Raw genomic sequence first — 286410 nt, 5'->3', positions numbered from 1 at the left:
GGTTGGCAAAGACTGGCTGCATCCCAACTCAACTCCTGAAGGCACAGAGTCTCTTCTCTCAGCAAGATCCTGACACTTCTTTCTGAGCTCCAGTAATGAAAAATATCTTCTACCCTTCTTCCTTCTGAGATCTTTTTTTTTGGCCACTGAGTTTGTTCTTTGATCAAATGTCTTCCTTCGGGAGAGCTGTTTCCATTGCCAATTTCTCTTGCAGAGTCTTTTCTGCTTTATCTGATGAAAGTTCATTCTTTTTCAAGAGCTGAAATGAGTACCTTGCCAAGCCTCTCCGTTTTTCATAGACGGCAGTCCATTTCTCTGGACTGTCACCTATATGAAACACACTGTATTTCTGAGAAGGTTTCTGTGACAACGAATTCATGTTAAAGACTTAACAATGGTCTTCTTTTCTTTCTTCTTCTTAATGCTAAACACAGGGATAGCCTTCAGTAAAACCCTTGCTCTTAGAGGTGTATGATTCGGCTGTATTTCTGAAGATGTTCCCATCATGAATTACAGTACAAAAACTCACACCAGAAAGTGAATTAAAAGCTAACATTCAAACACCACAATGTGAAAAATAGCAACAGGTCAAAATAACGTAAGCCCAAAGCAATTGATGAAAGCAAAACAGTTCTGATTAAAGATTCCTTTCAAACAGCAGGAGAGAAATGATGCCAAACTGGATGACAAGGATTGTGTCCCTGGGCAAAATACGCCACAAGGAGACGACCACCGTGATGACACTTTATGGACACATAGCACCAAATATTCTTTCACATAATTTGGTCTTTAGGTATAAAGGCTTTCAAATCATCGCGATAGCTTGAAAAAAACCTGAAAGCATACAACAATTACTTTCTTCTCCAAATGTCATCATAATCCTGATGCCAATTAATAGTCCCATAGCTGGATTTTTACTCATTACAGCCTGTCATGAAATATACTAGATTACAGGAGCATAGTTGCCTAGGGAATTCTGAGGGTTGAAGTCCACATACCTTCAAGTAGCCAAGACTGATAAACACTGGATTACAGTATTCTACTCTGGAAGTTTCCGGGGCATGGAACACTCCATATGGTTTCACCCGTGATAACTGGGGACTTCCAAGGACAAACATGGAACAATTATCAATATTATGCTGCCAGCTTAATTCTACATCTATATCTACATCTATACACAAGTAATAATGTGTTCAACTAAAGCAGGGTGAAAACTAGACCAAGATCATTAAACCATAACACCTCAAATTGAGTAGATAAAACATTCACCAACAGATGAGCCAATAATGTGCTGCAACAGCCAAAAAAGCTAATACAATCCTGGGTTGTATAAATAGAGGCATAGAATCAAGATCACGTGTTCACCGCTTTATAAAACCCTAGTAAGACCACACCTGGAATACTGCAACCAATTTTGGTCACTGAACTACTTAAAAAGGTGTCGAGGCTTTGGAAAAAGTTCAGAGAAGAGCAACAAAGATGATCAAGGGCCTGGAGACTAAACCATATGAAGAACGGCTACAGGTTTTGGATTTGCCTAGTTTAAGGAAAAGAAGAGTTGGGGCGACATGATAACAGTACAGTCTTCCAGTACTTGAGGGGCTGCCCCAAAGAAGAGGGGGTCAAATTATTCTCCAAAGCACCAGAGGGCAGGACAAGAAACAGTGGATGGAAACTGATCAAGGAGAGAAGCAACCCGCAATTAAGGAGAAACTCCCTAACAGGGAGGACAATTAACCAGTGGAACAGCTGGACACCAGAAATCGCGGGTTCTCCATCACTGGAAGTTTTTAAGAAGAGACAAGACAGTCACTTATCTGAGATGGTGTAGTTTTTCCTGCTTGAGCAGGGGGCTGGACTAGAAGACCTCCAAGGTCCCTTCCAGCTCTATTCTATAAGATCTCCCCATGTCTAGAGGGACCTTCAATACCCTAGACCATTTTCATCATCAGATCAACTGAATTGGATGGAGAGAAGAGTTTGAGGGTCAGTGGAGAATGATCCCTCGCATCAATCCGCTGAATGGTTTCGGCCAGTGATTTCACGCAGATATTCAAAGCATACGAGGGGTACGGGAGAGAAAAACCTTGCATGACCCCAAAAGGCAAAACTGGCCATCTTAAGTATTGGCCAAGGTTTCTGTACACAAATGAAAGCTGTTAATTCAACTGTATATCGAGTGATCTGTTACTGTGACCTGTGCCAAGAATGAAAAGCCAAATTATAAATGATCTAAAATAAAACTGACTAAAATAGAGATATTTTTTTTTCCAACATGAAGCCTGCCACGAGACCAAGACAAAACACTCTTCTTTCTTCAAGGACTTTTTTTCTACCATCATGCATATAAAGACCAATAATTGATATGTTCCAAGGCGACAAAGTTCCAGTAGGCAAACAGGGCCACTTAATCTTTACACTTGCAATTACCATAGTAACAGGTGATATCTGGAGCAAAGCAGCTAGAATCTCACAAAGGAGGGAAACCCAGCTCAGCTCTCCAGGGGGAATCAAGCTTCTTCCTTTTATTCACAGTCTAAATCTGCAACATCTCCATTTCTGATCTCCTTCAGCACGGCCGAATCACAAGCTGCCAACAATATGGATGGTGAATCTTTAAAAAGGGCATTTTTGGCTGAGTACAGGTAGTCCTGGGCTTACAACAGTTCATTTAGTGACAATTCAAAGTTACAACAGACCGTTTTCACTCTTACAACCATTGTAGCTTCCGCGTGCTCACATGATCAAAATTCAGATTAGATTAGATTAGGTTAACAGAGTCAGAAGGGACTTTGTAGGTCATCTAGTAGTCCAACCCTCTGCCCAAGCAGGAGACCCTACACCATTTCTGACAGAAGGTATTCCAGTCTCTTCTTGAAAGCTTCCAATGATGAAGCTCCCACAACTTCTAAAGGCAACTTCTGTTCCATGGGTTCATGGTTCTCACTGTCAGACAACGTCTCCTTATTTCCAGGTTGAATCTCTGATTGATTGATAACTGGTTCATATATATGACCGTTGCCAGTTCCTGGGTTCATTGACAAGCAAAGTCAATGGGGAATCCAGATTCACTTAATTACCGGGTTACTAATTTAATAACTGCAATGATTCACTTAAGTATAGTAAGAAAAGTGACAAAACAGGGAAAAAACCAACTTAACAAATGTTTCACTTAGCAACATAAATTTTGGGCTCAGTTGTGGTCATACCTCGAGGGCTACCTATAATTCCTCCCCGGAAAGCCAGGGCTAGATTTTAGAATAGAATCACAGAGTTGGAAGCAGGGGTGGGTTTCTACCGGTTCTGTCCACCTCTATAGAACCGGTAGCTCTGAAGAGCAGCAGACATAGAACTGGTTCTATGTCTGCTGATGTTTTTGCCCACCCACCCACCTGGGCTCTTACCTGATCTTTATTTCCTGATTTTTCAATTTCAGCTGCCAAACGAGGCACAGCTGCAGTTAAAAAAGCAGGAAAAGTGGGCTGTTTCAAAGGCTGCGTCTCTGCACACAGCATGCTGATGACGATTTACAGGCGTGCGGCTCACGGCATGCAGGGAAGCTCATAAATCCCATGGTAGTTAACCCTGTCGTATCCCACCCCTGGTTGGAAGGGACCTTGTAGGTCTTCTAGTCCAACCCGCTGTTTAGGCAGGAAACCCTGTACCATTTCAGACAAATGGTTATCCCATCTCTTCTTAAAAATTCCAGTGTTGGAGCATTTACAACTTCTGGAGGCAAGTTATTCCATTGATTAATGGTTCTGACTGTCAGAAAATTTCTCTTTAGTTCTAAGTTGCTTCTCTCCTTGATAAGTTTTCACCCATTGACTATTCTATATTGGACTCCTCCAATATAAATATATTTCTCCCTCTCTTTTAATACAGTTTCATTTCTGCAGCCCCCTAATTTAGCTATGGTGCTGATTTTACAACAGCACACTTGTGTTTATTATTTTACGATGGGAAGCTTAGCTATGGTCTGCTTATTATATACTGCCCCAGATGCTGGCTAGGCAAATGAAGGTGTTTATAAATGCATAAAGCAGTGGGATATTTTATGCTGATGTATCATCCTGTACAACAAAGCAAAATTAAAATAAGACAACTGGTTTATGAGAGGGTGTTATTCTTCGCGGGGTTTTGCCCTTCAGGAAAGAAGCGTGGCTGCAGTCCAAGAAATCTCTAATCAGAAGGAAGCACCTCTGCTGCAGCTTTTGCAAATTCTTGTTCATTCCAAATAAAGTGGGAAAACGCAAGCTCGTTCAGCTAGCACAGCTACTGCTGTTCTGTATGCTCATCGGCACATCCAAGTTTTAAAACGAACAATAATTGAATAAATGGACCCAGTTTAACTGCTCTGAGATTAAGAAACCTCGTTCATAATCAAAATATATCTCTACCTGTATATTCAGCAAACTGTGATAGTCGAGAAATAACCAAAAGCAGTCAGAAAGTGTTGGTTGAATTCATAAAACAAGATTAATCAGGTTAGTTACACATCTCTTGACCATGTTTGCACAACACTGGGTGAAGGCAGGCTATCTTGTTAATTACAGTCCGTATGATCTGGAATAGTTGAGCAGAATAGAATAGAATAGAATAGAATAGAATAGAATAGAATAGAATAGAATAGAATAGAATAGAATAGAATAGAATGCAATACAATACAATGCAATACAATGCAATACAATAGAAAACAACAGAATAAGGAATAGGAAGGGAATAAGGAATAAGGAATAGAGTAGAGTAGAGTAGAGTAGAGTAGGATACGATAGGATAGGATAGAATAGAATAGAATAGAATCTGAAAGGGGCCTTGGAGGTCTTCTAGTCCAGCCTGCTACTCAAGCAGGGTCCTGGGATCACGTGACCACCTTTTGCAACCGTCTGACAAGAAAAGTCAATGGGGAAGCCATATTCACTTAACAACCATGTTACTAAATGGAGATTCTCAGTCATCCAGGTCATGGTTGTCCCAAGGTTGCTTTTTTTCCTCAAAAGGCAACTGGACTTTTTGAAAAAAAAATTCTTTTTCAAAGAAAACCCAGAAAGTCCCGTTGCCTCTTGAGGGGGGGGAAAAAAGAGCAACCTTGGGACAGCCGTATCACTAACTTAATCATTGCCACGATCCGCTTAACGAAAAAGGTTGTAAAATGAAGCAAAACTCACTTGAGAAACATTTCACTTAGCTCAGAAACATTGGGCTCCATTGTGGCTGTAAGTCGAGGATGACCTGCATAATAGCCAGAATGTATTAAAGGGATAGACTTGAACACGACAGGTGTGAATGTGCTTGTACCTGGCATCAGCCGGAGGCTTCCTTCCCTTCTACCTTCTTCCTCGGCAGCCAGGTAGGAGGCCCCCCTCGACAGGGTCTCTCCTCTTCCCCCCACCAATTCCCAGGCAAACCAAGGCCTTGGTGCTCTTTCCCCAACTCACATCACCGATGGTTTCCATGGGGATGATGGCAAAGGCAGAACATTCCCCTCACGACCGCCAGTTCCATCATTTAGCTATTATAATCACAGGCTTTTCACTGTCATCTGCAAAGAGAACAAAGTCTTCTCTTTCTCCTCGCTCCCCCCGCCCAATTCTTGAACAAGTTGAAAGAAAACAAGCCAGGTTGGGAAAGGAAAATGTTAAATTCTGAGGCGGCTTCATCAAGCCATCAAGGGGCCAGACAGATGCACAATGTCAGCCTTGGAAGCCATTTTGTACCTGGGAGTGGGGGATTTCATAGAGAGCTGGAAGATTAGACTCAACAACACTCTTTCTCAGAGAGTCAAGGACATGTTGACCTGCACCTGGAGAGGAGTGTCTGGAGGAAGGTCTCCAGTTTGATTGGGCCTCGTGATAGACTAGTGGCTAACTTTTTGGGGCTCCTGTGCCAAAAATTGTGCGCGCTCTTGCACTCTCGTGTGCCAGCACACAGAAGGCAATGCGCCCCCCCACATCCCCTCACTTTTGGTGGGTTTGAGGCCTTTTTCGGCCTCTCAGGCTTGAGGAAAGTTTCTGCAGGCTTTTAGGCCAAAAACTAGCCCCGTTTCATCACTTCTGAAATTTTTGGAAAAACAGGAAGTGATGAAATGGGGCTAGATTTTGGCCTAAAAGCCTGCAGAAGCCTGCAGAAGCCTTCCTACATACAGACACACACTTAAGTTGGTTTCTGGCTGGTTCTACCAGCCACCTGTGCACCCAGGTAGGTAGGAGGGCAAGGCTTCCAGGAACTGCAACTTATGAGCAGAATAGAATAACAGAGTTGGAAGGGACCTTGGAGGTCTTCTAGTCCAACCCCCTGCCGAGGCAGGAAACCCTACACCACTTCAGACAAATGGTTATCCAATCTCTTCTTTAAAATCTCCAGCGTTGGAGAATTCACAGCTTCTGGAGGCAGGTTGTTCCACTGGTTAATTGTTCTAACTGTCAGGAAATTTCTCCTTAGTTATAGGTTGCTTCTCTCCTTGATTAGTTCCCACTAATCCACATTCCACATGTTTGAAGTGGCCTGGACCCTTTAGGGCAGTGGTCTCCAAACTTGGCAACTTTCAGGCTTGTGGACTTCCACACCCAGAATTCCCCAGCCAGCTGGGAGTAGAAGTCCACAAGCCTTAAAGTTGCCAAGTTTGGAGAGCTTTAGGGGATCTTCCTGCAGCTGAGCCGATCCAAGCGAATGCCCCCTCATGCAGGGGAATTTCAATTCTTGCAGAACCGTTTTCTAAAAGAAAGGATTTGGGGGTAAAACATCCTAGTTTTTCTGGTTTTATTCTCCTCGTTACGTTCAAGAAGGTGGAAAGTAGGCAGAAGTTTAGCAACTGTCCCCCTTAGAAGCAAAAGCCCCAGCTCCATTCTTCATTTTTAAAAGAATGCCTCCCCCATAGCACCATTATTAGAATTTCAAATGAAGGTGAGTTTAACCCTCAAGACTTTAACAAACTTATTCACAGAGGGGTTTTTGTACTTCTTTCTTTTTGCCGCATTTGACATTCTGACAGAAAGCGAGTCACCTTAAACTGCAAATAAGGAAAAGAAAAAAAAAATCTGAATTTCTCCCGAAGAGAGAAAAGATGGATAGAAAATTTAAATTTGTCCCATTTCCATCAAGATGGAGCCTGGGCTGCCTGCCAGAGGTTTAGCACTTGGATTGATGGGCTGGGATATTAAAAAGGACCTTGTGAAATAAAGTATGCCCAGGTCTCTACGGAAGACCAGATTTCATTTTTCTGAGAACCTATTCCATTCTTGTTTTAAAACGAAGAGATAAATAGCAAGATTCTAGTCCTTCTGCTCTGAAAGGCTTGCTTAAAAATACCTAGAAAAGAGTAGCTGAAATTTCAGAGAAGGTGCAAAGTGAATGTTTCAAATTCCACAGAATAGCAATAGCACTTAGACTTATATACCGCTTCACAGGGCTTTACAGCCCTCTCTAAGCGGTTTACAGAGTCAGCCTCTTGCCCCCAATAATCTGAGTCCTCATTTTACCCACCTCGGAAGGATGGAAGGCTGAGTCAACCTTGAGCCTGGTGGGATTTGAACTGCTGACTGTGGGCAGAGTTAGCCTGCAATACTGCAGGGGAGGGAGGGAGGGAGGGAGGGAGGAAGGGAGGGAGGGAGGGAGGAGGAAGGGAGGGAGGGAGGGAGGAAGGAAGGAAGGAAAATAGCAATAGCACTTAGATTTATATACCGCTTCACAGAGCTTTCCAGCCCTAAGCAGTTTACAGAGTCAGCCTCTTGCCCCAATAATCTGGGTCCTCATTTTACCCACCTCGGAAGGATGGAAGGCAGAGCCTGGTGAGAATCAAACTTCCAAATTGCAGTCAGCAGAAGTAGCTTGCAGTACTGCACCCTGACCACTGCGCCACCGTGGCTCTTATAAATGCAGGATCTTGTCTGCAGTCAGGGGCTGGCCGGGACCCCTGTAGTGTCTGGAAGAAAGGGAGGGCTCTTCTTGAGAAGCTTCAGGGAAAGGAACCTTCGGGCCAACTCAGAGGAAGGGAAGTCATCAGCTTATTGCTGATGACTTCCCTTCCTCTGAGTTGGCCCGAAGGTGAGAAGGTTAAAGAGTGCTAATTAGTGTAGCAAGCTACAAATTAGATCTTTGTTATTCTTTGGCAAGGACATCCCTCTCCCACAGGGTGAAGTTTGTTTTTCTAAGTCAGAATTTTCCCTTATCGGGATAGGAAAAAAAACATTTCCACCAGGAGACATACCAATGAAAAGAGCCAACATGAACCCGGGGAGGATTCACCTGACTGGAGACACCAAATTCTCCCTCTTTTGGGAGAAGAAAATGGTGAGGAAGGAGTCGGCTGTGCTTAAAGGTGCCCATACTCCTAAAATGCCTGCTGAGAAGGCTTCCGCTATGCCCCTCTGCTGAGGACAGATCTGGGCCCAAAAGCAAAGAGCGGTTTCTCCACCTTGGCCCCTTGAAGATGGGACTTCAAAGCCAGCTGGGGAATCCTGGGAGTTGAAGTCCACACACCTTCAAGTGGCCAAGATTGAGGAAGACTGGCATGACCTGAGCAGAATGATCCTGTTTCCAGAAGATGCTTCCCTGATGTTTCTCTGCATCAGAATGAATGGGAGAGAGCAGGTCACTCTGACTCTCCAACTCACTGGCAAGAACAAGGTTCCTCAGGAGATCTGGAGAAAGTTAGATCGGCAACAGGTTGTATGTGTGTGTGTGTGTGTGTGTGTGTGTGTGTGTGTGAGAGAGAGAGAGAGAGAGAGAGAGAGAGAGAGAGAGAGATGTGGGAGCGGGATGATTGGCCAAAGCAGTGTAAAGTTCATCCTCAAGGACCAAGAAGAGAAAATAGAATTTGGTCAGGGTTCCAGGCAGTGGTGATATTCAGCCGGTTCGCACCGGTTCAAGAGAACCGGTAGCCAGGGTTTGGCGTCGGTCGCCAAACCGGTAGTAAGTTCTGGCTGGCCACGCCCCTGCCCTGGTCACCCAGTTGCTGCTGGCTCACTTGCCCTGCCCACCTGATGCTCACCCCTTAAGGTATTTCTTTTTTTTCCCTCCCGACGATCAGCTGTTCATACAATCAGCTGTGCCGGGATTTCCCTTCCTGAGCCCCAGGGGAGCCTTCTGGAAGCAAAAATGCCCTCCCAGGAGGCCCCCAAAAAGGGTGGGGGGTGGCTGCAAAAAAGCAAAAAAAAGCCACACCCACCCAGTCACATGGCCATGCCCACCTGGCCACGCCCACCAAGCCACGCCCACAGAACTAGTAGTAAAAAAAATTGAATTCCACCACTGGTTTCAGGAGTGTCTATCAAAGGCAGAACTAATCTCCCTACGACGCCTGACTTTTAAAACACATTTCTTTGAAAATAATTATAAAGCTGGTTTAACGCAAGATAAAATACCACCTTTCACACCAGATATATTTGCACAAATGATTTCAGGCCTTCCTGGGGTTTATCCGAGATAGCAATAGCACTTATATCTATATTCCACCCCATAATGCTTTCCAGCCCTCTCTAAGCAGTTCACAGTCAGCCTCTTTCCCCCAACAATTTGGGTCCTCATTTTACTCCTCTCACACAGACAGAAGGATGAGTCAGCCTTGGGCCGGTCAGGATCGAACTCCTGGCAATGAGCAGAGTTAGCCTGCAATGATGCATTCTAACAACTGTGCCACCACAGCTCCTAGGAGATGGCAAAGAGCCTACGTGAAGTTGATTAGCCCTAGTCCACCATGGCAGCCATTTTGTGAGTGTGTCCAGTGCAGTACACCACCTTGGAATGACTCTAGATGCCTTTCAAGAGACAGCTTAGCAATCTCAGGTGCCAAAGGGCTTTGCCAACAGACACCAGGCCCTTGCCAGGAATGTCCACATCCAATGCTTCTTTGCAATTGGCCTTTTTTTATCTCCCCAGCATCCATCAACCAAAGATGGCATTGGAGGTTGCAACAAACACACATTCATGCTTAAGGAAGAGTTCAACCAATTTAAATCCAAGAAAAAGAATCCAGCCTGCAGAATTGTGGGAAATGCAATTGATTAGACAACACGGTGCCAGCACAAAAGTCCAGCCTGAAGGTCAAGATAAGATAGGTGAGATAATTTAGAAAAGGCAAGAGAGGGAACTAGATGATGCTTAGAATTTGGGGAGGAAATTGTGCACACAAATACATGTATCCTAATACTGTAGTATGAGGCTCCCGTGAACTTACATCTTAAGAATGCAAACTAGAAAACTTGCATATCAAACTTGGTTGGCAAATAATAGGCAAAGAAGAGGAGATGAAGAGGAACGCCTTGAGAAAAACTTGAGATTCGATCCATGAAATTACAGTATATTTTATAATTTATAAGATTTATGCCTTATATTGCTTAATCAATACTGTGCAAATGAGTTCCTTGTCTTCAAAACTTCCCTTTTTTGAATATTTGAGAGTAAAATCAATTCCAATTCAAGTTAAGTTATTTTCTTGAACCTTGCTGCAAAATTTCAGATTCCCCGGATTACAGAACGCATCTCTTTCCTCTATTCAAGCGAAGAACAAATGCAGGGGAGCCAATGTAAGAGCTTTGTGTCTCTTCATCCATTCTAGTCTTCATCCATTCAACCTTGTGCCCCCTCAGGATTGAACTCCAGGCTGTGGGCAAAGTTTTTAGCTGCAACACTACATTTTATCCACTGCTCCACCAGTGGTTTGTATTTTACTTTTTAGATTTGTATCCCGTCTTTCCTCCCGGAGATCGAGGCAACATACCGGACACTCTCTCCTCCCATTTTCCTCACAACAACATCCCTGTGAGGTGGCCTCAGGTGTGAGGGAGCAACTGCCCCAAAATTATTCAGTTAGGTTCAGTGGCTGAAAGTGGACTTGAACCTGGTTCTCCCAAATTAATTTAACACCCTAAGTCTTATTAGGATTCTTCATAATCTTTGTATTCATGTTTTTGGTCATAAATGACAATTATTATCTTGTGATCTCTCCAATGCACACATGCGCGCGCGCGCACACACACACACACACACACACACACACGAGAGCCAGAGCTACTGCTCTTCTGGGTATTCAATATTAAATGTGAAGAAGATTGACAAGTTCAGATACTGGCAACCGCGGGGAGCCATCCTCTTTGAGCTCTGCCAGAGCGAGATTTCCTCTGCTCCACTGTCGGAAGTTAAACCCACCCTTCTCCTAGGAATAAAATAGAATTCTTTATTGGCCAAGTGTGATTGGACATAGAAGGAATTTGTCTTTGGTGCAAATGCCCTCAGTGTACATAAAAGAAAAGATACATTCGTCAAGAGTCAAGAATCATAAGGTACAACACTTAATAATAATCAAAGGGTACAATAAGCAATCAAATCATACTAGGAAACAGTCAATATAAATCATAAGGATACAAGCGACAAAGTTACAGTCCTCCAGTCACAATTGGGAGGGGATGGGTGATAAGGAGTGATGAGAAGATTAATAAGTAATAGTACTGCAGACTTTGTAAATAGTTGGACAGTGTTGAGGGGATTTTTTGGTTAGCAGAGTGATGGCTTTCGGGGAAAAACTGCCCTTGTGTCTAATTGTACTGGTGTGCAGGGCTCTATAGCAAGTTGTTTTGAGGGAAGGAGTTGAAACAATTTATGTCTGGGAAGTGACGGGTCTGTAAATATTTTCACAGCCCTATATGAAATATGAAATATTTTAGGATATACTAAAAAGGCAAAAGATTTCCCCTAAAAAGAGAAGTAGGAACTCAGAGAGGCAGAAACTCGGCCCCATACCTTTGCTAATGGGCCATTAAGGCCTGGGCCAGTCTATTCTACACAACAAAGATCTACCTCCTTCAGGCAGACCCATAACAGGAATTGCCCAAAGTCCTTTCATTACATCATCACCCAGCACGGCTCAACCAAGCCTGGGGCTCAGGACAGCCTACAGAGTTGCCTCTGTATGGCCCCATGGGAGTCTGACAACCAATCAGAATACAAGCTCAAATTCAAATCCCAACCAAGGGACTCTCAGCATCTCTTCCCTTTTCACCCAGGATCTCCAAGCCATGTGGTCCTGTCCACCATTAAACCATCTTTCCAAACAGCCTCCGTGTTTCCAGTATCTTTCCCCCCCGCTTGGAACTGAACCCAGAAGGATGACACCACCATACCACACATCTTGCAAAGGTTGAGTTGCACACAGAAACATCTGCAGAAGGTTCCGTATCTCCAAGATGGTCATTACAACACTACAGTCAAAGCCCACTGTGCTTTTGCTGTTCAGAAAGGCCAGGGCTTCGGCCAACAAAGCCCGCCATCACTGACACAACCTAGAACTAAGGAGAAATTTCTTGACAGTGAGAACAATTAACTGGTGGAATGGCTTTCTTCCAGAAACTGTGGGTGCTCCGTCCCTGGAGGTGTTTTAGAAGAGATTGGACAACCCCTTGACCGGCATGGTATAGGGTCTCCTGCTTCAGCAAGGGTTGGACTAGAAGACCTCTAAGGTCCCTTCCAACTCTATTATTCTGCATACAGGTTTCTCCACCATCCCAACTCTGTCTCCAGCTCTGCAAATTTATTATTCCAAGGTGCACTTGGTGTTTTCTCATCTATCCCACTCAATCAAGAAGAACGTTGGATACTTTTCCTTTACTCTCTGCCCTGAATAATTCAAGTTCCTATGGAGAAATTAGAGGAGGCAATCTGCTGAAAATTTGCTAATTGGTCCCTTCTGATATCCACTTTCCTTGCTGTAGCTGAGCTGTTTTGTTCTAATCAGAAAATGGGTTTATTTTTTCTCAGAGACTGGCTTAAAAACACAATCTAGGCACAATCAGACAAGAGTTGATCCAGCAACCGAGGAGAAAGTTGTAGGCACTGCTTGGATGGGAGGCCGTCTGGAGATCTTATCTGGGTCACACGGAATATCACAAAAGTGGAACGGAGAAGAAATAATTGGCTAAACCCAAAAGGCTTTCAGGTTGAGATATGCAATGGGATCATTGCCATTTCTATTTCTGAATCAAACAGCAGAAAGAAATACATATTTCTAAAAATAGGGTGCTTAGGATCCAATGGCTAGACCTTTCTGACAACTTGTGTGCAGTGTCCACATTAAAAGTGAACAACCGCAACATTAAGTTGACCTATAGGCAGGAGCCCTAGGCCAATCTTGACTTGGATTTTTTGCCTTCTTGTGAGGCAAGAAACACGCTAAAACAGACTCATACGTTTGTTTTAATGAAGCTTAGTAGAGTTTTGAGAAGCAAAGTAAAGACAAAAAAAACCACAAACAAATGTGCCCCAAAACATAGAATAACAGAGTTGGGGGGGACCTCTTCTAGCCTCTGCTCAAGCACAAGATTTTATGTCACTTCAGGCTGTTGAGTCTCTTCTTTAAAAACCTCCAGTGTTGGAGCATCCACAACTTCTGGTGGCAAACAGTTTCACTGGTTAATTGTCCTCACTGTTAGGAAGTTTCCCCTGAATTCCAGGTTGCTTCTCTCTTTGATTAGTTTCCATCCATTGTTTCTTGCCTTGCCTTTGAGGTGCTTTGGAGAATAGTTTGCCCCCCCTCTTCTTTGGGGCAGCCCCTCAAATACTGGAAAATACCCAGAATCTCAACCTCACCCATCTGTGACACCTCCCCCACCAATACCTTCTTGCAAAAATAAAGGTAGAAAGGTGTGAATCTTCTGTAGAAGACCTCGTATTTCAAAGAGGAAAAGGTTAAGTACAGTGAATACTGTTATAACCAAGCATAGACTTGGCTGGTTTCCATGCTTTCTACCTTTGATCAGAAGGGGTTTGTTCATTAAGACTTCATTAGGATCCTCTGACTTGAAAAGTTAGGATGATGGCTTTCCACCAGCACAGCCTGAATTACAGTAGATCTGGTCACTCCAGGCACTAACCACCTAAACCAGGAGGAATGGCCATAGGAGGAGAAAATCGCCGCCAGAAGAAGTATCAATGGTGCTTTGTTCTTCTAAAGGCAACCAGGCTGTTCTTTGGAGGAGGAGGAGGAGGAGGAGGAGGAGGAGGAGGAGGAGGAGGAGGAGGAGGAGGAGGAGGAGGAGGAGGAAAGGAAGGAAGGAAGGAAGGAAGGAAGGAAGGAAGGAAGGAAGGAAGAAGGAAGGAGGAAAAAGGAGAAGGAGAAGGAGGAGGAAGGAGGAGGAGGAGGAAGAAGAAGAAGGAGAAGGAGAAGGAGAAGAAGAAGAAGAAGAAGAAGAAGAAGAAGAAGAAGAAGAAGAAGAAGAAGAAGAAGAAGAAGAAGAAGAAGAAGAAGAAGAAGACATTTTGCTTCTTATCCAAGAAGTTTCATCAGTTCTGATGGCCGTAGGATGGAAGGATAGGTACTGACATTGAAGATTCGATAATAGGGAGGGATCCTCCCACCCACAGAACTGATGAAGCTTCTTGGATGACAAATGGAATGTTTTCTGCTTCTTCAAAGAACAAAAACCAGTCTATTTGCCTTTTTGAAGAAAAAAGAAAAAAAGCACCTTTATGACAACTGTGACCTGGATGACTAAGAATCTCCTCAGATATTTGTTGGAAGAAATTAGACTTCTTTCCCTGTAAGGATAAAACAGGTGGGAACATCTGGACTTCTTCAAGATGGTCAATGGGTCAAACGGCCTTAGGAGCCACCATGCCAGTGGCCAAGTGGCTCTTCTTGGAATTCTGGCTTCATGCAAGGACCCCAAGAACACTTGGAGTTACTTTCCAAGTACACCCTTGGCTTTCTCTCTGTTATGGAAATATTGTTGCTGTTTATGAGTCTCCAGTGGAACCGAAACACACTGAGCTGAATTATTCTTTAAAGCAGCAGTTCTCAATCTTGACAACTTTGAAGATGTATGGAATTCAACTCCCAGAAATCATGCCGGCTGGGGAATTGTGGGAATTGAAGTCAACGCCTCTTGACGTTGTTAAGGTTGAGAAATATAGCTTAAAAGGTTCAAAAACTGATCCTGCAATGTTAAGCCCCTTCTACCAATCAGATCTTCCTTTCTAAGCATGGCAGACAGGATGGTGTATGGTCCCCTGCTTAGGCAGGGGGTTGGACTAGATGACCTGCAAGGTCCCTTCCAACTCTGATTCTCTGTAAATGGTGAGACCTCAAACCACCCAAAAGCTATTTCATACCACAACACCAGAATTTAAGTTTGGCCCCACTCTTCATTTAACATCCTTGGATACATTTAAAACAGAAGAATATCACAGGTAGAAGGTTTTTTTTTTCCTAATTTCCCTCGTAAAGAGCAGGACATTGAGCCATGAGTATGCAGTGATTTTGCAGAAGGTTTTGGCAGAATGACCTTGGCAGGATTGGAAGATGCTCTTTTAAGCTGAAAAAACAATGCCAGTACACGTCTTTAAATGCCCCAAGAAACAGGAACACCTAATGAGATAAAAGGCCCCTGCTCTGCTTGGTAAGGCCTCTTCCAGGATGCTCTGACTATTGTAATAAATTTATTAAACTTGGAATATTTTTACAAGTTATCAGGTTTGTGCCTCTTGCCTGCCATGATTCCAGGAAGCTGTGTATCTACTAACTTCAATCAGAATTGCGCTGGAAGGGACCTCGGAGGTCTTCTAGTCCAGCCCCCTGGTCACGCAGGAGAACCTATACCATTTCAGACAAGTGATTGTCCAGTCTATTCTTAAAAGCCTCCAGTGATAGAGCACCCACGACTTCTAACAGCAACTCCTGATCCACTGGTTTCACTGTTCCACTAAGCAGGACTCTCCCACACAAAGAGAAGAGAAGAGAAGAGAAGAGAAGAGAAGAGAAGAGAAGAGAAGAGAAGAGAAGAGAAGAGGTTGAGTTGGAAGGGAGCTTGAAGGTCTTCTAGTCCAACCCCCTGCCTAGGCAGGAAATCCTATACCACTTCAGACAAACTGTTATCTAATCTTTTCTTAAAATCTTCCGGTGTTGGAATCGCCCACAACTTCTGGAGGCAAACAGTTCCACTGGTTATTTGTTCTCACTGTCAGGAAGTTTCTGCTTCCTTCTAAGTTGCTTCTCTCCTTGATTAGTTTCCACCCGTTGCTTCTTGTCCTGCCCTCGGGGTGCTTAATATTTCAAGGATGGAACCTTGGCATTCTGCACTTTAAACAAGTCCTCAGTTATTTACCTGGTACTGAAAGTAGATTCATAAGCTAAACCTCACTTGACATTATACTTTAAGCCAAGCCCAACATACATAATTTAAATTCACCCTTTAAATGAATCGATAAATTTATGCCTGGAAACCTTATTGAAAACCCAGACCTAAATCTGCCAGCATATAAATCTCCAGGCAACCTTTAATCACTTTTGCAGAGCTTTCTCCATCCCCCAAATTCTAGGAACTTGTCACAATCACAGAAACCCATGAAAAGCCATCCGTGTGGGGAGGTTGCTCCCCTATTGGACAATGGGGAAGATAAGCCCACCTCCAACTCTCATTTCTGACCTAAGGCAGCCAGAACCCAAATGAAAACTGCCCACAGCACAGATTACCTAAACCCCTCTAGGACTGGGTTCAAGCCCAGTTCTGGGCAAAAGCCATGCTGGTATTTCGACTGAAAACCTTCATTGAATGGGGGAACTGCACCCTCCCCATCTTTAAACCTCCCAGTCAGTGGTGGGATTCAAAAAAAATTACTACTGGTTCTGTAGGTGTGGCTTGGTGGGCGTGGCAGGGGAAGGATACTATAAAATTCCCATTCCCTCCCCACCAGAGGTGGTATTCAGCAGGTTCTGACTGGTTCTGGAGAACAGGTAGTGGACATTTTGAGTAGTTCAGAGAACCTGCCAATCCCGCCTCTGACTGGCCTTGCCAACCCCATCTCTTCTCTGCCTCCCAAGTCCCAGCTGATCGGCTGGGTCTTCTTTGGTTGCCCTGCACAGAAGAACGGAGCTGGAAAGCAGGTTAGTGGGATGGGGAGAGAATGGGGATTTTGCAGTATCCTTCCCCTGCCACGCCCACCAAACCACACCACGCCCAGCAAGTACATCCACAGAACCGGTAGTAAAAATATTTGCATCCCACCCAGGCCTGCCCCCATCAAGGCTCTGCCTCCCACTGAGTCCCAGACAATCAGCTGGGTTTCCTTTGGTTGCCCTACCCAGAAGAAGGGAGCTGGAAAGCAGGTTAGTGTGGTGGGGAGGGAATGTGGATTTTGCAGTATCTTTCCCCTGCCCCGCCCACCAAGCCACGCCCACAGAACTGGTAGTAAAAAAATGAAACCCACCGTTGCTCCCCACTCTTGGGGAAGGATATACTGCAAAATCTCCCTTCCCTCCCCACCCCACTAACCTGCTTTCCAGCTCCATTCTCCTGTGCAGGGCAACCAAAGGAGACCCAGCCGATCAGCTGGGACTCAATGGGAGGCGGAGAAGAGATGGGGTTGGCGGGGCCAGTCAGAGGCGGGATTGGCCAGTTCTCTGAACTACTCGACATTTCTGCTACTGGTTCTCCAGAACTGGTCAGAACCTGCTGAATTCCACCTTTGTTCCCAGTGGCCTTTGATAGCCCTGGTCATTCTGTCTTTCTGGATGACCTGCGACGGATGGGGCACTGCACTGCAATGGGTCTACTCCTTTCTCAGCAGGAGAAGGAAAGAGACGAGAGAGCAGCAGCTGAAGACGGATGAGATCCCAGATCGTCCTTCTTTCTCTCCTGCTACGTGAAGTGTTGGGAAAGGTGGACCATCAGAATGGCAAAGATCCTCGGGTGCAGCTCTCTACTCCGGAATGTTCCAGAGACGCGGTGGAAGGGTGTGAAGATGATGAGGGAGTGGATCGTGAGAAACGGGCTAAAGATGAAGCTCTGCTAAAATGCCCAGTTTGTCCAGAAATTGCCTGGTTCTCCATCAGCTTCAACTATAACGCCAGATGGGTTGGCATTCCCTGAAGGAGCAGCTCCGTGACTTTGGGGTTCTTCTCAAATTCCTAGGCAGACTTCTAGGTAGGAAGGTGGAGGCTGGGACTTTGCACCTAATGAGGCACTTCTGGAACCTGAAAACAGTAACAAGAGAAGCTCACCCTCCCCTCCTCCAGGACTCGCCAATTTCTCATGCCCGGCTTAGGACAGTCTTTGAAGGCTTCCCAGGAACAGCAGTCGGTGCAAAGACAGTGACACTTGGGGACTGTTGTGGTTCGCCGGCAGCAGGTGTGGACAGCTGAGGAATGCGAGGACTCAGTTGAGGGGCCAGGACCATTAGGGAGTGGATTGTTGCCTTCCGAGATTGTGGGGGCTGGCAGCAGCGATGAGGAGGTTCCCGAGGAGCCTATGCCAAGTGCACGTGCATGCAGGATTGCTCGGAGGAAAGAGCAGCTGCAGCAGCACAGGCGACTCGGGAGTAAGGCTGCAAGGTAATGGCCCCTCCTTCAAGAAGATAAAAGGCAACTGTGAAGCGAAAGTTCTTTGCAGGAAGCAAAGACATTTTGAAACTTGAGGCTCGTGGATATTGCAGTATCTTAGTTGATATTTGAAGACTCTTGTGTTGTAAAATATTTCTAGGTAACCTTATCTGCTATTCTTGGCAGCCTCGCATAGTTTGGCAAGGCTTGTGCTTATCAAAGTTAATTAGTTTGCAGCAGCCTTTTAACCAGGGATTCATAAGAATCATTAAAAGATTTCTGTTCCCCTTTGGTTCATGTTTGTTTTATTGGACAAAGGTTTGGGTCAGAACAGTGACAGGGAAAAGCAGTGACAGCCAGACAACACCCGTTTCGGGGGACCAGTTGTGAGAAGCGCTTCTCAGACAGTCACAAGCAAACAGCCTGGCATTAGACTAGTCTGTTACCAAAACAACCACAAGAAGAAACAGATGGAAACTGCCTCTCCCACTCAAAAGAGGATGGCCTTTAGCCCTTGGCATCGCTTGGGTGAGAAAAGAAGTGCAAAAATTTGAACATGGATTTCGCTATAATTGGAGCTTCCGTGCGATGCAGGTGGTCACTGGAATTCTTCTGCACTGTTTATTTAGCTTTTCTATAATAAGCCAACTTATCTGGTGTCCTTGGAAATCCATTCTTGTAAATTTATTCCCTAGCCAGGCAAGAGAAGTCTTTAGAGCTGCATCGGCTTCCAATTCAAATCCTTAAAACACTCCACAGTGCAATGCCCGGAAACATCCCACAACCGTTTTCTTCGTGTAGAACCAACTTGTCCTGGGCAGGGTCATCTCCCCCCATAAGCGAGGCTTGGAGCTTTGGTGGTGCAGTGGTTAGAGTGCAGTACTGCAGGCTCCTTCTGCTGACTACCGGCTGCCTGCAATTTGGCAGATCGAATCCCACCAGGCTCAAGGTTGACTCAGCCTTCCATCCTTCCGAGGTGGGTTAAACAAGGACCCAGATTGTTGGGGGCCAGAGGCTGAGTCTGTAAACTGCTTAGAGAGGGCTGTAAAAACACTGGGAAGTGGTATAGAAGTCTAAGTGCTATTGCCCTTCCTTCCTTCCTTCCTCCCTCCCTCCCTCCCTTCCTTCCTTCCTTCCTCTTAGAATGCAGCATTGCAGGCTGACTCTGCCGACTGCTAACAGTTCAATCCTGACCAGGCTCCAGGTTGACTCAGCCTTCCATCCCTCTGAGATGGGTTAAACAAGGACCCAGATTGTTGGGGGCAAGAGGCTGACTCTGTAAACTGCTTAGAGAGGGCTGCAAAAGCACTGTAAAGCGGTATATAAGTGCTATTGCTATTGCTACTGGAGGGAGGCTGGTTTTGCAGCCAAATTTCAGCACGGAGTTTTGGGTCACTCCATTAAGACCACGTCGTCCAAGGATAAATGGCCCTTATGCTTTAGTCATTAAGTTCCCATAAAGTTGATCATTAAAAAGTAACATAATGAGAGGAGCTTTGTTCGCTGATGTATCTTCTGTGCCTGTTGCTTTTTCTCGCCTGAAGCAGCAAAATACTCACAAGAGGACAGATCCCATTAAAGCAAGACTTTCGGGGCACCTTTCATTCTGAAACAGCTCTTGAAGCATAGAATTCAGATGCCAAGGATGGAAACAGAGACTGTGCGTTCTCCACATTTGCAAAGCCCTCCTGGGGAAATGCAACACCGAGGAAAAGGCATAACAGCTACCCTGGAAGCAAAGGAGGAAGTGGGGCTTGTCCATCTTCTCTGCCTTCAACGTTGGCACGTCAAACTAATCTCTGGAAAGTCCAGTGTCATGTGCCCACCTGAGCCTGAATCTGCAGAGGAGGACAAGCTGGAGCTGATGAAGTTCACGGGGGCAGTTTCAGTGGCTTCGGAGGAATGTGTGGAGAAGCAGCATGAGGCAGCCCAGGACCCCTCGGGGTTGGGATGGCTTGTAGGCAGGGAGGAACGGGGGCAGGATGACCAAGGGAGGGCAAGCAGTGGAGATGAGGAGCGATGGAGCTCAGGCGATGAGCAAGGACCACCCCCTCCTGATCCCTGAGCACGGAGAGTGGAGAGAAGACGGGAACGGCATGGGCCAACCCAACAACTTGGGAGGACAGCGCCCCGCCCCTCTTCACAAGGCACACTGGGGACTGAGACTTAAGGAGATGCTGTGAGGAGGGGCATTTGGGAACTAACACTGAATTTGTAGAGTTTGTGTGCTGTTGAAGACCAAATGTTCAGGACTGCTTGCTTCTTCCTTGCTTCGTGGACTCAGAGCTTTGTTCCTTATTTCGTGGACTCATTTCCCTGTTCCTTTGCTTTGCTGGACTGCATGCAGCCAGAGGCTGCCACACGTGTGTGTGTGTGTGTGTGCATGCACTTTGCTCTGGGATTTGCCAAGAACGTGGGAGCATTTGGGGAAATTTGAAGCATTAAAAGGAAGTTTGAACGCTCAGCTGACTGTGTGGCCTTCGTGCCTTGTCCCGGGTCATCACACCAGATCAGCCAAAAAGCACAAATCCGGCTCTACAAAAACAAATCGAGACACACTAGTTGGTCTTCCCATAATAAATATGCTTGTGAATACTCTTAGTGAGAGTCAGTTTGGTGCAGTGGTTATCAGGCGCTGGGCTAGAAACCAAGAGACTCTGAGCCCTTGAGCCAGCCCCTTTCTTTCAGTCCTAGGAAGAAGGAAATGGCAAACCACTTCTGAAAAATTGTCTCCAGGTGTTCTTCAAGAATCGGACACAACTGAACGTGAGGAAAAGAAGTTCTCCTCAAAGAGGAGTGGCAAAAGCAGTGGGTCTAGCGGCTGTTTGATTTCCGCAGGGTGCTCTGGTTTTGTGGGCAACCGCCCAGAAGATGCCTGTGGGGTTTCTTGGGAACAGAAAGGGAGCTCTTCTGCGGGCTTCCTGGCCACCTGCTGGTCTTGTGAAACAGCTTTAGATTTCTTTGGGCGCTCTTTGGAAGAGCCCCTCTTGATGACTGGGGCAACAGATCCTCACCGGGGGTGGGGAAGCGAGTTTCTACGAACTACCAATTGCCCCGCTGCTGACCTGGGCTTCTTTTTATGGTTTTATTTTGGGCAGGTGGGGCTGCATCCTTTTGTCACTCCCTTGGTTGTTTGCTGATTAGACTTTTCATCTCACATTTTGGGAGAAATACTAGGTGGCAACCACATAAATGTTTGGGGCATCAATGAAAATCACACCCTTTGGTGATTCTGATGCAAGAGAAGGGCCAGGTTTCTGTCTTCTCAGCTTTTGTAGACCAGGTTGGCAGGTTGATAAGGTTTCATGCCTTGGGGAGGGGATTGGACTAGAAGTCCTCCAAGGTCCCTTTCCAGCCGGACGATTCTGTAAGATGTAACAAGTGCATGGATGACCTTGAGTAAAGGGGAGCAAAAATGCTGCTTAGGAACAAGGAGAGAAGAGGAGCAGGAGCCCCGGATGGTCAAAGAAAGAAACTAAGAAAAAAAGGTCCATCCAAACGGAGCAAACGGTTAAAAGTGGAAGAAGGGAAGTTTGTAGTTTTGAAACTGGCAAGATTGACAGGTAAACCAGACAGGATGCATGAGCAGATGAGCTAAATAACATCATTGTAAGATTGGACGACCCAAAAATCCCCACTAATTTATTGCAGGTATAGGACTTAGGGTTGCGAAGTCCAGGCTGGGTTGGATTTTCTGCCTGGAACCTCGTCACAAGGCGATCGGCCTGGATATTCCTCCTCTTTGCCCAGGACGCCTCTGGTAATGGGCAGCCCTCTCACTTGATTAAATATTGGAGTTGTCTTCTGGGCCACCTCAAATCAAGGATTTGCTGCACCTCATAATGGGTTTGGCCTCCTGTGATCACGGGATCTGGGGGCTCAAGAGGCTGATCCGACCATGGGTTTTAAGAGGCTATTAGGGAATACCGGGTGCATTTTCGCTAACAGTCGGGGCAACTTCAGTTGGACCATGACTGGGTTGATGACCTTGACTATGGGGAATGGGTCCTATGAACTTTGCCCCCAATTTCTTGCTAAGGGAGTCTTGACCTCACGGATTTAGTGGAGAGCCGGAATCCTGACAAAGATGACATTAGCAGAATCTTGCAAGTCTGAAAGTACAAAACTCCTCACTTCCACTTTTAACTGCTCATTCCATTAGGGTGAATCCTTCCTTAGTTTCTTTCTCCAACTGTTAAGCAACTGAGGACTCCCACCCCTCTTCTCTGAGAGTTCCTTGGGCAGCAACTCTTGTCCCCTTTCCTCAAGATCATCCTGTTATACCAGGGTCTCCAAACTTGGACAACTTTAAGACTTGTGGACTTCAACTTCCATAATTCTCCAGCCAGAGCTGGCTGGAGAATTATGGAAGTTGAAGTCCACAAGTCTTAAAGTTGTCCAAGTTTGGAGACCTCTGTGTTATACCAATGCCACAACACTCAGAAGAGCCACAGGGGGCTGCTTTGCCCCACTCAGCCAATGTCCACGAAAACAAAAGGAGGACAATTGAAAAAAACCTGTAAGGACAAATCCTGTCCTATTCCTGAACCAGAATAGAGGCTGGAGGTTAGGACAGGACAAATTGTGTCATCACACCTCTTTGCTGCTTCAAGGACTTCAAGGAAGAAAATGTGTTAAAATGTGTTAATTGATCACAGGATGAGCAATTAAAAAAATATCCTCCTTTATATCAACCATTTGCAAAATGTTTTCCCCGTTTCTTTATCTGAAAGTAAGTCTTGCTCATGATAAGAAAAATCACTCTTCAGTATTCTGTCTGGAGGCATCAGGTGACATTACACACACACACACACACAGAGCTCAGTTTTCCATTCAGGAAGGAAAAATGTAAAAGTATTTCACTTTTTTTTATTATGCAGTGAATCAGATGCTGTTTAAATCTTGTCACCCTTCTGATGGTTTAATTAAGGCCTCCACTGAGCAAAAATGGAACTAAATTTTCTCTGACAGAGAAGCCCAAAGTCTCAAACACGTTGACAGGGTATTTTATGGGAGGGAAGCAAATTAACTGCTAATAACCACCACCCCCTCCCCAAGAGCCACCAGAACAAAGGCCTCTGGTCCATTTGCAGGGAGAGAGAAAAGAGACATCTGCTCCACAACTCAAAACAAGCCATTTACACCAGTTCTCTCAAACATCAAACCTCAGGCCCTTTTCATAATTCAGGAGAGAATCTTCTCACTGCCTGCTGGTGCAAGGGATGCTGAGGCACCCAGAGCAGGTGACAAAACTCGTTGTGGGGGAGGCGGCTGTGGCATGTGCAAAATGCAGCTCGCTACACTGGCTGCCCCACTTCAGGAGGAAACGGTGGTGAAAACACATCCAATTCACAAGGAACTGCGAACGCCCATCAGCTCCCGCAGCCTGCTCCTCACCAGTGCAGCTTCAGGTGTAACTAAATTGCACACAGGTTGCCATAAAGAAGGGTGGGGGGGTGTCAAGCTATTCTCCAAAGCAGGGGTCCCCAACCACCGGTCCCCGGACCAGTCCCGGTCCGTGGAACAATTTCTACCGGGCCGCCGGTTTGCTGGGCGCCGCCATCTTGTTTTGACGAAAAAGTGCTTCCGGTGAGCTTTTCCGGGTAGAAAGCGGCGTTTGGGTGCTGAAAGAATCCTCGCGTCTTAGTTTCATCAAGGGGGGGGGGGGTAGCTTCAAACAAAACTAAGGCGCGAGGATTCTTTCAGCACGCATGGCAAGGCGAGCCGAGCGACCGTCCCGAAGCCCATCGACACAGGTACAAAGGAGGAGTTGAAGGTGGCGGGGAGAAGCAGGGGACGGCTGGCTGGCCGGTCGCTCAGCTCGCCTTGCCCTGCGTGCTGATGCCGGTACCGGGCCGCGGAGGATTTTGTGATGCCGGTACCGGGCCGCGGCACAAAAAAGGTTGGGGGCCAGTGCTCCAAAGCACCAGAAAGCAGGACAAGAAGCAATAGATTGAAGATCATTAAAGAGAGATCTGACCTTGAACTAAGGAGAGATTTCCTGACAAAAAAATTAATCAGTGGAACGATGTGCCTCCAGAAGTTGTGGACCCTCCAACACTGGAGATTTTTAAAGAAAAGATTGGAGAACCATTTTATTTATTTATTTTATTCGGTTTGTCAGTTGCTTACAAGATAATAGGTATAAGTAAAAACATAGTTATGAATACATGGATACACATAAGAAAAATAAAAGAAACAGGGCAGGGACGGTAGGCACGTTGGTGCGCTTATGCACGCCCCCTACAGACCTCTTAGGAAAGCGGTGAGGTCAATAGTAGACAGTCTAAGGTTAAAGTTTTGGGGGTTTGGGGAAGAAACCACAGAGTCAAGTAGAGTATTCCAGACATTGACCACTCTGTTGCTGAAGTCGTATTTCCTGCAATCAAGTTTGGTGCGATTAACCTTGAGTTTGTATCTATCTTGTGTTGTTATGGTTGAAGCTGAAGTATTCATTGACAGGTAGGACACTGCAATGTATGATTTTATATACTATACTTAGATCAGACCGAAGGCAGCGTAATTCAAGGTTTTCTAGGTCTAGAATTTCGAGTCTGGTGGCATAAGGTATTCTGCAATGAGTAGAGGAGTGAAGAACTCTTCTTATGAAATATTTCCGGACTAATATTTCTCTTTTGTCTGAAATGGTCAAGGGTTTCCTGCTGGAGCAAGGGGTTGGACTAGATAAGACAACCGATGCCCCTTGGGTCATCCTTTCAGAGATATACCTTACCAAAACAGAAAGAGAATGAGCACGGATGAGCAAAAAAGCAGTGGGAGTGACTTCTAACTTCCTGTTGACAAAGTTTTCCTGTAGGAAGCTGGCAGGTAGTGTCAGAATCACGACCACATGATTGTGGTCAACTGTGGCAACATAGCAGCAGCCACAATTTTGTAAACACAACTGACATTAAGATCCTTGGGATTTCAATTCCATAGAAGAAATGGGGCCCCCGATTTGGTATGGATTCTTTAAGCCAGTGGATTTGAGGTACGTAGCTTGATCCCAAAACATTTGCAGAATAGAATTTTGAAAGCTTGTCAGTGTTTTCTCTTCCTCCCAGCTTTCTCACATTTTCCTGTCTCCTGGACGAAGTCCCTGTTTTGCTAAAGGTAAGGCCCACCCCTCTACTAAGAGAAGGCCTACCTTCTCTATGACCAGGGGTGGGATTCTACAGGTTCGCACCTATTCGCCAGAACCAGTTAACATTCTAAGCAGTTCGGAAAACCGGTTGTTAGAAGAAATTACTGGGCTAATCCTGTAAGGAAGGCAGGAAGGAAACATTCTTGGGTTGCTTACAGAAACTGCCTTTCCGTTATCCCTTATTACAGTCTTGGCAGGACTAGACTTCCTGTCTCTGGAACTTCTCTGGAGTTTTTTTTCCTTCCTTTGCTGGTACTTTGCTTCTGTGAAGTGACCATTCAAAGTTAAAATGGCACTGAAAAAAGTGACTTATGACCGTTTTTCACACTTACGACTGTTGCAGCATCCCCACAGTCATAAGAGTCCAGGCGAGGAGATACGTGCCTCGATGTGAGTGATGTTGAGTTGGCCACACCCAGCCAGTCACATGACCACCAAGCCATGCCCACCAACTAAGCCACGCCCACAGAACCAGTCGTTAAAAATTTGAATCCCACCCCTGTCTATGACTGTCTCTGCTCTTCTACGCTTGCCCTCTGACATTAGCTTTGAGTAGTAGTAGAAACTCAAAGTGTGGACAGAGAAGCCAGGATAGATTCTCCTCCTGGCACTGTTTCTAGATCTGACAATTTCAGCCCAAATTCTTTCTTCACACCCCAATTTTTAAATATTGCAAGGAGCAAAGCTTCCCTCCTGGCATCCGCCTGCTACCACCCAACAACAGGCAGCCTTCAAGCAACATTGAAATGTGGGGAAATGAACAAACCGTTGTTTGATTGCCTAAAGCTGCAAGAAGCAGGGAATCCAATGTATTCCAATCAATAATTTAGATGATTTTAAGACAGATTAAGGCTTGGGACCAGTTTAGTGCAAGCGAAACAAAGTCTGTTAAATAGAATTATTTATTGCACAGCATCTACAACCTCCTTTTAGAAAACAGGTCCCTGGGTGAAAGGCCCTTAAAGGGAAATTCCTCTTACAGAAAAACAAGAACCAACCTCAGAAAGTGTGTGTGTGTGTGTTGCGTGTGGGTACACCCATGTGCAGTAGCTCTGTGAAACTGAAGGAATGGTCTGTCCATGCCCTGCAATCCTCATGCCAACCCTGGAATTTGAACCCAGGTCTCCTACTGTTAGTGCTGTACTTACTGCACACATTTCCCTGAAGAAGAAGTTCAGATTAGGAAAAAAAAAACAGTCCAGTTGCCTTTTGAAAAAGCACCTCTGAGACAATGTGGTTTGATCATCTCTCTATATATAAAAGCAAAATACCATTCACACATCATCACAAAATCTCCAAAACTGTAAAGCCTATAAACTTGAAATTGGGCCCATATGTTCTTCTTGGCTTCTAGGTGCTGACTAAGAAAGGATTTTTCCAAATGACCATCAGAGCATTTAGAGTATTTCCTATATTATTATTATTAACACGCTCTGATGCTAAGGAGTTCTACTCCCCCTCCCCATCTGAAAAGAAACCTGTTCCAAATGCAAAACACAAGCAGAGGAGTTTCAGTTTCAGTGTCACAGCACCAAGCAGCTTTAGTACAGAATAGTTGAGCTAAGCCGTGCCCAGGCTCCTTGCTGTCTCCTCCTTGGTCACACCAAATACTGTTTCAGTTTCCAAACAGCCCTCAATTCTCTCACACACTGACAGGACACTAGCCAGATGAATACCAATGGAAGCTGGTAGGCAGAGGCACAATTTTTATTCCCCTTATTTTCCTCCCAAAATACTAAGCCCGATCACATAGTTTCGTAGCGAAGCACGTATAGAGCTACTATATAATATGCAAAGTAATTCAGTTATGAATGAAAGGGCTAAATATAGATCAAAAGTTATAATTATATCAAAGTGGGTTGCTATGGATTCCTCTTTTCATTCGCGCTCACAGGAGGGTGATCATTGCATGCTACACTATATATCATATACATTTACCTACATGTATAAGAATATATAGTTCTGTGTATATCTAGCTGTTTCACTGTTTTCTTTTTTTTTCTGTTTAATTGTATAAAGGCCAAAAAGAAAAAGTAACTGAGCAATTTGGAAGCCTAGGAAAGAATTACACTGGTCAGTAAAGTATATTTGTTTAGAAAAAGGGTCTGTTCTAAACACATGGTTCAAACATTTACAAAACTGTGAAAGAAATAAGAACGAAAGAACAATTGCATAACAAGAGTTGCAAAAAAACCCAACAACCCTGGAGATTATTTTAATCCTCTGTTCAATCTAAGACAAGAGAGAGCCTTTTATGAAAAAGTTCAAATGACTGATAAAAAGATTAATCTGTCACTGAATGACAGAATAATACCCAAGCAGAATGAAAGAAAAGTGGGGATAAAAGTAGGGATAAAAGAGGATGTAAAAAGCTTGGAACAGAGTAAAATAAAAATTACAAATTTTACCCACGCTGCAAACGTGGGTGAATTGAACTGTAGTAAGTCTTTGGCTTACTACAATTCGTCTAGTGATCAAAATTCAAAGGCTTGGCAAGTGGCTCATATTTACGATGGTTGCAGTGTCCTGAGGTTACGCGATTCCCCCTTTGCCGCTTTCTGAGAAGCAAAGTCGATGGGGAAGCCAGATTAATTTAACAACCCCGTTCCTAAACATGGTTCACTTAACTGTGACATGAAAGGTCGCAGAATACGGCAAAATTCACTTCATGGGTGTCTCGCTTAACAACATAAATTTTGGACTTGATTGTGGTCGTAAGTCGAGGACTACTTTCACTTTATAGGGCCAAGTCTGACACACGGAATTTGCCTCCGGTTGCAGAAGCTCCCAGAGCACATAGAAAGCAACAGAATAATGATAATCGTAATAATGGCAATAAGAGGCGGCACTAAAGAAGATAATAAGGATAAGTAATAATACTACAGCCACACTACGTGGGTTAATATGCATAGACGTTAGACAGAACGGCGAGAATTAGGTGGAACTATACAAAAGGCAATAGGGAAAAGGATGCTTGATAAAAATGTTGAAGCGAAAGAGGGCAAGGATGAGTTTTTAAGATCCATATAAATCAATGACTGCTATAAAAATCAGAGCTGTATAGTTATTGATTTAGAGAAAATGTTTGATAAAAGAAATTACTTGAAGGTTTTTCTCAGGCATAAGGGGTTGAAGACTGGGTCTTGAACATGACGAGAAAGTTATACAACGGAAGTAAAGCATGTTTCAACAAAAAATGGTTTAACTAAGTGAATGGTTTAACTATATACTCAGCTCAATTCAATTCACCCAGATTTGCAGCATGGCATTCTTATTAGCCTACCTGGCTGGGGAATTCTGGGAGTTTGAAGTTCGCATGTCTAGAAATAAGGAGAAATGACATTGAGAACAATCAATCCTTGGAACAGAAGTCGCCTTCAGAAGTTGTGGGAGCTTCATCCCTGGAAGCTTTCAAGAAGAGACTGGACTACCCTCTGTCAGAAATGGTGTAGGGTCTCCTGCTTGTGTGGAGGGGGTTGGACTAGATGACCTACAAGGTCCCTTCCAGCTCTGTCAATCTAATCTAACCTTAAAGTTGCAAAGATTGAGATACACTGAGGTAATATATAGATGTTACAGGATGATTTGCAGGGCTAGAAAGCTATGGAGAGTTTGTAAACTAGTTTTACTTTATGTTATTTTTCTTTAATTTTTACTCCTATAATTTCTTTAGTTTGCTATTTTTTACTCCTTTTCTGCACTCTGCATGACGCTGTGTATCCATGTATGACTTAAAATCAGTCAGACACTGTAGGAGGAGAGCTATGTCAATAGCAAAAAAATCGGGAGGAGTCTGGTAGCACCATGGCTACCAGATTCCTCCCGATTATTTTATTTTTTAAATCTACAAAAAAATGGTAATGGAAGAGGCAGAATTTCTGTTGACTGATCGCTCTTTGGGACTGTTTTATCTTACATTCAGAACTACCATTAGCTACTCAGACAAATACATCTGCCAGACTGTAAAACCATTTCTGATTTATTATCATATTTATAAAACCATGATCTAAAATGTTTGGTAATCATGTAATTGGGAAAGAGCCATTATAGATCCCGGGGAAATTGGAAAGCCATCTAGAATAAAACACACAGAGCTTTTCCTTTACAGAAAAGCTCTCCCCAGAAACCCAAAGAGTCTTTGCAAATCAGCAAAGATTGAGAAAGCACCTCAGGAAAATTGCAATCTGGTTAAAGGTAAAAAGCTGCATTTTTTTCTAAAAAAAAAAATCTCAAACAAAGCCAAGCTTGCTTTATAAAAGGGGAACGTTTTGTTCCATGGGGAAGTTTACCAATGTTCGTTGCAACGAACATGGTGGCATTTTTAGACGCAAGTATATTTCAGTAAGTGGAACAGGGCAGGACATTTTCCAAGCAAAGAGGCTTCCTCCAACCACCAGCAGTGGGAAAACAGCTCTGAGGTTTTAATCCCTCCACCCCCAGATTAGCTTTGTTCAGGTATTTTCCCACGTCATTATAGTTGTGCTTTTAAAGTTGTAGCAACGTTTCGGCAGAATCTCATCTGCCATCATCAGGCTTCTGTATTGTGTTTGTCAGAAGCCTGATGATGGCAAATGAGATTCTGCCGAAACGTTGCTACAACTTTAAAAGCACAACTATAATGACGTGGAAAAATACCCGAACAAAGCTGAATACCATACATGTAAGTACCCGCAAAAACTTAAGAAAACATATATATATGCAACCACCACCAAAATCAGAGTGGCAGAAGGAAACTGTGATGTTCTCTTGCTCAAGGATTCCAAGAACAATCTGTTCAGCTGATGAGAAAATGACGGGTCACGTTGCTTACTGTAACTAGGATTCTAGATGCTTTATTAGTAAAAAAAAATTCTCCTTCTGGGATTCCTAACCCTGCCAGAAGACCCTCGGTAATGACCGTAAAACTCTGTTTTTAAAAAGTTTCCTGTGATTTTAAAATGGGACCACCTCTCTTACCACTGATTTCCAGGATGTATTCAGGCCCCAAACGGGTTCCCAGATTGCTGCTTCTCTTGTGGGTAAATAATAGGGCTTCTGGTCACCCCAAAAATCAAGGACAAGCTAAGGGGTGAGAGCTCAGGAGCTCTTGGATCGGGTGGTAAAGGAAGCTTCCTAGCAAAGAGTTTTGGGGCTGGCCAGGGGTCCATTTGGGTGACCGTGTCATTTTATTTTTATTTATTTTATTTCGTCAAGCGATGATTAGATAACAGGTATAAGTATAAACATGGTTATGAATACATGAAATGGATATGAATAACAAAAAAAAAGGAACAATAGGACAGGGACAGTAGGCACATTGGTGCGCTTATGCACACCCCCTACACACCTCTTAGGAAAGGGGTGAGGTCAATAGTAGACAGTCTAAGGTTAAAGTTTTTGGAAAAGAAAAAAGAAAGAGGGAAGGATAGAGGGAGGAAGAATGAAAGAAAGGGAGAGAGAGAGAGAGAGAAAGAAAGAGGGAGGGAGGAAGAAATAAAGAAAAGAGAGAAAGAAAGAGAAGGGAGGGAGGGAGAAAGAGAAAGAAAGAAGAGAAAGAGAGAGAGAGAGAGAAAGAAAGAAAGAAAGAGGGAAGGATAGAGGGAGGGAGGAAGAATGAAAGAAAGGGAGAGAGAGAGAGAAAGAAAGAGGGAGAGACGGAGGAAGAAAAAAAAAAAAGAAAGAAAGAAAGAGAAGGGAGGGAGAAAGAGAAAGAAAGAAGAGAAAGAGGAAGGGAGGGAGGAAAAGAGAGAGAGAGAGAAAGAAAGAGGGAAGGATAGAGGGACAGAGGGAGGAAGAATGAAAGAAAGGGGGAGAGAGAGAGAGAGAGAGAAAGAGAGAGAAAGAAAGAAAGAAAGAAAGAAAGAAAGAAAGAAAGAAAGAAAGAAAGAAAGAAAGAGGGAGGGAGGGAGGGAGGACGAAAGAAAGAAAACAAATAAAGAGAAGGGAGGAAGGAAGGGAAAGAAAGAAAGATGCTTTCTACACTCTTCTCACAGCTTCCTCCTTTTTACATCCCACGCTTGGAACAATTTCTTCAGAACCATCAGCAGAACAAGGAGTCTGGAATGAGTGTGCTTGAGCAATCACTCCAGCGCAGCACCTCTGGTTGCTCCTTAAAGCAGACACGTCCGTTTTTCTTCCAGGAGTCCCTGCAGCCAAGAGATGCCACGCAGGGGCCGATTCTAAAGCTCCTCGTCTGAATCATTTCTGAAGGCTGCGCAGCTCTAAAGGCGCGTCTGCTTTGGAATCCCACTTCCTGCCTTTCGCAGCCCATTCCCTGCAGCCAAACCCAGCACTGCTCCAAAGCAAACGGTGTGATACCCTGGCTTACTCTTGAAATCCAGTTTATGGCAGATTTGACAATACCGGCAATCTCAATCCCCAGAAAGATCTTTGCTAGTGCAACAGACCAGAAGCATCGGTTCCCTTCAGGAAGAGCTTCCGATGGGTTGGACCCACCAGCCCTGTTCGTACCTGGCCCACAAAGAGAGAGACCAGGCTCAGAAAAAGCTACCCACAGCCAGCATCGTCCATATGGAATAGAATAGAATAGAATAGAATAGAATAGAATAGAATAGAATAGAATAGAATAGAATAGAATAGAATAGAATAGTTCAAGGCAAGGCGGCTTACTCAGCCAAAGGGCATTTTCTGGAATATTTTTTTTTTCTCGTTTAACATTTTTATTGGGCTATAGAATAAAATAAGATATAAAATATGAAAGTAAATAGGAAAATGGTGGAAAGGAAGAGGGGGAAGAGAAGTGAGGGAGGATAAGAGAAAAAGAAATAATAACTTCCAACTCTCTCTATTGCAGTAGAATAAGGCATTAACATCAAATCACAACTTTTTGTTTTTTTACTAATAATATCAACAGACCATTTCTATAAGGATCTATCAATCTAATCGGTAAAACCCAAAATCAAGGTTTCATTTTTTCTGCACAAAGTTCAGAAGCTTTTGTCTTCATGAAGAAACAAAAATAATATTCTTTTTTTTAATTAAAATAGTCAATTTTGCCATTTCAGCCAACTCCATTAACTTTGCAACCATTCTTCCATGGTAGATATAGAAGTGTCCTCCCATTTTTGCACATACCATAATCCTGCTGCTGTGAACATATAGAATAACAAAGTTCCACATTTTTTTCTCCAGGTTTTTTTTCCCATTAGACCCAAAAGGAAGATTTTATCCATGGAATATTTATGTTTTGATGATGTTAATGTTTCCATGGTATAAGCCGCCCAGAGTCACTTCAAAATGAGAACATAGGCAGCAAATATATTTAATAATAATAAATAAATTTCAATCAAATCAAATATCAATCAATAATACATTCCTTGCTCTCAAGACAGAGGTGATCCTTGGGGGCAGCCCACCCAGATCTTCTCCTGCTCCCACTTCTTCTGATGCAGCTGGCAGGAGCACTGGGGTCTCGGGGGCTTCAGCTTCTGCCCCAAACGAAGCCGTCTAGGGCCACTTACCCGGAAATCGATCCCCACGGTCGAGATGAAGCTCCCAGCCAAGAAAGCGCCGTCCTTGAAGCGCACCAGCAAGCAGGTCTTGCCAACTCCAGAGTCACCAACTAGCATCACCTGGAGGAAGAGGAGGAGAAGAGGTGAGAAGGGATGGCAGTGGCCTCTCTGGACTCCTTGGACAAGGGGAGAGGTGAGATGGGAAAGGATCCTGCTCTGCCTTCAAGGGAGACTCTCCTCAGCTGCCCAGCCAGTGGCCTCAGACACAGGGGTGGGCTTCAAAAAATTTTGCAAGATGTTCTCTGCCCGGTTTCTGGGTGGGCATGGCCCAGTCAGCCTCCTGCACCATGGTGGGGCATGCAGAGGCTTTCTGTTGTGGTTGGCCAGCAGGTGAGGACGGCTGAGGTCTCGGAGAACAAGGACTCAGGTGAGGGGCCTGCGTGTGATGCAGGGATGGGGCCAGGACCATCAGGGAGTGGAATGCTGCCTTCAGAGATGGTGGAGGCTGGCAGCAGTGAGGAAGAGGATCCCGAGGAGCCTGTGCCCAGTGCGCGTGCACGCAGGGCTGCGCAAAGGAAAGAGCAGCTGCAGCAGCACGGGCAGTAAGGCTTCAAGGTAATGGCCCCTCCCTGAGGAGATAAAAGCCAGCTGAGAAACCGGAGTTCTTTGCAGAAGCTGACTTAAAGCCACTCTGCTCCCTAGCAGCCAAGGTTCTTCTCTCAACCGATTTGACAGACCGGTTTATTCTGACAACTCTGGTGAGTTGGGATAATAAGCCCCACAAATTCTCCCTGGAAGCCCAAAGGTGATAATTGAAGCAGCTCCCAACCAGCTGCTACCCAAACTGGAGCCGTCTGCCTCAAGACCTGTAACGGGTTGAGCCTGAGACAAGCTGGGTTAAATCCATATTCACTGCAAAGGGGAGAGAGAAAAGAACAGCAGCTGCCCGAAGTCGTCTTCGTCCATTTTAAAAAGAGCTCTCTTTTCTCAGGTGACAAGTCAGGGGGGCACCGTAGTTTCTGGAGGACCAAAAGCCACACCATGCAGGCTCTGAAGGAAGTCTACGCTGTATCGTGGTTAGGTTTCAACCCCACCTTTTCACGGACCCCCCCCCCCCGGCTTTCTTCCCACAACAAGACTGCTGGCTGCGGGTACACTGGAGCCCCAAAGTCCCCACACTTCATGTACCTTTGCACCTCCAAAGCTGCAGAGAGAGAACCGTTCCCCAGGAACAAAGACAAAGCGTGACATGTTAGATCTTGGTAACTTCGGGGGGCGGGGGCTGGCAGGCCCATCTTATTTTGCTGCAGCAAAAGTGCCAAGCGCGTCATTGCACCGTTTACTCTCCCTCTCCATGAATACGGTTCACACCACAACTCCACGCATAGAATCCTTCCTGGTTTAGAGTTTAGGGCAGAGACAACTAACAACTGAAAATAAACAAAACAGACGTGGTGAGCTGTACTCCATTATTATTAGGAACACAGAGATAATCCAAACCATGGTTTCTTTGATTTGGCTTAGCCTGATGTCCATTCTTCAGGAAAGACTGGTTAAAACAAGCCAGGGCTTACTATGATGTATAAATCCAGTCAGTGTTGGGGTTTTCTCTGACTAAGGCCATCCCCAGGCTGGGGAGGATGGGCTTGTGGGGTTACTCATCTGCAGGTTGCGGGGAGCTTGGCTGGGAGGTTCACTCCCTCCCAATTGGCCTCCTTCAGGACTACCCAGCCTTGCCCTGATCCCCAACCATAATCTCCCCACAGCCCACAAAGGAAACAAACAGGAGGCTGGAACTTCCAGTAAGCCAGGATCCGAAGCTGCAGGATGTGGATCTAGGACAACTTGCCACGGTCAACTCAGCATGGGACAGTTCCATGCAGGATAATTTGACGTAATAAATGTTATCCACCTCTGTTTCTTTTTTTTTTCATTTTTGCCAATGGAAATAATGTCAAAGAAATAGTGGCAGATAATATTTACCACAATGAGTTATCCTGAGTGGAATTGTACCACCACGCGTTGTCTCATTCCAACAGGATGGCCTTCAAAGGTGATTGGAAAATGTGGTCCATTCCAGCAAAAGTAGGGATGGAGTGGAGTGGAGTGGAGTGGTGGGATGGGATGGGATGGGGTGGGGTGGGGTGGGGTGGAGTGGAGTGGAATGGACTGGAGTGGACTGGACTGGACTGGACTGGACTAGACTAGACTAGACTAGAATATTGGAATGGACTGGACTAGACTAGACTAGACTAGACTAGAATAGAATAGAATAGAATAGAACAGAATATTGGACTGGACTGGACTGGACTGGACTGGACTGGACTAGACTAGACTAGACTAGACTAGACTAGACTAGACTAGATTAGAATATTGGAATGGAATGGAATGGACTAGATTAGACTAGACTAGACTAGACTAGACTAGACTAGACTAGACTAGACTAGAATAGAATAGAATAGAATAGAATAGAATAGAATAGAATAGAATAGAATAGAATAGAAGAATGGCATGGCTCAGCACAGAACAGAATAGAATAGAATGAGTTGGAAGGGACCTTGGAGGTCTTCTAGTCCAACCTCCCACTTAAGCAGGAAACCCTACAACCATTAAAACCTTCCAATGTTGGAGCATGTGCAACTTCTGGAGGCCAGTTGTTTCCACGGGTTAATTGATCTCACTGTCAGGAAATCTCTCCTTAGTTCTAAGTTGGTTCCCTCCTTGATGAGTTCCCACCCACTGTTTCTTCTCCTGCCTCCTGGTGCTTTGGAGAAGAGCTTGGCTCCCTCTTCCTCATAGCAGCCCCTGAGATATTTCCAGCCTTTCTATTCCTCTCCACCTTTGGGGCGGGGAAGGCAGAACTTCCAGCTATGCAATTCGGGATGAACACTGTTCGAATGGGGTGGGCGTAGGAGTGGATTTCCAGAGGAAAAACTGCAGACCACAGGGACCATTTGCACCACTCAGGTGACCCTGAGGACACAGATAAACCTCCAAGTGGCCTCTAAAAGGATACAAATGACCAGCTATCTTCAAGGAATACACAGCCTTCCATTCCCCACCCTCCTGCCAGAGCTGAAGAAGCTTCTTGGATGAAAAGCAAAACGTCTTCAAAAGAAAAGAAAAAACAAGAAAGTTCAGTTGCCTCCTGAAAAAAGCCCCTTTGGGACAATCGAGGACCTGGAGGACGGAGAATCTCAGCAGCTGTCAACACCTGTCCTTCCTCCTCACCACCACCGCCCTCACAGGCGATGAAGCTTCTTGGATGAGAAGCAAAACATTTTCCTCTTCTTCTTCTTCTTCCTCAAGGAAAAAATGATCCAGTGGCCTTTTTTTGGAAAAAGCACCTGAGCGCTACAGGTGAACCCATATCAACGAAGTGAAACCTCTCACCCTCTTCTTCCATCTGTGCCTGGTTCTCAAAGACCCGGGCAAGACCCTGCAGGCAAGATTTCTGGCAAGGTTTTTCTGCAGCGGTTTGCCATTGCCTCCGTCCCGGGGCTGAGAGAAAGGGTCACCCACCTCGCTAAGGTGGGATTAGAATTCGGGAGCCTCCCAGTTCCTAGCCTGATGCCTTCACCGCTACACTCACAACAAGGAGAGCCATAGATGGCCAACCAGGCAGTTAGCCGAGTCAAACACCTTGTAGGTAATATGAGTTACCGGATCATAAAGCCCAGGCAAATTTTACCTTTCCTGCAGAATCTGATCAAGAAAACACGATTCACACACATTTTCTCGACAGAATGTAATGCTAAGAATCAGAATAGCAAATGTGGAAGACTGAGATAGGACCCTTCCAAGCCTCTTTTTCTAGAGAGTTCATTAAGTGAGCTTATGGGGGGTGTTTTGGGGGGGGTGTCTTTATTTATCAGAATGTTTGCAGACAAGTCTGTGTGTTAGATAAAGCTGGATCAAGGTCTCCTATCTGCTAATTGTTTGTGTTCCCCTTCCTTTCTCACCCTCAGCACCACCGCCCCTCTCTCTTGCACATGGATAGTGCAAAGCAGCCCATGTGACCCGTCTCTGGTTCTGTGTGCCGTGAGAACCAAGGCTGCACCGAGTAAATTCCCACAGGAGTCACCATGAAACCTGTTGTATAAATGCCATCAGTATTGGGTGCAGTAGGATTCAACCGGGGCTCCCTTCCCCGGAGCAAGGGGCAAACCCAGACTGTCCCACCGGCAGAGCCGAAGAAAACTTCCCTGGTTGGTCGGGTTGCTCTTTGACCCACAGACCGGCATCGGGAAAGGTGCCATGTTTTTCCCTCAAAGGATCCGGGGCTGGGCAAACCCAACCGGGTGGGAAAAGACCACCCGATCTAAGGATGTGCAAGGGGGGGCAAGTGCGCCGGAGGGCGGAACTGGCAGCGCCAGAGGTGGGGGTGGCTGGGAAAGGGAGCGCTGGAGAAGTAGCTCACACCGGGCGAAGAGCTTCCAGCTACAGGCGCCGTCTACCTCCAGCCGCAACTGTGCCCTAAACCCCTGCAAGCAGCCCCTGCTCGCGGCTGCTAGTTCGGTTCGCAGGCGGCGGCGGCGGCGGCGGGGAGGCGCAGCGCGGGATGCCCCGGAGCTCCGGCACTTTCGGAAGCGGCTCGGGACCTTCGCCGGGGAAGCCCGCGCGAGGCTCCGCCTGGCAAGCAAGCCCGGCGCCTGCTTCCGAGCGCCGCACCTTCGCTCCGCCAGCGGCAGACGCGCCTGTTGCGAGGCCGTCCAGCCCGGCCGGGGAAGGCGGGCGCCCTTCGCGCCGGCCAAGCCTCCCCCAGGTTCGGTCGCGCCAGCCGTCTGCCCGCCGGCCCGTCCGTCGAGCGGAGGGCGGGGCGGGCGCCGGAGGAGCCCCGCTGCCCCGGCCAAGTCGCGCCCGCCGCTCACCTTGAAGGCGACGTCGTGGAACTCGCCGCTGCTGCTGAGCGAGGGCCGGCTGGGCAGCGCCCCTCCGTTGGCCGCCCTCTCCTCGGCCGCGCCCGCGCCCCGGCCCGGCCCGGCCGACGAAGAGGCAGCGGCGGCGGCGGCGGCGGCGGCGGCGCGTTGCTGGGCGGCGGGCAGGGCGGAGGAGGGCGCGGCGCTGCCGCCCTTGCCCTTGGGGCTCTTCTTGCGGGACATGCTGGCGCTGCTTCAGGGCGTCCCGGCCGCCGGCTCCGCGCTCAGCCCGGCTCCCAGCGCCGCCGGCATCCCGTCCGGTGCCCGTCCTCGGCAGCGCGGTCCGTGCGCCCGCCCCGCCGCCGCCGCCGCTCCTCCCCGCCTCTCAGCCGCTGGGAGCGCCCGAGCCGCGGCCACGCTGCCGGAGAGGGCGGGGGAGAGGCGGCGGGCTCCCCGCCGGCCCGGCCCCCGCGTGAGCGCCCCGGCCGGACGCGACCGCTCTGGCCCCGCAACCCACGCCGGGAGGGAGGTCTCCGACCGCGGCGGGGCGAGCGGGGAGCCGCCGGGAGGCAGTGCAGCTCCCTCCCCTGCCGAGCGCAGACCGGGGCTGGAGCGTTTACGGGAAGCCGCTTCCCCCGAAAGTTTCCTCGGACGCGCGTCCCGGATAGTCGAGGCCGCGTTCGCACAACCGCTCTCCGGGTTCACTTCGGCTCCGGCCTGAACACCACATCGGCGCTGTGCGTGGAAAGCAGGTCTGCAAAATACACGCATTGCACAAAAGTACCATCGAGTGGCCCTCTCGGACGACTCGTATTTTTTTTTTATTTCTTTTTTAATCTTTATTGATCACACTTTCATAATGAAAACATATTTCCACTCACGGTGTTCACTTACACTGACATCTTCCTAAATATGTAAGTTATTGCTAAATATTGTTAATTATTTCTCCATTCAATTCAAGGCATATATTCATATATTTACATAATTATTTACATATGCACAGTATTATTTCATCTTACCATAACTCCTTCCTTTCCTCCATTTATCTACTTTGCAGCCTACCTTCTAACCAGTTATAGAATAGGTTCCAAGTCTCGTGGTACTCTGTTTCTTCTTTCTCTTTCATTTCCATCGTAACCGATTTCTTGATGACCCACAATTGTCTGGCCTCACCCAACAGGCTAAATTAAAGCCAGCCAGCATGATGACAGGGTTCACACAACCCAAGTGCCATGAGTGAATCCTGAGGGTTTCACCATTTCCCACCCCCTTAATGAACCACCCCATAGTTTACAATGATGTGTGAACCCAACCGATAGTTACTTTGACACACTGTCCCAAAGCATGGTCTGTTTAACCATGGTTTGTTGAGTAAGCTTGGTTTACTGGGTCCCCATATTGGCTTCATGTACAACAGGTGCTTCCTGACATATAAACTAACCCATTATTTGTTTGTGCGATCGAGCATTGCCAAGTAAACAATGGCATGGCCGGCAGCGAAGCCCAGCTGCGAGTCTATACCGCTAAACGTGCTGGTTTTTCCCTTGACTGCTCTTAGTAACCAAGCCACATGCAAGATCTAGCAGGATCCTGCCCAGATCTTAAGCAAGGCTCCCGTGCTCATCTGTGCCACAAAGTGCTCTTAAAAGCAATCCAAAGCAAAACATTGGCACTTTCGAAGAAGTGACACAAATGCAACAATCTGCAGCCTTTGGGGAGTCTCAGAAAAATCAAGATGGCTGAAGAAGCCCAAACATTTTGTATCCGTGGTGACAAGGTGGGGTTGCAGTCTCTGCTTTGACCTTTGACACCCTCTGTTTGCACCCCAAGGAGCATCCACGCCACTTCCCGGGTGTGCTTATCACACAGCCCTTGTGCCCTTCTCCCTCTCATCAAGAATGGGCAACGTATGCAAAACCTGCCTCTGGAGCAAGGAGGCACCACTGACAACACATTAACACGCTGCCTTATCCACACACTCTATTTGGGATGCAGCAGGCCTTCCTGCGGTGTTTGGGCGACGTCTGGACAAAGACTCAAAGGGGAAGACAGCTAAGCTGAAACATCACGACAGAGTAGGATTTCTATCTGCATAAATACACATGAAATGTTACTCCCATAAGCATGTGTTCGTTTTATGGGTGTGCAAATTATGTTATCTTAGGGTTGGGGTGTGCAAATAAATTAGGGGCATCCAAAGCTAAGCCACTATCATTGTTGAACTATTTTTTTTGTAGAATTTCAGTAGTGAGGAATACAGTATTTGTAGCTTATAAAGAGTTGGGATCTTAATGTTCCCTGCACTGGGTTGTTTTCTGGCAGAAGTTTTGTTACAGGGAAAGTATGCAAAGAAGAGCAGAGTTCCCAGGTAGTTTAGAGGGAGCCTCTTGTCCTCCCAATCTTGGTTGGGATACATTTTGAACACTTCTTGGTTCTTTGATTAGGGTGCCCTGGTGTTGCTTCCTGTCTCTCTGGGTGTTGGTTGCCAGGGGAACACAGCAGATACCCACGCAACTTCATAAAAGTACCTAGGTACACAACCTATCGCGACACAACCTGGGAGTTGGTTAACTATCCCATACATGAAAGATGCTTCTGAGACAATCTACAGATTATGATATCCTCTCAACATCACTCTAACACAGACCAGCAAAACCCCATCAAATGCTTTTAAAATTACCCAAAGAAATAACAATAGCACTTAGACTTCTATACCACTTCCCAGTGCGTTTACAGCCCTCTCTAAGTAGTTTACTTGCCCCCAACAATCTGGGTCCTCATTTTACCCACCTTGGAAGGATGGAAAGCTGAGTCAACCTTCAGCCAGTCAGGATCGACCTGCAGGCAGCTGGCAGTCAGCAGAAATAGCCTGCAGTACTGCATTCTAACCACTGTGCCACCACGTCTCACAGAAATAATAATCAGAGACATCAGCACATATAGGGCAAGGACTGTAAGAGCTCCTTCATCTTTTTGCAGGTAGATAAATTCAACAATTTCCACTGGGAAAGAGTTGGCATTTAGGGAGAAGCCAATTCCAAAAATATTAAGTAATTCCAACAAGCCTGGCATTCTAACAAATCCATCCATACACATAGAGATAAGTCCCACTGACAGTCCATTTAAAAGATACAATCAAAAGTCTAGGAAGGAAACAAACAGCCTAAATTAATAAAACACATCCTTCCCAGCAGCCACACCCAGAGAAGCAGGAAACGGCACAGATAAACAATCAGGAGGAAAAATGGCGTAAGGGCCATCAAGGAAGATAGCCCACCCCAACCAAGATTGGCAGGGCAAGCTACAAGCAGCAAACTCCATTCTCTCATGCACAGAGGATACTGTCTAGCATGGTAGCAACATTTCTGCTGGAAAATAACCCAGCTCGGAGAACATCAACAACATTTTAGAGCCTTTTACAATCCCAGCTAGTGCTGACTTAACAAATTATTGCTAAAAAGAATTGCTTAAATCTTAGAAGTTCTGCAAAAATTCAGGACACTCATTTCACATGCTTAAGAACATTCAGAAGCAGGTGAAGAAGGCTAAACAAGGAGCATCTGGCAGAGTGGCTAGAATTAAACATAAAAGGGATGTTGAAAGTAAATGGAGGAAATAGAGGAAGGATTGTCATGCCCGCGTCAGAGTCTGAATCTGAGGAGGAAGATGAACAGCCAACAGGGAGTAGGAGTGTGGCTCCGTTGGCTCTGGAAGAAACTGGGGAAGGGCAAAGTCCGGCTGGGCAGAGCAGGGGAGAGGGAGAACAAGGGAGAGGGGGTTCAGAGGAAGACCCAGGTCTACCCCCTCTTCATCCTTGGGCATGCAGGGAGGAACGGAGAAGGGAGCAACATTGGTTGTGTGGCTTACAGGGGAGGAAAGGGCCCTGATTCCCTTCATTAGCCACAGCTGGGAAGAGAGTTTAAAAGAGATGCGTGCTGATTGCGGCAGCTGCTGGGAACAAATGTGACTTTACCTTGTGTTGTCTCTGCTTATCTGTGTTCCTGGCGTCTTTCCAACCGGGTGAGTTTTGCCATCTGGAATTCTTGCTCCTGCTTAGCCGGAATAATTACCTCATCTTGCATTGATTGAAGTTATAGTTACAGTTTTTGTTGACCACGTTTTGGACTTGATTTCTGCAGCCAAAGGCTGTTCCTGGGAGAGCTTTTCTCCAGCCTGGAAGGTAACCAGGACATTGGAGGCAAAATTGGAGCTAATAAGGGACTCCTACTGATTACTTGACTGTGTTGCCTTTGTGCCCTGGGTCATCACAAGCAGTATTTTAGAGAGCTGTATGAGATTAATACAGGTAGTCCTCAACAGATGACCACAATTGAGCCCAAACTTTCTGTAGCTAAGTGAGAGATTTGTTAAGTGAATTTTGCACCATTTTGCGACCTTTCGTGCCACAGTTGCTAAGTGAATCACTGCAGTTGTCAAGTTAGTAACATGGTTGTTAAGTGAATCTGGATTCCTCATGGACTTTACTTGTGAGAAGGTCACAAAAGGGGATCCCTTGACCCCGGGATACACAGCGACTCTCACAAATGTGAATCAGTTGCCAAGCATCTGAATTTGACCATGGGGGAATGTGACCATGGGGGAATGCTGCAACGGTCATAAGTGTGAAAAATGGCCGTAATTTTTTTCAGTGCCGTTGTAACATTAAACGTAGCAAACCACATATGGCTTTGTATCAGGCAAGGGCTATGCAGACCATTGAGAATTATATGAATGTGAGAAAGTTTACAAATATTGCGGATTTCCAAAAGGATGATCAAGTGAAAAAAGCTTAGATTATGGAATTTGTGTGCAACTATGTATGTAGCAGGAGGCTAGTTGCTGAATGACATAGTTCCGCACCTCTGTGCTAGAAGGATCTGTAGTTGCCACGGATGGTTTGCAAGCTATGGGTGGTATGAAGACCTAGCCAATGGCGTAAACTAGTTTTCATACCTATTTCCTTTTCTTCTCTCCATCTCATCCCTGTAATGTCATTGGCTTAATATTTATTTATTTTATTTATGTATTTATTTGATTTGTCAATCACTTACAAGATAACAGGTATAAGTATAAACATAGTTATGAATACATGAAATGGATACGTATAAGAAAAATAAAAACAAAGAAACAATAGGACAGGGACGGTAGGCACGATTGGTGTGCTTACGCTACAGGCCTCTTAGGAAAGGGGTGAGGTCAATAGTAGACAGTCCAAGGTTAAAGTTTTTGGGGTTTGGGGAAGAAACCACAGAGTCAGGTACAGTGTTCCAGACATTGACCACTCCGTTGCTGAAGTTGTATTTCCTGCAACCAAGTTTGGTGCGATTAACCTTGAGTTTGTATCTATTGTGTGGTCTTGTATTGTTATGATTAAAGCTGAACTATTCATTTGCAGGTAGGACATTGCAAGGTATGATTTTATATACTATATTTAAATTGAACCGAAGGTGGCGTAATTCTAGGGTTTTCTCGGTCTAGAGTTTCAAGTCTAGTGGCATAAGGTATTCTGCAATGAGTAGAGGAGCGGTCACTATTGGTTACTGCTTTTCTGCACTCTGCATAATATTCCTTTTCCAAGCCAGATGTTGGGTCTCTGCAAGTATGGATTTAAAAAAAAGACCACAGGAAAAATTCTCTAGAAAGGAAGTTCTGCAAAGCTGGGCAGCCAAGGAAAAGAACTCAGGGCTGGTAGAGAAGTGGGGAACAGCTGCTCCAGGGCAGGGAGTATCCAGGCCACATCTGTAATTGAAGGTATTGTTTCCTTTGCAACACACACCTCACATTTAGGCTGGTTGAAACAACAGGCACAACTAGATCAGATTGATAGATAGATCCATCAGCAGCCTTTGCACAAACCCTGGTTTAGCTGCTTTGCAGCTTAGCGTATTATGTGAACCCAGATGGTTTGGTTCAACAATATGTTGAAAGTAGGTTAATGAAGGAAACAAGCTGAGCGTGTTTTGTGAATTCAGCCAAAGTCTCGTCACATAATGGTTAACCAGGTAGAGCTGATTAGCTGCGTTCTCAGTCATCTCTAAGGCCGTTTTCTTCTTCTCTACTCCATTTCTAATTTTAGAGTCTAGCCAGAGTGTGCTTGTGTTGTGACAATCAGTGAGACAGGCACAAACAGTCAGAAATAGGCAGTCCCACAAATATTGTGGCCCCGTGGCCTGTAGGGCTTTATAGGTGACAACCAGCATCTTGCATTGGACTCCAGAGCCTTTGGGGAGTAAACAGAGTTTGTGAAACAGTGATGTTGCATGGATATACTATGGAGAGGAGGGGTGACTGTTGTCACCTGGGCGTTTCAGAGGCTCTTCGGCCCTACAGATTACCAGATGTCAGGTGTTCTGGTTGAATTTGGGCTCTGGGGCTTATCTCCAGTTTTGTCACAGTATATTTATGAACTGGAATAGAGCTTAGTAAAACAAAAAAAGTCAGCCAATGAGTAAGCATGGCAACAGACCAGCCAATGGGAGCTGACAGTCTGGGTGTGGTTTGGCTCTGTGCCCTTTGCTGAGAAGTGAAACTGAAACTACAGTTCTGCTCTAAACTGGAGCTGTAACATGTCTGCTTCTGTTTGTGTCTTGCTTGCCTGCTGTACTAAACTGAAACTGAAACTGAGTTCTGGTCTGAGCTGCTGCTGCTGCTTGTGATTTTGCTTATGTTAGGTTGAAAGTATCTACTACTGGTATTGTAAACTTTACTTCATTTTATTATGTTTATAAAGAAGTTAAGGATCCTGCTGAATCAGCCACCTGTGTGTTTTCTGGACTTGAATTTCTGCTGCAAACTCTTAACAGGTTTCTACCCCAAACCAAATCTATTGTCTACAATCAGGCTGTGTGCTTGCAAAGGCATTTCTTCTGGTATACCTGACAGAGACGCTGAACTGATGGAATTAAACCTGATATTTGGGGAGATTGAACTACCTGCCTAATGAGATCACTAGGCAAATCAATAGGACAGATCAATTCTGAGGAAGAATGTCTTAAAAAACAGACCACACCACATAACAACAGAGCACTACTGATTTCCCCCTATGGCTCACAGCTGAAGCCACTCAAAACAGTATTAAGAATACACAACTACGACCCTGCATTTTTCTCAGGCCCTGTGCGGCAGGCCAGGATGTTCATTCAGACAGCCATCCAACCTGAGGTGGGTTCTCACAAGCCATTGGCATCATGGCCCAGCTGATGCCAATGGCTTATGAGAAGCCACTTCAAGTTGGGTGGCCTTGATGCCAACTTTGGAACTGGCTCCTGCAACTAACTCAGATGCCCATTTTGCCTCTGCACTAACAGCAGCATCGGAGGAGCCAACAGTTGCACCTGCAAGATTAGCACTGTTTTTCACATGTTTTTTTCTCTCCAGGTCATCCTGGCATGCAATATGCCTTTGGACTCTACATACAGGACAGAGGTTACCTAAGAGAATCGACACAATCAGTCAATTGACATCATGACATCATGAAAAAACAATGGCTACCAACCTGCCTAATTGAGGACTTGTATACTACACGAGTCAAAAAGAGGGCTGAGAAAATATTTACAGACCCCTCACATCCTGGACATAAACTTTCAATTCCTTCCATCAAAATGATGCTGTAGAGCCCTGCACACCAGAACAACTAGACACAAGGACAGGTTTTTCCCCGAACGCCATCACTCTGCTAAACAAATAATTCCCTCAACATTGTCCAACTATTTACAAAGTCTGCACTACTGTTACTATTAATCTTCTCATCATTACTTATCACCCATCCCCTCCCACTTGTGACTGTATAACTGTAACTGTGTCGCTTGTATCTTTACAATTTATATGGGCTGTTTCTTAGTATGATTTGATTGCTTATTGTACCCTATGACTATCATTAAGTGTTGCACCTGATGATTCTTGACTCTTGACGAACGTCTCTTTTCTTTTATGTACACTGAGAGCATTTGCACTAAGACAAATTCCTTGTGTGTCCAGTCACCCTTGGCCAATAAAGAATTCTATTCTATTCTATTCTATGACTCAAAAAAAGGACAAAACATCGTTAGAACATGTTAACCGCCCAACTTCTTTATAGCAGACGTCAAAGAGAGCACTTTGAGACAATGAGACTCAAAGCATTTTTGAAGGGCAGTTGTTTAATTTACACACAGGTTTAGAATAGAATGGATGAGCTTGGAGAGAGCTTGGAGGTCTTCTAGTCCAGCCCCCCTGCTCAGCAGGAGAACCTATACCATCTCAGACAACTGACTGTCCAGTCTTTTCTTAAAAACTTACAGTGATGGAGCACCCACAATTTCTGGAGTCAAGCTGTTCCACTGGTTAATTGTCCTCACTGGTATGAAGTTTCTCCTTAATTCCAGTTTGCTTCTCTTCTTGATCAGTTTCCATCCATTGCTTCTTGCCTTCTGGTGCTTTGGAGAAGAGATGGACCCCTCTTCTTGGTGGCAGCCCCTCAAATACTGAAATACTGCCATCATGTCACCCCTAATTCTTCTTTTCTTTAGACTAGCCAGATCCAAATCCTGTAGCCATTTTTCATATGTTTTTCAGGTAGTCCTTGATTTATGGCTGGTTGCTTAGCAGCCATTCAAAGTTAAAATGAAACCCCAAGTTAGTAAGTTAGTATGGACCTGCAAAGGGTACTTTGCAGTGGTGGGATTCAAATTTTTTTACTACCGGTTCTGTGGTTTGGTGGGCGTGGCAGGGGAAGGATATATATACTCCCTCCCATTTCCTCCCCACCCCACTAACCTGCTTTCCAGCTCTGGTCTCCTATGCAGGACAACCAAAGGAGACCCAGCCGATCAGCTGGGACTCAATGGGAGGCAGAGAAGAGATGGGGTTGGCGGGCCCAGTCAGAGGGGATATGTCAGCCTTCAAGATCTTCTTCCTTTGCTTTGCTTCTTTCTGGCTGTCATGAGTAACGGGGGGGCGGAAGGGGGAAAAGTATGGGAAGTGAGCTGGAGGTGTTACTAACTAATATTGTATAAACTGAGGAGGGTTTCTATTTCTTGCTTAGCTTTCTCTTCTCTGCGCAACTGCAACCTTTATCTGAGTAAGCCAAGGTCAACTAATCATCACCACCTGAAGATGCCCACATGATGAGGTTCACAACTTTTAATTAGAAGGACCCTTTGAACTATTGGGGGTGGGAACATTTCAATCCCTTGATATATGTGATGTACGTGCCTATTTCCTCAGATGCAGACTTCTCTTGTTGCTACCATTTGACTTCCAGTAAAAGATATCTTTTCTCTAATTAGAAGAGTCTTAAGTATTTCTTTCTTGGATTTTGAATGGAGCACCAGCTGACATTATTCTGAATCTCACCCTACCAGCCCACCCGGAGAGATAATACAATTTCTTCCGAGGGGGTCTGAACATCATGTCAACTCCAGCCAGCGACCAAGAGGACCTGGGTGCCATTGGAGGGCAAGACTCGCTGCTGCTAGAGGAAGCAAGGGATGCTGACTTGTTAACAGAGCTCAACCTTGGGGAAAAACCAGCCGTAAAACCCAAATGGTCATTGGGAGTAGGTTGGAAGGATCCTGAGGACCCCCCTCCCCCCAGGAGTCACCACTACCCGTCGGCGTGGAAGAGAGGAGCCATGGTTCTCCAAATTACTCAACATTTCCACTACCGGTTCTCCAGAACTAGTCAGAACCTGCTGAATACCACCTCCGGTACTTTGTGACCCAGCTCCAGTTCCATCAGCTGAGGGCCACCTCACAGTCACTTGATAGCATTTTGGGCTCTTGGCAGTCGGCCACATTTCTGGCTACCTGCACAGCCGCACTCCCATGACTACAGTTTATGATGTTTTTGCTGGAACCTGGCATTTACTTGCGGTTTCCAGCAATAACCGACCCATAACCACAATGGTTTCGCTAAACGACTGCTATATTCACTTAACAACCATTGCAAAAGATGGTAGTAAAATCGGGCCAGTCATGTGGTGACCTGCTTTATGACTGCCAAGATATCTGACTGTAATTGTCAGGCTGAATTATATTGGAACTGTTTTTAACACATTACGATTGTTAAGAGATATTTTAATTAAGTTAATTAATTACATATTTGAACGTTTAGTTGATACTGGCTTTCTATCCCACCTGCATCTCTATGATTAGTTTCACTTGCCTCCTTTCCTCCCGACCCCGATTTAAATCCCGAACCAGCCTAACCACTCTGTGCATTTGATGGGGTAAATTGTAGTAACATTTATTAGTCAGAAAAGGGCCTTCTGACTTTTTGCCACCATAGACTAGCACAGTTTTCCTCCTACAATCCCTCCGTCACATCATCTCTCATCTTTATTTGTTCCTTGGCTCATTTTCTAAAAGAAACTGAGCTAATTCGTTTATAAGCAGTGCATTAGGCCACACTGAGTCATGTCTTCTTAGTTTAGACTAGTTCATGTTCTTCCCTTTTTGCTCAGCCTCTCCATTAGAGGTGTGGAACCCTCACCCCAACCCTTTACACAGTGGTGGGATTCAAATTTTGGCAGGGGAAGGTCATTGCAAAATCCCCATTCCCTCCCCACCCCACTAACCTGCTTTCCAGCTCCATTCTCTTGTGCAGGACAACCAAAGAAGACCCAGCCAATCAGCTGGGACTCAATGGGAGGCAGAGAATAGATGGGGTTGGCGCAGCCAGACAGAGGTGGGATTTGCTGGTTCTCCGAACTACTCAAAATGTCTGCTACCGGTTCTCCAGAACCGGTCAGAACCAGCTGAATGCCACTTCTGCCTGAAACGACTAGCACGTATGTGCGAGGGGAACCTTTACCTTTTAGATGTCGGCACTCAGCAGAGGTAGCCTGCAGTACTGCATTCTAACCACTGAGCCACCATGGTACTTGGAATACTGAATCCATTCTTGGTCACCAAAATAGAAAAAAGATATTCATTCATTCATTCATGTTGAGATCTGGAAAGAGTAAAAAGAAAGCAAGGATTAGGGGATTGGAGGCTACAATATACGGAGAATGATTACAGGAATTGGGTATGGCTAGTCTAATGAAAAGAAGGAGTAGAGGAGATATGATAGCAGTCTTCCAATATTTGAGGAGCTGCCACAAAGACAAAGGGTCAAACTTTTCTCCAAAGTGCCAAAAGGCAAGGTGAGAAACAATGGATGGAAATTAATCAAGGAGAGAAGCAACCAAGAACTAAGGAGAAATTTCTTAATGCAATCAACCAGTGGAACAGCTTGCCGGCAGAAGTTGTGGATCTCCATCACTGGAGGCTTTCAAAAAGAGGCTGGACAACCATTTATCTGAAATGGTATAGAGTGTTAGGAATCTGTCCACCAATTAGTTGGGTTGGCAATATATAAACCAACAATGTATGTTTGTAGCTTTAAGACAAAGTTACTGTATTGATTTGTACTATGTTCCGATTGGTTGATTGTATTGTGAATTGCCACAAGAGGGAGCTATAGATCATGGCTTGCTCTCTCTGACATTCTGTCTTTCTGACATGCTCTTTCTCTGACATTCTGTTGTATTTATGCTGTGCTTATACTTTGATATCTTAGTTTACTGTAAATGACAAAGGCAACCAGTAAGAAGACTTTGTAATTGGATATTCTTTAGACTGTTCAACGTGTATATGACCTGGACTGTTTATTGGACTGTGCTATTTCTTAAAGGAAACTTTAACTCAATTTAGTGTATCTGTGTGTGGCTGACTAATTATTCATAACTACTCTCATAAACGTTTCCATGTGCATATCCTTGTTACTCAAGTGTTATTCTGTACATATCATAACATAAGAGTCTCCTGCTAGAGCAGGAGGTCAGATTAGAAGACCTCCAGGGTCCCTTCCATCTCTATTATTCTACGTTCTATCGGCAAATTCTCTGTGCGGGTCAGAGCATCAGTCATGTTAAGATCCAGGCCCTTTTGAACATGCCATTATCTGTAGGTATCCCTTTATGGGGAATGTGGTAGAAAGCCTTCCTTTGCAGTTTTCCAGGAAAGAGATAGTCGTGGTGTGTGTATTTGGGTTGCTGCAACCACACAATTAAAGCAACCTGCATAAAAAGGATCAAGGCTTCAATCACACAGTCACAGCTACCATATTATTTTTCTTTTTCTTTTTTCAAATGCACATACATGCCCCAAAAGTTCTGCTTTGCTTCTGTGCTCTCTGGATTTGAACACATTTATTTAGACAGGCCTTTGGGTGTATTAAAATTGATCGCGCCAATTGTTTTTATTGGATTTTAAGAGTTTTAATTTAATTTTTGACTCTTACTTCTACTGAGTACTGAGTGGATATGAATAATCAATAAAATGAAAATCATAAACACTTGGAAAATTATATACCCTTCAAAACAAATGGCTGTCCAGTCTCTTCTTTTGTTTTATTTTTCTTTTTTGCTTGTCAGTTTTTTATTTTATTTAAAATACATACATACAATGCATCTTTCATTTAAGAGTGTGTCATCTGGATATAAATATCTTGTGCAATAACAGTTAAATTTTTCAACCATATTCATTTTAATATTAATTCGCTATTATCTTAATGATATACATAATATTTTTATTACTATAACACTCCTTAACATGTTCAATTCTATTAACGTGTTTTCTATATTTCACTACCTTATTGATTATTTCTAGCTATCATATTTTTTCTCTAGCCATTGATAAAATAATTCCTATATCTGGTAATATTCAATGTGCTCCTTCTCTTTAATTGCAAGTGTTAATCTGTTCATTTCTGGACTTTCTAATATTTTCCTTATTGCATTCTCTTCTGTCGGAATCTTTTCATTTTTCCAATTTTGTGCAAATACAATTCTAGCTGCAGTTACTACATGGATAATTAAATATGTATTTTCTTTACTGTAATTTTCTGGTATAATCCCCAACAAAAATATTTCAGGTTTTAAATCTATGTGCCGCTGTATCATCTTTTCCAACCACGTATGTATTTTTGTCCAATATCTTTTTGCTTCTACGCATAGCAACCACATAGGATAATATGATCTTGGTGTCTGGTGGCATTTCCAGCATTTAGCTGATTTATCTTTAAACATCCTTGCCAGTCTTGCCAGCGCAAAATGCCATCTATAAAACATACAGATTTTCTTTATATGCAGTTGACATTGTTAATTTATAGTTTCTCTCCCACAGCTTTTGCCATTTATCTAACTCTATAGTATAAGCAAATTTTTTTGCCCATGCTATCATTGTCTGTTTCACTTGTTCTTCCATTTTAATACCCAGTAAGTAACTATAAATTTTTTTATCCATTTTTCTTCTGTTCCAGTTAATATTTTATCCAGTTCTGTCAATTCTTTATAGAAATCATCTTGTTCAGCAACTTTTTCATGTCTAGGCTATATTTGTACATACGAATACCAAACCATATCAATCCCTTGTTCATTTAATTCTTGTGTCAGGTTTCCAAGTAATGAAATCCATGTTAAAAGAAAAATAACAAAGTCCATCTTCAAAAAGATTTATTTTATTTAGGAAAGCATCAAATTGGCAAAGTCCATGGTAATTCCGGATCTGACCCAACCCACAATTACCCCACAATATTAGAAGTTTGAAACAACCCCCAAAAGTCACATTCTCCAATAGAAGTAATTCAACGTTGCTTGATGCCATAAATCTCCAGCCTGAACAGGTCCTTTCCCACGGGAAGGAAGATCACCTAGCCATAACACTCTCTCTATCTCCACTCCTCCCCCACTTAGGAATTTGTCAAGCCCACAACCCTTCCCCCCCATGAGTGCCACAGAGAAAGTAAGGAAAAGAATATGTACTAAGACAAACTAAAATGGCTGCACTTCTGACAATTTCGGGCTTGACATCTTGTTTAGTTTTTGAGTTCACCCTTTTCATTCAATATATCTTTATATCTAACAATATTTCCCATATTAATAACAACCAGACGAATAAGTGCTTCCATTGTCGAGAGCCAAACTGGTACCTTCAAATAGCACTGCTTTCTAATTTTTGCCTACGTTAATAATAAAGCACTTCTTATGTAAGTGTTTGCTTCATGCCCCTGTTGGAAGTTACGATTCCCCTCTCTCCTAGGAGAACATTAGAAGGGGAAGGAAAACTCCCCTAAAAGAAAGGAGAGGTGAAAACACAAGCAGGGACAGCTCCATTAGCCCCCAGCTTTGCACGGGACACACATCAGCTAGGATCCTTTCCCATAGAAATCAGATAGATAGCAAGCTACAAAAAAACTTGTGAAAAGCAAACAGCATAACAGGAAACTCAGGATATTGCAACCAGGTGCAAAATGATAGCTACAAAGGATCAGGGGAAAACAGATTGGGCTATAAAACAATTACTCCTACCAAGATCCCAGGAAGAGATCCCAATCTTACAGAGACAGGAATTCAACACACACAAATCAAAGACTTCACTTACAAATCAAAGAACCTGAAGTGTATAAGAGAGAGGTTTTTCTACTCACATATTAGATTAATCCTAGGAACGCTGTGAAATTTCTTCTTATCTGCCTTCCTATTAATAAACTGATTCAATGCAGCTGATTTCAATGCAGCTGGCCAAATCATTTTGCATTAAAACCTCCCAGCCGGGAAATTTGAATCCACAAAAGGAAAAAAAATGGCCTTTTTCCTTAAAGGGCAAGGCTTCTTTTTCCCTTTCCTTCCCGCCTTTGCACTCTGATCAGTCTCCAGGTTGATTTTCAAACGTGGACCTAGTGCTCCTTCAGATGAGCATTAAGCCTGAGTTAGGGATTGCCCGATTGCGAGGAAGCAAGCAAAGGCTGCCAATGAGCCTCTCCAATCCCCAGCCATACTTCCTCCCACAAACCCCCTCAATGCCCGTCACCTATAAGGTGGGCAACTTGCCAGGGGCTAAATCTGCCATTCTAAGCAGTCTTCAAGCTTGGGGTCTCCAACCTTGGCCACTTTAAGACGTGTGGAAGTTGAAGTCCACAAGTCTTAAAAGTGGCCAGGGTTGGAGACCCCTGTATAATTTAGTTTAACCTTGACTGGCTCCGCCTCGGGGAGATGGATTTGTGGTTGTTTTTCTGTCAGTGGGTGGGAGAGGAAAAAAAGACAGGGTTTTCCCATCAACCTTTTCTGTAATTTGGCCTGCGATAACTATAATTAAGGAAAGGCAGCATCCTTCAGCGGCTTCACAACTGCGGCAGAAGCCTACGAGGGGCAGAATGCTTTTATGCTGACATACTTTTCCTCTATTCAAGGGCTGCTGGACAGTAATTCAGCCGGCCCTATGGAAGAGGCCTCCCTGGGTAACCAGAGAAATAATTCAACATCTGCCAGATAAATGGAGACAGAAGACGGGCATCCCGGCCTGATCAGCTCTCTCCAGTATGGCTGCTTTAGCTGCTCTGTACCGAGGGACTCTTATTAGCAGAGGAAATTAAATTAAAGCTCTTGGCTAGCAAATTATCTCGGAGAAACATAACGTTAGCTGCCAGAATCTTGTTGTGTCAATTTTTCCATTAGTGCTGGAAACTCTGTTATCAACTTTATGCATCAGAAATACAATTTCTCTGCTGCTGGACCAAGATGACCTCTTAGGAATCAATAAATGAGAGTGGCAAGAAGCACCTTTTCTGGGCCATTTTTAAAATGAAAACTCCTCAAAGCTGCTTTACAGAATTAATCGGGAAGGAAAAGTTCCTGGAACGGGACCTCAGACGCACCTTCTCCCAGGCCCTTTGTTCCTGTTCGCTCCTGGTTTCCTGTCCCACCTTCTCTCACTTAGAAATAGAAAAAGAATCGTTTATTGGCCAAGTGTGGTTGGACACACAAGGAATTTGTCTTGGTGCAAATGCTCTCAGTGTACATAAAAGAAAAGATACATTCATCAAGAGTCAAGAATCATCAGGTACAACACTTAATGACAGTCATAGGGTACAATAAGCAATATAATAAGCTTAAGTCCTCTTGAGAAAAGCCCTGCGGGTAGAAGCTCTCAGCTAACCCAAGATCTCTCCCAAGGAGACGCCCACAGAAGAACCCCTCTCATTTTGGGGTACAGGACTGCAAATTCTCATTCTGTTCTGAACCTCATTGGCCTTGGAAGCAGCAGATGGAGGTCAAGTTATCTCCTTGAGTCGGCAGCTCAATTTCGTTCTGGCAAAGCAAAAAAGTTGTTTTGGAACTTTGCACATCAAAAATGACCCTAGGTTTGCTAACTATTCATCGTGTAATGTTCAGAGGTACAATAGGTGGACGCAGTTGGCTGCAGAAGCCCCGCTGTATCTCCATTGTCCTGCATCAAGGAAAACCAAAGGAAGCACGGTGCATTCCTGGGGTAAGCAAAGCAAAATTGGAGGAAACTAACAGAATAATAGAATAACAGAGTTGGAAGGGGTCTTGGAGGCCTTCTGTTCCAACCGCCATGCTCAGGCAGGAGACCCTAAACAATTTCAGATAAGTGGCTGTCCAGTCTCTTCTTAAAAGCCTCCAGTGTTGGAGCATCCACAAGATCTGGAGGCAAGTCGTTTCACTGGTTAATTGTTCCCACTGTTCGGAAGTTTCTCCTCAGTTCTAGGTTGGATCTCTCCTTGACGATCTTCCATCTGTTACTTCTTGTCCTGCCTTCAGGTGCTTTGGAGTGTTGGAAGAAACATCCTTCTGGGTTCAGTTCCAAATGGGGGAAAAAGACACTGGAAACACGGAGATTGTTTGGAAAGATGGTTTAGAGGTGGACAGGACCACGTGGCTCGGAGCTCCAAAGGGAAAAGGACGCTCACATGCTTCAAGATGTTGGGTGAAGGAAAAGAAGGGCCAAAATACTGAGAGACCCTTGGTTTGATGCCCTCTGTTGGGATTTGAATTTGAGCTTTGTGTTCTGATTGGTTGTCAGACTCCCATGGGGCCATGCAGGGGCAACTCTGTAGGCTGTCCTGAGTCCCAGGCTTGGTTGATCATTTCTGGGTGGTGATGTTATGAAAGCGCTTTGGGTAATTCCTTTTATAGCTTTACCTGGAGTAGATCTTTGTTATGTAAAATAGACTGGCCTAGGACAGAGTAATGGTCCATTAGCAAAGGTGGGGGGTGGGTGGGCTGAGTTTCTGCCTCTGAGTTTCTACTTCTCTTTTTAGGGGAAATATTCTGCCTTTTTAGTATATCCCAAAATATTTCATTTTCCTAGGAGAAGGGGTGGGTTTTAACTTCCAACAGGAGAATAGGTCGACCCTCTCCCTCTTTGTGGCAGCTCCTCAAATATTGGAAGACTGTTATCATGTCACCCCTATTCCTTCTTTTCATTAATAGCAATACCAGTGGTACTTAGACTTACAATATAGACCGCTTCACAGTGTTTTACAGACCTCTCTAAGCGGTACACAGAGTCAGCCTCTTGCCCCCAACAATCTGAGTCCTCATTTTACCCACCTCGGAAGGAGGGAAGGCTGAGTCAACCTTGAGCGTGGTGAGAATTGAACTGCCAAACTTCTGGGAGCCGGCAATCAGCAGAAGTAGCCTGCAGTACTGCATTCTAACCACTTAAACTAGTCATATGCAATTCCTGCGATCGTACTTCATATCTTTTAGGCTCCGGTCCCCTAATCATCTTGGTTGCTCTTCTCTGCACTCTTTCCAGAGTCTCCACATCTTTTTTTGTATTGTGGTGACCAAAACTGGATGCACTATTTCAGGTGTGGTGTTACTAAGGCTTCATAAAGGGATACTAATAGTTCTTGTGATCTTGTTTCTATCCCTCTGTTAAACCTAGGATTGCATTGGCTTTTTTGGCTGCTGCTTCACACTGTTGGCTCATATTTAAAATCGTTGTCCTCTAGGATTCCAAGATCCCTCTCACAGTTGCTACTGTTGAGCCAAGTGCCACCTGTTCTATTTATCACACCATATGAGTACCTGCTCAAGGGCCCCAAGAGTTTTCAGGAGAACCAACTCGCGTCTGGCAAGGGCACAGGGACTCCACGGTCCCACAGGATTTGCTGATAGGATCAAACACCCAGTGGTGTTAATTGCAGGACAATCTCTTGGTCCTCTCCAGATGTGTAGATTCAACACCCAGACACCACATTGTCTTTCTTGAGTGGGGAATCTGAGGAGAAATCCATACGTAAATGAAGATCAGAGACCAGGGAAGGTTACAGAAAGGATGGCCTCCCAAAAAGATGGAGCCCAGAAGTCCCCTTAGGGCTTTTCCGGTAACAGTTGGAAGAAGGGTGATGGGCTTGCATGCACCCAAGAAGGCTCTGATAAGGAAACAGCATCAGAGAGAGAGGCAGAGCTGGAGCCTTCCGTCCTCCCCCAGGTGGAGGGGCAGCAGCTATCTTCAGGAACTAAGCTGAGTGAGGGGGAGGAACAGATGGGCCCCGTCCCAGATGCACTTATGCGTAGAGAGGAGAGGAGAGCAAAAGAAAGCTATAAGTCGGCTCTCGGGGAGAGGCAGACACAAACGATAGCCAGTCCCTCCCTGGCTGGGAAATAAATAGGAGGGGTTTGGGAGTTGCCAGTTGTCGCAGACAACCGTTCATTTTCATACAGCAAGCAGTTCTGATTCCTTGGCCAGAACCAGGTTTGTTGGGACTAAATTACATTTGGTTTTTGTTTATCTACATGAATAAATAAAAGACTCTTACTGCCCTGTTTTGAAAAGGGGGTTGTTTTGACTTACGAGTAAGAGGCTTATCATTGCTTGCTAAGGCTGGATAAGAACAGGAAGGTAGCAGAGAGGAATATAGGAAAAGAAAACGGCCATCTGTCCGGCCAAAGGGACAAGGGGATCCTAGCTCTGATTGAAACCCCTTCCTGGGGTGGAATGTTTACCTATACTTGGCTAGATGTGGGGATCTCGGGAATAGAGGCACTTGCTGAATTTAGTTGGCGCTAATGGGTGTGAGAGGGAACCACCAGAAGGATCCAAAAATCAAGGTGGCAGTTGCACCCTGTGATCGAGGCCCCACAACGTTGAAGAATCTTGACTTTTTGGACCCTCCCTGTGGTTGCCTTTATTCTGTTATATATCTATATATATAAGTGAAATACCATCATCACAAAATCTCCAGACCGTAAAGCCTATAAACTTGACTTTTGGCACGTAGGTTCCTCTTGGCTTCTAGGTGCTCACTAAGAAAGGATTTTTTGAAATGACCATCAGAGCATTAGAATTTCCTATATTATTATTATTAACACGCTCTGATGCTAAGGAGTTCTATTCTCCCTCCCCACCTGAAAAGAAATATCTTCCAAATGCAAAACACAAGCAGAGGAGAGGAGTTTTGGTTTCAGTTTTATTTTCACAGCAGCAACCAATTTTAGTTCTGAACAGTTGAGCTAAGCTATGCCAAGGCTCCTTGCTGTCTCCTACTTGCTCACAGCAAATACTGTTTCAGTTTCCAAACAGCCCTCAACTCTCTTACACACTAACAGAATGCCTGATGATGCTGGTAGGAAGAGGCAGAATTTTCTCCCCTTATTTTCCTCCCCAAAGTATATATGTATGTATGTGTGTGTGTGTATGTGTGTGTGCATATATACATATACATATACACATACACATACACATACGTACATACATATATATGTACTGCCCACATTTGCTTGTTAACAGGACATAAAGAATAGGGTACAATATGTGTGGTACCTTGCTTAATAGTAGTAACTGTGAGAGGGATTTTGGAGTTGTAGTGGACAGTCATTTAAATATGAGTCAGCCGTGTGCAGCCGCCGCCAAAAAAGCCACCACAGTTCTAGGCTGCATTAACAGAGGGATAGAATAAAGATCACGTGAAGTGTTAATAACACTTTATAATGCCTTGGTAAGGCCACACTTGGAATACTGCATCCAGTTTTGGTCACCACGATGTAGAAAACATGTTGATACTCTAGAACAGGCATTCCGGCCCGTTTTCAAATTTTGAGCGGCCCACAGCCTCTTCTCCCTGCCAGCTCAGCCTGTCACTAATCCCCGCCGGCCAGCATTTTCCCCTTCACCGCACAGCAGTTCCCATGAATGGCAGGCTGAATGGTCGGCACCCGAACATTTTCACCTCACCAAATTTAGCCCTCCTTGCAAAAAGATTGGGCACCCCTGCTCTGGAAAGAGTGCAGAGAAGAGCAACGAAGATGATTAGGGGACTGGAGGCGAAAACATATAAAGAACGGTGGCTGGAACTGAGTTTGTCTAGTCTGAGGAAAAGAGGAACTAGGGGAGACATGATAGCAGTCTTCTAATATCTCAGGGGCTGCCCCAAAGAAGAGGGAGTCAAGCTATTCTCCAAAGCACCAGAGGGCAGGACAAGAAACAACGGGTGGAAACTAATCAAGGAGAACTAAGAATAAATTTCCTGACAGTTAGAACAATCAACCAATGGATCAGCTTGCCTCCAAAAGATGTGAATATTCCAACCCTGGAAATTTTAAAGAAGAGATTGTCTGAAATGGTATAGGGTTTCCTGCCTAAGCAGGGGGTTGGACTAGAAGATCTCCAAGGTCCCTTCCAACTCTCTTATTCTGTTCTAAGGATATTTTTTAAGCTGAAAACAGAACAGTTTTGTTCATTCCTCCCCATAGATTATAGTATGAATTTGCAGAGACTGAGAACAAAGATGTTTGCCTGTTTCCGGGGTCTGGAAAGTTGTTAGTTTGTGAAGAGATGCCGCATCGCCATATCTTACAGACTACAGGGTCGGGTTTGTGACTTTGTCCAGTGACATTCTTTTTTGCAGCGTGAGTGTGTACCTATGCCTGTCACGTACGGTCCCTGGGCAAGGTGGATCTTCAGATCCTGTTTGGGCCCTGGAAGTTGTTTCCAGAACTGAATCTAAATGAGTAAAAGCACCATTCATTTGTCAGCAATTTTTAACAGCACACTGGTGACAAGCTCGATACTTTTAACCTGATGCAGATTAGTTTAAAAAAACCGTTTTAAATTGCAGAGCGAGTCATTCTGCAGACAGCGAGAGAGCAAATATTAGGGCTTGGCAGCAAGGCAAACAGGAGAGGGCCAAGGGGCCAGCTCGCCCTTTATGTGCCCTCAGATGAAGTGTGTGGTCTTCTATTATGACTTTACTCCTGCAGATCTTAAAATACAATTCATCGGCCATTGGGGTCAGTCAGGGGTGGGATTAAAAAATCCCAGCAACCGGTTCGCTGCTCAGTTGCTGTATGGGCGTGGCCATGGTGGGCGTGGCCTACTGGTACTTCCGGGAGGGCTGATTTTCATCTTCCCAAGGGTCCGGTGTCAGGATTCCGGCAGTTACTCCAATCAAATCATGAGCCTCGAGACACACTGCCAAAACTAAAAAGGATTTATTAGAAGTTGACATTCCGGCATTAGTCTAGGCGTAGCCAACTCTGTGACACGTAATTCACTGTCACCCTTGATCCTGCTTCCCCCACCCCCCTCTGGGTGTATCATCCAAAGGGACACATCCATAGCAAAGAGGCATCAATCATGCTCTCCAATTAGACTTTTGCGTGGCAGAAGCTTCAGTCATCTAATCAGTCTCTGAAGAAACTATGAATGGAGTGTACTTTCAATTCCACACTGCTACCTGCTCTTTGGAACTCCCCCCCTTCTTTTTGTTGACAACTATAAAACGTGCATGCAAAAGGTTTTATGAGTTGACATCCGGAGGCTTCCCTTGGGCCTCTAGGAGGGCGAAAACAGACTCCCCTGGCCGCTGGAGGCCCACTGGAAGCCGGAAACAGGCCCATTTCTGGACTTCTGGAAGGCCCGTTTTTTCACGCTTTCAGAGCCTCTGTGCAGACCCTGCACTTACCTGCATCTAAAGTGGGCCATATGGAGACTCCAGGGAAGGGAGGGGTGGGGTAGGCAGGGCCAGCCGGTCCGTTGAAAATCCGGTTCGGCGAACCAGATGCAAATTTAACATCCAGTTCACCCGAACCGGTAGTCAGCTCCTGTACACAAATGAGGAAGCTGTGGGCTTATCTTTTCCTTAGCTCTAAATAGTGAAGAATTGCCGTCTGCTTATACTCCAGAAAAGCTGGTGACAGGGAGAACTGAAAGTCACTTTGAGGGATGCAGTAATTAATGATGGTTGTGCTAGAATATAATTGCCACCGTGTCTCCTGCTCTGCGTTGACTCTGCTTAAGACTCCTCTCACCCCACCGGAAGCGTTGACGTTTATGGGACTGGTGGGTGGTCTCACTTCGCCCCACACAGCTTCGATTCAGTCGGGGAACAGGGTCTCATCCTGAAGGGCTGCAGAATGTTTCCCAGGCTTTGTTCTAAGTGTTCCCAGGGGTGTTGATCTCAGAATAATGCGCTACTAATTGCTCTCAGCTCCCCCCACCCCCCACAGTAGGTGCTGGGCTGAAATTATCCGCTGAATCTGAACGTATTTAGAGATGCAGTTCACCTCAATCAACAACAAAGGTCCTGGAATGATTAATTTCCAGAGACATTACAAAAATAGATCTTTAAAAAGGGCTACCTCAGCTTTCTCTAATATAGCTGGATATTAGAGAGATTAGAGGTGGATCAGTCTGACTCCATTCGCCTTAACCGGCCTGGCCAAGGATGACGAGAGTTGCAGTCCAGTACATCTGGAGGGGCTGGATTGAGAGTCTGTCCTTTGTAAGATGCCCTGGAGACCGGTGGGCATTGCCTGCCTTCCTCAGTTGACCTTTCAGGTCTTCTGCCTGGACCTCCATCCTGCCGAGGTCCCCAGTCTGTTTGGTGTTGGGGCGAGAGGGGAGGCCTCCTGAGCTCTGACTTTTTTCTACAAAATCGTTTTTTTTCCTCCTTCTACCAGTGTTGGGATTCAATTTTTTTTTTTAACTACTGGTACTGTGGGCGTGGCTTGGTGGGCGTGGCCAGGGAGGGATACTGCAAAATCCCCGTTCCCTCCCCACCCCACTAACCTGTTCCTCTTGTTCTTCCCCTTTCGTTCCTCTCTTCCTTCTCCTTTCGTTGCTGTCTTCCTTCCAATGGTGGGATTCCAATTTCTTTACTACTGGTTCTGTGGGCGTGGCTCGGTGGGCGTGGTTCGGTGGGCGTGGCAGGGGAAGGATATACTGTAAATTCCCCCTTCCCTCCCCACCCCACCAACCTGCTTTCCAGCTCCGTTCTCCTCTGCAGGGCAACCAAAGGAGACCCAGCCGATCATCTGGGACTCAATGGGAGGCAGAGAAGAGATGGGGTTGGCGGGGCCAGTCAGAGGTGGGATTGGCCGGTTCTCCGAACTACTCAAAATTTTTGCTACCGGTTCTCCAGAACTGGCCAGAACTGGCTGAATTCCACCTCTGCCCTCCACCAAGCTTTGCCATCTTGCCCCCACCTCCTACCCCTCCTACCCCTGCCAATGGTGCACACTGGGCAACCTGAATCCTGCCACTCCTGACCGAACATCGGAGTGGAACAAATGAGGATAACCGGGTGACAACAGTGACAGTTTTATTTCAGTCCCTTGATCTAAGATCTCCTCTCTTGGTGAGATCACACTTCAGGCCTTTGGAAGCCTACACGAAGACACCCCCTCCTCCCCCCCTCCGCTCCTCGTTAGATTAAACGAACCTCATTTGCAACTTGTTCTTGTTTCTCTGTTTCTCTAGTTGATGCAATTTTTTTGGCGTGCTTCATAACTTCCTTGGGATTTTAGCTTCCTAGCCCATGTCACCTTCTGCGGCCTTGGCTACTGAGGGCCCCCCTTTTAACAGCAGTAGATCTGCTAGTACAGGGGTGTCCAACTGGATTTCATTAAGGGCTGCAACAGGGTTGTGTTCGACCTCTGAGGGCCAGGGGGTGGGCGTGGCCATGGTGGCCATGATACGGGATTTGTGTCAGGGGCACCTGTGGTGGCCAAGTGGTAAGGCAGGACTTCCCTGAGACCCTCCCTCCCTCTCATTATACTCTCCTCCCTTCCTTCCCTTTTTCCTTTCTTCTTCATTCTCCTTTCTTCTTCCTTCCCCTCTTCCCTTCTTTTTCCTTCCTTTTTCTCTTCTCATCTTCCCTTCTTTTTCTTTCTCTTCCCCTTTCTCCTTTCCTGTCCCTTCTTGCATGCTCCAATGCAGAAGGGGGAACATTTCTCCGTTTGTTTTGTCTTTCGCTCTGTTTTCACTGGCAGAGGCACTCCAGACTGGTCCTTAGCTGTTTCCAGGCCAGCCCTGAGGACCAGATCTAATCACCCCATGGACTGGATTCTTCCTCTGGGCCTTGAGTTTGACACCCCTGTGCTAATACAATCCTTACTATCCTTCCCCGAGTTGCAAAAACTGTTTACTCATAAACTTGATTTATGTTTTTGGTAATTAGTTATTAATTCATCTTGCAAATGATATTTACTCAACAAGCCTTATTGGAATCTGTTTTTAGCCAGGGAGGAAGCATCTATGCATGAAGATGTGCTTGTTTGCAGAACCGAGGCTGATTTATCCCGAACTGGGCTTGTCCTTCTCTGCCTAATTTGTCTGCATCGTCTTCTGTTACTTGCCCATTATTAATTTCCTCAAATCTGCTTTAAAGAAGTAGAGGCTGAACTGGCTGCTGTCAGAAACACCGTTAATTGCTTAAAAATAAGTTAGAACTTTTTAAAAGATGTCCACGATGATTGCCAACTGGTCCGAGAAGTGGCTTTCTTTTCCGATTGGCTTTATAATCTTATTATGGTTGCTTGTACAATCAGCCAGATGTTTAGATTGGGCTTGATATATTTATCCACCTATCAAGTTCTTTCTAAGCAGCTGGGATAGGCAAATGTGGTTAACACTTTGACGGTGTTAAAGGGATTGTTGCATGATGGAAGCTGTTCCAAGTAAGAGCTGCCTTTTGCAATTGACTGATGGTGAATTTGTCAATGCTGATAGTATTCAAGTGGTGCTCCAGTTATTCTGGGTTTGCACCCAAGGCACCTATTACAATTGGTACTATTACTACTACCCTTGCATATTTTTGCCACAGTCAGTCTAAGTCTTCATATTTCTTATCTTCTCCAGTTCTTACTTTTCTATTCTGCTCTCTCCAGGAACTGCCACGTCCACTATCTAGGTTTATTTTTTTTTTGTCTTTTTTACAGACAATTGTTAAGTCTGGGGTGTTGTATGGCAGGTATCTGTTTGAATTCTAAAGTCCCAGAGCAATTTAGCTTCTTCATTTTTATGACTTTGTCTATTTTATGATCCCACTAGTTCTTGCTTACAGGCAAAGGGTATTTCTTACAAATATTCCAATGCAACATTGCTGCTTATTAATATTATTATTATATACACAACAAGACAAAATCACAGGGGATGTTGGCCTTGATACGCATCAAGTTCTTCCCAATAATGTAGAATGTTATAGTGTATCAGCGTAATATATGTGTGGATTCAAGCAGTGTGGCCTTTTCTAATTGACAGATGGAAATTTCGTCAATGAGCAGATTTTCTAAGTATCAGGCAAGATTTTTTGGTATGGCACCTTGTTGATAACCACTGAGACAACCACAGATTTATCCTATAATCTTTCAACTTCAATTTTCCGATCTTGCTACTTTGTGGTTTTCTCCAATTCTGTTGGAGAAGAACTATCGCACTTGGCAGGAAGATTTAAGTGAGGGATTAGCTTGGACTTAATATGTAACCTCAAGAAGTCTGACACATACACACATGTGTGCGTGCGCGCGCGCACACACACACACACACACACCTTTGAGCCTGATCAGGTCTCTCCCTGGCAGAAGCTGGCAGACTGGGAAGATTCCTGTATTACAGGCATAGAACAATAAAGTAGCTATTTGAATTCTATATGTATCAATTTGGTTGTTTGGGCCTGATAAATTCTTTATCTTATCTTATTTTTTATTTATTTATTATTTTACTATATTTATTATATCTAAGCTGCCCATCTCACTCATCTGCTATAACCACATCAATTATCCACATTTTCTTATTTTCAGTCACAGTTAAATTTGGTATGTTATGTGCCACAACTTTATTGGTTAAAATTTGGAAATCCCACAATATCTTAACCTTTTTCGTTTTTGACTACTTTTTCAACTCTGTGTTTCCACTAATTATTCATTATTGGCACATGATAATTTTTACAGATGTTCCAATGAATCATTTTGGTCACTGTGTTTTGTTGTTGTTTATTGTCATTTTGTGTGATTTTTTTGCACAGACTGAGTGTATGAGTTGCTGTTTCTTCTACACAATCTGCACTTTGAATCATTTGATGATTTTTTTTTCATTTCTGGTCCTGCGAGTCGCCCAATCGGCTTTTGTGCCGAAGGTGGGACTAGAACTCACCATCTCCTGGTTTTTAACCTGGTGCCTTTACCACTAGAACCAAAGTGAGCAATATCTGTGGAGGGTTCCTCACTCGAGAACTGTGGACTTTAGGGAAACACGGGGATGTGAAGAGGTGAACTTTGTGGAAACGCATTTGGCACACATGTCGTTACAGAGGAAAGCAAAAAGGAGAGAACCAACACCCAAGTGTGACACCCTCTAACACAGAAGCGTGCGACTTCTCTGTTGGAAAATGTTTTGAGTTTTTTTTCAAAGATGAAATGATTTTAAAATATATTAAATAAAAACAATCAATAGTAAATATCAGGATGTCATGACATCCAGAAGTCTTGGGTGAGGCCAGCAAAAGGCTTCAAAACTTATTTATATTTCACAATTTTTAGTGCAACAAAAGGGGGACAGTGTTAAATGTGAGAGTAATGTTACTGGCATTTAATTTAAGTAAGTTGTACAGATAATTAAATCAATTTCCCCTTTGTCCTGATCCAGGCAAATATTCTTTCACACGATGGTCCCTGGGGGCATCGTTTGAACTACTTTTACCTGGGAAAAACTTGCACTCCTCCCACCCAGATATGAGACTTTCCCAGACAGAAGTCAAATCAAGCTCATTTCTTTTCTCATTTTCTGTTATTTACATGCCACCCATTCCTAATGTTTTTCTTCAAGGAAAGCAAAATGGATGCCGTTGCTCCATCTTGTTGAGTGACCAAGCTCCAAAAAACATCATGGGAGTGAAACCACCTGGGATGCTTCCTTTCCACCCAAGAAAAAGCTGCAGAGAACAGAACATTTAAGTTTTTTTCAGAATCTCCAAAGATTCTGGTGGCCTCTCTCATGAACCGCTGAACAAGCAGGGATGATTGCCTTCCTTTTCTTCCACATGATGGCAGAATACACAAGAAAACGGTTCCTACCACAGACTTTTGCAAGAATGTGTACATCAGGCTTTTTCCTGTAGGATTTGACCAAGATCTGTGTGCCCTCCGACCTTTTTAACTTTCCAGGCAGGGAGTGTGCCCATTTCTGCCCTGGTGCAAAGAATGCTCCCCCAGGAAGAAATAAAAAAGCAACAGCTCCCACCCCACTTATTCTAGTCTAGCAGGTCATTCCTGAAGCCTGGAAGAATTGCCATGGCAGGCAATGCTTGTATCTTAAACGGCTGAAAGGCAGCAATGACACAGAATCACAGAATTGGAAGGGACCTTGGACATCTTCTAGTCCAACCTGCTGCTCAAGCAGGAGGCCCTAGTTCCGTGATGGCACGCAGGTGGCACCACGCAGAGCCATTTGTGTTGGCATGCGAGCTGCAGGCAAACTTACCTCACTAGGCATGCCCATGCCTCACAGCTGATTTTCAGCCGGTTTGAGGCCTTTTTTGGCTTCCCAAAGGCTTGAGGAAGGCTTCTGCAGGCTTTGCAGGCCAAAAACTAGCCCTGTTTTGTCACTTCCTGTTTTTCCGAAAATACTGGAAGTGACAAAACGGGGCTAGTTTTTGGCCTACAAAGCTTGCAGAAGCCTGCAGAAGCTTTCCTCAAGCCTTTGGGAGGCTGAAAAAGGCCTCAAACCAGCCGAAAATCAGCTGTGAGGTGCAGTGCAGGTAAGGGGGTGGCGGGGGTGGGTATTACACGCACATGTGTAGGAGGCGTGGGGGGCGCGCATTGCCTTCTGGGTTCTGGCAAGCGAGTGCAAGCGTGTAAGCGCGCACACAATTTTTGGCACAGGAGCCAAAAAAGGTTAACCCCCAGTGCCCTAGTTGGTTGTTCTCACTGTCAGGAAGTTGTTCCTTAGTTCTGGGTTGCTTCTCTCCTTGATTAGTTTCCATCCATTATTTCTTGTCTGACCTTCAGGTGCTTTGGAAAATAGGGTGACCCCCTGCTCTCTGCGGCAGCCCCTCAAATATTGGAACACTGCTATTGTGCCATCCCTCCAAATTCCAGATCCACTCAGAAATCCAAAATGCATTGGCAGATTTCCCACCACCACCTCAGGGTTTCAGGAAAGCACATTAACATCACCATAAAGAGGAGTCTCTAGATTTAAATAATCAAATTAAAGAATTAATCCACTAATTAGGGCCACTTGACAAGGAGGAAAACTGCTTTAGACTTCCTAGTGAATGGTTAAAAGTGCAAGAAAGACTTGAATGCTTTCCTACATAAATTTCAGCAAAGTATCACACAAATGAAGAAGCATTCTGTCTCAGTGGAAGCAGCATGTTAATTAAATTAGTTTAATTTAATTTAAGTATAGTGGATATAAATACTCTTCACGGATTCCATCATTTTTTTACTTTCTGTTAATCAGTAGCATTTACCTGCATTTTTGAGGAGGGAAACTCAGCTCTGGAGAATCAGGAAATTCATGTCCAGAAATTCACCTATTATTCAATAAACGTTCCCAAGTTTGATGTGTTTATAGGTCTTGCAATGGATTGTCTCATGGTGGCTTATTCAGTTTTTAGTTTTATTCCTGAATGATGCATCACAACCAAATTGTGAGAAATCTTCATATAGACACAATGCATTTCATACAACATGTTTTTAAAGTATTTCCTATTTTCGGGGTGGAGGGGCGGAAGAGGGAATATAATTGCTACAGAAGTGACCTACATATATTTAATAAGAAAGCTGTCAAAGCAGAATGTTCTGGATATTTAGATAAGAGAAGGGTGATCAATTCATGATGAATGTGCCTAAAGAGAAACATGATCCATGGTTTCATGCCACTGGGGCAATATTGTGCTTCAAAGGGAATAATCTATTTTCCTTCCAAAGCAACTAGAATTAAAGCTTTCTTGAATTACAGACCAAAATTATGTATAAATATGTAGCTATCTGGGAACCTAACTTTTATTATTAATAAATAAATCCTGTGAAATAGCAGTAGACTCTCTTTGACCTGAAGTTAATTTAGCTTGTTAGTATCATCAGAAAAATCATAACTCATTCTGTTTTGGATTGCTTTTTCCTAGGAAGATTTGAAATTAGTTTCTGTATAAAGTGGGCCAGCCTTAGCTATTAACCTCACTACAGTACAGAATTATAGCATACAGAGATACTCCTTGATTTATAACCAAAGTTGGAATCAGAATTTCCATTTCCAAGCAAGGTGATTGTTAAGTGACTCATATCTGATTTTATGACCATTTTATAGCTATGGCTGCTAGATGAATCACTACAATTGTTAAGTGAATCATGCAATCACTAAGTGAACCTGGCTTCCCTCATTTGGCTTTGTCAGAACCTGGCTGGGAACATCATGCATGGTGATCACATGACCCCAGGATGCTGCAATTGTCATAAATACAGCCAAGTGCCCACATGGGGGAGGGGGCGGGGAAGTACGGTAATGGGCATAAGTGTAAGGACTAATCATAAGCCACTTTTGTCAGTGTTGCAATTTCAAATGATTGCTAAAAATGATTGATTGTAGTATTCCTTTTAATTTTGTTTAACCTTCTTTAAATTAAATTTTGTTTTTATTTTTTACAAAATTTGCACATCTCTTATTTGCATTGTTAACAGTATTGTGTCATCAATGATACATATCTTTACATTTATTCTTATTTCTGTGTTCTACCCATTTATACCATCTATCCCAAACCGCATAATATTCTGATTTGTCCTTGCCTTTTAATTACGCTGTAAATTTATCCATCTCAGCACAGTATTGTTTGTATCAACTTCTCTTTGGATGGTATCTTGTGCAAAAACTATCCTCACTGCTGTTATTATGTGTAATATGATGTATTAGATTTGTTTGCTAAATTTCTTTTTAATTATTCCCAATAAGAATATTTCAAGTTTAAATTCTATTTGGTGTTTTGTAATCGGACTGTACGTCAAAGACTACCGGTATTCCTTTTAATTTTGTTTAATCTTCTTTAAATTAGTTATTAACTGTCCATTGGCATCCTTTAGCATATCAAGTTGAGATGGAAACGTCCTTCCATGTTTCCTTTTAAGATCTAATGGAAGACTTGTCTTTCAACATCTGCTTTCATCTTTGATGTCTTTATGGAATTCGTGTACCTGTTTCTTAAATTCCTCGTAATCCCTGAAATTATTTCTTTGGTTCCTTCTTGAGATCCTTGTCATCCTTGTTTGCAGTTTCTCTTCTTGACAAATTTCCCTCCTGTGTTTTGACATCTGGTTTGCTTTCTTCTGTTTTTTTGGTCTTTGTCAGTCCCTTTTTGCGTTCAACTTTCACTTCTTTGATGCATTACATAATTCCTATGGCTTCCCATCTATGAAATTCAGAGTTTTAAAGTAATTCCTGATGTTCTCCTTGGAAACGTTGGGTCCATGCTCAAGATGATATTGTGAAGCTGGTTGGCTTTTTCTGCTTTAGTTTGACATGAGTAGCACGTGATCTGTTCTGCAATCAACCCCTAGCCATCTGTTTGGTGTTATAATTGTTCCATCTCCTTCTACCAATAATATATTCAGTTTATTTTCTGGGTATTCCAGCTAATGATGTCCACACATGTAGGTGTCATTTTGATTGTTGGAAGATTTTGTTAGCAATCCAAGAAATCATTGGATTGGCAGAAACTCATAAATTTTTCTCCTGCTTCATTTTTGTTTCCATAATTGATCTGATTATGTTTTTGTCCTTAATGTTTCCAATTTGGCACCCCAGTCTCAAACTACAATCTTACTTACACGTTCTTTCAATTTCAGACTAAACACGAACATAAAATTCCTCCTCTTCTGCATCAGCTGTTGGAGCATAAACATAAATCATACAAAAGGAACACACATCCAGGGGAGGATGGTGGATTGAAATCTGCGCTGCATGAAGCAAAGCTATGTTTATGGTTATAAGGACAGGGAGTCAATGAGCAGAACGGCTACTCCAACCCTCTCTGGATAAAGAGTAGATGCGAGATTGCCCAACCTGTGCTCCGTATGATTGCTTCTCACAAAAGGCCTGCAAGGCAGCAGCCTCAAAGAGGATGGGAGAATCAGGAGGATTCTGGGGGAATTCACCATACTTGTTCCAGAGTCTTTCCAAGAAGACAAAAGTTTGCACTTCTTTTGCTAACCACTTTTGGAAAGTGCAGATAAACTGCTTTAAAGAAGTTAGACACTTACAAATGAGGTGGAACAGTGAGTGAGTGCCTTCAATCCTTAACACAGGGAGTCCTCGACTATCACAATTGAGCCCAAAATTTCTGTTGCTAAGCAAGATATTCATTAAGTGAGTTTTGCCTCATTTTATGACCTTTTGTTAAGTGAATCATCGCAGTTGTTAAGTTGGTCACATTGTTTAACTGAATCTGGTCTACCCAGAAAACTTGGCTTGTCAGAAAATCACAAAAGGTGATCACATGACCCCAGGACACTGCAATCGCCATAAATGTGAATCAGTTGCCAACTGTCTAAATTTTGATCATGTGATCATGGGGATGCTACGACGGTCGTAAGTGTGAAAAATGGTCATAATCTCACTTTTTTCAGTGAAGTTGTAACTTTGAGCAGCCATTAAATGGGTCAAGGACTACCTGTATAAAAATGAAATGTATCTTTAGAACTTTTAAGAATTTAAAATAAACATAGAAAAAAAAGCAAGTCAAAATTTTGGCTTTAGAAAGTTTTAGATGAGTTAAAGACTCAGAAAACACTGGAACACTGGACTTCGAACATGATAATTTTGAAATTAATTGTAAAGAATAAATAATTTTTTGTAGGAAATAAAAGCTATTTTTAATATTGGAGACATAACAAAATAAGCAAATTATAATGGCATTCAGAAACATTTCTGAGGGGCTGCATTGGGACTCTGAATCAATAATGTTGTGTCTTCTTGGGAACAGTCTGTTCCTAGATGTTACAGGAAAAAATATGCAATAAAGGATATCCAAAAACAACATGATTTTGCCATTAGATATAAAGAAAAACTGGATGTGGTCTTTTTCAGAATTTTTTTTAAAAATAAATAAAAATAAAAATTACACTCTCAGATACCATTTGGAATATTTTCCTTTTGCTGGACTTAGAAAAAAGGTTGTTTAAAGTTTTGAAGAAATTTGAAACAAGGACCAACAATCATCGAATGGAGGAGAGATAGCAAGATAGTTTTGTGTGAAAGGAAGGAACACAAAGTCAGTTTGTTTGACCAGGATTAGAAAGGAACTTGTTGCTATTTTGGAGAGCTCTGTTTTGTGTAGCTCTTTTTAGATTTGCTGACTGCAAAAATATTATGTATTGGATTTTCTTACAGTTAACACAGTGTTTAGACTTCCCCGCTTATATAGTTACTTTATGTATCGTAATCTGACAGCATGTAAATTAACTTTGTAGCTAACTGTATTTTTACTTACAATAATTTATTTATTTAATTTAAAATATTTATATAGCCATGCATATTCAGCAACTCTGGGCTGCTCACAACCATAAAACAATCATAAAACATTAAAAATAGTAAAACAATTAAAAGAAAACCTTCTTGGGATGCCCATAGGAGGTTCAGCTACCCTTCTTCCATACCGTCTATCTGTACAAACCCAGTATCTCAGTAAAAACCCCATCTGGATGACCTTCTGAAAGGGGGGAGGGCTGTCAAATCACAGGTGGGAGGGTGTTCCACAAATAGGAGCAGCCACGGAAAAACACAAATCTGAGATCTCACTAGCTGACAAGGTTTTAGGGAAGGGGCCTGGGGTGTGCCCACTGTGTCTGTGACATGTTAAGGTAGAGGCAAACCTGCAAATAACCGTACAGATTAACAGAGTTGGAAGGGACCTTGTAGGTCATCTAGTCAAACCCACCACCCAAGCAGGAGAACCTACACCGTTTCTGACAGGTGGCAGCCCAGTCTCTTCTTGAAAGCTTCCAGGGATGACGCTACCACAACTTCCGAGGGCAACTTCTGTTCCATGGGTTGATTGTTCTCACTAGCAGAAAATTTCTCCGTATTTCCAGGTTGAATCTCTCCTTCATCAGTTTCCATCCATTATTCCTTGTTTGGCCTTCGGGGGCTTTGGAAAATAGCTTGACCCCCTTCCTCCTCTCTGTGGCAGCCCTTCCAGCCCTTGGAAGACTGCTATCCTGTCTCCCCTGGTCCTTTTCTTCTCATGCCCAGTTCCTGCAACTGTTCGTTGTATGTTTTAGCCTCCAGTGCCCTCATCATCCTGGTTGCTCTTCTCTGCATTCTTTCTAGAGTTTTAACGTCTTTTTTATAGTGTGGTAACCAAAACTGGATGCAGTACTCTAGGTGTGGGGTAGGGCTTTAAAGGTGATAACCTTCACCTTGAATTTCCCCCAGAAGAAACTGGGAGTGGTACACATGCAACATGGGTGAACCTGTGGGCATTGAACACCATGTGCTCCTTGTAACTTCTGAGCAGTCTTCAAGGGTATCCCCATGCAATCCCCGTGCATTGCAATGGGCTCCCTCTTTCGCCGCTTATGTGCCATTAAACTGTAGGCTATAGAGAAAGATTCCTCTGGTGAATTCTCTTCTCTTCTCTTCTCTCCTTTCCCCCCCCACCGCTCAAAATGCTATCTTTGTATTTCTGTAGGTACCTGCATCTATATATGAGTTGGCTTTGCTGTTCCTGTGAAATCTGTGTGTCTCAGGAATAAAGTTATTTGCTTCCCACCTTGGAAAGATCAGTTGTGTGGGACAATCGACAAGACCAAAAGATCTAGAATCAGTCAGGGAGTATCAGTGCCTCCTAATCTTTCTTATTGTCCTCCACTGACAATCTTTCCCAAACCATTCTTGACATGCAATACATATATACATTAAAAAATAAAGAACATATGATGAGCGGTTGCAGGGACTGGGAATCTGCTCTAATGAAGAGAAGGCCTAGAGGGGATGTGACAGCAGTCATCCAGCACTTGAGGGGCTGTCGCAGAGAAGAAGGGTCAACCTACTCTCCAAGGCGCTTGAGAGCAAGAAAGAAAGAATGCATGGAAACTTATCAACTTATCCAACCTAGGAATAAGGAGACATTTCCTGATGGGGAGAACAATTAACCAGTGGAATGAATGGCTGGTCTTCGGAAGTCACTGGAGGCTTTCAAGAAGAGACTGGACGGCCATTTGTCTGAAATAGTATAAGGTCTCCTGACAGGGTGGCTCAGTGGCTCAGACCCTGAGCTTATCGGTCAGAAAGGTCGGCAGTTCGAATCCTTAGCGCCTCATAACAGAGTGAGCTCCCGTTCCTTGTCCCGGCAGCTTCTGCCAACCTAGCAGTTCGAAAGCATGTAAAAAAATGCAAGTAGAAAAAAAGGGGCCCCTTTGGTGGGATGGTAACAGCGTTCCGTGCGCCTTCAGAGTTTAGTCCTGCCGACCACCTGAGCACAGAGACGTCTTCGGTAGCGCTGGCTCTTCTTCGGCGTTGAAACAAGATGAGCGCCGGTCCCCAGAGCCGGAAATGACTGGCATGGATGTGCGAGGGGAACCTCCTGCTTGAGTAGAGGTTGGATTAGAACACAGGTCTCCAACCTTGGCAACTTTAAGCCTGGTGGACTTCAACTCCCAGAATTCCCTAGTCAGCTGGCTAGGGAATTCTGGGAGTTGAAGTCCACCAGGCTTAAAGTTGCCAAGGCTGGAGACCCCTGGATTAAAAGACCCCCAAGCTTCTTTCCTTGCTGGAATATTGTTACTAAAACGGTTAGTATCTGGCTTGGGAAAGGCTTGTAAGTGTATTTCCTGGACTGACAAAGTGAAAGGACATTTTTAACATTAAACTGAATGGCTTCCATTAAACGGAACCAAACTATTTATTTTCAACTTGGTGTCTATATTTGAAAGCAACTATTCTTTTTTTCTTTCAAAAGCAGCGCTTCTGCCCCTTGGCAAGTTTTTTTTTGGGGGGGGGCATAAAGGTGGGCAGCGGTGCAAGGTGCTGCCCCCCAGTTCCTCCACTTGGGGAAACTTCGGAGTCCCATTTGGGCATAGCCCCCCCTTTGAAGGAGCGCAAGAAGGGGGTCCGGGAGGCGGCGGGGTCCTGCAAGAGCCCATTGGCGCCGGACCTTCGGCCAGGGCGGCTCTCGGCCCCGCGGAACCCTCCGTCGGGGCCCAGGGGACGTGGCGGAGGGGCGTCTTGGGCCCCGGGAGGGTTCGGGTCCGGGCTCCCGGGCGCCCGTGGAGAAGCCGGCCCGGCGGGGACGGGAGCGCAGCGGCCGGGGTGGGGGCGTCCCCGCAGGCCGAGGGTCGGCGCTGCCGCCGCTGCCTGACCGGGCCGGCCGGCCCTCCTTCCTTCCGGCCGGGGCTGGGAAGGCGGCTGGTCGGCGGGGCTGAGGCGGGGCGCGGGCCGGCCGTCCCCTCCGCGAGGGGCCGGGGAAGGCGGGGGCGTGGGCGAGACGGCGGGGCGGGCGCTGCCTTGGAGCCAGCGAGCGAAGGAGCGGAGGGGCGGCCCGGGCGCAGCGGCCATGCCATGCCCGCGCTGAAGCGATGCCTGCCCGGCGCTGCCTCCGGCCGCCGAGAGCGGAGGGCCGCCGGCGCCGCCACAGTCGCGCCTCGCCCGCCGCCGCCGCCGGCGCCGTCTCCTCGGCGGGCCCGGGCTGGCGGCGCTGGTGCCTGCTGTGCTGCCTGCTGGGCGGCGGGCTGGCCGGGGCGAGCGCCACCCCGCGCGGATGCCAGCAGCCCTGCGGGGCCGAGTGCGTCTGCCGCGCCGTGGGCAGCGCCGCCTGCGCCGTCGACTGCGCCGCCCGCGGCTTGGAGCGGCCGCCCGCACCGGCCTGGCCCGCCGGCACCGTCGCGCTGTGAGTACGGCCGGGCGCGGGGCGGTAGGTCGGGGAGGGGGGGGCGCTTGGCCTGGCTTCTGCCTTCGCCGCCTTCGGAACTCTCCGCCACGGGAGCCTCCGGCGGGTGCGAGGTGACACCGCGCCGTCGGCTTCGGGGAAGAGTTAATCGCAGGCCTGGCGCATCGCCGGCTTGCGCGTCAGTGGGGAGCCTCCTCCTCCAGGGGCAGTCTACCTTGCTCGAGCCCGGCTGGGCAGTCGGTGGGCAGGGGACAGCTCCCTGCACGGGTCCCTGCTGGGGGTCTGAAGGGCCTTTGGCCAAGAGGGGGGGCTGTCCGGTCCTCTTAAAGGTCCCCCGGATTAGGGACCTTCCAGAGTTGAGCCAGGAAGATGCTCCTTGTGGCCCCTCCTGTCGGTGGCCCTTGGAGAGCGGGCCCCTCGCTTGGTGGCTCTGCTCTGGAGGGGTGTTGGGTTTTTGGCTTTGAATGGTGGTAGAGCCCTCACCCAATGAAGGAGCCTGGATGCTCTGAGGAGGGGAAGCCATTGAGTTTGCCCCTCCAGCCTCCTCAAAGCCCCAAACCCCTGGACACCCCCCATCTCTTTCCATGAGTTCATCTTGTCAGGAAGAAGAAGGCAGCCTTGGTTGAACCTGATGCGGCCCCTGAGTTTCCTTCCAGTTGGAGAGTCAGGAGAAAACCTCCCCTTTGCAAAGGGAGGGCTCCTGTCCTTTCCCCTCCCCCCGCCCCTTGGGGCTACTCAGCCATAGATTGTGGACCCCAACCTGCTTTGTGGGGGTCAGGAACTGTCAGTCTTTCCTTGGCAAGATGCAGGTGGATAAAAGGCGGGGAAGGGGACGTGTGAGCAGCCCCCCCCGGGGCCCCTGGAAAGTGGAAGGGACCCGAGGGGAAAGCTTTGGTTGTGTTGGGTTTCTGGGTTTTTAAAATATTTTATTATTCATCAGGTTGGTGCAGTACAGAGTTTCTTTCGTTCTTTAAGTTCAGCTTTATTTTCAGTTAATTTCAAGATGGCGCATTGCAAGTCTAGTGGTGCCAGGGAGGCTAAAATGGGACCTCTTGCCAGTAACTAAAATATTACATTCTTGTAGTTACAGTACAGGTGGTCCTCAACTTACAACAGTTCACTTAGTGACCATTTAAAGTTACAGTGGCACTGAAAAAAGTGACTGATGACCGTTTTTCACGCTTACTACCGTGATAGTATCCAGATAGTCACGTGATTTTTTAAAAAAATCAGATGTTTAGCAATTGTCTCATATGATGGTTTCCATGTCCCAGGATCATGTGATCACTTTAGGATACCTTCTGATAAGCAAAGTCAACGGGGAAGCCAGATTAACAACCGTGTTACTAATTTAACAATTGTGGTGGTTCACTTAACAACTGTAGCACAAATGATCGTAAAATGGGGCAAAATTCACTTAACAAATGTTTTACTTAGCAGCAAAAGTGTTGGGGTCAATTGTGCTCGTAAGCTGAGCGCTACCTGTAATTATTTCCTGATTGGTTTAGTTTTGTTCCAGCCTCTGGTGTAGGAACGTTTGCGTCATATTATAGGAAGAAGGCAGCCATAGAAGGTTCACACTTAATCAGTTTGTGAGACATTTACAAGGAGGACAGTTCATAAATGAGTTTAAAAGGACCCGAGAAAGGGCTGTGCTGTGCTGCTGTTGACCGCAGGGTTAGACCCGGAGAGGCACTGCAGATGGAAGGTGATGTAATTTTTTTAAAAAAAGAACATTTAAATGGTGTTATTTGAGGAAAACATGGCTGTCATTCTGCAAAAATCTGGGCTATGGAGATGGTTCACGTTTTGCTGCTGGTTGAAATGCTTGTCCAGATTTCTGAAAAAGTGATTTGGCCAAGATTGGCTGTCATTTATTTGCCAGAGGAAAAGCACGTCCCATATTTCTGCACTGAAGTTATATCCTCCTAAAGTTACGTAGGTAGTCATTGACTTACAACAGTTCATTTATTGACCATTCAAAGTTACAGTGGCACTAAAGATCGTTTCACACTTACGACCAGCATCCACTGCAGCATCCCCATGGTCACGTGATCAAAATTCAGATGCTTGGCAACTGGTTCATACTTACGACCGTTGCTGTGTCCCAGGGGGTCATGTGATTGCCTCTTGCACCCTCCTGACAAGCAAAGTCAATGTGGAAGCCAGATTCACTTAACAACTGGGTTACTAATCTAACGCCTGCAGTGATTCACTTAGCAACGGTGGTAAGAAATGCCGTAAAATGGAGCAAAAGTCACTTAACAAATGTTTCACTTAGCAACAGGTACATTGGGCTCAATTGTGTTCGTAACTTGAGGACTACTTGTACTAATCTTTGCTAAAGCAGGAGATCTGGTGAGAATCTGCTAGGTCTGCAGTAGCTTTGCAGTCCTGATGCCCACTGTAGAGGTTGTGCATCAGCTCTTTATATGAAGGTAAAATTGGGCATTGCTGGGAGGTCTATGCTGGGGAAGTTAGGCATGTCTGTTTGAGAAAGAAAGAAAGAAAGAAGAGGAAGGAAGGAAGGAAGGAAGGAGGAAGGAAGGAAGGAAAGGAAGGAAGGAAGGAAGGAAGGAAGGAAGAAAAAAGAAGAAAAAAGAAGAAAAAAGCAGGAAGTAAGTAAGTTAGGCATGTCTGTTTGAGAAAGAAAGAAAAGAAAACGGAAGGAAGGAAAAGAAAGAAAGGAAGGAAGGAAGGAAGGAAGGAAGGAAGGAAGGAAGGAAGGAAGGAAGGAAAGGGATTTGGGTAGTACCCATGAGCCTGTGAGAAGACAAATATGAGATTTTGAAAGGCTTGATTGTTAGGTCTGGAACATACATGCAGTCGTAAACTAGGCCTGGTTGAACATAACAAACACATTATATCATGCTCCTAGCCAGAACTAAATGGAAAGTTCATCGGTACATTCAAAGCTGAATTGAATGTTGTTTTGGCAGCACAAGACGATGTTGTTTTAATCATTTAAATGAATGTCAGCTCTCTCTTTTTTTCCCCTTGCTTTTCTACATTTTCCTCTTCTCTCTGTGGTTTTGTTTGTAAGGTTAGATTTGGAATAGTGTACTGAAGATAAAGTACCATAACATAAACAAAATTTACAGTGAAATCTCTCTCCTTTTGAAAGCTCACTGGGTGCAGCGGTGAAGGGACCAGGCTAGAAACCAGGAGACCTGTGAGTTCTAGTCTCACCTTTGGGCACGTGGCTAGCTGGGGCACCTAGGGCCACTCATTTTCTTTTTTAAAAATATATTTTTATTGTTTACAACTATAAATATCAAACACAGTTCAACCGTTCTGGCATCATTCTGCTGTACATACAAAGATATTACTGAACCATTAACATTCATATTATTAGTACAATATTCACAATCTAGGTCTATTTGTCCTAACTATTTTTGTTCCGACCTTTCCCCTCTTCTGCAACCATTGGTAAAAACTTATTCCAAGTATGATAATATTCTTTAAAAAAAAACATATTTTATTGATTAAATTATTAAAACATTGGACACAGTGTGATCGTCCTGACATTCCTTTTTGTCATACATGCTATAATATATAATACATTTTTATATACATTTATAATTTGTACAATTCATTTCTGTCTGTAATTACCCATTCTACAAATCCTGCTTTTTATTCTAGGGCCAGTCAGTTTCACTCAGCCCTTGGAATGGCAAGGCAGTTCTGACAAAGGTTGCCCAGAAAATTGCAGGAGTTTGTCCAGGTGGCCTCTGAGAATTGGATACACATGAATAGAAGAAAATATATTTCTTTTACTGTCATCTACACCTGTGATTTTCAACCTTGGCACCTTTCTGAGAGTTAAAAATCCATACATGCCAGGGTTGACTATCACTGATTTACACAACAGGGATCACTTATAAAATAGAAATATACTAAAATCCTGGGATGAGGAAATGGTGGGGGGCTTAAATTGTGAATGTTAAACTTGATTTTTAATGTGGCATGCCATCTGGAGTCACTCTTGTGAATTGGACATCTATATCAATAAATTAAACCAACAGACATAGAAAAGTTGAAGTAATGAACTCACAGATTGGCCACTGGATGAAAAGTGTCTTCCCTGTAGTTTTTCCAGTCACCTAACATCTCAGAGGCACCCAGGGAAATCTTGCAGGTGCTTTGACACCGCTCCATCTTTTTCTGAGAAAGTCCTGGCTGATAAGAGATTTGCAAAGAGGAGGAGGAGGAGGAGGAGGAGGTTGGATCTCTAAGAAGAATCTCTTAAGACCAACCCTACCAACGCTGACAGGCAAGCCACTAGAATATAAACTGACAGCAAACTGCACTCCGTACTAGCACTGATGATGTTACCTGGTTTGGGTAATGAGACGTCTGCAAGAAAAGAAATAAGCTCAGTGACCACCAAGGACCCCACAGTCATCCTCCTCCTCCTCCTCCTCCTCCTCCTCCTCCTCCTCCTCCTCCTCCTCCTCTCTGTAACTCCCCCTCCCTTCTAGCACTGTCAGTAAGGAGACGTTTGCAAGAAAACCAACAAGCCTCAGTGACCACCAAGGACCCTCTTATGTCAACCCTGAGCCAGAAATGTCAACCCTTTATTAGTTTCCCCAGTGGCTCAACGGGGTAATGAGACCTTTTCTCTTGCTGCTTGAGGGATCAGCGGTGAACTTTCCAGGAACTGCCCTCACCTGCTCACTTCTTCCTTTGGCCATGCTGCGGCTGCTGCTGATACCTGTGAAAGGGTTGGCATCTGGGGCTTTGGATTATTGAGCAGGGGTGTCAGAGGTCAAAAAGGTCATGATGGTGCAGTTGAAATTGAATCTACGGGGGCAGAATTATATAATAAAAGCATTTTGTGGTTGAACAGAGGAAATATTCAGTAGGGAAAATCATTAGAATTTAGCGGCAAAAGGTTTTAGATTGAGGATAGATGGAATACAATAAGAAGAACTGGAAAAGATATTTAGATATTTAATAGCTAAAATTTTTCATTTATCATATGTTGGAGGAAGAGGTAACATCATGCAGAATGCAGAGAACAGATCAAATTAATTGTTGGGAGAATAACCATTATGCATGTTAATATCTTGTGATATTTTAAGGAACTTGTTCAAAGAAACATTGTGATGTATCATCAGTCAGAATGTCTGGAAAGAAGCAGATTAAACTGATTGATTGAAATAATTGAAACTGGCATTAATATTATGAGAAACAGCCCTGTAGGTGGATTAGAATTGGCAAGTAGAAAAGGACTGTTTTCTACTTTTATGTTCCTTGATTTCTGGAGAGTTTTCCTTTTTTGAAGGACATATTTGTTTTTTATTTATCTCTCTTGTTTGGCATTACAGTGCAGTGTTGCAATATGTAGCATTGGAATTCTTCAATTTGTAAAACACTTACACGTATATTTTGGTTTCATGTTTTCATAGTTTATGGTTCAGTCTGCCAGGACTCATCAGGGTCCAACAGTACATAAATACGATAAGTAAATAAATACCAAAATATATATCTGTGAGTTAAAATTGGGGGCCAATTTGCCTTTCTTAAAATAAAAAGTCAATTTCTGAAAAACTGGCTAATCAGTCCTAGCATTTCAGATGTAGGAGATGTTTTGGTGATATGGATTTTTTATTTGAAAATAAATTACCTTTTTAATTTGGTTTTCTTCAAGTACCTAATGTTAAATGGAAAACAATGTGTATATTTTCTAGCTTTTTCCAAGTTTATCAGAATCCGTCTAACTCATGCTGTATTTTCAAGAGTTTTGGGTGAGAATGATAAAAGATAGAGGAGCCTAAATTATCATGTTTTTGTGGAGTAAATCAATACCATGTCCAATGGCACTTTTATTGTGGTTATAGTTGTTTTTATACTAGGTTGCTATGGCAAATGTTTCTCTGCAGGGGCCTGCACAGTGATGGGTTCAAAAAAGCCAAAATGGTCTCCACCACCATACAGGTGAAGCCCCTCTCCTTGGTTACATGCGTTGTGAGGCCCATAAAAAGGGGTGGAACTTTGATCGCATCTTTATAGCTGCCATCTTGACTTTTTTGCCCTTGTAAGTGTCACTCCATTGGTTCTTGGCAGGCTTCTAGGAGCAATTCAAGGTGATAGTTGTCACCTTTAAACCTTACCGGACATGGGGCCAGCTAATTTGGGGGACTCCATGCCGCCATTTTGCTTTGTTAGACCTGGCAGGGTGGGCGGCCTCTCCCCAGAGATGGCCTCAGTCTCTTGGCCTTCAGAAACACAGTGAAACCTGGGTTCTCCCCCAAGGCACTGGGGCGAGGATGTCAATGGATCCGGCATGGGGTGGTTAATGGATGGATTCAAGCTTGATCAGGGCCTCACCCTTGTAAATGGTTTTTTGTTTTAATTGTTTTGTGCTTTTTAAAGTTCTTGTTCACTCTCTAGAGTGAGGGTCTTCAAACTTGGCAAGTTTAAGACTTGTGGACTTCAACTCCCAGAATTCCTAAGCTAACATGACTGGAGGAGGAATTCTGGGAGTTGAAGTCCCCAAGTCTGAAAGCTGTCAAGTTTGAAGACCCCGGTCTACACTCTACACACTATACCAGAGGTCTCCAAACTTGTCAAGTTGAAAACTTGTGGACTTCAACTCCCAGAATTGCTGAGCTAATATGACCAGAGGAGGAATTCTGGGAGTTGAAGTCCACAAGCTGTCAAGTTTGAAGACCCCTGCTCTAGAGGTTGTTCTGGTAAATGGGTAGTTTACTTCACTGAGGACTCTACCTCATAGGGTTGTTGTTCTAGGAATATAAATTGACAAGTTTGTTTGGGGCTTGAGTTCCCAAGGAAAGGGCCGGTTCATGGGTTGTTCCTAGCTTTAGACTTCTCCATGGGGAATTGCATTTTTGGTATATACCCATTTTTTTTAATTGATGTTTGCTGTCTTTGATTCCCTTTGGCTAAGTGTGCCTTTTTGTGGCAAACCTGGTTTTCAGGGTCATTGATGCTCTGAGCTTTCATTTTCTTGCAGACATTTCACTACCTGACTAGGTAACATCATCAGTGTTAGAAGGGAGTAAGGTTTGCTCCACAATTAGCATTTGTGTTTACTGCTTCATTCTTGATGTAATGTCAACCTTGCTGTTCATCTTTGCTTATCTGGGTGTTGATTGGTGGTGAGAAGGTGCTCTGATCTTTTTGTTTCCTTTTTGGCTTTTTGATCGTCTCTCTTGAATAGTATGTGGATGTTATTTATCTCTATAAACCCCGGGTTGTTTTCCCTGTCATGTGTGAAACAGGTCCTTGGAGAGGTTCTTGCTATGCAAGAATATCTGTCTATATTTTTTGTCCAGAACATAAGGGTGCTATCATCCTTACCCAAATTTAGATCTCATCATCTTTATATATGAATATGAATGTGTGTCTCTCTCTGTGTGTGTGTCTGTTTGTGTATGTATGTATATATGTATATATGTTCTCCCATATGCCTGAACCATTTACTGCAGTCATCTGAGAATAAGATTATATTGGGCCTACTTTTGAGTAAATATGCAGTAGATTTCTCTGTAAGATACTTACTAAAGCCTTTTAAGTAAATGCTCCTTTTCAGACAGCAGTCCCCTTATTATGTATTAAAAGTAATAACTTCTCTGCAAACTGTGAATTCATGTCTGGTCCCAAGAGGGATTGTGGGCCTCCCTTCTCCTCTCGGAGGCAGAGATTACAAAAGGTGAACCTTTAATTGCATCGTTGCGGTTGCTGTCTTTAGCTTCTGGGCACATCCCGCGAACATGTCGTGCTTTTTCAGAAGGTCTGGAAAAATAGTGCAATTTATTTCATTATTAATCTTGGCAGCTGGCATTATCTTCTGGACTCTGAAGCTTATTTGTTCTTGGATGGGAGGCCATCAGGAAATCTCGGGGTTATAGACTAGACTGGGTAAACAAGCATGTTCTGGAAGAGAACAGCGGCAAACTGGGAACTGAGGTTAAATAAAAAATCTTGTCGTCTTTGGTTAGAGATTTTGCCTAAATGCACAAGGACGATTCTAAGTTTTATTCTTTGAAATATTGTTTTGGCTAGTTTCCCCCCATCCGCCCCCCCTTTCACCATTTCTCCTTATTGGTTCCACAGATTTTCTTTTTTTAAATTCTCGTAATAATATCTGGATCAAATGTTGTCTCTCTTCGGTTGCTGTTTCTAAAAATAAAGGAGGCCAAAGGGCAGAATCTAATTCAGGACACGGTGGGAAATGTATACACAATACACACGTGTGTGTATGTGTGTGTGTGTGTGTGTATTATATGATTCAGTAACACTTTTCTTTTGGAACTGCTTAATGGTTTCTTTTTATTTGTTGCTATCAAGATTTTTCCACACATTTTGGTTCTCTTCTCAAACTTTGCTGGGTTGGTAGATGAAGATGGCGAGATAGAGAGTGCTTTTTGCATTTTGGGTTTGGAAGCTGCTCTGCTTTCTTTGACTTGTAGCTTCGACAGGTAGTCCTCGCCTACAACGGTTCATTTAGTGACCATTCAAAGTTACAATGGCACCAAAAAAAACCCCGACATGACCGTTTTTCACACTATCTACCATTGCAGCATCCCCATGGTCACATGATCAAAATTAAAATGCTTGGCAATTGACTCATATTTATGACAATTGCAGTGTCCCAGGGTCATGTGATCCTGTCATGCCCCTGTCAGAATCTGATTTGGAGGGGGAGGCCGAGCAGCTGACAGTGGGAGTGTGACTCCATTGACTGTGGAAGAAACTGGGGAAGGGCACAGTCCAGCTGGGCAGAGCAGGGAGGAGGTAGAGCAAGGCAGAGGGAATTCAGAGGAAGACCCAGGCCCACCCCCTCTTCATTCTAGGGCACGCAGGGAGGAACAGAGAAGAGAGCAACTTGAGTTGAATGGCTTATGGGGGAGGAAAGGGCCCTGATTCCCTCCATTAGCTGCAGCTGGGAACACAGTGTTTAAAAAGGGAGTTTGTGCTCAGCAACTTGTTGGAAACAAATCATGAGTTATCTGGTATTGTCAAGGCTTATCTGGGTTTCTGGCATCTTCCCAACTGTGTGTGTTTTGCTGTGCTTTCAAGTCTGCAATTTCTTCTCCTGCCCTGTTAAGGTAATTACTGCAGCGTGGTTTGTGTGGATTTTTTTTTACAGTTTATATGTATTTCCTCCACATAAAGACTGTTCTTGGGAGAGTTTTTTCTTCAGCCGAAGGTAACCTGGACATTGGGGGCAAAGTTGAAGGTATTAAAAGGACTTTTCTTACTTATGTGACTGTGTTGCCTTTGTGCCACACCCCTTTGGGTCATCACAGATCCCCTTTGTGACCTTCTGACAAGCAAAAATCAATGGGAAAGCCAGATTCACTTAACAACCACCTTACTAATTTAACAACTGCAGTGATTCACTGAACAACTGTGGCACAAAAGGTCATAAAATGGGGCAAAACTCACTTAACAATTGTTTCACTTAGCAACATAAATGTTGGGCTCAATTGTGGTCATAAGTCGAGGACTACTTGTATGCGTGGATATGTCAGGCAAGACTGAGGAACCCTTGGCCCCTCTTCTTCTAAGGGACACCCAAGTCCGATTTGCTCTGAAGGATGCCCTGCCTGGAAAGAAGCCAATGTAGGTCTGTGATTCACCCAGAGACACAGAAGGCAGCTCCTCTCAAGATGGGAAACTTTTGCTGTGCTTCTACCTCTTATTTTGTTAGAGGAAAGGCTGACCGTGGGAAAGCCTCCCACGTCTTCTAGGACAGGCAGGCTGAAGCTTATAATTGAGAGCGTTTTAACAAATTGCAACCCTGTTTGGTTTGGTTGCAGCAGCGCCTCAGATAGAAAACCCCTACAGAGAGTGGTGAGGACCAGCGGAGAAGTTTCTAGGAAGCTCACTTCCCGTTATTCAGGATACTGCTTATAAGCCCTCTGTGCTTAGAGATCGAAGCATTGTGAGAGACCCCACACAACCACTCCACGGTCGGTTTCTGTTGCTCCCCTCTGGGAGGAGGTTTCAAAGTATTTTTAGCAGGACTTCCAGATTCTGCACAACTTTGTTCCCTAGGCCATCCGTCTGGTAAACTCACAAGATTTGATTTTCTTGCCATGTACATCCAACTAGACTGTGTTGTATGCAGGTATGTACAGAATTTTTTTGTTTTTATTTATTTATTTTGTCATGTTCATGTAGTGTATATTGGAGGTCGTGACCCTTTGAGAGCTGCATGCAACAAAATTTCATTTTAATATACGCCGATTAGCGTACGTTCAAAGTGGCAATAAAGTTATTATTCTATTCTTAAAAAGCTGCCCAGTTTCTCCATGCTTTCTCTGGTCCTCCTCTACAAAGATGCCCCAGATTGGGCACTGCAGACTTGCCCCGAATCTGACTTGGGGCTTGCCACCCCGTCTCTGGGGCAGAGACATTTTGCAGTTTTTAGAAAGCAATTTTTTTTCCCCAAGACTCTTCATGGGAATCGTCCTCCCCTCTTGTATGCTCGCTGCATCGGTGTGACATTTCCCTGTGTATTGGAGTTAATGGCCCAGGAAACCGGAGTGTTTCTGCTGGAAGGAAAAAAAAAACTCTCGGGGTTATACTTTAACAATTCACTTTTTCTAGGCCTCTGCCTAGGTCCGTATGAATGTGTCAAAACCACATTTTTGGTGGGATCCCTTTTCTTAGCATGGGAGAGCGGGGGGAACGCCTCATAATAGTAACATCTCCAGGAGTGTGCAGTCCTATTAAGGCTTCCTCTTTCTTTGCTTTTCTGCTTTTCTTTTCTTTTTTCTTTTGGAAAAAAAAAAGCATTGTTTATTTTAACCAGTTTTATGGGGATGCTTTGATTGAGGGCACCTCTTTTCTTGCAGGTTGGTCTCTGGGGAGAGTGAAAAGGAATACAGCAATAAACAAACCAATCCATTAGTCAATCTTTCTGAGATGGTTGGAATAATATCCTGTTTTTATCCCATCCAAATCCCTGAGAACTTTCTGTATTTCCAGAAACAGCCAGAAAATCCCCAGTATGTGCATCCTGCCACCTTCCCCAACCTGGCACTCTCCACATTTGGGGTATCGTGACACCCATGATTCCTCGGCCAGTCTATGTTTCTTTTGGGGGGGGGGAGGTGACGAGACAGAGGAAGTTGGATGTTCTCCTGAATTTAAAAAAGAAACACAGAAAAGCCGCTTGGTCTCCGTTCAGTCCTGGGAGGATCTGTTGCCTGAAGTGCAGTGCAAACAACCCAGTGTTTTCTCTTTGGAAAAGCCTTGGCTGTTCTCCTTTCCTCTGTTAAAGTTTCTCTAGAAGTTGAACGGGGCGCTACGGCATCCGTCGCAGGGCGGGGCGCGTTCACAACCCTGTTGCATAAGCTGCAAGGGGGAGGGTGGGGGTGGGGTGGGAAGAGTCGCCATTTCTTTTCTTGTTATTCCAGGCTGCCTGATGGTGCGTCTCAGAGGGTTGGGTGCCGATGGGATGGGAGACACGGTGGCGGCATCATTGCTTGCAGAGGCTGGCCAGGCCACAGGGGCCAACCCAGTCAGGCCGATGGGCGAGGCGAAGGGGAATGTGTCTCCCTGGCATCTTCCTCGGTGGATGAATTGCTCAGACTGGGAAGCCAAGCCTCGCCGAGCTGGGTGGTTTTTTGTTTTTTTCTCTTCCTCTTTCCCTGCTGTTCAATCTTATCTGATTCTCGGAGGCCGCCTGGACAAATCCTTGCAGTTTTCTTGGCACAATTTTTCAGAAGTGATTTGCCATTGCCTCCTTCCTAAGGCTGAGAGTGAGCGACTGGCCCAAAGTCACTCAGGCGCGACTAGAACTCGGGGCCTCCTGGTTTCTAGACTGATGCTTTAAGCACTACATCAACTGGCTCCCCATCCAAGCTCTTACATAAAGGCAAAAGGGGAGTGATTGCTGCTTGTGTCACTTGGTTGCTCTGACTCCTTCAGTGCATGCGAGAGAGAGAGAGAGAGAGAGAGAGAGAGAGAGAGAGAATGAGAACGCAAGCACACCTGTGCACGCTCCTGTGTTTTGCAATGGGCCTTTTGGACAGCAGCGATCTCTGTGGTGGTTTTGCAGCTTTCAGAGCCTGGTGCTGAGATTCCTCAGTAATTAAAGCAGCCCTGTAGAGTAGGATGTGGTCACTCCTGCATCAAAGATCCGGAACAGAGGGGAGAGCAAAACCAGACATTTTGCAGCTCACTTATGGCTCCATCCTCTGGTCTAGACTCTGCTTGAGATGGCCTTGAACGGAGGCATCGGTGGAAAATAGGAATTCAGGAACGGGACAGAGCTGATAAGAAGGGAAAAGAGATGCCCCCCCAAAGTCTGGGGCCAGGGCCGGATCAGCATTCTGCCAGCCAAAAAAGGGCCGTGGGGGGAGGGGCTTGTGCCTCCCCCCCGCATGGCCTGTTTTTGGCCTCCTTGGCCTCCCGCAGCACTGCTGGTTGAAAACAGGCTGTGCGGGGTCCTTGCATGACCTCCCCCTGGCAACCCATTTTGGCCGGTAGAGGCACTGCAGGAGATATTTCTAGGCTGGTCCTACTGGCCAGTTCTAAGGACCCCACAGGCTGGATCCAGCCTGCGGGCCTTGAGTTTGACACCCCTGCCCTATGGGGAACAGAAAGACCAAAACGCCTCCCCGCCAGCAATCAGCACCCAGATAAGCATAGATTAATTCCTAGATTGATACCGGACCAGTGGTGGGATTCCGCTGGTTCGCACCGGTTCAGAAGAATTGGTTGTTAACTTTCTGAGCAGTTTGGTGAACTGGTTGTTGGAAGAAACCATTAGGGCAGTGAACCAGTGGTTAAGTTATTTGAATCCCACCACTGTACCAGACCAAAAATCAAGTAAACCATTACCCCAAGCAAGGAGATGTCAAACAAGCCAAGGGTAAACGGCCCAGACAAGAAAACCTCTAAGACCAGTCCCACCAACACCAACAGGGCAAGTCACTAGAATATAAATTGAGAGCAAACTCTATTGCAGTGGTCCCCAACCTTTTTTGTGCCACGGCCCGGTACCAGCATCACAAAATCATCCGCGGCCCGGTACCGGCATCAGCACGCATGGCAAGGCGGGCCGAGCAACCGGCCAGCCAGCTGTTCCCCGCTTCTCCCCGCCACCTTCAATTCCTCCTTTGTACCTGTGTCGATGGGCTTTGCGACGGCTTCGGGACGGTCGCTCAGCTCACCTTGCCATGCGTGCTGAAAGAATCCTCGCGCCTTGGTTTTGTTCGAAGCCGCCCCCCCCCCTCGATGAAACTAAGACGCGAGGATTCCTTCAGCACCCAAACGCCGCTTTCTACCTGGAAAAGCTCACTGGAAGCACTTTTTCATCAAAACAAGATGGCAGCGCCCAGCAAACCGGCAGCCCAGTAGAAATTGTTCCACGGACCGGTACCGGTCCCTGGACCGGTGGTTGGGGACCCCTGCTCTATTGTGACTGATAACGTTACGTGGTTTGGGTAAGGAAACATCTGCAATAAAACAACCAAGCTTAGAGAGCACCAAGGACCCTTCAGACCGTTTCGAGCCTCCCTTTCTCCAGCTAAGCCTTCCATGGAGGGGTTGGGCCCCCGTTCTTAGCACCCCCGGCCAGCACTGCTCTTCCTCTGCATAAAATCAAGTGGGCACCACCAGCTGTGCCGCTTCCAAAGGCAGCTGAATGCGAGGAAGGCCGCAGGGTCTGCTTTCCCACCTAGGCTGTGTAAGCCACAGCTTGCAAGACACAAATGTCGGGTTTGCAAAACACACTGAACCCTGCCTGGCCCTCAGGATGAGTAAACCTTTGCTGGCCTGCCTTTGGTGGGGGTGGGGACGTGGGTCTCTGTTCCAGTTAATCTCCAGGCTGAAAGGGAAGTGGCTCCTGCCATCTCCAAAATCGTGATGGTCCCCAGAGGTCAGGGGTCTGCTGATTGAGGGGTCCTAGGTGCTCTCTGAGCTTGTGTTTTTCTTGCAGAGACATTTCAGGACCAAATTAGGTAACCTTATCAGTGCTAGTCTAGTAGCACAGTGGCAGATTGGAAAGCACTCCAGAGGGTTAACGTCATTGCCCAGGGGATCATGGGTTGCCCTCTCCCCTCTTTGGAAGAGCTTTAGAGCTGCCGCTGCCTTAAGAAAGTTCAAAACCTTCTCAAAGATCCATCTTATCCCAAGCACCCTTTTTTTTGAACTATTACCATCTGGCAGACGGTACAGGATAATAAAAACAAGGACAAATAGGCTGAAAAATAGCTTCTTACCCCAGGGCAGTAACTCTATTGAATTCTACTGTATAATAGTGCAATATTAATGTGATATCAGGGGTTTTCAATTCAATGTGTGGAATGTGAAGGATGTGTGTTTGTGTTTATTTTCATAGTCATAAATTGTACACTGAAGGTAGTATTTAATTGCATTGTACCAGGTGCAATGACAATAAAGTAAACTAAACTAAACTAACACCGATGATGTTACCTAGTTTGGGTCACGGTACGCCTGCAAGAGAACAAGCAAGTTCAGAGAGCATCAAGCACCCCGATTTCAAACCTGAGCCCCAAATATTCTCCTTTATTGGTCTGCTGATTGCTCAGTTTTGATGTGGTGCCAGGTAGAGCCGTGCTGAGCCTTGGCAAAAACGGTGGCGTCTTCTTGTGGCTTTGGCATGTTTTGGTGCATGCAACAACCACAGGCGGGCAAATTTATATTTCCTCTTTCTCTTCTTAGAAAAACTCTATTTACTTATTTATTAAATTTATGCGCCACCCGTTTCACTGTCAAGCAATTTTAGGAAGCCTTGTGCTATGTATTAAAAACCAACCCAAGGCAGTTTATTACTTTTTATCACATTTTATTAAGTTATAAGGTATTGTAAAATGCAAAATACAAAATTAAATAAGAGAACAATAAGGGGAAAGGGGGAAGAAAAGTGAGGAAGAATAGGGAGGAAAAAAAAGAGAAAGAAGCATTGACTTCCAACTCTCTCTGTTAAAATAGAATAAGACACGACAAATCACAGGTTTTTGCTTTTCCATAATAGTATGAACAAATCATTTCTATAAAGATCTGTCAATGTAATCTGTAATACCCCAAATCAAAGTTTCATTCTTTTCCACATCAAGCACAAAGTTCAGAAGCAGTTTCCATATGGAAACAAAATTACTTATGTCCTTTTCTTTAATCCAAGTAGTCAGTTTTGCCATTTCAGCCAACTCCATCAACTTCTGCAACTATCCCAAGGGAGTCTGAACAAAACCTATAGAGAAGCAAATTGAATGACAGTTCTTGGGAATGCAGCTGGCGGTTTGGCGAGATCACCTGAGTGGACAACAACAGGAAGTCCAGTGCCCTGGCCGGGGGGTCCCTCCAGCATCCCTCCTGAGTCCAGGAGCCGGGGTGCACCCTTGCAGTGCCCCAAAATCCTCCAGGACAGTAACCCCCAAGGCCTTGGGCGTTGCTCCTCTGAACATCTGGAAAATGCCAGGTGGGGTAGGTTGCAGGTGGGGCAGATTGCACTGGGGCTGTGGGAAAGGAGGAGGCCAGCCGGACCTGGCTGGTGGGGCAGGTTAATAATTCGCTGGGGACCACAGGCAGCTACCTGGGCAGTCCAGTCAGCTGATTGCGCTCGGCCTCTTCCAGCCGGGCAGGGGTGAGATCAGATCTTGGCAGGCTGCTCTGGTCCTGGTGCCGGCTGGCGGTGTGTGTGTGTGTGTGTGTGTGTGTGTGAAGGGCAGTGGTTAATACATAAGTAAGTCTTGGCATTTGTGAAGCTCCATAGCGACAGAGTCCAAACAAGGTTGCGCTCCGTGAAGTTGGGTGTAAAGAGGTATGTGTTGCCAGCCGTTTCCTGGGCAACCCTACCCCCCTTCCTGGCACGGCTTTCCAAGGGCAGCATCAGGCAGGGATGTGGCTTCCCATGTTTTTGAAGCGGCTAATTTGATAAGTGCAATTTGCACAGAGTAATTTCTGCTTGCACCAAATCTTTTTTTTCCAGGACAAATTTGAATAGGAAAATTGCATCATCCTTGAGGCTGGATGGCAAGTTTTTAGTGGAAACCAAGCGTTGGGAAATTTGGCCCCTGGGTTACCGATGAGTTGTGAGGCTATTTGGATTCCCACCCTGCCTGAAATTATTTATTAGATATTGGCTGAGCTCAGGGTGTAAGCCTGCCCAGTTTAGCATGTCCATTTAATCACTGTTAAATAAACTGAGATTTAACCCGGTCGCTCTTTCATTTTACGTAGAACATTGGAGTCTTAGGTGAGATGGGTGGTGTACAAATTTAATACATAAATAATAAATCTGTCGTGGATTTCTATGAAAGGAAATGGTAACAGAATAACAGAGTTGGAAGGGACCTTGGAGGTCTTCTAGTCCAACCTCCTGCTCAACCAGGAAATTCTATACTATTTCAGACAAGTGGCTGTCCAGTCTCTTCTTAAAAGCCTCCAGTGATGGAGCCCCCACAACTTCTGGTGGCAGGCTGTTCCACTGGTTAATTGTCCTCACTGTGAGGAAGTTCCTCCTGAATTCCAGGTTGCTTCTCTCCTTGATTAGTTTCCACCCGTTGTTTCTTGTCTGACCTTCAGGTGCTTTGGAAAATAGGTTGACTTCCTGCTCTTTGGGGCAGCCCCTCCAATATTGGAACACTGCTCTTGTGTCATCCCTCCAAATTCCAGATTTACTGAGAAATCAATTTCTTTTTTAAATAGTACTGATTAAGGAAGGCCATGAGGAGAACTGAATGCATGTTTGAGAAAGGCACAGATAAAAAAAAATTGCATAAGGAAAATTGGGCTGAAAAAATGAATTTTACAGGAAGCTGCATACAAAAGACCATATATCACAGCTGTTTGTAAAATGCAGGCTTCTCAGCACTTTGCAAAATAAAGTTAAAACAGAGTAAGAAGCCTCAAAGTAATCTAGATTAGGTTGATCCCAACAGAGCCCAGAGAGGATTTTGTGGGCTGCTGTTGCATCATAGCAGGAAAACAGCATAAATACAGTACAGTGAAATACGAGGAGAGGCAGAGAAACCTGCTCTTCCCAGCTACCAACAAATAATAATAAAAACTATATTGGCATTATGTGTTGCTTTCATTAAATAAAATCCTAGCATTGGAAGGGACCTCAGAGGTCATTTAGACCAACCCCCTTATTCAGTGCACTCTAGTGAAGGGAAACTCCACGTTTCATGTGGTACCCTGTTCTGTTATACTTTTGATCCATTTGAAGACAGGTGGATTGGTTGGGTCGCCTCACCTACCAAGATTCCCAAAACATGCCAAACCAGCAGGCACCCTGGATTTCTTCCTAACCCAGCAGGCTGTGTGAATAGGGAACCAGAAAGGACTTTTTCTTCCCACTCTCCAAACTGGGAAGGGGCAGCAACTTTGATCTCAGAAGTTACTTTTAAAGCTCGCTTGATGAAGTAGGCTTAGCAACAATTTTTTTTTAATAGGAGAAAGGAAGATCAGGAACATGGTTTATTGTTTGGGATCCTTGCTTTGTTCCAAATGGTTTTTAAGGCAGATGCATTGCTGGGCTCTTAGTTTTTCAAAGTGGCAGAGGCCTTCAAAGTTTGTTGTTCCGTTTGTCAGTGGAAAAAGTCATGGTCATAGCAGCCACCGTGGATGAGCAGAGGCACTCTTTTTTTTAAAAAAAATTTTTTTGTTTATTTTGACAACAAACATTCACAAATACAAACATAAAACAACAAATGAAACCATCTTTCCATTGCATACAGTGTGTTGGTTGGTACATATCTTTTGTGCACAATATGAACTTCTGGTTTAAATTAAGCTTCATATTATATAAATCAACTATATTATTATTATTATTATTATTATTATTATTATTATTATCTCTTTATTAGACTATAGTTATAAATTCACATCATCCTTTTAGAGCAAAAACTTAACTTTTACAAAATCTAATTTATATTATCATATATTCCATTATGATCATTATATTCAATAATAATATATCATTATATTATCTTTACTGTTACTTTATGTATTGCGATGTACTTTATTTCCCTATTTTCTTATCTAGCCATTGATAAAATAAATCCCATATTTCATAATATTGTTTATCTTCTTGCTCTCTAATTCTAATGTCAATTTACTCATTTCTGCACATTCTATTATTTCCTTGATCACTTCTTCTATCGGAATTTTTTCACTTTTCCAATTTTTATCAAATGCAATTCTAGCTGCTCTTTATAATCAAATAAGACAATTTATGAGCAGAGGCACTCTTGTCTAGACTAGCTGGATCTGAAGGGAGAGTCGCTTTGGGATGCCAGTAGGCTGGCCACATCTGTTCTGTCTGGGTGAGCCTTGCTTTCCATGGCAAACACTCCACCTCCATCCTGGTTGCAACAGGTTTACCTGGACAATCCTTGAAAAGGAGTCCCAGTTAAAGAGAAGTGAAACGGAAGGAATTAAGTTTGAGGAGATTTTGGAGGTGCAGGGCTAGTAAACATGTTGTATAGGTTCTTGGCTCAGCTTTGTAGCTCAGTGGAACATCTGTCTCCTGGCCTAGGATTCCTTCGACCTGTGGTGGACCACATCTCGTGTTCGGTCTTGTGCATACTATCAGTGGCAGTCCTCGACTTACAACAGTTCAATTAGTGACTGTTCAAAGTTGCAGCATCACTGAAAAAAACTGACTTATGACCATTTTTCAGAGTTACAACGTTTGCAGCATCCCCACGATCATGGGATCAAAATCCATATGCTTGGCAACATGAATATTTTTATATATTTATATTTGTGTATTTATATTTATGACTGTTGTGGGTCGTGTGACAACTTTTTGTGACCTTCTGACAAACAAAGTCATTGGCGAAGCTACATTCACTTAACAGCTGTGGCGAGAAAGGTTGTAAAATGTGGCAAAACTCACTTAACAAATGTCTCACTTAACAACAGAATTGTTGGGCTCAATTGTGGTCATAAGTCAAGGGCTACCTGTAATATCTTTGTGGATAACCATCACCGTAGCCCCATCCCTGTCCGATTGCAGAACGGAACTTCTCAGTGGGATCCTGAAAAAAAGAATCTTTTCTTTTTCTAAAAAAATGGGTGTGATGACCCAGAGCATGACACAAAAATAACACAGTCACAAAAGTAGAATAAATTCCCTTTAATGCCTCCAACTTGGCCCCAGTGTCCAATTATCCTTGACTTGATATAAAACTCTTCCAAAAAACTATCTACGAAGGACAGAAATGCAGTTCGAACCCAAAGTAAAGATAATTAGAAATAAACAAAACCAACAAAAACCACGCTGAAGTAATTAACATGGCAGGTCAGGATAATAAATTGCAGACTTTCAAAGGATAACGCAGCACCCACAGTTGGGAGGACGCCAAAACCCAGATAAACCTCAACCAAGATAGCGCACGCTTTGCTTCCAGCAAGGAGCCGTGTGCAAACACCCCACTTATATCCTGTTCTCCCAGCTGCAACCAATGAAAGGGATCAGGGCCTTCTTCTCTCTTGCAAGCCATGTTGCTCCCTTCTCCGCTCCTCCCTGCGTGCCCTAAGATGAAGAGGGGGTGGCCCTGGGTCCTCCTCTGAATGCCCAGCCAGACTGTGCCCCTCCCCCATTTCTTCCACAGCCACGGGAGCCACACTTCCACTTCCTGTCAACCAGGGATGGAATCTGACAGGGTTAACTACCGGTTCAGTGATTTACGAGGCACAGCATCTGAGGTTGAAAAAGCAGGAAATAAAGGTCAGGTTAGAACTTGGGCGGGTGGGTGAGCCAAAACATCAGCACACATAGAACCGGTTCTATGTCTGCTACTCTTCAGAGCTAGTGGTTCTACAGAGCTGGACAGAACTGGTAGAATCCCACCCCTGCTGTCTCTATTCACTGGGTGCAATACTGTAGAAGACCATTACAACATATTCTTACTAGAAATCAAAAGAGCCATCAAACTATATGTACCAATAACAACTCCCAAAACCAGAAAAAACAGATTACCCATAACAATAAGCTTCAATCCAAAAAGAAATCACTTTGGCGGAGAAACAAATCTGGTCACGTTGCAACTTCAAAAGCCGATACAAAAATCTATGCCACTAGATAAAAACTGAATGCACTAATTATCACATTAAACAAGAGGAAAACCTTCTACACACCAATTCCACCCTTGCTTTCTACAATTTTGTAAACAACAAACAAAAAGACTCAAGGTCCATCCCACCCCTGAAAGGACCTATGGTAAAGACTGTAATGATGACACCATTAAAGCCAAGCTCTTTAACACATTCTTTGGCTCAGTATTTGTAAAGAGTAATTTATCAAGCCCAGAACTTCCTAGTTGAACCACAGACAACTACAATGATCTAATAAATATCGATTTTACAAAAGACAATGTTGAAAAAGCACTATGCAATCTAAAACCGTCTCTATTGGACTGGACGGAATATGTGTCTACTTCTTAAAAAAGCTACCCACTGCTATAGCCGAACCTCTAAGCATAATCTTTGAAAAATCTTTCAGGACCAGCTCCGTGCCAAAACTATGGTCACAAGCCACGGTCATCCGCATCTTCAAAAAGGGGGACCCCAGCTTAGTTGAAAATTACAGACCAATCTCTTTATGCTGGAATCAGTTATTAACCAATCCATCATCCTCCACTTAGAAACAAACAACCTACTCTCTAATAAACAATTTGGTTTCAGGAAAAAACTATCCTGTAATCTGCAACTCTTACACTGCAAAAACATATGGACTACACAACTCGATCAGGGTAAAGCAATAGACGCAATCTGCATTGACTTCTGTAAAGCCTTTGATTCAGTGGCACACAACAAACTACTCCTAAAAGTAAAATCTTATGGTATCTCTGGACACCTGCATAACTGGGTAGAAGCATTCCTGTCAAACAGACAATAAATGGTCAAAATTGGGAATGTCTTATCGAATTCTGTACCTGTCAACAGTGGTGTCCCCCAAGGCAGTGTTCTAGGACCAACTCTCTTTATACTCTAAATAAATGACCTCTGTGATCATATCAAGAGCAACTGTGTTCTCTTCGCTGATATGTACAGCTATTCAACACCACAGACAATACTGCTACCCTTCAAAAAGACCTCGACTATGTATCAGAATGGTCAAACAAATGGCAACTTCAAATCTCAACAAATAAATGCTCTGTCTTACGTATTGGCAAAAAAAATCAGAAAATAAAATACAGGCTGAATAGTCAAGACCTTGTTGATGATCCAAACTCTGTCAAGGATCTTGGAGTACTCCTCTCTAACGATCTAAGTGCTAGAGCCCACTGTAACTACATAGCCAAAAAGGCATTAAGAGTTGTTAACCTAATCTTACGTAGCTTTTTCTCTGGTAATATTACACTGATAACTAGACCATACAAAACATTTGCTAGACCAATACTTGAATACAGCTCATCAGTCTGGAACCCACATTACATATCTGATATTAACACAGTTGAGAAAGTCCAGAAATATTTCACGAGAAGAGTTCTCCACTCCTCTACTCGTTGCAGAAGACCTTATGCCACCAGACTCGAAATTCCAGACCTAGAACACCTAGAACTACGCCGCCTTCGGTCCGATCTAAGAATAGTATATAAAATCATACATTGCAATGTCCTGCCTGTCAATGAATCCTTCAGCTTCAACCATAACAACATACAAGAACAAACAATAGATACAAACTCAAGGTTAATGGCACCAAACTTGATTGCAGGAAATACGACTTCAGCAACAGAGCGGTCAATGTCTGGAATACTCTCCCTGACTCTGTGGTTTCTTCCCCCAAAACTTTAACCTTAAACTGTCTACTATTGACCTCACCCCTTTCCTAAGAGGTCTGTAGGGGGCGTGCATAAGCGCACCAACCTGTCCTATTGTTTCTTTTATTTTTATTTTTTATTTTTCTTATATGTATCCATGTATTCATAACTATGTTTTTACTTATACCTATTATCTTGTAAGCAATTGACAAAAATAAATAAATAAGTAAATAAGTAAGTAAGCAAGTAAATAAATAAATAAATAAAATAAAATAAAATGCTCAATCTCCCCCTCAGAGTTGGACGCCAGCAAGGGCACGACAGTGGGTCTTGAAGCTAACACTTTACCTGTGCAGCAAGCTAGACTCCTAAACTTGTTCCATTTTAAAAGCAGCTAAACCAGCCAGTTGGAGAGCGTGACAAGAGAGACATCCAAGCTAGGAGGCCAAGAGCAGAAATGCTGCCAGTCCCTGCACTGATTTGTTTGCTTATGAATGGAGTTTATTTGACTGCCCAACTCACACAAATGTCTCTGTGTTCAGCAACCCTCGCTATAAAAATAAAAAGTCAAATACAAGTAAACAGCAGTAACAGCTCATAGATGATTGGGAAGAGTTGATGTGCTCTATTATATATTTTTCTAGTGTAAAAAAAGTAGTGGATAAAAGAGCAAAAAACCCACACATTTTAAGTGACTGTTTCCTGGTATGATCTGATTGCTTATTGTACCCTACGACTATCATTAAGTGTTGTACCTCATGATTCTTGACTCTTGATGAATGTATATTTTCTTTTATGTACACGGAGAGCATTTGCACCAAGACAAATTCCTTGTGTGTCCAATCACACTTGGCCAATAAAAAAGAATTCTATTCTATTCTATAAAAAATAGTCCTAAGTCACTTCTTTCAAGTGTTTTTGTAACTTGGGTTACTAAATCAATTGTTGTAAGTTGAGAGATCCTTTAAAGGATCTTCCAGAATCAACACCAAGTCATCTGCAAAAATCCTTAGCTTATAAATCTCTTTCTTAATCTTTATTCTCATAATCCTTTCATCTTGTCTTACATCTCTGCTCAGTAATTTCAGGAACAAAAATAAATAAGGGAGGAGACAGTGGGAATCCATGTGTTGTTCCTTTTTTTATACCATATGGTTTTGTTAGATCTCCATTGACAATTATGTGTGCTTTTTGTGATCCTACCCATTATTATAAAATTAACTCGAAAATTCATATTTTCCAAAACACCTTTCCCACTTCTAAGAAAACTAGTGTGGCTTGTTTTTCATAATGTTGCTCCAAATATTCTAAAATGTCCAACACGTTTTCAGCGTTGTCAATTAATTTTTTAAAAATGGATTTTTTAAAGGTAGAAATCCACATTGATTCTCATTAATACATTTTTGCACAATTAATTTCAGCGTCAGGTGAAATGGTTGTGAACAACTTGCGGTTATTTTTCAATAATGTTATTGGCCTTTATTTTATTTTATTAAAAATTACATCTTGTCCCTCTTTAGGTATTAGTGATGTCTTGGCCTCTTTCCGATTCTCTGACATTTTTCTCTCTCCCTGTAGGATAGAATTCATCATATTTTGTAAAGGTTGTAAAAGTTAATCCATAAAACATTATAATAAGAACCTGATAATCCATCTGGTTCAGAGACCCGTCTTAATTTAATATTTTTATAGCTTCAAAAACTTTACCTGTTGTTATAGGTCCATTCATAATCTGTCTCTGTTCCTCTATAATCCTCGGTAAATCTTGTTTCTTTAAATATTCATCTATTTTTTCTAGCGAGATGTCACTCCCTTTACAAAAATTGGAATAATATTGATGGAATAATTTTTGAATGGCCACATTGTCTATTAATAGAGTATCTCCCTCTTGTACTTCCAATTTCCCCTTTTTCTTTTTATAGTTTATATGCTGGACATTTCCATGGTTTATGTGCAAATTCAGGATTCTTTCTACGGTGTGCCGGAAGGAGAATCCAATTGTGTGGGTACAGACTCTGCTTGGCGGCTGAGTCAATCTGATTCCTGGTCACGCCTCCTCCTCCTGAGCATGCCCAGTTTTGACTCAGCCTTTGAGCAAAGGAGACACATGCGAGAGGTGCTCGTACTACAAACAGCTTCAGTGAATTCGAAGACTGGCTCCATGTGTAGCCATTCGCACGCTGTTGACATAGATAATTGTCTTTGTAAAAGCTTAATTTGTTGAGATATTTATCTTCTCTGGAAATTTCTTTAATTCCTTTATGTGTGTGTGTGTGTGTGTGTATGTGTGTGTGTATTCAAAATTAGAGGCACCAGGCTGGAAAGGAGGAGACCATGAATTCTAGTCATGCTTCTGCATGGAAGCCAATTGGGGGACTGGCTGGGCTGAGACAGAACCGCTGTCTAAGCCCAGCTCACTTCACAGGGCTGTTATTGTGGAGAAAATAGGAGGAGGAAGGTGTACTGGATATGTTCGCTGCCTTGAATTATTTGTAAAAATAATAAACTTGGGATACAAACAAACGAATAAAATGGTGGGTTTTACCTAACAAAAGATAAAGATCATATAAGTAGACTGTAATGTGGATTGTAATTATAGAAATGTTGATTGTGATACTATGTTACTACGGAGTGTCATTAGAGATGAAAATATTGAAGGCACAGGAAAATAAATAAAAAAGAAAAAGTGAATGTGTCTCAAGGAAAACAGAAAAGCTTTTCCTTGAGACATATTCACTTTTGAATTATAATACTTTGTAATATAGTGACAACTACCAGAAAAGCGTCAAGAATGGAGGGGGGGAGGGTCACTAGAGCAACTCACAGAAAGACGAATTACACTACATTGGCACATTATTTGTTTAGCATATGGCATTTGTACATTGAGAGCCAGGGAATGTACAGTGTTATTACAGAGTAGCTTGGCTGCTTAAGATTGCTATTTCATTTAGTTCACGCTCACATGTTATCCAGAGTGCACCACAGGGGGCAAATTAGCTCCACACACAGCGTGTCTAATGATGATCTGTGGGCGTGTCTGCGTTCTCCACTGATTTTGCCTTGTGTTTGGGCAGGTCCAGCACCAGTTGGTTTCTGTGCTACCACACAAAGCGCCATTAGCTTCCCACCAGAGTGGTATCTATTTATCTACTTGCATTTGCATGCTTTTGAGCTGCTAGTTGGCAGAAGTTGAGTCAAGTGATGGGAACTGACTCCGTCATGCAGTGCTTGGGTTCAAATTGCTGGAATATAGACAACTGACCTTTTCCCATCAGCAAATCCAGTGTCTTTAAGCCACTGAGCTACCACGCTCCTTTTGAGCAAATTTGAGCAAATGGGCAATGTGTTAGAAGCACAAATTGACAGCTTTTGAAAAAAGAATGGATGAAAGACTTGTAAAGATGAAAGAGGAGATAAAAAAGTTAACAAGATGAGAAGCTCTGTACAAAAAATTGGAGAGGTAAAACAAGTGGAAATTTTAGTCATAGAGAAGTCATAGACAGAGAGTTGGAAAGAAAGATAATCTGGCTTTATTGGAATTGAGATAAAATAAATTTTATTGGAGACTCGGTGCAATCCCAGACGTTTCTGGTAAAGATATCAGAGAAAACATTATTAAACTCTTGGCAATTTTGGGGGGAATGAGAAGAGGAGAACACTGAGTCAGAAATAGACAAAGTATATAGAATAAATTAAAGACCTGTGAGAACAAGAAATATTCCAAGGAATGTCTTGGTGCACTTTGTCAGAAAGAAAACAAGAGATCAAATTTTGCAGCAGCAATTTAATACAAGACTGAAGTTTGGTAATGTAGATATAATTGTACTCAAACTAATCTCTATAGAGGCACAGTGGTCAGTGGCTTAAGGATACTGGAGATAGTTTCTGTTCCAATGGTTCGAGTCCTAGCATTGCATATGGGGTGAGCTCCCATCACTCACCCCAGCTTCTGTCCACCTGACATTTTGATGAGACAGATTGTGTGCTGTGATTTTTACTTTTCAACAGCAGAGGTCTTGATTGCATTCTGTCCAGAATGTGTGTGGGAATTTCTAGAAAAATTCAAAGCAGAAATGCAGGAAATTCAAATGGAGGTGTCAGAAGAGACCACACAAAAACTCAATAGCACAACAGGAAAATGAAACTGAACTAGGTGTTAATGGTCTCATTTTTCTATTATGATGGGTTACAAAAGTTTAATGTGGAAGATAAATGGAGGAAATGCTCCTCAGAAGAGGAAAAATATTTGAAAAATAGCAATAGCACTTAGACTTATGTACCGCTTTCCAGTGCTTTCCAGCCCTCTCTAAGTGATTTACAGAGTCAGCCTCTTGCCCCCAACAATCTGGCTCCTCATTTTACCCACCTCGGAAGGATGGAAGGATGCAACCTTGAGCCTGGTGGGATTTGAACTACCAAATTGCTACAGCTGGCAGTTAGCACAAGTAGCCTGTAGAACTGCACTCTAACCACTGTGCCACCGAGGCTCTAAAGATGAAATAATCTGCCTACAAGAGACTTATAGTATATTGGGGGGGAAAGGATATAAAATTAGATCTATAAAATTTTGGTGAAGAATTTATTTCAGAAGGAACAAAAAAGGGGGAAAATGAAGTTTTTTGTAATACCAGAAATTGTATCAATTTATGAGCATGGTAGATTTGTTGAGGTGAAATTCATTTGCAAGGGACTGTTAATGGGGAATTTATGCCCCAAGTGAGGATAAATGTCTGTTCTATAAAGGACTTATGGAGAGACTAGTGAGTTTCTCCTGTGAGAATTGGCATTTGATGGGGAGCTGGAATCGAGTGGCCTCCCCACAACTGGACAGAACTTCTGAGAAAAGCATTAAAGTCACTCAAAACGAATTCCCAAAAGTGTTTTTTATTGGATAGACAGTTTAGGGCTAGTTGATATATGGAAGCAGAAAATGGTAATTTAAGAAAGGGCGGACTTCTCTGAAATACGTATTTTCTTTTCAAGAAGAGAAATATTCCAAATTTCAAAAAAAAATAAAAAAAACTTGGCTACTAAGTTTTCTAAAGCAGAGATATTGCCAATGACTTTTCTGAATCATAATCCTGTACGTTTGGTTTATCAAAGAAAGTCTAATTATTTTAGACGGAGGCTGAATAAAATGCCTCCACAGAAAGAAACAGGAGTGGGAGACTGTAAAAGGGAATTAAAAGCTTTATTGAATGTAAAGTGAAGTAATGAAAGGCACTGATTTAGGGATGGAAATCAAACTTTTAAGAGGTTATTTTATGCAACATAATAGAGAACTGAAAAAGAAGATCCATAAGACTTTTCTGTCATAAAAACATTAAAAGAGAATAATGAGTCCCAGGCTTCTCTGTGTCAAATTGTGTGAATAAGGCGAAAGTTCATACAGGAATAAATGGATTTGCTTTCTAGAACGGAGCAACAATGCAGGTGACGTATGACAGTTCAGGCACTGCATGCCGGAGCAACTAGACACAAGGACAGTTTCCCCCCCCCCCGAATGCAATCACTCTGCTAAACAACTAATTCCCACAACTCTGTCAAACTATCTAAAAAGGCAGTATTACCATCATTATTCTCATTGTCCCTATTCTTTATCTCCTTATCTTCTTATGACTATAACTTTGTTGCTTGTATCTTACGATTTATATTGTTTACTTAGTATCCTAGTATGATTTATGTTGATTGCTTATTTAGTGTTGTATCTAATGTTTTATGATGGATGTATTTTACAATGACTATATTAATGGTCTATCAATATTGTTGTATGTGCATCGAGAGCTTATGCACCAGAAACAAATTCCTTATAATCATGGCCAATAAAGAATTCTATTCTATTCTATTCTATTCTATTCTATTCTATTCTATTCTATTCTATTCTATTCTATTCTCTCTCATCCTGGGCACCCTTTTTTTTTCAACTATTACTATCTGGCAGACAGTTCAGAATAATAAAAACCAGGACAAACAGGCTGAAAAACAGCTTTTATCTCAGAGCAGTAGCTCTTTTGAATTCTGCTGTATAGTACAGTGTTGGTGCAGTGTCAGGGGTTTTCAGTTCAATGTGTGGAGTGTGAAGGATGTGTGTTTATGTTTATTTTCATGATCGTGGTCATAATGTGCACTGAAGATGATGTGTAATTTCGTTGTACAAAGTGCAATGACAATAAAGTAAGCTAAACTAAACTCTGCATCTGTTCTGTTCTATTCCATTCTTTGTTCCATTCCATTCTATTTTCTATTCTATTTTCTATTCTATTCTATTTTCTCTTCTCTTCTCTTCCCTTCTCTTCCCTTCCCTTCCATTCTATTTTCTGTTCCATTCTATTCTGTTCCATTCTATGCTGTTCTGTTCTAGTCTACTCTGCTCTATTCATTTAGTGACTGTTCAAAGTTACAACAGCATTGAAAAAAGTGACACGACCCTTTTTCACCTTTGCAACACCCCATGATCATGTGATCAAAATTCAAACCCTTGCCACCTCCTATTTATGACCGTTGCTGTGTCCTGGGGTCATGTGATCACCTTTTGCAACCTTCTGACAAGCAAGGCCAATGGGGAATGGGGAAGCCAGATCCACTTAACAACTGCAGTACTAATTGAACAACTGCAGGGATTCACTTAACGACTGTGGCAAGGAAGGTCGTAAAAAGGGGGCAAAATTCACCTAACAAATGTCTCGCTTAGCAATAGAAATTATGGGGTTAATTGTGGTTGTAAGTCAAGGATTACCTGCCTATCAGAAGATGGTAACAAGTGTTAGAGGAATTTAATCCCAAGTCTTCTAAGGCTAGATGTGTGGGGGTTCAGCTCCCCAGATTCTCAGCCAGAGACGGGCTGGGAGCTGGCAGCCCTTCTTCTGTAAGCTGGCTGGTTGGGAAAGTTGCACTGAGCCATCCTGCCTTGGCTCGTTTTGCGTCAGTCCTGCTCAGCTAAAAACGACCCTCCACGTCATTCCCTGCATTAGGGAATGCCTCTTATCTGCTTCCTTGCAGTAGAGTTGCTCCTGAAGACCTTTTCATCAGTCAAGCGGAAAAGCGATGGGGCTGGGTGGATGGAGGAGAAATGTGGGTGGCCTTGGAGCCCTGTCTGATCCGGGAGAGTCTTGACTGGGAGCAAGGAGGAGACTCCATCTGTGCCAAGTGGGTCTTCTCAGCTACTAGAGAGGTTTGAGAGGACTGGATAACCTCCCCCAGTCTTCTACTGATCTTCCGTGCTTGAGCCCATCCGCAATGGAGAGAGAGGCCTAGCAGTGGCTTAGCTCCAGCCTCACATGTTTTCCTAGGGAGAGGTAGAAGTGCCAAGAGTTAGAGAGGATCTGGGGCAGTGGTGGGATTCAAAATTTTTTTTACTACCAGTTCTGTGGGCGTGGCTTTGTGGGTGTAGCTTTGTGGGCGTGGCTTTGTGGGCATGGCAGGGGAAGGGTATTGTGATGACCCAAAGCGTGACACAAAAATAATACAGTCACAAAAGTAGAATAAATTCCCTTTAATGCCTCTAACTTGGGCCTCAATGTCCAATTATCCTTGACTTGATATCAAACTCTTCCAAAAAAACAGTCTATGAAGAAAGTAAATGCAGTCTGAACCAAAAGTAAAAATAATTAGAAATTTTTAAAAAAACAAATCACACTGGAGAATAGATGGGCTTGGCAGGGCCAGTCAGGGGTGGTATTTGCTCGTTCTCCAAACTTCTCAAAATTTCTGCTACCGGTTCTCTAAAAGCTGTCAGAACCAGCTGAAGACCACCTCTGATCTGGGGGCTACATAAAGTGAGGAATCTCGTGACGGGATATCTCCATGAATATCCTTTCTACCTTTAAAGTCTTTTTCAAATGGAGAGGATGCAAGTGCCTTGAGCTGTATGTGGAGGGAAGAGGCTGGTTTCATAGAAAAGAGCCAGAATTTAGTTCAAGTACTCCTCTATTTCCAGAACTTGAGGGATTTTTCAGCAAGGAGATATCAGTGAACACCTTTCCTCTCATTTGAAGAAGGGGAGTGGATCTTGACTGCCTCTGAGATATTTTGGCCATCCTAGCAATGGAAGTCTTGTAAGATGGTCAGTTCTGTGCTTCTCTGTTCCACAGATGGATAACATCTGGGGCCCACCCAAACGTTTCTCTTCCAAAAGGAAGCCGCGTGGGCCCATATCCTCTGTCCTTCATAGGAGGAGACCCCAGGAAGAAAAGAGAAGAACTCATTCATGGCTCTGCCTTGACCGCTCCCTCCTCATGTTGCTGTTTTGGCCCAATTCTCTCTCTCTCTCTCTCTCTCTCTCAGTCTCTCTCTCTCTCTCTCTCTGGGGTCTTGGGTGAAGCCATTTTCTTCAGCACTCAAAGATCCCGTACAAGTTCCCAGGAAAGCAGCACAGCAGTCAAGCTGTGGCCAGGAAGCTACCTCATGTAATCAGATTGACAGAGTTGGAAAGGACCTTGGAAGGCCATCTCATCCACCCCCTGTCCAAGCAGGAGACCCTACACCATTTGCAATAAATGGCAGTCCAATCTCTTCCTGAAAGCCTCCAGGGATGAAGCTCCCACAACTTCTGAAGGCAACTTCTGTTCCATCGGTTCATCTCACTGTCGGAAAATTTCTCCTTATTTCCAGGTTGAATCTCTCCTTGATCAGTTTCCATCCATTATTCCTTGTCTGGCTTTCGGGTGCCTTGGAAAATAGCTTGACCCCTCCCTCCCTGTGGCAGCCCTTCAAATAATGGAAGACTGCTTTCCTGTCTCCCCTGGTCCTTCTCTTCCCTAGACTAGCCAGGCCCAGTTCCTGCAACCGTTCATCGTATGTTTTAGCCTCCAGTCCCCTCATCATCCTGGTTGTTCTTCTCTGCACTCTTTCTAGAGCCTCAACATCTTTTTTATAGTGCGGTGACCAAAACTGGATGCAGGATTCTTATGTGTGGCCAGGAGAGGACTTCCTCTGAGCCAAGGGGGAGAAATGGAGGATGAAGCTTTTCTAAAGGTAGACAAGAGGGAAGGAGACTCCCCACTTGGACTGGCTGTCAGAGGCCACTTTACAGCTCATATCAAAAGTTTCAGCAGCATTGGCTGTCTTGGTCCACCCTGTTCCTGAGCAGTTCTATGAAGAGTCAACCCTGTGCTCCTCGGTCATCACAGCGATCAACCAGAAAATCTTCCCAGGCAGATCAGGTTAAACATCTTGGCTCTTTCGTGGCCTGGATTTGTGGAGATTTTCACAGCAATATGAAGAAGGAGGCTGAGAAAGGGGAAGTTAGGACTCTCTGGGCCCCAACTTGCCTTCTGGAGCACATCTGGATAGCATCACCCTCGCTACACGCGAATGTGTGTGCTGGGTCTGCCTGTGTGTGCAGGCACCTGGTTTTATTTTCCTGCTGATGCCAGGTGCCTGCTGTCTTCCCGCCGTGCTTATTCGGGGCATATTGAAAAGATCCTTTCCGATTAAGCAAAATGTGGTAGAAAACAAACCCCCTCAATTTCTCCTGTTTTCCATTCTTCTCCAGATCAATAGCATAAGCCTTACTGAAGCTCATTTCCTCGTCTTTTATCAAATTATTTGTTTTGGGATGTTTTTTTCCTGATCATTCTTATTGGATTAAGCTCAGAGCTGTCTCTGTTTGGTTTCTCAGCCACGCAGTGGAGTCTGTACAGTGCAGTTTTTCTTGCAGAGTTCCAGGACTTTGGCAGAACTGCTGTATTTGGAATTTCATTGCTCTGAGAAATGGCAGGCAAGGTACCAGCCACGGGTCTCCAACGGTTCTCAGTCTCAGCAAGGTTAGGATGCATGGACTTCAGCTCCCAGAATTCCCCAGCCAGCCATGAATTCTGGGAGGGTTGACATCCTTATATCTTAAAGTTGCTGGGAGTGAGAAACCATGCGGTACTGCTTGCTCCACTTCATTCCAGTTTCTATTTAATTTTCTTTTCAATTTTTAATTTTTCAAAAACATCAGCAGCATATTATGGCCCACGTTCCTTTTGGATCGTTAGTGCAGTGGGGGGATTGGAGCTGCCAAAAATCCAGACAACCGTTGAATTGCAGAATAGAGAGTTTTCTGTATCTCTTTGCTGCCAGGGCTCTTCTCCAGGGCTTTGTTAAAACAAAAGTGTTTCATCTGTTAGCCAGCAGAACACCAAGCCAGCTGTCCCCACAGCCGCTTCCAGTGGCCTCTGTCCCCAAGATCGGGGCAAGGAGCAGGTCTCCAAAACATGGAGTCTTCCTGTGTCCCTCTCGGTTGGAATGAAAAGCACGGATTTTGGCTGGATGATTGTATGGGGCACTACGCGTCAAGGAATGGGATTTCTACCGTGATATGATGACCCTGGGCATGGCATAAAGGCAACACGGTCAGATAATCAGTAGGGGTCCTTTTATTAGCTCCAATTTTGCCCTTAATGTCCTGGTTACCTTCTGGCTGGAGAGAACCTCTCCCAGGAACAGCCTTTGACTGCAGAAAATCAAGTCCAAAACACGGTCAATAAAACTGTAACTATAAGTCTAAACAAGGCAAAATGAAATAATTAATCTGGCAGGGCAGGAGCAAGAATTCCAGACGTGAAGGCACAGCAATAATTCAACATGGTTAGGAAGACGCCAGGAACACAGATAACCAAAGTTAACACAAGATAAACTCATGTTTGTTCCCAGAAGATGCCACACTCAGCTTTCATCTCTTTTAAACTCTCATTCCCAGGTGCACCTAATGAAGGCAATCAGGGCCCTTTCCTCCCCCATAAGCCATGCAACCCACGTTGCTCTCTTCTCCCTTCCTCCCTGTGTACCCTAGGATGAAGACGGGGTGGGCCTGGGTCTTCCTCTGAACTCCCTCTCCCTTGTTCTACCTTTTTCCTGCTCTGCCCAGCCGGACTTTGCCCTTCCCCAGTTTCCTCCACAGCCAACGGAGCCACTCTCCCACTCCCCGTCAGCTGTTCGTCTTCCTCTTCGGATTCAGACTCTGACAAGGACATGACACGTGGATTGTCTTATTCACTTTATGTGGAATAGTCCAAGATGGACCTTTCCTTTGGTCCTGTGGCTCGAAGCCCTGATGGAAGACATGGGGGCCACAGCCTGTGCCTTCCTCTGCCCCAAAGATCTGGAGTGGGAGCCCCTCTGCCGCTTCTCTTCTGCTTGAAACTGGGATGTTCTGACTGCCTGTCCAGGACATTCTGTTGTTCAAAATAAGCCGTCAAGCCAAGCAGATGATTAATGCCAGAAAGAAGCAGTTCCCCATTCTCCCTTCCCGACCTGGAGATGTTGTCGGAATTTGGCTGAGCTGTGCAAGGCTAAAAATGGAAAAGATTTGCAGCAGACGTTACTCTGGTACATCTACAGAAATGAAAGCGTCCTTTCAAACAATCCATGTTGAAAAGGATGCTGGGTTGTTGTTTTTTTGTAAATCTGTAGGTGATGGACATTGGCATCTGCCAGGGGTGGAGGGATGGTGAGGGTGGGAATCACAAGGAAGAACCTACAGTAGGGGACATAATTCACATCCTGTTATGGTTAGTAATAAGCTTTTTAATGGGATAAAAGCTAAATCTGGTCTGTGTTGTGGCCTGCCGGTAGCCTCCAGAGATGGCAGCAGAGTTGGACAGTGGGGAGGAACATGGGCCAGTCTGGAGTCTGGGGAGGACTCGGACGAGGGTCCTGCATCCGATGCAGAGGTGCGGCCAGGACCATCTGAGAGTTGTGTGCTGACTCAGGAGCCTCCAGAATCCGGCAGCAGCGAGGCAGAGGAACAGGGGGAGCCTGTTCTCAGTCCGTGTGTACGCAGAGCTGCCAGAAGGCAAGAGCAGCTAAGACAAAAGGGGTGACTCGGGAGTAAGGCTGGGAGGTGATTGCCCCTCCCATAAGGTATAAAGGAAGTGCCTTTGCAGGAAGCAAAGTCATTTGCTCTGTTCGGATTAAACCTTGAAGCTCTGTGTGGACTTCGTACTTCGGTTGGTTTTTTACCGTTCATTTGGCACTTCAGTTATTGACAGCCATTCAAAGGAGAGAAAGGTGGGTGATTATCTCGAGAGACTGTTTGGGACTCATTAGGGGCTGGGAAGGAACATAATTACCAGCGTTGAAATAAAAAGAGAGATCGTGTGCTTAATTACGGTCTCAGGAAGCCTTGATCAGAACAATGTAGTGGTTAAGACATCAAATTAGGAACTAGACTGTGAGTGGGTGACCTTGGGCCAGTCACTCACCCTCAGCCCTTGGAAGGAGATAATGGTAAACCACTTCTGAAAAATCTTGCCAAAGAAACTGCAGGGACATGTCCAGGCAGTTTTTAATGATCAGACACAACTGAATGGGAATTTTTTAAAAAGCTAAAAAGATACTAGTGATCAGTATCATCAGATACTAATAGCAATAGCACTTAGACTTTACAGCCCTCTCTAAGCGGTTTACAGAATCAGCCTCTTGTCCCCAGCCATCTGGGTCCTCGTAATATTATCTGCCCTTTTAAAAAATAGCTTTAATCTGTTTTTGAGCAAAGTGCAGGATCAGTGGTTGGACCTATTATGCAGAAGTATCTCTATTTAGGATCCAATCAGGGTTTGTCTTCTAAGTGGACTCATGATGGAGCCATCTTCAGGAAACTTTTCTCTAGCAGAGTGTTTGCTGTGCTGTCTGTGGGGTTTATGTGGTGCCTATTGTAGGTGGCTTTTCAGATGTTGGTTGGGGTGTGTTGATGGCTAGCTTTGAAGTTGTTGGCTGTTGTTTGTTTGAGCTGCCCAGCCCTCGCCTCCTAAGTACTTGAGAGGGTTGGGGTAAATCATCACTCCTGTTGATTCATGAGGGTTCTGTTTCCCAGGCTTCAATCATTTCCCTGGCTGTTTTTGTGCCTGCTCTTCCAACAATCTTAGTAGCTGCAAAATTGAATGTATGTCCTTGTTCATTGCAGTGTGAGGCTACCAATGTCTTTCGGTCTCCTTGTCTGAGTGCTCATTTGTGTTCTTGCAATCTGTTGGTTAGCTTCCTCCCTTCTGTCCTACATAGTCATAGGGGCAATTCTTGCAGGGGATCTGGTAGATTACATTGGAAGTATCTCCCACCTCCAAGCGATCTTTATAATGGATAATGTGTCCTCATATGGTAGCCTCTGTGCTGTGTGCGATGCCCACTTGCAGATCTTGGAAGCTGCGTTCTACAGCTTCCGAAATGTTTTGGATGTAGGGCAGGGTGTGCCATGTGGTTGGTCTTGTCTCTATTTAACCACCCAGACATCAAAATTCCCCACCAGTGTTTCTGAAATACAGTTCCCAGTGCCCTCCAGCTGTGGCCATGCCTCGGGGGCTCACTTTGGTGCAGAAAATACTGGGCCTAGTGGAAGAATAGCTCCATAGGCAAAGAACCTCTTTGGACCACCACGGATCAGAACCTCAAATCTGTAAGGTGTAGCAAAGTCCTCCTCTGGGCATCCATTTCTCTTCTCCTCACAGGCAGAAGAAGAAGTTCACTTTTTAAGGATACACATAATTTGCGTAGAAGTTCTCCTCTCATCAAAAATACACACAGTCCCTGGAGTCAGTGTTTTGCTGAGGGGAGCAGGAAGGCAGATCTGTCATTAAAGAAAAGCAAAACCCCACGTCCTTAGGGTGGATCTCTCTTCCTTAGAATGGCTTGGCTGGAGCGAAAATAAACAGGTCAGGGTGCACAAAGAATTGGGGTACCTCCTCGTGCAGAGCTTCCGTTATTTAATCGGAGGGTTTCTGTTTATTACATTTGTAATGTACTTGTTTGGCGGGGGTGGGGTGGAACAAGAGCTCTTGCAAAGCAGTCTACAAAACTTTTATCTTAAAAAAATGCACGCCAAAATAAGTAAATGGCAAGTTATTGAAGGAGCCATCCTAACTCCACCTTCCTTCTTTAAGACAACTCTAAGGTTGGTCGTGTGTTTAGACAGTCTCCTCCCAGCATGCTTCTCTGGTACATCAGGGGCTGCCAGATACCTTAATGAAACACACATGGTGCATGACTGTCCAAAACTACGTGCTCCTTTGTCCAACAGTAAGGCATAGAAGCCCAGTACAAAGCCGGATTCCAGGAGGGAGCTGGAAGTGGTGGACGGGGCTAAGGAAGAGCAGCTGCAAAAGGAGTTCAGACCTCAGGATCTGCAGAGGGTGGGAGGGCCCCCCCCACGGTGAAGTCCAGCTGGGCAGTTGGTGGGGCTTTTTAAGACCAGGCATTGGTAGGACCACGGCAGTGGTGGCTCCCTGGGAAAAAAGCAGCTCGATGGAGGGACTCCTTTGGGGTTCAGAAGGGAATGTCTTTTTTCTGGAGAAGAAGAGGGCAGGATCTCTCCTGCACTGAAGATATTTAAGCAGAGGTTGGATGCCCATCTGACGGGGATGCTGGACTGTTGTGTTCCTCTATTGGATAGCGGGTTGGATGATGATCTCTAAGGTTATTTCCAATCCTTATATGAGAAGCTAGCATTCTACAAAGTAAAGCACCAGCTTCTACCCTTCCTTCCTTCCTTCCTTCCTTCCTTCCTTCCTTCCTTCCTTCCTTCCTTCCTTCCCTCCCTCCCTCCCTCCCTCCTTCCTTCCTTCCTCCCTCCCTTCCTCCCTCCCTCCCTCCCTCCCTCCCTCCCCTTCCCTGAAAAGCCTCCTAAACACCCTTCAAAAATATTGGGAGGTCACAGAGTTTTCTTGGGAAGGGGCCACTTGCCCAGGGAAAACTACAGAGGCCAAGAACGTACTCATGGGCCAGAGGAGAAGAGGGCGTGCGACTTTCCCCGCTTGCCTTCTTCAAGATGGTGACTGTGGATGGCTGTTCATAAGCAGAATGGGACAACTCGCTGTGCCTAGCTCGCCACAGCACAATTCATTACAGGACAATTCAACCACTCAGTTTAATTATTTAAAATAAATAACAATATTGTAATTTTTGTCATTCATATTTCATTTTGTCCCTCCTTTTGCATCCTTTCCTTAATGATTCTATTTCACCTTTTCTTTGATATTAGTGTAACTCTTGACCTGTGGCGAGTTGGCTGCGGCGAGTTGGCCGTGGAGAATTGTCATAGACCCATTCATGTAAACCCCTAGAATATGTTTTTCGGTTCCCCATGTGCCACAGGTCCAATCATCATTTAGTGGGCTATCATTCTGCAGCAAGCATGTATCTGATGCTTTGTCTGTTGTCTCCCCTCTGCTGTTTGGGTGGGAACAGGTGAGGGAAAAGAGAGTGAAATGAAACGGGGAAGGAGAAGAGAGGAAGGCGGAGGAGAGACCCTGATGGTTAAAATAGTCTTATGAGGAACCGTCACTAAAGCCTCCATAGAAACTGACAGAACAATTAATAAGTGGAAGTTGTGGGTTCTCCAACACTGGAAGTTTTTAAGAGATTGGATAACCATTTGTCTGAAATGGTATAGGTTTCCTGCCTGAGCAGGGGGTTGGACTAGAAGACCTCCAAGGTCCCTTCCAACCTGTCATGCCCTTGGTAGAGTCAGACTCTGAGGGAGAGGAAGAACAGCTGACAGGAAGTGGAGATGTGGGTCCGGAGGTTGTGGAGGAGGCTGGGGAAGGGCAGAGGCTGGCTGGGCAGTCAGAGGAGGACCCAGGCCCATCCCCTCTCCGTCCTAGGGCACGCAGGGAGGAATGGAGAAGGAAACAGCTTGGCTTATGAGAGAGGAAGTGGCCATGATCCTCCTCATTGGTTGCAGCTGGGGAGACGAGTATATAAGAGAGACAATTACAACACAATGTTGGCAGAAGCCAAGTGTTTTATTTTGGGCTGAAGTTATCTTGGTTGGCGTCCTTCCTACAGACTGTGCCTTGTTATCTCCTTGCATTGGTAATTACTTATCCTAGTCCAGTGTGGAAATTTCTTCATTGTAGTTTGTTTTGTTTTTTTAATTTCACCTCTATCTGCTCATTAAGCTTGGATTGTATTGCTTTCTTTTGAAGACTCTTTTTGAATACGTTTTATCTCCAGCTGAGAATTATCGAACAGTGAGGCCAAGTTGGAGGCATTAAAGGACATTTATTTACGTTTTGGATTTTGTTACGTTTGTGTTACACTCCGGGTCATCACACAACCCTTCCAACTCTGTTATTCTCTTATCTGAAAACTTGCAGGAGATCTGAACTGTGGACCTTCAGCCCTGGTAGCTCTTTTTCCTCCTTGGGAAGGTCCTTCCAAAGAGACGGGATTTCCTTATCTCTGGTGTGTGTGTGTGTGTGTGTGTGTGTGTGTGTGAGAGAGAGAGAGAGAGAGAGAGAGAGAGAGAGAGAGAGAGACCTGGCCTCGCTTCTGTTCAAGGCCAGCCTGGAGTCCAAGAGCAGCTCATGATCGTCAGCGGGGTTGTCCTCTCTGCTCCTGCAGAAAAAATGGGGGGAAATAAGTGAAGCACGCGGTGCTGTTTTCTAATCTGGGGTGGACGAATGTTACATAATGCATCCCCCTCCCCTCCTCCTCCTCCTCCTCCTCCTCCTCCTCCTCCTCCTCCTCCTCCCGCTCTCCTCCAAAGACACATTCTAATGATTAATTTGAGGCTCTGGCAGCCGCCATCCTTGGAATAACATTTTAAACATGACTTTTCCACTGCCGCTTGCCAGCAGTCTTTAGTGTGTTCTGTGGCGGCTGTAAAACTTCGCTTCAGGATGGGCTTTGCTCCCCTTACCAAATGTGTCTGGAATGCGCAGATGTTTTCTTTGGAGACCTGGGAGCCAATGGGCTCCACGCATCAGACAACGCACCAGATACTGAGTGGGTCCTGTTTGCAAGATCACAAGCAAACAACAGGGAGGAGCTACACGCTCCGGTTGGCACCGGGCCGGCCTTCCGAACCTCCTCGGTTGCCTTTCTGGGCTGAGCCCGAGAAGCACAGATGGACACGTTGCACTTCAGCAGGGAAGCCTTTCCGTCTCTCCCTCTCCCCTTGTCAGCTGTTAACAATTGCAAATGCGGTTGGACTTTTGTGCAGGGCGATCCATTCTTCCTTTATGGGGAAAAGATTAAAAGAACAGAATATTGTGGCATTAAGGTGCTGGAAGACAGCTGGGCGGGTGGGATGCAGGCTTCCTTCCTCAACCTGGCAAGGGGCGCAGCAGAAGTCGGGCTTCTGTGGGAGCCCCTCGGCGGGAGCGCCATCAGTGCGGGAATCAAGCCCGGGGTGGCGGCTTTCCCAACGCAGCTGCACATGGCATGGGGTACACTATCTGGGGTCCCAAAAGAGGAGGTGGAGGCTGATGTGGGGAGAAGCCAAGTCTTTGGGGCATAGCAATGCCACTGCTGTTGCTGGGTGACCAGTGGTGGGATTCAAATATTTTTACTACCGGTTCTGTGGGCGTGGCTTGGTGGGCGTGGCAGGGGAAGCATATACTGCAAAATCCCCTCCCCACCCCACCCCACTAACCTGCTTTCCAGCTCCATTCTCCTGTGCAGGGCAACCAAAGGAGACCCCGCCGATCAGCTGGGACTTGGGAGGCGGAGAATAGATGGGGTTGGCAGGGCCAGTCAGAGGTGGGAGTGGCTGGTTCTCGGAACTACTCAAAATGTCCGCTACCTGTTCTTCAGAACCAGTCAGAACCGGCTGAATCCCACCTCTGCTTCCTTCCCTTTGTTCCTCTTGTTCTGCCCCTTTCGTTCCTCTCTTCCTTCTCCTTTCGTTGCTGTCTTCCTTCCAATGGTGGGATTCCAATTTCTTTACTACCGGTTCTGTGGGCGTGGCTCGGTGGGCGTGGCTCGGTGGGCGTGGTTCGGTGGGCGTGGCAGGGGAAGGATATATTGTAAAATCCCCCTTCCCTCCCCACCCCACTAACCTGCTTTCCAGCCCTGTTCTCCTCTGCAGGGCAACCAAAGGAGACCCAGCCGATCAGCTGGGACTCAGGAGGCAGAGAATAGATGGGACGGGGCCAGTCAGAGGTAGGATTGGCCGGTTCTCCGAATTTCCACTACTGGTTCTCCAGAACCGGTCAGAACCTGCTGAACACCCCCTCTGTGTGTGACCCTGTCCTTTCATTGTGTTCACCCTGATTTTCAGTTTGAGAATATGCAGCGTCTTTCTCGCCCGACCCCCACTTGCAAATCCGGTCTCCTTTGGGAGAAGCAGCGAGTCCGAGTGCTGCCTTTCCTTCCATCTTTTTTTGATCCATAATCAGTTTCATTATCATTGTGAAGGATCTGATGGATTATGTTGTGCCGCGTAGATTGACGTTTTCCACCACGATGTCCCTAACATTGGTCCTTCAGGTCTTCCAGTAGCAGGTTGGAAGTGACCGCTGCCACTGAGTCCATCCCCCTTGCCACTGGTCAGTGGTTGCCCTCTTCTCTTCCACCGTTCTTGGCATCAGAGCCAACTCCAGAGATAATTCAAGGCTGGCCATTTGTACCTGCAGGAAGAAGATCTCTGGACCAATTGCTTTCAGCTTCTACAAAGTCCACTTTCAGTGCCAAAAAGTGTAGCAGAGAAGACCACCGCCTGGGCTGTTCTGATCTTTGTATCTACAGGTCGTCTTTGACATTGTCATAAGTCAAGGACTACTTATAGTGGAAGGAAACTGATCAAAGAGAGAAGAACCTGGAACTAAGGAGAAACTTCCTAAGAGGGAGGACAACCAGCCAGTGAAACTGTTTCCCTCCAGAAGTTGTGGGGGCTTCATCACTGGAGACTGGACAGTCGCTTGTCTGAAATGGTATAGGGCCCCCTGCTAGAGCAGGGGGTTGGACTAGAAGACCTCCAGGGTCCCTTCCAACACTGTTATTATATGTTGTATGTTCTATGTGTAGAGAAAGAATGTGCCCCTTCCCCTAGTAGTGGTTCTTCACAGCCACACCTAATCCAGAGACCTGTAGGATTGGCCGTCGCCTGAACAGCATCTGTTCTCATTCCATGCTAAGCCGATATTCTGCTGATGAATCATGGGGTTTGCTGGTGATGCTTTTCAGTCTGATTATGAGTTACTACTTGCTTTTGCTCTTTGACAGGGTCCCCGATGTATTGGGTATGAATGGGTGGCTGACCATGTCTTGCTGTGTTCTGTCCTTATAGTTTTGGGGGGAAATGATCTTTGGTGGGATGGGTAGGCTTGGAATTCATTTTCTTTCTTTCTTTCTTTCTTTCTTTCTTTCTTTCTTTCTTTCTTTCTTTCTCTTTCTCCCTTCCTTCCCCCCTTCTCTCTTTCCTTTTCTTTTTCTTTCCTTCCTTCCTCTCCCTCTCTCTCTCTCTCTCTTTCTTTCTTTCTTTCTTTCTTTCTTTCTTTCTTTCTTTCTTTCTTTCTTTCTCTTTCCTCTCTTCCTCCCTCCCCTTCCCTCCCTCCCTCGCTCCCATCCCCTCCTTTCCTTTCCTTTTCTTCTTTCTCTCCTTCCTTCTACTCTCTCCCTCCTTCTCTTTCTTTCTTTCTTTCTTTCTTTCTTTCTTTCTTTCTTTCTTTCTTTCTCTTTCTCCCTTCCTTCCCCCCTTCTCTCTTTCCTTTTCTTTTTCTTTCCTTCCTTCCTCTCCCTCTCTCCTTCTCTCTCTTTCTTTCTTTCTTTCTTTCTTTCTTTCTTTCTTTCTTTCTTTCTTTTCTCTCTTTCTCTTCCTCTCTTCCTCCCTCCCCTTCCCTCCCTCCCTCGCTCCCATCCCCTCCTTTCCTTTCCTTTTCTTCTTTCTCTCCTTCCTTCTACTCTCTCCCTCCTTCTCTTTCTTTCTTTCTTTCTTTCTTTCTTTCTTTCTTTCTTTCTTTCTTTCTTTCTTTCTTTCTTTCTCTTTCTCCCTTCCTTCCTTCTTCTCTCTTTCCTTTTCTTTTTCTTTCCTTCCTTCCTCTCCCTCCCTCCTTCTCTCTCTCTCTCTCTCCTTCCTCCTTCTTTCTTTCTTTCTTTCTTCATTTACATGGCTTCTCAGTGGTTAAGGAAAGACAGCAGCCCAGACTCAAAACCCGAGCACCATGCGACAGGGTGAGCTCCCATCCATGCCCCAGCTCCTGCCAACTTAGCAGTACAAAAGCATGCAAATGCGAGTAGATAAATAGGTGCCACTACAGTGGGAACAGCGTTCCTTGAGGGCATGTTGGCCACTTGACAGTGGAAATATCTTTGGGCAGCCCTGGTTCAATGGCCTTGAAATGGAAATGAGCACCGCCCTCCCCCCCCGCAAAATCAACAACAATGACCAGCAGAGTAAAACCTGCAGGGACTCCTTTACCTTTTATAAAAGTATACCTTCCCAGCCCAAACCATGTGAATCTGGGTGATGCATAGAATCATTAGAGAAAAATACAAAAGGAAAATAATATGTACCATTAAAGCTGTTTCAAATGATGATCAGAACTAAAATATATTTATAAGTCGCCAGTTGAGAACCCTTACTCATCCTTGTTCCATTTGTCCAAGGAAAAGGCCAGAAGTTAACAGCCTTTCCAAAGGTCTTCAGGATTGGGGCCAACCATATAAGACAGATATGCGTGGGTGGGTGGGTGGGTGGTAGAGGAATTCTCAATCCCCGCCTTGCTATTCCCCATTTCATTTCCTGCTTACTTCCCAGGGATGCACTATGCTGCCGTAGGCCCCCTCTTCTCTGTGTCCAGAAGGGGAATTAACTATCTAGGTTTGGATGACACATAAACCACTGATTAAATTAGCTATGGGAACATATTGTGGTTAAGAGTCACTGCTGTAGCTGCAATTTAATAGCTGCATCGCATGCCAAGCCTTCCTACTTCATAGCTGGCATATCACCTAATCAGGTCATAATCACCTGCCAACGAAACCAGCCCGTGCCCCTTAGGATCCCACCCCTAGAGTGACCCCAGACCCTCTGGGCCCAAACAAAGGAGACTCCTTCCAGTTCCGGATTCAGCTACCTCCATAGGTTTGTCTATCCAGGGCAAACTCCCAGTGAGAACTGCTGAGAAATCTAACCTTTTAATAAGCAAATAGTCTTCACAGAATCATTGTGAAAAAGAAGCAGTGGGAATTATTAGGAAGGGGACTGCAATGCTTCACATTTTTAAATAGGTTTTATTTGTACATATTTTTCTTTATCACATATGAGTGCTTAATATACAGTGTATTGTCTGAGTCAACTTACTTATACATAATATCAGTACTAATAACAATATTTACTCATAACTAATAATCTTCTTCCAACTTTTAATTTCTGCCTTTGTTGTCTAATCATTTGTAAAACAAATCCCATGTTAAAATATATTCTGTGTCTTCTTTCTCCTTTATTTTTAATGTTAACCTATCCATTTCCACACAGTCTAATATTTTTAAATTATATTTTCATCTGTCAAAATTCCCTCATTTTTCCAATTTTGGGCAAATACATTTCTTACTGCTGTCAACACATGTAATATTAAATATACCCCTTTATCATATTTTTCAGGCAATATGCCTAACAATAATACTTCTGGCTTTAAATCTATATGTTGCTTTATCATTTTCTCTAATGCTTCACATTGAAAGGCTGATTTTGAGCATGCAGGAGCACGTAGAAGATTGCTGTGCAGTTGCTGAAAGCAGCTGCATCTCTTCCCAGGATTGTGTGGCTGCAGCTGACACACTGGCCGATTCAAAGCGCTGTGGCCCATATCTCAACACCAATGTCTGTTTATTTATTGCATTTAGAACTTGTTCTTCCCCGCCTCCAGAATCCAAGATGGCATACCGTCAGGGGTGGCATTCAGCCACTTCTGGGCAGTTCTGGAGAACCAGTAGAGGAAATTTTGAGTAGTTCAGAGAACCGGCCAATCCCAACTCTGACTAGCCCCGCCCTCATCTCTTCTCTGCCTCCCATCGAGTCCCAGCCGATCGGCTGGGCCTTCTTTGGTTGCCCTGCACAGGAGAACGGAGCTGGAAAGCAGGTTAGTAGGGTGGGGAGGGAAGGGGGATTTTGCAGTATATCCTTCCCCTGCCACGCCCACCAAGCCATGCCACACCCACCAAACCAAACCATGCCCACCAAGCCATGCCCACAGAGCCAGTAGTAAAATTTTTTGAATCCCACCGCTGCATACCGTGTCCCCTCTCTCTTATCTAAACGAGAACCCCAGAAAATAAGTTAGATGGCAAGGCAGGCCGAAGTAGGCCTTTGTGCTCCAAGGTGGTAGATGGTGCTGATATCGGGTGCATAAAAGGAGATTCAGATACGATGCATAATGAAAGCAACTTTATTTATGGAAACTGGCCTTTGTCAGAAGGAAGGGGCCCCATCGCTTGGCTGTAACTTTCCCAAGCGCAGAGCTCCATCGCAATGCAGCAGCTGACGCCAGTTTCTAACTGACCCTGGTTGCAGTATTCGCTACCCTTATAACAGAGTTGGAAGGGACTTTGTAGGTCATCTAGTCCAACCCCCTGTCCAAGCAGGAAATTCACCATTGCTGACAATCTCTTCTTGAAAGGTTCTAGTGATGGAGCTCCCACAACTTCTGAAGACAAGATTGTTCTCGCTGTCAGAAAGTTTCTCCTTATTTCCAGGTTGAATCTCTCCTTGATCAGTTTCCATCCATTATTCCTTGTCTGGCCCTCAGGTGCCTTGGAGAATAGCTTGACCCCCTTCCTCCTCTCTGGGGCAGCCCCTCAAATATTGGAAGACCGCTATCCTGTCTCTCCCCTGGTCCTTCTCTTCCCTAGACTAGCCAGGCCCAGTTCCCGCAACCGTCCATCGCATGTTTTAGCCTCCAATCTCCTCATCCATCCTGGTTGCTCTTCTCTGCCCTCTTTCTAGAGTCTCAACATCTTTTCTATAGCGCGGTGACCCTTGCCTGGCCTTTTCACTTGCCTCCCTTTTTATGCACGTCACCTTTTTCTCACAGAATAACCTCTAGTTATTCCCCTTGTGCACCGTGACTCCGGATGCACCCGTGTGGGCTGGGAATGCGCACGAGGATCACCGTTTCTGCGTAAAAGAGCTGCCTGATGTCACAGTAGCTTCTTTCTCTTCCCCGGGTGGGATCTGCAGTTCTTGGAATGAAAGAACGCGGCTATTCTCGACTCTGGGAACAGAGCAAGGGTGCGGCTTTTGCAGAGGGGCTTCCACTTTTTTTCCTCCTGGCTCTCTGGCAAGAAGAATGATGGTGTCTGCCCCCCCCCCTTTATCCATCCTGGGTTGACATTCCCTGCAGCTGGGAAGCAGAGAGCCAGCTGTTTGGGAGGGAAGGGAATAATAAGGCGTCTTCTTTTCCCAGGCGGTTCATGAGCAAAGCAAAGACTTTGAGCGCACGGGAGTGTTTCCCAGTTGCCTCTTCCACATGGAGCAAAGCTGTGAGCTTAACACGGGGGTCTCCAACCTTGGCAACTTTAAGACACGTGGACTTCAACTCCCAGAGTTCCTCAGCCAGCGAAAGCTGGCTGAGGAACTCTGGGAATTGAAGTCCACAAGTGTTAAAGTTGTCCAGGTTGGAGACCCTGGCTTAAAGGGAGGTGTTGTGTCTGACATTCTTAGCTGCTGGGTGGACTTTGGCTTCACCGAGAACCTTGTGCACCAAGAATTGCTTTAGCAGTGAGGAATGTGCTTTCTGATTAATTGGTTGGGAACGGTATTCCTTCATCCTTGTCTGATCAAGAAGGGAAGCTTTGTCCCCGGACTGTTTGCTGTCTGATGAGTGATGGCGAGGCGCTGGTTTGTTTCTTTGGGGACAGTGAAGAGATGTGCCGAGAGCGGCACACTCTAGTCTGTGCAAGGCACCTCTCTCCTGCGAGCTTAGATGTCGGCCAATTGATACGCTGTCCCTTCTCGTATCTGGGTGGGTTGCAGAAAAGAAATAATACAACAATCATTTTTTTAAAAAAAGCATATAGAGTGTATTTGAAAACTTTAAAACGCTTGGACGAAGAGATATTGAAAGGCTGTGCCTGAACTTCCCTGCCGTTTGATTTCAAATATCCTCTCCAAAAGTTTTTAAAAAGTCCTTTCTTCTGTCTTTGGCTTCGCAGGGCCATAGAGGTAAGAGATGTCCAAGAGCAATGTAGCTTCTTCATTTTGAGCCTTGATGGTGCATTGGTTAGAGTACAGTACTTGCAGGGCTACTTCTGCTGCCTGCCGGCTGCCTGCAATTTGGCAGATCGAATCCCATCAGGCTCAAGATCGACTCAGCCTTCCTTCCTTCCGAGGTGGGTAAAATGAGGACCCAAAATTGCTGGGGACAAGAGGCTGACTCTGTAAATCGCTTAGAGAGGGCTGTAAAAGCACTGTGAAGCGATGTATAAATCCAAGTGCTATTGCTAAGGAAGGGAGGAAGGAGGGAAGGAAGGAAGGAAGGAAGGAAGGTAAGTGGAAGGAAGGAGGCCATCTTGGTGCAATGATTAGAGTGCGGTATTGCAGGTTGATTCTGCCCACAGCCAGAAGTTCAAATCCCACCAGGCTCCAGGTTGACTCAGCCTTCCGTCCTGCCGAGGTTGCTAAAATGAGGACCCAGATTGTTGGGGGCCAGAGGCTGACTCTGTAAACTGCTTAGAAGGGGCTGTAAATGGGTAGGCTTCAAAAATTTGAGCAAAGGGTTCTCTGCCCGGTTGCTGGGTGGATGTGGGTGTGGCCATGGTGGGCGTGGCCTAGTCAGCCTCCTGCACCACGGCGGGGGTGTTGTTTTTGACCTCCATGAGTTCCGGAGGTTTTTCCGAGCCTCTGGGAGGGCGAAAACAGCCTCCCCAGTCGCCAGAGGCTCTGTGGAAGCTGGAAACAGGCCCATTTCTGGCCTTCCCGAACTTCTGGGAGGCCCGTTTTTCACCCTCCCCGAGCCTCCGCCCACGCCCTGAACTTACCTGCACCCAAAATGGGCTCTGAACCGTGCAGAATATTAGCTAAAAGATCTCCTGAACCCCTGCGAACCCCCAACAGCCCACCCCTGGCTGTAAAGTACTGTGAAGCGGTATATAAGTCTAAGTGCTATTGCTATTTTCTATTAGTTTATTTTGTGATCCCACAATACTTCTTTGCAGACAAATGGTGTTTCTTGCAGCTCTTCCAGTGTGTCATTGTTGCTGCTTTGTCATACTGTTGTTTGTTTGTAGTCAGTCTGTGCGATCTTTTTGCCTCAGTTTATTTGATGTGAATGATGGTTGCTGTTGTCATTGCTGGAACTTGTCTTTTTAACAGTGGGAGGGATTTAAGTAGATTATGGCTGCAGAGGATCATAGCAGACAGCATCACCTAACTCATTTTGGCTAATCTTGGACCTGAAGTGGAAGGTCTAAAAACCAGGACGAGGACAAAAATTTCCTATACTATTGGCAAAAAAAACCAAGACACGGACATAACCTCAGAGTTTCTACGAGTCGGGTGGAATTGGGTATGTGTAGTCAAGTGAAAAGAAGGGCCAGGGAGGACGTGATAGCAGCATTTCAATATTTGAGGGGCTCCTACAAAGGCAAGGGGGTCAACCTATTTTCCAAAGCACCAAAAGGCAGGACAAGAAACGATGATTGGAAACTAACCAAGGAGAGAAGCAACCTAGAACTAAGGAACAATTTCCTAACAACGAGAACAATTAAGCAATGGAACAACTTGCCTCCAGAATTTGTGGGTGCTCCAACCCTGGAGGTTTTTAAGAAGAGATTGAACAACCATTTGTCTGAAATGGTATAGGGTCTCCTTCCTGAGCAAGGGGTTGGACTAGAAGACCTCCAAGGTCCCTTCCAACTGTTATTCTGTTATTCCGAGTTTTACTCCTCTGCACACTCTGCTCACCCACCTCAGCCTAGAATTACATGCGGCTAAAATGTTAATCTAGCTACGCTTAACATTTGCATCCAATAGTCAGTGCTCATCAGCTTGCTCTCTACTTGCTATATATGTGTATGGATGCATGAGTGGAATATTTAAACGTTCATTCTCTTGATTTAGTGCGTTTTGCCTAGGGTGCCTATGGGGAGGCGTAAGGAAAGTCAAGACGGCAGCCACAACTGTGTGACTGAAACCTGCCCCTGTTTATGTGCGTTCCCTGAGGAGAAAATTGACCAACCTCTGCATTTTTTTATTCTCTTCCCTGGACTTTCCTGCTCCCCTCTCCTCCTCTCTTCTTTTTTCTTTTTCTTTTTCTGAGATTTAACTAGCTGACCTGAATTATTTATCTGTTGTGTTCTGAGAAAGCAAACAGTTTATATGCAAACATAGATGCACATAATCTCTCTTGGGAATTCTTTTCTGCTTCTAAATCCATCCCTCTTCTGGTATTAATCTCCTCTGCAGTCATGGCTAAATACAGCAAATCCATCAAGGGAGAAAAAGCTTGAAAATTGGAAAATTGAATTGGACTCCAGGAAGGATTACCTGAGAAATGGTTTCTGGGTGGCGGACGTTTGGGAGAACTCCAGATTACAGGGGTCTAAAAACTTAAAATTCCTCACTGCCTTCTCAAAGGTGGAGTTGGGGAAACAACATCTTGGTATCCAGAGATCATCTTGCCTGCTCTGATCCTTCCCTGTTGGCTGAGAATCATGGGAATCATCGGAATCCAGGATGCCTTGTGGCTCCTACGGCTGATCTAGAACATAAAACATAGAATAATAGAATTGGAAGGGATTTTGGAGGGCTTCTAGTCCATCCCACTGCTCGAACAGGAGATTAACTTCCCCCTAAGAATGCACGGATTTTTTTTTTCTTGAGATTTATTAGTTGGGAACCAGGAAGTAACTAGTTTTACATTCCACAAAGTCTCTGGGTTTCCTTTTCTAGGATAGGATAGGATAGGATAGGATAGGATAGGATAGGATAAGATAGAATCAGAATCAGAATCAAAATCAGAACAGAACCACAGAACAGAACAGAACAGAACAGAATGCAATGGAGTGAATAGAATAGAATACTTTATTGGCCAAGTGTGATTGGACACACAAGGAATTTGTCTCCAGTGCAAATGCTCTCAGTGTTCATATGGAAAAAACAAAATACATTAATCAAGAATCATAAAATACAACACTTAGTGATAGTCATGGGTTAAATCATATTAGCAATCAAATCATATTAGGGACCAAATAAAACAATATAAATTGTAAAGATACAAGCAACATGGTTATAGTCATAAGTGGAAGACATAGGTTATAGGAAGAATGAGAAGCAGAATAGTAATGCAGACTTTATTTTATTTTGTCAAGAGATTATAAGATAACAGGTATAAGTATAAACATAGTTACGAATACATGAAATGGATGCATATAAGAAAAATAAAAAGAGACAATAGGACAGGGACCGTATGCATGCCCCCTACAATTTATTTTGTAAATAGTTGGACAGTGTTGAGGGAAATATTTGTTTAGCAGAGTGATGGCTTTCGGGGGAAAAACTGTCCTTGTGTCTAGTTGTTCTGGTGTGCAGTGCATTGTTTCGAGGGTAGAAGTTGAAACAATTTATGTGCAAGATATGAGGGGTCTGTAGATGGCAGTTTTAGCCCAAGAAAAAATGGAAATTGACTCTTTTTGAGGGAGCATCTGTGTTTACACTTTTCACAGTTTGAAAAGATGTCCAGTCTAGCTTTCCTACCTATGTTTGACATACTGATGTTCCTGGAAAGTGAACATTCCTGCTCATCTCTCTCCTCTCCAGTCCAGTCGGTGAGCTCTTAACCCTGTCCTGCAATTCTTGAAGGAGATGGAGGGCTCCTTGGCTCTTTGAATCTGCTTTTGGCGCATGTGTTGCAAGATAAATGTGTCCCGTTTTGCAAGCATGATGTTATCTTTCCTGAAGCCCATAGGGGGAAGATGGCTCGTTCTGGAAGATTTCTCTCTGACGTCAATAGAATTTTAAAAATCTCTTTGACATTTCACAAAACCAGAGGCATTCCTCTTGGATTTATGAGGGCCTTCGCTTGGGACCACTTGCAAACGCTTTAGCATGGGTGGGGGGCAGTCCCCGACCTGGGGCATGCTACTGGGCCACAGCCATTCGGAACTGGGCTGCGCAAGTGGCAAGCGTGTGAGCTTGTGGGCACAACTCGATTTGCATAAGAGGGGAGTATGTCCGCCACTCAAGCAAATGGGGCTTCACACATACGTGTGGGTGCCTGCCCCTCGGACAAATGGAGCTGCATGCATGTGCTCCACCGCAGCTTGCATGGAGTTATTTCTTCTCCACCCCCACACCCCCATTGGTCTGCAAAGTCACAAAAGTTGGGGTCCACTGCTTTAGCAGATCACAGTTCCTGAGGTTCTTTTCAGGGAATCATTTTTAAAACCAGAGTTTCGTTTGGAAGACTTTAAGGGGCAGAACCTCCTCCTCCTCCTCCTCCTCCTCCTCCTCCTCCTCCTCCTCCTCCTCCTCCTCCTCCTCCTCCTCCTCCTCCTCCTCCTCCTCCTCCTCCTCCTCTTCTTCTTCTTCTTCTTCTTCTTCTTCTTCTTCTTTTTCTACTTCTTCTTCTTCTTCTTCCTCTTCCTCCTCCTCCTCTTCCTCTTCCTCCTTTTCTTCCTCCTCCTTCTCCTCCTCCTTCTCCTCCTCTTCCTCCTCCTCCTCTTCCTCCTTCTCCTGCTCCTCCTCTTCCTCCTCCTCTTCCTCTTCCTCCTCCTTTTCTTCTTCTTCCTCCTCCTTCTCCTGCTCCTCCTCCTCCTCCTCCCTCCTCCTTTCTCTTCCACTGCAGAAAAGCAGGGTGTGGGGAAATGGGAGGGACGGGAGGGGCTCAGTATGTTGTTCAGAGTCTTATGAGGTCTCCCCCGCCCCCCACTGTAACAGCTGGATTGTCCTTCCTCAAATGCCCCGAGGCCCAGGGAAAATAGGTGCTGCTGATCACCAGGTGCTGAAGAACAAGGCATCAAGGCAAGGTTTAGTTATGTAGCAAAGTCTCATTTTGAACTTTAATTCAACTGGTTAAAATGCAGCTCTCTGAATTAAAAAATGCAAGCCCCGTTTGTCACGTTGGAACAGTTGGCACAAAAGAGGAATTCCACCCGGAAAAGGGCAGAAGTTTTCAGCCTCCATTTAATTGTTTCCCATTCTCTGATTTCCAGGACAAGCGTCCTCATTTAGAGTCTATAATTGGGACCAGCAGCTCTGATGCTAAGTGAAACAGTGGGAAGCTAAGTGTGAAATCTTGTGACTGTGACTGGGCTTTCCCCTTGGTCCCCCTTCTGCCATTTGTAAAGCGATGCCAGGGCCACTACATTCCCTTTGCTGTGTATTGCCCGTTGTGCATATGCTTACTCTCTTACAATCCCTTTCTCTCTAAACTCTGCAAGGGGAAAGAGGAAAACAAACCAATAAACCAAGGCAACTCATTCCGACTGCAATGGCAATCACACCACCATTTTACATTATGAAGGTCATTCCTTGATCGCAAAGTTATTTTTTTTTTTAGCAACCTTGTAATTTTGGACCCTTGCTGCACGAGACAGACAATAAGCAAGGTTTCCCTGTACTGTGTGCAGTCAGTCTCAGTCAGTAAGAAACTTGAAAGCCTAATTTCCCTGCCTGACTAAGGATGGTTCCTGGGAGATCTTCCCACCATGGAATAGTTCTGCTCTGGAGAAAGACCCCACCTGGGTCACCCAATCCTCTGATCTGCTGAATATGGGGAAGGACATCAAATGGATTGGAAGACCAGCAACTAAGACCTCTGAAAGGGAGTTTTAAAAATAGGATATATTTGGTTTTGCGCAGAAAAGACTAGGGCAGAGAAGGTGGTATGCTCTTACAGGACCAGGGGTGGGCTGGTGGGGGTTCACAGGGGTTCGAGAGAGCCCCTAGCTGAGATTCTATGCAGTTTGGAGAAGCCCCACATCGCTCTCCTGGCTGGCTCCGCCCTCCGTGCTGTGCCATGGCTCTTTCCTCTATGGCTGAAGAGAATTAGAAACGGCTAAACATGGTTTTGTAAGAAACAACGGTGTTCCCAGTCATCTTAACTATATGAGTTTATTGTGTAGAGCAGGGGTCCCCAAACTTGACAACTTTAAGACTTGTGAACTTCAACTTCCAGAATTCCTCCTCCAGTTATGTTAGCTCAGGAATTCTGGGAGTTGAAGTCCAACTTGCCAAGTTTAAAGACCCCTTGGTGTTGACAATCTTAACCTGGGATTTAAACAAACCACAGCTTCCGGCTTTTAAAAGAAAACAGCTTTGCATTGGAAGAGCCAAGGGGTTTTGTGTGTGTGTGTGTGTGAGAGAGAGAGAAAGAGAAAGAGAGAGAGAGTTAAATTAGGACTTTCCACAGATCAGGTGAATGACAGCAAATCACAGCCTAAACTGGCATTGAGAGACTGAGTTTCTCTCACCAGGCTCTTGTGAGGAAGGCCTGGGAGCTCACCCAGAGTCCTGTCCTTAAACCCTCCCTCATGTGTCAGACCAGAGTTTTTAAATGGTTAAAAACATTTAGAAAGAAGGAAATAAGAGAAAAACAAAAGGATCTGGAGAAATTGTCAGTCTATAAATACTCTGCTCCTATACAAAAGAATCAAGCCTTTATGATTGAATGCAAAAAAAGAAAAGGGGGAAAAAAGTCCAGAAAAAAAGAAAAAAAGAAGAAAAAGAAGCAAAAAGAAAAAAAATCCAGTAACAAAAAATAATAAATAATAATCCAGCATTAATACAATAAAGAATTAAAGATTTCTATCCAAATGCACGTTTAATGTAGGGTTACGTTTACCGATTCTTCCTCTCTTCTTCAACTGTTCCATCACTTTTCTGGCAGTGAGAAGAAAAAAAAGCAAAATTGAGAAGGCAGCAGGCGTACATTAAGAAATCAAAATAAAGTGAATTTTCAATATGTAGTGAGCGCTGAAGGAATTGTTTCTGCGTGGAGGTGGCTCAGAGTGCTATTTGAAGAGGTGGCTAACTCTGCCTTAAGGTTTTCCCTGAATTTATAATCATATATTTTGTTTTAATCTCCATTTGCCCAAAATGTGCCATGGTGCCATGTGGAAAAAAAGAGAAAATGAAAAAGGGAAATCAAAAGTCAATGCAGCAACTACAACTCGCCTCAGCACGAAAAGGCAAACCAGAGATTTTCTTTGCTCTGGCTTGCCTTAATTCAACAAGAAACCCCATTCCCTGGGAAGGGAAGGGTTAATGGATGAGAGTCAACAATCTTGTAGGGCTGACACAGTTGTTTTGCAGTGTCTGTCTGCACTTGTGCTGTGAATGCATTCGCCATAGCAACAGCCTAATCAACCCTCCGGCTTGCCAGCCTCCTATTTACAAATGGGGCAGGGGGCTTTTCTGCAGGACTGAACGAGCAGCTTGGCAAGAGAGAGGCAGCAACTTTGATGTCATATTGCATTTCTCTAAAATGGCCATAAATACACATTGATTAAAAAATTGGGTTATTTTGTGTGGATGTTGTCTTGTCCTCAGAAAATTGCAAACATTATTCATTCCGTAAGTGTTTTGCTGTCTGTTCTAATAAATATTTTAATTGCCATGGCGTTTGGACCATGAAAACTGAATAACAAAAACAAATATGGGTTGCTATTTTTTGCAAACTAAGAAATTTAAAAAAAATGAAGATAGATTGCTACTGTAATTAAAAAGCCTTGTTAAACTGTCGTTGCAAAAATTATTTACGGCAAAATCAAATCTTGTCGCATATGAAATATTGTGTGTTTATTTATCCATTAATTGATGCTTTGCTTCACCATGGAAAACAAAACAGGGTTTTGATGGCATTGTTGTGGTCACCATCTTGACTTTTTGACTCCGCTTCGTGCAACATTTGATTGATTTGGTTATAGTCCCTACTGTATAATTTTAATGTAGACGTGATCCAAAGTCATAGGAGGGATTAATAACGGAAGAATGTCTGGCTTCGAGAGTGTGACATTTAAAAGAACATTGAGGATGCTAGAACAATGTCATAATGAAATATTGGGTTGGTCAAGATTGGGATTTCAGTTCAGCTGGAGCTTGTTCAGGTGTTCAGTAGCTATTTAGGTTTATGTCACCGGGTGCTGTACAGGATTATTATAATGAAATCCAGATTGATAAAATTACAGTAAAATCAGCTGTAAAGCAATATTCAGATCACTCCCAAGCAAAGCAATATTCTTTCTGTGAGAAAGACAGTAAAACAGAGATATCTCTTAGGTGTGTCTTTTGTGTTGAATAAAGGGGTGGGGTAGCTGAATAGGTAAATGCAGGTGGGGGCTTCTAGGGGCCAAAATCAGCCCTCACTGGGCTGAGGAATGGACTGGCAGCCAGGCCAGAGAGCCAAAGACCAGGGGTGCATTTGGCAGCCTTGTTCTCTCGACGCTGAGTTCCACCTAACAGCCTGGCATTAACCCCTGAATCATCGCCCCTACCGTTGGCCTACTCCAGTCTCCCTCCTTGCAAAGTTGTGACTGGCTGCCGTCTTGATGTGCACAGATGCTTTCCCCATCAAGGCTGTGGTTACAGTCCACACACCAGAAACACCACAGAGAGCATAAGACTCCCGGTCTGCCCTCTTTTCTCTGTGCTGATGACATCATGGGAACATGACATCACCCTTGGCAGCGGAACACTGGCTCTTTAATGGGCTCATAGGAGAACCCCTTCCGCTGTTCTGGAGGAGAATCATGCGCGATGAAGGAGCCTCTAAGGCTGGTCCTTGTGCAGAGCACATTGCACATGCTTCGATCGGCCCTCTTGCCAGGGGTCCCTTTTGTGATGGTCTCAGCCCGGACTCAGGAACGGGCTGTGTGGGAGAGGGTATCGGTCTCTGTGGGCGAAACCTCCTGTTTCTTTCTTGGTGCCCTCAATGCCATCATTTGCCAATGAGGCGGCCGATGGAGACTTTCCTGTGGAGGAGGCCATTCTCCTATGGAAGGATTTACAAGGGCCTCCAACAGGAAGTTAGGAGCCTCCTTCAGGAAGGAGCGGGGACAGAGGTGTGATTCGGCAGGTTCTGACCAGTTCTGGAGAACCGGTAGCGGACATTTTAACTATTTTGGAGAACCGGCCAATCCCACCTCTGACTGGCCCCGCCAACCCCATCTCTTCTCTGCCTCCCGTTGAGTCCCAGATGATCGGCTGGGTCTCCTTTGGTTGCCCTGCCCAGGAGAACGGAGCTGGAAAGCAGGTTAGTGGGGTGGGGAGGGGAGGGGGATTTTGCAGGATTCTTCCCCTGCCACACCCACAAAACCACACCCACTGTTAGTGATTGGGGACAAACCCCCAAACAGAATGTGCAGCAGCAGTCAAGCCAGGCAGCCAAATGAGAGAGGAAGGGCCCTAGAGTTTACACACACTGATGACAAACACTGTTTTTGTAGTTTAAATAGTTGTTTAATCCAATTAGAGTTTAAACATTGTCAATCAGTCCATATGTCATTCACAAATATATCCATTCAGTAACTTAGTCCATTTACTAGTCAGTTCTATATCCTTATCTTCTTGTAAAGATATCTTCTCCTCTGATACCTTTCCTTTTGAAGACAACGCTGAGTATTCACAGGATATCAGCACATCAATGAAATAGTCCTTTCGTTCAGGTATTCAAACAGTTGTAGCAAACAGTAGCAAACAAACAGTAGCAAGCAGACAAAACAAGCAGAGAGAGATTACGTTTCTCTTACTGCCTTTTATTGCCGTTTGTAACCGCACCCTTAATTAGTTAATTACAAGCAGTTTGGTGCTTAAAGCTACAAGTTACAAACACCCAAACCTTGGTTTTATATATTTATTCACCCAAACTTAGTTGGTGTATCAATGTTATACCCAACACCCACCAAGCCATGCCCACAGAACTGGTAGTAAAAATTTTTGAATCTCACCGCTGGGTAGGGGAGCAAAAGTTCTCAAAACCAGCATTTTTAACTACTTTTAAAAAGTAGAAGCACACACAACAACATTAAAGGAGCAACGTAATAATAATAAGCAGAGCAAACGAAGAAGAAAGAATCTAAAGATGATTTTTGAAGCAGATCAACTCCTAAAATATTCACCATGTTTGAGAAACTGGTTCAAGCATTGCTAGAAATAGATTTTGTCTAATACTGTAATTGTTTTAGTTAACCTTCCTGCCTTAAATTGACACAGTTTAGATGGACTTGATAATGTTGTGGTCAGGCCCTAAAAGTAATTTGAGTAGCAGGTGTGGGTCCCTGGGGATGTCATTCTTTGCAGCCCCCACCCTTTGAAAAGACTGGGCGACAAAGTGACAGCCCCACAAACTAAAACTAGAGAGGGCTGAATTGCCACATGGATACATGGGGGAGACATTGTGAGTTTGCAGATTGCACTAAATCAGGGTCCCCAAACTTGGCAACTTTAAGACTTGTGGACTTCAACTCGCTATGCTGGTTGGAGAATTCTGGGAGTTGAAGTCCACAAGTCTTAAAAGTTGCCAAGTTTGGGGACCTCTGCACTAAATCATAATAATAAGATTTCAGCTTCGTAAGTTGCATTTGTGAATTCGGGTTTGGGATCTGGTGAACTTGGACCCTGGTGGCTCAGCTAGATTTTTCTCCAAAGATGCTCTAAACACACTAGCACAAACATGTAGAGCGGCTTTACACATCACACTAGGCTGTCTTCAAAAGCAGACCACAACTGGTTAAATTCACATAAAACACTTTAACCTAAGCCATGGTTTTTAAACAACTGTACCTAACCCCAAAACAATAAAACCAGGGGTGTTTGCAGTTTTGTGTCTATGTGTATAAAAGGAAAATGACAGCTGCAATTGTGGTTGAAGCCTCTGCTTTATGTTGCCGTGCACATAAAAATGGCAACCATTGTGACTTTTTTGCCCCACTCCCCTGCAGTTGCCCCTGAGCCAAACCTTTCCAGAGCCTGTGATATTTTCGTTAGCATTTTTTACTGCAGGGATCCCTAAACTTGGCAACTTTAAGACTTGTGGACTTCCAGAATTCTGGGAGTTGAAGTCCACAAGTCTGAAAGCTGCCAACTTTGGGGACCTCTGTTTTACTGTCTGCATTTGACTCCTGAGTGGTGGGCAACAGACGGGCTGCCCATCGGACCTGGCCTTTAAGAAAACCCAGCTGCCCCCTCCCTCCCCAGACAGACTGAAGGATCTACCAGGATGATGTCACGCAGAGGAAGCCCCCCCACCCTTGGGGCAGAAGACGGAGAGCCCTTCTCTGTGGCACATGGGAAGAGCTGTTCAGGTCCCAGAGCCAAGGAAAATGTACTTGGAGGTAGAAAAACACGGAGGCTGCAGCCAGAGTGTGTGGAGTGGCATTTCTTTGGTCTTGGTCCCTCCAAGCAAATTGGCTAGGAGTGGGAGGGAAGGGAATTGAGGTGGACGCCTTTGGGGGGCTTCTGGCCAAGAGTTTCCCACCCACCACACGGGAGAGCCGTGGCTTTCCTGCAGGAATCGTTGCTTCTTTGCACATGAAAAGTGCAACATTTAGGCGTGCAATCTATTTTGGCTGGAGACAAGCAGGAACAAAAACACACCCCAAGATTAAATAAAGTGAAACCCTCAGTTTTCAGAAGGGGCTGCAACACTTACATCTCTTAAATATGCCACAATTTTCTTGCCTACAAAACAAAAACTTTTGTATTTTGACAAATCTTACTTATCCTAAAAGTTTTTATTTGGTTTCAGTGGGAGAAAAATACTGCTTTTTTTTTTGCTTTACATAATTGTTTTCAATAATGAGCAATGAGGATTGTTTGGGGAGCGGACTGTTCAGCCAGTGGAGGATTTAACACAAACTGTTAGCTACCAAATTGAATGTTGATTATATTTGTAAGTAATTTTTGCTTAAAGTCTGTATAATACAATAAAACTAGATGTGAAAATTTACAAATATACAATCCTGTGTATGTATAAATACCATTAATCAAAATAGCAGTATTATAACAGCCTTTTTATAACTATACTCTGCATGTGTGTGTGTGTGTGTGTGTGTGTGTTTGTGTGTGTGTGTTTGTGTGTGTGTGTGTGTTTATGTGTGTGTATCATTCCATCAGCATTTTTAGCCATTGTATATCCGCTGTAGGATGAAGGCCTGTTCCGCATGTTTTCAGCCCATTCGGTCCTGAGATTTCCTTTGCCAATTGGGCCCACAATACTTGCATCAATCCATCTTGTTTTAGGTCTCAGATTAACAGAGTTGGAAGGGACCTTGTAGGTCATCTAGCCCAACCCCCTACCCAAGCAGGAGACCCTACAGCACTTCTTTCAAAAGAGACCCAAAGCAAGATGGATTAATGCTATCAGCAACTATCTATCTATCTATCTATCTATCTATCTATCATCTATATCTATCTATCTATCTATCTATCTATCTATCTATCTATCTACCTTTCTATCTATCTTTCTTTCTATCTCTATCTATCTATCTATCTATCTATCTATCTATCTATCTATCTATCTATCTATCTATCTATCTATCTATCTATCTATCTATCTACCTTTCTATCTTTCTTTCTTTCTATCTCTATCTATCTATCTATCTATCTATCTATCTATCTATCTATCTATCTATCTATCTATCTTATAAATATCTAGGATAATTAAAAGCACAAGAAGGAGTTACAGCTACAATTAAAAAGCCAATGGAAATAGCCTACTCCTTAAAACCTGGTTGAAGATAAAAGGCTTTTAAATCAAGAGGGACATTTTGGAAGAAAAGGGAAACTAGCATAAATATTTGCTAATGCGGGAACAGAGAAATGCTTGCTTTTCATCCTTCCTTTTTAACAGGGAAAGGCACTGCTTTCCTATTTATAGTTGGTCTGTCAGTAGTCCCAAAGAGACTACTATAAAGAGAGTGGGATTTGTTTGGTTTTAAGGAGTGAATTTTTAATGTAACTTCCCTCAAATAACTGTTGTTTTGTGTTCACAGCGCAACCCATTATATTTATTTATCCTGAATGCATTTTATCAGGGAAATATCCTGGGCTCTTTTTATGAATATGGCAGCTCAATTCTCCCAAAAGACGATCCAGTATTAGAGGGGTATAGAGTAATTGGTAGCTGAAACTTGTCAACTGGGCTGAGCAAATCCATGTTTTCCAGCGCCTTGTTCTGAGTGTAGAGAAGAAGCATAATTGTGGATGATAACAAGCTTAATCTGTTCGTTTTCTCCCCAGGGATCTTTCCAGTAACAAGATCAGCACCTTAAATGCTGAAATGTTCCTGCATCTGATTTCTCTGGCAAAACTGTAAGTACTTCGAGATCTCCTGTTTTGCAGCACTGCAAATAATTCCGCATAATTCTGCGGAAGAGGAACATTTACACTGCACTCAGGGAACCTCAGGGGGGGTTAATTAAAGAAACTTCTAGTCCTCAATCTCAGTGGAATGGCTTGTTGAATGGAGACAGTGGCTAATAAGATCACATACTGGCTGGGGAATTCTGCAAGTTGAAGTCCACTTGTCTGAGAGCTGCCATTGGGAACCCCTGCTCTAAACCAGTGGTGGCATACCCATGACATGTGTGTCAAAGGTGACATGCCACAATGTATTGGGTGACACACCAATGTTCGCCAACACCCGACAACAATTATTCTTGAAAGCACACCCTGCTCTTACGCACTTTCCTGAGGCTGTGGAGGGCAGGCAAGAATGGGGTGTCTCATGGCCTCCGGACAGAAGTGATGTGCTATGGGTTTAGCTAATGTTATGGCTGGTTCGGTGAGCCGCCAAATCCCACCCCTGGCTGGCCCCACCCACCCTGCCCTGCCCCTCCCACCTCTCCCCTTCCAGGACTCTCCACACGGCCCATTTTGGATGCAGGGCCCGCGTGGAGGCTCAGAGAGACAGGGAAGAAAAGGGCCTCCTGGAGGCTGCAGAAGTCCGGAAACAGGCCCATTTCCGGCCTCCCGAGGGTCTCTGGAGCCTGGGGAGGGGGGGGAAACAGGCCTCCTGCCCTGGTGCAGGAGGCCAACTAGGCCACGCCCACCCAGCACCCAGGCGGAGAGCCCATTGATGAAATTTTTGAAGCCCGCCCCTGCCTCCGGAGCCTCCAAAAGTCACATGAGGATGGAACGTGCTTTGGTGTGGCCTTTAGGGGCTGCAGAGGCCACGGGGGAAGCTGCTTCAAGAACACGGCGGCCTCAGGTGGGCCACAGGGAGAGCAGGAAGGGAAGATGTGCACACCGGACCTCATGGAGCCCTGGGCTGGGCAGGGGCCGTCGCCCTCTTCCCCAATAGCACGGGGTGGGCTGTTGGAGAGACAGCCCTGGGGCTAGGGGTTGAAATCCAGACCCGGGCCTCGCCTTCGAGCTCAGCCTTGGGTGCCGCTGTTCAGGCTGGCCTAGATGGGGAGGGGGGGAGATAGAGAAATGTTTCTCTTTCTGGAGCGGGGAGGGGACACACCAGCAGAATCAAATTAGGCATTTCTCGGTTTTTTGTATGTACCCTGAGAGTTTGTGCACTGGAATCAAATTTGTTGTGTGTCTCATCACATTTGGTCAATAAAGCCATTCCCTCCCCTCTCCTTTCATTCCTTCCCCCTCCCCCCTTCCATTCCCTCCCCTTTCTTCCCCTTCCATTCCTTCCCTTCCCCTTCCCTTCCCTCCCTCTCCTTTCCTTCCCTCCCCTCCACTCCCATTCCCTCCCCTCCCCTTCCTCCCCTCCCCTTCTCCTCCTTCCCCTTCCCTTCCCTCCCTCTCCTTTCCTTCCCTCCCCTCCCCTCCTCTTCCCTCTCCTTCCTTCCCCTTCCCCCCCCCTCCCCTCCCTTCCTCCCCTCCCTTCCTCCCTTCCCCTCCCCTCCCCACCCCTTCCCTCCCTTCCCCTTTCCTTCCTTCCCTCCCCTCCCCTTCATCCCCCCTCCCCTCCTCCCCTCCCCTCCCCTTCCTTCCCCAAATTCCATGCGGAATTTTACAATTAAAAACAAATCGACAACACATACACAAATAGAAAAAAGAGAGAAGAAAAAAAGAAAGAAAAGCAAAAAGAAAGGAGAAAGAAAGAAAACGGAAAAAAAAAAACTTTAAACACTTGTTCAAAGCGAAGGGTGTTTAATGCACCATTGCAACCTGTTTCAATCGAATCCCACATGCCGTCAATTTCCCCTGTTCCTGATTTTGAGCATCTCTCATTAGCAGAACAAGTTGAAGAAGATGTTGGGAATGACTTTTTAGACTAAGGTCAGCACACACTACTAAAGGCAGGCAAAGAATTCTAGCATCGTTTTTTTTCCCTACCGGAACTGAGCTGGCTTTTGAAACGTCTTTCTAAGAAGAAGGGGATTTTGGAAGCATGTGCAGGGAGCATGGTAGCCATGCGATATGTGCTGATAGGAGCCAAGGGACAGTGGGAATATCCTGTTCACAAAGCTGTAGCTGTCCCAAGGGAAAAGTTTGTGGGAAAAGCTTTCCTATTAGTAGTCGTCCTTGAGAAATTTCGAAACAACATTTGCTTAATTTATACGGCTGCAAAATTTGATGGAGAATTTAGAAACAACGGAAAAACAATAAAGTGTGAACAAGATGCATGAGAAAGATGCTTCAACGATGATAGAAGCTGGGTTAGGAAAGGTGCCATTTTAAATTGTGACTTGCTTGCTGGACAAACCGTAGTGGATTAGTTGGCACAATCCAAAAAGCCAGTGATTCTCAATCTATTCTTCGCTATAGACTCCTTTTAATTACCTTTTATGGCCATGGACCACAGATCCCAAGACTTCAGATTTAAATCATAACATTTCTTTAAGCCTTTGTGGACCCCCTGTGACAAAATTGTGTCGCTCCCCCCACCCCCCAGGAGTAAGCAGACCACAGTTTGAAAACTGCTACAATAAGCCACAACAGGTAGATTCACACTTCAGGCAACTACCAAAATCTAACAAACAAGTAAAAATTATTATTACCATCAAAGGCCAGCCCAGAGTTCGATATAAGATAGGCGACTATATGCAAGTGAACGTTTTAACGGAATAAATAAAATAAAAGCAACAACCAACAGATAAAGGAAACAAGGACAATTTATGCCTAGTGCTCTGTTAAACCATAATATGAATGTCCTGGAAAAAAATAACCATGACCCAGGGCCAGGATGGGCGTGGCCAGGTTGACATCACTCGTGTCAGGGGCACCTGTGATGGCTTGAGTGCTCAGCCAGTGAAAATGGACATGCCCCCCGGCTCTGTTTTCACTGGCAGAGGGTTGTAATTTAGTTTAGGTTATATTAGGTTAGTTTATTGTCCTTGCACCTCGTACAACAAAATTGAACACCATCTTCCATGTACATTATGACTGTGAAAATAAACACAAACACACATCCTTCACATTCTACACACGGAATTGAAAACCCCTGATATTGCATTAACATTGCCCTACACATTGGAATTCAGTAGAGTTCCTGCCCTGGGATAGAAGCTGTTTTTCAGCCTGTTTGTCCCTGCTTTTATTATCCTGTACCGTCTGCCAGATGGTAATAGTTCAAAAAAAAGGGATGCCCAGGATGAGATAGATCTTTGAGGATGTATTGAGCTTTCTTGTAGGAGGCCGTGGCACCCAAAATGGAGCTTGGGAGCCTGTTTTCGCTGGCAGAGGCACTGCAAGCCGGTTGTCATGCTTCTGTTGGAATCTGATTCCGAGGGGGAGGTCGAACAGCTGACAGGGAGTGGGAGTGTGGCTCCCGGTGGCTGTGGAAGAAACTGGGGAAGGACACAGTCCGGCTGGGCCTTCAGAGGAAGACCCAGGGCCCCCTCCTCTTCATCCTAGGGCACGCAGGGAGGAACGGAGAAGGGAGCAATGTGAGTTACATGGGTTACGGGGGAGAAAAGGGCCCTGATTCCTTTCATTTGCTGCAGGTGGGAAAACAGGATTTTAAAAGGGTGTTTGCACACAGCACCTTGCTGGAGGCAAAATGTGATGACCCGTGGCATGGCACAAAAGCAACAAAGTCCCTTTAATACCTCCAACTTGGCCCCCATTGTCCAGTTATCATCGGCTGGAGAAAAAGCTGCTCTTGGGTGAGTTTTTTTCCCCAGCCGATGATAACTGGACATTGGGGGCCAAGTTGGAGGTATTAAAGGGACTTTGTTACTTTTGTGCCATGGCCCAAGTCATCATACCGATCCTTCACTGTTTCTAGGGTGGCCCCACAGACCAGATCTTAAGTACCCCGTGGGCCGGATCTGGCCCCCGGGCCTTGAGTTTGACACCCCTGGCCTAATGTGAATCCATCCTGTTTCCAAGCCCGGATCCGCTTTTCTGGCAATGGCTGAACCTTTAGTTGTAACAGCAGCAACAGCAGTTTCATAATATAAGTTACCTCAATCATCCAAGCAATTCTAGGAACAAGCAACTTACTTATTACAGCAATTTAAAAAGTAGTAATAATGCAATGTAATTCCAAAAATATATCACTATACCAGGGAAGGAAACACCAAGAGCCAAGGAGTAGATTTTTATTTTATTTATGCATTAGATTTTTATTACTTTATAAGTAACTCAAGGTGGCAGGCAATGCATAGTGTTCCTCCGTCTTGTGGGAAAAGCAGTGAGTCAGATACAGCCATTTTTAGCTAAGCTGTTATTTTGACACAAAGAGTTGTATAGGCCTTTTTGACAAAGAAAACACTGATAGTTCATTCCTACAACCCTCGCGTTAGACATGAAGGCTGCTGCCCGTAGATAAGCCATCTTCTGCTTCTTCAAAACTGAAACCAAGAAAAGCATCTCAGGCCAGAAACCAAGAAAAGAAGGACTAGGAGAGACAGGACAGCAACGTTCCAATATTTGAGGGGCTTCCACAAAGATATGGCGGTCAACTTATTTTCCAAAGCATCAAAAGGCAGGACAAGAAGCAACGGATGGAAACTAATCAAGGAGAAAAATCAGGGGTGGGATTCTACCGGTTTGGACCAGTTTGAGCAAACTGTGTGTTAAATTTGCACCTGGTTCTTTGAACCAGTATTTGAACCAACCAACTGCCCCCCCCCACCCCTCCCAGAAGTCTCCATGAGGCCCATTTTCGATGCAGGTATGTGTAGGGTCTGCACGGAGGCTCTGGGAGGGGGAAAATGGACCTTCAGGAAGTCCAGAAACGGGCCTGTTTCCAGCTTCCGGAGGGCCTCAGAAGCCCGGGAGAGGCCTTTTTTTGCCCTCCCAGAGGCCCAAGGGAAGCCTCCGGACCCTCGGGAAGGCGAAAAACGGCCCTCCCTGAAGTTCCGGTAGGCCACACCCACCATGGCCACGCCCACCCAGCAACTGGGCAGCGAACTGGTTGCTGGAATTTTTGAATCCCAGCCCTGGAGAGAATCAATCTAGAACAGGGTCTCCAACCTTGGCAACTTTAAGATTTGTGGACTTCAACTCCTTGAATTCTGGGAGTTGAAGTCCACAAGTCTTAAAGTTGCCAAGGTTGGAGACCCCTGATCTAGAAATAAGGAAAAATTGCCTGACAGTGAGAACAATCAACCAGTGGCTTGTCTTCAGAAGTTGTGGGCACTCCATCCCTGAAGGGCTTTCAAAAAGAGACTGGACAGCCATTTGTCTGAAATGGTCTATAGAGTCTCTTGCTGGAGCAAGGGTTGGGCTAGAGGACTTCCAAGGTCCCTTCCAACTCTATCATTCTATGTTCTACATCCTACCATTTTGGAGATGTTGCATCTCTGTCAAAGGCTTAGCAGGGTGGCGGGACGGATGCCTGGGGCCATCGGTCAAAAGCAGCTTTTAAGCCTGAGAGCTAGTTCTCAGGCAATCCTTATTTTCTATCTCTGCGTTTTTCCTTGGATTAAATAAATTCCTCAGTCTCAGTTAATCTTCTGTCTGCCTTGCTCTGAGATTTCCTCAGAGGAGGACTGACGTTCCTGTCATGGAGGCCAACTGTTCTTAGCTCCTTCCATTGTATAGTTTTGTGAGTCTCACTGTCCAGCCAAGCAATGGAGTGGCCTCTGTCAAGCTAGGGGCCTCTCAGAAGCTGGTTGCAGGTCTCCTGTTCCAATGAAGGAGAATATTTGTACCTCTGGGTTGAAGTGAGGAGTTGTTGGTCCTCTCTGAGTTTGGTTGTTTTCTTGAAAACGTTTCATTATTCAAACTCGGTAGCATCATCAGAATGAAACTTCTGCTAATGAAACATGTGCAAGAAAGCAGCCAAGCTCAAAGAGCACCAAAGACCCCCCAAGTCTCCTGTTCCTTTGACCTCTCCAAAGTCGGTGGGCTTTGTTTTGAATTCACAAGCAACATCTACTAAAGGAAGAAGTGGGTGAACTTTCAGATGTTGTCTTAGAACTAAAGAGTTTTAGAGGGCAAGAGTATTGAATGTGTCATGCCCCTGTTGGAGACTGACTCTGAGGGAGAGGAGGAACAGCCGACAGGGAGTGGAAGTGTGGCTCCGGAGGTTGTGGAGGAGGCTGGGGAAGGGCACAGGCTGGCTGAGCAGTCAGAGGAGGACCCAGGCCCATCCCCTCTCCATCCTAGGGCGCGCAGGGAGGAGAGGATAAGGGAGAGATGTGGTCTACTCAGGAGGAGAGAGCCTTGATCCTCTCTTCATGGGCTGCAGCCGTGACAACTGAATAAGAGGACGGGCATGCCTATGGGCCAGTGCTGGAAACAAAACGTGGAAATATCTCTAGTCTGTCATTCCTCTCTGACTTTGGCGTCCTTCCCAATGTGTGTTCCGATATCTGTAGACATCTTCAAGCCCTTATCTTGCCTGTTTAGGGTTAGGGTTTACTTGACCAACAGCAGTTGGCCCTTTTCATTGGCAAATGTTGACTTAAGACAACACCAGAAAAGGATTCCTTCTGACCGGTGTGAACCAAGGCTATTGTGCCACAGAAGATTTGCCTCTACATGGGAACAGTTCTTAAGATATAAGAGGCCTTTGCAAGTAATTTCAGTCGTGCTAATTGAGGAGAAACTTCCCACCAGTGAGAACAGTGGAACAGCTTGCTTTCAGACGTAGTGAGTGCTTCATCCCTGGAGGCTTTTAAGAAGAGACTGGGCAGCCATTTGTCCAGAGTGGGGTAATGGAATCTCCTGCTGGAGTAGAGAGCTGCTCAAGGTCCCTTCCAGCTCTATTCTGATGGTTCTGATTCTAAGCCTTAACTTCCTTTAATCTTGGTTTAGGGAGTAAACTACAAGACACTAAATCAGGGGTCTTCAAACTTGACAGCTTTAAGACTGTGGACTTCAACTCCCAGAATTCCTCCTTCAGTCAGGTTAGCTCAGGAATTCTGGGAGTTGAAGTCCACAGGTCTTAAAGCTGTGAAGACCCTTGTTTTAAAAGGTTGAGTTGACAGTAGAAACATGCTAAGCTGAACTGGAAGAAGCCACACAATTGTGAGAACCAGGAATGAGTGATGGTGTGTGTCGTAAGTAAATGGTGTAAGGAGGAAGATTCCTCCCGTGCATAGATCTCATTCCTGGAACATCAAAACTTGTAATCTTTTTCTTTTTTTGAGATGCATAACAGCTCAGTCTTCTTCTTCCTGTCGATCTCTATTCTAATCCTTTTCCAATGAAAAAATGGTCCGTACCTGAGATTTAGGTGGTGGAGGGAGAGAAGGAAAGGTGTGTTCATTTGTACTCATGTCCTTTTCTGTCTTTTTTCTGGTTGCAGAGATTTAAGCAACAACAGGATTTCTTCGATAGAAGATGGAGTATTTGATAATTTATTTAATTTAACTGAAATGTAAGTCAACATGCTGAACTATCTTATATTTTAAAAAATGTTCTCACTCTCTTGGGATTCTTGGCCTTAGGATTCTGGAATTCTAAATTCCTTAATTCATTTTTTGCTGCATCCATTTTTACCTGCTTTGGGGGAATGTGGGGGTGGGGTGAAAAAGAATCAGGTTATTTGGGCCATTATATTACGTATCTTATTAAAATTGTGTGTGTGGTGAGGGGGGTGGTTCATCAGGATCACAGTGTAAGGCAGGAGTCTTCAAACTTGGGAAGTTTAAGACTTGTGGACTTCAACTCCCAGAATTCCTCCTCCAGTCACGTGAGCTCAGGAATTCTGGGAGTTGAAGTCCACAAATCTTAAACTTCCCAAGTTTGAAGACTCTTCATGTAAGCATTTCCTTTTAGGAGATGAATTTCTTCAGGATTATGACTTGAGAGGGAAGGCTTTGTTTATGCTTGCCATTAAATAAAAACATCAGATGAACAACATTTCTAATAATCCAGTTTTCATCACCTCTAGGTTTAAACCCCCACTTATTCTTAAAGAGGATTCGTGTGATTATAACCTTTATCCTTTTCAAAATATCAAGAAAAGTCTCCTTTGAATCCAGCTAATCTGCTGGTGTCAGCACAAGGATATCCCTGTTGTTTTTTTGGCAATAGAATTGAATGTGTGACTTCAATTCATTTTCCAAGATTGCTTTAAATTTCTCATCCAACCAAACACCTATCAAGTAGTGATTTAAATTAAGACTGACAAGAATGTATAGGAATGAATAAGCAGAATTGGGATCAGGCCAAAGTGAGGCCCCCTGTTACGTACAATGTCAAGAAGAAAACTTTCAGAAGCCCAGAGACCAGAGCTGAAGATCCTGGTCATCTTCTGCCACTATTCCTTGACAGATGCTGTTCACAAGATTGTACTTGAGGAGATATAATAACCTCTGTGGAGTGGTTTAATAGTTTTAATAGCAATAGCACTTAGACTTATGCACCGCTTCACAGTGCCTTACAGCCCTCTCTAAGCAGTTTACAGAGTCAGCCTCTTGCCCTCGTTTTACCTACTTCGGAAGGTTGAATCAACCTTGAGCTGGTGAGGATCGAATTGCCGAAGTGCTGGCAGCCGGCAGTCAGAGAAGTAGCCTGCAATACTGCATTCTAACTGCTGCGCCACCATGGCTCTTTAAGCCATCCAAGTTCATCCATCAGCATATTTAATATTTATGTGAGCAATTTGTCTCCCGTCTCATTACTTGTGAACTCTAGGCAGTGAAGTAGTTTCACACACTGGCTGGAGTCACGCATTGTTGTTTTTTTTAAACCATGCTTTGTTGAATAAGCCACAGTTGTCTAAATTCGGTTGTGCTAAGGCCAAGATGTTGAGTTTTATTTCTTGGCTAGGGTGGCACAGCAGCATGGCTTGAATACAAAATGCAGGCCAGTATGGAAAACCACCTCTGTTTTTGCTCTGCCATCCTTCCACTTGCTATTGCAGTAGTTATTGTAGAATGAGAAGAGGCTGGGATTTTTTTTTTCCTTATCACCCTGTATTCCCACCCACCCCCGCCCCGGTGTCTTTCAGAGACTTAAGTGGGAATCCGTTTTTTTGTGATTGCAACCTGGCCTGGCTCCCCCATTGGGTTGAAGAGAGAAACGTGACAGTGTCCCGTCCGTCCGAGACTCAGTGCGCTCAGCCTCTGGAATTGGCCGACCTTCCGGTTTTCAATGTCTCCTTCAGTGACACAACTTGCGGTAAGGCAGAGAAGGGCGGGAGCATGTGGATCAGCAGTAGGGAAGGAAACCCTGGAGAGCAAAAACCCAGAAGTCATTCAGCCACGATCACGCCCCATAAAACAGGGTGTCATGTCCCTGTCGGAGACTGAATCCAAGGAGGAAGACAAACAGCTGACAGGGAGCGGGAGTGGTGGCTCCGTTGGCTGTGGAGGAAACTGGTGAAGGGCAATGTCTGGCTGGGCAGAGCAGGGGAGAGGTAGAACAAGAGAGAGAGAGTTCAGAGAAAGACCCAGGCTCACCCCCTCTTCATCCTAGAGCACGCAGGGAGGGACGGAGAAGAGAGCAACGTGGGTTGCATGGCTTATGGAGGGGGAAAGGGCCCTGATTCCCTTCATTAGCCACAGCTGGGAAGAGAGTTTAAAAGAAATGCATGCTGAGTGCGGCAGCTGCTGGGAGCAAATGTGAGTTTATCTTGAGTTGAGTCTGTTTATCTGTGTTCCTGGCATCTTCCCAACCGTGTTGAATTATTACCATTCCTTCACATCTGGAATTGTTGCTCCTGCCCTGCCGGACTAATGCTCTCATTTTGCCTTGATTGGACTTGATAGTTACCGTTTTTGTTGACCATGTTTTGAACTTGATTCTCTGCAGCCAAAGGCTGTTCCTGGGAGAGTTTTTCCCCAGCCAGAAGGTAACCAGGACAACATTGGAGGCAAAGTTGGAGCCAATAAAGGGACTCCTACTGATTATCTGACTGTGTTGCCTTTGTGCCAGGCCCCTTTGGGTCATCACACAGGGCCCCAGTTTTGCGCAGGTCACCATTTTACATAAATGGACATCTGAGTCCAATATTCTGTTGGTTTTCGGGATAACGTTGCACAAAGCATAAAGAAAAATAAGCAGCGAGGGTAGGAGAAATTAAAAGAGGAGGGTAGGAGAAAAAGGAGGAGGAAAAATGTAACTTTAGATTAAATGTGAGAGGATATTTAAGGGAAAAAGTGACAGGGCATCACTTGCTTTAATTCACCAAGTTTCATGTACAGAAAGTCCTCGACTTACAAAATTACAACGACACTGGAAAAAGTGACAGACCGTTTTTACACTTAACGACCTTGTAGCATCCCCAAAGTCAAAATTCAGACACTTGACAACTGACTCCTATTTATGACTGTTGCCGTGTCCCGGGGGGTCATGGGATCCCCTTTTGTGACCTTCTGACAAGCAGAGTCCATGGGGAATCCAGATTCGCTTAACAACCACATTAGTAACTTACCAACTGCGGTGATTCGCTTAACAATTGTGGCAAGACAGGATGTAAAATGGGGTAAAATCCCCTTAACAAATGTCTCGTTTAGCAGCAGAAACGTTGGGCTCCATTGTGGTTGTAAGCCGAAGAATACCTGTGTTGTGGGAGCCTTGTCCGTCTGTCTCACATGAGTGGGTGTTCAGGACCTTCCCAACTGGTCCCATTGGGTTTCCCCCAACTGAGCTCTTCCGTCCCCTGTCCTGGTCTGGTCCGGTTCTTGGGGTTGGTGCGCCTGGCTTGGCCCAACTACATGCCGCCCAATGGAACAGGTTCTTGTAGGGAGTGTAGAGCGGGGGTGCTCAACAGTGGTGCCATTCGAATATTTTTGCCACCAGTTCGGTGGGCGTGGCTTGGTGGGCGCGCTTTGCATGCGTGCGCACACTTTGCGTGCACATGTGTGCCAATCGCGCACTTTGTGCAGGCGCAGAGGCATTCCAACTCGCCTCCTGCAAGCCTGCACTCTCCCGGTCGCTTCAGCAGCTGCCGCGTGGCACCCGACTGTGCCGTGCAAAGCAGCTGCGCTTCAAATTCAGAGCATAAAGGTGAGTGTGGTAGCTCAGGTGGGCGGGTGGGCTCAACAGCAGAGTGGCGGAGAGAACAGGTTAAGTCTCCACTGCTCATCGCGGCTACAGGCTTGCCAGAACCTGGTAGAATACCACCACTAGTGCTCAAACTGGGTTTGTTTGAGGGCCGGATCTGCGGGACGGGGAGTGGGGGGGAGTGGGAGGGGGGAGACACAATGGATGCCTCCTGTAGCACTTTATAGGCCAAAATGGGGCATGGGGGCCCACATGTGCCCCCCCCACGCACCTTTTTGCCCTCCATGGCTGAAAAACGGGCTGAAAAATGGGCCTCCTAAAGCCCTCGTGCGGCCTGTTTTCGGCTGGCAGAGTGCTGCTGGAGGCCATGGAGGCCCGTTTTTTGGCCTGTTTTCCAGCCCAGTTTCACTGGGAGAGGCGCCACAAGTCAGTTCTTTGATGTATGTTGTAGGGTCTTCAGACTTGGCAAGTTTAAGACTTGCGGACTTCAACTCCCAGAACTCCTGAGCTAACATGCGTAGACGAGGAATTCTGGGAGTGGAAGTCCACAAGTCTTAAACTTGCCAAGTTTGAAGACCCCTGTTGTAGAGGGTGATCTTGACAGAAATGTGCAAAGGTCACTATCTAGGCAAAGGAGGATGAAACCTTCCTTTTAAGTCTAAGAGAAACAAGAAGCGGTTCGGTTGGATCCCTCCCTGATTCACAGGAGCCCTAAAGGTCCTTTTCTCCCCCAAAAGGCAACTGGACTTCCTTAGTTTTTTTTTTATTTGAAAACAACAAGAACAAGAAGCAAACAAGAAAGTTTTCCTTTTGGAAAAAAAAGCACCTTTGGGACAACCATGACCTGGATGATTGAGAATCTCCCTAGACTGACTCACAGGAGTATAAGAAATGGGGAAAAGGTATAGTCACAATAACACAATAATAACATCAATGTTATAGCCAATGCAAATAAAACTAGTCTTCAATTGGTTTCCTGCTCTGGTCTACTAATGAGGTTGACTATTGCTAGCCTAGGGAATCTCCCTCCGTTTCACCCATCCTCTCTCAGGATACGTGGCCCAGAATTACACGCAGAGGTGGGATTCAGCAGGTTCTGACCAGTTCTGGAGATCTGGTAGTGGAAATTTTCAATAGTTCAGAGAACCAGCCAATACCGCCTCTGACTGGCCCCGCCAACCCCATCTCTTCTCTGCCTCCCATTGAGTCCCAGCTGATCGGCTGGGTCTCCTTTGGTTGCTCTGCCCAGGAGAATGGAGCTGGAAAGCAGGTTAGTGGGGTGGGGAGAGAATGGGGATTTTGCAGTATCCTTCCTTTGCCACGCCTACCAAGCCACACCACGCCCACAGAATGGTAGTAAAAAAAATTGAATCCTACCACTGGTTACGGGGTCCGTGGCCTGCTCTGTAGAGAGCATCCCCAGAGGGATAAGATGGCAGGAGTGGACTGGCTGCCTGACCTGGCTGCGCTTTTTCTGTTGCTTCTCCTTCCAGGAGCTGATTATGTTGCCTGCCTGCCGGACAACAGCACAGGCGGAGCCGAGTCCGTCGTCCGATTCACTTCCCGTTTGCCACAGAACCTGACGGAGGAGATGTGCAGTGCCCTTTGCTATGCCGACGGGCAAGACTATGGGGGCTTCAGTGAGGAAGCCGACTGCTTTTGTGGCTTTGCTCTGGAGCCCAACGTTTCCTCTGGCTGTTTGCCCTTCTGTGCCCGGCCTCTGGCCGGACCCCTCTGTGGGGGCCCAACGCTGCTTTCCAGGGTCTTCCCAGCTGTGCTGCCCGTGTCCTTGGAGGGCCCCAGGACACCGTGCAATGCTTACCAAGAGGTGGCTTTCATTCTCCACCTACCGGTTGCCGTGGGAACCATTCAGTGGGACTTTGGGGATGAAACGGGGCTTTTCAATACCACCAAGACCACCATCCTTCAGGTCTACACGTTGCCAGGACTCTTCAACGTCACAGCCACTGTTTTTGTCAGCAACCGGTTTATCTCGGCGCAGACCAAAATCGAGGTACAGGCATCCCCAGAGGAAATGGCGCTTCAGTGTCCGTCTTTGGTGAAGACCAATGAAAGTTTACAGCTACATATAAGGAACCGTGGAGGAACTGGCCTCTCGGTGGCCTACAACATCACTGTCCAGGACCAGGAGCCTGGAAGAGGTGAGGAGTGAGTGAGCCGTGCTGAAGCTCTGAATGGCCCTAAATGTGTCCATTCTGAGCTGAGCTGAACAAAGATTTCTGCCAACTGGGTGGACGGGCAACGTTACTCTTCCTTCTGAATCTCCCCCTTCGGGCAGCTTCTCATATATGTGGAGGGCATTGTTGTAAGCCATCCTTCCCCAGCCTCGAATCTCCAAGAACCGTGATTCTTGGAGAATTCTTCTTGAAGATCTTCTCATGGTTAGAGACAGGTAACCATCAAGAACCCCAAAATGACCCTGGAAGATTAAGTGACTTGTTCCCAACCTCTAATTTTCCTTCCATAATAAATAGAAATCAAATTGAAAGTATCTTAGGATAGAAGAGACAACTTCTAGTTTAGAGCAACCAAGCTTTGAAAAGTCTTAACAGCATTTTGCTGATGGAGGCTGTTGTGAGGAACTGTTATCCATAACGATAAGCAAGCCACCTCAGAGCTGCGACAAAGAGGATCCATGAAAATGCCCAAGACCAGGTAGTTGCAGCCCTCTCTCCTTCCAGGTGTGCAGGTTTGTAGGCTCAGAATGTCTATACTTCATCAATGCTAAGTATTCTGGGAGAATGATGATTTAAGGGCCTGTTGTATCTCTTGTACAGCTTTAAACCTGAGTTTAGGAAAAGAGAGCTTGGCACATCTGCTTCTTAATATTTGCAGGTGATACTTAGCTGGCAGGAATCACTAACACTCTAGAAGATAGGCTGAAGATCCAGATGGATCTTGACAGACTTGAACACTGGGCCAAATCTAACAGAATGAAAATCAGCGTAGAGAAAAGTAAAGTCCTACACTTAGGCAAGAAAAACCAAAAGGACACATATAGATTGGGTGAAATCAGGCTCAATAGCAGTAACTCTGAGAGGGATCTTGGAGTCTTAGTGGACAACCAGCTAAATAGGAGCCAGCCATGTGCAGCAGCAGCCAAAAAAGCTAATGCAATCTGAAGTTGTATTAACAGAAGAATACAATCAAGATCAAGTAATGTACTAATACCACTCTATAAAGCCTTAGTAAGACCACACCTAGAGTACTGCATCCAGTTTTGGTCACCACATTATAAAAAAGATGTTGAGACTCTAGAAAGAGTGCAGAGAAGAGCAACCAAGATGATGAGGGGACTGGAGGCTAAACATACGATGAGCAGTTGCAGGAACTGGGCCTGGCTAGTCTAGGGAAGAGAAGGACCAGGGGAGACAGGAGAGCAGCCTTCCAGTATTTGAGGGGCTGCATAGAGAGGAGGAAGAGGTCAAGCTATTTTCCAAGGCACCCAAAGGCCAGACAAGGAATAATGGATGGAAACTGAACAAGGAGAGATTCAACCTGGAAATAAAGAGGAATTTTCTGACAGAACAATCAACCCATGGAACAGAAGTTGCCTTCAGAAGTTGTGGGAGCTTCATCACTGGAGGCTTTCAAGAAGAGATTGGAATGTCATTTGTCAGAAATGATATAGGGTCTCCTGCTTGGGTGGGGGGGTTGGACTAGATGACCTACAAGTCCCTTCCAACTCTGTTAACCTGTAATCTGTATCAGTATTTAAAACTCCTATCTTTCTTGGAATGATTTTGACCTTCCACAGATCAAAAGAGGGTGGAAAAGGAGACGTGGCTTTATAGAAGAATCTTTGAGGTTTAGACAAAATTGATGTTTCTCTCAGATCATCAGTGAACTGGTGGTGTCAAGATGGCAGAACCTGCCTCTTCTGTGCACAGTCCAAAAGCTCACTCGTGCCTTTTTTTTTTTTTTTTGCTGTGCAGTGGTCATTCCTGGTTGCCCCTCGGACAGCGTGGTCTTCCCTGGGAACAGACACTGCTATTGGCTCGGAGCAGAGAAAGCAGAATGGCTGGAGGCCCAGAGGCTTTGCCAAGAGCACGGCAGTGGAAGTCTGGCCTTTGTCAGCAGCCCCGAAATCCAGAACTTCTTGGTCTCCAGTGTCACCAGGTAAGTTAGTAAAAACAGGCTCTGTCTAATTCCGGGGTCTCTACCCTTGGCCACTTTAAGACTTGTGGATTTCAACTCCCAGAATTCCTCAGCCAGCACGGATGGCTGGAGAATTCTGGGAGTTGAAGTCCACAAGTCTTAAAAGTTGCTAGGGTTAAGAAATGCTGCAGTTACTTGAAATAACATGACCATTGGTTGGTAAGGTATATGGTTTGGTTTTGTATGGTATCCTTTGATATGCCTGAGCAGGGGTTGGACTAGAAGACCTCCAAGGTCCCTTCCAACTCTGTTAATTGTGTTAAAGGATGATACTGGAATTCAAGTATTTTTGCTGATGGATGTATAGGGGAGAGAAAGTGTTAAATTGGGAATATTCCGATCTTCCGGTGCTAGTTCCTTATCTAACTTCCTCCTCGTTTTGCTGGGACCAAGCAGGTTGAAGACAAACAACAAGGCGGAGAGACATTTGTGTGAAGAATTGGCAAGGATGGGTGAAGCTACCCGTCTTCTCCTATGAATACTCCATAGATGTTTCTTCTGAGTCAATGTTCATGTGAGAGAACCAGGGATCAGCCAGTCTATCATTAAGCATGGTCCACACCCCACAACTTAGTACTTGCAGAGGATGTTCCAAAATAGGTGGAGGAGGCATGAAAGAAAATAAAATTAAATTTATTTAGGCCCTTTTTACTTGGGTATCTGAATACAGTGATTAGTCTCCGGTCACGTATATAATTTTTTTCTCCTTTAGAGACATTATAGTGAAGAATTAAATTATTAAGATTATTAAATGCACGCATTTTTGGAGGTTCCTGGGGACCAGAACGAGATTTTTGTGGTACATATGGCCATAGGGCCTTGGAGTTCAGATCTCTGGATTGTTTGGAGGTCACAATCATAGAATCATCCCCTGGAAGGGATCTTGGAGGTCTTCTAGTCCACCCCCCCGGCCACCCCCCGGCCAAGGCTGGAGACTTTATTCCATCCTAGACAAATGGCTGTCGAACCTTTTCCTGAAAAGTCGTCCCTTTGACTTCCTATTTGCTGTTTCCTGTTTGCTCGCTGGCTGCAGAACCACCCCTAATCCTTGGGAATGTTGTGGTACCAGCATCCATTTTGTTTTTGGGGTCGCCCTGTGAGGTAAACACAGCGGAGTGTGGCTCTCAGCTCAATTCAGTGAGGGGAGACGAATGAGGGAAACGTGGGGAAGCAACACCAGGGAAATCTGTTTCCCATTACCCTGTGTGACTGCCAAGGACCCCACCACACACACACACACACACAGAGTCACACATTGTGGTCGCTTGATGGCTCCCTGATCTACCTACATTTTCATTTCTTGAAGCAACTGCTGGGGGTGGGAGGGAGCTGGGTTGGGTGCTGGGTTGGGCAAAGAATCTTCCCCTCTTTGGGGTCTGGTGCCAGGGGGGCAGTGGTGGGTGGGCCTGGCAGTGCTGATTTTCTGCCGTGAGATCACGGCTGGATGAGAAAGCAGGAAGACCTCGGGGCCTCTTTGGGGATGGCAGCGAGCAGGATGGCCAATCTCTGGGTCAGCAATGCCGGTAGCGAAGGAGCCAAACCTCATGGTTGCTTATCGTTTGGGCATAATTTTATCACTTGAGAAAAAAAGAAGAGAAGGGGGAGGAGGAGGAGGAGGAGGAGGAGGAGGAGGACCGTGCCGGATTGCCCGAGCAAGTTATTTTTGTCTATTTTTGTCGTGGCTTTCTTGCTGTGAAAGCTCTTTCTCTGAGATGACTTCATTACTGTGGCTGGCAAAGCATATCCGTGGTGGAGAAACCATTGATTATCTTTGGAAGTCAAGCCCCGCCATCCTGTTTGCACATGACTTAAATGGGCCGAGTAGAGGGCGGGAATCTGGCAAGGTGTGAATTTGGAACCGCTTTTTAATTTAAAAAAAAAAAAAAGAGGAGGAGAAGAAGAAGTAGAGCTTTTCAGGCTGTTTGGCTGCATGGCCCTGCTCCTCCAGCACGCTGAATTCAAGTCAGTTATGAATCCCAAACAGCCCATTTTCTCCATAAAGAGCTATGATAACAGATAACAGATAATCAGAGTTGGGAGGGACCTTGTAGGTCATCTAGCCCAACCCCCCGCCCAAGCGGGAGACCCCACACCATTTCTGACAGATGGCAGTCCAGTCTCTTCTTGAAAGCCTCCAGGGATGAAGCTCCCACAACTTCCAAAGGCAACTTCTGTTCCCTCGGTTGATGGCTCTCGCTGTCTGAAAATTCTTCCTTATTTCCGGGTTGAATTCCTCCTTGATCAGTTTCCATCCATTGTTCCTTGTCTGGCCTTTGGGTGCTTTAGAAAATGGCTTGACCTCCTTCCTCCTCTCTGTGGCAGCCCCTCAAATATTGGAAGGCTGCTCTCCTGCCTCCCCTGGTCCTTCTCTTCACTAGACTAGCCAGGCCCAGTTCCTGCAACCGTCCATCGTATGTTTTAGCCTCCAGTCCCCTCATCATCTTGGTTGCTCTTCTCTGCACTTTTTCTAGAGTCTCAACATCTTTTTTATAATGTGATGAACAAAACTGGATGCAGTACTCTAGGTGTGGTCTTACTAAGGCTTTATAGAGTGGTATTAGTACTTCCCTTGATCTTGATCGTATCCCTCTGTTAATACAATTTAGGATTGCATTAGCTTTTTTGGCGGCTGCTGCACACGGCTGGCTCCTATTTCGCTGGTTGTCCACTAAGACTCCACGATCCCTCTCCCAGTTCCTGCTACTGAGCCTGGTTTCACCCAGTCTATACGTGTCCTTTTGGTTTCTCTTGCCCAAGTGTAGGATTTTACCTTTCTCTACACTGAATGTACTAAATCCCGGCAGGAAAGACACAGAGCAAAAGGGACAATGACACAAAGTGTGCACCGGTGTCTGATTGGGCAGGAAATGTCTACTTTGGTTAAGGGGTGGAGTGTAGAGGGGGAGTATTTTTGTACGTTTCGGGGGAGGCTGCTGGTTTCAGGGGAGAGGAAAACAGAATGAAGCCCACTCTTGTGGTGGGTGAGTCAGAAGGGGGGTGGGGAGGTTAGGGTTAGGTTTTGCAAGAGGATCCCCAACACGGTGCCCAGCAGCCTGCCAGGTTGGGCTGCCCTGGTGTTTTGAGAGGCCGCTTTGAGAACATTGTGCAAGAGGCCTTCAGCAGAGGGCCTGAGTGTCGTCCTTCAAGGATCCCAGAGAGGGATAAATGTCTTCATATGGGGAGGAACATTATTTCAACCAGATGTGCCCAGAGTGCTTGAGAAAACGCTGGGCTTTGAAGTCTGGTTTCCCAGGGAGGGGCTGCTCTTCCTCTCCCTCCAAACAGCAAGTTCTTGCATCTGTAAGTTGGGAAGGAGATGTGCAGGGTGGGGGGGTGGTGACATCTCCATGACGGTGGGCAGGGCTGAGCTGGTGGTTTCCATGCCTTTCCTCCTCTCCCTTCTGCCCCTCCCCCCAAGTCTTACACTTAGGCAAGGAAAACACAAAGGACACATATAGAACTGGTGAAACCAGGCTTAGTAGCTGTGAGGGGGATCTTGGAGTCTTAGTTCACAACCAGCTAAATAGGAGCCAGCCGTGTACAGCAGCAGCCAAAAAAGCCAATGCAATCCTAAATTGCATTAACAGAGGGATACAACTGAGATCAAGGGAGGTACTAAGACCACTCTATAAAGCCCTAGTAAGGCCACATCTAGAGTATCGCATCCAGTTTTGGTCATAAAAAATAGGTTGAGAAAGAGTGCAGAGAAGAGCAACCAAGATAATTAGGGGACTGGAGGCTAAAATATATGGTTACAGGAACTGGGCATGGCTGGTCTAGGGAAGAGAAGGACCGGGGGAGACAGGAGAGCCGCCTTCCAATATTTGAGGGGCTGCCACAGAGAGGAGGAGGGGGTCAAGCTATTTTCCAAGGCACCCAAAGGCCAGACAAGGAATAATGGATGGGAACTGATGAAGGAGAGATTCAACCTGGAAATAAGGAGAAACTTTCTGACAGTGAGAACAATCAATCGAACAGAGGTTGCCTTCGGAAGTTGTGGGGGCTTCATCACTGGAGGCTTTCAATAAGAAACTGGACTGCCATCTGTCAGAAATGGTGTAGGATCTCCTGCTTGGGCGGGGGGTTGGTCTAGATGAACTATAAGGTGCCCTCCAACTCTGTTAATCTGCCCGTCTTACTTGATAGTTTGCAATAAGCCTTGTCAGAGGAAAGAATATCACTGTGGCCCAGAAAGGACCTGTGGCCAGATGCCAGGGTGGTTTCCCTGGGAAAGGAATTCCAAGCATGGGGTGCCATTGTCAAGGAAAGGTGGCCTTTGCTCAGCGGAGATGTTGGAGGGCTTGGAAGAGGGTGCCTGGGGATGCTTGCAAAGCCCAAACAGGATCACGGGGAAGAGAGACCCCCCAAGAGACAAAACTGAATGCAGGTGTGGCTATTTGAAAATGGGCCAGGTTGAGCCCAGAGGGGTCCAGTGCCCAGTGTAAGCTGCAACTCTGCTGAAATTTTAATTAATTAAAATTTCTGGGAAGGCACCTCCCATCCACCCCCCCGATCCCTCCCTGCAGCCTGCTTTGGACGTTGCCAGGACACACAGAACCTCCTGCTTAGGCAGGCTGCTTCAAACAAAAGCTTCCTTGCAAGGAAGGAGGGACAAGTTGGTACATTTATTGGGAGTTTCCCCCAAAGTTGGGGCTGGACACTGAATAGCAATATCAGTAGAATTACATACTGCCCCATAGCATTTTATGGCCCTCTTTGAGCAGTTCACGGAGTCAGCACCTTGCTTCCAGCAATCTGGATCCTCATTTTATTGACCTGAGAAGGATGGAAGGCTGAGACAGCCTCAAGCCAGTCAGGATCGAACCCCAGATTGTGGGCAGAGTTTGCCTGCAATGCTGCATTCCTGCCTCTGCGCCACCACAGTGAAGCCAGGAGGGACAGCTGGCCTAAAACTGCAGGATCCCAATATAGCTAAACCCTTGGTGTGGTCTCTTGGAGTTGTTACAGAAGTTGTAATTTTCAGTGGATTGACTGGGAAATGGTTAGTCAGATGTGTGAACCCAACCATTGTCAAGAGCCAGGGTGGGGTCATGGGGAAGGTGCTGGATTAGAAGCTGGGAGATCAGGTTCTTCTTGCTGGTCACCCAGTTTACCTTACTGGGTCACTGTGGGAGAGAAATTCTATGCATGCCACCTAGAACTCCTGTACAAGAAGGCAGCGATAAGTCAAATAAATGAATGATCAACAAAAACTATCTGCTTTAGTTAAAGCATTTGTCTTGGCTCAAGGACCCTACAATCCTTGACTCAATCCTTCTCTTAACTATCTCAGGACATTTCTTACAGCTCTGTGTTTTTTCATGTGACCAACGGTGGGATTGAACTTCTTTTACCACTGGTTCTGTGGGTGTGGCTTGGTGGGCGTGCTTTGCGTGCACATGCACACCAAACGCTCGCTTTGCGTGCTCACAGAGGGTTTGATACTGACCTTCTCCTGTTTGCTCACAGATTATCCTCGGAGCTACCGGTTCAGCCGAATCAGGCCAAACCGGTAGAATACCACCCCTGATTTTGATCCTGTAGTTCAGGAGTGTCCAAATTTGGCAACTTTTAAGACTTGACAGCAGAGCTGGCTGGGGAATTTTGGGAGTTGAAGTCCAGAAGTCTTAAAAGTTGCCAAGTTTGGACACACACCCCCGTTGTAGCCATAGCTACTCTTCTTGCCTTTTTTGACCCTGCCTCCCTGCGAGCACCCCTGAACCAACCCAAGCCTTTGCTTCCCTTTGTGCTGCATACGCGCAACCTGCATACTTCCAGACACCGGTTACGTGTGTCAACTCGTAAAGCATTCCTATGCCTGTTTTCGAGTTGCCATAAACAAGGCTGGGGGGGAGAAATCTGAAGGAGCGGTGCGGCAGTTTAAAAACAGAAGTACATTCCACACTTATCTTAGAAAGATTGTAGTTAAGCTACCGAATCTTCTGCCCGTGAAAATCCTTCATTGGAGAATGTGATTAATGACACTCCTGGGCTGGGAGAAGGGAAAAACAAGATCACAGGTGACTGTAAATTATGTATTCCAGAGTTGGCTTCATTTAGGTTAATGCCTGACATGTTGATCCTAATAAATACTTTGGATTTTTTTGAAGCTTGGCTCGAGGCTCATGATTTAATTAGGGCAATTAATTAGGGCAACCCTGACAACCTGTTTCATTCTGAGAAAGGGAAGGTCACTTCCTCCTCCTGGAGAAGTCCAGCTGCTTCCATCTCCTGGCAGAGGTTCCTGAAGGCTCTTCTGGAACCGACGGTCAGCCAGGCTGTCCCAGGCAGGTCATGTCACGCTGATGTCTCTCTGATCCATCCCGGGCTTTCTCTCCCCAAAGGAGCCTGGATGTCTGGATCGGGTTTAACGACGTGGCCAGCCCCAGCCCTTTGCCGCAAGGCGAGGAGGGCTTTGATGTACAGAGCTGCCAGAACTGGCTTCCGGGTGAGCCCCATCCTTCCAATGCTGACCACTGTGTCCGGATGAGTCCTGCCGGGCAGTGCAACACCGATCTGTGTACGGCCAAGCACAGCTACGTGTGCGAGCACAAGCCACAAGGTGGGTTTTATTCCGGGGTCCTTGGGCACCACTGGGCTGCACAGCGTCTTGTCTCCAAAGAGCTAAGCCAGGAGTGAGGGTCTATACCAGGGGCCCCCACACTTGGCAACTTGTGGACTTCAACTCCCAGAATTCTCCAGCCAGCTATGCTCTGGTCTATAACAATTCCCCCTAGCCACTTGCCAAGGCCAGCTCGCTGCAGGACAAGAGTTACAATAATACTAAAGAAACGGTGGAATGGAATAATTAAAGAAAGGATGCGAAAGGAAGGACAGGATGAAATGTGAATGGCAAAAATTAAAATAATTTTTATTTATTTTAAATAATTAAATAGAATTGTTAAATTGTTCCCACGGTGAGTTGGCCGTAGTGAGTTGACCTGCAGCAAGCTGGCTGTGGCAAGTTGTCTCCTTCCCCAGGAGCGACGCACCAGCCTTCCTGGCTCAGTGGGATCCGAGGAGAAATCCAGGGCTTTGGGGTGTCCTTCCATGCAGGCTTCCCTAGAGAGAAGCTCCCTTGCCTTTAGAGTAAGGAGGAGCGAGTTTCTCCTGGTTGGGGCTGTTTTGGCCCTCTGGACATGGCCAGGGACACCACGTGATGAGTTCCACCAAGTCTTGGACTGTGGGGAGGTTAAAGGTTTCAAAGGACGAAATGATGCATGTATATTTCACTCCCCACGGAAAATTGTTCCTAGTGGTTTGAGGGTGATGAAATGGGTGCTGAAAGCCTCTGCTAGCATTAAGCATCCACTTCGTCCGTTTATTCCAGGCGCCTCCAAACTTGGCAGCTTTTAAGACTGGTGGAGTTCAGCTCCCAGAATTCCACATGGTTGAAGTTCCAGGGAAAACAGCCCGAAGAGCCCTGGTTTTATTCCAACCCCATCAATTAAAGAGACCCACAAACGACATTAGTCTTGCCCAAGCGATAAAAAGGACACAGGCTGCCTCATAGATTGACCGTGCCTGACATAAAAGAAAGTGGAGCAGGTTTGATCTCTTTCGTGGCTGGGACAGGAGGTGGGTGGGTGGCATTATGTAATGGAACAAAAAAAAAGAAAAAAATATATGGTAGAAAATGAGGGAGAGGGGAAAACCAACGAGCCAATTGTTCGAAGCAAGATACTCTTTCTGATAAAAGCCTGTGTCCCTTTTATGCTGCTGCTTCCCCAGGCACCCATGCGAAAGTTTTATTTGGAGCAGAGAAGAAAACCCAAAACAAAGGAAAATTCTCAGATTTCAGGATTTGGGGAGACCTCCATTTAGAACAGAGGTCCCCAAACTTGGCACCTTTAAGACTTGTGGACTTCAACTCCCAGAATTCCTCAGCCAGCATGTCTTACTCACTTGCGATCCCTTCCTCTGCAACCTCTCCACTTTGGCGGGTAAGCAACAGACACAACTGGCTGAGGAATTCTGGGAGTTATAATAATAATAATAATACTTTATTTGCAGTCACAGACCAAAACACGAATTCGGGGAGTTGAAGTTCACAAGTTGCCAAGTTTGGGGGCCAAACACTGGGGACCGAACATCGCTTTCCAATAAGAAGAAAGAGACTTCACGTTGCTCCCCTTCACCCTGTTTTCCCCTTTGCTCCTTCCAGGAGAGATTCTTCTAAATGCTGACCGCTTTCAACTGGGGTCTCTTGCGTTCGACACCTACGTGCCCACCAGAAGCCTGACTGAAAAAGAAGAGCCTTTTGCCCCATCAGGGCCAGTCGAGGTGAGGATCTCTCGTAGCCTCCCTTTTTGGCCGAGATCGCTCACGAGAGATCTCATTGAAATCTTGGCCCTTCTCTTTTACAGACTCTGGTCTTTCCCAGCTTGGCATTTCAACAGGAGGGCTTTTTAGTAGCCTTGGAACTGGTGACCCAGAAGCTACAGCAGCCGGCCCATATCCGGTTTCAAGTACACCGTCCAGCCCACCCAAAAGGTGAGAGAGCGTTAGGTGGAGAGGATGGTGACTCTGATGTCATTGGCCAACTGTTCTTAAGTAAAGGTAAAGGTTCCCCTTGCACATCCATGCTAGTCGTTTCCGGTTCTAGGGGGCGGTGCTCATCTCCATTACAAAGCCGAAGAAGAGCCAGCGCTGTCCGAAGACGTCTCCGTGGTCATGTGGCCGGCAGGACTAAACGCCAAAACTGCACAGAACACTGTTCCCTTCTTCCCACCAAAGGAGTCCCTATTTTTCTACTTGCATTTTTACATGCTTTTGAACTGCTAGGTTGGCAGAAGCTGGGACCAGGAACGGGAGCTCACTCTGTTATGTGGCGTTAGGGATTCGAACCACCGAACTGCCGGCCTTCCTGATCAACAAGCTTAGCCACTCAGCTACCACGTCCCCTTAAGTAACTGTTCTTACTTTCAACTAAAGCTTATTTGCCCTAAGGCCCAGGAGATCTTACCCTGCCCTCTGGAGCCATGGAAAAAACAGCCTTTTGTCCTTATGTCGCTCTCCTCTGGATACGTGACGATTCCTCTCGCTCTCCTTCTCCTGCCGAATCCTTTAGGGACACCTGTTGCGAATCTTCTTGATGCCAGGCACTCCAGCCTGAGCACCCCCCCTCCAGTGGCATTAAATCTTGATGTAGCTGCTCTTCTGGGGACCATATCAGACCACAGGCTCTTGGCATCAGCCTTTGACAGCGTGATGCCGCTGCTAAGAAGGCAAATGCTATTGTGAGGTGCATTAATAGGGGCAGGAAGTCCAAATCGTGGGAAGTCATGGTTCCATCTTTTGGGGCACCGTTGATCAGTTTAGGGCACCGCAATTCAGAAAGAACAGGGACAAACTGGAGTGAGTTCCAAGGGAGAGTGAAGACAGTAAAGGACCTGGAATCCCAGCCCCGTGAAGAAGGGCCAGAGGACTTAGCCTACTGAAAGGTTGACAAGTAGGGTAGGGACAAGTAGAGTCTCAAATACCTGAAGTAGAAGTGGGAGTGGACTTGTTTTCTGTTGGTCCTGAGGGCTCCAAGGAAAGATACAAGATCTATGAACTGTCAGGTGGTGGAACCGGGGACCAGTGAAGGGGTGAGGAGCTTCTTGGAGGGCTTCAGAGGTTATGGGGTCACCTAAAGGTACCTACCTATGATTCTGTGACCGAGAAGTGCTTGTTATCTATTCTACCTTTTTTTCCCACTGTACTTGCTGTTCTTCCTTTTTGGATTGTTGGTTTGTTTTTAAGTTGCAGTCATTTTATACAGTATTCATCAGCATAAACTATTGAAAGTCTGGGTGAATTTTTCAGGCAATATAACTGCAGTTGTGAAAGAATGATCCACATGCAAAAGTCCCACTTCGAACGTGGCATGCAAACTATCTAAAATCCCTCTCCATTACTATTCATCTTTCTGGCACCCTCATTTTCATAAGGAGAAAGAGAGAGGCTGAAAATAAACAGAAAGCAGGTTTTACTCCACTTGCAGGGTGTTTCCGGAGAGAAAAATGTTGTAGGAGAGAGTGGGATGACTGTTTCTAGCTTAGAATGGCTGAGTCTAAGAACATTTCTGTAAAATACCGAGATAGCAAAGTAAGACCTAGGGCGCTAACGGCATTTTAAGTTATCATTAAATCAGGCAGATAGAAGCTGTCGTGTGTTTAACTTCAATAATGTATGAAATTTGATTTCACGCTGAGATGGGGAACTCTGTTAACTTAAGAAGAACGTGAGAGACGGATTAGAAAATTAAAGTGAAGTGTTTGGGGCGGGGGGGAGGGAGAAAACCTGCTGGGGAAACCGGTAAGTCCTCCTTTGCTTTCTGCTCTCCTCTGAACTCACTCCAGAGAGGCTCCAGGGGAAATTGAGGTGGCTTCTGAGGGCCCTTCCAACGCCATGATTCTACGAGCGATTTATACAGGGAGTCCTCGACTGACGACCACAATTGAGCCCAACATTTCTGTGGTTAAGGGAGACATTTCTTAAGGGAGGTTTGCCCCATTTTTACGACTTTTCTTGCCACGGTTGTTCAATGAATCCATGGCCATAGGTTGTCCTCGCTTTGTCGGCTATACCAGGGGAGAGATTGTTTGTTCTGTGGTGGGACCAGTCTATCACCGGAAAAAAGCACTTAACCTCTCCCCTGGTATAGTCAACAAATCAAGGAGAGCCCATGGCGTAGAGCCGTGTTGGCGAACCTATGCCACACGTGCCAGAAGTGGCACACAGAGCCATTTCTCCCGGCATGCGAGAAGTTGCCCGGAAGAGCCCTGCTGTGCATACGTGTGCGCCGCCACCCGACAGTTGATTGTTGGGTATCTGGCAGAGGGCGCAGAGGGCAGAGGGGGTGTGCAGGGACGCACTGCATGCAAGGGGATTGCATGCGCATATACAGATGCTTGGCGTGCGAGGAGGGAGTCGTGCACGTATGCGCAAAGATGCACGGTGCATGAGGGGGGAATTGAGTGCATGCGCTGATGGGTGTTGCGCGAGGAGGGGTCTCACGCGCATGCGCAGGGGGTGTGGTGGGGGCAGCATGCATTGCCTTCTGGGTGCTGGCACATGAGCGCGTGCAAGCGAGCACACGTGCAATTATCGGCACGGGAGCCCAAAAAGGTTAGCCACCACTGGCTTAGAGGTTAATACATCTACCTAATATGTAAGTAGCCCAGGTTTGAATCCCAGAAGGGTTTGGCTAGCTGATGAGAGCTAAATAGCTTGAAATAGATATATACTAGTCTCCCTTTATTTCTTTATTGGTAAAACATAAGTGTAACACTTTCTCCTAGGAGTTTTTAGGGGCCAGGATTAAGCAGGGGTGGGATTCTACCAGTTTGTACCTATTCATTAGAGCCGGTTTTTAACATTCTAAGCAGTTTGGAGAACCGGTTGTTAGAAGAAATTACTGGGCTAATCCTGTAAGGAGGGCAGGAAGGAAACATTCTGGGGTTTCTTACAGAAACTGCCTCTCCGTTGACCCTTATTACATTCTTGGCAGGACTAGACTTCCTGTCTCTGGAACTTCTCTGGAGTTTTTTTCCCCTCCTTTGCTGGTACTTTGCTTGTGTGGAGTGACCCTTCAAAGTTACAATGGCACTGAAAAAATGACTTATGACCCTTTTTCACACTTACGACTGTTGCAACATCCCCACAGTCATGAGAGGCCAGGCGAGGAGATGCGTGCCTCGATGGGAGTGATATTGAGTTGGCCACACCCAGCCAATAACATGACCACCAAGCCACGTCCACCCGGTCACATGACCACCAAGCCATGCCCACCACCTAAGCCACGCCCGCAGAACCGGTTGTTAAAACTTTGAATCCCACCCCTGAGATTAAGCGTGTCTTTCCCTCCACTCTGGAAGAAGCTCGTACAAAAACCAGTGTGTTATTTGTTCTTCCTTTCCTTCAGGATGCAACGAGGTCACGAACGTGACTGACCTCTTCCTTGTTTCCCAAGAAAATGAGAACTGGACACCGATGGACTGTCCGGTTGGCTTCCAGTGGTGCCACTCGGCCAACTCATGCCAACCACTAGGGAGCTGCTGCCACCAAGAGCCATGTGCCAACTCAACAACTCAGGCAGCTGCTGGTGTTCCTCCCCCCTGCCAAAATAAATCCTGGAGCCTGGAGCTGAAGACGTCACATTTTATGTTGCCACTGGGCCCTTCCATGCGGTACCTTGTAAGTGGGGAGTTCTTGGCAGAATTGATGTGTGATCAAGGTCTGTTTTGTAGATAACTGAGCTACGTGAAGCCAGTCTGGAACTGAGATAAAAAGCCAGCAGAATTGTCCAACGCAGGGACAAAGACTGAGGTTATTCAGAAACAGCATGATATGTGCTTTACATTCCTGAAATTTTTCATTGCTGATTAGTTGTTAAGATTATTCAGAATCCCTAAGAATCTCCTGGATAAAACTCAGGATGCATATATTATGCTCAGTTTGTCATCTTGGCTTCAAAGGACAGAAGAGAGCATTGGAAGGGCCCTGACACCAAAAGCCACTTCCGCTCAGGAGCAGCCAAGGAGTAGCCCTCGAGTAGGATGTGAATGCAACACTCCAGCCCCACTTGATATGGAAAGAATGGTGCCTTTGATGTTGCCCTTCAGCATTGCCATCGTAATTAGGGGCCCCCTGTACCCAAACATCCGTGATGGCATCTAAACCCACTTCTGAAATTATCCGATCTACAGTTGCATTTGGGTCGCTGGATTCCAGAGTTTAAACGGAGTGGAGCTGGAGGGCCTGGAGTTGGAGCTCTCGCCTCACAATCAGGAGGCTGTGAGTTTGATCCTAGGTAGAGGCAGGTATTTCTCTCTTTGGGCACACTGCGGATATATCTGCTGAAAGAAATACGCTGCATTGGTGACAGGGAGGGCATCCGGCCATTAAAACACTCTGCTAGCTCCGTTCCGTTGCCCAGACTCCACCCCGCAAGGGATTATGGGGTTGTTAAGTGAAGATGATTCCAGAGTTTAAACACGGGCTTTGAACTGCCCCGAACCTTCCATCGGTTTCATTGGGTGGCACCATTGGGTGTTATAGGAGAGGAAGAAACGTCCTTGCTTAACAGCCCAACCACGGGGACCACCAGCTCCGCCGTTAAGTGTAGCCGTGGTTGAGTGGGAAACCATCCGTCCGTTTCTCACTTTCGGCTTCAATTCGGCTCCTAACCATTCTCCCCTTTTGGAAATGCTGGTGTGATTGTCTCATTGGTGGGGCTGGGAGCCCCAGAACGAAGCACTCCCTTGACATCCCCTCCTTTCCAATCTCTTTGCGGGTGGGGGAGGGCAGAGAGGAAGGGATTTCAAGAGCTTAAGCTGCCTGCTCCTATGCCTCTCAAGAGCAATGCAGTCTCAGGACAGGGCGAAGGAGAGATTGCCTGAAGAAAATGCTTGCATCCCACCCAGCCCCTCACTCCCCTGCAGAGCAGAGAGATTGGAGGGAGAGAGAGAGAGAGAGAGAGACGGAGTACTATAAACGGCTCATGAGGTGTGTCCGTGGCTCCCAGCCCCAGGCTGCCAGCATCACCACGTTGATTTCAACGTGTAGAAGAGCAGACAGCTTCTCTTCTGCAATCCCTTTCTCTCCAATCAATCTAGAGACACAGGACAATGCATACTGCTCCACTGTAATGGCGATCGCATTACCGAGGGATGCTGCAATGGCACTAGCAATAGTACTTAGACTTATATACACAGTGCTTCATGGCTCCCTCTAAGCAGTTTACAGAGTCGGCCTCTTTCCCCCAGCAATCTGGGTCCTCATTTTACCCACCTCGGGAGGAGGGAAGGCTGAGTCGATCTTGAGCCGGTGATGACCGAATCCTTGGCAGTCAGCAGAATTACCCTGCAATACTGCATTTTAACCGCTATCCTACCACGGCACCCTAAGGTCATAACTGGTTGCAAATGACCATAAGATTATTGTTTTTTCAGCCCTGTCTTCAGTTCAAACAGTTGCTAAAGAGGTCCATAACTGAAGACTTCCTGGATGATGAAGTGGCTCTCTGGAGTTGCTTTCTTTCTTTCTTTTTTTTCCGAGAAAAAGATTTCTTAAATCTCTGAGCTGCCTATTTGCACCTCTTGTGCCCCAGTGCCTGCTTTTGCCTTGGGGGTGGGGGTGGGGTGGGCAGTTGCAACCAAGCCACTTCATTCCACCACCACCCCAATTTTTCTCCAACTCTTAGCTCAGAATTAGTGAATGGGGGCTGGGGTGCATTGGGTGGGAAAGAATCAATTCATTGACGCTTCTCTTCCACAGTTGCTCTTCAGAAGCAAGGACACCTTTGTCCAACCCAACGATACGGTGATCCTCCAGCATGATGCCGGGCCTGGCACGTTGCTCCTTTGCCATCCCAGCCAAAAGCCGCTGACCCAGATGGGTTACTTCACCCTCAGCTCTTTGGGTTGGGACCCAGTCTGGCCTGCCCAGCCCGCTCCCCAAGCCTGGCGGAACAATTCCAGGTGCCCTCTGAGGGTGCTGGCGGCTGCTGAAGAGACCGTCCCACTCCTGCCGAAAAACCACTCCAGCGTCCACCGCCCTGGCCTTTACGCGGTGCAGGCCACGGTCAGCAATGGCGTCTTCAGAAGGAATTTCTCCTGCAGCTTCTGGGCTCTTTCTGCCATCTCAAGCCTCCGCGTTATCTACCCTCCGGAGAAAGGGGGCAAGGTCTACGTGGAAAGCAACAGCACGTGGCTGGTGGTGAAAATCCTCTCTGGGATGAACGCGACCTCCGGCAGGCTGGGTGGCAACCAGAGCTTCCCTTTTGGACGGAGTTGCCCCCCAGCGGTCACTCCATGGGTGGCCGAGTGTGCAAGAGAGAGCAACGACACCTGGTTCTCTGTCGTCCTGCTGGAGGGCATTGGGCACAACCTGAGCACTGTTGTGCTATGGGCCAAGAACGCCGTGAGCTCACAAAACATCACCGTCAGGGTGAAGGCGGAGGACGCCATCCGAGGACTGCGTGTGACGCCGGACCCGGAGACAAGAGTCCTTCAGAACAAGCGTGTGGTGAGTCGCCAACTGCCCGTGGGCCCCAAGGGACAGTGGGCGTCTGTTTTGTGGCTTTATGCTCTTTTTCAAACAAGATTTTTTCTTTTAATGGCTCAAACTTCATGGGTTTTGGATTGAGCGCAAGGTGAGATATCAACACGTTTTCGTTTCTTAGCTTTTCTTCCTTCCTAGGACTTGCCAGGCCACAGAATTGTGTTTGAAATATAGGAGCAACTTGCAAAACGCACGCAATAATGAGAACACACATAGCTTAAGGCTGATGATGGTACCTGGATGGTAATGAAATACCTTTTAAGACCAGCTTCAGAGAACCACAAGTGTCTGAGAATGTAGACAGTCACACCAGAGTTCAGTTTTTGAGAAGGCTCAGGTGAAATCCTTACTTGGTCCCCAAAGGGTAACTCCTTTGTCTGCATCTAGAATGGCCTGATGTTTTCCCCTGGGAAGCTTGAAAAGGCTACAATGGTCCACTCCTGCAAAGTCCATTGTCCCCGTCTGCTGGAAGGTGGCTGTAACAATAACAATAGCACTAGCTCTTAGAGTTATATACCGCTTCACCCTATTTTACAGCCCTCTCTGAATAGTTTGCAGAGTCACTTAGACTTATATACATGGTGCTTTACAGCCCCCTCTAAGTGGTGTACAGAGTCAGCATATTGCCCTCAACGATCTGGGTCCTCATTTTACCGCCGTCAAAAGGATGGAAGCTGAGTCAATCTTGAGCAGGTCAGGACCGAACTCCTGGCAGTCAGCAAAGTCAGCTTGCAATACTGCATTCTAACCGCTGAACCACCATGGTGTGTGTGTGTGTGTGTGTGTGTGTGTGTGTGTGAGAGAGAGAGAGAGAGAGAGAGAGAGAGAGAGAGAGAGAGAGAGAGAAGCTGAGAGAAGGGGGCAGATAGAGGGGTGCTAGATAGATGATAGAGAGATAAATAAAATAGCACTCATATAACTGCTTCACAGTGCTTTATAGCCTTGTCTAAGCGGTTTACAGAGTCAGCCTGTTGCCCCCAACAATCTGGGTCCTCATTTTACCCACCTCAGGAGGACGGAAGGCTGAGTCAACCTTGAGCCAGTCAGGCTCGAACTCCTGGCACACAGCAGGGTAAAGTTAACCTGCAATACTGCACTCTAATCACTGAGCCGTCACGGCTCTAGCCCAGCCTTGGACATCAGCAGGAGGCTGAATGCCAGACCTGCCTCTCTCACAGTTAAGCCTGTTAGTTCCTTCTCAGGAAAAAAAAAAAAAAAAAGAAGACCTGATGATGACAGGGCTCAGCCAGCAGCCCTTCAGAGGCTTAGTGTGAGCTTGGCCAGGAGTGATGAAACAATGGTTAGTGTCAACTAAAAAGAGACTCCTTTGGTCTTTTTAGCTGCCAGAAAAAGGGGGGGGGGAGGCATTCTTGAAATGCCTAGATAATCACCTCAGCAGCCCAAAGTTGTCGGAGCATAAGAAGGTTATTGGAGAGCATGATGGATGACTCTTGGAGACGGATGTGTCCCATTGGAGAAGTCACATCCAGGGGGTGGGGGAAAGACCGGGGTCAAGGGGGAAATGGATGATGGGATTTAGTATTGGCTGCACCCAGCCACGCGCCAACATGGCAACTTCTAATAAACCAGTTTACTTTTTCTGAGATGCAGCTAGAGACTTTTGATTTGAATGAGGGTGGATTTGTTGGAGCCCTGGCAGGTTAGCATGGATGGCCAATGGTTACTCCTTCTGAAACGGCTGCTTGTGCCCCTCCACTACAGAGCTACGTCCCCGTGATGGACGCTGGGTCAGACGTCACCTTCAGGTGGAGACTGGATGACAAGAGCTCCTTTACTTTCTACAATGACGTCTTCCACGTCCTTTACCAGTCCCCGGCTGTGTACAAGCTATCGGTAAGTCTGGGCCTCCTAATGACCCTTCTTTTGGGAACCGTTGGCCAAAAAACTACGGATTCCCATTTAAGGTGGCCTCTTGACTGTGTGTCAGTAAACTGTGCATTTGTCCTTTTGTCCTTCCAAGCGGCAAGACAGGATTTTTTACAAAGCTTCATTTGCAGTTTGGGATGTATTGTTGTCCTCAAGGGATCCCTCTCCATGATAGGATTTTTCCCCCAATAACTGTTTCATTTTTTTTATCTTGCCAAGAGTAATGGAATAGGAATAGGAATAAAAATAGAAAACTTTATTTCACCAAGTGTGATTACACATACAAGGAATTTATCTCCAGTGCTGAAGCTCTCAGTGTACATGCAAAGCAACAGAGTAATCTTCATCGTCATAATAACACAAATAAGAGCGAGTAGTAAAGAAAATAAGAAGGATAGCAATAGCATTTAGACTGATATACCGCTTCATGGTGCTTTACAGCCCTCTCTAAGCAGTTTACAGAGTCAACATATTGCCCCCAACAATCTGGGTCCTCATTTTACCGACCTCGGAAGGATAATAATACTACAGCTATACAACATGGATAAATATACTGAGAGTTAGGTGTTTAACAGAATGATGGCATTGGGGGTGAAGGGGTGGGAGAGCTATCTTTGTGTCTGGTTGTTTTGGCACGCAATGCCCTATATGTTGTCCTGAAGGGGAGAATTGAAACAGTTTATGTCCAAGATGTGAGGGGTCTGTAGATATTTTCTCAGCCCCCTTTCTGACCTGCGCAGTATACAGGTCTTGTATGGAAGGCAGGCTGGTTACAATTGTCTTCTCTGCAGTCCTAATTATCCAGGGAGTCTGTCCCTGTCCCTTTACGGTTAAAGAAGTACAAACGACAGACTCAAAAATTCCTTTAGAAAACTGTATCAGCAGTTCCTGGGGCAGTCTGACCTCGCTGAGTTGATGCAGGAAGAAACTTCTTTGTTGTGCCTTTTTAAATGCCGGTTCTAATCCTGGCCCACAGAAGCACGTTTAATTAATGCACCTGATAGACAATGGAAAAGTGTGCAGTTTTGATTTAGCTGAGACAGACTGTTTTGCCTTGTTAAACCTCAAATCCAAAATGAGCAACTGATACGAGCTAAATGCCTTGGTTACCTCAGATTAATTCTACCCCTTTACACCTCAACAGTCTTGAGTTTATGTACCCTTCCTTGTTTTGTTCATCAAGATTTTCTCCATGATATTTCAGAGACCCAAGGGGATGTTGATTGTTACTTTGGCCCATGATGGCTTGACACTGGTCTTCATATGCTGTCATTCCCACTGCCGGGCTTACGAATTCTGATTCTAGGAAGGACACCCCCACAATAGTTCCCATAGCTAAGATGAGGGAGAATAGTTGTCCCAGATTATCCAAGGATCTTCACAGCAGAATGGAAATCTTCATAGGATTTCCCCTGATGTAGAATTCTGACCAAGATGCCACTTTGGGGTGTGAGAAGGGATTGAAAGGAGAGCCACTTTGTAAGTGGAAATAAAAAAGAGAAGTAAAAGGCCGAGCGTGATCTATAAATCCCCCTCGTGACCTGGAGGGAAAAAGAACAATGAAAATTGTGAAACAGTAAATGCCCCCCGTTTTGTATTATGGGGGTATGAAGTAGCAAAGCAGATTGTCTGTTTTCTCTCCAGCTTACAGCCTCAAACAACGTCAGCAACATCACCGTGTGCTACAACATCACCGTGGAGGAGATGAACAGGATGAAGGACCTGAAGGTCTCGGAGATCTTGACCCCTGTCCCTCAGAACAGCAGCGTGGAACTCTCGGCAACCGTGACTGTGGATTCGGCTGTCGATGCCAAATTCCTGTGAGTTTTTTCCACTGATTCTCCAGCAGACCAAGAGGGGGAGATCCAGCATTCAGGCCAATGAGTGGTCCAGAAAGACCAGTGGAAATGCCCTTGGAGACATGTCCCAAAGGTCCTTTTTCAAGAGGCAACTGGACTTTCTGGTTTTTCTTTTGAAGACGTTTCACTTCCCATCCAAGAAGCTTCTTCAGCTCTGACAGGATGGTGGGGAATGGATTTATATTCCTTGCAGACAGCTGGTCATTTGCATCCTTTTAGTGAGTCATTGAGGCCACTTGGAGGTTATCTCTGTCCTCAGGGTCACCTGAGTGGTGCAAATGGGTGAGGAGCTTTCTTGAAACTGCTGAAAGGGCTGTGTTGTAGATTGGAGATAGATGATGTCTTATCCCCCCTCCTCTCTTGAGGAAGGGCTGTTCGATTTTGACATACATGGACTCTTTGACCCCTCTTTCAAACCAGCAGTCTTCTCTCTGTCCAAAAGGTGGACTTTGCTGCCTTCAAAAGAGCGGCCTTTGTCTTTTAAATGCAGATGGACCGCTGAATCTTGTCCTGATAGGTTTAGTCTCCTATGTTGTGCCATGTGTTTACTGACAGCCATGACCTGGGGGACTGAGAATCTCCATAGACCTTTGAGAGATGCAGCCTTTTAAAATGGTTCAAGGGTAAAGTCATTTTGTGCCTTTTATTTTTGCACATCTTTTATACACCTTTTACACACATTCCAGTAGAGAGACGTTCCCTGAGGATGGGCTCCAGTCTTTTCTACTTTGGCCGGAAAATAAAGTACGCTGAACTCAGAGTTAACAACTGACCCTCTTCTACTGACCATCTCTCATTTTCTGACTCCCCAGGTGGGACTTTGGTGATGGTGACCAAGCCGTTTTGGAGTTTCATCCACCCTATAATGAATCCTTCCTGAAGCCAGATCCCAAGATCCACCAGGTGCAAATCGGGCACAATCTATCCCATATCTACCAAGACCCAGGTGAGAAAATCTTTGATTATTTGAAATCACGGAGGTTCAGGAGAGCCCCTACCTAAGATTCTGTGCCCTTCGGAGAACCTCCAAATCCCACTCCTGGCTGGCCCCGCCCATCCCTCCCCTCCCCCCCCAGGAGTCCCCACGCAGCCCGTTTTGGATGCGCGCATGGAGGCTCAGGGAGGGTGAAAAATGGGCCTCCTGGAAGTCAGGAAAGCCAGAAATGGGCCTCTTTCCAGCTTCCAAAGAGCCTCCGGAGGCTGGGGAGACCGTTTTCGCCCTCCCGGAGGCTCAAGGAAAGCCTCCAGAGTCCGGGGAGGGCAAAAAACGCCCCCCACCACCACCACCATGGTGCAGAAGGCCGATGAGGCCACACCCACCCACCAACCCGTTGCTGAAATGTTTGAACTCCACCCCTGCACGCTGGCCTACAAACCTGGAAAAGTTGGAGACCATTATTCTAACAGGATTACTCCCAATTTATTAACATAATAGATATGTCCCATTTAAAGCTAAAACTGAGGCAGAACCGAAGGCTTTCACAGGCAGCCCTAAGGCCGCGTCTCTGCACCCCGAGCCTCTTATCATTGCTTCGATCGGCTAATGTTTCTTTTTCTCTTTCTTGCTTCCTCTCCTTTCCTGTTCTTCTCACCACCTCCTCCAGTGGCAGCACTTTTCTCTTGTGCTTCCTTCTCTTCCATCCCATTGGGTGACTGTCCTGCCATCCTCAGGTAGCCCTTTTGTAACCCTTGCACCGATTGCCATCGTCTTCATATATTTTGAACTGGCTAAATCACAGCGTTTGGGGTTTGGATTAGGGAAATTGGGTTGAGAGGGAGGGGAAAGGGTAGCGTTTGTCAACCTTTGGCAAGTTTAACACGGGTGGACTTCTACTCCCAGAATTCCCCAAGCAGCTTCTCTAAACCTGGACAGGAAAAGAAACTAGCATTGAGAAGACGGTTTGACGTCCTTGGTATGCAAAATAACCTTTGCTGCCTTACAAGCCAGCCAGCATCGTGCATTGCTCATTGTGGTTTGCAACCTGCACATAATGTCATTATTGTTTATTCATCTGTTTGTGTGCTTGTATGTTGCTGCGTATTTATTTGCAAGGACGATTAATGAAAGTATAGAAATTTAGCTCATAAACCTACGTTTTGGAGGGATTTGGCTTACTTTATAAGCAAATCGGGGTGGTGATTTAATTTGGAATACACAGAGTCCTCATTTAGTGACAGTTTGAAGATGAGCCGAATTACAACCCAGATTCAAAGTTCTGACAGGTATTCTCCCCACCAAAAAACTGTATTTTGGGCCCTTGGCAACTTACTCATAATTAGGGATGCTTGCAACACCCCGTGGTCATTATCGCATTTTATGTTGGGTTTTTTTTTGCCAGAAACTGGTGTTTATTTCTGGTTTCTGGCAAAACAACACTTATTGTGGACAATGGAGTCACTTAATAACCCCTGTGTTATTTAATGACCTTGGCGATTCACTTAATGACCAGCACAACTGACAACTATAATTTTTATTTGTTTATCGAAATTCTGTGCTGCCCACCCTGCCAAGGCTCACTTTGGGGCTCAATTACAGCCATTAAGTTGAGGATTGCTTGCAAAATGGGTTCCTGAATGCAACCCTCTGTCTTGATCTTGACCTGCATTTTAACATGGAAATAAAATGTAATTCCTCGTGTTAGATAATTAACTGGGATCCATTTGTAGCTCTCGGATTTCTTGCTGATGAATGAATAGATGAATCCTGTTCAGGGCCATCAGTGGCAGATAGGTGCCGTTCCAACCACTCTCTTGATATTTCTGATCTCCCTGAAAATTCCTGATTCCTGTTTCCTCTTCTCCCTGCAAAATTTAACGAGGGAAATGTTCGGTTTCAGAATTGGTATGAGTCACTTGGTAAGGTGTCAAAAGGACTTCATAGCTCAACCTCGGGATTGGGATTGTCTCCTTCCGAAACTTTAGGGAAACTTCAGTTGCGGGAAAGAAAGAGAGTCCAAGGGATTGTCTAGACCAGGAATCTCCAACCTTGGCAACTTTAAGACTTGTAGACTGCAACTCCCACTTTGAAGCTTTGCTGGTTGAGGAATTCTGGGAGTTGAAGTCTACAAGTCTCAAAGTTGCCAAGGTTGGAGACCCCCAGTCTAGAAAAAGGGGTGCTGCCAATCAAATTGTATTTGCAATTTTCCAGTTTGGGGAATTTTATGAGCTTTTCATGTATTTTCTTTTAAACAAAGATTCAGGGGAGCTGAGCAGCTTTATTTATTTTATTAGACTTATGTGTTATTCTCATAATTGACTGACAGAGCAGTTTACAATCCTGCCATGTGTAAAAAGGATTAAAAACAACTAAGAAATAGAACCATAAATGAATAAACGTTAAATACTCCAATGCTGAGGAGCCATAGAAACTCAGAGCATCATACATTCTCAGGTGGGGGGGAGAATCTCAGTTAATTCACACACACGCACACCCCCAAAAAAGAAAAGGTCTGCTGAAATAATCCAGTTTTGATTGCCCTCCTAATCCTCCAAAGTTGAGACAAGTGGAAACGTGGAGGCTGTTATTCCAGGGAAGGGAAGTAGCACTCAGGGCCAATAAATGAGCATACAAACTTCTCAGATCATGTGAAAGTAAAACCAAATGTCTGCTCCAAATTCTGAGCTAAGAAGACGACCACGGAGAAGTAGCAGATATGCTCAGTCGGGTCTCTTTCTGCCATAATGGACAGTTTCCTTCCCTTTGCATTCATCCATTCAATCCTGCCTTTTCCTTACTACGAGGGACGCTTGCAATTTGATGTGTGGGTCAGAGGCAGCTGGAGGGGTCTAGGAGAGTGGTGGCTAACCTTTTTGGGCACCTGTGCCAAAAATTGTACATGTGCTTGCACACTCGCGCTCACATGCCAGCACCCAACAGGCAATGCGCGCCCCCGTGCCCCCTACACATGTGCGCGCATGCGTAGGGGGTAGAAAAACAGGAAGTGACAAAACGGGCCTAGTTTTTGGCCTGAAAAGCCTGCAGAAGCCTTCGTGAAGCTTCTGGGAGGCCGAAAAAGGCCTTGAACGGGCCAAAAATCAGTTGTGAAGCACGCACATGCATAGTGAGGTAAGTTTGCCTGTTGCTTGTGTGCCGGCGCAAATGGGTCTGCGTGCCATAGGTTCGCCATCACAGGTCACGTGGCTGACTAGTCCCGACCAACTCACTGTGAGACATGTCGCAACATGGGACAATCCAATGCATGTGTCAGGGTTCCAAGTAATAACTCCGTAGAAAGCAGAACTTCAAGGCAGGCAAGCTCTTCAAAGAAAAATTTTATTGGAGACTAGATTAGGGATGTCAAGTGTAGAAATAGACTTGTATAATACCTTGGTTACTTGTTCCTACCTAAACCCTTTCTTAGAACCGATACATAACTAGCTGGATACTATGTGGTCAGGCTTAGTTTTGGGGGAAGAAAGTAAGGGGGGGAAATTCTGCCTCTGCCAACCAGCATCCATCGGTATTCATCTAGCTAGTGTCCTGTCAGTGTGTGAGAGAGTTGAGGGCTGTTTGGAAACTGAAAGAGTATTTGCTGTGTGAGCAAGAAGGAGACAGCAAGGAGCCTGGGCGTGGCTTAGCTCAGCTGTTCTGTACTAAAACTGGTTGCTGCTGTGAAAGTAAAACAAACTGAAACGGAACCTCCTCTGCTCTGCTTGTGTTTTGCCTTTGGAAGAGATTTCTTTTCAGGTGGGGAGGGGGAGTAGAACTCCTTAGCATCAGAGCGTGTTAATAATAATAATGTAGAAAATACGAATGCTCTGATGGTCATTTCGAAAAATCCTTTCTTAGTGAGCACCTAGAAGCCAAGAGGAACATACATGCCAATTTTCAAGTTTGTAGGCTTTATGGTTCTGGAGATTTTGTGATGATGCACAAGTGGTCTTTCGCTTTCATATATATAGAAGATATCATATTGGCACAAAGAGGTGAAAACCGACTCTGAAAGTTTTCACCTGATTAAAAAGTCAAAGTTCCCCCTTTCTCCAAACCATCAGTCGCATTGTCCAATGAAGGAGCTTGCTGGTTGCATGGTAACCGGACTCCTCCTCTCGCCATCCACCTGTTGGAATGTCCTTGGTCCCACAGGAAACTATTTGGTTTTGAGTACAAACCCCCATCTAACTATGCCCCCTCTCCCTATCCCATCTTCACACTGGGACAACCCTGAAGCCTCCAAAATGGCCGTATCTAGGTTCGCTTCAGAGTTGACGGTATGATCATCAAGAAGCGGACAAGTGAACTGAAGCAGGCCTTGTCTTGCTTTAGGTTTGACCCTCCTCCAGTTAGAAGTCCCTGAGGCTGGGTGCAGTTCACTTGTCCTTCTCTTGAATTATCCCACGTTGAAAGGTCCCATGGCGTTGGCCGTGTCAAGCAGTGCATTACTGGCTGCAGTGGGTAGTGAGGGAATTATTGGCCATCTCAATTCGCCTTTCCTGAGGCAAAGAATCAAATCAAATCTCATTCCAGGTAAGAACATCTGGAGTTGGGGGAATAAAACGTATTTCGTGCAAATCAGGAGGCCCTCCTCCTTCTTATCCGCACAAAGGGCTAAACTGTGTTTCAGGCTGCTGCATCCAGTGTAACAAAGGCCTTTTCCTTTGCAATGCATCCTGGGGGCAAAGGGAAAGACCGCAGCTTCAAGTACCTGCTTCCTGCTCAGCGAGGTTGTGGCACTTCTGGCCTGCTTCAAAGGAGGAGAAATACATCGGTCAGGTTTGCCTGGCAAGCTGTAGACCAGTGATGGCTAACCTTTTCATCATCGCGTATGCGTTCCTGAACCCATAATGCAGTGTGTGCACAACCCCTCCGCCCCTACCCATGCACATGCACCCGCCATGTATGTACGGCAGATACCCGACAATCAGCTGGTTGTCGGGAGGTGCGTGCATATCCGCAATGCATCTGTTCCAGGTGACTGCTTGTGTGCCGACAGAAATGGCTCTGCGTGCCACTTCCGGCACGCGTGCCATAGGTTCGCCATCACGGCTATAGACTGTGTGTGTGTATGTGAGTGTGTGTGTGTTTTGTATGTGTGTGTGTGTGTGTGTGTACAACCTTGGCAATCTTAAGACCTGTAGATCATCTCCCAGAATTCCCTAGTCAGCATTGAAGTCTGCAAGTTTTAGTTGCCAAGGTTGCACACTCTGCTATAGACTGAGTGACTGAAGTGAGATTGGGAAGTTTGTATTGAGGTCACAGCCATCCCATGAAGCCACAACCTGGTTTTTCTGCTTGAGCATGGTGGACTGTGTGAGTTCAACAGTGTCAGTTTTTAATCCTGACCTGGATTTCTGATCCATTGGAAAAACAAGCAGTTCTGATTCTTTTTTTCTCTGATTTTCCCCTGCAGGTGAATACAGCCTGACCGTTGTAGTCTCCAATGAATTTGAGAACCTGACCTATTCAACCCCTGTCCACATCTATGCTCACCTAACAGAAGTGGCCATGCGCGTAGCCTCAGATGTTTTGGTTGTGGGCCATCCTGTCACCTTTGAAGCTCAAGCGATGCCCTCTGGCTTCGGAGTCTCTTACACCTGGAATTTTGGGGATGGTTCAGAGGCATTTGTGGAAAGCCAGGCCGCCGTAGTCCACACCTACAGTTCCAGAGGGATGTACAAGGTCTGGGTGCAAGCAAACAACACCATCAGCACTGTGGAGACATGTCAGCATTACCGTGTCTTTGAAGAGATCAGTGGGTTGTGGGTGTCCTTGAATGAAACCATAGAGCTTCTCACACCGATTGAGATCAGTGCTTCTGTGGAAACAGGAGATAATATCACCTGGATATTTGACATGGGCGATGGGACGATTGTGGAGACTCCTGTGGCATCCGTAAAGCATACTTATTTAAAGGATATGAACTACACAGTAAATGTAACCGCGGCGAATCCAGTCAATTCTCTTTCCCGAGCTGTGCCCATCCAGATATTTGTGCTGATGGTACTCAAGATTGAGCCTTCCTCCTGTATCCGAGAAGACCCTGAAGTGCAGCTCACAGCTCACGTGTCAGGTAATCCCCAGAACTACTTTTTTGACTGGACATTTGGCGACGGCTCATCCAACATCACCGTGTATGGTGATCCAACCGTGATACACAACTTCACCTTCAGTGGGATCTTCCGCCTGTCTTTGGTCCTTTCCAGCAAGGTCAACAAAGCACAGTATTATACGGAGATTTGCGTGGAACCAGAGATCACCAACGTGACGCTTTCGGTAAGGCCAGAACTGGTGTGGCTCGGCAACGAGACCAAATTTCAAGTCACAGCCTTGCCCCCTTTCCGCTACCATTATCTTTGGGACTTTGGAACGAACAACTCCACCAGGTCTGGTGGAACCGAAGTGAGCTATACCTACAGAAATCCAGGCGACTACATGGTCATGGTGACCGTCTGCAACAATGTCTCTTTCAACAATGTCTCCGCATCAGTAGAAGTCCAGGAGCCGGTTGGGGTGGCCAAGATTGAGTCAAACGGCTCAAAGGTTTTGGAGCTGAACCAGGTTTATCTCTTCTGGGCCAATGTCACTGGGACCAAAGTTAGTTATTTGTGGTACTTTGGAGACGGGACTTCCCAGTTGGGAAAATTCATCACCCATTCTTACAACAAGAGTGGTACCCATACCATCAGTTTGACGTGCTGGAATGATGTCAGCTTCCATGAGGCCAAGATGAATGTGACGGTGAAGAGGCGCCTGCAGGGCCTGAGCATCAACGCCAGCAGGACGGTAGTGCCTCTGAACGGTTCTGTGAGCTTCATGGCCAGCCTCCTGGCGGGCACTGCCATCCGGTACTCTTGGATCTTGTGTGACAGGTGCACTCCCATCCCGGGTCTTTCCACCATTTCCTACACTTTTCGCTCCGTTGGGACGTTCAATGTGATTGTGACGGCAGAGAATGAGATCGGGGGCCTGCAAAGCAACATCTTCATCTATGTCTTGGAGCAGATAGAAGGGCTGCAGATCACCGGAGGGGACTTCCTGGACGACCTTTACTTCCCCACCAATAAGACGCTGCAGCTGCAAGCAACCGTGAAAGACGGAACAAACATCTCATACAACTGGACTGTGCTGAAGGAAAGTCACCCCGTGCAGACGTTTACCGGGCAGGTTTTTTCCTTCGTCATTCTGGAAGCAGGGCCCCTTGATGTCCATCTGAAAGCCACCAACATGCTGGGAAGCTCGGCCGTCAACAAGACGGTGGAGTTCATTGAGGAGGTGGGCGCCTTAAAGCCCACTGCCACCCCCAATCCTGCTGCAGTCAACGCATCTGTGAACATAAGTGCCGGGGCGGCTGCCGGAAGTGGGCTGCTATATACTTGGCACTTCGAAGGTGGCCTTTCTCTCTGCACAGCTTCCAGTACCATCGCACACTCTTTCCTGAGTCCAGGTGCCCAAATCGTTGCCGTGGCTGCAGGAAACAAGTTTGGTTCTGCCAATGCATCCCTCGTGGTATGCGTACAGGAACCAATAGTGGGCCCCGAGATTAGGATCGTAAGGCCAAACAGCAGTTCTGTAGAATCGGGCACTGTGGTGAACTTTGCTGGAGAGCTTGAAAGGGGATCTGACGTACTCTGGACGTGGAAGATGCAGGACAAAACCATCTCAGGCCAAAGGGTAGCTCTCAATTTTCCCGTGGCAGGAATTTTCCCAGTCTGCTTGAATGCTTCGAACAACGTCAGCTGGGACGTAGCTTGCCTCAATCTGACAGTGCAAGATGCAATCCAAGGCCTGAAGCTCAGCGTAAGCGAGGACGTGCTGCAGCCAGGGGAAATGGTCTCTTTTGAGGTTGAAATATCTTCTGGTTCCTCCGTGAGCTATTGGATCACCATCGGGAGTAACCATTCCGAGATCCTCAGTGCTTCCAACTTCACCTACAAGTTCAGCCAGGTTGGAGAGTACTTAGTGAGAGTAACTGCAGAGAATCAAGTAAGCGTGGCTTACGCCGAGCATCTTATCGTGGTGCTGGAGGCCGTGCGTGGCCTCCAGATCACCGATTGCTGTGAACGAGGAATTCCTGCTGTGGTGGAGAAACAGTTCACGGCTCGGATTGAGAAGGGCTCACAGGTGTCTTACGTCTGGCACTTCACCTTAGTAAACGAGCAGCAACGTTCCCAGGTTCACTTAGAGGGCCAAAGTGTCTCTTACACCCCAGAAGCAGCAGGGCAGTTGGACATCCACCTGTGTGCTTTCAACAGTCTTAGCAGCCTGAACATAACTGTGGTGATCCAAGTCCAAGATTTCATCCTCCAGCTGTCCATCCAGCCTGTTGACTCCTTTGTCAACCGCACAACTTTGTTCAAAGCCTCTGTGCTGCCCAGTGCCAGAGAAGTCCTCTTCTGGTGGCATTTTGGAGACGGCTCTCCAGCGGTACAAACGAGCGTGCCATCCGTCAGCCATGTGTATCTGAGGCCTGGTGATTATGTAGTGGAGGTGAATGCCACCAACCTCATCAGCTTCTCCATTGCGCACCGCACCGTCACGGTCCGTATCCTGGAGTGCGAGGAACCAGAAGCGGAGCTTGCTTTACCTGCTCAGGTGTATATGAAAAGATCCCAGAAGAATTATCTGGAGGCCCAGATTGACTTGCGAGGATGCACCAGGTACCAGACTGCTTATCTCTGGGAGATCTACAAAACCCCGAGCTGCTTACACCTGGAGGCTTTTGCCAAAGTCCTGTTGGTCAGTGTGGACGTGAACCGGCCCCAGTTGGTCATCCCCAAGCTCACCCTGGATCTCGGCAACTACTGCTTCAAATTCCTGGTCTCTTTTGGTGATACGCCTCTGTCCAAAAGCATTTTTGCCAACGTGACAGTTTTGCCCAATAAACTGGTGCCCATCATTGATGGAGGATCCTACCGTGTGTGGTCCAGCACCCGGGATTTGATCTTGGATGGCGAGAAATCCTATGACCCTAACTGGGAAGACTGGGAACAGACACCGTTACATTATCACTGGACTTGCGTATCGTCTTCCAAAGTAAGTGAACCTGGATGTTGCCCACTGAACTGAGCTCTAGATTAGTTGGGGAACACTTCCCTCCAGTTAGGGACTCCCTATTTTTACTTGGTTGTAGGTCACCTAGGGGATGCAGCTAAGGCGCTGAGCTTGTCAATCAGAAAAGTCGGCAGAGTGAGCTCCCGTTACTAGCTTCAGCCAAACTAGCCGTTCGAAGGCATGTAAAAATGCAAGTAGAAAAATAGGGACTCCTTTGGTGGGAAGGGAACAGCGTTTTGTGCGCCTTCGGCGTTTAGTCCTGCCAGCCACATGACCACGGAGACGTCTCCAGACAGCGCTGACTCTTCTTTGGCTTTGTAATGGAGATGAGCCCCTCCCCCTACAGCCGGGAACAACTAGCACAGATGTGCGAGGGGAACCTTTACCCTTAAGTCATCTGGAGTGGCCTCTTGGTAAGGTGGCAGCAGATCAATTAATGAAACACAAATAGATAAATAAATTTCTCCACTAGTTAAATGCAGGATCTGGCTTTTGCCATCAATCACTACGAAATTTTATGGCATGGGATTGGCTAACCTGTCCTCCCTCACTCTTCTGCTGTGACCTGGCCCACAGATCGTGAAGCACATGGCACCTTAAGCTTGCCAGTGGCTGACCCGAGAATGCCAAGCAACACAAGTGTTACCAATGGTCTTTGCTGCTTACTCCCTGCCCAGCACAGGAAACGCAGCCTCTCCACGCCTCTGTCTTTGGTTTCACAGACAAAACACTCTTTCTGTTTGAGGCATTTCTGCTGATTTTCAGCTGGATTCCACCTACTAGTAATTTAAAACTTTTAGCCCTTTTCCCTCTCTTAACACATTGGATATTTTGGAATTGTAATGTAGTTATTTATTTCTTCATATTTAAATACCAGGGTTGTTCATTTCCTACGTAGAAAAGTTTCCACTCAGCTTCCCAGAAAGAGGCTTTTCTTAAGACCGAGAAAGCGCAAGCACTTTAATTTGCTCAGCTTCCTCTTCTATTCAGTTTGGAGAGCTTTATTTCTGTGATTTTGCTGTCTGGTTGTGAGCAACTGGGGTCATTCACAGCAGAGCAGAATCACAAAATCTAAGACAAAAGCAAACGGAAGAAAATTGTTTAATTTCGCAGATGGGGAGGGTTAAGAAAGGAGTGGTTTTTTTTTTTTAAGAGAGCAAGAAATGAGGAGCCGAGGACTACAGAAAGATGCAAACCTGGCTGAGAATATTTGATTGTGAATTAATTCAAGTGGCTTTTGAGCTGGATTGGCACTCTTGATTAGGAGTGACTTGATTTAGATCAGCCACTTCATCTGCCTCCATTTTTCTGGCTGAGTTAAAAGTTAAAACATAGTGTGAAATTGTAGAACCACAGAATGTAAACGTTGGAAGATAGCCTTGAGATCACGGAACCCAACTCCTGCAGATATCCTCACAATTGGCCATCTACCCTCATGAAACATTTTCTGAGAAATTCAGTCTACCGTTTCCTGTCCCACTGGTGAACAGCTCGTAGTTCTAGGAATCTAGGACATTTTTCCCAGTGCCCAGCCCAGTTCAACTTCCTTTTCATATAAACCTCTTTTTTCATATCTTGCTGTCTTCTGGAACACCTCTGAACATGACTCCTTCCAGATGTTCGACAACAACTGCTGGATTTTCCCATCTCTAGCCCTAACACACCCAATGCTTCTCATTCCAAGCTAGTTACCATTTTGGTGGGTCTCCTCTGGACTCCTCTGGTCTATTCTATTTTATGAAAACGTTTTAATTCAAATTTGTCTTCCCCAACCGGGTATAACCCAGATGGTTGCTTATAACCGATATATTTTCATTTGGGACTTGGGTTTCCTCCTTTGGGGCAGAAGGGAGCCTAGAGAATCTCTAATTTGTCCTTGATTTAAAGATGGAGGCTAGTCTTTCTGTCCTTTTCATCTTCCCAACTTTTGGACCTCAGAATCAAAGGCATGTATGACAGAATTGTTTATTACACTTACTGTGCTAATCTCAAATACTGCACTGAAGACAAGCCTTATCTTGGAAGCTTCATCTCCTCAGCTACACCCGCAGAGATATTAGGAATAGTTAAAGTGTGATAAGTTTATATTTTCTTTTGTGAGAAAACACAATAATGGAGAGGCTTGGTGGGTCGAGGTTAAAGCTTACCTTGGATCTGGGTAGTTGGGACGCAACTAACTCTCTCCGGACTTTGAGAGTTTCTCCTTCTTTATCCTCACACAAACTAGAATTCACCTGGTGCGCATGGCCTCAATTTCAGTGCCACAGGAGGACTGGTCACCATCCCACGGGCCATGCTAGAAGCAGACGTGGAGTACACGTTTGACCTCACCGTATCGAAACCGGGCATGGATTCAGAAGCCACAAATCAAACGGTATGTATGAACAAGGCTCTTTTCCCCTGCTTGTTCTGCCTCCATGTCAAACCCTTTTCTTTAAAAAAAAAACATTTTATTAAGTTATAAAGTATTATAAAGTGCAAAAGTAAATAAAAGAGCAATGAGGGGAGAGGAGAAAGGGGAAAGAAAAGTGAGGAAAGTAGGGAAAGTTAAAGAAAAAGAAGCATTGATTTCTGACTCTCTCTGTTGTAGTAGAATAAGGTATTAGCATCAAATCACAGCTTTTTGCTTTTCCATAATAATATGAACAAGTCATCTCTGTGAAGATCTATCAATCTAATCTCTAAAACCCAAAGTCAGAATTTCATTCTTTTCCACATCAAGCACAAAGTTCAGAAGTGGTTTCCATGTGGAAACAAAAGTACTTGGGCCTTTTCTTTGATCAAAGTGGTCAGTTTTGCCATTTCGGCCAACTCCATCAACTTCTGCAACCATTCGTCCACGGTAGGAATCAAAGTCTCCTCCCATTTTTGCACTTACAATGCTAGTCTTGCTGCTGTCAACATATATAGTAATTCCATTTTTTCTCTCCAGTTTTTTTTTTCCATTAGACCCAAAAGTTTGATTTCGTTCTTATCTCCATTTTCAGAATTTTCTGCATTAAAATATGAATCATACTCCAGTTTTGTTTTGTTTTTTGCTTTATCACATGGCCACCATAGAGGATAAAAATGTCCCTTCTTTATTTTTACACTTCCAGCGTTCATTTGACATGCAAACACTTTTCAGGTTGCCTGAGCTGATGTTTCAAAGCCGCATGAAACGAAAAGATGAATATATTCCTTGGGGAATCTTCCCTCACAAGGAAGGCGGCATACAGGCAAGCAAAGTGCCACCGCCGGCATCATTCCCCAGGAACGCTTCAGGACTTTACGCAGACCCCAGTGGGACTTGTAAAAAAAATACAGCATGTGGGTGTCTGCAAACCAAGGTTCAGATGGAAGGGGTGTCCATCTGCCTATAAAAAGAAAAGAAAAAAAAAGAGCAGCAAGTTAAGGGGGTGAGGAAGCCTCCTGGGCGAGTGTGTGTGTGTGTGTGTGTGTGTGTGTGTGAGAGAGAGAGAGAGAGAGAGAGTGAAATAATTCATTGGGTGAGAAGAGCCATTTGGCCATCGAGTCCCACCCTGGGGTGGGATCCTATTGGTTTGGACCGGTCTGGGGGAACCAGATGTTAAATTTACATCTGGTTTGCTGAACCGGTTGTTGAACCGAACAGCTGGCCCCGCCCACCCCTCCCCACCCCTCCCAGGAACCTCCACGTGGCCCATTTTGGATGCAGGTAAGTACAGGGTCCGTGCGAAGGCTCTGGGAGGGTGAAAAACGGGCCTTCTGGAAGTCTGGAAATGGGCCTGTTTCTTGCTCCAGAGCATGGGGGAGGCCATTTTTGCCCTCCCAGAGGCCCGAGGGAAGCCTCCGGACTCTGGGGAAGGTGCAAAACAGCCCTCCCAGAAGTTCTGGCAGGCCACGCCCACCATGACCATGCCCACCCAGCAACCGGGCAGCGAACCAGTGGCTGGGATTTTTGAATCCCACCCCTGGTCCCATCCCATGCTCAAGTTCTGGAGTCCAAATTGAAACACTGCCTGCCTGGTCTCTGCTGGGAGGCATCCAGTGGAAGCCATCCTCTCCATCAAACTCCCAAGATCTCACCAGCGCATCTTCTGGTCAGAGAACTGACTGGCTGTCTCCCTGGCAGCCATATTTGAGAGAACCGATGAATACCAATAAAGGAGAAGATTTGTAGCTCAGGATTGACATGAGGGGGTCCTTGGTGCTCTCTGAGCTTGGTTGTTTTCTTGCAGGCCTTTCATTACCCAGCTAGGTAACCTCATCAGTGCAGTTGATGAGGCTGCCTAATTTGGGTAATGAAACAGCTACTAGAAAACAACCAGGCTCAGAGAGCACCAAGGACCAATGAATGCTCAGCACCCTTGAACAGTTCAGGATCAGTCAAGTGGATTTGTACTGAACATTCTTGATCTCGGGCATGGCTAGTCTAGTGAAGAGAAGGACCAAAGGAGACATGATAGCAGTATTCCAATACGTGAGGGGCTGCCACAGAGAGGAGGAAGGAGTCAAGCTATTTTCCAAGGCCAGACAAGGAATAATGGATGGAATCAAGGAAAGATTCAACCTAGAAATAAGGAGAAACTTTCTGACAGCGGGAGCAATCAAGCCATGGGCAGAAGTTGCCTTTGGAAGTTGTGGGAGCTTCCTCCCTGGAGGCTTTCAAGAAGAGACTGGACTACCATCGGTCAGAAATGGTGTAGGACTAGATGACCTACAAGGTCCCTTCCATCTCTGCTATTCTATATTCAATGGAACAACTTGGCTTCAGAAGTTGTGGGAGCTTCATCCCAGGAAGCTTTCAAGAAGAGACTGGGCTGCCATCGGTCAGAAATGGTGTAGGGTCTCCTGCTCAGGCGTGGGGTTGGACTAGATGACCTACAAGGTCCCTTCCAACTCTGTTAATCCATTAAATCTTTTAATCAGGCTCTGTCAACAGTCTGGGCTGGGAGACCTTAGTGTGAGACGGGAGTTTGGCTTTGTATCTGATCCTTGGAATGAGAACTGAGGCCTGACATAGTTTTGCCAACTCCAGACATCGTCTTTTCCTGCATTTGAGCCTTAAAAATATGGCTCCTGAGCCAATTTAGGGGAAGGAAGGAAGGACTCAGGTCCATCTAGAAGATGTAAGTGTACTTGTTGTGTCTCGTATCTCAGCAACGACTGTTGAGGTGCTGGGCTGTTACTTCTAGCTTTGCAAAAAAATAAATAAATCAGAAGAGTCTGGTAGCCCCTTTTCTGATTGAAAACTTCTGCTCTGCAATAAAATATACGAGTTGGAAAAAAATGCTACCAGACGTCTCCTGATTTTTGCTAGCGTGCCCAAACAACAGCTTTCCTCCTATAATATCTTTGGGTGAACCGTGGTCCTGAAATGAGGTTCCAGACAGGGAGACAGTTAGCGCCTTAAAATAGTCTCCTCTGATGCTTTTATGCTAGCAGAGGCACCCAGAGCTCAGAGGAAGGGCTCTTCGGAGTCTCGGGGAGCTTGAGAAACACATTCGGCCTCTCTGCTTTTATGCTGAAGACCATGCTTCCCTCCAGAGCCAGGGTTCCCCTTTGCAAAAAGGGGCTTCTCAGTGCAGGAATCCAAACTGAAACACCGCCTGCCTGGTCTCTGCTGGGAGGCCTCCAGTGGAAGCCATCCTCTCCATCAAACTCCCAAGATCTCGCCAGCACATCTTCTGGTCAGAGAACTGACTGGCTGTCTCCCTGGCAGCCATATTTGAGAGAACCGATGAATACCAATAAAGGCAAAGATTTGTAGCTCAGGATTGACATGAGGGGGTCCTTGGTGCTCTCTGAGCTTGGTTGTTTTCCTGCAGGCCTTTCATTACCCAGCTAGGTAACGTCATCAGTGCTGTTGATGACGTGTGATGACGGAGGGTGAGATACAAAATAAATACAGGCACAAAAACAGGTGAAGCCCCTTTAATTCCTTCAACTTGGCTTTAAAGCTCCAAATATCCTTGACTGGAGACAAAAAAAAACCCTCCCCCACAAACAGTTGCAAGAAGGAGGACATGCCGTTCAACCTAAAAATACCTATAAATTATAACTAGAAGAAACAACACAAACCACACTGAAGCAAACAAGATAAGGACTTGAAGACATCCACAGATATCGGAACACACATTGGGAAGGACGCCAAACTCAGGTAAGAACAGACAGACTAGAAATATTTTCACGCTTTGTTTCCAGCCCTGGCTCTTGTGCAGCCCGTCCTTTTAAATAGTTCTCACATCTGCAGCCCATGAAGGGGATCAAGGCCCATTCCTCCCCCATAGACCACGCCATTCACGCCTCTCCCTTATCCGCTCCTCCCTGCGTGCCCTAGGATGGAGAGGGGATGGGCCTGGGTCCTCCTTTGACTGCCTAGCCGGACTGTGCCCTTCCCCAGCCTCCTCCACAACCTCCGGAGCCACACTCCCGCTCCTTGTCGGCTGTTCCTCCTCTTCCTCGGAGTCAGTCTCCAGCAGGGGCATGACACGATGCTACCTAATTTGGGTGATGAAACAGCTACTAGAAAAAAAGCAAGCTCAGAGAGCATCAAGGATCAATGAACGCTCAGCACCCTTGAACAGTTCAGAATGAGGCCTCTGCTTCCCTCCGGAGCCAGAGTTCCTCTTTGCAAAGAGGGGCTCAGCCGTGGGAAACGTGGGAAGCTTTGGGTTCCTCACTTCGTCAGGTGTGTGTGAGTTCAACGCTTTCTTTGTTTTGCTTCCCCCGCCGCTTGGGAGACGTAGCGAGAAGAACGGCGGCTTTTTTTTGTATCCGGGCCTCCTGCAGGACTGAACTGAACCGCTGGAAGCCAGAAGAACCTTATGGTTTAGATCACCAGCTTCAAGGGCTGCTTAGCAATTAGAGAAGCAGTTTGTCTTCGAGTGAAACCCATAATTGCCTTGATGTCTCTCTCTCTCTCTCACACACACACTCCCTCCCTCATTCTCTTTTTGGAAACCAGAGGTTGGAAGGAAGGGTGGGAAAAGAAAAAAGAAAAAGAAAAAAACTCACGTCAAATTGATAGTCTTTCAAGGACATTCTGTACTATCGACTTTGCATGTAAGAACGCCAAACAAATGATCTGACTGGGAATTTGCAGGGCTGGAGGAAGAAACGGGGGTGGGGTGGGGTGGGGGGGAGGCCTTTGCAAAAAGCCTCCCCCCCCAGCCTAAAGACCCAGCACTTAACACCCAGCTCTCCTTCCTGATTGGTGGGCAGAAGGTACACAGGGTGGATTTGAATAAACGGGGTCTGTGGAGCAGTAGACTTTAACGTCCAGAACTGAGCCCCAAATTTCTATTGTGCAGCGAGACATTTGCTAAGTGACTTTTGAACCACTGCAGTTGGTACATTTTTACAACAAGGTTGTTAAGTGAATCTGGCTTCCCCATTGATTTTGCTTGGCAGAAAGTCCAGTCCCGTCCCATCTGAATTTTGATCCCATGATCACTGGGACGCTCCAAAGGTCGTAAATGTGAAAAATGGTTCTAAGTCTCTTTTTTCAGTGCCATTATAAGTTTGAATGGTCACTAAATGAACTGTTGTAAGTCGAGGACTACCTGTACTGGGCTTCAGGACTTAGTGACCATAGTCTAGAACAGATTTCCTGATGCTTTGCTGTCAATGATGGCCAGAATCTTCGGAGGCAAAGTGCATAGACCACCATCTCTAGACCAGAATCCCTAAATCCTGAAGTCTAATGCTGCCCATTCCTTAATTGTCTAACTATTATACTTTCATTCCCTAAGTCAAGTTAGTTGGGTTTTTTAACTGCTGTTATAAATATCCCTTCCTTCTTTTTTCTTAAGATATTGATGAAAGGAGAAAGCTTTTCTTCCTCAAAATCTGTTCAGGAAATAGTTGACGATCATCTCTCTCCTCTTTCTACGTGAAGGTTTAGTTACGTTGAATATCCCTGTTTCTCTGCTTGGCCTCCCGTCCTTCTGCTTTGCTTGGTGGACAAGCTGTTTGCAGGTTTGCACGGTCCAGAATGCCAGTTCTTGACCCATATGAGCCACAGTAGAGCAGTGGTTAGAATGCAGTATTGCAGGCTGCTTCTGCTGACTGCCGGTGGCCTGCAATTTGGCAGTTCGAATCTCACCAGGCTCAAGGTTGACTCAGCCTTCCCTCCTTCCGAGGTGGGTAAAATGAGGACCCAGATTGTTGGGGGCAAGAGGCTGACTCTGTAAACCACTTAGAGGGCTATAAAGCACTGTGAAACAGTATAGAAGTCTAAGTGCTATTGCCCTCCTTCCCTCCCATCCATCCATCCATCCATGAATGATGCACAGTGGTTAGAATGCAGTATTGCAGGCTAATTCTGCCAACTGCCAGGAGATCGATCTTGACCGGCTCAAGGTTAACTCAGCCTTCCATCCTTCCGAGGTGGGTCAAATGAGGACCCAGATTGTTGGGGGCAAGAAGCTGACTCTGTAAACTGCTTAGAGAGGGCTGGAAAGCACCGTAAAGCAGTATATAAGTCTAAGTGCTATTGCTATATGCCAAAAGAGCCATTTGGAAAATGTGAATTCCTATGAGTGAAGAAGCTTATAAATTTACAGTGTAAATCCCCTTTTTACCATTTGTTCAAATCTACCCTGGGTACCTTCTGTCCACCAATCAGAAAGAAGAGCTGCGTTTTAGGTGCTGGGTCTTCAGGCTGATGGGGAAACAAGAAAACGGAAGCAGCATGCTCTGTCCCGTAATTGGGCAGACCAGGTGGCCCTGATAGACCGGTCCCACCGGACAACACTTAAGAAAACAGCTTCTGGAAATCTCTTTTTGGGAAAGAGAAGGTCTTTGGGCAGGGCTGATGTGGCCAGCAACTTCTCTCTCTTTTTGTATATATATATATATATATATATATATATATATATATATATATATATATATATATATATATATATATATATATATATTCATAAACATTTTGAATACAGTGTATTGTCAGGACATATCTTTTACATACAAAACAAAGAAGGAACAAGAGTATTAATACATATACTAGTAACAATAGTCATAATATAACAGAATAATTTTAACTAGTTTTCTCTTTGTACTAGCTTATTTGTAATTCCGTTAATTATATTAGCATATTCATAATTATAAACCATCTTTATATTTAATTCATACGTAGCATTAATCTTTCTTAAGCTAATTTCTATCTCTTATCTCTAACCATTCATAAAATCTATTCCATTAAATAATATTCTGTGTCTTCTTTATCCTTTATTTTTAATGTCAATCTATCCATCTCTGCACCATTTAGTATTTTCTGAATTACATCCTTGTCTAATGCAGTGTTCTCATTTTTCCAATATTATGCAAATACAATCCTTGCTACTGACAATACATGCAAAACTAAATATATAGTCCCTTTATCATAGCCCTCTGGCAATACACCCAACAAAAATATTTCTGGTTTCAGATCTATACTTTGCTTAATCACTTTTTCCAACTCTGTATGTATTTTTGTCCAATATTTTCTTGCTTTCATGCAAGTCCACCACATATGATACCGTGTTTCTCACAAAATAAGGCTGGGTCTTATTTTTTTTTGACGCCTGAAAAAACGGCTACACAGGCAACACAGGCAGCACCATATCCGGGTATGCAACAAAAGTACTTCCTAACGGCAAGCCCATCCCCCGCCACCCCCCCCCCCCATTTTGCATGTTTAATGTAGGTCTTAATTTGGGGGGAGGTTCTTAATTTGATTTTATGCCCATAAAACATGCTGGGACTTCCTATTGGGGGAGGCCGTATTGTTGGAGAAACACGGTAGTAAGTACCTGGGGTCTGATTACATTTCCAACATTTTGCAGACATATTGCTAAACCTTTTCGCCTACCTTGCCAGTAGCCAGCATTTCCCCATCGCCACTTCCATGCTCGGGTCTGGGGGTGAAATCCAAGGAGCCCTAAATGCTACCCTTAGAGTTTGGTGCTTGGTTCTCTCTTGGACCAGAAGGGAACCCGAATGAAAGTGACGGGTTTTGAAGAAGACACCAGGGCGCAGAAGAACGAAGGGAAATGCGCGGAGGCGCCCTAGCATTGCATGTCCTGGGTGTGCCGTTCGGTTTGTCTGCTGGTGTATTTCTTGCCCACCCACCCCCCATGGCCACCGTCTTCCCCTGGCAGCCGGCGGCTCTGAGGCGGCGTCATTGGAACCTTTTCTCTGCTCTCTCCAAGGTCTTGCTGAAGAAAGGGACGGTCCCCATCGTGTCCCTGGAGTGCGTCTCCTGCAAGGCGCAGTCGGTCTATGAAGTGAGCCGGAGCTCCTACGTGTACTTGGAGGGGACCTGCTTGAACTGCCAGAACGATGGCAACCAGGGGGTAAGGCTGAGGCCTGCGGGGTCTCTCTGGGGCTCTGCGGGGTGTCGTCCTGCTCCAGGAGGGGCTTCTTCTTCTTTGGGGCTACTGAACCATTTAAGGGGCCTTCGGGGCCTTCTTTTCTTTTAGAATAACAATAGAATAAAAGAGTTGGAAGGGACCTTGTAGGTCATTTAGTCCAACCCCCTGCTGAAGCAGGAGACCCTATACCATTTCTGACAGGAAATGTGGGAGACCCTATACCTTTTCTTTTTTCCTCTCCTCTCCTCTCCTCTCCTCTCCTCCCCTCTCCTCTCCTCTCCTCTCCTCTCCTTTCCTTTCCTTTCCTTTCCTTTCTTTTCCTTTCCTTTCCCCTTTCCTTTCTTTTCCTTTCCTTTCCTCTCCTCTCCTCTCCTCTCCTCTCCTCTCCTCTCTCTCCTCTCCTTTCCTTTCCTTTCCTTTCCTTTCCTTTCCTTTCCTTTCCTTTCCTTTCCTTTCCTCTCCTTTCCTTTCTTTTCCTTTCTTTTCCTTTCCTCTCCTTTCCTTTCCTTTCCTCTCCTTTCCTCTCCTCTCCTTTCCTTTCCTTTCCTCTCCTTTCCTCTCCTTTCCTTTCTCCTTTCCTTTCCTTTCCTCTCCTCTCTTTTCTCCTTTCCTTTCCCTCCCCTCATTTTCCTTTCCTTTCTTCGCTGGTCTGTTTGCCCTTCCCTTCTTCTTTTTTTCTTTTTTCCTTCCTGCAAGATGTACACAGATGACTCTCGTCAAAAAGGGATTTTATTTCCCCCTCTTTGAAGCATATCGAGAAGGCCTTTTTAATAACTTAACTCACAGCAAGATATGTTCTCATCTATCCCTCGGTGTTGCAGTCTAGACTTCTTCACAATGTTGTTGGCAGACCTCCACGACATGTTGTGAAAGACGGGCTTGCCAAGTGTCTCCGACACCTCCAGCCTTCAGCAATACCACCAGCTCTGCTGCCACGTTGCTTGCCACTGAAGAGCGAGTCAGTGTGCCAGCTCTTCCACTGTGGCCTGCCGTTGTTTTTCATGTACTGGTGTGGTCCTTTTCCCTCTGCTAGTTGTGAGGCTTGTTTTGGAGCATCTTCAAAGGAGAACCACACTGGGATATGTAGGTATAGAAATAAGGATGATTTTCTCTTGAGGTTCGTAGAAGGAATAAGGATACAAGATCTCCTGAATGATAGGGATTTGGCCAAGGATAACTCACACACACACACACACACACACACACACACACACACCCCTACACAAAACACAGATACAAATCCCTGTTTGCCTTTAGGGCTGCGAAACCAGGTGCGTTCTTTCCATTTTGCACGTCCTCCTAAAAGTCTTTGATGGGAAAGACGATAATGCTCTACGGCAGGGGTCTCCAACCTTGGCAGCTTTAAGACTTGTGGACTTCAACTCCCAGAATTCCTCAGTCAGTTTTGCTGGCTGAGGAATTCTGGGAGTTGAAGTCCACAACTCTTAAAGTTTGCCAAGGTTGAGACCCCTGCTCTACAGTAAAGCAGAGACTCCCATCTTCCACAAATTGGCCCCCCTCGGCCTTGGGATCTTTCCATCCATCTCTCACCTGGTGCCCAGGGAGGTTGGTCCAGGAGGCCTGGGCTGCCTTCCTCAAGAATCTCCTCCTTTTCATTACTGTGTCTCCTCGAAGTGCCAGCGTGGAACTGCCAGCGTGGAACAGCCAGCGTGGAACCTTTTCATTAGTGGTTTCAACAACATTTCCTGTTCTTCCTGCTCACCTAGTGAGGCTTATCTGTGAGATCAGTTCTTGTCTCCCACAGATCATTTTTCTCCTGGCTCCAATTCTCCCCATTGCCCCAATATCCTGGCTGCCCTTTTCAGGTAAAAAATGCATTACAGGTCAGAAAAAAAACACAAGCAAAAAACATTGAGTGGAAACGTCTGTTGGTCCCGCACATTCCCCCACTTGAGGGAGGGTGGGAAGACAGGAGCAGAATTTGAGCTGATGCTTAAACCTGCAGCCTATTTTGAACACCCGTTAATTTCTGCAGGGAGAGGCAGCATCGGGGTTTTTCCTCGCAGCCAGGCTGCTCCATTTTGAGATTTATGGGGTCATTTTCCAGCTGGATAAAGTCTAAGTTTGTTATTTCAAAAAATCCAGGAGTCTGAGAAAATGCACTCCAGTCATCTCATTGATCAAAGATCCCGTCCTCGTGGTTCCCATAATCTTCCTTGCGCTTGTGTAACGGTTGCCATTGTACTGTGTGAATAGCAGCCCCGTCCTGCATTTAATTGGAGGCCAGTCTAAACAAAAGCAGTGGTGTCCAGTAGAAAAATCCCTCTCTCCTCGTTTCTCTGTCCTTCTGAAACCATACACCGGAAGGTGAGATAATGCAGGAAATCTGAAGTGGATCGCATCTGATTTTGGAGAAGATTTCCTGTCAAATGATTTGGATCTCCCTGTTTCCCTTGCATTAAATTGCCTGGGAAGGGGGCTGAAATGTCAGCACCAAATTTGGCCAGGGACCGAAAATGGACCCTCCTCCTTTTATCAAAAAGTACAGGGATAATATTTGAAACTGCGGTTAGTTTTTTTTAAATGTAAACCTTGGGGTTATTTTGTCTCCTCCCCGCCCCCCCTACATTTTTTATTTTTAAAGCCTAAGCCGAGATGGACAGCCCAGAGCTTCAAAAACAAATCTCTGCTTTTGGACGAGAAAGTGACCTCCACAGGGGATGCCGAGATGAGCCTCGTTTTGCGTCCGTGGGCTTTGGAGGATGGGGAGGGGTACACGTTCACTCTCTACATCACAGACGAGGCCACTGGGGAAGAAGGCTATGCCTCCATCGACCTGTTTCCCAACCAGCCCCCCTTCGGGGGATCGTGCCAGCTTTCGCCTGCAAGTCCTGTCCAAGCATTGGCTACCAAGATCCACTATGAATGTGCAGGTAAGAATGTGGAACACCAGTGTCCCATGTCTCTGCCTATGGGGATGTAGGAGATGACCAGGTTGAGCCTGGGGGAGGCGTCAAATGTGTCATCAGTCATGAGTCCCTTTGCGCCCACAAGAGATCTAACTTTGAATGCCTTCTTAATTCCCGCTCATTTTTCTTGACTGTTAGTAGCTCAGATTCTTGAAGAGAGCTTAAGCTTGCAATAAATCTTTATACTCAATTGAACTTCCCGAGTCTCCTGATCTCCCCAGCTGGACTTAAAAGATCCACAGTGACCTTCATGGATGATTGGGGTTTGGAACCAGACCTCCCTAAGCTCATCTTAATCCATTCAAATCCTCATTAGTCATGGAGCAGCCAGACAGGAGCCTGTGTGTTCTGTAATTTGACCCCTTCTTCTTTGGGGCAGCCCCTCAAGTACTGCTATCGTGTCACCCTTAATTCTTCTTTTCTCTAGACTAGCCAGGCCCAAACCCTGCAGCCATTCTTCATCTGTTTTACTCTCCAGGCCTTGAATCATCTTAACTGTTGTTCTTTGCACTTTTTCCAAAGTCAAGTATTCCAGATATGGTCTTACGCATGCAAAGCTCCGCTTGTGCATGCTGCGGGCACACACGCCTGCCACTCACACAAATGGAGCTGTGCACATGTTTTGTGCAAGTGCCTGCCACTCACGCGAAACTATCTCCTCCCCCCTCCCCCCGCACGGGGCTGCCAAGCCGGAAAGTGTGAGGACTGTTGCGGTAGGCCTTTCTCATAAGATGCACTGTTTGGCTGCAGGTTGGAGAGATTCGGTGGGAGAAGACCCCCCCTTGGTGTACATCCTCATGGCCACCCGTTGCCGCCCTGGCCAGTGCGATGAATTCTTGGTGTACAAAGGAAGCCACCCTGCCCACGCGGCCTTCCTGCCCCCCGGGTTTCGAGAGCATGGCTCCCTCGTATTCGTCTCGGTGTTCGTACAGGACCAGTTGGGAGCAACAGTGGAGGCCTTAAACAGGTACCTTGTGTTTCTCTTTTTCCAAAGCCAAAGGAGCAAGCGTGGATATACGCCCTTCGAGGACAGCTTGCCTCACCAACTCAATGCAGGCCAACCCGCCATGGGACAATTTAACAATTCTGTTTCATTATTTAAAATAGATAAAGTTTTTTTTTTAATTTTTGCCACTTACATTTCATTCTGTCCTTCCTTTTGCTTCCTTTCTTTAATGATTCTGTTCCACCATTTCTTTGGCATGAGTGTAACTCAGGTCCTGCAGTGAGTTGTCCTGCAGGGAGATGGTGATGGCAAGTTGGCTGTGGCGAGTTAACCATGGTAAGTTGGCCATGGTGAATTGCCGTAGATGTCATAACCCACTTCATTCTGTAAACCATAACCAGAATTCTTTCAAAGCCAGTGAATCCTCATTTTGTTTGCTTCCTCGCTGCTGGGTGTTGAAGATCAGGCCAGAAGTGTGTGAATTGCACAATGGACCAACCACTGTGGTTGTTGAGAGCAATGAGTCACATCTCAAGCAGGTTCTTCGTTTGCGTGTTCCCCTCACCTTTGGGAAGGAACGCTGGCAAGACCTTTGCGTTAGTGGCAAACGGTTGAGAAAATCACCGCAGGATTTTATGGCAGCATGGGGGGGGGGGGGCTTTCATTCGGCCCTCGGATCAGGGGGCTCCCTCTCCCTTCTGCCCTGCCCCAGTGCCAGGCAAGAAAGGCCTTCGAGGGTTCTCTCCTGGGCCTATAGGATCGTGCCCTAAAAAGACGGCAAGAGGCATGAGAAATATAGGATGAAGGACTTTTGTGGAGGATTCATTGCCCATTTAATTTGGTCTTGAAACCTGATCCTGGAATTCAGGTAAATGTGGCTTTAGATGGCCTCATGGACAGACCTAGGTGGTCTTCTGGGCAAAACCTCCCGGGGGAGTTCCTACAGCCCTAGAATTTCCTGGTGGCCTCCCATCCATGTACTTATAAAAGTGCACACAGATGCATTTACCTCTAGTTTAAAACCTTTGAAGGATAAAATAAAAGACAACATAAAAGGAAAAAAGAAGAAAATGAGATGAGATTCAGTGACTGGAAAATAACAAACTAATAAGTAGAGAATTTACAATTGTTATCAAATTTAGAATTCCTTATCTCATTGGTTAAATAATTAATTGAATATATAAAACTAAAGTCATCATGCCATCTTGAGGAATGACTGTAATCACTACAAAATTTTAAACCATGGTAATCGATGTGATGATGTGGTATGATGTGAATGTTGCTATATTTACCTTAAAAAAGGGCATGTTCTTATAAAATAAAAAATGTTTTTATAAATACTAAAAACAATCAGTAAAAGCAATATTAAGTGCCACATTCCTTCTTGTTATATCCAACTTGTGATTATATCAAAGTATATATAATTATTGGTTTCTGGTTATTTCCTTTATATCAAATATTTCCCCTTTGAAAACGTACTCTAAGAATATAAATTTCCCTACGTGTGTTTCCGGGAGGTAAGCCAGACTGCTTAAATTCAGCCCAGCTTCTGTTCTGGATATATACAGTACAGTCTTGTAAATTTTGCCACCCCTGCATATTCCCTAACTTCAGTTTCCAGTCTGATTCTGTCAGCAAAGTATCTCTTTTCCAACATTGGGCCAAAATTGCCCTTGCAGCTATCAGCATAATTTTAAATAAACTGTGACATTTTTATTTATTTGTTTTGGCAAGATTCCTAATAGAAGAAAAATAGGCTTCAAGTCAGATTTTGTTTTTAAGTTTTTTCTGAATAACGCTGTCTATTCCTTTCCAGTGCTTTCGATTTTGTTTTTTAAATTTATTGGTTTTTAAAAACAAACATAAACAAACAAAACATAAAAACATCAAGCTATCTTCCATAGGTGTACATACAGTGTGCCGGTTGGTTTACAAATTGTTTTGTGCTTCCATTTCATAGTCTTCAATTACAATTACATTACATATAATCTCATATTGTCAATCAAAAATTAAATACCTTGGTATCATTATTAATCATTTGACTATACTTTTATTCATTCATGTTTTACAAGATAATCATAATTTACTTAGTTTATTTTATAACAGTTCATATTAACACCCCAAATCTATCCTAAAATCATTTTGTAGATATAATAAGAAAGAAGTACATCTTTATATATTTATTATTTTCTAATAGTCTACATATTTCATTACTGTATTTTATTGTCTAACCATTGATAGAAAAGATCCCAAATTTTATAAAATTGTTTATCCTCTTGTTCTCTTAATTTCAAATGTCAATCTACTCATTTCAGCACATTCCAATATTTTCTTAATGATTTCCTCCTGTGATGGTATTTTCTCATTTTTCCAGTTTTTAGCAAATACAATCCTAGCCGCTGTTAATATATTTACAATCAGGTATTTCAAGTCTTTACTATATATTTCAGGTAAAATTCCCTATAAAAATATCTCTGGTTTCAAGTCTATATGTTTTTTGTCATTTTTTCCAACCACGTGTGGATTTTAGTCCAGTATTTTTTAGCATCCGCACAAGTCCACCATATATGGTAATATGAGCCAGGTGTCTGATGACATTTCCAACATTTTTCGGATTTATTCTTGAACATTCTTGCTATTCTTGTCGGGGGGGAAATGCCACCTGTAAAACATACAAATTTTCCTTATATGCTGTTGACATTGTCATTTTATAATTTTGAGACCACAATTTTTGCCATTTCTCTAGATCAATCCCATATCCAAAATTCTTCCCCCAAGCAATCATAGTTTCTTTAACTTGTTCTTCTTCTAGTTTAATTTCTAATAAATAGCCATACAATTTTTTAATCACCTTTTCATCAGTACCTGTCAAAATCTTATCTAAGTCAGTCAGTTTATCATAGAAACCTTCTGTTTTAGAATCTTTATCATACCTTGAGTGTATTTGCGCATATGAAAACCAATTCATCTTTATACCTTGTTCCCTCTAGTTTTTGCACAGATTTTTCACCTTTTTCATTCAATATTTCACCATATCTAACTGTTTGTTCCTTTTTGTATATTATAGGATACGAAAATGCTTCAATAGTCGATAACCAGACTGGAATTTTCAAATAACATTGTCTTTTAATCTTCTCCCAGTTTAACCACAGAGACTCCCGTATATAATGTCTTCTAAAATACCCCTGTGTTTTAGTTCCTTTATACCATAAAAAAGCATGCCACCCCAACAACAAATCATGTCCTTCTAATGTCAACAATCTAGTATTTCTTAGTGTTATCCATTCCTTAACCCACATCAGATTTGTAGCTTGGTAGTACAACTCCCAATTAGGCAAACCAAATCCTCCTCTATTTCTAGCATCTTGCAAAAGTTTTAACTTTATTCTCGCTTTCTTACCTTGCCATATATATTTCAACACAATTTTACTTAAATCTTCAAAGTAGTCTTTTCCAAGCCTAATTGGAATTGTTTGAAACAAGTATAAAATTCTGGGTAATATATTCATCTTGATTGTTGAAATTCTCCCTATTAGTGACAGTTGTAAATTTTCCCATTTTGCCAAATCTAGCGCTATCTGCTGTTTAAGTTTAATATAATTATTCTCTTTTAGTGTACTGCATCTTGCTGTCAAGTATATCCCCCAAGTACTTGATCTTATTTGTGACCTGAATTTTCAATAGGTCTGCCAGTTCTTCCTTTTGTCTTAATAGCATATTCTTTGTCAAAATCTTTGTCTTATCTTTATTTATTTTCAAACCAGCCACCTTTCCACATGTCTCTATCTTTTCTGTCAGTTTTGATGCTGTTTCTAGTGGGTCTTCTAAAATAAAAACCAGATCATCCGCAAATGCTTGCAGCTTAAATTCTTCCTTTTTGATTTTCATATTTAATTTTTTGTAGAAGCTGTCCCAACTTCAGCAGCTTTAATGGCTGCCTCTTTGCCGCTGGCAAGAAGAGCTTCTCCTGGATCTACCAGGGACTTTGCAGTATCCCTGGGATCAACAGGATGCGCTCTTCACTTTCACTGTCTCTTCGGGACGGTTTAGATCCGATAGGACCATCCAGGAGCAAAGTTATCGGTGATCTCAGACCTCCAAGATCGCATGCCGTATCGTCGCGACGCCAGCTCTGCCCTTCTCGCTTTCGATTTGTTTTTACATAACCAACACATATGATAAGATGTCCCTTCTTTATAAACTTATATTTGAAATGTTTCAGCAGTTCCAGATGCTTTCTTTTAATTAGAAGCAAACTAGCATGTAATTTGCAAGCTACAATGCTAGTCACTAGGATTCTATTGTTTGCGTCTAGTGCCTGCTGAAATCTCAGAAATTTGGATAGGGTTAAGGTTTACCATGATAAAACTTCCAGAGTCTGAGATTAGAAAAAGTATTCCTTTTCCTCTGCCTAAGGAAGAGTAAATTATGCCTAACATAAGAGGCAGGGCAAATGCGCTTTGTCAGCATAACTTACACCACCTGAGAAATGCTGTGTTCCTTGTTGCTATGTTTGCATTATCCTGGTACATCTCTTTTTCTGTAATGTAGGCTCTGTAGAGTCCTAATCACTGCTGGGCCACAGCCAACTGGCCACAGTCAACTCACCACAGGAGAACTCGCCATGGCCGGCTTGCCAAAGGACAACTTTCCCGGGACAGTTGAACAATTCAATTTAATTATTTAAAATTATTTTAATTTTTGTCATTCACATTTCATTTTGTCCCTCCTCTGGTATCTTTCCTTTAATGATTTTACTCCAATATTTCTTTGATATTAGTGAAATTCTTGTCCTGCGATGAATTGGCTGCGGCGAGTTGGCCTCAGCGAATTGTTCCATTCTAGCTCCGGTGAATGCTTTCAGCTTGGATGCATTTACCTAGCTATGTTAGCTCTCTTCATGGAACACACAGTGTATTCTCATAATGCTCTTTTCCCTTTCCCCTGTCTGTCTGTCTGTCCTTCTGTCTGTCTGTCTCTCTCTCTCTCTCAATACATATACATATGGGCACCAAAGTTTTATAACCATACTCTTGGGCACCAATGGCTTTCTTGCACTGTTGACAACAATCCCTTTGAAACACAAGGGACATGTGGGAAAAAGTGAATATCATTCTTAAGTGGTGGAAATGAAGCCGGGTGGTTTCTGTAGGCTTTATAAAACTGACTGGAAACGAATAACTTTGATTTGCGGACAAAGTCAGCCAAAACCAATCTCCTAAGGATGATTAGGATGAGGCACGGTGGTGCAGTGGTCAGAGTGCAGTACTGCAGGCTCCTTCTGCTGACTGCTGGTTGCCTACAGTTTGGCAGTTCGAATCTCACCAGGCTCAAGGTTGACTCAGCCTTCCATCCTTCCAAGGTGGGTAAAATGAGGACCCAGATGGCTGGGGGCAATAGGCCGACTCTGTAAACCGCTTAGAGAGGACTGTAAAGCATTGTGAAGCAGTGTATAAGTCTAAGGGCTGTTGCTATTAAGAAAAAGTATGCTTGGAAATGCAGTTGTACTGCTACGAATTGGTGCATAATTGCAGAAAGGAAATTGAACTAGGCTCCCAAACACTGGAGTTGTGAATGTGCCAGGCTGACAGACAGACAGGTCTTGCTGGTGTTTGCTGGCCACATATAGTGAACCTAGAAGACTAAAAATTAAAAAAAAATATTGCGAAAATAAAATAAAATAGTGAACCTAGAAGATCATGTGCCACACTGTTTACTGGGTGTTCCACTTGTGTCTCGCAAACTGCTTCTGGGTGCTGTGAGCAGCGAGGCACCCATAAGGACGCCCTGTTACCTCGCTGTTGCCTAGGCTGCCATTGTGGTCCAAGAGTAAAAGTGGGAAGCCAAGGAAGAAGCATTTCTTCTTCATCTTGATGCATTGCTCTTTTGATACAAAGTGCCACTTCGGTTAGCCTAGGAAATCAATACATTCTGAGGTGATAAATCAGTGACAAAAGTGCAGTTCAGTGTATTTGTTTCAAGAAAGAATCCAGTGGTCCAGTCCGAGTTGCTAAGGAGAGCTGTGTGGTGATGAATGGGTTGCAGGCAAAGACAAACGGGAATGCGGCTCCTGGACCATTTATCCTCCAAGACGTTCTCCTCTTCCTCTTGGCACGTGCCTTCTCAGCACCTCCTGGTCTGCATTTTTCTCAGAGCAATTTCTAGATAGGTTATTTATTTATTTAGCGTATGGCGTACAGAGTCGGGGAAATCTACAAATGCTAGACACAGTGGACTCCTGACAACTGAATTGCTCGTTCATTCTGTTCACGTCTCCTGCTTGGCTCGAGCCTTCCCAGCACCTCCTGGTCTGCATTTTTCTCAGAGCAATTTTCCAGATAGGTTGTTTATTGGTTGGTTGGTTGGTTGGTTGGTTTAGTGTATGGCATACAATGCCAGGGAAATCTACAAATGCTAAACAGGATGAATTCACAGAATGAATGGCTAGTTCATTTTATTTGGCGCTTTCGTGCCTATCCCTGGGGTGAACTAGCTTACACCAGCTGACCGGTGGCGCTTGGGGTTCTGGGGCTTCTCCGCTGGTCTCACCTCATCTCATGTTGCATTGCGTTGTGTTGCCTCGCATCCAGCCAAGTCCAGCACTGGCTTCCATTCCCTGTGCACACAAACACAGGTAGGTTTAGCCCAACAAAGTGGTTCCCGTTTATCTACTCTCAATATTGCCTGCTTTCGAATTGCTGGGTGGGCAGCAGCCAGGGAGCAAGCGGCAGGAGCTCATCCAGTCTCAGACAGCTGGACTCGAACCGCTAGAATGCAGATCATTTCTGGCTGGCAGTTCTAACGTCATTAAGCCACTGCGCCTCCACGTCCTCTCTAGATAGATATTTGGGAACTGATTAAATCGGGCATCCAAGTAAGTGGACCTATATCCAACAAGCCTGAGATGCAGAGGGTGGTGGGTGCTGAGTCCTTTAGGATTTGAGATTTGAAGAAGAGACCAGGGCAGGATATCAGCTTCATGGATAAACAGACAAATAAAGAAATAATTGCCAAGGAAGATCAAGAATGCAAAACTAACCTAGACATCAGGCGTAACAATAAATGTAAGGAAGGCTGAATTAAAGTAGCCAGTTTTGGGGAGTTCTGGCATTTGAGCAACCTGGGGTAAAGCCCAGATGTTATCCTCAGGAAAGGCAGTTCCATGTTGCTGGGCCACAGATAAGGCGGCATTTCTGGTGGCACAGAGACGTTTCCGGGAGAGAACAAGAGAAACCAATGCACTGAGTAACTTGTAGGAAGATAGGCAAGAGGCTGAATACCTTGTTCCATATTGTTTAGAACAGAGATCTCCAAACTTGGCAACTTTAAGACTTGTGGCTTGGATAAGCTATGCTGCCTGGAGAATTCTGGAAGCTGAAGTCCGCAAGTCTTAAAGCTGCCAAGTTTGGAGACCTCTGGTTTAGAACTTTAAAAGTTGTCCTCTCCACTTTATACTGAGCCCGGAAACAGTTTGACAACCGGTGAAACTGGTGCCTGCCTGATTGGGAAAGTGAGACACTGTCAACATCCTAATAATTGTAACCTTCACTTGTGCTGTATCCTTTTTGCTGAACTGTGCTGTATCCTTGCCAGTCGGTTGTTTTAATGCTCCCTCGTATTTGAAACACAAGCACCCTCCCTGCACGTAGAAAACTCTCCTTATCAGACACAGAGCATGTTGTGTGATGGTCATTGCTGTTTTTCCTTTCCAGGTCTATGGTCATCACCTTGCCCAGGGTGCCGGAGGGATTCCCCAGTCTTCCCCAGTGGCTTTACAACAAGACGGAGGTGATGCTGCAAGGCCTGGTCAAACAGAGTGACCCCCAACCTGTTATTGAGTATTCACTGGCTCTCATCACCATCTTAAATGAGGTATGAACTTATGATGGGAGGATGCTGGTGTCTTTTGTCAGCTTTGTCAAGTTAAAAATGAAACTAATTTGCCTAATCTCACAGTCTTAGAAAGAGACACACACAAGTGGTGGGAGCGAGACATGTTTAGGTCTCCTCCTCCTCCTCCTCCTCCCTTCTCCCTCTCCCCCTCCCCCCTTCCTCCTCCTCCTCTTCTTCTTCTTCTCCTCCTTCTCCCTCTCCCCCTCCTCCCCTCCCCTTCCCCCCTCCCCTCCTCCTCCTCCTCCTCCTCCTCCTCTTCTTCTTCTTCTTCTTCTTCTTCTCTCCTCCTCCTCCTCCTCCTCCTCCTTCTCTTTCTCCTCCTTCTCCCTTCTCCTTCTCCCTCTCCCCTCCTCCCCTCCCCGCCCCTCTTTCTTCTTCTTCCTAGTGCATTCCCGTAAGTGCAGGATCCACTTTTCGGATCATTGAATGCTATTTTGCACAGTGAGCTGCGTCACCAAGGGCTTAGGCCCACAGCTTGCTTGATGGGGTCTTGCCATCTCTGTTTTGGACACCCACAGAGTCGCTGGACATTGGCTTCTAGTTGGTAGGCAGTCTTGGCCACAGTGGAAGGTGCTGCTCTCTGGATTTACACCCTGGTTTGGTGTAAGGAAAACTCCAGCCGGCCTTTGAGCTTCTCTTCTTGCAGACTGCCTCCTCGGGAGACCTGTTTCCTCTCCTGCTTCCTTCAAGATCTGATAGAAGCTGACTTTTCATTTTCTGTCCTCCTACCCAAAGCACGAATCTTCGATGTATCCAAAGCTGGGAGCCGAGCCCGATGCCCCCCTCCAGATCTGGATCCGGAAAAATGTTACCAAAACCCTGACCTCCTTAAACGTCAACACGGTGGATGACATCCGACAGATTGTGGCTGCGCTGGCCCAGTGTATGGTAGGCGTTTTGGGCACAGGGAGAAGGCTGGGATGGATGGGGGGGGGGTGCTTAGACTGCCTCAAATCTGCTTCACAAGCCAGTATGTTGTGAATCATGTGGGAAGGGCGGCGGTGAGCTTCCCTGGTTTAAAATGGGCTGAGAGTAGAAACAGAGAGCAGGCAGGAAGTCTTAAGTCAGAGGTGGGGAACGATCAGTGGTGGTATTCTACTGGTTCGGTCTGGTTTGGCCAAACCAGTAGCTTCGAGGACCATCTGTGAATGAATTGGTTAGCTCCGACGATCAGCTGCTGCTGGGCCCACCCACTGGGCCCCCCCGCCCCTCTATACTGAGCTTTATTTCCTGCTTTTCAACCTCAGCCGCTTCACGTGGCACAGCCGATTACCGATTACCGTGAGGTCAGCTGTTGAACAGGGAGAGTGTAGTGCTGCAGGAGAAGGTTAGTAGGAAACCTTCCGCGCGTGCAAAATGCACCCGCCAAGCCACACCCACAGAACTGGTGGTAAAAAATTTGAAACCCATCACTGGGAACGGATGGTCCTTTTATTATGACTTGTGGACTTCAACTCCCAGAAGTCCTGAGCCAGCTTGGCTGACTCAGGACTTCTGGGAGTTGAAGTCCACAAGTCATAATAAAAGGGCCATCGTTCCCCTTCTCTGTCTCGGGTGATTTCCTCCTTAGCCTCCCTTCCTGCTTCCTACTTTCTCTCTTCCTTGCTCGTCTTTTCTAAATGAACCCAAACGTATCCTAAAGGAGAGCCAGTTGAGTCCGGTGTGTGAGGCACTCAGGCACCCTGGGGGCCAAAAACCTTTTGTGTCCTGACTTGCTTGCCCTGTGCTTGGGATTCGCAGGTGGCCAGTAAGGAATTTGTCTGTCGGTCTTGCCTGACAAAAACTTTGAGGAAGCTCGAAACGATGATGACTATTCTTCAAGGAGAGACCCTGCAAGGAACCATGACCCCCAAAGCCATTGCTGACAACATCCTCGATATTATGGGTAAGCCCTCCCCCCCACAGAGGAAGGTGGGGCTGGTCCCACAAGGAATGGTGTCCGGGCACCCTGAAACACACCCATCTTGGTTGCTTCTCCAAACTTCAGAGCAAAGAGAAGGGGGCAGGGATGGGATTCTACCGGTTCGGGCTGATTCAGACGAACCGGATGTTAAATTTACATCTGCTTTGCTGAACCAACCAGCTGGTCCCGCCTACCCCACCGCTCCCCTCCCAGGAGTCTCCACGTGGCCTATTTTGGATGCGGGTAAGTGCTGGGTCTGCACGGAGGCTCTGCGAGGGTGAAAAATGGCCCTCCTGGACGTCTGGAAACAGACCTGTTTCTGGCTTCCAGAGGGCCTCCGGAGCCTGGGGGAGGCCGTTCTTCCCCTCCCAGAGGCTCAAGGAAAGCCTCCGGAGCCCGGGGAGGGCGAAACCACGCCCCCCCCACCGTGGTGCAGGAGGCTGACTAGGCCACACCCACCATGGCCACACCCACCCAGCAACCGGGCAGAGGAAATGGTTGACCCCTTGCTGAAATTTTTGAAGCCCACCCCTGCTTTGCATGCCAGCAAGGCTTCTGGCCCTGATTTTGGTGGGTTGTGTTTGCAGGAGACTTGATCCACCTTGTCAACGCCGTTTCCCAGGAGTCCGAGCGACAGGAGCTCTATAGCGCCCCAAATCGGGAGCAGGTGGCTTCCAAAGCCTACACCTTGTCCACTGACTTGATGCGCATCCTAATGAAGTCCCGAGTGCTCAACGAGGAGCCCCTGGAGCTGGCCAGGAGCAACATCACAGCCAGAGGGAAGCGAGCCAACCCCCGTGCCCTGCTCTGCTACAGGGACACCCAGAAGTGCCAGTTCTCCATCCCCCAGGCCTTCCGAGCCACCTTCTCTGACCTGGCGGACGTCATCCAGGTCATCTTCCACGTTGACTACAACCCCTTTCCCTTTGGCTACATCACCAACCACAGCGTCTCCTCCGAAGTGGCCTCCATGGAGTTCCAGACCAGCAACGGCACAGAAATAGCGGTTGGTAGCCTGGATCTGGAAAAGGCCATCACCGTGGCGGTTGTGGACTCTGGGCCGAAGAACATCACCGTGGGCACAGTGGTGGTGGAGGAGAAGAATTCGGTGCACGTGGTGGTCTCGATGGAGAACAGCAACACGGAAGCCGGGCTGTACTTCCAGATCACCTTCAGCATTGCCACAGGTAGGTGCCCGGTGGAGACACCCCGCTAGATTTGTTGGCCTCTCGGAATTACCAGCCTTGGGTCTAGCCCTCCGGTCTTCTTCAGGAGCTCAAGGAAGCACAGAATCAGAGGGAGGGAGGGGTCATCTAGTCAGGCCCCTGTCCAGGGCAGGAAGATCATGTTCGAGAGATCCCTTGGGAAGGTGAATATCACAGCTTGCACAACTTTGAGGCCACTCTTTGTTTTTTACAACTATTTTATTAAAAATTACGACTTACAACAATAAAAACTAAACAAAAATACTGTAAAAGAATAGAAAAGAAAAATAGAAGGTGCAGATGATAGATAGATAGATAGATAGATAGATAGATAGATAGATAGATAGATAGAAAGATAGAAAGATAGAAAGATAGAAAGATAGAAAAGAAAAAGAAGAGAAATGGATAAAGTTATCATATCCTCCTTCACCACAACAGATGTCAGCAATTTTGGTAACTTATCACTTTCTCTCAAAATACAACAAACGATCTCTGCTTCCCATATCCCTGACATATAATCAAATCCATAATTCGTCATCATTTCAATCTTGATGTCTGCGAAAGAAGGAGGGAGGGAGGAAGGGAGGAATGAAAAAAAGAAAAAGAAGACAGCCCTCTTGAAGAGCTCCAGAATGTCTCCTGCTGAAGCCGCTCCCTGCTTCTCTGCCCTTCCTGGTTTCCAAAAAGCCATGCCTGGATAGACTGGTGAGCCTCTGGCTAGGAAACCCCTCTCTTAGCTGGGACCCCTCCCCACCGTCTCTCCTGTCTTCCAGATCGTTACGTCTCCCGGGAAAAGGAGCCGTTTCTTGCCGTCTGTCTCTTCCACTCCCCTGAGCGCAACTGCACGGCCTCCAAGGAGATCTCTCTGGAGGACATGAAGGAGGGGCCGCAGGGCGACCCACGGCGCTACACCCTCTTTGTTCCCCCGGGGTGAGTGGGACCTCTGGGGCCACAGGGAGGAAGTGAGGTGGGAGGGCACCTGTTGTGGTGCATTTTTCTGGTGCTGTGAGGTCAATGATGGCCAATGCAGGAGATCCAAAAGAGTGGCGGGCGAGGAAGCTTTCTGCCCACCGTGGCCGCGGCCTGCTAGATACGTGGGGGCAAGTGAGCCACGTGGCCGCTCTGTCCTGCCCCACCAGGTGACATGTTCCTTCTCTTGATTTAGGATTGCAGACACAGTGAGAGACCATCACTTGAACATCACCAACCATTTCGTGTGGTCCCCCGTGGAGGTGACTCTGGGTCTGTACAGCTCCCTGTGCCAGTATTTCAACACGGAAGAGGCCCGCTGGAAGACGGAGGGCATGGCTCCCTTGGAAGGGGCCACTCCGGAGAAGGCCCTGTGCTTAACCCAGCACCTGACCGCTTTCGGGGCGAGCCTCTTCGTCCCCTCGCACTCTGTGCAGTTCATAAAGCCAGTGAGTGAAGGGAGTGGAGCTTTGATGGATGCTCTCGGTGTTACGCACTGCTTCTGTTTTTAATTTGTTGTACCTTGGCGGTGGCTGCTGTTATTTTTGGATCAGAGAAACTCACTTCTCCTCTTGCATGAAAGTTGGCGGATGGGTCCGATCCTTCCTTAAAAGCCTCTTCCTGTGGAATGGGCGACCCAGCCGCAAATGGAAAGGTGGAATTTCTCCATCTGGTCACGTCAACCGAAATGGCTCACAGGCCAAACCTAGAAGTATGGTGACCTCTGTCTTGGTCACAAGGGACAGCCCTTCATTTCAGGAAGCTGCCTTTTAAATGTCTTCATTTTTCAAAAACCTTTGCCCTTCACTTCCATCAGCTAACTTTTACCGCACAAATGGTCCTGCTTTAATGTACGGACTTTGGCGTCCACGTGAAAAATATGGAAATTGAATGGTTTTTAAAATAAATTTACATATATTGTTTGATTTTAGCTATTTCTATTAGAATATGCTTTTTTATAAAAGTTTTTTTTGCTCTTGAACTTTCCTTTATAAAGCAAAGTTACAAATATTTAAAAATTATATATATATATAGCATTCAGCTTTGTTCGGGTATTTTCCCACGTCATTATAGTTGTGCTTTTAAAGTTGTAGCAACATTTCGGCAGAATCTCATCTGCCATCATCAGGCTTCTGTGTTGTGTTCGTCTGTGAGTCAGACTTTCACAGCCGTTTTTGTTTTAAATTTGGGGCTAGCCATCTGCTGTGCCAGAATGGTTTTTTCTTCATCCTGATAGGTTGGGAGTCTTGGTCTGTGTTTATTGGTCTTGGAGTTTGCTGTGTTCTACAACTGCTACAACTTTAAAAGCACAAGTATAATGACGTGGGAAAATACCCGAACAAAGCTGAATACCATACATGTAAATACCCATGAAAACTTAAGAAAACGTGTGTGTGTGTGTGTGCATGCATGTGTGTGTGTGTGTGTGTGTGTGTGTGTGTGTGTGTATGAATTTCTTTCAAATTGGCCCTTTTGTTAGAATGATCCTTTAGTTCTTCCCAGAAAATATGGCCACTGTATACTACAAGATAGCAGTAGCAATAGCACTTAGACTTATATCCTGCTTTACAGTGCTTTACAGCCTTCTCTAAGCAGTTTTCAGAGCCAGAACACAGAGCCAGTATTGCCCCCAGCAATTTGGGCCCCCATTTTACCCACCTCGGAAGGACGGAGGTGTCAGGCTACAGAACTTTTCCCATTCAATCAACAAGAATGAACTTCTGAAAACGTATCAAAAGGAATCCTTTATTGAGATGAGACAATTCATGGAGCGGGTCCAAAGCAGCGTCTAAGGTCTCTCAGGCATGCAGAGATAGATAAGGGCGTTTAAAACCCCTCTCCTTATCCTGATGTGTATTTAGTGAAACAAAGAGCCAACATGTTAATTCCCCCCCACCCCCTTTTTAGAACGATCTTTTCCAGGGTTTCCCAGGACACGTCTCACTGTGGAATTTTTATGGTCTCTTCATCTCCTGGCTGTCTCTCCCAGAGGTGATGGGTTCCGGCCATCTGGGTTTCATCCCTCTGTTGTATCATGTGTAGGTTATACAAATTCGATATAAGATTAAATATATTCAAGTTACATCAAGAAGGATATCTTTATCAGTCTCTCCCCCCACCCCCCCTTCTTACATTGAAGAAATGAGAGATACACGGATCTGGCAGGAAGGCTAAGTCAACCTTGAGCCTGGTGGGATTTGAACTGCCAAATTGCAGTCAGCTGGGGTCAGCAGAAATAGCCTGCAGTACTCCACTCTAACCATTGCGCCACTGAGGCTAAAGAGAATTAAGAATGAACCACAAAGCAGCACCATTCGGGAGCATCATCTAGTTCCCTTGTTCCCAAAGGTTTGCATGAAGACCTGGGTTTTCACAGCTCTCAGGGTGCACACCAAACCAGGGATAGTGCTGGACACTATCATGGACAAGGCCGGAGAGCAAAGGTTTACCGATGGTGTTCCCCTGGAGACGGGACCCTCACCCACTGCTTTGTGGCCCTTGGCCCACTCCAGGGGGGTCTTTCCTCCTTTCACTTGTTGCTATCTTTAAGCATCTTCAGTGGCTGGCCCAGTGGCAAGGATTGGTTCCTTCAGATCCTCTGCTGTTTGGAGAAGGCTTTTCTTGTGCAAACTGCTGCATCCTCCGCATGCCTTGACTTCTTATTTTTTTTCAAAATTTGGGCGTGCTTCTCCCTTTTTGGGGGGATATTTGGAACCCCACAAATCCCAAATTGTCCACCCAACCAAAGTGGTCCCTATTTTTCTACTTGCATTTGTTACGTGCTTTCGAACCGGTAGGCTGGGACAAGTAAGGGGAGCTCACTCCGTTACATGGCACTGGGGATTCGAACCACTGAACTGCCAACCTTTCTGATCGACAAGCTCAGCATCTTAGCCACTGAGCCCCCATGTCCCTCTAAGGTGAAGGCTTAATCTCTCCTCCTGCCCCCTGAGCTGGATCAAAGCCTGTTTCTCGGGCTTCTCTTTTGGATTCTTCCACTCCTGGCCAGGTGGCACAGAAGCAGCCAGAACGATCGTTTCACCCTTTGAATATTTCGATGATGTCCAATATTCTTAATTTCCTCCCCAATAGATAATATGAACACTGAACACACACAGAGGCACACAAACACCCAATGCCCAGATTATCAATTGGGAGGATATTAACAATGCATTATCAGACATCCTGAAAATATTCAAAGGGTACAATAGTATATAATACAGTTAAATTGGTCCTGTTTTGTTTTGTTTTTAACCGTGATAGAGGTAGGTTCCTGGGTAGGGGTGCTCAGATCATTTACTGCCAAAATCAGCTTGCCCTTGGAAGTTGTGGGAACTTCGTCCCTTGAAGCTTTCAAGAAGAGATTGGGTTGCCATTTATCAGAAATGGTGTAGGGTCTCCTGCTTGGGCGGGGGGTTGGACTAGATGACCTACAAGGTCCCTTCCAACTCTGATTATCTGTTATCTGTTAAAATTCATCTGAAGTGTGGATTTTTCGCACTGGCAGAACGTCGGCCTGGTAAGCAGCAGGAAGTTATGGCTCTCTGACATGTTGCCCTGCCTTTCCCTTCAGCCTCCAGGCCCCGGGCTCAATTATATCGTTCTGCTGACCTGCGTTGTCTGTCTGGTGACCTACTCCATGGCAGCTGTGATTGTGCACAAACTGGATCTGATCGACATCAGCCGTGTGGGGTCGATCCCTTTCTGCGGGAAGAACGGGCTGTACAGATACGAAATCTTGGTGAAGACAGGCTGGGGCAAAGGGTCAGGTGAGTATCTGTGATCCCTCTTGGCTAGGCTTTGAGGAATGCAGGTGAGCCCTCCTTGGGACTGAGGCTGGATTCTGTCCCCATATCATGGGGGAGGGTGTTCCCTGGAGCCCCTTCTCTGCTTATCTCTTGAGGGTGGGGGGTAGGGCTGTCTTTTTCTTAAAACCATAGAGTGCTTTGTCAATGCATGAGTCCTCTATTAAATAATATGTGCAAACCCAAGCAAAAAAAAATGCAAAATCACTTGGAGAGGCTGTTGGGACGTACAACTGTACCACTCCATCCATTTATTCCAGAATGGGCTCCCTTTTTCACAGCTGCAGGTCGTGCTCTGTGTTTCCAACCTATCAGAAGGCTGCAAGGACTTGGGCAGTGAGGTCACGTTGTAGCAATGGACCAAACCAAAGTCTCTTGACTTTTATTTTGTGTTTTTGCAACACCACTGCTGTAAACCAGATGTCACAGTCCACTCATAGACTGATAAGGACTTAGGAGGTGGTTTTGTAAACCTACTAACTTATTAATGCAAACAACCACTTCCTTGCTGACTAAGACAGACTCCACCCGAATGAATTGGAGGATAAATTAATAATAAATACTGCCGCCCAATTCCCAGAAACTCTGGGTGGTTTCAAAACTGGGGTCAAAACCGGAAATAGTTTAGTTGCTAAAATCTTGACTCTATCCGTCTTAATAAATCTTGTTGAAGAAGAACTCTGAGATTCACATGTGAAAGAATTCCTTTTGGTTATGGTAACTGTGAGTCCTGCTTCATATGATGCCCTTTAGATCTGGGGTCTCTAACCTTGGCCACTTTAAGCCTGGCGGACTTCAACTCCCAGAATTCCCCAGCCAGCTTTGCTCCTGGGAGTTGAAGTCCACCAGGCTTAAAGTGGCCAAGGTCGGAGGCCCTGGATCTAGATTTTCTGTGTGTAATGGCCAACCCTCGACTTTGACTTGGACTGTCTGGAGAAAGCTTCAGCTGCAATCTTAAGGTATCCGAAGGGCAGCGGACTGGAAAAAGTCCCTCCTCTCTCTAGCTCTCTATCCTGGATTGTCCAGTAAGCAAGGGCAGGAATGGAGAACATCTGGCAGCTGTTAAGGAACACAGGCCTCCTTGGCAGGAAAACCTCCAGAACAAATATCCCCTCCCATTAGAACATTGGCAAGATAATGAATATTGGATCCGGTGCTCCTGTTTGGAGAGGCAACTGTCCCGGGCTCACACCAATGAGGAAGTGGCTGCTCCAAGGTCCCAGCAATCTGATCCTGCAGAGGAAGCGCCCCGTAGAAAAGCAGATTCCTGTATTTGCCAAAGTTTTTTTTTAAAAAACGCCCTCTGAAGTATCTGGCGAATGGCGTCTTGGGGAGTAGGAATCTCTATATCCCCCTCTTTTCTTAAATTAGCCGAAGTGTCACCCAACAGGCTTTGAGACAAGACCATCAGGCGCAAGATATAACAGAATAACAAAATAAATGAGTTGGAAGGGACCCTTAGAGGTCTTCTAGTCTAACCCCCGGCTCAAGCAGAAGACCCTATACCCCCGTGATGGCAAACTTTTTTGTTGTGGTGTGCTGAAAGCGTGCGCATGCCAGCGCTCACAATGCAATGCACCCCCCCACACGCATGTGTGCGCAACACCTCCCTGCGCCTCCCATGCCTCCCTTACCTGCACTGCGCACGCATGTGCCTCCCACCTGATTTTTGGCCCGTTTGAGGCCTTTTTCAGCCTCCTAGAGGCTCGAGGGAAGCCTCCACAGCCTCAGGAGGCTGAAAAAGGGCCTTCCAGAAATACCGGAAGTGCCCATTTTCAGACTCCAGAGGTGCTCCAGAGGTGCTCGGTGGAGGCCATTTTTACCCTCCCAGAGGCTTGAAAGAAATACCAAAAGTGCCAAAACGGGCCTGTTTTTCAGCCTCCCAAGGCTGCAGGGGCTTCCTTTGAGCCCCCAGGAGGGTGAAAATGGCTTCCCCGGGACTCCAGAGCCCCTCTGGAGGCTGAAAACGGGCACTTCTGGTATTTCCGGAAGGCCCGTTTTTCAGCCTCCTGAGGCTGCAGAGGCTTCCCTCGACCCTCTGGGAGGCTGAAAACTGCCTCAAACGGGCCGAAAATCAGCTGGGAGGCACACGCATGTGCAGTGCTGGTAAGTTTGGCTGGGGCTCGCGTGCCTGCACAAATGGCTCTGTGTGCCACCTGTGGCATGAGTGCCCTAGGTTCACCATCACAGCTATACCCTATATCAATGATAGCAAACTTTTTCGGCACTGAGTGCCCAAACCAGAACACACATGCATGCGTGTGCCTGTGTGCATGCCGGAGTGCCAGAAACCTGAAGATCCAGCTGTCCGGTGCGTCCATGCCTGTTTTTTGGCTGTTTTTCAGGTTGTTTTTCAGGCTATTTTTCACCAGAAACCAGAAGAGCAGCTGGCGATGACTCGCCTGCCCATAGAGGGGGCTCTGTGTGCCACCTCTGGCATGCATGCCATAGGTTCGCCATCACAGCCCTATATTGATAGATAGAATAGGTAGATAGATAGAATTCTTTATTGGCCAAGTGTGATGACCCAGGGTGGGATACAAAAGCAACTTTAATTCTTTCAACTTGGCCTCCAAGGTCCAATTATCATTTACTGGAGAAAAAACTCCCCCATGAACAGTTGTGAAAAGGAAGACATTCTGTTCAAACTCAAAATACATATAAATTATAAATAGAACAAAAACAACACAAACCACACTGAAGCAATGAATGAGACAAGGCAGGATAAGGGCTGGAACACGTCCACAGATATCAAAATACACACACTGGGAAGGACGCCAGAACTCAGATAAGAACTGACAGACTAGAATTATTTCACACTTTGCTTCCAGCACTGGGCCATGCGCACTTTGTCCTTTTAAACTGTCCTCCCAGTTGCAGCCCATGAAGGGAATCAGGGCCCTTTCCTCCCCTGTAGACCACACCATTCACATTTCTCCCTTGTCCGCTCCTCCCTGCGTGCCCTAGGATGAAGAGGGGATGGGCCTGGGTCTTCCTCTGAATGTCCAGCCGGCCTGTGCCCTTCCCCAGTTCCCTCCACAACCTCCAGAGCCACACTCCCACTCCCTGTCGGCTGTTCCTCCTCTCCCTCTGAGTCAGATTCTAACAGGGGCATGACACCAAGTGTGATTGGACACACAAGGAATTGGTCTTTGGTGCAAATGCTCTCAGTGTCCATAAAAGAAAAGATACATCCATCAAGAGTCAAGAATCATCAGGTACAACACTTAATGATAGTCATACGGTACAATAAGCAATCAAATCATACTAGGAAAGTCAATATAGATCGTAAGGATACAAGTGACAAATATATCATTCCAGACCAGTTGGCTGGCCAATCTGTTTTTAAAAGCCTCCAGTGATGAAGCAGTCACAACTTCTGAAGACACTGATCGACTTGTTCTCACTGTTTCTCTTTAATTCCAGGTTGTTTCTCTGCTTAATTAGTTTCCATCCATTGTTTCTTGTCCTACCTTCAGGTGCCTTGGAAAATAAGTTGCCTCTCATCTTTGTGGCAGCCCCTCAAATACTGGAATACTGCTATCATGTCTCCCCTGGTCCACCTTTTCACTAAACTACCCATATACAATTCCTGCAATCATTCTTCACGCGTCTTAGTCTCTGGGCCTTTAATCGTCTTAGTTGCTCTTCTCTGCAGTCTTTCCAGGGTCTCAGCAACTTTTTTTTATAATGTGGTAACCAAAACTGGATGCATTATTCCAAGTGTGGTCTTACTAAGGCTTTATAAAGCAGTGTTAATGCTTCACACATGATCTTGATTCTATCCCTCTATTAAAGCAGCCTAGAATTTGTTTCACACCAGCTTGGGGAGCATGTCTGGCAAATTTGAAAGCTTATTCATAGTTTTGTAACGTTCTGAAATGATTGTCCCATAGCTGTGGAATGGCTTGTTTTCCCTCAATAAACTATGCAGCTGCCAACAGCTGTTGTGATGGGAAATGAGACTTTCTGTTGACTTTAGATTTTGGTTGGCAGAAGAAAAACATTAGATGGACTGCCATCTTACATCTGCTGTCAACAGCATTTGGGAATGATATAAGCTCTTAATTTTTGTCTTTTTATTTTTTTTTAAAAAAGATGTAAGCTCTTATTTTTTTGTCTTTAAAAAAAAGCCCTAAACCCTTGCTGATTTCCTTGCAAAATATCCAAGGAACAAACTTCAGGAGCAAATGGTTTTCCTTGTTCGCTGAAGTACTTTGATAGGCTTCTCCGTAATGCTTAGTTACAGAACTAGGTTGTGTGAATTTTGGAAGTTATGGCGAGTCTTAGCTGGCAATAGAATACACATTACGCAGTTTAAATGTATGGGCGTGTACATACATGACATGTGCTTTGTATAATATTTACTCTTCTAGTGATGGGGTAATTGGAATTGCACCAACATCTGTTCCACTCTAAAGATGCCAGGCAAATTGACTATCACCCAGGCCACCTCCTGGGATTTTATAAAGCAATCTGTCAGACCTGTCCCAGCTTGGGCATTTAGGAATGAAAGACCCTCGACTCCGTTTATAGCAAAAGGTATAAAAACCAAATAGTTACAGCATAAGCAAAGCCAGAGTTTCGTTTCCTTTATTGCCATTGTACCTCATACAGCGAAATCAAACACCATCCTCAGTGCACATCATGACCATGAAAACAAACACAAACACACATCCCTCACACTCCACACATTGAACCGAAAACCCCCAACACTGCACCAACACTGCACTATACAGCAGAATTCAAAGGAGCAACTGCCCTGGGATAGAAGCTGTTTTTCAGCCTATTTGTCCTGGTTTTTATTATTCTGTACTGTCTGCCAGATGGTAATAGTTCAAAAAAAGGCTTTCCCAGGATGAGAGGGATCTTTGAGGATGTTTTGAGCTTTTTAAAGACAGCGGGAGCTATAAAGCTCTTCCAAAGAGGGGAGAGGGCAACCCATGATCCTCTGAGGGGCAAAGACATTAACCCTCTGGAGTGCTTTCCTATCTGCCCCAGTGCAATTGGCAAACTATACACAGGTGCAGTTAAGATACTCTCTGTGGTGCAGCGGTAGAAGATCACCAACAGTTTTTCATTCGGTTTTTGTTTTCTGAGAAGCCTCAGGTAGTCTAATCTCTGCTGGGCCCTTTTGACCAGGGCTGCGATGTGAGCCCCACAGGTCAGGTCCTTTTTTATGCTAACACCCAGAAACTTAAAACTGGCCTCTTGCTCCACTCGGTCTCCATTGATAAGCAAGGGCTGGAGGTCTGATCTGTTCCTTCTATAGTCCACTATAAGCTCCTTGGTCTTATTGGTGTTGAGGACCAAGTTATTGTCTCCACACCACAAAAGCAACCGATCCATCTCATCTCGCTAGGCAGACTCATCCCCACCCCAACCCCCGGAGATAAGTCCCACCACTGTTGTATCATCTGCAAATTTAGTAATAGTATTACTAGCGTGAGTGGGAATGCAAGTACACTAATTTTGCTCTGACTGATGAAGTTGCTTGGATGAGCAACGAGGCGTTTCAGACTAACAAAGTTTGGTCCAGTTGCCATGATTCAACCTTTAGTCTTTACACCAGAATGCTGTTTTGGGATTTAGAAGTGAAAGCTGAGATAGATTCCCCTTCTGCTAAATTCCTTGATGTAAGTAATGTGCCGGCTGCTCAGCTTTCAACAACTCCAGGGATGCCGTTTTCACACCTGTTGTCTATTTTGGGTTTTGTTTGTATGTTTATATATGTGCATAAATAAATGATGTCGACATGAAAAGTATACGAAACAGTTAACATTTATTTATTATTTCCATCATCCTCTCCATCTGTTTGAAGGTCTTTGAACTGAAGTGGTAGAAATCAGGATGATTACAATATTTTCCATGGTGATGGTTTTGTGATTAGGATAGCAGGGCCCCAGCTGTGTTCCAACTGCCAGCTTCAAATTCTGATTCGAGTGGCAGATTTGGGACCCCTCTGTACTTTATAAGGTGCTCTGGTAAAGCTCTTGAGGCAGGGCTTAGAGAATTGCGATTTAAGATGCCTTCCCCTCCTTCCTCCCTCCCTCCTCTCCTTCCTTCCTTCCTTCCTTCCTTCCTTCCTTCCTTCCTTCCTTCCTTCCTTCCTTCCTTCCTTCTTTCCTTCCTCCTTGCCTCCCTCCCTTCTTCTTCCTTCCTTCATTTCTTCTTCCCATTCTTTCTTCCTCCCTCCCTTGCTCCCTTGCTTTCTCCTTCCCTCCATCTCTTCCTTCTTCCCTTCCTTCCATTCTTCTTTCCATCCCCTTCCTTCCTTCCTTCCTTCCTTCCTTCCTTCCTTCCTTCCTTCCTTCCTTCCTTCCTTCCTTCCTTCCTTCCTTCCTTCCTTCCTCCCTCCCTCCCTCCCTCCCTCCCTCCCTCCTTTGCTTCCTTGCTTCCTTCCTCTCTTGTTTTTTTCCTTCCTTGCTACCTCCCTCCCTCCCTTCTTTCCTTCCTTCCTTGGTTCCTTTGTTTCTTCCTCCCTCCCTTCCTTGCTCCCTTCCTTCCTTCCTTCCTCCCTCCTTCCTTCCCTCCCTCCCTCCCTTCCTTCTTTCCATTTTTTTCCCAGGGACGACAGCCCATGTGGGGATCACTTTGTATGGGATGGATAGCAAATCCGGGCACAGACACCTGGATGATGAGAATGCCTTTCGCCGCAACAGTCTCGACATCTTCCAGGTGGCCACAGAGCGGAACCTGGGCAGCGTGTGGAAGATCCGGATCTGGCATGACAATAAAGGTGAGTAAACACAACGGGGTTTTCAGGTTAGCTGGGCAGCTGAAGTACAGAATTTATGGCTCAACATGAAATCAAGGGCAAGGAATCCCTGCTTTTCATTGGTCTTCATTGGTCAAGAGAGCCGTGGTGGCACAGTGGTTAGAATTCAGTACTGCAAGCTAATTCTGCCGATTGTCAGCAGTTTGATCCTCACCAGTTCAAGGTTGACTCCCATCCTTCCGAGGTGGGTAAAATGAGGACCCAGATTGTTGGGGGCAAGAGGCTGACTCTGTAAACCGCTTAGAGAGGGCTGGAAAGTTCCGTGAAGTGGTAGATAAGTCTAAGTGCTATTGTTAATGCTGTTACTTTTGAACTTATAATGATAAATGTTTGTCTCAAAGGGTTGTGTGTGTGTGTAGATTCTCGTCAATAAACATGTATTCCATTGCTTTGCAGCCCATCTCTAATTTTGTCTTCCTCTCTTCCTTTTTCCCACACAACCTGCCAAGCCCCTCTAGACCAAGTTAACGAAGACAGTGTCTATGTTGGGGTGTCACGTGATGCCCAAACAAGTCCGCTAAGCCTTAACAGATTGACCTGGTTCACACAACCTGCTGAGAAATGGCTGGGTTCCCATAGCATGCTGACATTTGGCCTCTTCTTTTTAGCCAAGCAAACCCGGCCATTGGAGTGACTGTTTCACTTTTGGCTTTTTCCATTAGTTGGAGCCCAGAATTTATTTATGCATTTAGCATTACATTTATATACTGCTTATTGCATTGTTCAAGTGACCCTTGGAGCAGGGACTGGGCTGTGGCCTGTTCAGAACCGGACTGTATACTGCTTGTACAGAACCATCTCTCTCTCACACACACAAACACACACACACCACCACCACTGCTGCCAGTCCACAAAGCCAGAAAGGTTGCCTTAGAGCAGGGCTCTCCAACCTTGGCAACTTTAAGACTTGTGGACAAAGCTGGCTGAGGAATTCTGGAAGTTGAAGTCCACAAGTCCTAAAATGGCCAAGGTTGGAGACCCCTGCCTTAGAGAACAAGTACATAGTTCTGACTTGTTAACACTGCCGGAGCGATAAAGACTGAAAATGTTCTGACCCAAACCTTATTCCAAGGAAACAAACACGAAACAGAGGAAACAGCAAAACCTTTTAATGATTCTTGACGAATTCCGTTCCTTCCCAGTTAAAAGGCTGTTTCAAACTAATTGTCTCTGATAAGAACGAGCCTTCCCAAGGTTGTGCAAGGCTGCCAAAAACACTAGATAAAATTGCCAAGAAATAGTTCAAGCACAAAGATTCTCCAAACTCCAACCAAGATACTCTGAACGTCCACAAGGCTTAAGTGCAAAAACTTCTTTGCTTCCTGCAAAGAACTCTGGTTTCTCAGCTGGCTTTTATCTCTTAAGGGAGGGGCCATCACCTTGCAGCCTTACTCCTGAGTCGCCCGTGCTGCTGCAGCTGCTCTTTCCTTCGAGCAGCCCTGGGCACAGGCTCCTCGGGAACCTCTTCCTCACTGCTGCCAGCCCCCACAATCTCCAAAGGCAGCACTCCATTCCCTGATAGTTCTGGCCCCATCCCTGCATCACACGCAGGCCCCTCATCGGAGTCCGCGCTCTCCAAGACCTCAGCCATCCACACCTGCTGCCGGTGAACCGCAACAGATAACGGGAGAATTCGCAACTTGCAGGGGGTGGAAGGAGAGGAGGCAGATGTTCTTAGTAGCCATTTCCAAACTGATAGGAAGGAGACCCAGAAAGTGGCCTAGCTAAACCCAAAGGTGCTTTTTTCAGGAGGCCACTGGAGTTTCTTATTCTGGTTTTTCTTTGAAGACTTTTCTCTTCTCATCCAAGAAGCTTCTTCAGCTCTGCCTGGTTGATGGGGAATGGAAGGATTTATACTCCTTGCAGGCAGCTGGTCGTTTGCATCCTTTTAGAGGGTCGTTGAGGCCCCTTGGAGGTTTGTCTGTGTCCTCAGGGTCACCTGAGTGGTGCAAATGGAGGGGGAGCCTTCTTAGCTGTCTTCAAGGTAAAACAAAGGAAGTCCAGCTGCCTCCTGGAAAAACACCTTGGGACAACCATGACCTGAATGACTGAGAATCTCCGTAGACCTTCGGCCTGGCTGAACCGTCTCTCCGTCTGCTTTTCAGGACTCAGCCCAGCTTGGTTTCTGCAGCACGTCATTGTCAGGGACTTGCAGACCTACAAGAGCTACCACTTCTTGGTGAACGACTGGCTGTCGGTGGACAGCCTGGAGAACGACGGCCTGGTGGAGAAGGAGGTCTTTGCTGCCAGTGAGTGGGACAGCGTGAGCCGGCCCCGGGTGCCCCTTGGAGCCTCTGCTGGGTCACTGCTTTGCCCCGGTTGGGGAGCTCAACCGTGGGGGTGGCTGCCTGAATAGAGAAACGGTCCACACCCCCACGCTGCCTGGCCTCTGGGTTCATAGACTTCGCTTCATCTTTCTGAAGTTTTCATTCTTTGGGGTTACCTTTTTAATCATGCTGTAAAGCCACCCCAAGTAGCTGTAGCAGTGAGATGGGCAGTGTGTGTACATTGAGATGGATGGATAGATGGATGGATGGATAGTGCAGCGGTCTAGAGGTGGAGCTCTTGTCTCACGATCTGAGTTTGATCCTAGGTAGTGGCAGATATTTCTCTCTCTGAGCACAATCAGCTGTGAATTCTCCATTGGAGACAGGAAGGGCATCCGGCCAGTAAACACTCAGCTCCATTCAGTTGCTCCAACTCCATCCTGATGCAAGGAATTACAGGGTCATTAAAAGACCCCCCAAAAATGGATGGGTGGGTGGGTAGGTGGAAGGAAGGAAGGAAGGAAAGGAGGAAGGAAGGAAGGAAGGAAGGAAGGAAGGAAGGAAGGAAGGAAAAGAAAGAAAGAAAGAAAGAAAGAAAGAAAGAAAGAAAGAAAGAAAGAAAGAAAGAAAGAAAGAAAGAAAGAAAGAAAGAAAGAAAGAAAGAAAGAAAAACTGGCTCAGCAGAAGAGGAAGGGGGATCCAGAAGGATCCAGCCTGAGGGAGCTAATAGCCATGCTTGACTTGAGTCTTCCCAGCAAGACAAAATGGCTGCCCCAGATCAGATGCCCCTTTTGTGGGAAGGGAAACACCGATCGTGAAAGTGCAGCACTCTTTAAGATCAGCACAACTGATCTTCTCAAAGAGATTCCCCTTCTGCTCCCTCAGGTGGAGTGAATTGGAATGAGGACAAGCCCACGCCAGTCTCCTCCAGCAGATTCCCATTCTTGTGGACAGTGTAGCCCCTTAAGGCACGGGGAACAGGAGGAGAAGCGCCTCTGCCACTTCACGCTTTACCTCAGGGGTGGGGAACGATGGCCCTTTCTATGACTTGCGGACTTCAACTCCCTGGATTCCTGAGCCAGCTGTGCTCTACAGCAGTGGTCACCAACCGGTGGGCTGGGGACCACTGGTGGTCTGTGAGAAAATGTTGGTGGTTCGCAGAGAAATGTCACCCCCAAAGCAATTAAACCAGGCTGCGTGGGAACACAAGGCTATGCCGCCCACAAGGTCCAAAGGAACACAAGGCTTGCATCACTTGCATTGCGAACAACACCAGATAGTGAGAGGAGAGGGGAAAGGGCGGAAAGGGGGAATTTGCCCCACTCTATTCATGCACCTGGCCTGGCCACCAGGCTGCTTCTTTCCGCTTCTTTCTTCTTCTGCTTTTGGCTGCACGCAAGGAAAGCAGCAAAAGTCTTTCTTGCTCTCCCCCAAACTCCGCCAGAAATTAGTCTTTGTGCCCAAGAGGCATCGTGCTCCAAGTGGCTGCACTGGCAAAGATTCATTTCTGGTGGAATTTGGGGGAGAGAAAGAAAGGCTTCTGCGGCTTCTGCTGCTTTCCTTGCATGAAGCCAAAAGTCTCTCTCTGTCTCTCTCCCCCTGAGAACAGAGCTGGAGACAGTATCATGCGATCCCAAATAAAGAATGATCGATCGGTAGGAAAACGGGGTGGGGGGATTTTCCTATAGACTTCTTTGGGGGTTTTCTCAGGGTCTCTGGTCTGCGGGATTTAAAATTATGAGTTTGGTGGTCCCTGAGGTCCAAAAGGTTGGCGACGCCTGCTCTACCGCTCCCCCATCTGCCCTGCAGCCTCCCTGCAGGTTCTGCCCATTTCTTTTTCTCTGCAGGTGAGGCAGACCTGAGGAGCTGCTTCCGGATCTTCATTGGCGAGCTGCAGCGGGGTTTCTTTGAGAGGCACATCTGGCTCTCCCTGTGGGACCGGCCCCCTCGCAGTCGCTTCACCCGGGTCCAGAGAGCATCGTGCTGCTGCCTCCTCATCTTCCTCTTCCTCTGTGCCAATGCCGTGTGGTACGGGGTTGTGGCAGATGCCAACTTCAGGTGAGCCGCCAGCAGCGGACGTGCTCCAAGTGCCGGTGAACTGCCCCACCTCCGCTGAAAGAAGAACCTTCCAGAGCCTCTGCACAAGATTGAATGAAAGAGGGAAGAATAAAGGTCCAGAAACGTCAGCTCCGAATTGTTCTTCCTCTTCAGAATTCAGATTAACTCCCCCTGGTTTCTAAAGGAGCGACTTTCCCACGCTCCCCTCTTTAAACGGACTGTGCGCTTCACTGACAATAGAAGAACATCTGTGAATCTCTGGGTCTTTATGTGCCCCAGAGCCAGCCTAGGAGAGCCTTTCCTACCCGAGCAGCAGTTGCTTGCCTGCAGGAAGGGGGCTTCAGTCAAAAGGGGTGGGGGGCAGACAGATCTTGGAGCAGCTTGAGTAGCCCTGCCCTGAGTGGAAGGAAGATGAAAGGAAGGCCCAACGGCGCTTTTTTCAAGAGGCAACTGGTCTTTCTTTGTTTTTCCTTGAAGACGTTTCACTTCTCATCTGAAAAGCTTCTTTAGTTCTGACTGAAGAAGAACCGAAGAAGCTTCTTGGAGGAGGAGAAGTGAAACGTCTTCAAGGAAAAACAAAGAAAGACCAGTTGCCTCTTGAAAAAAGCACCTTTGGGACAGCCACGACCTGGGATGGCGGAGAATCTCCATAGACAGGAAGGAAAGACGTTGGTTCTGGGAGAAAAGGAGCAGGTATCAGCCAAGGGGCTCGAAATGGGACGAGACGGCTTCCAGGCCCAGAACAAGCCTTGGCACCAGCGGTGGTATTCAGACCGGTTCTGGCGTACCGGTTGCGGAAATTTTGACTAGTTCACAGAACCAGCAAGTACCACCTCTGACTGGGCCTGTCCACGGACTTCAACCGTTACCTCTCCTATACTCCCTTGGGGTTTTTTAGCTCAGCTGATGCGCGTGGCAGGGCGGATTACCATGCCTCAGCTGAGCTAAAAGACAGCGTTCTATCAGAGGTCGGTCTTTGAGCCCCGCGCACACGCATGGAACTGGTAGGAACGAATTCGGAACCCCACCACTGCTTTGCACCATCGTCAAGCTTTTGAGTTCCGTGCAACAGGTTTTGCGGTCGAGGCAGGGCAAGATTTACACCAATTTAATTTTAACTGATAAATCTTAATTTAAATACTCTGCCATGTTTAACAATCCCCCCGTTTTTGCTACATTAAACTGTTTGTGGCAAATTTGGGCTGGTCAACAAGGTGCTAAAGGAACCTGGAAGCAGGGGTGGTATTCAACCGTTCAGATCGGTTCGGGTAAACCGGTAGTTATAATGATCATTTGGCCCCGCCCACCTGCCCTGCCTAGTCCAGGGTCTCAACCTTGGTCACTTTAAGACCGGTGGACTTCAACTCCCAGAATTCCCCAGCCAGCTGGGAGTTGAAGTCCACCGGTCTTAAAGTGACCAAGGTTGGAGACCCCTGGACTATTCTGTCCTTCATTTCCGTGTTTTGCAGCTCAGCTGACTCACGCAGATTGCTGCGCCTCAGCTCTTCCTCACCGTGGCTGCAGTAGAAGGTATTAGAGCTAAAAACGGGCAGTTTTCAAACGCAGCACAGGCACGCAAAGCACACACTCACCAAACCAGTTGTTATACCGGTTGAATCCCACCACTGCCTGGAAATCTCTCAGCAAGACTTTGGTGTCCTTTTGTTGTTGTTTTTTTCTGGTTGTAACAGAAGAAGAGAAGAAGAGGGCAGAGAAAGGCAGCTGGGTGCCTGCTTTCCTCCTACTCTGGTCACAAAATCGACCTGCTTGGCCTCCCCTCTTTGCAAAAGGGCCTTTCTGCTTACTTGATCCCCACACCCTTAAATCTACACTTGGTGCAACCTCAGTGTAGAACCTGCTGGGAATATTTTTGTTTTGTTTTATTGTATGGGCAAAAATCTCTCTTCTTAAAATTTATTGTTTTTAATATTAAAAAGGGAAAGAAATTGCAGAGAGATAGAGAGAGAGAAATGCAAAAACAAAGCTGTAATTTGTTCTCAGTATATCCAAGAAATTAAGCAGCTTCATTTTTAAACATGTCATTAGCCTAGCTGCCTGGAACAGCCTTGATTGATTCGTCTTTCCATCTCATCCCTACAGAGTCCATATTCTTTCGAAAAATCTAATCCGTTTCAGAGATCCCAAGTTTGTACATCCGGAACTGCAGTATCTTTCTAACATTAAATAATAATAATATTGTTATATAAATTATTACTTTTCATACAGTTAATAAAGCCAAAATACTGAGCCTAGCCCCCATCATCTAAGCCAACGGTTTTATTCTCCCAACATAATGAGGTCGAAAGAGTCCTTAAACTGCAGCTGATGTTCAGGTTTCCTTGGAAGCAGAAAAGTTCCTTTCTCCCTAACAGTTTAGGACAGGGGTGGCAAACTCGAGGCTGGATCTGGCCTGCAGTGCCACCCTGGAAACAGCGAACGGCCAGTCTGCAGTGCCTCTGCCAACCAAAACGGAGCTCAGGGAGGCTGTGCAAGGTTCATCCGGGCGCTATTTTCAGCCGCAATAGCCTCCTGCAGCCCTCCGCTAGTGAAAACAGAGCTCGGGGGCGTGCGGGGGGCGTGGCGTGGCCTGACTGGACTCTGTTTTTGGCCGTGACCGTTTCCTGCTGCCCTTTGCCAGTGAAAACGGAAGCTCAGAGAGACTGCATGCGCCATTTTCACTGGCAGAGGGCGCCAGGAGGCTGTTGCAGTTGAAAATGGAGCCTCTAAGAGTGACATCGAGCGGGCCACGCCCCTGGCCACGCCCCCCATCCCAAGGTCAAACACAACCCTGATGCGGCCCTCCATGAAATCGAGTTTGAAACCCCTGTTTTAAGACAATAAAGAGCGTTTATATGAAGCACCATCTACATTTTCTGGAGTCTTAATAACAGATGAACAACTTCCAATTGATGGGGGTTTTTTTGTCTGTTTTTAGTCCAGTGCCCATCTCCACGCTGATCCCGATTAATGGCGAGACGGTCTTGGTTGGCTTGGTCTCCAGTTTGGTGGTTTATCCTCTGTACCTGGTTCTTCTCTTCCTATTCCGGATGGCACGGAGCAAGGTAATGATCCCTTTAAAACACCTGGAATCCAGAGCAGCCCTGTTACTTGGGAAGTCCAAGAGAATGGCCAGGGAAGGTTTGGTCCAGGGGCTCCACAGTGTCCTTAAAAGATGGGGCCAAAGGTGATTTTTCAAAAGACAGCTGGACTTGTTCCTTGAAGACATTTCTCTTCTCATCCAAGAAGCTTCTTCAGTTCGGACTGAATGGTGGAAAATGGGAAGTTTTATATTCCTTGCTGAATCCTACCATCCTCCACCACTCAGTCAGAACTGAAGAAGCTTCCTGGATGAGAAGCGAAATGTCTTCAAGGGAACGCAAAGAATGCCCAGTTCCCTTTTGAAAAAGCATCTCTGGGACAACCACGACCTGGATGGCTGAAGATCTCCATAGACAACTCCGAAAGATATTTAGTTTCAGAAGTTGCTCAGAGTTCAAGCTCCTGGGAATAAAGTTATTGGGATTTGCTGTCTTGTAATACTTGCATTTTCTGTTGTTGATTATAATGACACTACAGGAATCTCCAAGGGCTCAACAGTTAAATTTTTATAGCAATTTTCCAGATTTTTAAATAGTGATGTTCCAATTGAAAAAATGTTTTTTCCATTGTTTTGTAATAAGAAACTTGGCAGCTAAAAATAGCAATGGGTTTAATTTCCTACGTTGCATCCATTTCGATGCCTTGGAAAATAAGGGCAATAGACCAGCAGCGGCAGCAGCAGCATTCATTATGAAATATCTTAAGCAGATTTTTCCAACTTTCTTCAAATATTTTTAATCTAAATAAATGCCCAACTGGGGACTGACATTCAAAACGGTAATCTATGCCAGCTGGTTTATAGCAGTCTGGCGATCTTGCAGTTTATTTATTATACTTTTAGCAGAACATGTGTGTATACATATTGTCGTGTTAGTTTGTGTGTGTGTGTGTGTGTGTGTATATGAGTATAATTTCAAAAAAGTTACAAATTAATTTGCATTTTAATGAGTGAAATAAGCATTTGACTCCTGTTGCAAAACCTGAGTTAGTACTTGGTGGCAAAACCCTTGTTGGCAATCACAGAGCTCAGGTGTTTCTGGTAGTTAGCCACCAGGTTGGCACACATCTCGGGAGGGATATTGTCCCACTCCTCTTTTGCAGATCTTCTTCAAGTCATTAAAGTTTCGAGGCCGACGTTTGGCAGTTCGAACCTTCAGCTCCCTCCACATATTTTCTATGGGATTAAGGTTTGGAGACTGGCCAGGCCACTCCAGGACCTTAATGTGCTTCTTCTGGAGCCATTCCTTCGTTGCCTTGGCTGTGTGTTTTGGGTCATTTGTCACGCTGGAATACCCATCCACGACCCATTTTCAATGCCCCGGCTGAGGGAAGGAAACTCAGGCCCTGTCATTGTCCCTTTGATGCGGTGAAGTTGTCCCGTCCCCTTAGCAGAAAAACACCCCCAAAGCCTAATGTTTCCGCCTCCATAGTTGATGGTGGGATGATGTTCTTGGGGTTAAAGGCGGGCATTCCTCCTCCTCCTCCTCCTCCAAACATGGCGAGTTGAGTTAATGCCAAAGAGCTCAATTTTGGTCTCATCTGACCACAAGACTTTCACTCAGTTTTCCTCTGAATCATTCAGATGTTCATTGGCAAACTTCAGACAGGCCTGTACCCAGGAGTGGGATTCTACCGGTTCAGCTCGGTTCAGATGAACCGGTAGCTCCGACAATCAGCTGTTGGGCCCACCCACTGGCCCCAGTTCTAGACTGTGCTTTGTTTCCGGGTTTTCCAGCTCAGCTGCTTTGTGCAGCACAGCCGATTGCCACACGCTAGCTGTTTCCCACACAGGGCTTGCAGCAAAAGGGGAGTTGCAAATGCTGCATGCGAAGGGCGCACTCACCAAACCCGTTGTTACACCAGTTGAATCCCACCTCTGCCTTTCCCTGTGCTGTTTTGGGCAGGGGGACCTTGCGGGCACTGCAGGAGTTCAGTCCTTCACAGCGTAGTGTGTTACCAATTGGTTTCCTGGTGACTATGGTCCCAGGATTCAAAAAAATTTATTACCGGTTCTTTGGGCATGGCTTGGTGGGCATCGGTTTGGTTAGGTGTGGCAGGGGAAGGATACTGCAAAATCCCACCCACCCCAACCTGCTTTCCAGCTCTGTTCTCCTGTGCTGGGCAACCAAAGAAGACCCAGCCAATCAGCTGGGACTCGATGGGAGGCAGAGAAGAGATGAGGGCGGAGCCAGTCAGAGGTGGGATTGGCCGGTTCTCCGAACTACTCAAAATTTCCGCTACTGGTTCTCCAAAACTGGTCAGAACTGGCTGAATCCTACCTCTGTCCCAGCTGCCTTGAGATCATTGACAAGATCCTCCCGTGTAGCTCTGGGATGATTCCTCACCGTTCTCATGGTCACTGAACCTCCCTGAGGTGAGATCTTGCCTGGAGCCCCAGACCGAGGGAGGTGGACAGTTATTTTGTGTTCCTTCCATTTGCAAATAATCGCAGCAGCTGTTGTCCCCTCCTCACCAAGACTGCTTGGGAATAGTCTTGCGGGCCCTTCCAGCCTTGTGTAGGTGGACTATCTTGTCCATGACATTCTTGGACGGCTCTTTGGTCTTCTTCATAGTGGAGGGTTTGGAATCTGATTGATTGATTGCTTTTGTGGACAGGTGTCCCTTTAAGAGAGGGCTCCTTAATCTCAGCTCGTTACCTGTATAAAAGACACCTGGGAGCCAAAAATCTTGCTGATTGATAGGGGATCAAATATGTATTTCACTCATTAAAATGCAAATCAATTTATAACTTTTTTGAAATGCATTTTTCTGGATTTGTTGTTGTTGTTGTTGTTATTCTGTCTCTCACTGTTAAAATAGACCTGCCATTAAAATTACAGACTGGTCATTTCTTTGTCAGTGGACAAAATCATCAGGGGATCAAATACTTCTTTCCCTCACTGTGTGTAACCTTTTAAATGTTACAGGTCATAATTTATTCACTGCACGATAAATAGAAATATACACATATAATTATATCTTTGCTTGTTTTATAGAGAATTGGTGGTAGTGCTATAAAGAATTAAAAACAGAAAATTTCCAAAGTTATTGCAGGAGTCACCCAAATATTTATTGACATAGTAGTTAAATGAATGTTACCAAGGGTATCACTAGGTATCAGTTTTTAAAATTCCTAGTCTTTAAGTGTGAAACTGATACAATTTTTCTTAGTATTTTAATGTGAAGCCAAATATGTGTGAATTTAATCTTAAACGAATAGCCTTATTGGCTTCCTGCAAGGCCTCAAAGATTCAGTTCTATGCTCCAGCCTGAGGCCCAGATGTGTGATGGAGCCTTTTACTTGGTCGTGTTGACTGTATGATGTTTTTATAATATTTTTTTTCCTCAACTATGTGTTTTAGGTTTCTAGGTGGTTTTTCTGTGTTTAATATTGTTACCTGCCAGGGTATTTGAATCTAACAAATGAACAATCTAGATCCGTGATGGCGAACCTATGGCATGTGTGCCACAGGTAGCATGCAGAGCCATTTGGGTGCGCATGCGAGCCCCAGCCAAACCTACCTGCACGGCGCATGGGCATGCCTATCAGGTGATTTGGGGCTGTTTGAGGCCATTTTTGCCCCCCCGGGGATCAAGGGAAGCCTCTGCAGCCTCGGGAGGCCGAAAAATGGGCCTTCCGGAAATACCTCTGGAGCCTGGGGGAGGCCATTTTCACCCTCCCGGGGGCTCGAGGGAAACTTCTGCAGCCTTTGGATCTGGAAGTGCCAAAACGGGCCCATTTTTTGGCCTCCAAAGGCTGCGGAGGCTTCCCTCGAGCCCCCGGGAGGGTGAAAACAGCCTCCACCGGGCCCCATAGGCCCTCTGGAAGCTGGAAATGGGCACTTCCAGTATTCCCGAAAGGCCCATTTTTCGGCCTCCTGAGGCTGCAGAGGCTTCTCTCAAGCCTCTGAGAGGGCGAAAAAAGGCCCCATAACTGGCCGAAAATCAGCTGGGAGGCACATGCATGCGCAGTGCAGGTAACGGGGCGGGGCGCTTTTGGCACCCCCACAACAAAAAGGTTCGCCATCATTGATCTAGGTAATGACAATCTCAAATAGATGGATGTGAAGGAAGAGAAAGAGAACGCAAATTGCATGATCAGAGCCATCTTTCTAATCCACAAATGTGCCCTAAAGATTGAGAAATGGGAGGGGGCCTTCCCCCCCCCCCATCCCACTCCTCCAATTTCTACCAATTCTGGAAGCAGGACCTGCTGGTTTCAGTCACCCTTCCTCTTAATGGGGGCAGCTCCCAGGACTGGCCTTAATCCGTCATAAGCTACCCGGGCTTGGTACTTCTTGGGTCTACCAGAGGGGTCATTCTGGTTGGGGAAGAACGGCTGAATTCCTGCTTGATGCCACCTTCTTCCCATCTCCGACTTGTTTGGCAGCAGCTTTGCAACCCATAAGAACATCCGTGATTGATTTCCGGCTGGCTTTTCCCCACTGCTTCTTTTTAAACGAGTATGGAGTGTTCTCGACGCGACCCAAAACAAGCTGATTGGAAGATGTCTATGGAGAGTCTCAGTCATCCAGGTCATGGTTGTCCCAAAGGTGCTTTTCTAAAAGGCAACGGGACTTTCTTGTTTTTTTTTCCTTGAAGACATTTCACTTCTCATCCAAGAAGCTTCTTCAGTTCTGGTAGAATGCTCCCCCATTCATTCAGAACTGAAGAAGCTTCCTGGATGAGAAGCGAAATGTCTTCAAGGAAAAAGAAGGTCCAGTTGTCTTTTGAAAAAAGCGCCTTTGGGACAAATTGAGGCAGATTTAAATGTCTGTTCCTCCACCCTGGTGATCCCCAGCTTCCTCCCTCAAGCAGCCTTCTTCTCTCCTGCAGGTCAACATCAGCCAGTCTCTGGCCCATTCAGACCAGCAGTCCCTGGAGATCGACAACTACCTGGACTCCTCGCTTCTGGAGAGCTCCTTCATCACTTTCCCCGGCCTTCGGACGGAGGTGAGGAGCATCAGAGCTTCTTCTTTTCTCTCCATGCCCCCCCTGCAACTTCCGGCGAGGCCTGGAAATCTTTCCTTCTGCCTTTGCAGTCCTTCCTTCTGGTTGGCCAGGGAGCATCTTCTCAGGGACCTTTTCAGAGGTGGCTTTTCCCGGAGGAGAGCCAAGAAGGAGCCAGACATGATTTAGTTGTTTAATTAATTTCTATTAACCCCCCGCTCTCCTATCTCTAGCAAGGGACTCCGGGTGTATCATAAAACTGTTAAAGACAATTACATTGGGAAAGTGATTAGATAGATAGATAGATAGATAGATAGATAGATAGATAGATAGATAGATATATATAGACAGACAGACAGACAGACAGACAGACAGATAGATAGATAGATAGATAGATAGATAGATAGATAGATAGATAGATAGATAGAGAGAGATGATAGATAGAGATAGATAGATAGATAGATAGATAGATAGATAGATAGATAGATAGATAGAGATGATAGAGATAGATAGATAGATAGATAGAGATAGAGTAGATAGATAGATAGATAGATAGATAGATAGATAGATAGATAGATAGATAGATAGATACATAGATAGAGATAGATAGATAGATAGATAGATAGATAGATAGATAGATAGATAGATAGATAGATAGATAGATATAGGCAGACAGATAGATAGATAGATAGATGATAGATAGATAGATAGATAGATAGATAGATAGATAGATAGATAGATAGATAGATAGAGAAAGAGATAGATAGATAGATAGATAGATAGATAGATAGATAGATAGATAGATAGATAGATAGATAGAGATAGATAGATAGATAGATAGAGATAGATAGATAGATAGATAGATAGATAGATAGATAGATAGATAGATAGATAGATAGATAGATAGATAGATAGATGATAGATAGAGAGATAGATAGATAGATAGATAGATAGATAGATAGATAGATAGATAGATAGATAGATAGATAGATAGATAGATAGATAGATAGATAGATAGATAGATATGATACATGGAGAGATAGATGATAGATAGATAGATAGATAGATAGATAGATAGATAGATAGATAGATAGATAGATATGATAGAGAGAGATGATAGATAGATAGATAGATAGATAGATAGATAGATAGAGATAGAGATGATAGATAGAGATATAGATAGATAGATAGATAGATAGAGATAGAGATGATAGATAGTTAGATAGTTAGATAGATAAGAGAGAGAGAAGCTGAGAAAAAAAACATAGATATCAATATAGCTATGCAATGGGGCCCTTCACATCCACAGGGCCCGGCACAAAGCCAGGTCTTCAAGGCCTTATGGAAGGCCAACAGAGCTGAAGTTCTCCTCACCTCTGAGGGGAGAAGGTTGCAGAGGGCAGGGGCTACCGCAGAGAAGGCACGTCGCCTGTCCCCATTCTTTGGCTGGTGGGACCCCTAATGTGCCTAACCTGTCCAACCAAGTTGGACAGCAGAAACCACAGGAGAAGGTGATCCCTTAAGTAACCTGGTCCTTAGGCATGAAGGAAAAGAAAGGACAGGACAGGACAACCAAGGCCAAAAGACCAAGACCAAAAGACTGAGACCAAGACCTAACCTTTATTGTCACTTTTTTCTGTGAACACCCCGGCAAACATTAAAAAGTGAAATTCTGATGCCCGCTCTCAACAAAGCTATTACATAATCTAGTTGTTCTGCTTCGGATATTGTGAAGGCCCCTCCCAGAAGGTAACACGGGAAACAAGTCATGGAGAGAATGTATGGCATCCCAGACAATCCAGCGGACTCTGCTCAAGCATCGCTTCTATGCCGTGTCCTGGACTGAAGGAAGTGAGCTTCTAATAACCTTTTCTGCCGTCCTCACCACTCTCTGCACCGCCTTCCTGTCCGAAGCAATAATGCTTCCAAACCAGACAGTATTAGGGTGCGACAGGATACTTTCAATCGTCCCTCTATAGAAGGGGCATCTCAAGGACAGCCGGTGGGCTAAACTCTTGTCCCTTTCACTCTCTCTTCCTTTGTAGGCTTTTTCAGAGGAAACCAAAACCGATTTGATTCTGGACGATTCGAAAAGGTAAAATCCTTGGCTTCTCTTTATGAACAGCCAAGCTTGGCTCAGTGCTGCCACCTGCTGTTTGCAAGTAGAGTTCAGTCATATGGGAAGAAGGCTGAGAAAAGTAGACCATAATTGAGCCCCGAATTATAGCGTTAAGCCATGGCGGTTGTTAAGCAGGTCACCACATGACCGTGCCCAATTTTACAACTTCTTTTTGTAATGGTCTTGGGTGAATGCGGCAGTTGTTAAGCAAACCTTTTTTTATCCAGTGAGCGTTTTCTCTTTTGCTAGAAATCAGAAGTAAATGTTGCAGTTGGCAAAAAATGTTCACAGGATACCAATAGCAGTAGCCCTTAGACTTACAGCTTCACCGTGCTTTTACAGCCCTCTCTAAGCAGTTTACAGAGTCAGCCTCTTGTCCCTAACAATCTGAGTCCTCATTTTCCCCACATCGGAAGGAGGGAAGGCTGAGTCAACCTTGAGCCTGGTGGGATCTGAACTGCCAAATTGCAGTCAGCCGGCAGTCAGCACAAGTAGCCTGTAGTACCGCCCTCTAAGCACTGCGCCACCATGGCTCATATGGATGCTGCCAACAGCCACAAAGTTGAGCTAGTTGCCAAATGCCCAGTGGAGGGGGAGGGGCGATAGGGTCATCAGAACTTCAACATTGGGTGGTAAGTACTTTTTTCCAGGGGTCTGTCATAACTTCGAAGCTCATTAAGTGACCGGTTGTAAGTCAAGAACTATCTGTACAAATCTTGAGACTGGATTTGGAGGAAGGGGAAGCAGCGGGAGAGCTGTAGAGGGAGGTCTTGGAGTTCTCATCTTCCCTCTGTTCAATCTTTGTCCGGGAGCAGCCTGATCCGGTGGCAGTCCAACGAGGCCCTGCTCAACTGGCCAGATCTTCTCAGTGACCCATCCATCATGGGCAACACCATCCAGAAGCTGAAAAGAGGTCGGACCAGCCGTCATCTCGGCCTGGAGGCTCCTTTGGCCCCTGAGGGGGATGGCCTGACACCGGCTTTGCCCCAGGCTCAAGCCAGATACTTCTCTGCTTCCGGTAAGAGGGACGGGGGGGAGTAGAAGCCACTGAGGCCTTGCAAGGGACTTCGACGTCTGGTGTAGAATTGGCCCTTAGATCTGGGCTACCCAGATGGGGACCTTGTGTTGAAGAATTAGAAGGGTTCTTGGGGTCATGAGAGAAAGAACAGGAACAATCAGGGGATTGAAATTCCACCAGATGTTTACACACATCATGTGGCCTGGTGCACAATACAAAAGGGCAGAACCTTGATTGCACCATCGTGCTTTTTTTTGACCACATCCTGGAGACCCCTCGGGTGTTCCCTTTCTATATCTCTGCATTAGAAAGGGCTTTGCAGTGTAGAGCCAGGAAAAACTCTGAGCTTCACATCTTAGTCACACCTACCGCAAAATTAAAATGCTGGTGTGCTGAACCTGGCTAAGCCAAATCAAGCCATACTGAATGCAATGGGCCTTCCTGTTTCACCTCGACCTGCCACGAGTTTCCAGAGTCCTCAGAAGGGGGAATTTCTCCCCTATCAGGAGGCCAGGCCAACACGTGTTAGCAGTTCTCCCCACCAACCTCTCAAGCTGGAAGGAAAGAAAGAGGAGGGAGGGAGGGAGGATCTCTCTGACTGGGATGACAGTGACACCCAGAGGATTGAAAGAGGAGCTTGCAGACCAGTTTGTGCAGAGGAGACATGAAAGAAGGTGTCAGGTCCATCACCACTGGCTTGGTACCTTGCCGGTGCCCTGCCATGAAGGCAGGAGGAGGGAGGGAGGACAGGGGCCTTATTGAGTGCTATTACTTTAACTTGAAACATGAGAAATAGGGAGGGGGGGGACTGACAATGGAGGAAGATCGGATCACCAAGCCGCCTTGTACCTGGATCTTCAAGGCCGCTTGCCCTGAGAAAGGAATGATACCAGTTTGACACCTCAGAGTTTCTCAAAGCATTTTGCTGGCATCACATTGGCTGGCTGGGGGACTGTGTCAAGAATGAAATGCTTCACTTCTTCTGAGCTGCTATCGCTTCTCATCTTGTCATTCAAGTGGTAGGAGGGAGGGAGGGAAATGAAACGCTAAGCTTTCATCTGCGGACCGCGAAAGCCTGAACCTCGGCAAGGTCACTGCCGCAGGTGTTAGACGGACACCTGGACTGTTCCCATAACAAAAGGAAGTCTTACAATTGCACAATGTGAACACCCAGGGGTCAGGAGAAAGTGAGCCTGTTGTTTAATTAAGTGAACCTTTGAGCGGGAAAACCAGAGCTGGTTTTACGTCTGCAGTTCCAAGATGGTATATCCAATAAAGTTATACTTTGGGGAATTCAAAGATCCCGAGAGTGTCTACTCCTTTGGGGTTCACTAGTTGAACCTTTGACATTAAATCAGCTCTCACCAACTTAACACAGCCTACTCAGATTCTGACCCGGCCTTAGCAGAAGCAAAAAACACACTCCTTGTCATGAAAAGCCCCTCTTTATTTACCTCTTGTGAATTAATTGCATTTACCCACTGAAAAGTCCGGGCATTAGTCCTTCAAGGAGTTAACTGCAGTATAGACCTTATTGGTTCCTTGCAATAATTGCAAGACCGTGAGCTCCCAGCTGAAAGGCTGCAAATTAAGTTTTGGCAAGCAATTTCTGTGGCACGAAATACAATGAACAAGATCTTCAGAAAGACGAACTGTTGTCTCCTAGGACAACCACTCCCCTCTCCTTCTATTTATTCCCCAACCAGGGAGGGGCCATTCAGCGTCCACGTGTGCTTTGCTTCCCAAGTTGATTCCTTGTCCTCCATTGTTCCCCACTCCTAACAGCTCTGCACATACGTCTGTCTGGAACAGGCTCTAGCTGTTCTTCCTCCTCACTCGTATTAGCCTCCAAAGGCAGCTGCCTCTCTGGTGGCTGGGAAATGTCAGACAGTGTTGTGCTTAGCCGGCAGCAAGTGCAGATGGCTGAGGAGAGCGAGGACTCTAATGAAGGGCCAGGACCATCAAGGAGTGGACTGCTGCCTTCAGAGATTGTGGGGGCTGGCAGCAGCGATGAGGAGGTTCCCGAGGAGCCTGTGCCAAGTGCACATGCACGAAGGATTGCTTGCAGAAAAGAACAATTACAGCAGCACAGGTGACTCAGGAGTAAGGCTGCAAGATAATGGCCTCTCCCTCAAGAGGATAAAAGCCAGGTTTGGAAAAGCGTTCTTTGCAGACAGCAAAGAAGCTCTGAAACTCAACTGGTGGACATCTTAGTTTGTGTTTGGAGAATCTTGTAAATTAGTTCTTATCTCTGGGTTTTTGGCAGCCTTGACAAACAACTTGGCAAGGCTTTTTCTTGTCGGAACTAATTGTTGGAAAGCAGCCTTTTATCTGTAAAGGAACAGAATTATGATTAAACCTTGAAAGGTGGGGGCTGCTACCTTTGTCTGTGTTTGCTGTCTGGGAACCTGGTTGGGTCAGAACAGACGGCCCTGGCTCTATCTCTGCGTCCAACACAGAGCATCCATCAGAGCCTTCCCCAGACTCTAGGACTGGCCCAAGTTCCTCCCCAGCCTCCTCCTCATCCAATTCTGTTCTGATCCACGCCCTTTTCCAACAAATCAAACACACTCCAAAAGGAACAGAAACCTTGTAATGCTTTTACAAAATAATTAGCTGTGATAAACACAATTCTTGCCAAACCGTGCAAGGCTTGCCAAAAGATAACAGACAAGAAAAAAATTGAAAAATAAGAATCTTCAAATACAAACTCAGGATAACTGGAATGTCCACAAGGCTGTAGTTTCAAAACATCTTTGCCTCTGCAAATTAAATTCGTTTCACAGCTGGCTTTTATCTTCTTGGAGGAGGGGCCATTACCTTGCAGCCTTACTCCCGAGTCGCTCGTGCTGCTGCAGCTGCTCTTTCCCCCGAGCAATCCTGCATGCACCTGCACTTGGCACAGGCTCCTCGGGAACCTCCTCATCACTGCTGCCAGCCTGCACAGTCTCTGAAGGCAGCAGTCCACTCCCTAATGGTCCCGGCCCCTCATCTGAGTCCTCGCATTCCTCAGCCATCCACACCTGCTGCCAGCTAACCACAACAGGTGGGCCACAACAGCTGCCTCCGAGAGAGCTGTAACCTATCCTGCGGGGAGGGAGTGGGAGTCCGAAAGAAGAGCTTTGTATTTGGGGCGGGAACACCAGATCCCACCTTCTGACAGACCCGCCCCAATCTACCGTCTCAGGAAAGGGAGACTCGTGACTCCATTTATGACTCTACTGCAACCGGTTTATTTCGGTACAAGTCCTTTTGCTTCAACTAAATGGAATCGTGAGTCTTACTTTCCTGAGAGAGTGGACCGGGGGAAGTCTGACAGAAGGCGAATCTGACGTATCCCAAGGTAATATTGCAGGATCCAATCTGGGTCAGTCCCCAGGACCAGAGGTTCAGCCATCCAAGCTTTTGGATTTGTGCTGGAGCCCATCCTCGGGGAAGGGCTCCCTAGTCGGGGGGAGGAGACACGGTCACGTGTCTCGGTCACTTCTCCCTCCCCTCACAAGTTGGCCCCGGGGTTTTCCACACGGGGCCCAGAGAGGATGGCTGGCCCCTCCTCCTTGTGGGTGGGAGGGCATTGTGTTTGACGGGGGAGGGCTCCTTTCCCGGCAGTTGCGCAACGCCTTATGTTGGCATGGTGGAGTGCTTGGTTTTGTGAACCAAGACAGGCCAGGCCATCACCCACCCAGCCACCCTCCACACCACCCCTCAGAGGCGCCACTTGCCCTGAGAACTTGGTTTGTTCTTCCCATAACAGACGAAGATCTGATACGGCAGATTCTTGCAGACGGAGCTGGTGGCATCCCTTATCTTCAGGAAGTGGGAAACTGCCCCAAGGTGGAAACGGACCTCCTCTCGGGGCTGTAAGTCTGTGGAGAGGGAAAGGGATGTGCTTGAGGGGGGGAGGGAGCACTCAGAAGGACCCCCTCCCATTCTTCTGGGTTGAGTTCTTGTGCGTGTGTGTGTGTGAGATGCAACATATTGAAAAGGGGGCGGTGCATTGCGTAGGGCTTTTCTTGGCTGGCTTGCACCTGGCCTCCCACCTGGTAAGCCAGGAGGAACCTGGGCTGAGAGCCGAGCGGGTCCACCCGAAAAGTCTCAGTTTCTTCCTGCCAATATTTGAAGGAGTTCCTGCATTGGATTATTCTGGTAGGTCGAACGTGCCGGGAGACAAGATGGAAGCCATCGTGTTGCAGAGGCTGAACGAGAAAGGCCAGAGCGTGGCGGTCCCTGGCCGGGAACTGAACCATTCTGCCAAATCAACCCGAACAGGTAACCTTGTTCTGGCCTGTAATAAAAATCATCCATTCGGGACCACTGGAGACGCGTGGACAATATATAAGAGCCTTATTAGGAAGCTTTTGCAAAAGGGAATTCCGCCCTTGGGCAGAAGACCTGGTTCCCAGGAAGGCTGCGGTTTATATACAGGTTCAAATACTGAAAATAATCTCTGCCCCTTTCCTGGGTTCACAATCTATCCAGCTATGTATCCAGCTATGCAACACCCCTATTTTTGTAGCGTAACATCTGTTTCTTCGTCCTGTTTAACCCGTTTCCATTTCCAGTAATCTCCATCATTAACATGCCACTGGACAGCGTAACCTGCCAAATATATAACCTTTCTACAAAACAATAGAGAATTCTTTCCAGTAAGTTATCTTAGGTTAACACAGAGGTTAAAAATGGTGTTGCCATTGCTTTATGTTTTCACAGGTATAATTTTGCATATCACGTGGCCACGTGGCCCACATGGGAAAATAACAAAGTCCTCAGGCCTCCCACACCCCTTCTTAAGGAAGCATACAAAGACCTGACGCTTTTTAACTTGCAGGGGGTCTCACAGCTGCCTTTCTGGAGGAATCTTAGTGCCAAAATGCCCAAGGAACCTGGTTTTAGAATTGCCCTCCAGGAGCTGAGCTGGGCTGGGCTGTTGCCTAGATAGCGTCTGTTCCTCTTTCCCTGCAACTCCGTTGTGACTGTGTCACTTTTCTACCTCTTTGTTAAATAAGTCCTAGCCCTAAATTTTTCTTCAGTGTGGCTCGTATACTCCTGCGCCAGCTGGGGCCTTGTGCCAAGATTTACCCCCCCACCCTGTTTCTTGCCTGCAGTTGTGGACCACAGTCTCCAGAAGCGCCTGCTGCCCTCTTGGTGCTCCTACTTGGCCCATGCCATCAGCCTCCTCCTCCTCCTCCTCTGCTTTGGCGTCTCCGTGTGGATCGGAGTGGGGTTCAGCTCCAGCGTGGCCCTCATGTGGCTGATCTCAGGGATTTTTAGCTTCCTCTCCTCCTTTTTGCTCTGGGAACCCCTCAAGGTAAGGTAGAAGATGAGACCTAGAAGATCACGCTGGGTCCCTTCCTCAACTCCCTTTGGTAGTTGGTTTCCTGTTCTCTCGGGGCACCTTCCGTTCCTTTACCTCCCCCTCGTTTTCATGTTCCACCTTTTGTTCTTTTGTTTGTTTGTGTTGCTAAAATTGGAGTAGGCATCCAAGAAATATTTTTGCCCATTGTCTCTCACCTTCAAGAGAAACTGAGCTGTCAAAATGGTTGGGGAGAACCTCTGCTGCAACTCAAAACTTATTTGGTTTTCAGGAAGCTACCTAATTAGATAATAGGATAACTTCATTGTCACTTTGAATGTACACTAATCAGCATACATTAAAATAAAATTTCGTTGCATACAGCTTTCAAAGGGTCACCACCTCCAATATACACCACATAACCATGACAGACTAAATCAGGGGTCCTCAGACTTGATAACTTTAAGATTTGAAGTGTGGACTTCAACTCCCAGAATTCCTCCTCCAGTCATGTTAGCTCAGGAATTCTGGGAGTTGAAGTCCGCAAGTCTTAAACTTGCCAAGTTTGAAGACCCTTGGACTAAATGAATCAACGCAAAATTCTACATATATTATATGACACAGAGAAACAGCACAATCTAGTTCAGATGTATACATGTACACGGCAAGAAAAACGGATCTTGCAAGTTTATCAGATGGAGGGCCTAGGGAACCAAGCTGTTCCAGAATCTGGAAACCCCCTCCCAGAGGGGACCAACAGAAACAGACCTTGAAGCCCCCGTGTGGAGTCTCTAACAATGCTTTGAGCTCTAAGCGCATAGCACTTATAAGCAGTATCCTGAATAAGAGGAAGCAAGCTTCCTACAATCTTCTCCACTACCCTTACCACTCTTCCTAGGGGCTTTCTATCTGAGGCGCTGCTGCCAGCAAACCAAACAGGGATGCGGTTTTGTTAAAACGCTCTCAATCATGCCTCTGTAAAAAGCGGCTAGGACAGAAGGAGAAAGAGGTGCTCTGATGCATTTCAAAGATCAGTCTTTGTTCAGGGTGCCAAGATGTCTGACTGCCTGGGCAGCGTTTATTCTTTTATACCATTTTTACAAGCAAGGAAGAGTAGCATAGATACAGTATTTGGATTGGAGAATAGATCCCACATAGGTGCAACCTCCCAACCAATCCTTAATGCTAGTGGTGATGTTAGTGAAATGAGGTCACCTATATGTCTGGAAAGTCCGGGACTTTCCACCTTCACCAAGATATAGGGAATGAGATCATGCAAATAACCAAGCGGCCCCATATAGGTTTTTAGACACTGCAGTTTGCTGCTAGCATCTAGCGCCATCCATAGGATCTCAGTAGCTACTACAGTGCTCTCCTCATCCGACGCAGGAAATGCAGGTGCTGCTTTGCACGCTTCACTATGGATGACTTGTGGAGAGAGCAGTTCAGATTGTTAGTTATCTGCATCCTCAAATACTTAATACTATTGACCATCTCTGCAGCTGGATCCTTGATACTGAGTGAAGCATGACCATGCCGGTTCTTTCTAAAATCTACAATGAACTCCAACGGCTCCTGGTTCAACCTGGTGGCTGAATTATTTACAGGCCAGCCTCTTACCTTCTGCTTGGGAAGATCCGGGCCGGGAGGGCAGAGAGCCAGTTCTGTGAAGGGAGAGGAACCTAAACACTAGCACAATATGCAGGGATTGTTGAGGACAGTTGCACCTGGAGCATATTCCCCTTGGGGTCCAACAAGAATCCCTGATGGTCTGTTCAGAGGAGGGGTCCCCACAAACTTGGCAATTTTGAGACTTGTGGACTTTAACTCCCAGAATTCTCCAGCCAGCTGTGATGACCCAACGGGGCGTGGCACAAAGGCAACACAGTCAGATAATCAGTAGGAGTCCCTTAATTAACTCCAACCTTGCCTCCAATGTCCTGGTTACCTTCTGGCAGGAGAAAAACTCTCCTAGGAACAGAGAATCAAGTCCAAAACATGATCAACAAAATCTGTAACTATAAGTCCAATCAAGGCAAAATGTTTGGCAGGGTATGAGCAAGAAGGCATGGCAAAACTCAACACAGTTGGAAAGACACCAGGGACACAGATAAACAAAGTCAACACAAGATAAACCCAGGTTGCTCTCTTCTCCGTTCCTCCCTGCGTGCCCTAGGATGAAGAGGGGTGGGCCTGGGTCTTCAGAGGACTCCCTCTCCCCTGCTCTGCCCAGCCAGACTTTGCCCTTCCCCAGTTTCCTCCACAGCCAGTGGAGCCACTCTCCACTCCCTGTCAGCTGCTCATCTATGAAATCTTCCTCCTGGGCTTCAGACTCGGACAGGGGCGTGACACCAGCTTTGCTGGCTGGAGAATTCTGGGAGTTGAAGTCCACAAATCTTAAAAGTTGCCAAGTTTGGAGACCTCTGGTTCAGAGCATTGTGAACAGGAGCTGTCTCTAGAAGAGCAACGGAAGGCATTGATTTAACAGACCTTCCCTTGAAACGGGGGGTTGCATTAGGGGATCTGCAATGTCAACTCCCACTCTCCAGGGCTTTGATCTTTGGCCTGGTCTGTGCCTGCAGATTCTCCTGGAAGCCGTTTACTTTTCTCTGGTGGCCAAGCGCCTGCACCCCGAGGAGGACGACACCCTGGTGGAACACCCCATTGTGGAGCACATCTCGGAGAAGATCGGGAAGGTCCGGCCCCCTCAGGGCTTTGCTCTTTTCCAGGCCAAGGAAGAGGCCAGAAAGGTCAAGCTTCTGCACAGCCTGCTCAAGGTGCAAAGGGGTGGGGGGGAGGGGGCCTCTGGGAGGGGAGGACCAGAGCCCTGGGATTCTGCCCAATGAGAGGAGAAAGAGGAGACGGGGTCTCCGATGTCATCTCCCCTCCTGGCAGCAGGAACCCCAGATGTCCTGATTTAAAGGGGAGTCCGTGAGAGGGTGGGCCTGCAAGCATCCCCAGATCCCAGTGCAGAAACCCTTTTCCCTTCCTGGTTGGGGCAACCTGTGTGCAGGGGCTGCTTCGGGTTCTTCTCAGCAGAACGGCAAGTTATCAGGATTCCAGCTCTAATTAAATCATGATTCTCGAGCCAAACTTCAAAAAACTTCAAAGGTTTTATTAGAGGCAACAAACTGGCACTTCCCTGTATGCAGCCAACTCTGGCCTACGTATTTTTTTTTTTTTAAATAAAGTTTTAATTGGGTTTTCACATACAAAAAATACAAGTAAAACATCTTTTTTGAAAATAGCATGGTTCCGGGTTGAACTTCTTTATACAGACACAAAACTCAATTTCATGCTCCTTTTTGTGTTATATTCCATATCTTATATTATTCTACATTTTCTATATAGTTTTTCCCCTCTTTTAATTTTCTCAATTTTATTTTGATTATCTTATCTCAATTCAAATCACTATATTTATACTTTTATCTGTTCTGTTTCAATTTCATATTATCTTTTCTCATTTAACAAGTTTTCTCCTCTAGTTACTAATTGGAGTATGACACCTTTATATCTTTTAATTACACCCATTCAACTCTTATTTAAACTTCAATATACACCTTAAGGTTATGACCTTCAATATAATACATAATACATAACTTCCAATTGAATTCTGCTTGGTACATTCTTATAATACACACTATATTCTTTTTAAAAAAAGATTGTAAATATATATAAGTATAAACCCTCATTCCGTTCTAGTTCAGTTGTATCATTAATAATCATTAAAATCTTAACATATTTAACACTTCTTTTCAATTAAATATCATACTTCCTTAAAAACATATATAATCTCCATAATTAATTTTTCCCTTATTTCTCTTCGCATATGTTTTATAAATAATTAAATATACCTTTTATTACATTTATTTATTGACAAGCATTCCACTGAATTACGATAGCTATTTTATCAGAAATTTTAATCATACATTGTTTCATATTTTCTAAAATTATTTCTTTTTCTAATATAACCATACTATCTTATGTGCCTTTGCAGAATCCCCTTTTCCATTAAATTTTCACCCATTATCTCTAAATAGGCCCTGTTTCTCTATATTTTGTTTCTGTCCTTTATGACTTCTTTTCCTTTCTTTCTTCCCTCTCATCTTCTCCCTCCCCTTTTTACCCCCTTGTCTATCTTTTTCTAATTCTCTCTTCTGCATTTCCCTCTTCTGTTGCTTTCTGATTTTATACTTATTTTTCACTCTATTTTGGGGGGGGGGAGTTGTTTTTCTCAGTCTTAAACTTTCCATTCTCATTCCCCCCTTTCCTTTTTTCCCCCCATCTAAGATTACTTGTTCATTAAAGATGCCTTCTTCTTTGTCGCATTCTTCTTGTTCTTCAGGCATTTCTTGTTGTTTCTCATAATTCCAAATCTCCATTTCTAAAAACTGAAATACGAAGCCAAAAGAACCTCTCCCTTCTTGTCCATCTTCTTTGTAAGTTCCATTTTCAGTTCTTCTAAAAGTGGAACCATTTTAAACAGTTTTAAACAACCACCCGATTGATTTTAATCATTCAAAACAATAACCAAGAATCCAGAAATCATCAAGTAATCCAGATAGTCCCGAGTTATATCTTCTTATTTCTTTTTCAACTTTCTCTTCCTGGGGTTTTTGTTGCGATATTTCAGTTAGAATGTATCTTTTGGAAATCTTGTTGAGATTTTGCTGTAAGTTCTTTTTTAATTCCAGGCAGTCTCCTCCCTTCCAGATCCTGCCCTTTTATTCCTCTCTCCTTTCCTGTTTTCAAAAGCTTTTAATTATCCAGAAATCTTTATTATCCCTTTGACTTTTTATTTTCAGCATTAAATGCCTATAGATGTCAAAGTGGATTTTTTTCCAATTTCTTACTTAAGTCTCTTAGCTGTCAGTATAGGAAAAGGAGAAAAAAAACCAAATCTTTTCCCTTTTCTCTCCTTCGCAGCTTAAAAATCTTCTTAGGGAACAATGTTATTGTTTTTTCACAGTTTCAATTCCAGGGTACCTTATTTGTTGCTTTTGCTGTTTGACCCGGTCAACCAAAACTTTCACTTCTTATCTTCCTCCTGCACATTCTTTTCCGGTCGAGTTCTTCTTTGTGGTGGCCATTTCTGACCACCGCTGCAACCGCCTTCGGGAAAGGGAGTAATGGCCAGATGGGGAGGAGAGATGCGGCTCTCCTCAACCCTGCTGGCAGTCTCCCCCCTCTTCGCCACCTCTACAGGGTGGCTTAGCCCTGAAACCAGCCGGCTCGGGGTGCTCCAGCGGCGAGCACGGATCAAAGCCTCACAGAGACAAGGTTTCGGTCTGTCGCTGAAGAAGCTCAAACCGGAAGCCTGGCCTACGTAATTTACAGTCCCCTGTGACCCTGTTTCCCCCCTCCCCTCTGGTGTCTCATAAACCAGATTCCCCAATTGAGCATCTTCACAGGCTGGATGTCATCCTTCACGTTCTCCGATTAAATATATTTGTGGGCAAAAGCCCTGGTATTTTAGTTACAAACTTTTAAAAGTAAGAGTTGGAATGTTGGAATCTTCCAGATTTCCTCCACCCCCCCTTTTTTTAATGGCAGCTTCTAAAACAGGCATAGGAATGTTGATGAGTTGACACTCAAGTCCCCTTTCTCTGTTTCTCCTAGAACTGCTTTGTCTACATGTTCTTCCTGCTGGTCATCCTTCTTACCAACTACAGTGGGCCTTCACACAACAGCCAGGCATTTCTTTTGCAAAAGTCCATCAAGCAGCAACTTGGCACCACACAATTCCTGGATATTAAGAGGTATTTCTGCTGCATGGTCTACTGTTTACATGTTTAGCCTTGTAGACATTTTGATGACTACACCTAGAGTACTGCATCCAGTTTTGGTCACTATGCTATAAAAAAAGATGCTGAGGCTCTAAGAAAGAATGCAGAGACGAGCAACCAGGACAATTGGGAGACTGGAAACTAAAACATACAATGAACGATTGCAGGAACTGGGCCTGGCTAGTCTGGGGAAGAGAAGGACCAGGGGAGACATGAGAGCAGTCTTCCAGTATTTGAGGGGCTGCCACAGAGAGGAGGAAGGGGTCAACTTGTTTTCCAAGGCACCTGAAGGCCAGACAAGGAATAATGGATGGAAGCTGAACAAGGAGAGATTCAACCTGGAAATAAGGAGGAATTTTCTGACAGTGAGAACAATCAACCAATGGAACAGAAGTTGCCTTCAGAGGTTGTGGGAGGGTTAGGAGGAAGGCTGGGCCTCCTTGCTTGGCCCCTGTGGGCAGGGAGGGGTTAGAGGCAGGCAGGGAGAGGTTAGAGCAGCCTTCTTGGGCCCAGAATCCAGTGGCTGCAGTGGAGACCCCCTTCTGGGCGCAGGAAGATTGAGTAGGAGGATAAGGATGGAAAGTGCAGCTCCAGCCAAGGGGGAAACGGGGCTTGGAAGGGACTGGAGGGGCTTTGAAATCGGGACAAGCATCTTCTGTGCTGAGTATAGTCGCTCTCTCCTTTTCCTCCTTCATCGTGTTGGTGCAGAGTGGATGACTTCTGGCTTTGGGCCACGCAGGGACTGCTCCCCTTTCTGTACCGGAACCGGTCCGCCCAGGGAAGCTCAGGTATCACCCTGGGGGTCCCAAGACTGCGGCAAATCCGTGTGCGAGAAGGTAAGTGGGAAGCGAGCAGGTCTTCATCTCTTCAACGATGAGCGCGGTGGTTAGAATGCGGCATTTGCAGGTTAACTCTTGTTCACTGCCACAATTTCAATCCTGGTCCACTCAAGGTTGACTCTGTCCTTCCGAGTTGGGTCTAATGAGGACCCAGATTGTTGGGGGGCAAGAGGCTGATTCTGTAAACCGCTTAGGGAGGGCTGTAAAGCATTGTGAAACAGTATATAAATCGAAGTGCTATTGCCCTTCCTTCCTTCCTTCCTTCCTTCCTTCCTTCCTTCCTTCCTTCCTTCCTTCCTTCCTTCCTTCCTTCCTTCCTTCCATCCATCCATCCATCCATCCATGGTGCACAGTGGTTAGAATGCAGTATTGCAGGCTAATTCTGCCAACTGCTAGCAGTTTGATCCTGATCGGCTCAAGGTTGACTCAGCCTTCCGTCCTTGCGAGGTGGGTAAAATGAGGAGCCAGATTGTTGGGAGTGATAGTCTGACTCTGTAAACTACTTAGAGGGGACTGTAAAAGCAATGTGAAGCACTATATAAGTCTAAGTGCTATTGCTATTAGTAAATCATGCACCATGTTCCGGGTGTGGACTAGAAATAATTGGTGTAAGAAACAAGGGCAGCTTCCTCCCTGCCACAGTCTTATTTGGTAAGACTGGTCTTACAAATAAGACTGGTCTTATTTGGCATCTTCTACCAAAGCCTGACTCTTCTCTGGATTGCTCAGGTGCTCCAGATTTGATCTCTCCCGCTCTATGACTTTTTTGACCACGGACCCTCCGTTTGATTCCATTAATATGGAGCCTTTCCTGATATTTGGATAAATCAGGACATGCTTTCTTATTAAGTAGTTTTACTTATCAGATTTCTATACCAGTCTCACCTATGGGATTCTGGGCAGTTTACAAATAAAAAGTATAAAAAGAGACACCATTTTTTTTTTTAAAAAAAATACCATGTTTCCCTAAAAATAAGGCCCTGTTTTATATATATATATATATATATATTTGGCCACCAAAAAGGGTACCAGGTCTTATTTTGGGGGGGTGTCATCCTCTGACTAACCTCACTCGCATGCATCGCCCCTGGCCTCCTTTTTGCTGTCAGAGGCCTTCAGGAGCTGCCAAGAGGTCTAAGAGCGGCATGCAACCTTGGGGGTGGGTGGGCGTGATCTTAATTAAGGCTTATTTGGGGGATAGGGCTTATATTGGGTATAACGTGTACGAAATCAAGCTAGGACTTACTTTCAGGGTAGGTTGTATTTTTGGGGAAACGACATATCAAAGAGTTAAAAAGAGTTAAAAAGTTCAGACTTGCAAAAGTCGGAAAAGGCAGAGGGGAGTGAGCTCAAGCCACCAACCACCCCCAAGGTTGCATGCCGCTCTTAGACCTCCAGGCTCTTAGACCCTTTTCCTCCAGGCCACGCAAGTGGAGTCCCGCCTCTCCTTTGGGGGCGCTCCCAACCTAGCAAGCCCCGCCTCGGTCCCATTCAAAGGCAAAGGAAGTCCCCATGCTGCTCAGTCTGGTGCCCGTGGCTTGAAGAGCAGAGCTGAGAACCATAGAGACATTCCAGGGGAAAAGGCCTCAGTAGGAGCATCGCCCAGAGTGCTGAGCTCAACAGGTTCAGACCCGGCTAGTCACCGGAAGAGGAGAGCGGCAGGAAATCCCATAGTCCCACCTGGGAAGTTGAAAAAAAACCCAGTCTGGATGAAAACAACAACTAGACACTTCTGGTTAGGCGTTGTTGCCAAGTAAACAACCCAAAATGGAGTTTGGTCCTGTTGCCATGATTCAACCTTTAGACACCTTTGGCCCGCATGGCTGAGTCCTCACTGAAATAGGGTGGCTGGATGGTTTTTGTCTCTGGAGAAGAAAGCTCAGGAAGAAGCACCTTTGCAGGGGCAGCTGAGAAAACATGGCACCCCTTTTCCCCAACAGAGTGCTTGAATTCCCTGGAAGAGGCCCTCCGTGGGACGAGGGGAAGATGCGCTTTTAGTTCCAACAGCTTGGACACCTCCGGCTACACGGCTGGCTGGAAGAGCCCCTCGGACAACCTGGGGCCGCTCTGGACCTACTCTCCTCCTGACCTGGCTGGGTGAGTGGAGCCACTCCCTTCCCTCCCTTTCTCTCCCCCACACAAGTAAAAAATGACCATTCTCCATTTTTAGTGTGGCCGGTTGCGTTTCCTTCTGACTTACCTCTCGGCCCTGGAGCCATTTCCCCTAGGCCTCTTCAGGGCTGCCCCAGCGGAGATGAGTCGAGCTGTGGGAAGGGCAGAGGAGAGGCAGAGATAGCTGGAGGACTTTAGCCAAGATAAAATCCTTTCCTCTGAGAACCAAGGACTTTCCCACCAGGTGCAAGGAGGTGGGATCTGAGACCAAAAGTGACCCTTGGACCGTGGCCTGATTGGACCACGTGATGGACTACATGGACAGGGGGAGGAAAACTTTACTTTTAACTAGGGGTTTAGAGTTGGGTTTCCCCAGATGGGCCAGTAGGACATGCCTAATAAATCTATAGGGTGTTACCCTAAAAGAGGACCTGACCTGGGGGGCTCACATTGCAGCCCTGGTCAAAAGGGCCCAGCAGAGGTTATACTACCTGAGGCTTCTCAGGAAACAACAATGGAATGAAAAACTGTTGGTGACCTTCTCCCGCTGCACCATAGAGAGTATTTTAACTTACTGCATCTCTGTATGGTTTGCCAATTGTACTGGGGCAGATAGGACAGCCCTCCAGAGGGTTAATATCATTGCCCAGAGGATCCTGGGTTGCCCCCTCCCACCTTTGGAAGAGCTTTATAGCTCCCGCTGCCTTGAGAAAGTTCAAAACATCCTCAAAGATCCATCTCATCCTGGGAACCCCTTTTTTGAACTATTACCATCTGGCAGGCGGTACAGAATAATAAAAACAAGGACAAATAGGCTGAAAAACAGCTTCTATCCCAGGGCAGTAGCTCTTTTGAATTCTACTGTATATTGCAATAGGAATGCAATATCAGGGGTTTTCAATTCAATTATAAAGAATGTGAAAGAGTGTGTTTATTTTCATAGTCATAATGTACACTGAAGATAGTATTTAATTTCGTTGTACGAGGTGCAGTGACAATAAACTAAACTAAACTAAACTAAACTTTGAGGAATATGCCTGCCTTGGAGTTCGGATTCCGTTGGGGGTGTTTCTTGGAACCCTGACGCTGCCATCATCTGTGGTCCACCTCTTCTTCAAGAGCTCAGGATAGGTGGCATCTTAGTCCCTTATCCAGGTTTCCCCCCATAGGTAGTCGTTGACTTACAACAGTTCCATTTAGTGACCGCTCAAAGTTACGTCGTCACAGAAAAAAGTGACTTATGATCGTTTTTCACCATTTTTTGCCGCATCCCCATGGGACATATGATCAAAATTCAGACACTTGGCAACTGGTTCATACTTATGACTGCTGCAGTGTCTGGCAGATACATGATCCATCTTTTGTGACCGTCTGATGAGCAAAGTCAATGGGAAAACCAGGTTCACTTAACAACCGTGTTAACTAACTTAACAAACTGCAGTGATTCACTTAACGACTGTGGCTAGAAATATCATAAAATGGGGCAAGCTTCACTTAACAACAGTAACTTTGGGGCTCAACTTGTGCCGTAAGTCAGGGACCACCTGTGGTGGCAACGGGGGAGAGGGTTTGGGCTGTGGGGCGGAGGGCAGCGTCCAGGTTGGACCTTCCAGACTGCCAAAAATGAAAAGGAAGGAAGCATTTTTTCTGCAACCCCTTTTAGTTAAGAACAAGTCAGGGAAGGTGACAAGGGTCAGGCTAGAGTCACAATCGAAGAAGAAAAAGGGCAGAAAAACATTTAGGAGAAAACTGTCCCAAAGTCCAGTCTTTCGAGCTTATTCGGATTGCAAAGGTGTCAACTCATAAAGCATTCCTGGCTCGTCCTCAGTTGCCATAAGGGGGAAGCGGGGCGAGATCTGGTGAAGCAGTTCAGTTGCACATTCCGCTCATCCCTTTCTCCAGACTGTGTCTCGGGTTACCAAGCCCAGCCGGAGAGGCGTGTTTTCCACAGCCTGCGAAAGTGCTTCGTTGGAGAATGTGATTTATGACACACCGTGGGAGGACGGGGGAAAACAGGCTCATAGGTGGGCAGTAAATTACATAGGGCAGAGCCGGCTGCATTTGGAAAAGTGATGACATGTTGCTCCCAATAAATAATTGGATTTCTTTTGAAACTTGGCTCGAGGCTCATCAATTAATTAGAGCATTCATCGGAACCCTGACAAATGGTTTACAAAGACCCGGAAGGGGGCTAGAGAGCAGAAGGGGCTTTTCCGGCCATGCGTGACTCCTCCTCCTCCCCCGGTATTTCAGGGCCTGGTATTGGGGCTACCTTTCCATCTACGACAGCGGAGGTTACATCCAGGAATTGGGAACAACTCTCCAAGAAAGCAGCGCTTGCCTGCAAGGCCTCCAGCAGAACAACTGGATCAGCAACAGGTGGGTGACGAGGGCCGGAGAGACCCAAGTGGGAAACCGAGGCAGGCTTGAAACCCCCCCCCCAGCACCCCCAAAGCTCCTTGCTTGGCGATATTTTGACCCGTCTTCCCATCCATTGCAGGAGCCAAGCGGTCTTTGTGGAAATGACCCAGTATCATCCTGTTCTGGACCTCCATGCTGCCGTCACGCTCCGCCTGGAGTTCCCCGTGGCAAAACACGCCGTGCCAGCTGTGACCGTCACTCCCTTCCCGCTGCACCCCCTTGGCAGGAGGGTTACCCCGCAGCTGCTCATGATGGTCAGTCCCAAAGTTCTCCCTGCTCCTCCTTCCTTGTACAAGGCAGATGGTTGGTGCTGCTCCAAACCGGGGCCAGGCCTGGCAAAGGACCTTATGGACCCCTGCATAAAAACGGAGGAGGACTGAGTATCAGGAGGTTGACAAAATGGAGGCCATTTTCTTCACTGTCTGAATACTTTCCAGAGAACGACCCCCTGGGAACCCCATATTAAAACAACATACCTTTTGTGCTGCCAGCGTTTGAAAACAACATTTAATACGGCCCAGTACTTGAGTAAAATGGTTCAGCCGAGATCTGCAGATGTGGGACTGATTGGGGTAGATTGTAGGGGTGATACTGAAATATAATCTTATTTCTATACATCAAATTGTTGTATTTTACTCCAATGTCATTTTAAATTGTTTTTGTAGGATTTTATTAATCATTTGTACTTGGAATTCTGCATTTTGATAGGACCCATCGGCTAATCCATGAACTTAACTTTCCAGAGAGTCCGTGTTGCTACTCAGGGTGCAGCCAAGGGACTCACCTAGGAAGTGACAGAAGGTGTTGGAGGGACTCACCCAGGTTTGGCCACCTCCACCTCTCCTGGGAGCTCACCTGTCCCCTTTCTCCTCCCCACCCAGGTCTTCCTTATGATCCTGGTGGTCTATTTCGTGGTCTCGGAGTCTCTGGCCATCAAGAAGGAAGGCAAGGCCTACTTCGCCCTCCTCAGCAGCTATGGCCAGTGGCTGCTTATCCTGGCTTCCACCTGCACGGTGGTGGTCCACCTCAGCCAGGCCACTCTCGCTGAGCGGCAGTGGGCGAAATACCTGAAGAACAAGCGGGCCTTCACCAGCTTCTACCCGGTGGCCTCTCTCCACGTGGCCTTCAGTTGCCTGGCTGCTTCCCTGCTCTTCCTGCTGACAGTCAAGGTAGGGACAGGCATCCCTCAGGAGGCCGATGGAATCACTGTTAGGAAGGCTTCGGAAGACATGAAGGAGCAGATTTGTGGATGAGACAAGGAGCTAGAGCTTCCTCAGTGGATTAAATTGCCTCTCCTTTAGGATTTTGGGCAACCTGGGCGCCTTTTCTCTTCTCACTGTCCTAGAGTTGCTTTGGGAATGATTGGCAAGATAATATTGTTTGTGATGCGTAAGAATACAAAATAACAGTTGGAAGGGACCCTGGAAGGGCTTCTAGTCTATCCAACCCCCTGCTCAAACAGGAGACACCCTACACCAAGGGTGTCAAACTGGCGGACTACTAGCCGGATACATCACATGCAGGCCACCCAACTCCTCGAATGGGGAAAATACCGTGAAACGTCATGCGACGGCAACATGACGCCGTGAGTTTGACGCTCGTGCCCTATAGACCTATAATCTATGGCACGCATGCCACAGGTGGCACGCAGAGCCATTTTTGCGGGCACGTGAGCCCCAGTCAAACTTGCCTCACTGCGCATGCACGCACCTCCCAGCTGATTTTCGCCTGTTTGAGGCCTTTTTTTGGCCTCCCAGAGACTCGAGGAAAGCCTCTGCAGCCTTAGGAGGCCGAAAAACTGCCCCGTTTCATCACTGCCTGTATTTCCGGAAATACTGGAAGTGACAAAACAGGCCTGGTTTTTTTGGCCTCCAAAAGCTGCAGCGGCTTCTCTCAAGTCTCTGAGAGGCCAAAAAAGCCCTCAAACAGGCTGAAAATCAGCTGGGAGGCAGTGCAGGTAAGGGGGCGGCAGGGGGGATCGTGCACGCATGCGCAGGGGGCGCAGCCCCTCCTCTGCGCGCATTGCCTTCTGGATGCTGGTGCGTGAGCAGGCGTGCAGTTTTTGGCACAGGAGCCCAAAAAGGTTAGCCACCACTGCCCATTACCATCTACGTGGTGGCACAGTGGTTGAAATGCAGTACTACAGGCTAACTCACTGCTTACTCCTGGAGTTCAACCTTGATTGGCTAAATGTTGACCCAGCTTTCCATCCGTCAGTTAAAGGAGGACTCAGATTGTAGGGGGGGGGGCAATGGGCTAAGCTAGCGGGGTGACATGATAGCGGTATTTCAATATTTGGAACAGAAGTCACACCAGAGCAGGCCTCTCCGATCCCCCCGCCCTCCGAGAAGGTCTTCTTAGCCCTTGCTAAGCAAGGCTCCCTCCCTTCTTCCCAAAGGCTTCCCAGCAACTGCGCTTCATCCGACAATGGTCCACGTTCGGCAAAGCTTTGCAGAAATCGTCCAGGGAGCTGTTGGGCACCGGTTTGGCCTTTGCGATCCTGGCGTTGGCTTACACACAGCTCGGCTACCTGGTAATGGAGGAAACCCTGAAATGGGGAGGGGTGGGCTAAGGCAACATTGTCAGTAACTGGGGGGAGAGGAGAGAGGGGGGCCTTTCCTCTAAGTTGCCCTGGGGGGAGCCCCTTCTCCTGGTTTGACCCCTGACTCCGGCCAGGAGCCTTTTTTTAAAACACCCTTAGCAAAAACGCTTGCCTTCCGGCCATCTGGAGGGGAAATCAACAGAGTCACTTTTCTAGACGTGGTTTCTTCAAGGTAGCTTTCCCAAGGGAGAGTTTGGGACACTTTCCCAGGGCGGGAGGTGATCCCTCCCCCAGGCTCCCGGGTTCGGTTTCGGCAGTTTTATTTTTGGTGAATCAAGCTTGTTCTTAAATCTGTAAACAGAGATAAAAATCAACATTTTTTTTAAGGCTATGAAGCCCATTTATCTGGTTTTAAGAGAAATTCGAGCTCTCTAGTCCATCTTTGAAATATCCCAGAAATGCTGGCTTTAAAAATCATATTCTGCCGCCATGCATAGAGATGCGTTCCAGCACCGGTTTTATTTCCATGGTGGATTCCAAAGGATGTTTTGTTCATTGACTCCCAGGTCTTGGGGGCTCAGCCATTTGGGGCCAGGCTGGATGCAGTTACAGTGAGGGCAGATGGGCTGCTGCTCTCTGCAAGCGCTGGACTCGTCTGTCCAGGGTTCAAGGATCTTTGATGTCTTGGGCAGTGAGGAGGCTGGGAATCCACAAACCTGCCCCCCCCACCCCCCCCCCGCCCGGTGAGGCCATTTGGGCTTCCGCTATGCAGGGAAGGAGAGTCCTGAGCTCCGGGCTGCCTTCCTGGATTCACCTTCCTGGCTGACTAGCTTCCCTCTGTGCCTGCACAGCTCTTCTCTTCCACCTCGGGGGGCTTCTCCGGCTTCGGCCGGGGCGTCCAGCTGTCCCTCACCGGTCTGCACAGCGGCAGGAGCCTCCCGGGACCTGCGGGGCTTCCCCACCTCATCTGGGCCAGCTACGTGGTGCTGCAGCTGTGGTGCCTTGCGCGGCTCTTCCCCGCCGTGCTCATCCGTTGTTACCGCGAGACCCGCTTGGAGATGTACCGGCCGGCCTTCGAATCCCAGGACTACGAAATGGTGGAGCTTTTTCTCCGGAGGCTCAAGATGTGGATGGGATTCAGCAAAGCCAAGGAGGTGAGGGGGGGGAAGGGGAGCCCGTGTGTGTGTGTGTGTGTGTGTGTAAGTCTCGGGGTGGGGGTTCTCGGGCTCCTCTCGCTGCCCTGGCTAGTCTGGCAGGCCAAACCCAGCTCAAAAGGGAAAAGAATTCCTCCCCTCAGGTGAGGCTCGAGTCCTGTCCCTTGGGCGACAGCAATTCTGCGTCCATCCGATGCGCAAGGGGCGTGACAGAGGGCTTTCCTAGCCTTGGAGGAGGTGGAAGTCTCACCTCCGCCACGGAAGTGCTGTTCACTTCTGGCTGCGTTTAGCAAAGCGATGGCCGACTGGTGTGGCATCGAGAACGGCACCTGGCGTTCTGCGTCTGCAGGGACAGGCGGCCAGGATCACAGGGTGGCCCAACCGTACTAGTGAAGACCCACCCACCCACCCATTTTAGGGGTCTTGCACGTGTGAGCCAGGCCCAAGGGACAGTGGTTTCTTCCATCGAGCCCTCACGGCTGCCACCTTGCCTTTTGGGTATTACCACCACCCTGGATTCCTCCCCTCCCCATATCATGCCTGGCCTTCCCTCAGTGATCGCACTCACGTTGTTGGATTCCACCCCCACCCCCCCTTGTGAACTTGCAGGGAGACCAGGAGGATTTTAGGAAGTGGTGGTGGAGCTTAGAGGTGCCAAATTTTGTTTTGTGGCGAAGTGGACATATTTTTGTGCAATTTTTGAGTGGCTTAAAATTTTGTTTTATTGGTTTTGACTTAGACCCAATAGCACTCCAAACCAGGGGCCCCCAAATTTGGCAACTTTAAGACTCAACTCCCAGAATTTACCGGTCTTCTGGGAGTTGAAATCCACAAGTCTCAAAGCTGCCCAGGTTGGGAGACCACTGCTTTAAAGGAACCGTGTTTTGGTAAGCAAGTGAAAGGCACTTCAACCCTGGGCCATCCGGCAGGATCCTCCCCTCCAGCGCTGTGCTCCCCGCCTCCTCTCGATGGGGAAGAGGGAAGGGTTTTTGCCCACAAGTGGAGACCCCACGGCTGGGCACTGGCTTTTTGCTTTGAGGAAGGGCAGAGGAGGGGCCTGCCCGCCCAGGGCAACCTTGACCTCATGGCTTCTGGTCTGCTCCTTTTCCGCACGGGGCCAGACCGAGTGCAGATGCTGACAGCTGAAGGCAGAGACTCCAAAGGGGGCAAAAAGAGCCAGGAGACAAATGGGAGGCGGGGGATTTTTCTAAGCTTGATTTTTAAGGCTCTGCCTTGGCCTCTTTATGTGGGGCTATAGTTCTGCCCCCATGCCATGTGCATTTCATCACCATTATGACTCACATCATTTTGCTGTTGGGGAAGCACAGATAGGAGGGTACTTAGGAGCCCCGTTGAGTCTCCAGGGCTGTCGGGTGAGGCTGGGTTGAATCCCAGTGCTGAGATAGCATTAGCAGCAGCAGCAGCACTTAGACTTATATACTGTTTCACAGTGCTCTACAGCCAGCCCTCTCTAAGCGGTTTACAGACTCAGCCTCTTGCCCCCAACAATCTGGGTCCTCATTTTACCGACCTTGGAAGGATGGAAGGCTGAGTTGATCTTGAGCCTGGTCAGGATTGAACTGCTAGCAGTCGGCAGAGTCAGCCTGCAATGCTGCATTCTAAGAGGAAGGAAGGAAGGAAGGAAGGAAGGAAGGAAGGGAGGGCAATAGCACTTAGACTTCTATACCACTTCCCAGTGCTTTTACAGCCCTCTCTAAGCAGTTTACAGACTCAGCCTCTTGCCCCCAATAATCTGGGTCCTCCATTTATCAACTTCGGGAGGATGGAAGGCTGAGTCAACTGGAGCCTGGTGGGCTGCCAAATTGCAGGCAGCCAGCAGTCAGCAGAAGTAGCCTGCTGTACTGCACTCTCACCACTGCGCCACCGCGGCTCATGAGATGCTTCTCTTCCCGCAGTTCCGCCACAAGGTCCACTTCGAAGGGATGGAGCCGCTGCCCTCCCGCTCCTCCAGCCAGGACTCCCGGTCATTGCAGGGAGCCACTCCCAGCGCCGCCTCTGAGAGCTCCCGGGCGTCCACTTCCTCCAGCCAGCTGGACGGACTCAGCCTGGCCACCAGCACCTGCGACAGCACGGAGCTCGATGTGGAGATCCAGCAGCTCCTCTCCCTCCTGCAGACGCTGCTCACCCAGTTCGACCGGGTAAACGGGGCAGCCGAGGAGGTGTACGGCTTGGAGTGCCAGCTGGAGAGCAGCCGGAACCGGCAGGCCAGGCGGAACGGCAGGCTGAGGGCCGAGAGGCCGGCCAGCCTTTCCCATCCCATCCGCACCGCCCCTGCCTGCCTGTCTTCCGAGCCAGGCCCCAGCAGCCGGCCTGTCCTGCCCTCCCGGCCCCTGAGCAGCCCTGCGGCTTTCCGGGTCATCCGCAGCAGCCCAGGCGCACTGCTGATGCCGCAGAAGATGTTGGTAGCAGCAGCCAAAAGGAAGAGGCCCCTGCAGGCCAACAACCGAGTCCACCCCAGCGGCAAGTAAAGCAGACAGGAGATGCTTCTACTCCAGCCTCGGGCTCTGTCTCTCTGGTCCCTTCTGGTGGGGGCTGCAGGTCGACTCTGGAAGCTGCAGGGACACCAACCGGCCGCCAGAGCCACAGCCTTTCCCCGACTTTTGGCTCCTGCAGAGGCTGAACAGCCCTTTCCTGGCCTCCCTGCGTGGGGTGGGGGGGTGGGGCAGGGGGAGGCAAGGAGCGAGAGAAGGCCAAGTCAGGTGTGGTGTGAATCCCCGCCTCCAGGGAGAAGAAAGGACTCTCGGAGGGCGAGAAGTAAAAAAAAGTGTTATTTTTCACAGAAGCTTTAGTGCAAACAAAACCAGGTGTTTGTGTGTGTGTGTGTGTGAGAGAGAGAGAGAGAGAGAAAATGAGAATGAACATGTATGTTTGTAATGCAACCGGTTCCTTTTTTGTAAGTCTGTTCAAGGGAGGAGCTGAGCGCAATGGCCAGGCTGAGCCTGGAGCGGAAGGACTTTTATCCCTGAGCAGAGTTGAAGACATTGGCAGACGGTGCGGAGAAGCTGGACTTTGGAGACAGGAGAACGTGGGCCTGAAAGGACAAATCCGGCAGAATGGAGCATACACTGTGTATATAAATCCAAAGAGAGGGTCGGTCTGAGATTTTTTTTTTTCTAAGGGATCCCTTATTTTTGGATCATTTGGTAGTTGAAGCCTCTCCTCTGCCAGTCTTGAAGATGGCAAAAAAACGTTTTATGGGTCTAAAAACTAAGCAGGCTGGAAGGGGGTGGTGGTGGAGTGAGAGCTCGCTGCATGGAGAGGACCTGGGGAGCCGGTTTCCCCAGGTCTCGTCCCGGCAGCCGTTCTCCATAAAGGTGTATTACGTCGGTTGTGTGTGGTTTTATGGTTGAGGAACACGACAGTTTATTTTTATAGGGTCCGTTTGTGTGAATGTTTGTTTTGAGGGTGCATGAATCTATTATATTCATTCATATGGTTTACTAGTTGTATTTACTGCCAGCACTTTAATCTATGCTTGCCTTAGCTACCAATGACACATGCAACTTTTAAAGAGCAGGATAATAATATATCATGGAAGCAGTATTTTTGTTTCTTGTAGATCATAATTTAAAACAGGCCACTGGACTATGACCGTGTGTGGGCCACTTGTTCCCATGTCTTGGCAGTGACACCCCCGCCCCCACCCCAAGAACTCCCATTGTGGTGGCAGCCTGGAGATACTGGAATGGCTGCGATGTTGGGCGGAAGAGGAGGAGCTTAGATAGCCAGAAGTGGGGAATTGTGGCCCCTTTAGGACTTGTGGATTTCGACTCCACAAGGCATTCTGGGAGTTGAAGCCCACCAGCCATAAAGAGGCCCTAGTTCCCCAACCCTGGCTAAAGCAACGTGTGTTTGTGTTCCTGGTGCACACAAACGGTTGCTTGCACAGATTCAGAGCTGGTGGAGAACGAGCCCATCGACTCATCCTCAGTCTGTTCTAGCTCCCAGATCGGAGCTCGGCCACCGGGATGGCCAGGTGACCGTTGCAGGCTGGGCCCTGAAGGTACCTGGCCACCTGCTCTCTTCCGGGTCCCGCGAGGACTAGGATTGCGAGAGGCCCGTAGGGAGGCCCGGAAACCAGCCCAGGCAGCCACCTCCACGTCATTCTTTGGCTTTAATTGGGGGGGGGGGGAATCCCTTCTGTTGGACTGCTACGGCTGGTCCGTGCAGGCCCCCGTCTTCTTCCTTTCCTCACGACAAATCCCCGTCGTATTCCAGTGGCCGGTTTAATGTTATGTGTGTTATAATTTATATGGGATTTTTACAAGAGGGAAAAAAAAAATGTATATTTTTGTATGTTGGCTGTTTTTATAGCAGTGGTTTTGTGCTCAACACGTGTAGATGGTAGTTATTTAAAAAAAAAAAAAAAAAGGTGACATCAAAAGCCTCGCTTAAGCGTTGCTGGCACGGGGGCCGGAGGAAGTTCGGAGATGCCAGGGCGGGAGGCGGGACCTCCTCGCAGGGCACCCCTTGCAAGGCACCGCACATGCAACAGGGACCCCCCCCTCCCACAGCCCCCCTCCCCACCTGCTTTCCCAAAACCTCAGATAAACAGTTGCCTTCGCTACCTAAGAGTTTGCAAGGAAGATGTTATTTCTTTTCAGGAGCTGCTTTTGGAGGCTGTAACCACCATTCCTAACACTCAGACAAAAACAAAAAATGCATTTACCTGTTTTTAATATTATTTATGAGGGTGCTATTGTCCAACTTCGTATCGTATTCCAGACTGCTTTAGCAGAAAGGAAATTCCCTACCTTTGATGGAGGCAGGAAAGAAGGCTGGGTGGTATGAGAAAGTGAGGAAGCTGGGGGAAAGAAAGAGTCAGGATTTGTTTTGCTAGCTTACTTGTTGGGCCAAAGTTCTCAGGCTTGGCCATGATCACATGGGAAACGAGGGAAGCCATTCGGGGCCACTTTTTGGCCCTCCTCTTCCCAAGGGCCCAGCTGAGATCCCTCCCGCCCTTCTTGCCAGCTGGAAACGCAGCACCTTAATGGGGGAGGGGGCACCGTGGAGCCCTAATGCCAACCCAGAGCTGAAGGCAACGGTCCATCGGGCTCTTGAAGCGACAGCTGGCTTGAGGTTGGCATCCTCTAAAGAGCACAGCCTAAAACAGGCCAGTAAGTGAAGGGGAGGGTGGACAGGTACAGCTTGAGACAGAGCAAGGGGATTTTTACCCTTGTGCGGGTCAGTTTAAAGTTCTCGTGGGTTATTTAAAATGTTGGGTACTTGTAAAGGATGGGACAAGTCGAGGCGGGAGCAGGAAGGAGCTGGTGAGGAGGAGGAGGAGGGTCAGGGGCGGCGTCTCGGGTTTGGCTGCAGCGAGAACTACAAGAACAGCAGCAAATGCACCACGGGGGACACCCTTCGACAACATCCACAAAGCTACACCTGGTCCCTCCTGCCAGAAAACAAACATTGAATGTATGTTTGGGCCTCAGTGGCCAGTTTCCTATTTATTCCTGCCTGGAATCCCGCCCAGCAACACAGTTTACCCAAACAGCTTGGAAGTAGTGAGAATGTAAGAAGCAAGTTGTGCTTTATGTTAAATCTGCAAAGAAAGTATTTTCTTTTATACTGGTGAATTAGCTTGACAAGGTCCTATTAAAAGACTATGGACTGCTCCGTCTGGTCTCTCTCTCTCTCTCTCTTTTTAAACCAAGGTTGGGCAGCTAATTTTTCCAAGGGGCCACGTGAGAAACTGGGAGGAGGGCTCTATCGTCCTTACGTTCTTCTTGTGGGCCGCTGGCTGCCAGCAGAGCTAGCAGCGGAGTCAGACAAGGCGGAGGGAGAGCCTGGGCCGGCTTTGGAGCCTTTGTTTGGAAGGGTCGGATGAGGAAAGGAGAGACAGAGACCGAGCCGGGGGCCTTCTGTCCTCCCCCAGGTGGAGACGCAGCAGCCGTCTTCGGGGCCCGAGCTGAGTGAGGGGGAGGAACAGAGATCCACGTAGGAAAAGAGGGGAGAGCAAAAGAAATCTATAAGCCGGCTCTCGGGGAGAGGCAGAAACGGACACTAGCCAGCCGCTCTCCCCGGCTGGGAAATAAAGAGGAGGGGTTGGAGAAGGGCCGCTTGTCACAGGCTTTCAAGTATACAGCAAGCAATTCTGATTCCTTGGCCAGAACCAGGTTTGTTGGGACTAATTACGTTTGGTTTTTGTTTATCCGTGTGAATAAAAGACTCTTACTGCCCTGTTTGGAAAAGGGGGTTGTTTTTACTCACGAGTAGGAGGCTTATCATTGCTTGCCAAGGCTGGTCAGAACCGTTCTGCTCTATTTCTGATCAACGGGTCGCCTTTATGTTCCAAAAGCTCCACAACTGCATGTGGGCTTTGGACTTGAAAATTAAATTTAATTAATTAAAAATTAATCAAAATCAACCTGAATGAGGGCCAAAATATCCCCCTCCTCCCCGAAAACAAAGGCCAAGCCATGGGTTTCAGAGTGAACCCAACTGGCCCCATCTCTGTATCGGACGCAGGACCCTCGTCTGAGTCCTCCCTAAACTCCCAGACCGGCCCAGGTTCCTCCCCACCGTCTGACTCTGCCGCTGTCTCCGCAGGCTCCCACAACACTTGTAGACATTTCTTTGCAATGCAGACGTTGTCTCAGAGAGCACTGAAGCTGCTCATGACCTGGGGCCAGGCTACCTGAGGGGACATCTCTCAGTTGTTTCCGCCCATCAAATTCGGTCTATCGGGGTGGGGATGCTTTGGGCCCCGTCACCCAAGGCGTGTCGGCTGTGGAGACCAGGTGGGCCTTCTCTGCCACAGCCCTCCGGAACATTCTCCCTCCAGAATGAGCCCAACCCTGTGCGCCTTTACTAAGTCTGCAAGGACTTGACTATGTGCTTGGGCCCCCAAGTGTGTTAAGGGCCCCACCCCTTGGCTTATTAACATCCGTGGCAACCATGGCTTTCAATTCGTTTGTATGCTTTTATGATGTACGCCACCCAGAATCACCGGTTGAGGTGGGCTGTAAGAAGAACATAGCAAAAATTTTATTGTGGAATGAATTTTGGAGTTTGTCAGCAACAAAGGAGTTTGTAGTTTCCTCCCAGCACCATGTGGCAAGCTACAGACCCCTCCCCCAGAGGGCCCTTGGGCCCAACCCGCTTCAAAGGCTCATCCAAGGGTCCCCCAGTCATGCCAGGCAATGGGCCTTCTGGGCCCAGGGAGAATCCGAGTGGGCAGGCAACCAATCCTCCCCCAGAGACTGATGCGAGAGAACGACCAGCCAACATGTTTGGTTTGGGCAGTTCAGACTTTAATACACATACAGGTAAAGGCCAACAAACCAGAGAGCACCTGTGCCGTGAGCAAAGGTTCCTACAACGTGTCAAAACGGTCCCTGGTTGGCTAATATACAGTCGAGGTTCACAGGCCCAAGGATGCAGAAAGACAAATGGGGGTGACTGTGTCCTACACACAGAGCCTGGAGCAACTCCAGCGGAAATCTTAACATGCAGAAAGTGGCAGCACAAGAGAACAAGGAATGAAGACAGCCCAATTAGGCTGTTTTACCTATTAGAGGGGGATGGGGGCTGACAAAGTAGAGCACTGAGAAGAGCAAAGAAGGGACTGAACCCCCATTTTCCTGGCCGCAGTGTCTGCCCTCCCCCTAAGTAGCTAATCTCCCCCACCCAATGACCCCCAGGGTCCTTTCCTTCCTTCAGTTGGAGGGCACAGCTGCGGTCCCTTGGAGAGGGGGCACTGATCGGGCCCTGCCAGCTCAGGTCACCCCTGAACCCCACAAGGAACCGGAGGAGGAAAGATCTGCTCTGATTATCCGCCCACAAAGCAGAGCTTCTGGATTTGGCCGGCAGCCGCTTCCGCAACTGGCCTTTGAAGAGGCGGCTTGACAGCATCCGAGGAAAGGCCCGAGGGGCTCCGGAGCGAAGTGGACGGCAGAAAGAAGCCTGGTAAGGACCACCTCAAGGGAGGATTGTGATCGAGCGGGAAGGACCAGCAAGAACAACAACAGCAACATCCTAGAACAACCCCGCCCGCCCACCCTCCCTCCCCGCAAGCACCGAGTGCTTCACTCTCCTGCTCAACACAACAAAGCGGATGTGGAGTTAGACCATCATGGAGCACATGGCGGGCAGCCGGGGCAAGGGAACCAGAAGAACCTTCTGCTGAGGGCCTGGTCAAGCCTGCTGGGCAGCTCTGGAGCCGGCTGCCTGCAGGGCCCCCGCAGGCTGTGCCAATCCTAAGACCCCTCCTCAAATCTGGGTGAGGGGCAGGAACTTCTGGTAGTAGCTCTTGGTGACGTCCATCATCAGCTCCTGTGTGCACTCGGGCAGCTCCCCCGAGAAGAGCCCTGGAGAGGACAGGAAAGTGAGCAACGCGCCGGCCCACCTGCCACCCCCTCCACCCCCAGCACCTTGCCCCTTCCAGCTTACCTGGGCAGCCGGAGAAGACCGTGAAAGGCGGGACCACTGTTTCCGGGGGCAACACTGTGTTGTCAAGGATTCTGCAGCAGTCTTTCAGGACACACCGGCGACCCTAAAAGGATACCCAGGCACGAAGGTGTCATCCGCTGGCACCTCTGGGCTTTTAAGCAGGAAGAGCTCTGCTCTGCAGGCGTCAGGCCAACGGGAGGGAGCCAGCCTCAAGTTCCTGAGGGTTTCTCAAGCTTCAGATGGGAGGACTTCAACGGCCAGAAATCTCACGCTGGCTGGGAAGTTATGAGAGTTGAAATCCACACACCGTAAAAGTTGCTGAGCTGGAGAAACAGGGCTTTCAAGGGGCCTCTGTAATGTCAGCTACATGCCAGGAATCTGAACTACCTGGAGCAGGGGTCTCCAACCTGGGCCACTTTAAGATGTGTGGACTTCAACTCCCAGAGTTCCTCAGCCAGCTTTGTTTTGGGAGTTGAGATCCACACATGGCCGAGGTTAGAGAGCCCCGCACAACCATGCTTCAGGGGTTGCTGTCATAACCCCAGAAACGATAAAACACACTGGGGCAGATCCATAAGAAATGGAGAGAAGGTAGACATGAGCTTGGAAGAAGCTCTAGGCCAGCGACCCCTCCCCAACCTTTTGGGCCCCAGGGACCGGTTCCGTGGAGACGGGTTTCACCTGCTGCCTGTATCCCATGGATGGGGCTTTGCTTGTTCGTATGGCCTGGTTTCTGGCAGGCTAGGGGCCAGTGCTGGACCCATGGACTGTGGGTTGGGGACCCCTGCTCTAGGCCACCCAACAGAGCCTCTGAAAAGCCTCCAAAGGGCCTATAACCTTCATGAACTGGAATAGAGCTTGGTAACCAGGTCAGCCAATGAATAGGCAGAGTAACTGAGTCAGCCAATGAAGACTATTTGGAAACTGAAACTAGAAGTAGCCTAGGCATGGCTCTATATTAAGCTCTGCAGCTATGTTAAGCTCCGAGTCTGTCTATTGAAAATGAAACTGCTTCTCCTCTGCTGTGTGACTTGCTTGCCTGCTGAACTAAAGTGAGTTCTGCTCTGAACCTGAAACATATTGGAGAAATCTACAACTGATATTGTAAAATTTACTTTGTGTGTTTATAAAGAAGTTAAATGAAGCCTCAGTCACCTGTGTTTACTTTTCTGGTGCTGAATTTATGCTGCAATACTCTGAACATGACTTTGTTGGGATTTTAACCCTGAGAGCTGAAGCCAGAATACCCAGTCACATGGGATCTTGTGCTGGGGCCACAAAGCAGGTAAACAAGTGTTGTGGTTTCTGCCGACACAGAGCAACCAGCTTGCTTAGCTAAAGGCATCAAATATGGCAGAAAGCGAGCCACGTTAGAAGTGAGATTTGAGGCAGAGAGGTCCTCATCGCCTGAAACCAAGCAGGTACGTGCACTTACGATGACGCAGTTCTTGCCTATGTGGACATAGGAGCCAATCTGAGCGGCATTGACAACACAGTCTTCCTCAATGAAGACGTGATCCCCGATGTGCAGAGGGAAGAAGGCGACCCTGCAAAGAAAGGAAGACAGGAGCTTCGTCAGCAGCAGCCCTTCCATGCTCAGGGCTGAACAAAGCCAGGCCACAGGCCTTGTGCCTGGATGCAAGTTTCACCCAGATGAGAGGGGGAAGAATGCAAGAATCCCAAGGCCCCTCCCAACCCCAACCTCACCCTGAACAGTTCTTGAGGGTTCCTTTCACCCAGGCACCGGCCCCTCCCTCCCTCCCTCCCCAGTGGCAGCCAAGGCAAGAAACAGCAAAAGGAGATGGGAGGCATAGCTGGATGGGGAATTCTGGGAGTTCTGAAGTCCCTAAAGGTGCCAAGGTTGAGAAACAATGCCCTAGAGCATGATAGGTGGCCTATCAATGTTATATTTATATGTATAAAAGCACGTTATAACATAAATAGAATGCATACATGTTATATTTATGTGTTCTATTTATGTCATAACATTTAGGTGCTTTTATACATATTCATATAAACATATATGTATATACACTTCTACATATATACAGATGCATATATACACACATGTATATATACATATGTGTGTGTGTATAATGTATGTATGTATATGTGTGTGTGTATGTGAGAGAGAGAGCCTGTTATGTGCACAGTGGCTAAATTGAACAATGAAGCATAAAGGCGAATCTCTCTTCAATGGCAGTTTTTAGACTCCGATGTTAGCAGAAAGTTAAGGGGGTAATACAGTTTACGTTCGGGAGATCGTGATGTCTGTCTCTTCTTTTATAGCTGCACCTCTCAACACAACTCATATTTTTAGGATAGTATACACACATACAAATGCACGCCTATATCTACACATACACACATGGGTGTATGTTTAAAACACACACATACACCCACACCCACACGCATATACATACATACACATATACAGATGTGTATGTATGTTATATGTATGTGTATGTGTGTGTATGTATACACACAGACACACACAGCCAGACGAACACAATACAGAAGCCTGATGATGGCAGATGAGATTCTGCCGAAAGTTTAAAAGCACAACTACAATGACGTGGGAAAATACCCGAACAAAGCTGAATACCATACATATATACATATATGGCATTCAGCTTTGCTTTTAAAGTTGTAGCAACCTTTCGGCAGAATCTCATCTGCCATCATCAGGCCTATGTATTGTGTTCATCTGTTCATCTCTAGAGTTCATCCAGATGAAGACTATACAGAAGCCTGATGATGGCAGATGAGATTCTGCCGAAACGTTGCTACAACTTTAAAAGCACAACTACAATGACCGTGGGAAAATACCCAAACAAAGCTGAATACCATACATGTAAGTACCCGCGAAAACTTGAGAAAACATATACATATATATATACATACATACATACACACACACACACATGTAGGGAGGCGGGGGTGGTGGTGGTGGTCAGCCCTCCCCCGCCCTCCTTACCCTTTGCTGAACTTCTTGAAGGGCGGCCGGATGACGCTCCGGCTCTTCACCACGCAGTGCCGCCCGACGCGCACGTTGGCCAGGTCCCCGCGGATGATGCAGTCGTTCATGACGATGGTCTGCGGGAGGGCGGAGAGGCGCCTGGAGGGGGGGCGGCCGTGGGGGGGGGGGGGCGGGGCGCCCGGGGCTCTTGCCCTTGGAACCCTCCCCCCCTTTGCCGCCCCCTCCCCCCTTTCCTCCCCCTTGCAGGGAGGGGCGGCGGGGGGCCCTCCTTCCCTGGCCGGCGGGGCGGGGGTCGGGGGAGCGTCGACGGCCTTCTCCCGCCCCCTCCCCCGCCTCCTCCTACCCCCCCGGTCCCGTGCTCGCGTCCTCTCACCTTGCCGTTGAGCACGATGTTCTGGCTCCCGCACAGCACCGACTGCCGGCTCACCTTGTTCCCGGAGGCCTGCCGGGGAGGGCCGCAGGGTCACCGCCCGGCCTCCGCCCCCCTCACCCCTCCCCCGGAGGCCGCGCGTCGTGAGAACCCGCCTCCGCCCGCCCGCCCTCCCTCCCTCCCCGCGCACCGTCTCGATGTACTCGGACTTGTTGTAGAGCATCTCGCCCAGCTCCATGGCGGCGCCCGGTACGGCCCGTCCGCGGGAACGGCCCCGCCCCTCCCGGGCCCAGCCGGCTTCCGTACTTCCCCCTCCCCGGCCAATAGCCGCGGCTCGCCAGTATCGCGGGTTCCCATTGGGCGCGGCGCCTGCGGGAGGCGGGACCAAGCGCCTTTTTTGTGTGTTTATTTTGCACTTGGCGCGAAAGGGGCGTGCGCGTGCGCAGGAAGGCGAGCGGGAGTGCGAGGATGGAGGGTCTCGGCTCGGCGGTTCTGACCCCGCAGCAGAAGGAGCAGGTGGGCGCCGCCCGGGGGGCCCTCCTCCGGCCTTCTCCCGAAAGAGAGAGAGAGAGAGAGGGCGGGCGGGAGGACGGGCAAGGCAACTAGGAAATTTCCTTCCCCGCTCTCCTCCGCCTTACGCGCAGCCTGCGGAACTCTCCGCCACAAGATGCCGGGGAGCGAAAGAGACGCCCGCCACGCATGGGAAAGGCTCGGGGGTGGCCGAACTGGGTTGAAAAGGCTCCCCCGGGCAGAGAAAGGGATCCGGTGCCCTTCCTTGGGAATAGAGACTCCTGCTGGAGCAGGGGGTTGGACTAGATGACCTCCAAGGTCCTTTCCAATTGTTATTCTATGATTCTATGATTGAGCTGCTGCGAGGGAGGGAGGGAGGTCCGCTCCCTGCAGGAGGAGAAACCTTCCCCAATTCGGGCAGCTCAGCCGGGAACTGAAAACTTTTATTTGCTTTCCCAGCAGGATTCATGTCGATGGCTTATTTATTTTATTTATCTATTTTTATTTATTTATTTAAATAGTATTTAAATATTTCAATTTTATTTTATTTATTTATTTTATTTTAGTATCTCATGACTATCCCCACGTGTGGTTCCTTGTGGTTGATGGTGTCTTTTTACGGTGACTATGATCATGATCTCTCATCACTTATCGCTTGTGCACCAGAGACAAATTCCTTGGGTGTCTGGTCGCACTGGGCCCATAGAGAAATGCCTGTACTGGACCCTTATTAACTTATTCCCCCTCGGGAGAGTTAATCCCTGGGACCAGATGGTGGACGATTCCCAGTCATTTGAAAATAATACGTGCGCATAAAACAGTGCACAAAACATTATGGAGTCCATTTCTGAGTAACATAAACTAATAATCCATACTATTTATATGCCCACAGACTCCCGGTGTTTCTGGACGGTTTACAATTACTAAAGCATTTAAAAACCAAGAACAATTTAACACACACACACACACACACATACATACACACACAATAGCACAAGTCAAACAACAATGATGGCAAAGGAAAAGTTGGGAGCGAAAGAAAACTTAAGGAGACCTGGGTTTTCAAGGCCCTTCAAAATGCCAGTCCAGGGGGGGGGGGGTGCTGTTCAGGTTTGGGGGTGGGGGGGATCCCATTCTAGAGCGCTGGCATTGCTACAGAGAAGGTGCGCTTCCAGGGTCTAGGCAGGGGGCATCATTTAATTGGGGTTGCCCCCCCCCCCATAAGGGATAAAAGCCAACCTTTGGGGTTGGCTTCTTTGCAGGAAGCCAAGAAGTTCTTTATGCTCAAGAGTCCTCATTGAAGCCCCGCTTACTCTGGTTTGATTTTTGGACACTTCTGACTTTGGATATTTATCTGCATTTGGTCTTTTGTTCTTGGCAGCCTTTCGCAACCTTGAAAGGGTTTGTTCTTATCTGGGACAATTAGTTTTGAATGACTCTTGGCTGTGAATGTATAGAATTCACAGCGCCGCATTAAAAAGGTTTGCTTTTATACATACTTTGTGTTTGTTTGATTTGAACAAGGCTTGGGTCAGAACACTTGCATTCAAAAGGGTGCAAATGACCAGCTGTCTGCAAGGAATATAAATCCTTCCATTCCCTACCATCTAGTCAGAGCTGAAGAAGCTTCTGAGATGAGAAGTGAAATGCCTTCAAAGAAAAAATAAGAAAGTCTAGTTGCCTCCTGATTAAAAGCACTTCTGGGACAACCATCATCTGGATGATGGAGAATCTCCATAGACATAAATCTAAATAGAATTATATGGTTGCTGTCTAAGACTTTCAGTTACTTTTCAAATTAAACATGCCAATTATTTAACAATCGTTTTGTCTTCTAGCTGAAAGAAAAACTGGCTGTATTGAAAAGAGAATACAACAGAACATTCCACAGGTTGCAGGTGGGTGAATAAAAGGGATTCTCTGCTGAAGGACAATCTCTTGGGGAGCAGAAATCAGCAGAAATGGACTGATTTTCATATTGACTGGAAAGCAAAGCAATGTGACTGCTACCGTTTTCATTTTCACAGCGAGCTGAGAGAGCGGCGAGGGTTAAAAATGATATCAAGGAAACGGTTGCAGAGCAGAACCTGCTCCTCGGACAGGAGGAAGCTGTGAAGAACCATGCAGGTAACTCTAAGACAACATCTGTTGGGCTCCTTGTAGAAAGAATTGAGGTGAGGGTCTCTCTGTCTGATGGATCTTGGAATATAGTAGCCCCCTCCGATCAGACCTGCTGGGCACCTCTGGGGATACCATAACTGTAGACCAGGCTGGGGAGCCAAGAAGATCCCTCAGAACTAGCAGAAGCAACAGTCTGCTGCCGTGTTCTCGCCCAGAGATCGCCGGGCATTAAGTTTGACTCGAGGGAGATTTCACTGAATGTCTCTCGGGAGCTGCCGGTTTGAGCTGACTTTTCCCAAGATTGATGTCAGGCTGAACTCACAAATGACACAGAACAGGGGGGGGTCAAACTCGATTTCATTGAGGGCGGCATCAGGGTTGTGTTTGACCTCGGGGGCCAGGCGGGCATGGCCATCTCGATGTCACTTGTGTTGGGGGCACCCTCCTGGGCTCCGTTTTCGGCTGCGATGGCCTCCTGCAGCACTCTGCCAGTGAAAACGGAGCTCGGGAGGGCCAACCTGACAGGACTGTCGCCAAGCTGGCAGAGGCACCGTGGGCTGGCCGTTCGCTGTTTCGAGGGCGGCCCTGTGGGTGAAATCTAAGCATGCCTTGAGTTTGACACCCCTGACATAGAGTAATCTAGCCAGAGTTCCTTATTTGCTTGGACACAATTGACCAGGGGTCTTCAAACTTGACAGCTTTAAGACGTGTGGACTTCAACTCCCAGAATTCCTCCTCCAGTCATGTTAGCTCAGGAATTCTGAGAGTTGAAGTCCACACATCTTAAACTTGCTAAGTTCGAAGACCTTTGCAATAGACAGGCTCTTGCTAGATTAAACTTTTATTATTCCCACACTGATGGAGATATCCTGGAAGATTCTAGGGAGGGGCTGTCCTTATTCTCTGTCCAGCTCTGACCGTTGCTTCTTCTTGCCTCCCTCACCTTTCTGGAAGATGCTCCCTTTGACCTTCCTTAGCTGCTTCCTATCACTGACCCCCCCCCTTTCCCCCTCCCATGACCAGTCAGGTTTAAGCAAGATGTTTTCAGAATGGTCGTTTGAAGGGTATGCAGCTGCATGCTTCTCCCAGCTAGGTGACCCTGAAGCAGCAGGGAGATACAGCAAGTAGCTTTTTTTGGGGGGGGGATAAAAGTTACTTTCACTCTCCCCCAAGCATCCCCCCTCCCCATAGTTTATGGCAGACTGACTACATAAGAAGCATAAGCGGGTGTGAGGTGGAGGCTGACAAGCACGTTTATTGAAACTGTGGTCTCTGACCGTGGCCACTTCAAGACTTGTGGACTTCCAACTCCCAGAATTCAACTCTTGGGAGTTGAAGTCCACAAGTCTTCAAGTCGTCGAGGTTGGAGACCCCTGCATTAAAAGACGGAGCTGTACTCCGTCGGATGCAAAGTAGCTGGGCTGATGCTGGGCTTCAGGAAGGGAAGATGCAGGTTGCCCAGAGTGCAAGTAATCACAAAGTTGTTCTCTCGATTCCTCAACCCGGACGGAGTCGATGCATTGATAGGCTGTGTGTGTGGGGCAGCTCGGCTGACGTCTCTTGAAGAAGAGGCTTTTGCAATTCTCCTTTTCTAGCCTTCTATCCCTTTTATGCTCTGGATCACAGATGCTCGATTCTGCTGAGTTCTTTGCTCCCCAGGGGGAAAGGAGCTACCCAGGGACTTTGTCCTTTCAGGAAACCTCAGTCAACTGTCTCCCGAGGAGGGTCAGGCCGGGATTTCCTGCCCCGGCAGCACCGCAGAGACCACGCCGGTCCTCTTTAAGTCCGGAGCCTGTGAAGGCAGCTTGCCAGAAACGTCAGATTCCAGAAGAGCCCATCAGCCTAGCCGAAGGGTGCTCTTTGATTCTGCGGAGCCACCTCTGGCGAGGAACAGCAGCCTGCACTCAACCGGCGGACGTGGCAGAGAGCAGCGAGAAGGGCCTTCTTTGGCCACATGGGGAGAAACGGCGTGGGAGGCGCATCGGAGAGAGCCTGAGAGGGCCACAGAGCAAGGCTGGGAGTCTCCAGGCTTTAGGAGAAGCAGCAGCCTCTTGGACCCCGGCCAGAGGAGCCCCCCCAAGTCCTCCCTGCGGGCTAGCCCAGGAGGGAGTGGCGATGTGACTCCTGCAATGTCAGACCGAGGCTCTGAACTGGGCAGGCGGATGCAAACGGATGTTCCTGCGGCAACGCAAGAACTTCCTTGTTCCCTGCCACAAGCGAGTCAAGGGTCCTGCCATGAGCCTCCGAGCCAACAAGAGGGTGTTTCCGGTCTGGGGGACTTGGCTGCTGGGAGCAGGTCCTTCTGGGCCAGTGTGCGGAGCGAGGAGCAGCCTGGGCAGGGGTGCGAGGAAGGTGCGGGAAGCTTGCCGGTGACCCCTGACGCTGCTCGAGGAGGCAGAGCTGTTGCCGATTGGCTCAGAGACGACGGGGAGCCCCCCAGGAGGGAGACAAGCAGGGAGGACGAAGGGCACAGCCTTGAAGCGGGGTCAGCCCCCCTGGGAGGGGTCACCCCCAGTGAGGAGGGGCTGAGCTCTTGCACAGTGGTGGAGGGACTCATGTTCCCCTTGGAGTATTACGTGCGCGTGACCCGGAGGCTCTCCAGGCGCCAGAAGGAGGTGAACTTGGAGGCGGTTGTCCAGAGCCAGCTGGGCAAGGGCAGGAAGGGCCGGAGAGGCCCCCACAAAGGGCAGGGGGGGAATCCGGCCCAGCCGCCCCAGGAGCTCCCCAAAAGGGACGACCGGCCGAGCTCAACTCCCAGGATGCGAGGAGATGCTTCTGGGTCTCCACCTCGCTCTCCCGAGAGCGGCGGGTCTGGCCAGGGCAGGAGGGGCCGGAGGCTGAGAAGGAGGACCCAGCAGAGGACTTCCTTCAGCACAGGTCAGTTGGAGAACCCGGAAGGGTCACACACACCCCACCCCCGCCAGAGCCTTCGTTGATCCTGCAGAGGGATTTCCTAGGGGGCTCGCGTGGAGGCCAGGCAGCCGCGCTCACTCACCCTGGGGCAGCTGTTGGCCACGTGGGCAGCAAGCGAAGGGGCTGGAGGGGCCAGTGGCCAGCCTGAGCCCGGGGGTGGTGGTGGTCTGAGCCTCAGGTGGTCCAGAGTTCTTCACCCAGAAACCCAAGAGGTGGTGGGGAACACTGCCTTCTCTGCAGGGGAGCCACCTGGGATCCCCCTGGCACTGATTCCAAGCAGGCCCCGTAGGGTGTGGCCCTTTCCGTCCCTGGTGGTCTCTCTGAGGTGCAGGACAAGGGGATTTTCCCACTGTCAGCGTTCCAGGAAACCTCCACTCCAAACAAGAACAACTCTGAGACAGGCATCTTCTCAAGCATTCTGTTTTAATTGGATAGTAAACTGGCACAACTGGGGAATCCTGAATCTGAAAGTTCTGGGCTTCCTTGCAATAAGTAAAGAACTAGAAATCCACCCCCTGCACCCATCATCGAATCACATGCCCCAATCACCATCCGTCCCAACTTGAGACGTCCCCTCACCCAGGTGCAGAAATCACATGACCTTGAATTAGAAAAAGAATGCTATTATGTCCAACCACATACGCTTCCAAGAAATTCCCCCCTCCCATTTCCCTAGGGTCAAGAATGTGGCAGTGTGGACTATGGCTTCCAAAGCTGACAGGCATCCCCCCTTGAAAAAAATCACGTCCTGAAAAATACAATAAACAAATCACAACAAGAGGTTAATGCATTGTCCCCTTAACCCCCTCTCCCCCCCCCCCTCCGAGGACCCTTTGGCTTGTTGGGGAATTTGTCATGAATTTGTTTAATCAATCTATCTGCGTGTGTATCCCAACTTTTCACCCAAGTAGCTTCTGACAAAAGCCTTTCCAGAGCACTGTGCAAGCGTCTGGTCTCAGTATGGCTTCCAAAGCTGACACCCACAGGATGTCCCAGGTGGCCTTCCTGCAGGGCTTACTCTGGGCGGGGAGTAGAAGATTCCTTGTGCCTAGGGCAGAGCTTCCCAGGCAGGCTAAATGGATCCTTACTTTCCCAGGACTCCCTCGGGTGGCGGGTAGGGAGCATATTGGGAGGTGGGATAAAAAGTCGCCATCTTATAGTTGCAAATAAAGGCACATGCAGCGCACCAGCCTTGGGTGTCGTTCGAAGACTGAGCAGACCTCCAAGCCGAGGGTTTTCGGAGGCCTTGGGGACGGGTCTCCCTAGGAGTTGCCGAGAGGAACGAGGGGCGGCCTTTGAAGTCAATCCTTCGGGGGCTCAGAAATCGAAATTTGGGTCTTGCAAGGTTCTTTTTATTATTATTATTTAAACAATTTTCTCATACATCATCATTTCCATTCATTGCAACACTTCCGTGAGAGTGTACATACTTTTACTGTACATAAATCTGTACGTTTGTACTATCTGTACATTTGTCTATATTCCCTAATCCATCTCTGTCCACTATAACATTTACCTTGTTGTCTTATTGTCCTATTCTCTATTCATCTCTATATTATTTAGCTGATCATACAATGCATTTCACGTCAAGCAATAATCCGTTTTTTCTCTGTCTTTTATCTCCATGGTCAACTAATCCATCTCGGTACACTCTAATATCCCTTTTATCACATTTTTCTCTAGTGCAGAGGTCTCCAAACTTGGCAACTTTAAGACTTGTGGACTTCAACTCCCAGAATTCCTCAGCCAGCATAGCTGAGGACTTCTAGGAATTGAAGTCCACAAGTCTGAAAGTTGCCAGGTTTGGGGACACCTGCTCTAGTGGCATATTATCCTTTTTCCAATTTTGTGCGTACGTTATTCTTGCCGCTGTTAATAAATGCAGCATTAAATATTCTGTTTTCTTACCTTGTTATTATCCCTAATAGAAAAGTCTCAGATCTTAGTTCAGTTTGTTGTTTAATTATTCCTTCTATACATTTTTTTTTTGTCCTTATCCAGTACTTCCTACTACAGGGCGTGTCCACCACGCGTGGTAATATGTTCCTTGCTTTTGTTTGCATTTCCCGCATTCGGATGATCTGTTTGGGAACATTTTGGCTAATCTAGCAGGGGGTAGATGTATAAATGTCCTTCCAAGGTTCTTTTTATTTGTTCCACATTTGCAGGCAGCCCACCAGCAAGCTCCCCAGGTCTGGCTTCTCCTGCCCTCTGGATGGTGGAGGATTCTCCTGCTCCTGCAGCCTTGCCTCTCACCCCCCTGGTTGGGCAGGGGTCCCGCCTCAGCTGGCTGCCTCCCGGCCTGCTGCCTCAAGAGTTCCACCTGCCCGAGGAGGATTTCGGCCACCTGAAATCCAAGAAGCTCAAAGTCTGTCCCGAGAAGCCACTGGGGGCCTGGGATGCCGGGGGGTCCAGCAAGAGTCCTCCCAGACCCCCCGGGGAGGCTCCTCTCGAGGAAGGAGCAGCGTTGGGCCAAACCCTCCTGTCCGGGATGAGTGGGGGCTCCTCCGCTCTTTCTTCCCGTGAGCTGCTCCTCTCCCCGGCCTTGGAGGCTGGACAGAGCCTTTTGCAGACCCCTAATTTTCCCCTGGTGGGGGCAACCCCGGCTCCCCTGCAGTCCTCCCCAGGCGCCCCTGGGGCCTCTCTTACGCAAGCAGCGGTGGCAGCGTCTTCCGACCCAGGAAGGGGCATCGGGTGGCCTTGTTCGCCAGCTGGCATCGGCAGGAAGGCCCAGGAAGAAGCCGCCAGCCCATCGCAGAAGCCACTTGAGCGTGACAAGGAGCCCCCCAGGCAGGTAAAGGGGGTGCATCTGGGAGACCCAGCTAGCTGAGGTGAGACAACCACCTGGGGGAAGGCAAAGAGGGCCGCAAGGACAACCTTTGTACGCTGTGGAGCCTGTCTCCTTGCTTGCACCCTCCTTGGCTGCCCCCGGGTACGGCATCTCTAGGTTGTGCCTGGCCTGGTTCCCCACAGGAGGCCATCCCTCTTCTCTCTGTCTCTCCCTTCTGGCCGCGGTTTTCCCCTTCTTTTGACCCAGTGGCCACTTGGCCGGTCATTCTGCTCTGGCTTATTCCTCAGTCTGTAAATTTTACTCCCTGCGTGGGCCTCGGACTCTCCGCTTATGATGGTCAGTGGCCCCCACCTGACTTTGTCAGCTGCCCTCTTTGTCCAGCAAACTGACCTCTTGGAGCAGCTGATTCCCCTGCTGGCATTTTAGAACTCCTCCCTGACCCGTGCTAAAGAATTTAATTTGGGGACTGGACTGGCTTTTCTGCACAAAGCATGTTTGCCCTCGGAAGTGGTGGGAGCTTCATCCCTGGAAGCTCTGAAGAAGAGACTGGACTGCCCTCTGTCAGAAATGGTGCAGGGTCTCCTGCTTGGGCGGGGGGTTGGACTAGATGACCCACAAGGTCCCTTCCAACTCTGTTCCTCTGTTAGGGTAGCAGACGGCTACAGTTCGAAGTATTGCATGTGCTGGGCCACCTTTTCCAAGGAATTGAGTTCGGTTGGGGAGCGTTCCTGCTTGCCACCAGCCCAAATGAAGCAAAAGCCCTCCAGCAACGGAGCCTTTGCTGTGGTGCGGAGGGAGCTGGGATCCAGGGTGCAGCTGCTTCCCAGAGGGCCCTGCGGGAGTCTGACCTGACAGGCATCATCTCTTGCCCTTTGTCTCCACAGAGCGGCCCAGCAAAGGAGGTCCAGGTGGAGGCACCGGCGGACACTCTGAGAGAAGGACACTTGAAAATGACTTCAAAAGTGAAGGTTAAGGGAGAAAAAAATGGTTTAAAATTCTCCAGCATTTTTGTGACCCTGATAATGGCGTGTTTGTGGTATCCATCCTGCCCTGGGGGAACATGTTTGTCATGCCCCTGTTGGAATCTGATTCCGAGGGAGAGGCGGAACAGCCGACAGGGAGTGGGAGTGGGGCTCCGGTGGCTGTGGAGGAGGCCGGGGAAGGGCACAGGCCAGATGGGCATTCAGAGGAAGACCCAGGCCAACCCCCTCTTCATCCTAGGGCACGCAGGGAGGAACGGAGAAGGGAGCAACGGGAGTTGCGTGGTTTATGGGGGAGGAAAGGGCCCTGATCCCCTTCCTTGGCTGCAGCTGGGAAGACTGTTTAAAAGGGCAAACTCTGCACAGCAAAGTTGCTGGAAGCAAAGCATGGAATTATTCTGGTTTGTCAAGTCTTACCTGAGTCCTGGCGTCCTCCCAAGTGTGTGTGTTTTGTTATCTTTTGACATCTTCAGTCCCTTATCCTGCCTTGTCTCATTAATTGCTGCAGCATGGTTTGTGTTGGTTTTTATTTATAATTTATGTGTACTTTGAGTTTGGATGGAATTTCTTCCTTTTAAAACCTGTTTTTGGGAGTTTTCCCTTCAGCCAATGATAATTGGACATTGGAGGCCAAGTTGGAGGAATTAAAGGGACTTTACCTACTTTTGTGACTTGGGTGCTTTCGTGCTACGGCCCTTTGGGTCATCACAGTGTTTCCTCTTGAAGCAGAACCTCCGGCGGGGTGTTGGGCTTTATCTTAGGGGCAGCCATACCACACCTGGGCGGGCTGTGCCTTTGACTGGGCTGGCGCTGCAGCCGAGCGGCCATTTGGCTTTCCAGCAGCAGCCCAGCCCTTCCTTGGTCCTGTGACAGGATCACCAGTGGCCAAAATGTGATCACATGACCATGGGGGGGGGGTTGCTTTTGGATCTGGGAATCTGGGTCATACCTTTCGTGGCATCCACTGTATCTCCAGTCAGTCTCTGAGTGACTGGTTGTAAGACAAGGACTCCCTGCAATGTCTCGTGAAACGTAGGCCACGAAAGCATTTTCAGAGCAGGGCAGCAGCTCCGTGGCAGCTTTCAAAGCGTTCGGTCGGAGGCCAGAGCAAGAAGTCCTAGCGGGCGGGGTCCCTCTGGCGAGGCAGGGCCTTCATGGGTCGGTGGGCCAAATCTGGTGGGAGGAGATGCTGGGCTGTGGCCCCGCAGGGGACACTCTGGCCCCGTCCATCCGGTCAGCTCTTGCCAGCCCCGGCTCCTCCATTCATTCTGCCTCCCCCGGCTCTCCCTCAGAACGGCTCCGGCTCCTGCTTGGTGGACATGAGTGCCGTGTGGTGGGAAGGCACTGACTTCGCAGAATTGTGTATGGTGACGGCCGAGGAAGCGTCCATCTCTCTCTGGAGGCCTCTGGAACCTGGCCAGTGGGGGACGGTGCACACCTGGCACTTTACAAAGGTAGGCCAGGCTGCTGGTGCTCCCGCTGGCATGGGTGGCACTGCCCTGGGCCTGCTGCTGGCGGGGGTCCTTTTACCACCCAGCTGCAGTCTTTTCGACCTGAAGACTGGTGAAAGATTTGGCACGCCCCGACCAAAGTTGTGGGTGTTGCTTGCCTAGGGGTGCATTTAAGGCAAAGGTCTCCAAACTTGGCAAGTTTAAGACTTGCGAACTTCAACTCCCAGAATTCCTGAGCTAACATGACTGGAGGAGGAGGAATTCTGGGAGTTGAAGTCCACACGTCTTAAAGCCGTCAAGTTTGAAGACCCTTGCTATAAAGGTATAAGCTAATTTTGTATTATGCTATAATAAAAAATTGATTTTTTTTATATAAATGAATGGGGGAAAAGGCTAACCCTAAAACCCAGCATGTAGTTCTTGGCTGCAACTGCTCAGTGCTGGACCCTAGTTCTCCCCCCTCCCCCGCCCGACTCTGCAGGCGACTCTTGCAGGTGGGCTGCTGGAGGGGGAGCTCTGGGTGGCCAGGTAAGGCGGAAGTCACTGGGCAAGGTGTGGAGAGCAAATCGGTGATCAGCCCACTGCGAGTGGCTATGTGAGAACCAGGCGTCCTTTTGTCTGGAGTGGGTCCTTGCAGTCATCTGCACACAGGTAGTCCTCGACTTTACAATAGTTCATTGAGTGACCGTTCAAAGTGGCAAACAGCACTGGAAAAAGGTGACTTATGGCCATTTTTCGCACTTACGACATTTGCAGCATTGGCCTGGGCATGGGATCTGCTTTTGCGACCTTCTGACAAGCAGAACCAACGGGGAAGCTCGATTCCCTGACCAACCGTGTTATTAACTTAACAGCTGCAGGGATTCACTTAACAAATGTGGCAAGAAAGTTCCTAAAATGGTGTTCTGACCAAGGCTTCCTAGACCGTAATTATGCACATGCTTATTTTAAAAACAAGTCTTATTTTATTGCAACGCTGGGAATTGTTTTCATTCCCAGCCGGTAATGAATCTCAAAATAGTCCCTCAAGATAAGCATCTACCTTTCTTCCCTGTGAAGTGCTGCCAATAACAGACGTGTCAAACTAGAAAAAAAAACCAACCGAAGTATAAAGAACTTCAAGAATGAATCTGAACCAAACAAACAACTTTGCTTCCTGCAAAGGTTTCATCATCTTTGTCTATTCTTTATCCCTTATGGGAGGGGCAATCACCTCCCAGCCTTACTCCCAAGTTGCCCCTTTTGTCTCAACTGCTCTCACCTAGCAGCTCTGCACATGCGTGCTCTGGGAACAGGCTCCCCCTGTTTCTCTGCCTCGCTGCTGTCAGACTCCGGAGGCTCTGGAATCAGCACCCCACTCCCAGGTGGTGCTGGCCCCATCCCTGCATTGGATGCAAGACCCTTGTCTGAGTCCTCTCCAGACTCCCAGGCTGGTCCCTGTTCTTCCCCACTGTCCAATTCTTCTGCCGGCGAACCACAACAAATGAGGCAAGGCTCACTTAACAGATGTTTTGCTTACCAACACAAATTTTGGGCTTGGCTCTGTTGAGGGCTACTTGTATGGCCTAGTTATGGCCCTAAGCAGAACCGTCAACGCTGCTGTGTATCTGTGTGCAGTGCTGGGAAGGTTGGCGGGCCAGGGGCCCCTCTGCTGCTTTCGGTATTCAGGCTGTGTCTGGCCCAGGAGGGAAGGGCTGTCGATCCAGCTGTTCTCTTTTCCAGCTTCCAGTTCTTCAAATAGTTCCCCTGTCGGGAGCTCACAGCGTGGTGTGCGCAGTGCTGGGGCGCCTGGAGACAGCTGAGATAAGGCAAGTGTGCATGACGCCTTTTAGCGTGACAGAGTTTGCCGAGGTGGCAAAACCGACTGCTCTGATTTAAGGACACAATTAACTTTCCATGTACCAGAACGGGACTTCTGCCATGTCTCTGTGCTGGGGTGGGGTGGAGAAGTACAGCTGGACGTGGTCAGCACGTTGATGCTCCCTCCCCCCGAGCTGGTGGGCGCCTTTGGTGGCAGGACCTTCTGTGAAAGACTCCCAGCGCCCAAATTTGCCATTTATATAGATCCAGCATTGCCAGAGCCTGTTTTCACTTCACAATTGCATGTTGGTATTTTTATCAGTGTGTTACTCCCAGCATGGAACTACATCGTGCTGTCCTCGATAGTCACATGTTAACTGGCTTTGTTGTTGCCCGGTAAGTAGACCTGAGATCATAGTGGACTTCTGTTTCCTAGGCTTTTGTTTGGCTGTGCTGAAGAGGAGCTGCTCAAAGCTGGAAACATAAACGCTGTCCTTGGTCTGGCCGATAGGAAGCTGGTCAGCAGCTGTTGGTCACTACAAGGTCAAGCAGTGGAAGTCTTCTCTTTCTCTGAGGTGGGAAGGTGAGAAGTGATGCTGGTTTTCTAGGGTAAGCCTCTTTGGAAAGACCACCAGTCCAGAAGGCCTCTAAGAAATAGATAAAATCAATATAGCGTGGAAAGAAATCGAACTCGGGATTTGGTCTGGACAAAGGTGCAGGCAGGTAATACTTTTGCTGAGCGTGTTGGCAGTAAGCTCGTTTTCCATCCTATAAACAGAGTGCTGAAAATCAGGAGAAGCAGTTGGTTTTGCAGGAGCCCCAAGAGGCAGGTTTGGATGATCTCTTCCCTCACGCCATGGCTCTGCTAAACACCTCACTCCCTCAGCACTGTCTTATGCCTAAAGATATGTCAGCTTTGGAAGCCTTATTAGCACCAAAATGCTTCCACGTTGCCACATTCTTGAGCCTGGGGAAACGGGAGGGGGGAATTTCTTGGAGGGTATGTGGCTAGACATAATAGCATTTTTCTTCTAAGTCAAGGTCATGTTATTTCCGCACCTGGATGAGAGGACGTCTCAAGTTGGGATGGATACTGATTGGGGCATGTGATGCAATGAGCGGTGCAGGGGGTGGATTTGTAATTTTTTACTTATGGCAAGGAAACCTGGAACTTTCAGATTTGGGATTTCCCAAGTGTGCCAGTTTACTACTCTAGTAAAAAGAACCTTGGAGAGGATGTCTGTCTCGGAGTTATTGGTTGGAGTGGAGGCTTTCTGGAATGCTGACAATATATATTCACCCAAGTAGTACGGCTGTATTTCTCTTACCCTTCTCATCTGTCCTACTACCTTCTCCCGTTGGTATCTTACGATTTATCACTCGTTTCTATCTTATGAATTATGATTCTACCTTGCGATTTATGATCGATGACTTATCACTTTGTTGTTTGTATATACACTGAGAGCTTTTGCACCGGAGACTAATTCCTTGTGTATCCAGTCACACTTGGCCAATAGAGTGTTGTGTTGCGTTTTGTTCTCCTCTGCTCTCCGCTCCTTTTCCATCCTATAAACAGAGCGCTGAAAATCCCCCGTATGTGTTTCAGGAGCCACCAGCGTTGGGCTTTGAAGCCCCCGGAAGAGACCGTCTTGGCGTTTGCCGATGTGGCTGGACTGCAGGAGGCTCTGCTTGGAATGACCGCCATGAACTGCATCGTGCTCTGGTGAGCCCAGGGGCTGCTCGGTGGAACTTTCCCCCGTCCCAGCTGTTTCTCCTCATTAACATTCTGACTCAGCCCTACAAAGATAACACAGTAAAAACGTATGAATAAACTATATTGCTATTGCAAAAAAGGAAGGCTCAGGGCATACATGGAAAAACGTAAAACTAACTAAAAGGGGCAGAGGAAGAGAAGAATTAGGAATGGGAATAGAATAGAATAACAAAATAGAATAAGGAATAGAGCGGAGAGTAGAGTAGAATAGAACAGAACAGAATAGAATAGAATAGAATAGAATAGAATAGATATTGGAGAATAGAATAGAATAGAATAGAATAGAATAGAATAGAATAGAATAGAATAGAATAGAATAGAATAGAATAGAATAGAATAGAATAGAATAGAATAGAATAGAATAAGGAATGGAGTGGAGAGTGGAGTGGAGTGGAGTGGAGTAGAGTAGAGTAGAGTAGAACAGAACAGAACAGAACAGAACAGAACAGAATATTGGAATGAAGAATAGAGTAGAATAGAATAGAATAGAATAGAATATGCTGGAAGGGACCTTGGAGGTCTTCTAGTCCATTCAAGCAGGAGAACCTATACCATCTCAAACAAGTGACTGTCTAGAGAGGCTCTTCTCAAAAGCCTCCACTGAAGGCAAACGGTTCCACTGACTTCACTGTTAGGAAGTTTCTCCTTAGTTCCAGGTTGCTTCTTTCTTTGATGAGTTTCCATCTGTTGCTGTTTCTCCTGCCCTCTGGAGCTTTGGAGAATAATTTGACCCCCACCCCCCCGCTTCTTCTTTGTGGCAGCAAAGAAAGAAATTCAGAAATCGGAATTAAACAAAAATTCTAAATATTATCTTGTCCAACCTTGCCTCTCAGTTGAAATTCAGTATTTGAATATTGAGAGTTGACATGTTCCATTGAACCAAAATAAGCATCTAATTCACTGCATCCATATGACATTTCTTCAAAACTAAAAAGCTCCATTTTAGATGATAGTTTAGCAATGCAGGGAGGTGTGTGAGAACCTTAACTTCCTTCCCGGAACCTAGTTCCTAACAGCAATCATAAGATTGCTCCATCACTGGAGGTTTTCGAGATGAGATTGGACAGCCATTGAACCAGGATGCTGTAGGCCTCCTGCCTTGGGCAGTGGGTTGGACTAGATGACCTCCAGGGTCTCTTGCAGCCCTAGGATTCTGTGCTCTAACTAACAAGGAACTTCCGCCAGATAGGACCATAACACCTGCAGCATAGAAAGGACGACAGCTCGCCTTTTTTGAACGTCCTTTGCAGAGTCCAGCAGATAAGAAAAAAATATTTGTGCCGAATCAAATGAGATTTCTAAATTCCATTTGATTACAAAGGGAGAAATGAATTAGGAAAACGTCTTTAATTTGATTCATTCATATTAAAAAGGAACAGAACCTGAACTTATTTACTGGAATCCCTGCGACTGCCTCTATATACGGAATGTCTTGAGAGCGTCCCTCTGACATTCTGCACTGCCAGCAGACTTGTTTGGGGTGCCTGAAAAACTCAGAATTGGACCTGAGAGACCCGGCCTTCCTTCCTGGTGTCAGGCCTGCCCTACCGTAGGCATTTAGGAAAGAAAGACCATTTGGTTGAAACGTTGGGTTCTTTTACTCAAGTGAAGTGGTTGCAGCGAAAGTGAAGCTAGATCTGAAGATTCCTGCATGAAGCTTATAATTTTTCCCGTTTCCCTCCCGCTCCCCCCATGACCATCTGTCCATCAGTGTCCATTTGTGTTGTGGCTCCGGGCTTGGATTCAGCTCCTGTGACTGATATGAGTTCAAGTGAGGAGGACATGGCAGAAAAATATGAGCCAGCATGGCTCAGTGATTGGACTGGTAACCAGGATGAGGAGATGGAAGTGACAAAGGACGACAGACCTGATGTATTAGAATTGTCAGGACCTTTGACCTCCTCTGGTTCCTTATCTGATCAACAGCCGGGAATGGCTGACAGGGAAGTTTTGAGAGAGTCTTCTAGTGGAGATGGGAACTTGGAAAATTTGTGGTTAAATGTAAGGAACAGAAGACGGTTGAGAAGGCAAACTCAGCTGGAACGAAGGAGGAGGGCGAGAGTCAGTAAATTAGCACGTTGCCTCAATGAGTATAAAAGGACACAGCTGGGCTGGTAGAATTTTCCAGGAACAAAGTGACTATTTGAGTGAGGACGTTACAGCAAGAAGCTCTGAGACTTGAGATTTATTGCCAAGACTGGTTTGCCGGACAGAGTAAAGATTTATGCTGTGGATTGAGATTCCTGCCAGCCATTATCTTGTAAGACTTCTTTCTGTTTGATTTAATTGTGAAACGGCTGCTTTCTGTTTTGTTCGTTTGAATTTTGAAGGGGAGTCATAACACATTTGTATGCTGTTTTGATGTTTTGGAAACAACTTGGCACCTCTTGATGTAATTTCGGATTCTGTTCCCAGGCCAAGGGTCCTTGGCAGCCAGTTTATTCTGGTTTGGCACTTCTGGTTCTTGCCAGCCTGTCTCCCAATCCTTCCTGTTCTCTCACTTCCCCAAACTCCTTCTCCTCTCCTCCCGCGGTTTATTCCAGGATGCCAGCAAAGCGAAGAAGCTGAAGGTGGCAGGCCTGACACCTATTTTTTCCTAAGGAAAGATGGAGATTCAGGGTGATCTTCCCTCTGTAGCAGCTGCCATACTTGCTTTTGTGCACAGCTAGTGCCCTCTAGGTGCTTTTACCTGGAAAAAAGATTTTGTGCAGGAGAGAGAGAGAGAGCTGGAAATCGCCCCCTTGCCCTCCCCGGTGGGTTTTGGTCCCCAGGGAGAGGGGCTCCTGAAGAGCCCAGAAGGTGCCTTGTGCTCCCCCGTCATTTCAGTCTGCTTGTGAAAGTGGGGCAGGCCTGGCTGGGAGCCGCTTAGCTGGAGTTCTGCAACCTGTGTGGAGAACTGCCTTCTTGAGATGTAGCATTAATGGGGGGGGGGGAGTATTTATTGCAGTGCTTCCCAACCTTGGCAACTTGAAGGACGGTGGATCTCAAGTCCCAGAAATTCCCAGCCAGCAAAGTTGCTGTGGTTGAGAAAAACACTTGATTTATCTGGGTTGCTTATTTGATCGATATTATATCTTTCTTATACAGCTATTGAACGAGTCAAGTGGTGCGTTTTTGAAATAGGGGGTGGGGAAACCCCACCCCCTTAATTTACCCAGTGGGTTTTGCTGCTCCTCTTCTTGCAAGCCCTCTTTGAAATGGGTCCCTGTCAGGGCTGGAGGGAGGCGACTCAGGTGAGCAGGCTCCCTTCTCCGGTCTTGTCCTGGCCAGGCAGCCAAAGGGACCTGGATTCCTGCTGCTGGAAAACTCCCCCAGAGCTGAGCTGATGGTGGCCCTTTTGCCTTGCACAGGAACCTGGGAAGCGGGCAGTTGCTGAAGAAGATCCCGGTGGGCTGGTCCTTCCCTGCGTCCGTCTGCCACAAGGCCTACTCTGATTCGGTAGGTGCCCCCAGGCCCTCTCTGGGGAAGGCGGGGAGGCCACCGGAGGGCTCTGAACTTCGTAGCCCTTGCTTTGGTTGCCGCTGAGAGCACTGATGGGGCAGGAATGAGAACGTGGGACCTGCATTTGCAGGAGCTTGGATGAGAAGGGGGTGCAACTCCTTTGGCAAGTGCAGGAAGTCCTCGACTTACACCAGTTTGTTTAGTGGCCATTCAAAGTTATAATGGCCCTGGCAAAAAAGGGACTTATGACCATTTCTTCACACTTAGCGTTTGCAGCAATCCAACCAACACACAAGTAAATAATTCAGCAGGATTCATTGATAGAAGAAACTTGTTTATATACAATAATATAAAACATGATGCATGTATACAATACCCATGCAGCTCTTGCAGCATAGTAGCAAGTACAGGAAGCAGAAGCAATCAGAACCACCAGAGCTCAGAAGCCCTATATAAAGCACAGAAGCACACCAACATATATATTGTTGGTGTGCTTCTGTGCTTTATATAGGGCTTCTGAGCCATGCCCAGGCTCTGAGCCATCTGACATGGCTCACAACAGATACTGTTTCTTAGTCACCAGACAGTTCCCATTGGCTGACTTGTTCTTATATATTACTCATAATTTCGTATACATTGACACGACCATTGTAGCATCCCCAGGGCCACATGAATAAAATTTGGATGCTAACAACTGCAGCAATTCACTTAGCAAATGTTGAAAAACGGGGTAAAACTCACTCAACAGATTTCTCATGTAACAACCTAAATTTGGGGCTCGATTGTGGTTGTAAGCTGAGGACTGCCTATACTCAGAGCTTGGCATCTGTCCAGGGAAAAGAAAGAATCACTTTTGCCAAATTTTGATCCCTCTGAGAGTCCTGTTGATAAAGCAACAAGTTAGGCAACACCATTAAGTTGCATATTGATTGCAAATTGCAAATATTGATTATATTTTTAAGCAAATTCACAGCCAGTGAGAGGGGTGGGTGGGTGCCTGAATTCTGGGTGGGACTGAAAATTCACGAATCCCTGTTCATTGGTCCCCAGGGGTCGTGTCGGTTGTGGGGCGATGCAAAGCAGGAAGCATTTGGGGGGGGGGGGCTGCACTGGGGGCCTTTTTTCATTTGTCAGATTTTCCCCTGAGGCCTGCCCAGCTGAAGATATTTGGGTGTCGTAAATATTTTGAGCTGATTTCGTAGAGGTAGGGAAACGTTTGGAAGGTCCGGGGTTTTAAGATTAATTATGTATTTAGGGAGGTTGCTTTTAAATTCTGGTATGTGCGATGGAGCCCTGGTAGCGCAGCATTGCAGGCAAACTCTGCCCACCACCTGGGAGTCAATCCTGATGGGACTCAAGGTTGACTCGGCCTTCCTTCCTTCCTTCCAAGGTTGGTAAAGCGAGGACCCAGATTGTTGGGGGCAACATGTAAATAAGGCTGACATTGTAAACTGCCCAGAAGGAGCTGTGCGGTTATATATAAGCCTAAATGCTATTGCTTCAGATCCTCTGAATAGAGAGGCTAGAAGCAGAGAAGGTTGACTTCATGTAACTGATGCATGCCGACTCTGAGCCAATAAATCATCATCTTAGGACTCACTCTATTGAATCTATTGACCAAGATATAATTGAGAGGCAGTTTGGTGTAGTGATTAAAGGGACTGGCCTAGAAAGGAGAGGACTCTGAATTCTAATCCTGCACGATGGATGAAGAGGCCTTTGTCCCAGTCTTTCTCAGCCCCAAGAAAGAGAAGACAAGAACTATTTCTGAAAAAGTTGGCAAAAGGCCCTGCGGAGACCCCTCTGGGCGGCCTCCACTGAAGGCACGCAAAGAGGGCGGGGACGCTCAGGCCGTCACCCCTCAGCTGCCCAGCCCCCTTTGTGGAGCTCCGAGTTCAGTACTGCGATGAGCCACCCCGTGAATGTGTGTGTGTGAAGCATCTTGTGCTTCTCTGACTGGTGGCAGAGCTGATCTGGGTCTCCCTGTCTTGCGCCTCAGGGCCTCCTGTTCCTGGTCTTCAGCCACCCACACGCCAAAGACAGCCAGCTGCCTGGGAACCCGGCCTTCCAGATCATGGCGCTCAACCCCAAGACCGCCAGAAGCTCTGGGGTGATGCTCTTGGCCCCGCCCCCCGGCGTCCAAGGAAGGCAAGTTGGGGAGGGAGGGAGGGAGGGAGGGCTCCTCAAAACCCAGCCCCTTGTAGCCAAATTAATTTGACGGTGGGAAACGTCCCCCTCCGCCCAGAATTAAGGTCTCCATCTAGGTGTCGGGCTTACCCCATCTTAGGAAAGAAAGACCCTCGCCTCCACCTGTAGCAAAAGATAGGCTTTTACTAAAGCCAGGGGGTCACAGCAGAAGCAAAGCCAGATCTGAATATTCCCAGTGATTTCCCCCTCCCCTGGGACCTGCCCCCTTGACCATGCCTGTGTGTCCAATAGTATTCAAATTTGGTGTTTGGGTAACCGTCTTAAGGTCTGGCACCTCTTTGGTATAGTTTCACGTTCTGTTCCTCTCACCTTGGATGCTTGGTCTGTCCTGGATTGGCACCTGTGGTTCCTGTCATCCTGTCATCCCTCCCCCTTACGTCCCCATTCTCCTACTTCTCCCCCCAGCCCCCTATTTTATGGCAGGATGCCAGCAAAGCAGGCTGAAGCGTTTACAATGGCAGCCCTGAGCAGGAGTCGCCTTGCAGAGTTTTCAAAGCCTCTAATTTTCCGGCTGAATACAGAGGCAGGCAGTTCAACCCTACAAAGGCTTCCATACAAAGTTACTTTATTGGATTATATCAGGCATCCTCACAGTTGTGCTGAGATTGATGTAATGCCCAATCCTTGCATTGTCGCCTCCATAGTGTGAAAAGATGGTTATCTTCATCCCATAGCGATACACCAAAGGAAGACTCCAGCCACGATGCTGGGGTCCAGGTAAGAATGCCCCAAAACTCCCTCAGCCCAACCAGAGGTCAATTCAGTGACTAATCAGGATTACAGATGTGACCACGTGACATGGACAACATCTCCCAAGAGGCATTAATTACATTTCCGCCTTTAGGGGGCAGCTCTCATTCCCAAACTAAATACTCTCTAACCAGCACACTCCCTGCCTGGAATTATAAATTCCACTACCAATTATCAACTAAAGTAACTTTGTCTGGAAGCCTTTGTAGTGTTGAACTGCCTGTCTCTATATTCAGCCGGAAAGTTTTCAGGTGGGCTCTGCAGCCCCGAGGCACAAACCTCTTCCCACCTCTTCAGCCCCGGGACATCCAGCAGAGCCCTCCCGTCGCAGTTCCATGATCGCAGCTTGCAAACTGCGGCACTGCCTTCTTGCCTACCCCAGGGGAGGTGTGTGATCCAGGGGCTTCTTTCCTGGCCCAGCCAGTCCTCTCGTGCCCAAGCCCGTTGTCCCCGGAGCTCAGCCAGGGCAACATTCTGGAACCCTGGTTGAACCTGATGCTCAGCCAGGCTCCGGGTGGGCAGCCTGCAGGTTAAAAACAGGCTACCAGCTGTGAAAGGCCTAGTGGCTCTTTTAGAAGAAGAAGAAGAAAATGGCAGTCAAAGGTGGTTGCTTCGAAGCAGGGGCCTTTTCCTGGGCGAGACAGCCGAGAGAGCCACGCTGCTTCTGGAGCATCGGTGCCAGAGGAGCTGGAGTGTTTGGTTAAAACAGAGGTCTCCAAACTCGGCCACTTTAAGACTTGTGGACTTTAACTCCCAGGATTCCTCAGCCAGCCAAGAATTCTGGGATTTGAGGCCCACAAGTCTTAAAATGGCCGAGGTTGGAGACTCCTGCACTGTAGTACAACTGAAAGAAGCTACAAAAAGAACACGATTGTTCCGGGAAAAACCTGTCTGCACAGGGTTTTGGCAACTTTAAAACTTGTGCAACTCTCACAATTCCTCAGCCAGACGTGCATCCACGAGCCTTAAAGTTGCCACCTTTGGAGACCCCTGAAGGTTACAACTTCAGTCTGGCGAGATTCTGTCCTTCAGGGATAAGCAAATAAAAGATTTGAAGTCCACAAGTCTTAAAGTGGCCAGGTTTGGGGACCCTGAGTTAAAAGCTACTGGACGGGCCTGAACATGGGCACTTAAACTGTATAAGTAGCCGCCTGCCTTTCAGAAATTGCGTATTCTTGGCTATTGACTCGGAAAAGAACGGCAATTGGTAGTTTCTCTCCAGTCATGGTTGGGGGGGGGCATCCAGCAAAGCAAGCACAGGAATCGTGGCCCAGGCAAACCCCCACCCCCCCCACCCCAGTGGAGGAAAGGGTTCAAAGGCAAAAAGCTACTTTTTTCAACCGCTTTCATTCCCCGCTGCCTGCAGGTGCAGAAAAGCCCCACCCGGGGCCCAGAAATGCAGTTTGGGGGGTGACCCTGCTCGGCCTTAGCCTGCCATAACCAGGTGGCCCCTTCCCTCCCTGACTCTGCCCCCTTCTCAAGGCAGCCACGTCCTTGTGGCTGGGAGAGGAGCGAGGGGCTACCCAGAGACGTTCCATTGGGGCGGGGGTCTCCCATTTACCACTCTGATTCCGCTTTATTTGACCCTCCTTTTTACACTTCTGTCCAAACCAGGGTCTCCAATCTTAGCAACTTTAAAATGTGTGGACTTCAACTCCCCAAATTCCTCATCTGGCTGAGGAATTTTGGGAGTGGAAGTCCACAAATCTTAAAAGTTTTGGGAGTTGAAGTCCACAAATCTTAAAGCTGCTGTGGTTGGAGACCCCTGGTCCAAACAACTTTGTTAATTCGTTAAATTTTATGTGCCACCCGTCTCACTGTCCCCAGTGTTCTAAATCCAAGGGTGCCCCAAGCAGGCAAGTTGATGGGGGCTCCAAATCCTGCAGTTTCCCCAAAGACTCTTTGTTTTTTCTGGCCCTTCAGATACTTGGAGCGCGACGTGAGGGGCTCTTCGGCCGCAGCTGTCCTGACATCTGGAGCCATTGCGGTCTGGGATTTATTTCTGGGGCAGTGCACTGCGTTGCTGCCCCCCAACTCTGGAGGCAGCTGGTCCCTGGTCAGGTGGTCAGTCACGGACACTTGCCTGCTGGCTGGGCAAGAAGACGGCTCGGTTTACCTCTATAGGTACTCAGGGGGGCTCCACCCCGGGTGAGAGACCTGCAGACCCCGGCATCCCGCCTTCCAACAACTCTGGAGCCAAGTCCCTCAGGGCAGTTGAGGGACACGCCAAGCTCACAATGGAGGCGTTGCGAAGTGCCCTCAGGGAGGTGGGAGTTTTGTCCAAGGGACTCAGAAATGGACGTGGTCACAATCCACCTGGGATATTTCTTCTGCAAACGGGCTAGAATTAATGGGGGCTACTGGTCTGCTAAGATTTCCCCTCTTTTGGGAACAACTGCCCTGCGCCCATTAAAAGGAACGAAACTGATAAAGCAACTGACACGATTTCCTTGACTCTTCTTGAACACGTGATGATTTTTTTTGTGTGTGTAAAATGTTAGAAATGACATGGGATAACATGGCCGTATTTCTCAGGCAGATCCAAGTACACTCCTGATAAAAAAAAAAAATTAAGCTAATGCAGAGGAACGTGTGAAGCGGCTTCTGTGTTCTGCTAGCTGGGATATTGCAGGGATGCCTAACTTTATGCCACTCTGCCTGTTGAGGTAATTCCCCCGTTAGGAGAATGATTGCACACAGGGAGACGTAGTGAGAGTGATGCTGAATAGCACACAACCAGCACACAGATACACTGAATAGTAAAATGTACGTTTTACTTCCAGTAAACGGTTAAACAAAGTCCAACAAGCAGTCCAAGTCATTCACGGTTAAAGCAGTCAGTTTTCAGTCCAGGGATAATCCAAAATCAAAGTCCAGTATCATAAACAGTTCAGTAAATAGACTCACATCAAAGCCAAGAAGAACGACGATCAGCAACAGTCAATAGGGAAAAATGCAGGAACCAAAATCAGCGAACATCAGAACATCTAGAAACAACAGAACTAACAACCCAGGTTTCTGGCTCCATCTTACGGCTGTTTGAGGAACCACACACCCAATTACAATTTTAGCATTCCCTTAAAGAGACAGTATTACATGTCTATCCTGGTTTATATATTTCCAACCCAACTGTTAGGTGACTATCAATTCCTAACACTGCCCGCCCACCCTCAGCACAAAATATAGGGAATGAGCCTTGGCCCTGGGGGCTCAGCTGCACTGCGTGCACCCCGGCTCAGAATGCCCCTGTCCATGTGGAGGCCAGAGGAAGGCAGGAAAATTACCGGATTTTAGAGTAGCTGTGGCTGGTTCTTAAACTGCCCTGCAGACAGAGTAATGGTCCATAGAGATGGACTGTGGGAATGCTGTCCTGGCCTGTTTATCTTGCCCCCAGAACATTCCTGGTTTAATCCCTGTATCTGGATCACAGCAAATTCAGCTAGCAGAAATATAGCCCATTAACAGGCTGAAAGGCAGACACAAATAAGTGGTGAGATAAAGGGGAGGACTTGAGGTCATTTATCTGTTGCCAAAAAAATGAGTTTTTCAGCACCTCTGGCCATGCTACCGTGTATAATTGGCAGGAACGGGTCCCCAAAGAGACAGCCCCTTTGGGCTATTCCAGAACTGAATAATCTGGACCTCAGGTGATCCCCATCCTGCATTGGTGCTGGATGGGGATGAGGAAGTCAACATTCCCTTCTCAAGAGCTCCGTGTGCCAAACCGCACACAATGGGTCGTACCACTACATTGGCACCACGTCTGCAGGGGGGAATGTAATTTGCCTCTTTTAGGTTCACACTGCAGCATAACACCTACTTGTCCGATGTATTGTGTAGTCCAGGGGTCTCCAACCTTGGCAACTTTTAAGACTAGTGGACTTCAACGCCCAGAACTCCCAGAAGTTGCCGAGGTTGGAGACCCTTTGTCCTCAATGTGGTTGGGATGTGGGTTTTTTTAAAAAAATTTTGAAGTGCTAATTCCCTATGTCCGAGGTCTCCAAACTTGGCCACTTTAAGACTTGTGGACTTCAATAGCTGGATGGAGAATTCTGGGAGTTGAAGTCTTAAAGTGGCCTAGTTTGGAGGCTTCTGCCCTGAGTGTTTGTTCCCAACGCAGCATTGAGCTTCTGTGGGTGAGGAGACAGTTTCTGTGTCCTGCTTCTTGCTGACCAGTCTCTATACGGCCATTGAATCCTCTTTTTTTGACTGACCAACAGTTTATCCAGCAGTAGCTGCATCAGCTTTGCAGAGAGAGCCAGTGAGTAACGGTTGGGCCACGGCTGCCCTCTGCTTTGTCCACAAGTCAACTTTGTCCCCTAGTCTGTTCACGTACGGATTTGACTCCATTGTTGTTATTATTGTTATTATTATTAGTTAATCTTTAGTGAGATTCACAGCCTTTGGGGCTGGTTGGTAGCTCAACAGCTCAAGTCCTAACCAAGGACCTAGGAACTGTTCAGGTAGCGTCGGGAGGATATAAGCTGTTCCAAATAGGGTGGGTTTTTTTTGTAGAATCAGGGTATTCAAGTCTGATAAATTCAGAATTTCCAAATAGCGAGGTAGCCCTTTAGGTATTGCTCCAAGGACTCCCAATTACAATTATTATTATTAATTGAATTTATACTGCTGTCTATTTGCCCATGGCGACTCGAGGCAGCTTACAGAATGAATACGTATACACACACACACACCAATAAAAACTAATAAAAAGAGTCAAATAAATGAATAAAGTACAATAGAAGAAAATCTGGGGAAAATAAATTACCCACCTCCACCCCGATATGCCTCACTGAGGCTTAGAAATCATTTGACTCAATTGTCTTGGCTGAGCAAGTACAATCTGCACCCGTTTTCTCTCACTTCCATTCCAAGTGAGTGGCATCGCCAAGGTGTTTACTTCCCCTAAAGTTGCCCATTATGTGCCGCTGCCTCTGCTCTGCACAGGGGGGAAGTAATGTGGGGCTGTCAGCCCGACCCACCTCACAGGGTTGTTGTAGGAAAATAAGCAGGAAATAGGTTTGCCACAGCGAGTGATTTATAATCATAAGGGAATGTAAATAGCATCCAGGAAATGGTGGATGGGAATGAAGCAAGCAGTGTGTACAACATCCCTGCAGTGCAGGCCAGCCTGGTTCCTTAGTGCTTTATTATACAGGTGTATTGAA

The 286410-nt window shown here is 46.6% G+C and overlaps 3 protein-coding genes across 6 annotated transcripts in view; 1 reads left to right on the top strand and 2 right to left on the bottom strand.

Moving 5' to 3' along the window:
• Positions 1–38220, bottom strand: part of RAB26 (RAB26, member RAS oncogene family) — a 183379-nt gene extending 145159 nt beyond the window's left edge. The window contains exons 1-2 of the mRNA XM_026704068.2: positions 37771–38220; positions 32909–33019 (exon numbers count right to left, since the gene is read on the bottom strand). Coding sequence (XP_026559853.1) covers positions 32909–33019; positions 37771–38001 — 342 coding nt within the window. The 5' untranslated portion in view covers positions 38002–38220. The remainder of the gene's footprint in view (positions 1–32908; positions 33020–37770) is intronic.
• Positions 38221–73335: 35115 nt separating this feature from the next.
• LOC113438931 (polycystin-1) lies at positions 73336–283666 on the top strand. 3 transcript variants are annotated; one of them, XM_087912603.1, is made up of 56 exons: positions 73336–73692; positions 132292–132363; positions 139718–139789; positions 141368–141537; positions 144858–145526; positions 147321–147504; positions 153888–154105; positions 155708–155826; positions 155910–156036; positions 159452–159723; positions 161806–162555; positions 164314–164445; positions 166123–166298; positions 167150–167283; positions 172688–176310; positions 178556–178702; positions 186486–186629; positions 189253–189541; positions 190328–190544; positions 198236–198395; positions 199152–199304; positions 200157–200301; positions 200907–201506; positions 202298–202454; positions 202690–202942; positions 206068–206263; positions 212868–213038; positions 215183–215326; positions 217192–217402; positions 220338–220464; positions 225338–225454; positions 227497–227546; positions 228386–228588; positions 232343–232448; positions 232739–232857; positions 233694–233896; positions 236464–236658; positions 239501–239640; positions 240376–240503; positions 242447–242603; positions 244872–244997; positions 245119–245293; positions 245921–246208; positions 247438–247572; positions 262852–262911; positions 263041–263140; positions 264830–266011; positions 268216–268841; positions 269723–269806; positions 271111–271272; positions 272992–273077; positions 273506–273652; positions 274676–274792; positions 278194–278281; positions 280284–280432; positions 283166–283666. In XM_087912603.1, the coding sequence occupies exons 1-56, from the start codon at positions 73382–73384 to the stop codon at positions 283392–283394; spliced, it is 15315 nt and encodes a 5104-aa protein (XP_087768729.1). In that variant the 5' UTR covers positions 73336–73381; the 3' UTR covers positions 283395–283666. The 3 variants fall into 3 exon arrangements, with proteins under 3 accessions (XP_087768729.1, XP_087768728.1, XP_087768727.1); XM_087912602.1 differs by lacking the exons at positions 262852–262911; positions 263041–263140; positions 264830–266011; ... (7 more) ...; positions 280284–280432; positions 283166–283666 and adding exons at positions 248433–248735; positions 250652–254378 and having other exon boundaries at positions 73339–73692; positions 155711–155826; XM_087912601.1 differs by lacking the exons at positions 262852–262911; positions 263041–263140; positions 264830–266011; ... (7 more) ...; positions 280284–280432; positions 283166–283666 and adding exons at positions 248433–248735; positions 250652–254378 and having other exon boundaries at positions 73339–73692.
• On the bottom strand, positions 255806–260860 carry DCTN5 (dynactin subunit 5). 2 transcript variants are annotated; one of them, XM_087912618.1, is made up of 7 exons: positions 260694–260837; positions 260507–260575; positions 260131–260249; positions 258589–258700; positions 257154–257256; positions 256968–257071; positions 255806–255848 (listed from the first exon to the last, which is right to left on the bottom strand). In XM_087912618.1, exons 1-6 carry the CDS (start codon positions 260739–260741, stop codon positions 256974–256976), a joined length of 549 nt encoding a protein of 182 aa, XP_087768744.1. In that variant the 5' UTR covers positions 260742–260837; the 3' UTR covers positions 255806–255848; positions 256968–256973. The 2 variants fall into 2 exon arrangements, with proteins under 2 accessions (XP_087768744.1, XP_026559852.1); XM_026704067.2 differs by lacking the exon at positions 255806–255848 and having other exon boundaries at positions 255994–257071; positions 260694–260860.
• Positions 283667–286410: the final 2744 nt, after the last annotated feature.

This window comes from Pseudonaja textilis, chromosome 14 (assembly GCF_049901715.1).
Source record: "Pseudonaja textilis isolate UNSWEBS1 chromosome 14, rPseTex1.2, whole genome shotgun sequence".
Classification (NCBI taxonomy): Eukaryota; Metazoa; Chordata; class Lepidosauria; order Squamata; family Elapidae; genus Pseudonaja; species Pseudonaja textilis.
Note: the sequence above shows the minus strand (reverse complement) of the source record. Positions and strands in the feature narration are given on the sequence as shown.

Bases quoted from the DNA above. Each gene is read 5' to 3' on its own strand.
- LOC113438931 (XM_087912603.1), top strand. From the start codon at position 73,382: ATGCCTGCCCGGCGCTGCCTCCGGCCGCCGAGAGCGGAGGGCCGCCGG. The intron at 167,284-172,687 runs GTGAGAAAATCT...TTTCCCCTGCAG, and splicing joins CCATATCTACCAAGACCCAG to GTGAATACAGCCTGACCGTT. The intron at 244,998-245,118 runs GTGGGTGACGAG...CATCCATTGCAG, and splicing joins AACAACTGGATCAGCAACAG to GAGCCAAGCGGTCTTTGTGG.
- DCTN5 (XM_026704067.2), bottom strand. From the start codon at position 260,741: ATGGAGCTGGGCGAGATGCTCTACAACAAGTCCGAGTACATCGAGACG. The intron at 260,576-260,693 runs GTGCGCGGGGAG...CCTCCCCGGCAG, and splicing joins AGTCCGAGTACATCGAGACG to GCCTCCGGGAACAAGGTGAG. The intron at 257,072-257,153 runs GTAAGCTGGAAG...TGTCCTCTCCAG, and splicing joins GGTCTTCTCCGGCTGCCCAG to GGCTCTTCTCGGGGGAGCTG.